Source organism: Gopherus flavomarginatus, chromosome 1 (assembly GCF_025201925.1).
Source record: "Gopherus flavomarginatus isolate rGopFla2 chromosome 1, rGopFla2.mat.asm, whole genome shotgun sequence".
Taxonomy (NCBI): domain Eukaryota; kingdom Metazoa; phylum Chordata; order Testudines; family Testudinidae; genus Gopherus; species Gopherus flavomarginatus.
Genome location: NC_066617.1, coordinates 319,867,415 through 320,109,039, shown reverse-complemented (window position 1 = coordinate 320,109,039; position 241,625 = coordinate 319,867,415). Strand labels below are relative to the sequence as shown.

At 42.3% G+C, this 241,625-nt stretch overlaps 3 protein-coding genes across 25 annotated transcripts; 1 reads left to right on the top strand and 2 right to left on the bottom strand.

Annotated features, from left to right (window-relative positions):
- Positions 1 to 28,685: 28,685 nt before the first annotated feature.
- Positions 28,686 to 74,726, bottom strand: ALG5 (ALG5 dolichyl-phosphate beta-glucosyltransferase). 2 transcript variants are annotated; one of them, XM_050937310.1, is made up of 10 exons: positions 74,580 to 74,726; positions 65,745 to 65,916; positions 59,947 to 59,993; positions 59,086 to 59,154; positions 57,481 to 57,573; positions 53,767 to 53,880; positions 52,268 to 52,327; positions 48,814 to 48,965; positions 30,778 to 30,863; positions 28,686 to 29,924 (listed from the first exon to the last, which is right to left on the bottom strand). In XM_050937310.1, the coding sequence occupies exons 1-10, from the start codon at positions 74,643 to 74,645 to the stop codon at positions 29,812 to 29,814; spliced, it is 972 nt and encodes a 323-aa protein (XP_050793267.1). In that variant the 5' UTR covers positions 74,646 to 74,726; the 3' UTR covers positions 28,686 to 29,811. The 2 variants fall into 2 exon arrangements, with proteins under 2 accessions (XP_050793267.1, XP_050793268.1); XM_050937311.1 differs by lacking the exon at positions 74,580 to 74,726 and having other exon boundaries at positions 65,747 to 65,825.
- Positions 74,727 to 74,822: 96 nt separating this feature from the next.
- EXOSC8 (exosome component 8) lies at positions 74,823 to 123,188 on the top strand. 2 transcript variants are annotated; one of them, XM_050937280.1, is made up of 11 exons: positions 74,823 to 74,896; positions 78,976 to 79,012; positions 83,438 to 83,501; positions 85,518 to 85,591; positions 86,975 to 87,020; positions 88,963 to 89,068; positions 89,156 to 89,201; positions 92,441 to 92,537; positions 93,507 to 93,627; positions 96,305 to 96,411; positions 98,311 to 99,216. In XM_050937280.1, exons 1-11 carry the CDS (start codon positions 74,880 to 74,882, stop codon positions 98,658 to 98,660), a joined length of 1,065 nt encoding a protein of 354 aa, XP_050793237.1. In that variant the 5' UTR covers positions 74,823 to 74,879; the 3' UTR covers positions 98,661 to 99,216. The 2 variants fall into 2 exon arrangements, with proteins under 2 accessions (XP_050793237.1, XP_050793238.1); XM_050937281.1 differs by lacking the exon at positions 98,311 to 99,216 and adding an exon at positions 121,845 to 123,188 and having other exon boundaries at positions 74,832 to 74,896.
- On the bottom strand, positions 99,264 to 160,455 carry SUPT20H (SPT20 homolog, SAGA complex component). Of its 21 annotated transcripts, none has more exons than XM_050937184.1 (25): positions 160,367 to 160,455; positions 158,776 to 158,872; positions 152,737 to 152,772; positions 151,571 to 151,629; positions 151,424 to 151,490; positions 131,656 to 131,785; positions 129,294 to 129,397; positions 128,472 to 128,588; positions 128,225 to 128,278; positions 127,200 to 127,339; positions 125,362 to 125,518; positions 125,197 to 125,253; positions 124,723 to 124,794; positions 123,231 to 123,388; positions 120,720 to 120,752; positions 119,377 to 119,494; positions 116,659 to 116,767; positions 116,248 to 116,406; positions 114,139 to 114,451; positions 112,396 to 112,550; positions 108,492 to 108,547; positions 106,494 to 106,643; positions 101,316 to 101,421; positions 100,613 to 100,743; positions 99,264 to 99,811 (listed from the first exon to the last, which is right to left on the bottom strand). In XM_050937184.1, exons 2-25 carry the CDS (start codon positions 158,776 to 158,778, stop codon positions 99,674 to 99,676), a joined length of 2,622 nt encoding a protein of 873 aa, XP_050793141.1. In that variant the 5' UTR covers positions 158,779 to 158,872; positions 160,367 to 160,455; the 3' UTR covers positions 99,264 to 99,673. The 21 variants fall into 21 exon arrangements, with proteins under 21 accessions (XP_050793141.1, XP_050793143.1, XP_050793145.1 ...); XM_050937186.1 differs by having other exon boundaries at positions 99,264 to 99,808; XM_050937188.1 differs by having other exon boundaries at positions 106,512 to 106,643.
- Between the last annotated feature and the right edge of the window lie 81,170 nt (positions 160,456 to 241,625).

Here is a 241,625-nt window from a genome sequence, read left to right as displayed (position 1 = left end):
CGAAGCGGGACCCGCTGCCAACATGCAGCCCGGTCTTCAGCGGTAATTCGGTGGCAGGGGCCCTTCCGCTCTGGGACCAGTTGCCGAAGTGCTCCGGAGACCCGCAGCGGGGGCCCTCCGCCACAAAATTACCGCTGAAGACCCGGCTGCACTTCGGCAGCTGGCCCCGCTTCAGCGGCAATTCAGCAGTGGGGGGGGGGCCCCCGCGGCAGGTCTCCAGGGCACTTCGGCGGCAGGTCCCGGAGCGGAAGGGCCCCCACCGCCAAATTACTGCCTAAGCGGGGGCCCCCTGCTGCCGAAGACCCCAGGAATCCTCTGGGCTGCCCTGGTGCGCCGCTGGCAACCCAGGGAGGTCCCCTGGGTCAGCACACCGCTGCTGGCAGCCGCCAGCCCAGGGGTTCCACTGCACAGTCTTGCTTGAGAAGATGCAGAGCAGAGGTGAGCTGGGGTGGGGAGGGACCACAGGGCTCTTCAGGCCAGGGGGTGGGGAGCTGCCCCAGGGTGTGGGTGGGTGGCACACTTCAGGGCGGGGAGCTGCTGCAGGGCTGGGGGGGGCGTACAAGGTGGAAGTTTCGCCTAGGGCACGAAACTTCCTTGCACCAGCCCTGCTACCGAGTTTATTCCTAATACATCCACATTAATAAGACAACTGTGTGTTTGTCAGTCTGTTGCAACAGAACATGTTATAAGAGTGTTTATAAAAGGCATGAAACCATTTCATTTTTACCCCACAGTAGACACTGTTCTAGTTCTCTATATGCTGCACTAATATATAATGGGACAAATTACTGCTGGGGTGACAGAAGTATGTTGGAAGGCAAAAGATGTTCTGAAGGGCCCTGTTAGCACAGCATCTAGGAGTCAAAAGCGCAAGGGGTCAGGGCTAGCAAGTATTGACAGCAGTACTGCTGCTCTTTACCCCAGAAGCCCTGGAGGCATTATGCTTAATGCAGGCATAAGGCTTTTCTTCTCCACTGCAGCTGGAGATCCTACTTCTACTGCTGTGTGCATGAGGTGCTCAGGGTCTTCCTTTTGCCCTTTTAATGCAAGATATGTTGTAAATATCAAAGCACATTTGTAAGGGAGTTTTGGATTGTTACATCAATTTAAGAGATTAAATTGTCTAGAGAAGATCATAATTTGTAAACAGTTAATATTAGCAGATATATCACTTATCTGTAATACTTAAGGTGACCAGATGTCTGGATTTTATAGGAACAGTCCTGATATTTGGGGCTGTGTCTTATATAGGTGCCTATTACCCCGCACCTCTTGCCCCAATTTTTCACACTTGCTGTCTGGTCACCCTAGTAATACTAGATATTAGCTATTAAATATTTTAATAATCATTTGCCCCCTGTGTAACAGCTTGTAACAAAGCATATTATATAAGCAGTGATACATAGTTAAAGAGAAATGATGGCCACCAGTGATCTCTAGGGCTACAGATACCAGTAATTGAAGTCCCTAGAAATAACTGGTACTTGTGAATTTAGGGCTCTTGGCACTCATAATTAAGGCTCTGAGTCTGTCACAGATTCTGTGACTTTTGCAGCAGTCAGTGTGGATGACCCCAGGGGCCAACTGCTCAGGTGGCCCAGGGACAGCCACTCTGGTTGCTGCTGGAGTGGCTCCTCAGCCAACATCTTGGGCAGCCCTGCAGCCAGCTGCAGCAGTGCAGCTGAGTGCACCAGTAGCTGCTCGAGCAGTCCCAGCTAGCTGGACCCAGGGACCGCCTGAGAAGCAGCTCATGTGGCTGACCCTGGGGACTGCCTGAGGAGCAGTCCCAAGGGCAATGGGAGCAGCGGTGTGGGGGTGGCCTGGGGGCAGCAGGAGCAGTTGCTGCTCAGCAGCCCCCAGCAGCTAGTGCTGCCGGCCCCTTTCCCCCCTGCCAGCAGTGGTCCCCTGCTCCCCCCACCCTAAACAGCACCCCTCCCCCCAGCTAAGAGTTAGTCAGGGGTATATAATTCAAGTCATAGACAGGTCACAGGCTGTGAATTTTTGTTTCTTGTCCATGACTTACTAGAAATACCCATGACTAATTTGTAGCCTTACTGATAGTACATAACAGGCACCAGCTAAATCTAGAGCTACAGTTGCACTGAGGGGATCCAGTTGAATTGAATTAGGGCCCAAACCTCTGAAATCTGTCTGCACAGATGATTAAAGATCCTGCCAAATGTTGGTCAGTTTATCCACCTGCCAACTTTTTCATTAAAAACTGTCTATGTGGTAAAACACAGCAGCAAAGCTAGGTGGTTTGGGTAGGCATTAGAACATCTTGCCCCTCTCTATAAATGGAATTATAGCTCCATAATAAAAAGTTCGCAGTGGGGGATGGGGAGATGATAGAACTATCCAATTCTAGGACAGCTTCAGCTTCCCTGCCTGGTCCTACACATCTTCCATCACCTACTTGGAGGCTTCTTAATAGCTGAGTGGTTGAACAGATGCTATTATTCAAAAATTTATTACAAACATTTATAATGTGGCTGTCACCATAGTACCTAGATGCTACATGAGCCTTTACACCCATAATATTGTTTATCTGAAAGATTTATACACTTAAAATGTTACATAGCAGAAGTAAACAAAAGGTGCACAAGGTGCTGCAGTGTTCTACAGCACCAGGGTTGTTTACTTTACTGACTTTAAGCCAAATTGATATAAGCCAGTTGTAAACAAATTAAAATGTGTCCACACAAGCCTTGCACAGATTTAACTAAACTGATTTAAAAACTGAGTTAGTGAAACAGTGGAACTAACTAGGTGCACCTGTTGTATCTTCCCTCCATGGTCCACTCCTGGAGTGCTCAGTCAGGTGAGAGGCCTCCAGCTGTCATCTGTCTCAGGGCAGGGACCCACATCCTACTCCCTTCTGACCCTTCCACATGAGGAGTCTAGGAGGCCAGTGTTCCTTCCAGTTCTTCAGGAAGGGTTTGGGGACGTTTTAGGACCAAAGCTCCAGTTCATTTGCTAAGCTAAACAGAAGACCTTGAGTCTGTTTAAACACAGCCTTTATATCCATCTCTCGATCTCCAGAAAACCCAGTTTGAACAAGTGTACGCAGACCATCCCAGGGGGATTGAATTGTTTACAGCCTTATTGACTCACCTTCCTCAGACCCCACTATTTTTAGTTCCTGTAGGAGCTGTGGCAAACCTCACCCATGCAATAGAACGCAATCATACACAAATCCTTAAAATAATGGTACCCAAAGATACGGTGTGGGATTGCAGTATCTGTCACAGTGAGCATGTTTCTTGCATGCACTGTTACAGTTCAGATTATACAGCACACCTGATGTAGTCACTTTATCACAATGAGAAGATAGACTATGCATTACCTCAATCCCCAGGAAAGCAACTGATTAGCACACCTCATGAATATAGTTAATGTTATCACCCCTTCCTACTTGTGAGTTCCTTCATTGGCTCCAGATCCCCTTGTGTGTCAATTTGAAAGTCTTTGTTTTCACATTCAGGCTCTGCACACCTCTGCTCCAGCCTACATGTCATCACTCATCACCTTTCACTCTCCTGTTCAAATCCCGAGCTCTCCTAATCCCACCTTTCTCCCTGCCTTGTCCTTTCCCACCCAAGTTCTTGGCTTCTCCCATGCTGCCCCCTATATATGGAACATACTGCCTGATCCTACATGTCATGTAACCTTCTCCTTCCTCAACACCTAGCATTTCCCACAAGCCCTAAAACTATGTGACAATTCTTCCCTTACTTGGAAGTCTGTATTTTGTCTTTTTAGATTGAAAGCTGTATAGGAGACAGTAAATATAGCAGAGTATCTTCTAGAGAATGCTCTGTTCTCTTACTTTTAGGATATAAACTAAATACAACCCCCATACAATAACGTGAATTAAAGTGTTCTGGTTACAGTAGATTGTAAACTCTAGAGAGCAGGCACTTTATCTCCCTCTGCATACCTAAAACAACAAGGCCCTGATCAGGTACGTACACCATATGACTTAACTAGCAGCAATCTTCAAAGATAGCCTTTTTAAAATTGTCACAATAAAACATTTGTTCCCAACAAACATTCTGTCCTAGACACATCAATCTATTCTTCCTGCTTGTGACTTGAGAAGCCAGTTCCTAAAAGAAAGGATGTTTTGCAAAGTGAAGCAGTTGCTGAGCCTGTTGATGTTGCACGAGTTGGCACTACTGTGCTCATAGTCATAATGAGTCGCTGGATTCTCTTTTCTCTCACAGTGAAGAGATTGGAACCACTTTTGTTTCACAACTTCTGCTGCAGCTTTTGAAAGCTAAAATGCAAAGCTAAAGAGAGAAGAAGAAGAAGGCACAATAAGGGAGGTGGTGGGACAGGTTGAGTGGTGGGGGAGTTAAGGAGCAAAGGGAAAAAGGGAAATCATCAGTACATCAGGAAAGATGTACAAGGATCTGAGAAGACCGTAAAAGAATATTCTAGAGGTGTAAAGATACCTAAAAAAAGAAGAAAGTTAGGGCAGCAGCAGCAAAAACAAGGCTCAAGCCAACAAATTAGTAATTATCAGAGTAAATTGTGTTAATGTAAACAGTGGCAAGACTGAATGGCTCAAGATACCGATAATGGAACATGGAGCCTGCCCCCTCTGGATCAGAAGCTGGTTCAAAACAGTAATGAACTAAAACTTACCATTTTGCTACTTTTTTGTGGCATTTTTCTTGTTAGACTCAGAGGAGATGGCAGGAATGGAAAGGACACAATATTTGGCAGGGAATGAAAATGAACCATCAACCACTTCTGGAACCTCAAGAAACCCAATAACTCAAGTCATCTTGAGTTCCTGAACTCAATAGAGCACTTTTCTACACTGCACTGGTTCAGCTTTGGCCTATTGAAGATTTTTGTTGTTTACTTTTTGTAAGTACCTGTAGACTAGCAGACTTACCCCCACAGCACCTCCTGCTGGTCATCCTCCAGAATTAGCTTGTTCCAGCCTGGAGCAACCTCTGCAGGCCAGTGATCTGCCTGTCCTCTGGCCCTAAGTCCCTCCCTGGACCCCAGTGCCCTTTTACATGGGGTTCTGCCTCCTGGCAGTAACCCCTCAGTCTTAGGGTCTCCCCTACCTGGGGAACCCCCACCCACTATCCCCACCTTGCCTCAGTATATGGCTACTGCCAGTCATTGTCTAGCCCCACACCCTGCAGCAGACTGCAGTATCAGCCTACTCATCACTGGCAGGGAGGGTTTGGACCTGCTGCCTTGGCCTACCCTCTGCAACCCACAGTACCTGTTAGCCAAATGCTAGGCCACAGCCTGGGGCTTTCCAGGTTAGAGCTCCCCAGCCCTGCTTCACTCAGGTACCTTATGTCCAACTGCCTACACCCAGGCCTATCTCCCTCTATAACTAAAGAGAGACTGCATTGGCTTTTGGCTCACAGCCTCTTATAGGAGCCAGCTGGGCCTGATTGGAGCATGGCCACAGCTGAGCCTACTTTCCCCAATCAGCCCAGGCTGCTTGCCCCAGCCTAAAGGCTGCTTTCTCCAGCCACAGCCCCTTCCCAGGGCTGTTTTTAACCCCTTCACGGCAGGAGCAGGGGTCCACCCTGCTACAGTACCCTTCTGCCCGACCGGCCCCCCCGCCCCTTCTCCGCAAGCCGGCTGCACGACCTGCAGCCGGTCCGTTTCCGAACCGCGCCTAGGAAGCAGCTCTACGCGCTCGTGCTCCACACCCTTCACTTCCTCACCCTCGTGTCCCGCCCTGATACGAAGTGGAGGGACCTCCTGCCACCTCTGGAGGGTGAGGAGCCCCGGTGGGTCAGCCTCTACTCCACCTTGGTCCCAAGGCCCACTGGGGATATCAGTTGGCGGCTCCTTCATGGGGCCGTGAGCACGGGCGTGTACTTGGCGCGGTTTACCCCTGTCCTGGACACCTGCCCCTTCTGCGGCGTGAGGGAGACCCTGGCGCATGTTTACTTAGAGTGCGCCTGGTTGCAGCCCCTACACCGGCTCCTCATTAACATCCTTTTACGTTTCTGGTTGCACTTTTCCCCTCACCTCCTTCTCTACGCACTCCCTATCCGTGGCCCCACGAAGTCCCGGGACCTCCTGGTCAACTTCCTCCTCGCCCTGGCTAAAAAGGCCATCCACGCGACCAGAGAGAGGAGGTTCGCCGATGGAGACCCCGGCGACTGTGGGGCTTGTTTCCGATCCATGGTCCGTTCACGCATCCGGGCAGAGTTCCTCTGGGCGGCGTCCACTGGCTCCCTTGACGCCTTCGAGGAGCAGTGGGCGCTGTCCGGGGTTCTCTGCTCGGTGTCCCCATCAGGCTCCCTTCTTATGACCCTTTGACCTCACTCCTGTCCCTGTTCTTCTATTCGTTGTCCCCCGAACTCAGTGGGTTCTGTGGTCCTGTGGGTCCTCCCCTTAGGCTGGGGGGGGATCCTTTAGCAGTGGGCGGGCTTCGCCCGCCCACTTCCCAGACACCCAATAGATACAGTACCCTTCTGCATCAATTGTCATTTACTGGCTATTCAAGAATGAAGTATTACTATTTGTGATTATAGTTTTCGAGTCAAATTCTACTCTCAGTTACAATGGTAGAAATCTGAATGAACTCCATCAAATTTGTCATGATCAAATCTTACCAGTGCTCCACAGATTCTGTGTTTCTGACCCAATTCAAAATCATGGTCCTAATCTACAAGGTCCGCAAGAGGTTAAGGCCCAGCTCCCTACCATTATTTGTTACCAATGGAGACAGCTGTTCCTCCACAGGGCGAATGCAGCTGAAGAAATCCAGGATAAGATTCTCAAGCAGTGAGGACAGCACATTGATGGTGGTCACTGAGCTGCAGAACCATTTGTCCAAAGAGATCTAACTGAGGTGAGACTGAAATGTAAGGCTGGTGTTATTAAGTCTTGCCTTTCCTGCTTCTCCCTCAGAAAAACAACCCACACCTTCAAACCAGAAACCACAGGGAGATAGAGAAAGAAGAATATCTACTATGGGATTTTTTTCCAGCTTTTTAATTGATGGTGTTCACAACTTAATGACCTATGGTATTGATGCTTTAAAACCCCCTTGGATAAGATAGATAATGGTAATGTTCTCCAGTTATTAGGTTTCCATTTCTTTTAGCCATCACTGGCTGATGTATGTGTTATAAGAAATTACTTCCCCGCTGGTTGCCTGGCCTGGCTGAAATATTTATATGTTTCTCAGTTTCAGCTGGCATTGGTTCAAGAACCAATATAGTTCCCTGCCTTTACTACTTCCTGAACTTCATTTATGGTATTGGGGAAAAAGGAATATGAATGGGCAGCTACTTCCTGTGTGTTTGTGACAATTCTAAGAACTGTTTTATCAAATTCGCCTGAGCCGTTTCCTTTACTTCAGGTTTTGTCAAATATTGCCATAGGGCAAAAAAAATCAATATTCATCAAAGCATAGATTTTAAGGATAGCAGGGGCCATAGTGATTATCCAGTCAGACCTCCTGCATAATACAGGCCATGGGACTCCCCTGAACTTCTCATTTCAGTCCAATAGCTGTAGCTGAACTCAAGCAGATCTTTTACAAAAACATCCAGTTTTGGTTTTAAAATTGTCAGTGTTGGAGAATCCACTACAAACCTTTGGTCAGTTGTGCCAGTGGTTAATTACCCTCATTGTTAAATGTGCACCTTATTTCTAGTCTGAATTTGTTTAGTTTCAACTTCCAGCCACTAGATCTTATTATACCTTTGTCTGCTAGACTGAATCTATTATCACATTTCTGTTCCCTTTGTAGGTACTTACAGACCATGATGAAGTCATGCCTTAACTTTCTCTTTGATAAGAGAAATAGAGTGAACTCCTTGGGTCTCTTATTATAAGGCTTGTTTTCCAAATCTTTAATTTTTCTTGTGGCTCTTTTCTGAACCCTTTCCGATTTTTCCATACCCTTCTTGAATTGTGGACACCAGGACTGGAGATGGTATTCCAGTAATGGTCAGACCAGTGCCAAATACAGAGGGAATATAACCCCCCTACTCCTGTTTGATATTCCCCTCTTTATACATCCAAAGGTTGCATTAGTCTTTTCACCCACACAGTGTCACACTGGGAACTCATGTTTAGCTGATTATCCTAACTGCTAAATCTCTTTCAGAGCCATGGCTTCCCAGGATGCAGTTCCCCATCCTGTAAGTATGGCGTTTATTCCTAGATGTATGATCTTATATTTGGCTGTATTGAAACACATATTGTTTGCCTGTGCCCAGCTTGCCAAGAGATTCAAATCACTCCGTTTCAGTGACCTGTCCTCCTCCTTGTTTACCACTCCTCCAAATTTAGTCTCATCTGCAGATTTTATCAGTGATGATTTTATGTTTTCTTCCAGGTCATTGATGAAAAATGTTAAATAGCATAGGGCCAAGAACTGATCCTTGTGGGACCCCACTAGAGGTCCCCTGCTCGGTGAGGATTCCCCATTTACAATGAAGTTTTGAGTCCTATCCATTAGCCAGTTTTAATCCATTCAATGTGTGCCATGTTAATTTTGTATCATTCCAGTTACTTAAGCAAAATGTTGTGTGGTACCAACTCAAATGCCTTACAGAAGTCAAAGTATATTAAATCAACAATATTATTTTTATCGCCAAACTTGTAAACTTATTAAAAAAGTTAATTTGACAAGATCCGTTTTCCAAAAGCCTGTATCTATTGGCATTATTCCATATCAGCCTGCCACAGGTGACTGGCCCTGTAAGAGGGAGCGGGAGTAAGCAGGATCCACTGCACTTGGACTAATTACTTGCTGCCCAATAAGTCTCCAGCGAAGGCATCTGGGCCTTATAAAGCAGGAGTGTGCATGGTGGGAGATTGAGAGCCATGGATTGTGGGGAAATGCTTGCAGATGCTTCCAGGAGTAAGAAGGGCCTTGATTCAGGCAGCAGGGGGAAGGTCTGTGGAGAAGGCCAAACTCCAGGCAGGAGGTGCTGGGAGAGCAGGAAGATAGACTCCCAGGGAGGAAGTCTGTTCCCTCTAGGGAGTGTTGAAATTGAGAGGAAGATAGGTCTTCAGGATGGAGGGGCTGGGCCTAGCTGAAACTGGGATGAAGGCTTTATATTTTAGTTTTCTTTAGAAAGACTCTGCAGGACTTAAAAAATTGGACCCCAGAATATCTAGCCTGTAAGGAATTAAGGGGAAGGGGAGCAGAGTTAAGGGGAAACAGACAGGCCTCAGTAGTGCCATGCTAGCCAACAGGGGGTGCTACAGGCTATATTATTTGACACGGCTGTTCCATTGTTTTACTTGGGAACAATGTCAGGCTAGCAGGTGTGTTGTTGCTTGGATCATCCTGGGTACCCTTTTCATTATTGACAACATTTCTTTCTTCCAATTTTCTAGAACTTCTCCCGGGTAATAAGACATTGCAAATCATGGCCAAATGGCTCCTTGGCCAGATCCTAAATCTCTTGGATGCAAGATATCTGCACCTGGTGATTTAAAAATGTCTAACTTTAGTAGATGCTGTTTCCATTCCTACAGTAACTAGGATGTTAAAGTATTTTATCATATGATATAAATACATCTTGCTTTTTCCCAAATATAGAACATGTTTATTGACTACTTCTTCCTTTTCTGTGTTAATATTGGCAATTCTACCATTTCTAGCTAGTAATGGATCAATACCATTGTTAGGATTCATTTTGTTCTTGATGTACCAAAATTCCTTCTTATTGTCCTTAACTTTGCTGGCTATAAATTTCTCCTATGTCCTTTTGCTCCCTTATCAATTTTCCTAAAATTCTTGGCTTGTACTTTATATTCATTGCTATCAATTTTAATGGTTGCTTTCATTTCCCTTCTAAGTCAGGCTGTTTGAAAAAGAAAAAGAAAAACAGCATAGTCTTCATTCTCAATTTGTGGTAATGTGGTTTTTGGGTCATATAGTAAAATGTTCTGCAACAGTTCGCAGTTATTCACATTTTCTGTTTAAATTCTCTCACACAGCTCTTTGGCTCATAATTGTTTTCAGCTATGTGAAATTGGCCCTTGAAAAGTACCAAGTAGAATTGGATTGGACTTAATTCTGTTTACACATAACAAATGTAATCAAATCAGGATCAGCTACACCTAAGCAATCACTAGCTTTTAGTTTTGTGATCAATTCCTGTTTAATCTGTTAAAACTCTGTTGAATACAAACATTTTTTGCATTAGGAAATCTAACTTTTCGAAATTCCAAGGATGGTTTAGTGCTGGCAGCATGAAACATGTCCAGGTGTCCTCTTCTCAGATTAATGTTTTCCTTCACAATTTTTGGGGGACTTTGGAGGAGGAAACATGAGGGAGATATAGAGAAAGGAAAAATAGTGTGTTTTTTGGAAGTATTTAAATATATGAACAGGTCAACTTGTTAACTTCTGTTTCCCCCTGGCTTATTTCCTCTTAAGACTTGGCAGAAGCATCTATTCTAGAGAATACTCAGAATAGATGACTTTGCTTTTGCTGAGTTTATAGCTATACTGCATAGGAATAGGTCAGTATCCTTTTAAATAGTTTGTGAGCCCTCTAATGGTGCTTACTACATTGTATGTTTAGAAATCATCCAGAGCAGAGGAGTGTGTGTGTGCTGTGTTGTGTATATCCTGGGGTTGTGTTTTGGGGTTTTTCTGAGTCTACCATGCCCATGTGTTCTTTCCTATTGTGTATTTTGCCTTATACAACAATAGTATGGGAGAAAAAAGGTAAGCAAGAAATCCTTTTTTCTTTTTCATGGAGCTGACACTAGCCTCTCTCAGAAGAAATAGGAGCATCACCAGGGATGTGAGCAGGGGTGGCTCTAACTTTTTTGCCGCCCCAAGCACGGCAGGCCAGGAGGTCCCCGGTCCCGCGGATTCAGCGGCTTACCAGCGGGAGATCCGCCGGTCCCGCGGCTTTGGCGTACTCGCTGCCGAATTGCCACTGAAACCGCGGGATCGGCAGACCTCCTGCAGGCAAGCTGCCAAAGGCTGCCTGACTGCCACCCTCGCAGGGACCGGCAAGGTGCCCCCTGCGGCTTGCTGCCTGAGGCACGCACTTGGCGTGCCGGTGCCTGGAGTCACTGCTGGATGTAAGCATAGCAGTTTGAGAAACATTCATCTACTTTAACCCACTCTATTAATGGTATACTGACCTTCCCCCCTACATGCAAGCATGATCACAATTAATGATGAGGGCAGCCATCAATTTTTTTTTATTTTAAAAGATGCAGATTTTCCAACAAGGACAGTACATTTCCTCCGTAAAGGATATTTATAAAATAAATTCATTAAAACCCAAAACACAAAAGAAAAATCTTTGGCAACACACTATTCATTAGCGTGGCATGTCTGTTCAGAGCTGGGATCAAAGCAGGCTTCAACAAGTGGAGCGAGATATGCCATTTGTATTGGAAGACTATTTTTTTTTAATTAAAAACTTGATTTATGTGGACCAAATTTATCTCTGTTTACACTATCTGGCAGAAGTAAAGAGGAAAAAGAGCCTCAGTGAAAATTTAGTGCTTGAAACCGGCTGTGTCAAGCCATGCATTTTTTAGTTTTTAAAGTAGGACCAATCAAGTACTTAGCCCAGGGACTTCCAAAAAGTGTGTCCCAACATAGCCGTCCACCCATAACAAACAATAATAACTGTTCTTTATAGACCAAAGCTGCATCTATTCTCTAGAACCATTGATGCCACGAATGCCCTTTAAGATCCTCCAGAGAAAGGTGTTTACATAGTTAAGACTTAATCCAAAGCTTTTGAGGTCAGTAAGTCTTTCCACCTACTTCGAGGGCCAGTGCAAGAATGTTTCATGCCCTAGGCCAAACTTCCACCTTGCACCCTCCCCTCCGCCCTGAGGTGCCCCCCCTGCGGTGGCTCCACCCTGAGGCACACTCCCCCGCGGCAGCTACACCCCTCCGCCCTGAGGTGCCCCCTTGCGGCAGCTCCCCACTCTCCACCCTGAGGCACCCTCCCACCCCAGCTCACCCCTTCTCTGCGCACGAGCACCCCGAGCATGCCGTCGCTGCTTCACTTCTCCCGCCTCCCAGGCTTGTGGTGCCTAAGGTGATTGGTGCCGCAAGCCTGGGAGGCAGGAGAAGTGAAGCATCTCACCCCTGTCCTGCCTCCTCCCCGAGCACGGCGTGGCCGCTTCACTTCTCCCATCTCCCAGGCTTGCCGTGCCTGTTGATTGGCGCGCAAGCCTGGGATGCGGGAAGAGTGAAGCAGCCATGGAGTGCTTGGGGAGGAGGCAGGGCAGGGGTGAGCTGGGGCAGGGAGTTCCCCTGCGTGCTGCCTCCCCCGCCTTACTTGCTGCAGGTGCCCCCCCCATGCTCCCCTGCCCCAGCTCCCTCTGCCTAAATGCTAGCGGCGACTGGGACAGCTGAAGATCCAGCTACCGTGGTTGCTGCCAAAGAAAATGGCACCCCCCCCAATCTCAGTGCCTTAGGTGACTACCTAGGTCACCTAAATGGTTGGACCGGCCCTGCCTACTTCAATGGGCTTTGGATCAGGCTCTGATGAGTAAGGGTTGCAGGATTTGGCATTTATGGATGTGACAAATTCACGCCTTCAGGAATAGCCAGATACCATACTAACTATCATCTCTTAGTTTCACAGATATCAGACTAAATGTAAGTAATAAGACTAAGCTATTCATTTTAGGTTCGAAGAATTGGGCATGTTTCTCTTTAGAGAAGAGAAGGCTGAGAGGGGACACAATCTTGAAATTGTACAAGGTTCTTATAAAGAGGATGGTGATCAATTTCTCCATGTCCACTAAGGGTAGGACAAGTAGTAATTGGTTTGGTTTGCAGCAAGGGCCGCCCAGGTTAGCTGTTAGGAAAAATCTTTTCAACTATAAAGATAAGTACTGGAACAAGTTACCTGGGGATGCCTGTCATTGTCTGGTCTGTCCTTAAAAACCTTCAAACACGGACCTGTCAGAGATGGTCTAGGTATGCTTAATCCTGTCTCAGTGTAGGGGACTACACTAGATGTTTTGAGGTTCCTTCCAGCCCTATGTTTCTGTGATTTTACTGAATCACTTCTTAGCTGATGTTTGCTAGACAGCCAGAACAGCCATTCTGTACTCCTGTAGAAAATCACTGTACTGTTGTTCTTCATTCCTGAGGGCAACTGCTTATGATTGTACACATCAAATCAATTTCACTTAACAGGAATCAAAGGCAAAGTACCAGAGTGTAGAGCTAGTTTTCTTCTACAGGCATTGATCTGAAGAGGAAAGAAACCGATACAGATAGAAGAAATGGAGCAGAAGACTATAGTAATCCCCAAAGAATGTTCTCGACTTTGGTAGCCCAGATAATTTTCACTATGAGGACAACGGATCCAACTTTAGACACGGGTCACTAAAACTTACCTCTAGGTAGATCGTTGGATTAACATGGAACAAATCAGTTTGTTTACATTGATAATATAAACAGTCACACATTTCTAGAATCCTGCTACTCTTGTATTATGCAGATGTATACGTGTATAAAAGCTATTCTTTTTATTTATCACTTTATATTTTGCCATTTTCCAAACCTTTTAGCACAAAATATTTTAAGATTAGGACCACATTCCCTAGGTCGATGCATTGCCAATCTAGAGTAAAATGGCATATAAATTTAGGGGCAAATGTGTTTTGATCTTTGCCCTCCCTTTATCACAAGACTTAAAGGCACCATGTTCTACAAACTAACACATTCAGAGACAGTGAAACCCCATGTAACTATGCACTAATGTAATAGCAAGAAATGTAATTAAAGTCACTACTGTAATAACATCTTGTTTGAATGTACAATGAAGACAAACTTGGTTACTCCAGAGACAGAGGTTTTACTGCATAGGAAACAGATAGTTCAGAGGGGTTCTTTGGTGTACAACCAATATCTTTTTAACTGGTTATTTTTTATTTTCTTTTTTGTAAATAACCCCACATTGTTTCTTTGGCAGCTGGGAAAAAATCATTTAAAAAAAGAGAGGATTGCAGGATCAAAGAATTGGAAGAAGATATGTTGGCTAGTGAAAACACTAAAGGAAAAAATTCTAAAAATTATCTTTATTTCTAAATATTTAGAAGGCATAGATGCTGAATAAACACCGCATTGAGAAGGAGGCTGCAGAACAACAATTTATGTATGAAAAGAATCAAAGGCAAAATAAACTAGGTTGGTGACAAGTATGTAAACTGTGTATAGAAATACCACAAGTATGCACAAGGTATCCGGTTTTCCTCCAAAGAGCAAGAAATTAACATGACTCATATGTACATATTTTGTATACAAATCAGACAAAATGGCAATTGAGGGAGTCAGAGGAGACTTCAGAGATTCTCAGCTTCTGGGAACTGGGTGGAATGGTCTCATTGAATGGGCTTTTAGAGCCATGTGGAGAGAGGGGGGCTTGGAGAGTCAGGCAGCCTAGTGATTAGAGCACCCAACTTCCAGCCCCATGTCTCTCAGTCAGGGTGGTGGGGTACCTGTTTTAAACTTACACCAGGGATCTTCAGCTTTTCACTCACATCTGGAGCTAGGTCCTTAATAGAGTGCAGCAGGAGGACCTGGGCCTTCCCGTTCAGGACCGGCTCTACAGTTTTCGCTGCCCCAAGCCATGCACTGAATTGCTGCCGTGGGCAGCGGGGGCAACCTGTGTGCCCTTAGGGCAGCAGGTGCATTTCTGCGGCGGCGGCAATTCGGCAGCAGCTTCTATGTTTAGCTGAAGCTGCTGCGAACAGCTAAATATAGAAGCTGCAGCCGAATTGCTGCTGCCACGGAAATGCGCGTGCTGCCCTAAGGGCACATGGACTGCCCCCACTGTCCGCGGTGGCAATTCGGCTCGCTGCTGGGGCCAAAACACCAGGGACTGCCGCCCCAAGCACCAGCTTGGAATGCTGGTGCCTGGAGCTGGCCCTGTTCCCGTTCCACCGAATCCCAGCCCAGGGCCCTGTGGGAAGTGACACCAGCAGAGTCCTCCCTGCAGTAAATCTAAGGGTATGTCTACACCGCAGTTAACCAACAGCTGGCCTATGCCAGCTGACTTAGGCATGCAGGGCTCAAGCTAAGGGGCTGTTTAACTGTAGTGTAGACATTCAGGCTCAGGCAAGTGCCCAGACTCTAAGACCCTGAGAAGTGGGAGGGCCCAAGAGCTCTAGCTGCAGTCCAACCCCAAATACCTAAAGGGCAATTAAGCAGTCCCTTAGCCTGAGCCCCACAAATCCAAGTCAGCTGGCACAGGTCAGCCATAGGTTTCTACAGTCAATCACCTTACAATCAAAACAGTCCAAAGGAGCAGGACCTTATAGGACCTGTTGATTCACAAAGGGGGTAGTGGTAGGAGAAGGCACTGCCTGGGGCCTTACCCACACTGTAGCCTCCTCTCAGGCTCACTCTTCTGCCTGGAGAAGGATTCCTCTCTCCTGCAACCTGTCCACCATCCTTTGCCTGAGCTTCTGAGAGCCTTTTAACTTGCTTCTCCAGTCAGAGCATGCTCAACAGGCTGGAGGGGTGGGAATGCGTGGGCTCAGTATTGCCATTTAAACCTTTTGGGCCCAGGGTGAGGTTGTGCACCCAGGGGTGAAAGTAACTTACAGGCCTTACCGGTATTGCCGGTGTCCTGAGGGGGGCATAGCTTCATCTGGAAGAGGCGTGGCTTCAAGCAGAAGAGCCGGGGCCTCTCAAGATTTAAAGGCCCTGGGGCATCGGCTGTGGCTGGGAGCCCCAGGGCCTTTAAATCAACCAGGGGCTCCCAGCTGAAGAGGTGGCTGGGAGCCCCCCGGGACTCAGGGACAAATTAAAGGGTCCGGGGCTCCCGCCACAGCGAGAACCTCGAGCTTTGCCGGGCTGGGGCCAGGATTTAAAGGGCCCCGAACTCCTGCCACTGCGGGGAGCCCCGAGCCCTTTAAATCCCGGCCTCAGCCCAGCCGCCAGAGCCGCGGGCGGGATTTAAAGGGCTCTGGGCTGCCTGCAGCGGCGGGGAGTTCTGAGCCCTTTAAATCCCTGCCGCAGAAGCTGGTGCTGTCCAGCACAGTGTGCTGGCTCTTGCTGGTACACCATACTGTACCGAACCAGCTTACTTTCACCTCTCCGTGCACCCCATCACACATGTTATAGGCTATACTGACTCTCGCCTCTTCAAGAGGCTGACCAAAGAAGCCCAGGGAAATACAGAAGAAAAGAAATGATCTTTCTTTTTGGGTTAGAACTCACCATAACAGAGTTACTCCTGGGGCAATTCTGCACCACTGTGCACGTGCTGAATTCATGTCCCGTGCAGAATGTTTTTTTCTCCACAGAAAATACATTCTGCTGGAGAAGTGCTGCAATTACTCCTTTTGCCCACCAGAGGCTGTTGCGGCACCACAGCAGAGAGCATCTGGTGCCAGGAGGGAGCAGCCCTAGCTGCAGATAGGGAAGAGAAGAGGTTGTGTTCCTCACAGCAACCTGCCTGTGGGGTCAGGTCTGGAGACACAGTATATGGTAGAGGGGGGGTGACAGTGTAGGGCACATGGGGGTTCTGTGGGGGGTGACAGACCAGGGTTCAGAAGCGCTAGAGCGGGGGACAGACTGGGGTTCAGGAGGGCTAGTGGGGGGACAGACTGAGGGACTGGGGTGGAGGTGAATGGGAGTGAGGATGCAGGGACACATGGGGACATGGGCAGATGTGCCTGACTGACTGGGAAAGGCTAGGGGTCAGCCAGGGTCTGCATGGGGAGGCTCCCTAACAATCCCTCCCTCCCCGCAAAACCTGCTCCATACTTCTCCCACCCACACCTAATAACACTCCAAGTTCACATCCAGGCTCCTTCCCAGCTATTACTTGCCTCTCCTTCAGCTCCTCCATTATCGCTGACTCCCCCAAGCCTTTGCACTGCTTCTGAGGGGTGTGGGAAATACATTTCTGTATTGTACTTCACGTGAATTATTACTCAATGTTCTGTATTAATATGTCTAATAAGGAATCTATTTGTCAAAAAACATTGTCTGAATCTTTTTCGTTGTCTGTACTGTTACAGAACTATTGCATCTTACATGGGGTTAGGTTCTAAAGCCAGCGTGTAAGGTGAAAATCACGTATAGTCAAAACCCCAGACCAGCAGCGGGCTGAGCTGGGCTGGCGGCTGGAACCCCAGACTGGCTCAGCTTGCTGCCGGCCCAGGGTTCTGTCCATTGAGCTGAGCGGGGCCAGCAGCCAGGACCCTGGCTTGCAAGGGGCTGGCAGCCAGAACCCCAGACTGATGGCAGGCTGAGCGGCTCAGCCAGCTGACGGTCTGGAGTTCTGGTCACTGGCTCCTGCCAGCCGGGGGACATGGCCCCGCTCAGCCTGCTGCCGGCCCGGGGTTCTGTCCATCCAGCTGAGCGGGGCTGGCTGCCGGGATCCTGGCTTACAAGGAGCTGGCAGACGGAACTCCACACCATCAGCTGGCTGAGCTGCCTAGCCCGCCGCCAGTCTGGGGTTCTGGCCACTGGCCCCTTGCAAGCCGGGGTCCCGGCTGCTCGCCCTGTATTAGATGTATTGTTAGCTTTTTAAAAAAATGCAGTTTAGCAGCTGGAAAAAAGGAGAGCAAGCCAGCAAAATGTGACTAGCTGGCTCTCTGTGGACTACTGGTGGTGCATGGATTGTCATTTGAGAGTTGGTGCTCTAAAACTGCTAATTAAAGGGCTGGTCTACACTACAAAGTTAAATCAGCTTAACTACATCACTCAGGGCTATGAAAAATGTCATTCCGTGTGAGATAACTAAGCCAACCTAAGCCCCAGTGTAGACACAGCTAGGTTGACAGAAGAAGGGGAGGACTGTAGTGACCTGGCTGGAGGGTTGAGTCACAAAGGAGCACCTCGACTCCTGAAAAGATAGGGGCCACAATGCAAGGAAGCGGGCATCAGACCTGAGCGGAGCTAATCCCCAGATGTGGCCCAGGCTCCCCTAGTGGTGAGTGAACCCCATCACAGATACCCGAAGATTTAAACTTTGTGCTGGAAATATTTTGCCACCGTTTTTATTAATCAGTAGCCCTATGATCATGTGTGTTATTGTTGCATTCATATTTCAAGCTGTCAGCTTTCACTTTGGGGCCAAAAGCGTACTGTATCTGTAAGAGGTTCTCACACTGTTCACTGCAACTGGGTAAGAGCCAGAGCCTCATCAAGTTTGAGAATCCCTGTACTAATGTAATCATGTAATTAATCTTCCAAAAGGCATCTGGATTCAAGAGATATGTTCATGTATTATTCTTCTGCAATGGTAAACAAAGCGCTGCTAGGATTCCCCTGTCTGATCTGTGTGGATTAGCTCTAAATGCTGAGCAGAGTCCTGCAGAAAGCAGTGCAGTGCTGCATACGTACAGTGGTCTATCCACACAGATCAGATTACAAGATCCAGGGACTAATAGTATAAAATGTTACTTGACTAAGGCACAACCTCCATCTAATGCAAAACACTAGGAAACTGGAGCCAATTAGTTTTCCTAAGCTTGTTAAGCTTCTGACAGTCTACAAGGACAACACAAATTTTGGGCACGTGGCTCATTTACAGCTAGATCAATGCTTATTGCAGGGGTTCTCAACCTTTTTCTTTCTGACCCTCCCCACCCCAACATGCTATAAAAATTCCACGACTCACCTTTACTACAATAACTGTTTTTCTGCATATCCAGCAGATTAAAAGCCAAGTCCAGCATTAGAGAGGTAGCAAGCAGGGCAATCACTCGGGGCCCGACCCCACAGGCAGCCCCGCGAAGCCAAGCTGCTCAGGCTTTAACTTCAGCCCTGTGCAGCAGGGCTTGGGCTTCAGCTTCAGCCCTGGGCAGCAGGGCTCAGGCTTCAACTTTCTGCCCTGGTCCTCGACAAGTCTAACACCAATCCTGCTCTATGGTTTATTTTGGTGGACCCCTGAAACCTGCTCAGGGCCCCCGAGGTGGCCCCAGAGCCCTGGTTGAGAATCACTGGCTTATTGCACAGAACAAGGACTGCACAGCATTCAACTTTACATGCATCTGAGGAAGTGGGTATTCACCCACGAAAGCTCATGCTCCAAAACGTCTGTTAGTCTATAAGGTGCCACAGGATTCTTTGCTGCTTTTACAGATCCAGACTAACACGGCTACCCTCTGATACATTCAACTATATACATGCTATAATTATAAAAAACAGTTCCAGGTGGGAAAATCATCTCTAGACCTGCTGAAAGTTAAGTGCATGATCTGCTTCCCACTGTGAATGTATAACATGACACTCAATAAGAAAGATTTCAGAGTGGTAGCCGTGTTAGTCTGTATCAGCCATCATGTGCCAGCAATGCCCCTCTGCCATATACATTGGCCAAACCAGACAGTCTCTATGCAAAAGAATAAATGGACACAAATCAGAAATCAAGAATTATAACATTCAAAAAACAGTTGGCAAACTCTTCAACCTCCCTGGACACTCAATTACAGACCTAAAAGTGGCAATTCTTAAACAAAAAAACTTCAAAAACAGACTCAAATGTGAAGCTGCAGAATTGGAATTAATTTACAAACTGGATAAAGACTGGGAGTGGAGGGGGTCATTACACAAACTAAAAACTATTTCTCCATGCTAATTTTTCCCTGTACTGTTACTCACACCTTCTTGTTAACTGTTTGAAATGGGTCATCTTGATTACCATTACAAAAGTTATTTTTCCTCCTGCTGATAATAGCCCACTTTAATTTATTTGTCTCATTAGAGTTGGGATGGCAACCCCCATCTTTTCATGGTATCTGTATGTGTGTGTATATATATATATATATCTATATATATCTTCCTACTGCATTTTCCACTCCATGCATCTGATGAAGTGGGTTTTAGACCATCAAAGCTTATGCCCAAATAAATTTGTTAGTCTCTAAGGTGCCACAAGTACTCTTGTTCTTTTTGATAAGAAAGTGTTAACCTATTGCAAGGACCATTCAAGGGACTTGTTCTCCTAAGTCACTTAAGTGCTTTTAAAAATTCCACCATAGATAGCTATTAACCCTTCCATCCTGATTCTTAAATATTCTGTCTGCTCTGCATTGACTGTAAATTGTAATTAGTACCAAGCAACAGTGGTGGTTATATGTACACATATTTACCTCTTTACAAATTTATTTACTTTCCAGAAGTATTTTAATTGTTTGGGGAGGGGAGATTATGGAGAAAAATAAACGCATTCTCACACACACTAATTAGTGTCTTATGACATAATAAACTGCCACTAAATACAAAGATTGTATTCCCCAAAAAGTAATCGACATGCATAACAGCCCCTTGGAGCCAGGAACTGATTTGTTCAGCACTCTCTCTGACTGAAGGAGACATGACAGAGATTCTTGGAACCTACCAAACTGTTGGGTGTGTGAAGACTGTGTGACCCTCCACAGGAGGTCAATAAGCAGAAATTTCTGCTAAATGGACTCTTATGGAGCTCATGGAGAGTCCCGAATGTTTTAGGGCTTAACAAGTAACCTAGACTAGCCACTATAGGGATTTCGAAGTGGGGTCTTTATAGTGCTCAAATACAGAACCTCTTCCATTTTGCTGGGTAAGTACGGCTACAAGCCAAAATGTTCTGGACTTCAATAAAGTACTTTCTGTCTGTGGCCAGCCAGCATCCAGGCTGTCAGAAACAGTGATGCTGGGTGTGGGCGTAGACTCTGGCCTCTGCTCTGCATAATCATATTGGGCTGAATTGGAAGTGTGATTAGTGCCTATGTTGATAAGTTCATCAGTTCTGAATACCAGAACTGACAGGGCCATCCTGGAGCTATCAGTATCAGGCTTCATACCCTTGGTATCAGTGGCTTCAAATTTGCCAGTTTTGAATATGGGTAGACCTGTACCCCTTGCCTCCTTATATGCGGCACTACAGTTGCAAGGCACTTGGTGACTACTCTGGGAGCCATGAAGAGATTGAAGGGAGGTATTCTGCACTGGCAGTCTGACATTTCCATCAGGAACCATAGCTATTTCCTCTGGGCTTAGTTAATTGCTATACAGAAATAGGCGTCCTGTCAGTGGAGAGCTGCAAGCCAGTCTTGAGGATCTATGGTGTGGATTATGGTAGCTATGGTCACTACACTGAATTTGAAATTATTAATTTTTTGAGTCATCAGAGGCCTGTATTGGGGTACCAACCCCCTTTCTTCTTTGGGATTAGAAAGTAGTGTGGGTAAAACCTCCTACCTTGGAACTCCAGTGGATGCTTCCACTGGTCTGAGTTACAGAAGGGAGTCTACCTCCTTCCTTAGCAATATTTTGTGAGGAGTCCCCAAAGAGACAAAAGGAAAGAGGATGTGGGGGCCTGGCATTGGATAGAATACCTCTTGTCCACAGTCTCCAGGACCCACTGGTTTGAGGTTATCCAGTTTCAGGTCTCTCAAGCACAGATGGTTCCCAAACTGGGGTGTGTGGCTGGGGGTGGGAGACCCTGTGGTTCTGTGTACCTTTTGACCATGGCATCAAACCTGCTGATGCAAGGTTGATGCAGAAAGTGTGGCAGAAGAGGAAGGGCAGAGGGACTCTTCTTCTGGAACATTTGTCTCTTTTTGGAAGGCTCTGAAGACCTCTGTTGGCCATAGTAGTGGAAGGAAGTCTGCCTCTGTCTAGCGTAGCTCTGAGGCCTATACTGCTTTCTTCTTAGGGCTAGTGTGTCTACTCCCAGGGACTGTAGGGTGGCTTTCAAGTCCTTTAAAGTGTACAGGGCTTCATTGGTGTGCGTGTTGGAAAGGTCATAGCATTCAAAAGGTAGGTACTTAATGGTTGGTTGTACCTCTTTTGATATCCCCCCAGACTCACCCATGGAGCCCTGCACACACTGATGAGGTTCCCATAGGCTGCACTGCTGTGTCAGAGGCATCGAGAGCAGCCTGCAGAGAGGTGGGGGCTACTAGTTGCTTTAACTCCTCCCTGTGCTCCTGTGGGATCCTTTCCACAAACTGGGACAATTGGTCTCAGTTTAGGAAGTCCTATTTAGCCAGCAGCACTTGGAGATTGATATGCACATCTATAAGCTGGCTGAAGAATAAGCCTTCCAGCCACAGAAGTCAAACTTCTTTGGAACCTTACCCCATGGTATCATTTTGGGTGGTCCCTGCTGCACAGACCTTTTGTGGTCTGCAGCAGTCACCAAAGATCCTGGAGGGTTAAAGCTGGGGTTTGCCAAAGGTCCTTAGCTGGCTCCAACAAGCCATCATTTGTTGGCATTGTCAGTCTATAAGGGACGGAGGAATGCAGGATCAAACCGTTTGTGTGATTTTTCCTGCATGCTCTCTACTGGAATTTTCAGGGTATTGGCCACTTGCCATAAAAGCTCCTGAGAAATATGGTAATTGTTTGGCTGGGTTGGGATGGCTGCAGTGAAAAGATTCATTGGGCACAAAGGAGGATATCCTCATTGGGATGGGATAGCCATCTATGTCCTGCTCTTGATGTGTGATGTACCATGTATCATCTGACTCTCATAAGATGGTATATGTGGAGAGGGAGACCTGACTCTAGAGACAGGAGTAATGGAAGAACCTGTAGAGGTACAGATAGGTTCCTTAAGGTGTCGCTGAGGTCATTTGGTGATCCATCAGTGCCGAGGTGTCAGGGAGACCTGATCTGGGCCTTGAATTGCCTCCTGGCTTGGATCTACCTGGTCCCAGGGAGGTAAACCTGTCTCTGTGGTCACACTAGATGGTGCTTTTCCTGATCCTTTTCTTCTGAAGAGGAGGCAGAAGAGGGGTTGGCAACTGTGACTGACTCCATAATCGACAATGAGACTTTCTTGATGAGTGAGCCCTGGAGCTTAGGGTAGACCGCAGCTTACCAGAGCACTTGCAGAGATGGTCTGCTCAGGTTTGGTGGTATTCTCCCCCTGGGGCTCAGAGGAGACCCATATGGAATACTCCAAGAGGAAAAATTAAGGAGGGATTGCCTTACTGTTTGTGACCTCGTAGAAAAAGAGGAACATACTGAGCATTTATTGGGAATATGCATTTCACTGAGGCAGAAGTGCTCTTAGTGTCCACCACTGATACACGAGAGACAGGGTTTAAGACCTGAAAATTTGGATTCTGCTACCTCAGGAGAGCTCCGGTACTCGGAGCAACCTCCCTAAAGATGAAGTTTCTTTCTGCCTGTGTCTTTTTTGACAATGGGCAGTAAAGCTACACTATTCTAAACTACATAACATTAATAACAGCAGCTAATTAACGGTAAGAACTAGAAAGAATAAGAGATGAAACTCTGTGCAGAGAAGGGAACGCTGCAGGGTTCCATTTTGCTCTCAGGGGCAGTAAGAAGGAAATTTTGGGGCTGTTCTGCCCTTTATGCCCTCAGGTGGGGGTGTGCAAGGCTATGCAGGGCACAGGGACAACCCCAACAGATGCTCCAGTCCAGTCTCACAAGTACAGGGCACATGCCTGTCAGAAGTGGAATCCATGTGAAAAATTACTTGAAACGCAACCCAGATTTCTTGACTCAGTCCACTATACCACACCAGTTTCCCCTGAAATAACCTTATAGAATATAAAATCTTGGACCCAGACAAGTTTATATGTAGACTTGGCCAACTTGGTTTTTTTTTTTTTAAATAAATTTGACAGATTATCAATGGTTGTTTTTAGGCTTTTTTTAAATTTAAATTTTCATAGTTGTGGGAAATTATGGGGAGAGGTGTCAGACAATACTTACTTAATGACAGCAGACACAGAGATGCAAAAATTGAAAACTTTATAACCATTAGAACACATTGTCAACATCACATATCAAAATACACAAATAGCCTTAAATCAAACTCTAATAAAGTTCAAACCAGCATTTTTCTTACCGTGCTTAGTTGTAAATTTTTATTATTATTGATGGAAATCTTTGTCAGTTTGTGTACAATGAAATCAATGTTTGACTTTTATTAATAAAAATCTAATCTTTCCAAGCATGTTTATATGTAATGTGGCTTAGAATTTAGAATGAAACTCTCTGCCATTTATAAAAGTTCTAATTGCTAAAGGGGCCGTTTTTTAAGCTAACCCCTAAACACCCATATTTTACTTACACACATCCAATCATACCACCAGAACTGCAGCTAGTACAGTGCTGCCTAAGCCCAGGTAGGTGCTCCTCTGTCTCACTGCTAGCATCTTTGGGTTCAGGAACAAGCAAGGACCAACTGGCATTATGGGTGGATGCCTTCCCTCCTGTTTGGCCATGGGAACGATATATAATAGTGCTGGAACTACCAGCGGGATACATACAAGTTGCTGGAAGTGAGACCATCGGTGTCAGCGGAGATAGGAATTTTAGGAAGCTGATCCTCTCTAGAAGTGAGACTGAAAAGTTTCTTAATGGCTCATGGGTTAGAGCTTCTTTGGGACTCACATAAGTGGTTTTTTGGGGTGGGCAGGAAAACTTGCTCTCTTCTCCTCAGTTGTTACCTGGTGTGAGGGAAGGCAAAGCTGATAAAGACAGCATAGTTTCCCGACTAATTACTCTTTCATAGTATCTTTCATTCCAGGATGACCAAACACCACATGCATGAGGTAGGCAAATGTTTTCTAGATGAGGAAAGTCAGGAAAAGCACCCTTTACATGGGAATTTTTCAAAAATTTCCCACCATTGTTCACTTTAGTCCAGCCTCACTAGTGCTAGCAAAGTTGATAATAAAGAACTGCCAGTTACTCCCAATGATTTAAGGAATGTGTCATCTCATCTTGCTCAGGTACAATTTGGGGAAATAAATCATCTTTGCTACTTGAAATACCAAACAGGCAATACAGCCAGTTCATTGGGATTTTTTAGCTTAGATTCAACGATATGTAAAAACCACATTGGCAGAAGCACTATTAACTGGATCAAGTTATGTTCAAACCTGTTGCTAGAACTAGTACTAACTGGACTGTCTGAACAATTTGCTTCAGAAAGACTAGAGAACTGATGAAAAGGGATATAATACTATTTGCTCTGGGAAGCCCTTTGCAATAATGGTCTAGTATGATTCCTCTCCAACTGACTTTACTGTAAGTGAGAAAAGTTGGGTGAGGTAATATTTTTTATTGGACCAACTTCTGTTAATGAGAGAAGCTTTTGAGCTTAATCAGAGATCCTCTTCAGGTCTTCTGCATAGTTACTGTAAATGGTGCATCAAATATTGTTATACATGGATATGTGCCAAAGACAAAAGTGAAACTTCCCAAATTATTAAATAACATAGGTGACTACAGAAGTTTCTGTTTTGCATGTTGTTTCATCAGTCAAATTTTGTCTGACATGTTCACTACATGGGCACTGAAAGCCAAGAAAGTCATTTGGGTACAGAATGCCCAAGATTTTCAAAGTGGCTCTTAAATTCACATCAGTCCTAAACAAGTGACCTGATTTTCAAAGGTGCTGAGAATGCAGCTGCTCTCATGGTCTTCAGTGTCTGCTGCAGGGCGCTCAGCATGTTTGAAAAATAGGGTCACTTGTTAAGGTGCCTAAATGTGCATTTAGGAGCCTAATTTTAGACACTCATCTTTGAAAATCTGCAGCTATAAATGTTAGAAAATAGTTAATGAACAGATTTCCCCAGAAATTTGGCAAAACCACCCCAAGAACAATGAAAATGATACCAGAACTGCAATATCGCTCATCTTTCAAAATATCTCATTTGCACTGTAGCATCATGCTTTTAAAGGATGAAATGTTATTCTGCTCAAATTAATGTGTTTGGTGAGACCCCAAGTAAAGCTGGACCTTCTAATGCTCCTTTAAGCTGAATGGGCCACCCTATGGCAAGTATGCAGGCTTATTCCTGGAACATTCACTGCAGTTCATCTCTGTTTCAGGGAAATGAAACACTTGCACACTTTGGAAAAGGCAGGTATGCACTTAGCATTTATCTTATTTACAATATGTAAATAAATGCTTATGTATGAAGTTGCTGAAAGGATTGGCAGCCTGCTAAAAATCTGGCACACTATATTGACAAGTTAAAAATGGATTTGGTCTTAGCCCCAGAAGTATTACTATGGATTTGCAGAGTGCTCGAACACAAGCACTAGGGATTGTAGAATGCTTGAAGGCAAGGGGGCTTACCAAAAAAAAAAAAAAAAAAAAAAAAAAAAAGGACAAGGATAACTGTCTAAACATATCTAAATGAGCAGTTTGACAATCACATAACTATGACAAACAGAAGGCAGAAATGGTTCATGATGATAAAAATGGTGAAATGTAGAATACTGTACAGTATAGCTATCCATTTTCTATTTTCCCTTCCAGCGATCAATCTTTTCAATAGATTCACAGGTGAGGGTGGCTGCCAGCCTACGATCTCACATGTATGTTTTATTTTATATAATACTGAAAAAATAGCAATAGTAAGAAAGAGGCTGGGGCTTAATATGACAACGTTAAACAAAGGCTAAGGGACTAATGTTAAAATATAAGTGGTAAATAAAAATATTGAGATGAAGAAAAATTACATTCTCCCATTCTCTTGCCTGTATTGGGTCTATTTGTAGATTGTAACTTGTCTTCTGTCTGGGAACATCTAGCACACTCTTGGGTACTAGGTAAATTGATGGTTATAGGTAGGTTCCTATACTCGCATAGAGATTTGAGAATAGATACTGAAGGTGTGTATGCCACAACTAAGGATGTGTCTGTACTTTTCAAACATTAATTAAGTCAGTTTAAATTTGCATAGCACTTGTGTACAAACTAGTTGTAAAACTAATCTGGACATTTATTTCCAGTTGGTATGGGAATGTCCTCAGATATTTGTTTTGAACTCTGTAACTGGTATATTGAATACAGTTCGACAGAGTGATCTGGAGCCATCTCCTGCCTTCTGTTGCTGACACTTCATGATTTTGTTCACTCTGCGCATTCTAAATTGATTGAAATTGCTTTATTACTTGTGCAGAGGTGCACTGCCCTGAAATAATGCTGCAGTGTCATTGAGGCCCTGGCCTGAGAATACAGAGCTAAATTCAGGAGTTATAGCAGTGATGGATTTGGCCTGTGATGTACTGCGTATCTGCAGAAAAGGTTACCTGTCAAAAAAGATCAAAGTGAATCACTACCCTTTACTGGGAAAAAAAACCCCAAATCTCCCACAAAGTATCAGAATGATGTCATTTGACTGTTAAACACACTGAAGAGGTAGTTATTCACTAGTAATGGGAGTTCTTGGAGTCTTCTGCCTCTGCTGAGCCACATTTGGAACTGTTTAGCAATTGAATACTGTAATGGCTGCTCTTGTACTTGTCTTGCAGAACACAGTATTAGGAGTGATTATAAAAGATCTACAGCCACCATTTCCCCTCCGGTCCCCATCTCCTCTCTGCAGGACAGCATGTAGACTTCAGACTCCACTAGGAGCTTTGTGGACTTCAGAAAATGTGTGGCACACTCAAGACAAACTGTAGCGAACAGTTTCAAAATTAACTCTCCAACAGTTCCAAAAATGCTGCATATGAACATTTTTCAGACCGAATTTGTAATTTCCAGGTCAAGCCACTAAAAAAAAATTGAGAATATTTTATTAATAGAATCACTACTGAGGTTTTTTTCCTGCAGCAGTCATGTTCCAAATGTCTTGTCAGAGACAGATAGATATACATACATATAAGCTGAGTGTGCTAAAAGACAACAAATGGAAAATTTCAGGGAAAACAATTTATTGTGAAGTTGCATTACGCTGGATATCTACACACATCCTTAATGATTGAGTCTCTGCTCCACCATTGCTTCATATTATTCAATAACAATGGAAAGAGTAAAAGGATTAGATGAATTTTAGAGCTTGTCAAAATTTTTAGCTAAGAATTTTCATTGTTTTTCTTTTTGAAAGGCTATTTTTTTTCCAGAAAATGGCCTGTGAAAAACACTTTTGATAAAGTTGACAGCTTTTCATTTAAAACTTACTCTTGGACAAAAATCGATAAATGTGGCAGAAAGTTTTGTAAAACATTTTCAAAATCACTGAAGTTTTTTCATTTACTGAAATCTTCATTTTATTATAGAAAACTATTTTCAGTAAAAGAAAAATTTGGATAATGATTCAAAACTTGAAGATGTTGATTAAAGTCTTGCAGAAAATTTTGAAGAGAGATGAAAGTAGGTCAATTTTGAATGCTGTGAAACAAATAATTTTGACATTTCTGTTTTTTGCCTGCTTTATTATGAGATCTAATTATTAAGCCTCATTTTTATTTTGTTAAATATAGATTTATGATCAGTGTTGCTCAAATGCATAGTAATTTCCATAATCTAATAGAATGTTTTTTACTCACAAATCCTGTGATATTTAATCTGGAAGGATTGCTTACTAATATTCTTTTAATGCAGGTATTTCATGTGTAGTTTCCTTGGTTTAAAGAAAAATCCAACAACTGAATTCCCCTAGTTTTCCCTAGCCTCTTTCTAAGAAAGAGCTGAATATTTTTGGAAGAAGTTTTCAAAGTCAGACTGAGGCAGACATCTTGCATGGAAAACTTCAGCCCAAATGGTTAGTTTGACAAAGTTAGAAGCTACTGAGAACATAATCTTATAATGGGAAGCATCAAACAGGTGGCACTACCAGCCCTGCCCATCACATCAGTAGTGCATAGAATACTTACCACAAGTGAGCAGTTATTTTATTCTGGTTAATGCAGCAACCAGTCACGTAACTCATTCAGCAGAAGGGAGAGATCTATATGGACCAGAATACCAAAGGAAGTGAAGACTACAAAACAAACTGAACATGTTCATTGAGAATTTATTTCAGTACTTCTTCATCCTCCACTGAGGTAACTCTAACAGGAACCAAATCCTAGAAGTATATAACAACTTGTAAATGGAGAAAAGACAGATTCCAATGTAGCATATTGGAAGGTACAACTGGTTGCACACACTATTTTCTTTGCTTTAAACAAGCTCATGGGAACAACTTCTTCCCAAAGTGGGAAATGTATTACCCTTTACGGTGGGTTCAGGAAACTGGTTTACTTGTTTGGCAAATCGGAAATGAGTATTTTTGACATAGCCATGTTAAAGTTATGCTGCATGATGGGTTGAGATACTTTATCAATAGAAAGCCCAGCCCTTAAAGCTGAAAGCTCATGAGCTTCATAGGTAAAACCCAAACATACTTTACACACACGACACATTGTATCTAATTGTAAAAGACAGCATTTTAAAATTAAATGTACTTTCTTTTGGAAATTTTATGGTCCATGGGGAGTGAATATGAAGTCAAATCTCAGATTTAAGTGTTATAAACTGCAGGTTAAGACAGATTACAATTGGAATGTTATAAGATTTCTGAAAGTTCTCAGAAAAACAGCACATTAGTTGTATAACACAGTAAAATCCATTAATACCAGCTATACCATTTAAAGATTTAAAATAATAGCCTGAATACATACAAGTAATTTAATACCACTATTACTAGTTCCAAATCACAACATATGTGTGTGTTCAAATACACAGAAACAAAAAGAGCTTTGGTCATCCACAATGTTGCACATCATGGGATTGGGGCTCCATTTAAATGTGCATTAACAGGAATTCCAAGTGCACAGTGAGACAAAAGTATATTTGTTTATTTAATCTGGGTGAATTTATGCAAGAACCTTAAAAGCTGCTACAGAACAAAAGAAAAAAACAGATGCTGGGATCAAAACGTATGTCTTTTAAAGATGCCTTTTCTTTCAGATTATAGAAACATTTGACTATTGGCAATTTTATAAAATATATGTATATTGCAAAAATGCAGTACATAGCAGCAGCAATGAAGAGTTACCTCACCTTTCTTCAACATTTTAGTTCACTGAAATAGTTCCCATGCTCCATTATGTGTAATAATGCATTTGGGGAATGTAAATAACTAATTAGATTTGCTTGTTTCGAGACGCCAGGCACCAGTCAAATATCTCAGTCGTATAAAAAGAAGATCCCTGCCCATCTGCAGCCAGCTCCAAAAGGGAACCAGCTTCGAACCTGTGATTAATAAAAGATACAAAAAACCCAGAGGGACAATGTTTAAACAAGTGTTCACCTTAAATAAAGTTAGCACCAGTAAGAGAGATTTAACCAGAGAACATACACATGGTTAGCTTATTCGCACCATGATTTAGCCCTTGACTTTAATTTCCACTTGAAGAGTTAATGCTTTATAATTCAGATTATATTTGAAATTATACTGAGAGTGGGACATTCTAGGTCAGAAATAGTGGCTCAACATATGCTATGGTGGCATATGTACACAAACTTACTGCTGGACAATAAATCAAACTTTGTTCAGGCAACTAGACTTAGAACCTGAACAAAGGTAATTGGAAGAAAGTGCGTGTTTGTTTTTCTTTCCTAAATCACTCAAGACACAATCTTAAGAGCACTAGCAAAAACCCACTAATCTCCAAGCAAGTTAAGATATCCAAACAATTTAATTAACCCTTCTTCAATAGGGCTAGACATCATGCTAGGTAGAATATGCTCTCTCTGTATCTCATAGCAGAGTTCCCTACAATCTGGAAAGCAACAGGCACTGTAAGAAACCTAAAGCAAAGAGGGTGCCCCAGGGGAGCTTATACATGGCTCCAAACTCTCACCACTCCCATCACAAGATGGGGCCGGAGAAAGGAAGAATTGGAAATGGAGCCATCAGGGGAAGCTGGCCAGCCTTACTGCATTCAGGTCTTTTACAACTGGATGGCTGTATGAAGAGATGGCTCAATGCAACAGGTCCTCAAGTTTGGAAAAAAAGTGTTTGAGTCACTAGAGGACGATACAAAGGTATTGTTTTCTGGACTGATACTCAAGGGGGTGGGAGGTGGGTACGCAATTTACTCACCCTCAATTTCAGTCCAGTTGACAGCAACCTCTGCTATTGGTATTTTCAAGCGCTGAGCTATGTAAAGAAGTTCCACATCAAATGCCCTGAAATAAAAACAAGAAATAGTAAATTCATTGGTATTTATTTTCAGAAAAAAGAACATTGCAGTATTAATTAAATCTCTGTTCTGGTGTAATTTAAGGCACTTAGTGTGCAGTTATCAAGTTTATACTGATACTCTGAAAGTCAGATTCACATGAAAGATCAATTCGTTATATAGCTGAATGACAGAAACTAGCCAGGGCACAGATTACAGTACCTCACTGCACACCACATACATTAAAAGAAAGGATGAGGTGCTCGTATCAGCGCTCACACTTTCCATTTGGTCACAGTCGAGATTTAGATCTTTGTAAAGATTGGGGCACCAGAGCTTCCTCGCAGCACCGAACTACTTCTCTAGTGCTTTCTCGGATTTCAACTGCAGCAGAAGCTCCTCTTCCCTTTCTTGATGCTGCTGTAGGCTGATGTGATACACTCTCCTTGTTTTCCTTGTGTCAAAAACCAATGCAGAAGGGAAGTGAGGAAGCAGAGAAATAATGGGAGCTTAGGAACAGCTGGGAGCACATATAAACAACCAGCATAGAGCCTTTTCTCTCCTCAAGTCTATCATTTTTACTGGCAGGCTCTGCTCCGATGAGATCCACTACTAGAATAGTTGGGGTAGCAGAAGTCAGGAGTAGGTTGGCCAAGTTCACACAGCTTTTCATTGCACTATGCCTAGCACTAACGAAGATCATAAGACCTACACTTTAAGTATGTATCAGAGGGGTAGCCGTGTTAGTCTGGATCTGTAAAAGCAGCAAAGAATCCTGTGACTAACAGACGTTTTGGAGCATGAGCTTTCGTGGGTGAATACCCACTTCATCAGACGCATGTAGTGGAAATTTCCAGGGTAGGTATATATATGCAAGCAAGCTAGAGATAACTAGGTTAGTTCAATCAGGGAAGATGAGGCCCTGTTCTAGCAGTTGAGGTGTGAAAACCAAGGGAGGAGAAACTGGTTTTGTAGTTGGCAAGCCATTCACAGTCTTTGTTTAATCCTGAGCTGATGGTGTCAAATCTGCAGATGAACTGAAGATCAGCAGTTTCTCTTTGCTAAGTCTGGTCCTGAAGTTTTTTTGCTGCAGGATGGCCACCTTAAGGTCTGCTATAGTGTGGCCAGGGAGGTTGAAGTGTTCTCCTACCAGGTTTTTGTATACTGCCATTCCTAATATCTGATTTGTGTCCATTTATCCTTTTCCGTAGAGACTGTCCAGTTTGGCCAATGTACATAGCAGAGGGGCATTGCTGGCGTATATTACATTGGTGGACGCGCAGGTGAATGAACCGGTGATGGTGTGGCTGATCTGGTTAGGTCCTGTGATGGTGTCACTGGTGTAGATATGTGGGCAGAGTTGGCATCGAGGTTTGTTGCATGGATTGGCCTTGGGTGGCAGGCCAGTCCTCGCCCACAGACAGTCTGCCAACCTGAAACATATTCTCTCTAGTAACTGCACACCGCACCACAGTAACTCTAGCTCAGGAACCAATCCATGCAACAAACCTCAATTCTTTTCTACTTTAAGTATGAAGATTCACTTATTTCTTCACCTCACTTGTACAGCTAAAATTCCTCATCTGCTCAGCATTCTTCAGGCCTGGTTTTCATAACAGCTGAGCATCCACAGCTTTCACTGAGGTCAATGGGATACATGGATGATCGCTATTAGACATGAAGGATGTGATTTTCAGTAAATAGCTATCTACATATAACTTATGCATTGCAAGGGTGACTAGAGATACATTTAAATCTCTAGTAAGTCAGTATTTCTCTATATTTAGATGTCTATACTAAGAACTGAACCCAAAATATTCTGACTTCTTGTTCACCTGTCATTAGGTTTCTCTTCACACGTTAACATTTGTTCTTAGAAAGACAGCCACGAGTAACAGAGGTCTTTCTTGAAACGGTTCATGAATATTAAGTGTCTTATCTGAATTAAGACAATTTTATTTCAGACTTTCATACAGGTCACTCACAAAGTCCCTGTTTCTTGACTATTTTCTAGGCAATGGCTTGTTTTAAATGCCAAAAATTTGTTAAAGAATGCAAACATTGACGCTCTAAATCAATTGTTATTGATTTTTAGAGTGATATAAAACATTAGCACGTCCTTCTCAGCAACTGCATTGTCTAACTAAAAAAAAAGATAGTTACATAAGACATTTGTGCCTTCAACTGTCGAACCAGGATATCCATGATAGTCCTATTTGAAGCACACTTTTGCTTTCATTTAAAAGACAACATATACATTACCATATTTCTATAAGAAGGCATAGAACCATTGTTAAAAGTTGGGGGAGCTTAAAAGTTTAAGTAAAGACAATTTCAAGTTTAAAAGGTTTTCTTGGGGGTGGGGGAGGAAGAGGGTTGAAAACTTCAGGAGCTTAGAGGCCATACGGCAGCTTTAGCTAAATGGTGCGTACCTCTTTTAACTCTCATATAACATCCAATATGTGAAACTAATGAGAGGTGTTAGCCGCTACTGACCAGGATGGATTAAAAAAAAAGATCACGATTTAAAAAAAATTAATTTTCATGTTAATTCTTTACTTTCTTCCTATTTTATAGCCTTAATTTGTTGAAGTGGGTGTTCTGTACCTGGTTCCTTAATTGATTTCCTAATTATTAGTACAATGCCAGATTTTACATAGATTTTTTTTTCCCCTACAAAAAAAGTTTCACACTTAAAGTGCTCATCTGTGCTGAAGAAGGAAAGTCCAGGGCCTCTAACATATTTACTGGAAGAATACCACATACACAAATACAAGACTGATAAGCTAATAGTCTCAGCTACATTTGCAACCAACACCACTTTCCTGTATATATTGAACTTCCACAAGTCAAGACAGCTGAAGTACTTTACATAACCAGGCTGTACTCCTCCATCAGGGTTTGCAGTTTGAAGCCAATGGGATTTGTGCTCCCAACTCACATAGGTACTTTTGAAAATACTACCATTAGTTCCTCAAATATAGCTTAACAATTTTGGCCTCTGTGCGTAAAGAGTTCACAATAATTAGATGTGACGGAATTAAATTTTTATTTTTTGATCATTTCAATGGAGAATATCGATGTTTATTTTTAAGCATTTTTTTTCAGTTTTAATCTAAATTTTCACAGTCACGAGAAATTATGGGAAAAGGCTCAGACAATTATTTAATTACAGTAGAAGTAGCACTTCAAAAAATTAAAGCTCTTTACTGTTAAAACACAAATTGTCAACATGACATCAAAATATACAAAGTAAATATTCTTAAATCAAACTCTAAATTCTCAAGCAGCATTTCTCTTACTTGGCCTATTTGTAAATTTAGATGATTGATTATTTATGGAAAATTTTTTTGAGGTTTGTGTGTGTGTACTGTGGAAATGACGCTGATCAACATTTACCAATAAAAATCTAATTCCACCAACCCTGTCAATCACTGTTAAAGCCTAAATAACTTTCATTGCTAACACTGAAGCAATTTTATTTTGATGAGACAGGTTTTATGTCGCTAGGAAGTGTGTAATAAATTTTATCCACGATGCTGCAACTGCTTATGCACATGCTTAACTTTAAGTATCAGCAGTCCCACTGAAGTCAATTTGATCGTTCAGGTAGACAGTTACATACCAGCTTAAGTGTTAGAAGGATCAGAGCTTTAACTCCATATTTTATATTTTGCCTATAGCAGTTCTGTAAAATGTAAATAATTTTCAAACCCTTACAGTGCTGACATTGAAAGAAAATAAACAAAATCATTTATGTTATACATTTGAATTTGAATTTGCCATAGCACAAATTTTGAAATTAGTTTTACAAAACCTCGACTAGATTTTAAAATGTTAAGCAATGCAAATCAATAATTTAAATCACTCCCCACTGATGCTAATTACCTTTTTATTACAGCCTCTTTGAAAAGAAGAGTTTGATTGGGGGAAATTAAAGGATTTAAGATTTAAAAGCAACTCTTGTTTTTAAATAAAATTCTTAAATACCTGCCTTGCTTCTGCCCTCTCCCCCCTATCTAGGGCAAGATCCTTGCCTCTGCTCTAGACACTTTATGTCATATAAAAGTGTTGGCCAGAGAAGCGTGAAGGGGCCCATAAGTCCCATATTTGGCATGCGGAGGATTCTCTGGTGCAAGAATCGAAGAATGCAGCCATAAAGCTGTCCTCCCATGATCCCCTTATGTGTCCCTGTGCAGGTGGTTTGCTGGAGGTGGGAGGAGTTGCATCAAACAATATTGTGGAAATTCCAGGAAGCGCTGCAAGTTAACTCATAGGACAGCATGGGGAGGCTGCAGTAACTTAGAGAGATTGTCTAATTTATGCTGAGGGCCACTCCAGCCCCCATAACAGCCCAGGATCAAGAGGATGCAAAGATGTCTCAAAGCAACTGCAATTTCCACTCCCCTAGACGGCAAACTCTGAATCTTTCCTCTAATCCAGGGGTCAGCAACCTTTCAGAAATGGTGTGCCGAGTCTTTGTTTATTCACTTTAATTTAAGGTTTCGCATGCTAATAATACATTTTAACCTTTTTAGAAGGTCTCTTTCTATAACTCTATAATATACAACAATAGTTTAGTTATATGTAAAGTAAATAAGGTTTCAGAATGTTAAAGAAGCTTCATTTAAAATTAAATTAAAAAGCAGAGCCCCCTGGACTGGTGGCCAGGACCCAGGCAGTGTGAGTGCCACTGAAAATCAGCTTGTGTGCTGCCTTCGGCACTCATGCCATAGGTTGCCTACCCCTGCTCTAATCTTCATGGTATTTTGACAGAGGCTGTTGTAGAAAGGTGGTCAATAGCATGCAAGACACACAAACCTCTGCAGATTGTCAGCTGAGTTAGAAATGCTGCTTCCCCCATTCCACTCCAAACCACCCTCCTTTCAGACAAAAGCCTACAGGACTTTAGCATAATTAAAAATAAATACATTACAATTAGTGAAGCAGTAAGAATATACCTCAAAATAGGTGCAAGTGTAGTAATCCAGATAGAACCCACATACAGTCAGATACCACCAATCACAGTCAAACAAGTGATTACACATTGGCCTGTTCACTACATCACTAAAATAGGAAATTCAAACTAATGGTTCCCATGGCAACTGTAACTCAGCCATATTGCACGTATATATTAAAAAAGCAAAATGATTAACATTACCCTGTACAACAATAAAAATACAATAGGTGCAGAAGGCAGCAGAGTTAAGTTAGCTAGGGAACCAGGGGTTTTCAATAATCTCAAATTAGGATGACTTCTGAGTGGGAATAGGGCCTATTGGTAGGGTGATCAAACAGCAAGTGTGAAAAATTGGGACAGAGGTGGGGGGTTATAGGAGCCTATATAAGAAAGAGACCCAAAAATTGGGACATCTGGTCACCTTACCTATTATCTACCACAAAAGCAATTATTGCAGTAAATGAATGTGTCTGAATGTGCTGAATCTGTTCCAAGTGATGTTGCTGTTTAAAGAAACCCTGCTACCAACTCACAAACAACTGAGAACTGAACATTGTTTATTAACCCTGCATAATTACTCCAGTTTCTTCTATTGAAATTCTAGATTTGTATTACTTGTCATTTTTGGCTGACATTTTAGATTTGTAAGCAAAGATATATTTTTTTGTTACATTCACCTCAGAATAGCTGCAAACAATCTTTTAGCTCTAATAAAGTGGTCTCCAACCTTTTTTATGCCCAAGATCACTTTTTGAATTTCAGGGCCACCCAGGATCTACTTTGCCCCTTCCCTGAGGCCCCATCCCGTTCACTCCATCCTTCACCTTCTGTCGCTCGCTCTCCCCCACCCTCACTCACTTTCACCAGGCTGGGGCAGAGGGTTGGGATGCAGGTGGGATATGGGGTACTGGCTCCAGGAGAGGGCTCAGAGCTGAGGTATGAGTACTGGCTCCCGGAGGGGGACAACTACCTCGGGTGGCTCCCAGCCAATGGCACAGTGGGGCTAAGGCAGGCTCCCTGCCTGTCCCAGCCCCACTTAGGCACATTAGCACCTCCTCCCCATCACGAGCCAGGCCACCCTGCCAGCCAGAAGTGCACCTCTGCGGCCCCTGCAGGCACCACCCCACAGGCACTGCCCCTCTCTGCAGGCACCGCCTTCGCAGCTCCCATTGGCCACAGCTCCCCATTCCCAGTTAGCGGGAGCTGCGGGGACTGTGGGTACAGGCAGGACTAGCGCATGGAACCCCCTGCCTCTTCCCCCCCCCCCCCCCGGCAGTCCTGGCCCTATGGGGCTGCAGGGGCAGGCTGTCTGCTTCCGGGAGTGGCGTGGGGTCGTGGCAGGCAGAGAGGGTGCATTAGCAGCAGGCAGCCCTGCTGCGCCGCCGCGGCTAGAGATTGCAATCAGCTGGGAGAGTCTTCAGAATTGACCTGTCTATCGCAATCAACAGGTTGGTGATCACTGCTCTAATTCCCATAATACCCATTACATGTATTAACAGACTAGAAATCTTAAGAGACACCATTCATTTAATTGTCCAATGAATTACACTGCACTAACTGGTCTAAAAATGCTGCGCAGCCTAGGGAACTAATGTACAGAGTTCAATCATCAACTATACACTATTGCAAGTTTTACCACCTTATATAAATTGATTAATGCAATGCCAGGACATCACTATCCTGCTGGACTGACATTAAAAAAAAAACAAACTATGAGTAAATTTTAGTGACCAGGAAGTAAAGGACTAACATCCCTGGCAAAAATCAGAGACAGTACTTCCCTGTGCCCCCACTACATGTGAGGATGAACATGTTCTAACCTTGAACCACTCCCTCCTTCCCTGTTTAATGCCTAAAGGAAAAGGACTCACGGGTGGGATACTATTGGGGTACGTTTCAATGTGTATGCACATCCACTACTAGAGTTAATGAGGAAATAGACTGCAATGTATTCAGTAAACTGATGATAACCAGTTCTACATCTCGTCAGAGCCAGGTGGTGCACTGGAACCTACAGTCTTTCTATAATCATCATATGAACAAGGGTGAACTTGCTGAGGATTAATCTGGGAAAGAGCAAAGTGACACTCATGGATTTGGAGGATGTAACCTTATTAATTGGCAAGTGTGATATCTGCACCCAGGTTAAGGGAGTGCACCTGCCATTTGCGACTCAGGTTCATAATCTTGGAGTTTTATGAGAGCCAAGACTGCTTTAGGAAGATCCAGTAGTGCACTTTTTTCTAACTGTGTTCTAGCACAGGTTAACGAGCATGATCTTAAACTGTAGCATAGACAAAGGAGTAAACGTTTGTTCCTGGTTGTATTTAACCCTCAATGTGCTCCTTTACCTATGCCACAATTTAAGATTGTGTTAGTTAACATGTCAGAACACAATTCGAAACAGCGTGTGCAACATTCTGTACCTTGGGGGAGCGCCCTGTAACCCCCATATTTCTCATTTATGTATGATTTTGATCTAACATATAAAACATGCCTTGTAAGGTACCAGGGGAAAGGTTATGATCTGCTGCAAGTCATTTCTCTATCCATATATGTATATCATTAATGCATATGAAGTTATGAGAATTGGGTTCTATAGGTGTCACTAAAACATGTTAAAGCAGAAAACAGTCCTGTGGCACCTTTTAGACTAACAGATGTATTGGAGCATGAGCTTTCGTGGGTGAATACCCACTTCACTGGATGCATGTAGTGGAAATTTCTAGGGGCAGGTATTTATATGCAAGCAAGAAGCAGGCTAGAGATAACTAGGTTAGTTCGATCAGGGAGGATGAGGCCCTCTTCTAGCAGTTGAGGTGTGAAAACCAAGGGAGGAGAAACATGTTGTAAACTGGGGAATCAGACAGATATTAGCTCCCCAGAGGCAACAGCAAGGAAAGTAACCAACACCTGGGCAGGGTATCAATCACACCACTGTCCAGCAAGGGAGCTACAATTCAGTGACTCACATGCATGAGGCCACACCAGGGGAATTGCTCAACCTTGCCTGGAGACTCAGCAATCCTCCAGACAAGCCTGGACTTGTGCTCCTCAAGCACATGGGACTGAGGTTATAAAACAGACACAGTGACCACATGGGGAGCCTTTTCTCCTGCCCTGACCTATGCTGCAAACAACAAAGACACTGAGAAGAAGACTGAAGACTCCAACAGAGGAGACTGGCCCAGATTTAAGGGACAAATCTGTATACTAAAGACTGCAGTATCCAGTGGGGTGAGAAAAACTGCTTAACCTAGTTGCTGCCCAATCTAATAGGGCTGAGAGTTTAGACTGTGTACTTATATTTTATTTCTTTTGGTAACTAACTGACTTTTTGCCTGTCCCTTAAAACCTATCTTTTATAGTCAATACATTTGTTTAAGTGTTTATCTTTACCAGTGAGTTTGTGTGAAGTGTGTGGCAAATCTGCTCAGGTTTACAAAGGCTGGTGTATATCCACTTTCCATTGATAGAAGTGGTGAACCAGTTAATAAATTTGCACTACTCATCTTGAGCAGTACAAGACAGTATATTCCTGGGTTACAGTGCTGGGAGGGATTTGGCTCTGATGCCTTTCTCTGTGTGCTTCATATATTCATGCAATACAGCTGGATGTGGGGCTCCACAGGCTGTTGTGCTGAGTAATAGCACCTGGAGGAGTTTGCTGCTTGTCACTAGCAAGGCATTGTGAGAGACAGCCCAGGCTGGAGAGAGTTCAGGGGGCACGGCAGTCCCACAAACCCAGGCTGCACCCCGGGGATCCCGTCACAGTGTGCACAAGCGATCTTATCCATTTCCAAATCCACTGTGCTCAACTTCCAATATGTTTATCCTGCTGGCCCTGCAAACTCACCCTGGATTCTGAAACTCCAGCTGGGCTTTTTCCTGTTCGTGCATCACCACCACCAATAACTGGCCTCCAGGACAAAGTTAGGTCCTTTGTTATACACATGTGACTATGTGGAACATAGGCCTTATCTAGACTGGCAAGGGTCTGTCAGTATAGTTATAGTGGCAAGCCTATTTAGTGGAGACAGATTATACTAGCAAGAGTCCCCCAAATGAAAAGATACCAGCAACAATTTGCCAGGGTAAGCCTGCATCTATACAAGGTTGTCTTCCCCCTCCCCTGGTATATCTATGTTGGTTAGGGATTTTTTTTTTTTAAACTCCTAGCCAACAGTTAAGTTTAGGCCAGGCCTTAGTTAACAAAAAACTCTGCAGCAATTCCAACTCATTCCCTTACTTGTATTGGCTCTGCAGGACTAAGAGGAGAGACAAAACTTGTGTCACTAAAGTGAGCAGATACAGCAAGGCTCAGATCTGTGGAATAAGAAGGTGCCATTTTACTAGTAATATTTGAGATAAAAGTGTACACTTAGTGTTTGTACTGGAGAAACAAATGAAAGTTAATTATTTTTAAAATATTCACAAGCTCAGCATAATTTAAAAAAGAAAAAGTGGTGCCACAACATGAGGCACCCTCTTCAGGCAAAATTACACAAACAAAATATTTCTTCCCATCAATCAACTGTGAGTTGCCTAATAAACATAAATTTAACCAGTTATAGAGGTACATAAAGCATCTGTCAATCACTGAGAAGAATAAAAATACACTAGGAATTTCCCTCATTTGACTAGCATCTAGTATGAGGCAAGATTCATCAAATAACCTGGAATATTTGATTCCTTCCTGCAGGAAAAGGAATCCAAGATGCAAGGAACTTTTAAGAGATCCCTTCGGATCAGAAAAGCCAGTATGTCTGACTTAAAATTTACTATCTGCCAGTGTAGCCATCTGATTGGCTAAACTTCCTTCAGTGGTTTATGGTTTTAAAAAAGAAAAACAAAAGGAAAAAAAGTTAATAATCTTTCCGGTTAGGATTGTAGTTGTAGAAATAGAAATATCTTCTCTTTAAATCTGGAAACAAGTAATTCCCAACTATCTCCGTTACAATTTTTATGTAAGCCTTTTAACTTTCTTTTAAGTTTTAATTTAAAAAATGTGCCTCATCTAATTCTGAGAAATAGATTAGTGGTTAATCAGATTCAAAGCCTAAAACAAAGCATGCGCTCTTTGTTTGGAGATTACTCTCATTTCAGATCAATGTCAAAACTTAACTGTATCGGAGATAAATTTCAAAAACATTTGCTTTGTACTGGTATGTATGCAAAAGACTATCCAAAAGGCAGTTCTAAAAATAATCCCAACCTAATCTCTCCCCTTTAATTCTCAACAGGATACATGCATAGTAATTTATAATGCCATAAGACCAATACAATACTCTTTTATATGGCTTTGCATGTCTATAATACCTTTTGTCTATGGATTTCAAAGCACTTTACAAACATTAATGAAAGGAGTTTAAAAGCACCCCATGCTAGTTTATCTAGGCACTTCTATGGCCCTCATCATGATAGTACCTGAGCATCTAAAGTATTTCAGTTCTACCTATGTTTTCCTGTTTATGAGCACCTATACATCAAATTTAGATATAGCAAATAAGAAATTGTACTCTCACATTGCTGAAAGATTGAACATTAAGGAGAAGGAGATACTCTGGTCAATACCTGTGAAACAGAAATAGAAAGGTGGAAGTGGTAAGACACAAAGAGATCCAATCAACTTAACATTTGGATCTGATTTTCAGGAAGATTTTTTGACATCTCTCCACCTCTCCCGCCCCATGGCATGGGATGAGAAAACAGAAACAGAAGGCTCCAAATTAAAAAGGCGTTGGTGAAGAAACATTGAAAATACTGTAGCCATTCGTTTTTGGTGGCTTGCTAGCTACTTGAAAACTAACGTTTTAAAACCTTACACTCCAGTCCAGTCTAGCAGCAGGACATCTACACTGTTTACATCGCCACATTTATTGTTAGTAAAAGATATTTGGCTCACAAGTGAGAGAGAATGTGCTCTCAACACTCGTTCCTTCAGTGAGGTATGTTAACAGGCTGCTGAGAGAGAGAAAAATAAAATCTCTCTCTTGGATAACTGCTTCTCTCTTTTCAGGAGCATTACTGACAGGGTCCAGTGCTCCAAAGGAAGACGCAGCACTCTCTGCTGTGCCCTGCTAATTCAGCACTTGCTCTCTCTAGCATACACAAAAGGCTGCTTTCTCCCTTTATCTGAGGGGAGGAATTCCTGGAGCCTTGCCTGCAGGAGCAGCTGGTCTCCTCCATATATGCAAGCAGCTCAGCATGGAGTCACGTTTAACTACAAAACTGGATGTTGGTTCAGCAGTTTCTCCCAACTCCACTCCTCTCAGGACTTTCTCAACAGTTCATCTTTTTGTGTTTGATATGACAGAAATTCAAGTTACAATTAAAGGGGCACTTTGCACAGTTACAGTTGGGTTGGTACTAATTGAATTAGAAATCTCAAACATCTAAAGGATTTAGAAAGTATTCAGCTGTGATAGCTCACTGTAGACACCAACTCAGAATACAGGTCAATAATAATGAAGACTTCCATTTAAAAAAAACTATTAATTTTGAGTAGTGTTAAATGCTGAACTCTAACTTTTTGGAGTGAAGATTGTTCTGCTTTATAAGAAGCTAGCTTTGGGCATGACATATCTCTTGATGAACTGAAGCTCAAATGTGCAACAAAGCTCCAAAAATATGGGACAAAATATTATTCATGCAAGAAAACTAAAATTATGTTGGCTTCATTCCTTTAGTCCAGGTTACTTTCTAGAACTTTAGTTGTGATTATTTTTGATGTAAAATAATTCTGAACTCTAAGTGAAGAGAGGTCATACTTGTATGATGTGTAGGTGAAGTGAGAGGCACAAGAGTGATTGTGCAATGTCAGGACACAGTCCTGCCAGATGCTGTACATCCTCCTCCTGATGTCACTAGGAGTTGGGTTAGTGTGTGGGTGCTGGCCTGTGATATATAGGAAGGTGGACTAGATGATCTGGTGGTTTTATCGTTAATCTCTGACTTTGATTATGACTTTGCAGGATTAGCCCCTTAATGCTTTTAGAATATTGGGAAAAAAAAAAGTTAAAAACTGAGGAAAAACTTGAAAGTGTAAAAGATTTATTGTGTACCTCTCATGTATGTTTTTCTAGACAAATCACTACAACACCACTGTCAGTTCAGGTCTTTGACAACAAAATATCTATAAAATATTATTTACCAAAAAGACGAGATAAATACACTATTTCCTAATTTTTAGCCTACTTAAAGATTAATCTGAAAGGCTAGAACATTCTGCGAAAGAAGGGCAGAGTGGGTATTTTTTAAAATCATTATGCAAAGCTGCAGTTAATGTTCAGGCTGTGACAACCTAACAAGAGCAAGGACGTTCTAAGTGGAGACTGATGCCAGCTTTAGTTTTATTCTCTCAAATTGAGAGCTAAGGGCCAAATCCTGGATCCTAGTTACACAGGAGGAAAGGACATATATTAGTCCCTTCCTCCTATGGAACTCAGCTCTACACTGTGCCAAATGATCCTGAATCCAGTCAGCCCCGCAGAGAGGGGAGGGGAGGGGAGGATTCTGCAGAAGTTGAGTGGGCATATGAAAGGATTCCACATTCTCTGGAGCAGCCCTCTTTCCTCTGAGCTGAGCTGATGAAGGGTCGGTAGGGAGGCCAGGAACAGTGTCCTCAGATAAGTGTGCTCTTGAAATAGGCTCTTATTTGTTACCTTTTCTACAGCACCTTGCTACCCTCCTCCCCCAATCGTATAGCACTAGAGTACTTTCCTAACTCAAAAGGTTGTCATGAGGATAAATTCATTAATACTAGGGAGGTACTTTCCCCATCTTACTGAGGGGAAATAGGGCACACAAATTAAGTAACTTGGCCACATCTTGCAGGAAACCCAGAGCCAAGATGGTAATACAATGCAGATCCCAGAGTCCCTATGCAGCATCAAGACTATCCTTCCTCTCCGACAGCAGCTTCTCTCCAGTCCTCAGTGGACAATCTCAGAATGAGATCATCAGCCGGGAGTGGTATATGAGTCCATTAAGGATTCCCTGCTGCTCTGAGCCAGAATGAACATGCCTCTCTCCCACTTGCAGAGACCTTGTGGAGGCACCATGAATACAAACTGTCTCCCTAATATTGACAAGAGGCCTGCTGGGATGGAATCACTGACTTTGTTGGGCAGCAGCAGAAAGAAGCTGGTTTTCTCCCTGCCCCCCACTTTATCTCCACTCACTCTCAGGAGATGCATACAGCCTCCATGGTACACAGCCAGATTGGCTGCCCAGCTCCAGCCAAGTTACACATAGCAAATGTATCAGGGACCAGATTTATCCAAAGGGAGTCTCAGTTATTGGATTGTAAGAGCCCCATAGTTTTGTGCAGAAATTGATTTAATAATTAATGCTGTTTCTAAAGGGTGAATTATGCTTCCAAATAGCTAAGTAGGGCAAATCTATTAATAAAACATGCAATGACTGGATGCAAATATACAGAGTGAAACTAGAAGAGAAATTTGTTGAAAGCTATATTAGATATCAAAGGAAAAAAATGAATTATTCTTGTTTTAGACAAATTTGCCATTTTGGAATATTTGCAGAGTCATGTAAAAATATAAGTCGCTCTTTTCTCCACGAATACAGCAAACATTCTCGAAAAGGGGTTCCAAGTTTTATAAACATTAGAAAGCTCTAGGGATATTACTCGGTAAATTACCATAAAGCAAGCTACAGCATAAGGCTAACTTCACAGCAGTACATCTGACTAAAGCAGGTTAGGACACCAAATTGAAAAAGTTACCTGTTCCTGAAAATTTGGTACCTATTACAGTTATACACGTTACCTAAAATTCCTATTAAAGTGAAGTCATATTTCTCTATTTCCTCCACCCACCCCCCACTTTATTCTGCATATTTGACTGTATGTGTATAATCATTTTTACTTTCTCTCTGATTTCTCTCTTGTTGAAGAGTCCCTTAAACAGTCAGAGGAGCAGCAAAATCCTCATATGTTTTTAAAAGGAATTTATACTATTTACTACATACTATTTAGAGGGTACCAGCAAGCGGAGTTATTTGAAACTGATGAATTTCAAACAAAAGATTGATCATTTCCCTTTTAAGGATGCCTGTATTTTCTTTGAAAAGACCAGACAGCAACTATACTCATGCTTGCACCATAGCTATTGTGTCAGACTCCTGAAGTAACAGATACTCTCTGAAGTTAGAGGGACTGTCAGAAAACGATATATTTTGAGGGAGCACACTTTAAGGCTGTGCTTATCATGGACATTTCCTTAACATTAATGCAAAGGAATTAATAGAAATAGGTCTATAAAATTTAATTACTTTTTTTTCTCTTAGGAACAGATGAGTAGTCTTACGCTCTAAAATTATGGGTTCTATTCTTGCCTCTGCTACACAGTCTTCCTTTGTGACCTTGGACAAATCACTCACCTAGAAACTGATTTTCAGAGGTACTGAGCACCACAATTCCAGTTGAAGACAATGGCAGTTGTGGGAGCTCTGCACCTCTGAAAATGGGGTCCTTATATTCTGTACTTTCATATCCTCATCTTTAAGAGATGAGGAGACCTCATAGCTTGCAATAGGCTTTAAAGTTCTTGCAGTGCGTATTTTCCCCTAACTCAATGCCAGATTTTTCATGTCCCTGATCCTGGAAGTGCCCCCTCAGACATTTTTGCATCTCCATCCTAGAAGCAATATGGCTTGGCCACAACTGCTAAGGCTCAACCTAAAACTAAACTTACTGGCTTTGATTAGGTTAGCACAATTGGACAAAAGTTCTCAGCATGTGCATGGATGTTGTACTCTATTATTGTGAGCAGGTAGATTAATGAGACAAAAAAATTCCTTCTACGAGAGATTTTCCTAGATGAAGACAGTTTATAAGATTAGATTATACTCAATTAAACTTGGGCCTGTCAGCCATGACAGTGTCCATTTAGGAAGAGAGATGGTGCACAAAGTCTACAGAAACTATGACACTTAATGCGGAAACAGCATTTCAGTTTCATGGGCATGTCTAAACCGCAATAAAATACTTGCAGCTGGCCCACATCAGCTGTCTCAGGCTAGCAGGGCTATAAAATTGCAGTGTAGATGTTTGGGCTTGGGGAGGAGCCTGGGCTCTGGGACCCTCCACTGTCACATGATCTCAGGGCCCAGGAGGCAGCCTGAGCCTGAATATCTACACTGCAATTTTCTAGCCTCACAGCCCAAGCTCTGCGAGCCTCAGCCAGCTAACATAGGCCAATTGTGGGTGTTTTATTGCAGTGTAGACATACCCATCCTAGCTGTGACACATAAAGGGGGATGGGCGGGGAATAGCTCCCTTTGATGGACACCCAGCCAGCCAGTTAGCTGTAAAATCCTTCTTGGTCTGTTCTCTGCTGGTTAACCCTTTACAAGTAAAGCAAGCAGATTACAGACCATGAGGGATTTTACAGCAAACTAGCTGGCTGGGTGTCCACCAAAGGGAGCTACTCCTCCTCCTCCCCCTGCCCCCTCCATGTATCACAGTAGCTGTCCTCACCATGCTAATCTAATAACGGACATTCCATCACCCTCTCTAATGCTAAGTTACAATGAAAGGCAGCTCTAAAACAATTCAAAATTGTATTCATGGTTTTTTTACTGCCCTCCTTCCAGACTAATGAGAGGCATCTTACTGCCTACTTTTATGAAACAGAACAGCATGGACAGAGTACATCAGAAACTTCCCTTACATATTAGGCTTCCTCTAATGGCACTTGTTGATGTACTTTTAAGGTACTCATAAGGTAATGATTTGAGGGAGGGTTGGTTGCTTAATGAGTAATGAGTTGTAAAATTGTACTAGAGAGCAACACGGGCTGATGAAGTTTCTAACTATCAGATCTCTCTTATATCATATGCCAGAGTAAGGCTAGACTGCAGGGTTCCAGACATCACCATTCATTGGGAGTCTCATCAGTGTAGCCCAAGAGCCTTCTTGTATCTTTATCGCAGATACTCCATTTAAATATTAAAACGTAGTTAACACATCTCTCCCCGCTTGCATACTGTATGCCTTTTAAGTATCGAGAAAGAGAAATTCTGCATAACTGCATTATTTAACCGATTTTGGGGTATAATTTACATGAGGGATGCTAAATTAAATAAAACTGTTTTCTACATGCTTTTTGGACACAAGATGATCAATCTGTAAGCACCTAGAGGATAATAAAGTTATTTAATAAAGGTATTGCCAGCATGGATTTGTCAACAACAAATCATGCCAAAACAACCTAATTTCCTTCTTTGTCAGCGTTTCTGGCATAGTGGAGTGGGGGAAGCAGTGGAACTTGATTTTAGTAAGGAGTTTGACACAATCCTCCATGACGACATTCTCATAACCAGGGAAATGTGGTCTAAATGAAATTACTAAAAAGATGGGGGCACAACTGGTTGAAAGATTGTGCTCAAAGTAGTTATCAATGGTTTGCTGTTAGGCTGGAAAGGGGTACCTACTGGGGACTCATAGGGATCAGTCCTGGGTCAAATATTATTCAATACTTTTATTAATGACTTGAGAGCATACTTATAAAATATGCAGATGACACTAAGCTGGGAGGGGTTGTAAGCACTTACAAGTACAGGACTAGAAGTCAAAATGACCGTGAAAAATTGGAGAATTGGCTTGAAATCCACAGGATAAAATTCAATAAAGACGAGAGCAAAGCACTAGACTTAAGAAGGAAAAATTAAAAACATAACCACAAAATGAGGAATACACTGAGTAGAGTGTACTACTGCTGAAAAGAATATGGGGGTTTATTGTGGATCACAGATTGAATATGAGTCAGTGTGATGCAGTTGGAAAAAAGGCTAATATCATTCTGGAGAGTATTAATAGGAGTAACACAGGAGAGAATTGTCCCACTCTACTCTGTGCTGGTGAAGCCTCAGCTGGAGTAGTGTGTCCAACTCTGGGTGCCACACACTTTAGGAGAGATGTGGACAAATTGGTGGGAGTTCAGAGAACAACAAAACTGATAAAAGATTTAGAAAACCTGACCTGTGAGAAAAAACTGGGCATGTTTAATTTTGAGAAAGAGACTCAGGCAGGACCTGATAATAGTCCTCAAATATGTTGAGGACTGTTATAAAGAGGACTGTGGTCAGTTGTTCTCCATGTCCCCTGAAGGTAGGACAAGAAGTAATGGGCTTAATCTGAAGCAAGGGAGAGTTAGGAAAAAAAAAAAAAAGCCAAATATCTAACCTAATCTAATCTATTATATGGATAGTTAAGCTTTGGAGTAGGCTTCAACGGAGGTTGTAGAATCCCCATCATTGGAGGTTTTTAAGAACTAGTTAGAGGAACATCTATCAGATATGGTCCAAATTTACTCGGTCCTGCCTCAGCATATGGGCTGTACTTGATTTCTTGAAATCTCTTCCAGTGCTATATTTCTAAGGCCTGGTCTACACTGGTGGGTGGGGGGTGGTCGATCTAAGATACGCAACTTCAGCTATGAGAATAGAGTAGCTGAAGTCAACGTATCTTAGATTGAATTAAAATTACTTACTTTGCGTCCTCGCGGCATGCCGCGGCTCACTCATTGATTTTACTTCCGCCTCTTGCCGAGCTGGAGTTCAGCAGTCGACGGGAGAGCTATCGGGGATCGATTTATTGTGTCTACACTACACGCAATAAAATCGATCCCTGATATATCGATCGCTACCCGCCGATCCGGCGGGTACTGTAGATGTACCCTAAGAAGGGTAATGGAGTTAATAGAAATACATCCAAATATATCCTATAATGTAGTTCTTAATATAAAATTAATTGCTTTGCAAACGTAATAGTTTAAAACAATAAGAAATGTGAAGTGCAATACAAAAAACAAGTACTAGAACTGATTAAAACTGATAGTGCATATATAAAAAAACAGCTGCTCATATTGTTTATTGCAGTTTCCATGTGGAAGTTACATTTTCACAACTTCAGGTCAACTGCTATAAAAATTAAAAATAGAAAAATTAATTTAAGCTAAACAAAAGAACTTACCAGCGTTCTATATGAAGAGCTGAGAAAGTCCGTGAGGCCGCTTCTCTGGTTAACAGTTTAAACCCACATTGTGTGTCCCTGATTTCCTTGACACAGAGGAACCATACTAGGAAGTGGAACCCATACATGAGAAGAGTTCGGAAGTAAGAGCGCTGTGAACAAAAGCCAAGAAATTAAATGTTTTCATTTATATGACAAAAGGAACATCTGAACTGATCTCAACAAAGGACGAGAATTCCACTTTATGACAATTTTGAGGTTAGAAACGTGTTTATTCTGCACTGGAACAAAGGGAGAATTGTGGTGGGGGAGAGGTGTGTCAGATAGTCACACTTAAGATCTGCCCTGGGATGTGGAAGACCCAGCTCTAAGTTCATGCTTTGCCTGATTCAGAACAGTTTTTCATCCCAGATCATGCCAAATCAGGCAGAGCAAGGACCTGAATCTGGGTGTCCCAAATCCCAGGCCAATACCCTAAATACTCATCTGTAGGGTTTTCCTCCTCTGCCACCCCAAAACAAAAGTTGTAGAGACATCAGTTTCCACAAAATGTTTTGGTTTTTATGAAAAACCATTTTTTGCTGAAATTTCATTTAGGTAAAAATATTTCCGCCAGCTCTTAATTTGAATCATTTTAGGCTACACATGTAACTTTACAATAATGGTGTATGTTACAGTACAGAAGGGGATCCTTATTGCAACTACGTATTTTAAAGTTTTGTTTCCATGACTCACATTTAAACAAACACTGATACATAACTTGGTATAGATCACAGAAGTAGAATTACATAGACATACTAGGACATAATCATCACAGTATAATTTTTGTTTTGAACATACAAACACTTTTAAAATTGGTTTTTGGAAGCCTAGATTTTAAAAAATTTAAACAAGTTTACATAAGGGGGTGTAAAAAGATCCCAACCACTATTTTAATATGTAAATTAAAGGTAGCTTTATGTCAGGCCTTAAAAGAACAACCACCCTCCACCCCACCATCACCAGAACAGTATCCTTTTATTTGCTCATTGCTGGATTTCTTTTACTCAAGCTCAGTTCTTCTCCCCTATCTCCCGGCAGAAACCTTGTGAGGGAAAGAGGGAGCTGGATGCCCTTGAAGGGAGTTCATTTGTATATGATCCCTCAGCAGGTTATCATAGGACCACAGAATCAGAGAGCCCCTCCACCCTCTATGTCATCAGTCCCCAATTTTTTTGCACACCCCCACCCGTCCGTGCTCCCAACCCCCTGAGAGCCGGGGCTGGGAGCAGGGCTGTGGCTCCCGGGGGTGGGGTGCAGATAGGAGTTAGGGGGTTGATGCTGGGGCCACAGCTGTGGCCAGGGACTGATGCAGGGAAGCTGGGGCCAGGCTGGGAGTGGAGCTGCGGCAGAAGCCAGCAGTTGGGGCCATGGCCGGATGCGGCGCCGCAGCCAGGACTGCGGCTGGGGGCAGGGCAGAACTGGGGGCAAAGTGGGTCTGGATGGCATTCTATCCTTGCCCCTGGAGGGGGCTGGCCCAAGCCCCACTGTGCCGTGCCCGCCCTTCCCGCAAACATTTTTTCACACCCTTAGGGAGGTGCACCCCACAGTTTGGCAACCACTGTTCCAAATTCATCAGGCCCAACCATTCCCAGGATTAGCTGGTCTGGTGCAAAGCCAGTATATGTAGAAGGTAATGGTTTTCTGTATCCATTCATGTTGTCAACACAGGGCCCAGGATTTAGTCCCATTACCGAGAGAGCTTCAGGGTTTCTTGTCAACTATGATGCAAACTTTGCCCATGCGTTGATAGACTAAAGATCCCTAACACTATTAGATAACCCAGAGAGGAAAGCAGTGCTTAATTTATGCCAGGGCAGAGACCCGGTACCTCTAGGCTTAGCAGTTCATAGCCCTGGCACCTTTGGGCTTGCTGCATGAGCTTTGAATGTAAAAAAATAGCCTGAGCCCCGGCAACTAATTGCTTGAGCCCCAGCAGCTTTTTCATTACAAATTAAACACTGGGGAAAAGACAACATGCCAGGATTTGAGCTCCATTTTATCTCCTCTTGGACTTTTGCAGCTATTTCAGTATTTTGTATACATTTTAGAATGATTTTAAGTATCACACGCTAGTGTAAACATAGCTTGTTCTAGAGAAAATCCAGCATTATGAGTTCATCTAACGATGTTAGAGAAATTAGTCCAGCAATGTGTTTGTTGCAATATAAGTGCAATGTCTGTGCAATGTCAACTACAGTCTGCCAAAACATCAGTAAAACTGATGGAAGACGAGATTGCGCGCTGATGCAAGTTTGTTGCATAACAGTCACAAACTAAGTTGTTCTGTCTAGTGTGTATTCAATACTCTATTCTACTGCCGTTTTCCTGTTTATACTGAAATTCTGCTTTCATACGGGTTACCGATATTTCCACAAAACAAACCTTGTAGTCTTCTCTCAAGGATCTTTTCAGAGGCTCCTTGCCTGAACTCATTCAAGACTAAACACAATGCTCATTTCCTCTGTACGCATACTCCACCAGAAGAAGCAACATTCACTTGTTGTCATTTGTAGTAATTTTGAAAACGTGCAAGCATGAGACCCGTGAGGCAGTCTTGGCCTCTCCAATTTTACTCCGAGAGTCTTCCACAGCATAGCTGTAGCAAGGAGCTTTAGGAAGGCACTTGCATTGCAAGTGATTCTCAATTAAAGGCAGGGAAAGATATGCAAGTTTTCCAAATTAGCTAAGTTGCTAGAAGTTCGGAATTCCAAATCTACATTTGCTGGGGCAAGTCTGGGTGGTGAGTGAGGTCCTCCCCTTCACTCATTAACATGAAATTAATTTTCATAATGTTGACTGCAAGAGAATTGTGATACCCTTTCAAACATTTTATTACTACTTACAACAAAACTTTTACCACTCACTCAGGTCTTAAGAGTTGAAGAGTAACAAACTGTTGGACTGAAAGGAAAGAAATTAAAGTCAAGCTGTCAGTTGCTTCTCCCTGTCATCCCAATACTTGAAGACCCTGTGCATGTGTGTGAAGAGACTGTTCCAGCCCATGAGCTGCAGAGCCATTGTAGAACCACAGGGCTTCCAAAGCATCTGCTTGAATGTACTGTGCCTAAAGCTCTCCACTCAGTGATTATAGTATATGCCCTTTCTGGTTTCATGTTGAACAAATTTGTGCACACATGCTGTCAGTTGCGTTTGGGACTAAAAGTCTCATCCTCTGCTGGAGCAACTGATTTAAATCCTTGTTAGCTGAAATCTAGCTCACACTTCCTGCTGGTGGTGTTTGAATTCTGGGAACAGAGAGCTTTTAGTCATGTTGGATTATTGCTAGGCTCATGGTAACTGCCTTCCCCACTATCACTCATTCTGTGTGTCTTGATTTAATTTACAAACTGGAATGTTAGTGAAAAAACAGCAGTTCTAGGAGTCTAGTTCATACGAGGAAAGAGAAACTTACCTGTGCTATTGAGTCCTGTTCCAAATGGGCTCGAGAGCCACAGGCAATAGCCATCTGGTCCTGCAAAGGAACACACACATAAGAGAACTGGAAGCTAACTACATCACTACTAGTGTTTTCTGAATCACTGGCTTCTATTCCGGTTTTTATGTGAAATCTTAAAGCAACATTATGGCTTAATCTTGTCCACTAAATTTGTCAAAGCAATAGAAATGTCTGCTTTTGGTGCATTACACAAATCTTATTGTTTGAATATGTAGATATAATGAAGCCTTTCTACATTTTATGGATTCTCTAAAGCTTATTACATTTTGTATATGAAAAGCTCAGATTGCTGCATGTTATTCAGGTCTTGTTCAGGAAAAAGAATGTCTCTGAGCTTTTCAGACAGAGAATTTATTCCACAGTGCAGACAAAGTATCTAGTTACACTTAATATGTATAGGTATGTTTGGCCTAAGATTTGCAATAGGGAACGGGTAACAGAGTAGAAGACTTGATTTTGCTGTTATGGCAATATTTTATTTGTGTAGGAATGTCATATCTCTAAGCCCTAGTTAAACTGTAAGAGGCACTTCCAATGGCCTGTATTAAAATTACTCTCACATTACTACTTTTGAAATGATTCTTTTCATGTCTTTAGGAAAATTCTGAAGAACTAAGGCCTGCTGTCTTTTCAATAGCACACAAATTTAAAAGGTATGTTAATCAATTAGCGCCATCTAGTGGGGTCAGAACTTTATCTGTTTGACCAAATGGTTATTTTAAACATAATTAAGTGACTGCTTTGTAACAAGGGGGTACAAACAGGGGAGGAAAAAAAGCTAAGTATAGAATTTACATATTGCTCCCTCCATTTTGGGGCTAGTTACAGGTTCCACATCAACTTGTCTTTAAGCCCCATGTTAACTGAAAATGAGTTTCTTTAAGTCAAGCAACTCTTAAGTGCCACTGTTACCCTATTCAGGAATACACTGTGATCCAACATGACTTATTTGGTCTTCAGAGAGGACACAATCTGAATGAACTGACATCTGCAAATTAAAAGTTAGCCATCTGCTAACAGGAAATAGACCAATTAGAATAAAATAAAGAGTCATTCTCAAAATAACGAGAGAGAAAATTAGGTTAAGCAACGTATCAAATTAATAAGGGTAGAGAAAGCAAATTTTTAAGTAAGTAGGCAGCACAGTGAGCTGTTAAACTGAAAAGAAAAAAGGGCTCACAACGCAAAACACATGGATCCCACAAAAGTTTAAAGACTTGATGAAAGAGAGAGCATAAGTGTCAAAATGTGCAAATTAAGGCTCCTGATCCTGGGGAAAAAAAAAAATGCACATGCTTAACTTGATGCACTATAAGTAGTTCCACTGATGTCAACTTAAAGTTAAGCATATCTTAAAGATTCTCAGCATGTATGCAAGAAATTTGTTAAGAGAAATACAACTATGAGTCCACAGACAAACTGCTTCAGTTAAAGTGATAGAAGCTTATACTTACTGGCCATGGCTGGAGGTTTCTAAGACCCTCTTCTACTTTTTCAATATCTGCAAACTTTGTGGCTCCATCTGCATCAGCCATAAGGATTTTTCCTCCTCGACAGCTGAAGACACCCTGCAGATGAAACAGCAAGTTAAAACCTGCACCAATACAAATACATTTTAATCATGATAAACTAGCTTCCAGGTCCCAGGAGTCTAAATTAAGAAAGCAAATCCCTAAAACGTTAACCTGAATAGAAATCTAGAAAGGAATTAAAATAAACAAACAGGTGAGCCCGCAATTTCCTATGTTGACATTTTGTTGATAAAAAAAACAAGTGTTCAAGGTTATTAATTTGTATTACAGCAGCGCCCAGGTGCCTGAATCACTGATCAGGGCCACATTGTGTTAGACACTGTACAAACAACAAAATGACAGTCCCTGACTCACAATCTACGTATGTAAGACAAGAGACAAGTGGATGCAATAAACAGATGGGGGGAGCAGAAGGAAACAATGAGGCAGTACTGGTCAGCATGACAAACAGCTGTCAAAGCACACCAGCTACTTAATCACTGTACAGTTTTTCCTCATCATTTGACCCATGTTTCTTGGACAAAGCATGCAGCATTGGGATAAGGTGCGGGACGCTACCTCCTAAAACATCTTCAAGAGCCAAATCTCTAAAATGTACCTGAGAAAGACAAAAGTACAACATAACTGCAGTTAGCTTGGGGCAACAACTGCAGCAGACCTGGAGCTTGGCTCTATTGTATTCTAGGTGCTACAGGACACATGCAGATGCACAAGGGCATTTGTGCCTGTTGCCACCATACATGTTTAACTCTGTACAAAGTGTGTTGCAGACTCTTGAAGATGCATCCAGAATATATCCTCGCTGTCCTACCCAAGATGTATGCTCTAACTCAGAAAGAAACATGGAATCTTCCATTTCAAGTAAAATTAATCAGAGGGTCTAAATGTTTTTTTTTTTTAAATATAAAAGCAGAGATTTCCTGGATTTACTGATCTTTTAATTCAATTCTAAGAGTCTCAGACCAACAGCAATGTACTAAAACCAATTAAAAACACTGCCACAGTTCTATCACATATGCAAAGTGTAAACCATAATCATCTTTCTTCCTCAATGCTGATGGAAAGTATAATGCTGATGGGGGGATATTCTCTGGTGGTCATGCACCATTCACACTCTTCCTGCCTGCTACATACAGCAGTACAAACACACCTCACATATGCACTACACAAAGAATAAACTCTCTTTCTCTCAGCAAGTGGGCGGAGGCACTAGTGAATGAGAACATTCCATGCACTTCAATATTAAAATATCCCACACAAAGTCATGCTCCTTCACCCAGAAGAATTGAGAAAACAAAACAAAACCAAAGAACTTCTGTGGTTTTTTATTCCATGTACTACCTAAATACTATAATCATAGGCACCATGGATTATATATCACAGGGGTAGGCAACCTGTGGCATGCATGCCGAAGGCAGCACATGAGCTGATTTTCAGTGGCACTCACACTGCTCTGGTCCTGGCTCTGCATTTTAATTTAATTTTAAATGAAGCTTCTTAAAAAACATTATTTATTTTACATACAATAATAGCTTAGTTATATATTAAAGACTTAAAGAAAGACCTTCTAAAAACGTTAAAATGTATTAACAGCACACAAAACCTTAAATTAGAGTGAAATAAATGAAGATTCGGCACACGACTTCTGAAAGGTTGCCGACCCCTGATATATCATAATGCCTTTATATAAATCCATGATATGTCCACATCTTGAATACTGCATGCAGATTTAGTCATCCCTTCTCAAATAAGATATTAGAATTGGAAAAGGAACAGAGAAAGGCAACAAAAATGATTAGGGGTATGGAAACAGTTTCCATATGAGGAGAGATGAAAAAGACTAGGACTTTTCAGCTTGGAAAACAGATGAGTAAGAAGGGATATGACAGAGGTCTATAAAATCTTGATTGGTGTGGAGCAATGGTTCTCAACCTTTCCAGACTACAGTAACCCTTTCAGGTGCCCCGCCCACCACTTACCCAGGGCTGAAGCATGTAACGTAGCTTTGTGGGGCCCCCTGTGGCGTGCGACCCCAGGCAATTGCCCTGCTTGCCACTCCATAATGGCTGCTCTCTACTTGTGATCCCCCTTCTAATCCTCCTCCCCAATTGAGAAACAGATCTAGATAAGCTGACATACCCCCGGAAGACCTTTGCATACCCCTGGTTGAAAACCACTAGAATGGAGAAAGTGAATAAGGAAATGTTATTTACTCCTTCACATAACATAAGAATTAGGGGTCATCCAATGACATTAATAAGCAGCAGTATTAAAAAAATAAAAGGAAGTACTTCTGCACACAACACACAGTCAACCTGTGGAACTCATTCCCAGAGGATGTTGTGAAGGCTAAAACTATAACAGGGTTAAAATAATAAATAATAATAATAAAAAAGAAGCCCAACTACATAAGTTCATGGAGGATAAGTCTATCAATGGCTATTAGCCAGGATGGTCAGGGATGCAACCCCATGCTCTAAGTGTCCCTAGCCTCTAACTGCCAGATGCTGGGAGTAGATGACAGGGGATGGATCTCTCGATGATTGCCTGTTCTGTTCATTCCCTCTGAAGCACCTGGCATTGGCCACTGTTGGAAGACAGGATACTGGGCTAGAAGGACCACTGGTCTGACCCAGTATGGCCATTCGTACGTTCACCATATAAAAACCTTAGGATGTAGTTATAGATCTAGCTTTAGTATGATGATCTTTGAAAAAAATTAACACATGAAGAAAGATTCCAGAAATAATAAATGAAGTGTATTGACAACATGAGAGAAGAGTTTTATTTTTACTCTTTATAGTCACCTATTATCCGAACTCATGGCTCACAACCCAAGACTGATGCAGTCCTTTTAAGTCAAAACAATAAGGTGCAATGAAGTATCATTCACTCACTCTAAACAATTACATAAAGACACACACTAATATATTTTCTCTTGTGAAGAGAAATATCTATTTTTAAGTTAATACATGAAATACACACATTTTGCCCCATCAAAATCAAGCCCAGCTGACTTCAGAGGGACTACACACATTTAAGCAAAACTTTGCTGGACCTGAGCCGTAGTTCCTTATTCAATTTCTAAATATCAAAACTATAATCTGGAGAGGAATATCTATATTTACTTATCTTATTACTGGAACTTGATTTACATCTTATAAGGAGTGTTTTGTTTTTGTTTTTTTGCACTGAAGAGCTAGTTCTAAATTAACTAATGGATGTAGTTTGGCTTTAATTTTAATTCTCATCTTAAAAAAAATTGTTCAATGTTATTACTCAATGTGTTACTAAATCCTTGTAATGAGTTTATATTTTGTACATTTTTGCATTGAAGATTTATGGAAGTACACCTCTACCTCGATATAACACGAATTCGGATATAACGTGGTAAAGCAGTGCGCCGGGGGGCGGGACTGCGCACTCCAGTGGATCAAAGCAAGTTCGATATAACGCAGTAAGATTTTTTGGCTCCCGAGGACAGCGTTATATCGAGGTAGAGGTGTATTTAAAATTTTTCAAAATGGTTTTATTAATCTAAAATCTTTAAATTAAATTAAATCCACACAAGATCTGCTTATTTTGGCAAGACTAGAATTAGTTCAAAACAGAGAAAGAATTGAAAGTATTCATTACCATTCTGACAGCTCCACCTTTTCCCCGATTTTTTACCAATGTTAGAATTCGTACTTTGTCACTTCCATATTTCTTGCAGTACTTCATTGCAACCTGTAAGGCATATGAAAGTCAAAATAAAACAAAACTGGAACCTCAAGGGGAAGACAGAGATTTATTCTTCCATCCCTTTTTCCTCAATAGCATTGTTACCACTTCAATCTACATAAAATGGAAATATATTGTCCAGTGCAGAGTTGAAGTCTGTTTAGGAAAACAAAAAGAGTAAGAAGGTTAACAGCCAGAAAACTGAAGAAAAAGAAGAAGAATAAAATCAGGTAGTGGTCAGAGAGGATAACTATGGCTGTCTTAAATCCCCTTCACCCCACCTGCCAAAGTTAAAGCTAGAAAACCATACAACACATATTTATACGAGTTCACAAAGCCAGTCTATGAAAAACATACTTTCACTACTGTTACCTGTCTCCCATTTGTTTCATTGCTATGTCTGCTTTTAAATTAAAACGGTAAGGGCTTTGAGACATGAATTGTCCTTATATGGTGCTTTTCATAATATTTTAATTCTAGCATAATGGGGCCCTAAGAGACTACAGTGTCACAAATATTTAATAAAATTGAGCATCAGCTTAAAGCAATTTCAGTGTTCAAGTAGTCGGGCATGAAAGTGCAGATCACCCATGTCTTAGAAGGCTAGACATGTTCATCACTGTACAAGACAGACAATGGCTACTACTTTGAGGGCTTTTCAATCTTGATACACTAATACATAAGAGATAATATGATTCATCCATCATTGACACTGGCAGTAGTAAACAGGTTAGTAAACTACTGAACACATATGCGTAAGAGGACACATTACCTTATCAGGTAAGCTTGAAAGGAAAAACTGAAACAGAAATAGGCATGCTAGTGGCTAACCTAGACAAATCTAGGGGTGGTATTTTCAGAAGTTATTCAGAGCTGGACTGACGCTGCTTCCACTGAAGTCAATGGTAAGACTCTCATTAATATCAACAGAAGCAGAAGTAGAGGAAAGCAGAACATTGTTGAAAATCTTACCCTTAATACTTCAGTATTAATGTTTCTAAACGAATACACAACTTTATGCAATGAAAAAAATTCTACACAAACTGTGCCAAAATACTTTACAGAATAATAAAATGACATTTAGAACTGTGGGAGATGAAGAGGCTTAGATGGGAAAGAATTATGGTCTCAGACAAGATCTGGAAAGAGAAGCGGAGATTTGAAGAAGCAGACACATAGTGATGCTGTTTCAGATAACAGAAATCACACAGGACAATGCTCTTGAGGTGAGACTGTGGAAAGGAGACACACTGGATGAACAGAGGGAACTGTGGAGGGAAATTGAACAAGTTACTATATCTCTTCAAAAGATAACTGTGCTTTAGGAATGTCATCCTATGAATGGCATGGACAAGAATGGCAGAAGGAATCTGAGAAATAAATAATTAAGAAACAATGAGCAGCAGATGTGTAGAACAAAAGGTAAAGGTTTGTTATGTTTTAGAAAAACTAAAGCAGTGTGATACACATCTGCTCCCTTAGACTGCCAGGTGAGAAACTTTAATATTCTCTTCTTACCTTTGCGGTCTGATCTTTACTGCCATCATCAACAACTATTACTTCATAAGTGAACGCAGGATCTCGTTTCTTAAAAATAAAAATGGAAATTGTGCATTTGGTCCAATCTCTGTCTCTTTCACATATACACACCTCCCTTCAAGCCCTTGTTAAAATGGGCAAAACTTCAGCCACCAGAATGTTTTTTAGCCCCTGGAGCCGCCTTCCTCATTCATGTCATAATATACATTTGTACAGATGCACCAATATCATTTTGTAAATTTGCTATGATGATAAACATCCTTAAAGCAGTAACAGTCTGTTACCAATATGATATTTTAATGCTGCTAGATTACATGCTAACTGCTCTATCATAGGTAGTCTTATTTATTTTTAAGCTACCATAAAATGTTGAAAATCAATATTGCTATGAAGTGAACATGGAGGCTCTGAGTAGCCCTTACGTTAAAGATCAGAAGGAGTTCAAACTATGCCACGTTTTCTGAAACCTGTGCCTCATAAGCAGGTGACCAACCGTAACAGTGTTCGAAAAGCAGGATTTTAAAAACCTTGTGGGAATAGATAGTCTAAATTATATCGTCAGCTAACTTACTCCCCTATATGTTTATCCTGGATACGTATCGTGTGGCTACAAGTCGCTTCCAAGTGTAACAGTTAATTTTTATATTTCAGTAAAAATTGCCTTACATTGTACAGTCTGAAAAGAACTCATGAAGAGATGTTGCCAGGATAGAGTGCTTATCTTTTATTTGGATCATTTTATATTGCTTCTAGGCAGATCACAGAAATCCAAACAGGCAGTTTGTTTTCATATACTTACAAGGTTACTATATTTTAAATGAAAAAAAGAAAGTTTCACACCTGTCTTTTTTCAAGATAGTCTAAAGCTTCATCCATCATAAGAGGCACTGGAAGGCAAACAATACCACAAAAGCTGGTTTAAGGAAAGCATCAACAAAAGCATATTTAAAATATTTTCACATCCCAAAGAAGTCAGGTCTCCAGATAAAAAATACCCTTGACTTGAAAATATGGAAACAAAAAAACAAAATTACAGTTATAAATTTAATCCCATCTGGACTAAAAGTTAGGTTATCTGTATTTTACTTCCAGCTCTGCCACCAAAATCATTATGCAGTCACTAGCATTATGTAATTCCGTATGCCCGTTTCCCTCTTCCCAGATAGTAAATTATTTTTACAGGCTCTGATGCTGCAAAGACTTGTGCACTTTGGAGTTACTGGGGCTACTCGCAGTGTGTAATATTAAACTCATGTTAAGTCTTCAAAGAACTGGAGCCTTGTATTGTAAAGTCTTTTGGGAGGAAAGACCATTTCTTCATGAGTTTTTACAGAGCCTACCACTATGGGGCCTGACAGGAGCCTCTGGATGCTACTATTAATATAAAGACTTGACTTTTACAGGTGAAAATCACAAGTACTATAGGATTTAAATTCTGGTTTGTACTTAACATTGGGGATAATTTTTAATAAAATTGTTACATTAAATTACAGGCACAAAATAACTATGCAAAGAAATATGATTAGAAAAAGCAAATTAGCTGAGGCACTAGGCTGAGCACTAAATATTACCAGCATGAGCCAGCTGACAGCAACTGGGTAGACAGGTAGAGCAAATTGCCTCAGCAAAAAAAGTGTTGACTTTTGCAAATAGGGTGACCATCTGTGACTCCAACCCCTGCCCTTCCTGGACAGAGAGAGTACAGAACATCTGGGACACTTTCCTCCCTCCCCCAATATCAGGGGGTAGTAAAATTTCCTTTGAGGAGGGAAATCAACTACCTATCCTGAAAAAAAGCAATAATCCTGCCAATACTAATGAAACCACCACTCTAAACTAGTGACCTTGGAAACCATCACATTCTCTCCAACCTTTTTTCTAAGCGAGCTAACAGAAGACAGCAAAATACATCACTAACACTACCTGCCAGCTGTTAGTACCCTGGATCACTCTCAGTAAGGTTTCAGGCCAGGATATGCGACTGAGGGTATGTCTACACAGCAGTTCATGCCAGCCAACTCAAGTTCACAGGTCTCTGGCTGTGGGGCTGTTTCACTAAAGCACAGACTTCTGGGCTTGGGCTGAAGCCTAGGTTCTAGGACCTTGTGTGGTGGGAGGGTCCCAGAGCTCAGGCTCCAGACCGAGCCGGGAAGTCTACACTGCAATGAAACAGCCCCGCAGACCCAGTTCTACGAGCCCAAGTCACCTGGCATGGGCGAGCCCCTGGTTTTTCACTGCAGTTTAGACATACCTTGAGACAGCACTTATTGCTCTTGTGGCTGATCTGCTCATAGACAAGGACATACATACATGGCATCCTGGTGGCTCTCTCCGCAGAGAGACAGACAAAGAAAACATGGTCTGAAGTGCCAACAATAAGTAGACAGCATCCAGCTCCTTCACATCAAAAGGATCTTTCCATTTTAAAGTTAGTTGACTTGCCCAAGATCACACAGGAAGTGCATGGCAAAGCCAGGAATAGAACCAATATCTCCCAAACAACAAGACCATTCTTCCTTACTTCTGCCTGATTAAAGCCACTGGTATGGGCTCCAGAATGCAAAATTCTAAAACAATTAAACCATAAAGATACATTTTTTACTCCTAACCTCCATACTGACTTTAAGAGCCACTAAAGACCAGCTAAAAGTGATCTTTATAATCTTTAAGCAACCTAGTTTACTCCTGGAGGGATTCTGTGCCAAAAAATAAAAAATTATGCAAAATTCCGCATACTTTGTCAAAATAATGCAATATAATCACATCAGTTTCAATTGTTTTGGTAATTTGTTTAAACTATAATACAGAAATTTCACAATAACTATTCAGCATTTCCTAAACACATGAAAGTTAAGTTACAAACACTTGGTAACTAATACCCTGCATTCCAGTTATAATCCTGGATTTTCATTTAAATTACATTACAGAACACCAAACGGGGTGGGGGGGGGGGAGTAGAATGTCATTTTAAACTGCTCAGACTTTCACATATGGAAGTCATACAGTTTTGCTAATCATTGTCCTGGACCTGGCTGGGTACTTTGGGAAGTGCTCGGTTCTGATTGTCATGACATTTTATTGACTCCTTCGTAAGTGTTTTATTTGTCCTCAAAGTTTTTTTTTTTTTTTAAATGGGTAAGTAAAATAAATCCTGAGCTGTAATTTAATCCCACTGGGCCACTTTGGCACAGGAAAAGAGTGAGAAAGCACATAAGATCTTCCCAGCTGATTCTCTTACTGTCATTTAGGGCATGTCTACACTGGCAAAGTTACAGCGCTGGAAGTTACAGCACTGCTCAGATAGCACAGAAGGAAAACCGCTGTTGTGTGTTCACACTGACAGCTACCTGCACAGTAGCATATTCACACTTGTGGAGCTATTCAGAGCAGTGCCCTCCGGGCAGCTATCCCACAGAGCACCTCTTTCTCTTTTGTTGCTAAGACTTGTGGGAAGGCGGAAGGGGTCGCGGAGCATCCTGGGTCCTGTCCCAATGCCCCATGATGCATTGCTTCGCATCCCAGTAATCCCTGTGCTTCCGTCTGCATTTGGCACCATCTTTCAACGGTTTGTGTACTGTGCGCTCTGCCCTGCCTCGCCTCTTTCTGGCTTCAGAAATGGATCCCGAGCTGTTGACAAGAATGCTGTTCATACGGACCAACATGTCACGGGTGACAGTGAAGATATTCCTTAAACTACAAAGGCAAGAAGAGTGTGACATTGATCTTGCCACATGTAGTAGCTATGACACGAGAATACCTGTGGTATTCACGGAGGTGCTGACCACTCTGGAATGCCGCTTCTGGGCTTGGGAAGCAAGCACTGAGTGCTGGGATCACATCATGCATGTCTGGGATGACAAGCTGTGGCTGCAGAACTTTCGCATGAGGAAAGCCACACTCATGGGACTGTGTGATGAGCTCGCACCAGCCCTGCGGCACAAGGACACGAGAATGAGAGCTGCCATGCCACTGGAGAAGAGCATAGCGATTGCACTGTGGAAGCTGGCTACTCCAGACTGCTACGGATTGGTGGCTAACCAATTCAGAGTGAGAAAGTCAACTGTTGGAATCATGTTGATGCAAGTGTGCAAGGCCATTAACTGCATCTTGCTCCGAAAGACCGTGACTCTGGGCAACGGGAGATTGTGGATGACTCTGCATAAATGGGCTTCCCTAACTGCGGAGGGGTGATAGATGGCATGCACATTCCAATTCTGGCACCAGACCACCCAGCCACTGAGTACATTAATCGCAAGAGGTGTTTCTCAATGGTTCTCCAGGCGCTTGTGGATCACTGTGGGCGTTTCACAGACATTAACGCAGGCTGGTCTGGAAAGGTGCATGATGCATGCATCTTTCAGAACACTGGCCTGTTGAAGAAGCTGCAAGCAGAAACTTTCTTCCCAGACCAGAAGATCACTATAGGGGAAGTCAAAATGCCCATCGTGATCCTGGGAGACACTGTCTACCCCTTAATGCCGTGGCTCATGAAGCCATACACAGAGCAACTTGACAGCAGCAAGGAGCGCTTCAACAACAGACTGAGCAAGTGCACAATGACTGTGGAGCATGCATTCAGCTGTTTAAAAGCCTGTTGGCAATGCCTGTATGGAAAGCTGGACATGGCCGATGACAACATTCCATGCTTACAGCCGCATGCTGTACACTCCATAATATTTGTGAAGGGAAGGGTGAAAACTTCACTCAGGGTTGGACTGCAGAGGCTCAGCACCTGGAGGCTGAGTTTGAACAGCTGGAGACCAGGGATATTAGAGGGGTACAGCACAGGGCCATGAGGATCAGGGAGAGGAGAGAGTCAAACGAAAAATTCATCAGCAGGGAGGGGGCTGGGAGAATGGAAGGAATAGGGGAGTGAAGGTCTCAAGAAGAGGAGGGGTCCCAGGATGGCTACAGATTTGGGAAAGTCCAGGGATCATACTCAATCTTTTCCTTTGGAGTATGATGCACCGGGTGCTGTACTTCAGCAGGGCCAAACTGCAGACGGATGAGTGCTGAGTACAGTGGGTACTGGGAGTCCACACTGCTGGACTGTGAGGAGGGAGGAAAGGAATGCTGCGGGTAGAGAGCAGATCCAGGTGGTTGAAAAAAGTATGTTGGCAGTGTGTGAGGAGGTGTGGGGGCATGTGGGAAAGAGTTTTGAGACAGTGGCTGCAGGGGAGGGCGGGCACGGAGCTGCTCGGTTTGAAGAGCTAGTATCTCCTGGAGCATGTCCCCTTGGCGCTCCATAACTGTTAAGAGATGCTCCATGGCTTCTTTCTGGTGTGCCAGGCTCTCCTTTCATTCCCTCTTCTCGCTGATTGCCTGGTGTGTAGAGCAGGCATGGCCACGTGGAAAGATGCGCTGAAACCACTGCATGTCCCACTGAGCAAACAGGAAGGGGACTTTCATATTTGCAAAGGAATGTATGGGGTGAGGCTAGGGTGACCATGTGTCCTGATTTTGGGATCTTTTTCTTATATAGGCTCCTATTACACCCTACCCCTTGTCCCGATTTTTCACATTTGTTTTCTAGTCACCCTAGGTGGGGCTGACAGTTGGTCATCTGAAGGCAGGGCAGTAGAGTTCAAACCGATGGACAGAGTTGAGAACAGGCACTGTGGGACACCTCCCAGAGGCCAATTGCAGCGCTGTAATCACCACGTGTCTACACTGGCACCATAGCACTGTAGCCATGGTGCAGAAAGGTCTTGTTGTGGTGTTTTTTTTTTTTTTTTTTTTTTCCAAAAAAGAGTGCTGCATCTGCGCAGTTTCTGCACACTAAGTGGCTTGCAGTGTGTACACGTTCGGAGTTACAGCGCTCAAAACTGCTTTACTGTGCACAAACTTGCCAGTGCAGATGGGGTCTCTTAAGATTTTACATCACTCTGGCAATGTAGGGGCCTTAAAACTATTACAGGTTTTATGCTCCTGGGGGAATTGACTGAGAATGGGAACAGTTAACTAACAACAGGAACATTAACAATATTACTACTAGGCAGGCTGCTACATTTCTGCCTCTGGAACACAGCCTTCCTTCTGCATAAATAAAAGCCCTACGCCTCCATGCCCAGCGAGCTGCAGTAGCAAGCAGGAGGGACAGAGTCTCTCTTGCTTGTTGGCAGGTAGGTACGCCCCGCTCCCTGACAGTGATCAACGTCTCCGCTGCAGGCACACACGCCCAGCTCCCTTCTCCAGCAGTGATTTGTGTCTCTGAGGCTGCTCCAAGAACACTGGAACAGAGGCGCTGGCAGGGAAGAGGAACATGTCCCTTGGCAGATGTCTTTTGTGTTTTTCTGCGTGGGGGACACATAAATATGTGGGCCATATGAATTCTGTGCTTCCACAGGGGAGCAGAATTGTTACTAGTACTCCTGACAGAAACATCTACCCTTATTTGACAACATTTTAGTGACACTGGGTTCTTACAGAAAGTAGCTTAACTTCTGTTGCTAAAGAAAGCACATAGCTAGATTCTAAGTAGCTCTATGTGCAGAACTCCCATTTATTTGATTGTGACCTGGGAACTGGGTATGCAAAACGGCTACAGAATCTGGCCTGCAATTTTATATTGCTGACATTCACCAATAATGCAGAGCTAAGTTTAGCTCTTCAAAAAGAAAACAATGAAGTATTCTTACACCTGTCTTCCTCGTTGTATGAAGGCACAACAACAGAGAGCTCCTTTGTAGGAGGGTCATGTATGCTTGGTATAGATTCCTTCTTCCCTTCAGCATTTACAAAGAACTTCTCTTCTTCATGGCGATGAAAATTTGGCATTTTGGTGGCAGTTATATGGGCAACAATAATAATCTGTGATAAAAAGACAAAAACAAATGGTATTTGTGACAATGGTTCAGTAGCAAAGTCTACATTTATTGTTTGCATAACAGGATTCTGTTTAAGAGTTAAACAAACTATTTTAATTGGCTGAACAAGGGAGGATCAAATGTAGCTCACTGATACAGCCCACTAATCCATAGCCATTCCTATTACAAGCATGGTGGAGTGGTCTACTGAGGAGTGCTCTATTATCCACTGCCCAGATCAAAAAGGAACTTTACCTGTCAGGACTTATAGTCTTCATATGGCATTAAGCTGTTCTATTTTATGGAGACAAGGCATGACCTAAGTTTCCTGGCAAGTTGCCAGTGAAATTTTCAACTGGAAAAGATTTGAGTGGCTCTGCGATAAGGCACTGGCCCAAGCTACCATAAACTTGCCTCAAGGAACATTTTCTAGACCATGGTGTCTGCCAGGTCTAAACCTTGTAGCTATGTCCACTGTATTTATTGATAAATATTCACTAAAAACCATAGCGTGTAGCAAGCATTAGCAGCAACAACTATAATATTAAGCAATTCCATACAAGAAGCAAATCTTATCACATGTAAAACTGATATTAAATTATGTAATTAAGTGTAAAAACTTTTATTTACCATTAAAAATGTCACACACTCATAAACAGAGTGGAACACACACACACACGAATATCCCACATATCACCACCTCTATGAACAGACTAACTAGTAAAGAAGAGCTGGGTCACCATAATCTCCAGTAACCACAAACTTCAGTAACTATGGAATTATGTCTCAGGGCTTTCAGAAGTATGACCATAACTGAATAGGGAAAGAGGAGGGAAAAAAAACAATTAAATATATAGGTAATAAGTTTGCATGTCTTATAAATCCTATTTCTGGGTCTCCAGTGTGTCTAAAGTCTTATTTTCATCTTCTTATTTGTAATGAATTTGGGAAGAGACTGTTGACATCTGTGTCTTGTGCAGCACCAGACACACCACTGGCACTTACTAATAAGTCCTGCTGGTTTCTCCAACAGAGCTTCCAAGTTCTTTGAACAAAATCAAATACTTAAATGAATTTGTGGTTTAGATTTTCTTAACATTAGAAAAGTGTGCTTTTACCCTCAAACTAAATACTGTTATGGCTCCAGGTCATATCATCTAGATTTAAATTTAAGTTTTATTTATAGCTTAAATTCTAAATAACACCATTCCTTTTAAAACTGGGTCACAGCAAAATGGTTGAAGTCTGAAAGTTAGCAAGGGCAGTCTTCAGTACTTTGTTTGAAAGAAATTGGTTTTAAATTTCACAAAATGATGAAGTTTTGAAAATTGCATAGAACCTGATCCTACAGAGCATTGTGACCTCCCTCTCATTGGCTTCAGTGGTAACTGAAGACACTCAACATCTGCATACACCTCAGAAAGTTTTCTTTAATCTACAGCAGGGGTCGACAACCTACAGCACACGAGCCGATTTTTAATGGCATGCTGCTGCCTGCCTGAGTCCTTGCAGGCAGCAGTGTGCCATTAAAAATCTTGCCCAGCCCAGCCCGCTCTTCTCCACTCTCTGGTCCCCCGTCCCCTCCCCACATGGGGGCAGAAGTCTGGTCCTGCCAGTTCCCCTGCCTCTTCCAGTAGTGTGCTGGGTTCCTGCCCCTCCTCCACCTCTCCGTCCCTCCCTGCCAGCCGATCAGCTGATGGCTTTTGCGAGGGAGGGGGTCAGGAAGGAGCAGTCAGTGTGCTTGCTAATTCTGGCGGAGGCAGAGAAGAAGCGGGGGCAGGGCCTTGGGGCGGTGGGTGGAATAGGGGCATATCCCCTCCAGCCCTCTGCCCTTTCAGTTACTTCTATGGGCAGTTCGCAAATGAAAGTAGTTTTCTACCCAAGAGAAAAATCGACTGGCTTGAAACTGACCAGCTTGAAATGGTACACCCCGCTATACCGCAACCCTGCATTTAGTGCGATCCAATTTTTTGGACCTCGACCATCGTATTATAGTGGGGTTTCACTGTACCTATATAAGGAACAAATATTTTAAATGGCTCTTTAGCAGAGAAAGATATAACAAGATACAATGACTGGAGGATGAAGCTAGCCTGGAAATACGGTGTAAGTTTTAAATAGAATAATTGGAACAATTTACCAAGGGTTGTGGTGGATTCTCCATCACTGATAATTTTTAAATCAAGAATGGGTGGGTTTTTTAAAAGAAGCACTCTTGGAATAATTTTGAGGAAGTTCCATAGCCTGTGTGTTAGAGCTCTTTGTTAAGCTAAACTGATTGAGCACCTTGAGTGTACCATTATAAGGCATATTTCCTAATCCTTTAATCATTCTTGTGGCTCTTTTTTCAGAATGGTCTCCCATTTTTCAACACCCTTCTTGAATTGTAGACGTCAGAAATGGACACAGTATTCCAGCAGTGGTTGCATCAGTGCCAAATATAGAAGTAAAATAACCTCTCTGCTCCTACTTAAGATTTCCGTTTATGCATCCAAGGATCACATTAGCTCTTTTGACTACAGTGTTGCACAAAGAACTCATGTTCAGCCAATTATCCACCATGACCACCACATCTTTTTCAGAGTCCCTGCGTCCTAGGATATGGTCCCCTATGCTGTAAGTGTGGCCTACATTCTTTGTTGTAGATGTACACATTTACATTTATCCATATTAAAAGGCATAGTTTCCTTGCACCCAGTTTACCAAGTAATCCAGATTGCTCTGTATTAGTGACCTGTCCTCTTCATTATTTATCAATCCTCCAATTTTTATGTCATCTGCAAACTTTAACAGTGATGATTGTGTGATGTTCCCGGTCATTACTAAAATTATAATATCTCTTAGGCCAAAAACTGCTGCCTGCCAGACCCCTTTAGAAAAACACCTGTGCTTGATGATGATTCCCCATTTACAATTACATTCTGAGATCTAACAGCTAGCCAGCTTTTAATCAATTTAACGTGTTCCACATTAATTTTATATCATTCTAACTTTTTAATAAAAATGTGTGGTACCAAATCAAATACCTGTCAGAACTCTAAGTATATTACATCAACACTATTACCTTTATCAACCAAACTTATAATCTTATTAAAAAAAATCAAGTTCGTTTGTCAGGATCTATTTTCCATAAACTCATGTTGCCTGGCATTAATTATATCACCCTCCTTTAATACTTTATTGATCGAGTTCCGTACCAGCTGCTCCATTAACTTGCTGAAATCAATGTCAGACTGAAAAGCCTGTAATTACCTGGTCATCCTATTTACCTTTTAAAATATTGGCACAATTTTAGCTGTCTTCCAGTCTTTTCTGGAAACTCCCCTGTGTTCTAAGGATTATTGAAAATCTATGTTTAAGAGTCCAGCGAGCTCTTCAACCAGCTCTTTTAAAACTCTTGGATGCATATTATCTAGGCCTGATGTTTTAAAGATATCCAACTTATGTAGCTGCTGTTTAACATCTTCCAGAGAATGGAAAGAGAGTTACCATACGATATAACATCTTGTTTTTATCCCAAAATACAGAACAGAAATGTTTATTGAACACTTCTGCCTTTTCTGATTATTGATACTTCTACAACTTCCATCCATCCATAGACCAATGTCATTGGCAGGATTCTTTTTGTTCCTAATATAATTAAAACCCTCCTTATTGTCTAACTCTGTTGGTCAGAGATTTCTTAACTTGTGTCCTTTGCTTCTCCTATCAATTTTCTATGGTTCCTAGCTTCTGATTCATATTAATAATGATCAACTGCTATTTTTTACACATTTTTTTTAAATAGATACATTTGCTTCCCCAGGTTGGTTTTTGAAACCATTTTTCGTAATTGTGGCTTTTTGGGCATCTAGTAAAGCATTCTTAAACAACCCCCAATTATCATTCACATTTTTCTGATTAAATTCTTCCATCCAGCTGATTCAGCTCATGGTCTGCTTGTGAAGCCAGCAGAATTTTGAAGTGTGCAAATCTATTTCCTCCATATTTTATGTAATTTCCTTTTTATTTGACCCTCTGCTCCAGATGAACCACTAAAAAATTAAGGGGGGGGGGGAGGAGAGGGAGAATGGATGAACACACACAGCTAATTCAAATACTGTGTTAAGGTTGCAAGTTCAACCACTCAACATCATGAAATTTCCAAAGATAAAGTTGATCTGACAACTCTAATTCAGCCAGTTAACTTCACCGGCCCGAGCCGTGGGGGACCGTGGAGTTCTGAGCCCCAATGGGCAGTGGGGACCCCAAGAATTCCAAGTTGGGGCCTCCACAGATGCCCAGCCCCCGTGAACGCAGCTCCCCATTTTGTCGTGGATATTTTTAGTAAAAGTCACAGATAGTCACAGGCTTCTGTGAATTTTTTTTTTTTAATTGCCCGTGACCTGTCCGTGATTTTTACTGAAAATATCTGTGACAAAATCTTAGCCTTAGCTATAGTGCAAACCTGTATTATTTTTTGCTCCTTCCATTTGTTAAATTTCAATTCACCACATTTAATAAGAGTAATTAAGGTTTATATTTATCAACATAAATTAGTATCACCAAACTTCAGAGGGGTAAACTTGTTAGTTTGGATCTGTAAAAGTAGCAGAGTCCTGTGCCACCTTATAGACTAACAGACATATTGGATGCATCCAACGAAGTGATTATTCACCCACGAAAGCTCATGCTCCAATACACCTGTTAGTCTATAAGGTGCCACAGGACTCTTTGCTGCTTTTATCACCAAACTTTTGTGATTGATCTGACAATCTTAATGTTATATTAGTGTCACGGTTTAAAAATGATTGTATGTACATCAATATATTCAAGCAATTTAAAAAAAAAAGATGCCAAATGTAATTAGATCATGGTATGGACTATTTAGAAATGACTGGGTTAAAGACATTTTTTTTTCAAAGTTTAATCACCTAAAATATTAGCACAACCCAGAAATCAGTCATCCATGTTGGCTGTGTATAATTATGCACACATGGAACTTTACTCACTTGCACAGATCCATTAAAGTCAGCGAGAGTATTCATGTGCATAAAGTTAGCCACAAATGTGACTTCAAGATTTGGGCTTAAATGACATTTCTAACTTCTAAAATGAAATTGTATTTTACCCCTCCTTTACTCCTCCCCCCCCACCCAAAAAAGTGCCTTAACTGTGGAATGACATGTATGTAATACCGTTGACTACCAGTCCTATCTGGGTTTCCACATGCTACAGACTTCCCAGTGTTCTAGCTGAGAACATTATGTTTCTAAATGATTAAAAAACAAAACTTGAAAAAAGAAAAACAAAAAATTGTTTGTGTTATAAAAGAAAAGAAATAGAATACTGTTTGCAGTTCATTTATAAAGCCAGCTAGGTTTGTTTAGTTAAATTAGGTTTTATGACAGGTATTTTGTAACAGACCATAACCCATAATATATGGAATACCTGCAGCAGTTCAAAAAAAAACCTGGCACAGTTGCAGTCACAATTGTGTCCAGTTTCGTATTTTAACAAAACTGCAGTGTTTAAACCGATAAGCCACAGGTGAAAAAGCACTTCACTGAGATTAGATAACATTGTATGAGATGAAGGATGAATACCTTTCCACACCAGTTTGCCAACCCAGTGGGACAGTCTTTATACTAGGTTCAAAGGGGGCAGATGACAAAAGATGTAGATATAAAGAAAATGTGCCCTTACCAGAGGGCTAGATGTTTGGGATGGAATGAAGAATTACAATACGGTCATAGGAGCAGCAAGAGGTAAAAAGAGTGGGAGAATCTGCTCAACATCTTACATGTCTATATATAAATGCAAGGAGTATGGGGAATAAACAAGAAGAATTGGAAGTATTAGTACAATAGCTAACTTATGATTTAAGAGGCGAGTTGGATGAATCTCAATTGCAAAATTGGTATAGAGAGGTATAGCTTGTTCAGGAAGACAGACGGACAAAAATGGGAGTAGACGTTGGATTACATACTAAGAATATATACATTTGTTCTGAGATCCAGGTGGTGGTGAAAGTTTAAAGTCCCGAGGTGAAGAAAAAACAGAAAAACAAAGAAACAGGCACAGTATCATATCAGTGGTCTACAATAAACCACCACATCAGAGGCAATGGATGAGTCATTTCTAGAACAAATGATAGAAATATCCAAAACACAAGACCTACTCAACCATCTGTCGGAAAAGTACACAAAGTGTCCTATAAATTCTTGGACTGTATTGGGGACAACTTTTTTCAGAAGGTAGAGGAAGTAACCAGTGAGACATCCACTTTAAACTTGATTCTCATTAACAGGGAAGAATGAGTTGCAAATCTGAAAATGTAAGGCAATTTTGGTGAAAGTGATAATGAAATGATAAATTTCCTAATTCTAAGGAAAGGAAGGAGCTGCTGAATAAGGACAGTGGACTTCAAAGAAGAAGACTTTATCATACTCAGGGAATAGTAGGTAAGGTCCCACGGAAAGAAAATCTAAGGGAAAAAGGAGTTCAGGGGAGAGAGTTCCTCACAGAGACAATATTAAAGGTGCAACAGCAAACTATCCCAATGCAAAGGAAAGACAGGCCTAATACTAAGAGGCTAATATGGTTGCATTAGGAGATCTTTAATGACCATTGTGAAAATCAAAAAGGAATCCTATAAAAAACGAAAATATAAACAAATTGCTAAGGAGGAGTACAAAAGAATAGCACAGGCATGTACGGACAAAATCAGAATGGCTCAGGCACAAAATGAGTTACACTTACCAAAGGCAATAAGAGGCTCTATAAATACATTAGGAAAAATAGAAGATGAAGGAAACATACTACTAAGCAAGCAAAGAAAGTTAATAATAGGTAACATCAAGAAGTCTGAGGTGTATAACTATTTTGCTTCAGTCTTTACTAAAAAGTTTTTTTTGGTGACCAGATACATAACACAATATTAAGAGCAAAGGAGACGGAACACAATCCAGAATAGGGAATGAACTGGTTAAAAGAATATTGAGGTAAATTAGATATATTCAAGATGGCATGGCCTCATGAAATTAATTACAGGTTACTTAAAGAACTAGTTGGGGATCCTGGAAGTGATTATCAGCCCAGAAGACTGAAGAAGGGCAAACATATTACTTATCCTCAAAAGAGGGGAAGGGCAGAGAAATAAGAGCTCAGGGAATTATAGACCAGTTAGTCTAACTTTGATACCTGGAAAGATTTATAAGCACCTAGAGGTGATTAGGGCAATAAGTAATAGCCAACATGGATTTGTCAAAAACAAATCATCCCAAACCAACCTACTTTCCTTCTGTAAGGGGCTACCAGCCTAGCGGCAGAAGTGATATATCTTGATTTTAGTAAGGCTTTTGACAGTCCCATAAGCAAACTAGGGACATGTGGTCTAGATTAAATTGCTATAAAGTGGGTACATGACTGGCTGAAAGACCATACTCAAGGAGTAGTTATCAATGGTTCGCTGTGAAGCTGTGAGGAAATACCTAGTGAGGTCCCTCAAAGATCTGTTGTGGGTCCAGAACTATTCAATGTTTTCATTAAGAACTTGGATAATGGAGTGGAGAGTATACTTATAACATTTGCAGATGGCACCAAACTGTAAAGTCTTGCAAGCACTTTGGAGGACAAAGGCAGATTCAAAATGATCTTGACAAATTGGTCTAAAATCAACAAAATGAAATTCAATAAAGACAAATGCGAAGTACTACACTTAGGGGGAAAAAATCAATTGCAGAACTACAAAATGGGGAATAACGGGCTAGCTGATAAGAACAGTACTACTGCAAGGGATCCGGGGCTTATAGTGGATGACAGTGGATGACAGACTGAACCTGAGCCAACAAACAGGCTGCACGTGCAAAAAAGGCAGGAATGTCAGATGCAAGGTGGGGGAAAGTAACTGTCCTGGTTTACTCAGCACTGGTGAGGCCTCAGCAGGAGCACCGTGCCCTGTTTTGGAGACTACACTTTAGGAAAGATATAGACAAATTGGATTAAATCCAGAAGAGAGCAGCAAAAATGATAAAGGATTTAGAAAATCTGCTGTATGAGGACAGGTTAAAAACACTGGGCTTTAGTGCTGAGAAGCGCTGACTAAGGTGGGACCAGATGAGAGTCTGCAAATACCACAAGGGGTGTTACAAAGAGGTGCGTGGCCCTTCCTCAGCCATCAGCTCCTCCCTAGCGCCCCCCCCCACAGTTTGGGGTCCAGCCGCCCCACCCCGTCGGGGCTCCGGGCTGCTCTCCCCTGGGAAGGGATAAGCAGGGCCTCACCCAGCGAGGGGCTCCGGCTCTCAGCTCTCTCGGGGGCTGCCCTGTTTGCGGTGCGATGACCCCGTCCGAGCCGGGGCTCCTTCTTCCCACTGTCGGGGGCCGGGGGACTCCCTCTCCCCGCGGAGGGGTCTCTCCCCCCACTCTCGGGGGCGGGGGGGTCTCTTCCCGCGGGCGGGGGGTGTCTACCCCCACTCTCGGGGGCGGGGGGTCCTCTCCCCGCGGAGGGGTCTCTCCCCCCACTCTCGGGGGCGGGGGGGTCTCTTCCCGCGGGCGGGGGGTGTCTACCCCCACTCTCGGGGGCGGGGGGTCCTCTCCCCCCACTCTCGGGGGCGGGGGGGTCTCTTCCCGCGGGCGGGGGGTGTCTACCCTCACTCTCGGGGGCGGGGCACTAGGCTCCGCACTCACCAGGCTCAGGGCTGCGGCCGCCAAGGCAGCGAGCGCCGCGACCGCGTCAGCCAGGAGCGGCTCCATGGTCCATACCCGGCGCGGCCCTATGGGGCAGCTCCAGCGATGCGGAAGCAGCTCCCGGACGCGGCGCTGACAGCAAAGCGCAGCGGCGAGAGCAGCCGCTTATCAGTGCGGCCGCGCTCCACAGCGCCCCCTACCGGCCGCTCCGCGCAGCCAGCGTGTCCCCCCAGAGTGTCACGCGGCAGAGGAAGTCGCTCCCGACCCGGAAGCGGCTCGCGCACGGGCGGAAGTGAGACTATGGCGGCCGGATTCAAGTAAGTGACGGGGCGAAGCAGCTTCTTGTTCCGGCCTGGCGTTCGCTCCCCGCTGCCTCGGGAGCCGAGCGGCCCCGGCCGGGCGGGACCGGTGCAGCCGCCGGGCCCGGCGCCACCAGTCGCCTCAGCGGGGCTCTCTCAGCCCCCGCACTGGCCGCGCGAGGAGCCGGGAACGCGGCACGCGGCTGCCTGGAAGCTGCCCTGGGCCCAGGCCGCTGCCGAGCCCGCAGGTGGGCGGGTTTAGCCTCCAGCTGGACCGACCCGCTGCCTGCTCGTGCCGTGCCCAGAGCTCTGCCAGGCCCCGGAGCTGGGAACCGCCCCCCGGTATCCGCGGCGCCTGCTCTCAGTGGGGGCGGGAGAGAAACGCGCCGCCTAGGAGACCCCCCGCCCCCACCTTCCCTGGGCAGAGCTGATCCACCCTCTCCTTGTTACTGGTGATCGTGGAATCGAGAGCCGCAGGGCATGTGTCCTGCATGCACTTGGCACATGTGTAACCTTATGCATGTGAGTAATCCAGGTGAATTCACTTGGGCTCCCCATATATATTACAGTTCTGCACAAGCATCATGCTATTTATGGCCCTTAGGGTCTATTAGAAAATCAACATTTTATTTTACCCTCTTCCTCTGCAACATATAAAAAACAACTTAGTTTATTTTTCATTAAATCCAAATGTAGCTATAGTCCAAAACTAAAAACTTAGTTCAGAGGCAGTTAAAGCTATTAAGGTTTTAGGTCAGTAATAGGAATGTGCCTTTTCAGTGTCCAGTGAAGGGGAGAGACCAGCCCCTTACCTTACTACATGCCCTCTCAAATTATCCACTTTCAATGCAACATTGCAGTTTACCAAAGAAAAGTTCCTTCTGCTTCAAGGAGTTACAGAAGTACACTATTCTTCCCACATTCATAAGCCTTGTAGTGTAACTCACACCCGTAACTGCTGTCTCATACTTTTGCCAAAAAGCATTTCATTCCCAGTAATATTGACCCCCACATATGTGAAATATTTTTTGGGTAACAAAGTGAGATTGCAGGTTAAAGATTTTTTTTTTTAAGTGAGAGCTAATCTTAACGAGCTACGGTATTTTGAAACATGTGGATCTCTGTCTATGCCAGAGGAAAAGTCTTGGTGGAAGTCATAGCAACTATAATCTCTTCCTAATCAAAACAAGGCCCAGGCATTAGTTTTTGGAGTGGAGGGATCCATCTGGAGACAATTAGAGGAAAGTGGGTGTTAAGTGTAAGGACTGGTTGGACAAGGAGTCTGTTCGCAGGCATTTGGGGGAGGGTTGTTTCTGCATTGACCCAACTATCTTTTGCTTCTCCTCTATGTCTCTCAGTCAGGCTACGTCTACACTACAGCATAAAATCGAAATTACTAAAACCGGTTTTATAAAACCGATATTAAAATCGATTTTATGCGTCCACACTAGGGCACATTAATTCGGTGGTGTGCATCCATGGTCCTAAGCTACTATCGATTTCCGGAGCGGTGCACTCTGGGTAGCTACAGTAAAAGAATGAGACCAATAACTTCGATTTCCGTCCACACTAACCCTAAATCGATATAGTAATATCGATTTTAGGGTTACTCCTCTCGTTGGGGAGGAGTACAGAAACCGATTTTAAGAGCCCTTAAAATCGATTTAAAGTGCCTTGTAGTGTGGACGGGTACAGCGTTAAATCGATTTAACTGTGTAGTGTGGACCAGGCCTCAGTTAAATGGGGGCATAGTAGACAGCATTGCCTGAGCCAGTGAGGAATAGCCCTTATGTCCATGCTAGTTGGGGATATCTCAAGGAACACCAACAGGGATTAACATTACTCTCGTGCTCGTAAATTGTCTGAACTTTGTCGGGTTTATGTTGTCTCAGAAAACATAATAAAAGTTCTCAGAGTTACTATGTCCATGACTTTTCTCCAAAAATATTTGTTTGAACAAAACCTGAGAAGGCCTTCTCTCCTGGAAATGTCATTTTAATGTCTGTGCTGCAGTGTCATAACAATTTCTGGCTGTGGAACATTCTATTTTAGTTTCTATGTTCGCTGTCTTAGCAACTCTCTGATTTGAAAAATTGTGTCGTCATAAAGGATATGCAGAAACAGCCTGCAGCATTAAATTCTTTGTTAAAAATGCTGTTGTCATACTACATACATTGTTATATTTGTAACTTCTTTGAAGAAAAGGATTATTTATTTATGCTCCAAATAAACATAGGTAGATATAGGATATATATAACGTGAATTCTTTAATTTTATCTTAAATTTGGTTAAGGAAATACATTTGTGTTGTAAAGAAAGGCCCTGAGAAGCAAAGTAGAGGGAAGGACTGGAAAAGAAGAAGTGATAAGGCCAGAAGGAATAAAGTAGGGAGGATATGTGGTTCAAAGAATAACTAATGGGATAAGGGGAAGTTTCTAAAAAGAAGGCTTCTGACAAATAGGGGTGACTGCAGATGGTTTTAAATCAAATAAAGAGAATCTGTCTTAAAATGAGCCAACATGGCCCTTCACCAACCCACACACCACTGTTAGAGCCTATGTGAACCCAGGTGCAATGGGAAAACTGTTGTGACAGCAAGGAGGAGGGGAAGAAAGCCCTTGGGAAGACATTTCATCTGAATTAGGACTGGAAATAAGGGTGAACTGTCTCAGATTTGACTTCAGCTGAAAACCAGTAATTGTTAATGACATTGCTTTGTTAAAGGGCATAAAAAGTAAGCTATTAAAGGGTCCCTTGCTAATACCTGCCTGATGCGTTGCAGCTGACCAATATGGGTCTAAGCACTGGATTTAGCTCATTTGTAAGTAATTGATGAAATGCTTATAAATGTTTTGTTACTGTTTGGATGTAGTAAATTGCTTAGTATTTAGGCTTTTTAGGCATGTTTAGAGCAACTACATATTGGATTAAATAAAGGAATTTATGCTTAAATTGGTTTTTGATTTCCCATATTAAGAATTTCAAATATTATTAATACCAACAGTTGAGTAATGTGTGAATCAAAAGTCAGATTTCAGTATGTTATACACATTTTACAATAGGGCTCGGAGAACTTAGATTGTAAACTCTTCAGGTACCAAATAATAATACAAAGGTGACACCACACTGAAAATTTAAAAAAGTGGTAATTTTTGAAGCAGTCATGTTGTGTATGCATAAACCAATTAATCATCAAACTAATCGAAAAAAATCAAATACTACATCAATTTTAATTTGCAACATTTCTTAAAAAATATTTAACACTCCTAACTGAATCAAATCTCTTATGCAGCCATAACTATGGTATTGCTATGAACTCCATCATAATACTAGCTTTTACAGATTCTCAGTTTTCAAGCTAGGGTTTTTTATGTATGCCAGTGGTTCCTAAATTTGTTCCGCCGCTTGTGCAGGGAAAGCCCCTGGTGGGCCGGGCCAGTTGGTGTACCTGCTGCGTCCGCAGGTTCGGCTGATCGCGGCTCCCAGTGGCTGCGGTTTGCTGCTCCAGGCCAATGGGAGCTGCTGGAAGCGGCAGCCAGTACGTCCCGCGGCCCGCATGGCTTCCAGTAGCTCTCATTGGCCTGGCCCTGAACCCTGGCCATTGGGAGCTGCGATCGGCTGAACCTGCGGACGTGGCAGGTACACAAACTGGCCCAGCCTGCCAGGGGCTTCCTCTGCACAAGCGGCGGAACAAGTTTGGGAACCGCTGATGTATGCAGTTACATAAGCTGCAATAAAGGGTGGGTTTTGTTGTGGGATGATGGAGTAAAGTATCTCTCCCATTTTTCAAAATTCACTCTTTCTAACCCTTTTTCAAAGCCCTTGCCATAAGGCAACCATGTCTCCGAAACCTAGGAGTTCTGGTGTCAAAATGATCAGAAAGAACATTGTAGAGGGCTCTAGTCTTTCTGAAATTGTCACTCACTTGGCTAATGTGCTGCGTCCACAGCATTGTCAGCCAAGGAACAAATACAGAGCTTGACTCTGAAACTCAGATGTCCACTGAGTAACACTTGCTTTTCTGCTAGACTTTAGTTAGCCATGTACTTTGTAAAACAGATTATGCATATGAATTTTAAATTTTGTGTCTATTTTAGAACTGTGGAACCTTTGGAATATTACAGGCGATTTTTGGTGAGTAAAGCATCATGTATACATAAGTTAAATAAACTTAGAATATATTTTTCTCATACAGCTACTGTACCTCTGTTGCTGTTCTCTTTAAATAAATAAACTCCAATGGGGTTTTGCTTTTTCTTAAAGCCTTTTGTAAAAGAAAATCTTTCAGACTTCAGGACAGAGACTTTCTATTCTATGGCTGTGATCGATCCTGTGAGTGCTTATGTACATGTGACTGGTTTCATTGGCCTCAAAGGGACTGCTAAGTGGATGAAGTTAAACGTGCTTAAGTGTATACAGGAATGAGGCCTTGGTTTGTACAGTGCCTTGCACAATGGGAGCCCGACCAGGGTGGTGGCTTTCAGGTGCTACCAAAGTACAAATAATAAATAATATCACTGACCGTGTCCTTGAAAAAGACAAATTCTAAGTCTACATTAATAATACATGTTAAACAAAAGGTAATAGAAGATAATAAGATGAAAGCAACAGCATGGATTGTCAAGAACAAATTGTGTCAAACCAGCGTAATAGCTTTCTTTAATAGGGTAACAAGCCTTTTGGGAAATGATAGATGTGGTATATCTTGACTTTAATAAGGCTTTTGATACTGTCTCATATGACAGTCTCATAAACAAACTAGGGAAATATAACCTAAATGGAGCTACTATAAGGTGAGTGCATAACTGGTTGGAAAATTGTTCCCAGAGAGTAGTTATCAGTGGTTCACAGTCAAGCTGCCAGGGCATCTTGAGTGGGGTCCCACAGGGATCAGTTTTGGGTCCAGTTCTGTTCAATATCTTCATCAATGATTTAGATATTTATAAAGTTTGCGGACAATGCCAAGCGGGGAGAGGTTGCAAGTGCTTTGGAGGATAGGATTAAAATTCCAAATGATATGGACAAAGTGGAGAAATTATTTGAAGTAAATAGGATGGACTTCAATAAGGACAAATGCAAAGTACTCCACTTAGGAAGGAACAATCAGTTGCACACATGCAAAATGGGAAATGACTGCCTAGGAAAGAGTACTGCAGAAAGGGACCTGGGGGGTCATAATAGATCATAAGCTAAATTGAGTCAACAATGTAACACTCTTGCAAAGAAAAACAAACAAAACAAATATCATTCTGGGATGTATTAGCAGGAGTGTTGTAAGGAAGACATGAGAAGTGATTCTTTTACTCTATTCTATGCTGATTAGGCCTCAATTGATGTATTGTGTCCGGTTCTGGGTGCCACATTTAAGGAAAGATGTGGATAAATTGGAGAAAGTCCAGAGAAGAGCAGCAGAAATGATTAAAGGTCTAGAAAACACGACCTGTGATGGAAGATTGAAAAAATTGGGTTTGTTTAGTCTGGAGAAGAGAAGACTGAGAGGGGACATGATAACATTTTTCAATTACATAAAAGGTTGTTACAAGAAGGAGGGAGAAAAATTGTTCTCCTTAAGCTCTGGGGATAAGACAAGATTCAATGGGCTTAAATTATAGAAAGGGCGGTTTAGGTTGACATTAGGAAAAAATTCCTAACTTTCAGGGTGGTTAAGCACTGGAATAACTTGCCGAGGGAGGTTGTGGAATCTGCGTCATTGGAGATTTTTAAGAGCAAGTTAGATAAACACCTGTCAAGGATAGTCTAGATCTAGATAATATTTAGTCCTGCCATGAGTGCAGGGGACTGGACTAGATGACCTCTTGAAGTTTCTTCCAGTCCTATGATTCTTTAACTATATACACCACTGCAGCAACATCAAGTAACAGGTAAATCCAAGATGTCTGTGGTCAATTTCAACCCCTGTAGATGTGGCTACAGAAGTAATGTAAGATAACTTGGGAGTGATACTATAAACAAATACTATTAAAGTGATATATGTATTAATCAAGCCAATAATTCTTTAATTGTGAGAGGTTGTGATGAATGTGAGAATTTTGGTAACAATCCATGTGTGCGTCAGTTTTCTTGTGTTCTTTGTGCTGCTATACACTGAGCATAAAAGGAAAGACATGAGGTGTTTGAAGCGTGTAGTTGTCTGGTTGGAGACCAGATATATTAACATAAACTGAATAGAACTTACATATGTGACTGTATTATTTGGAAGCAGGGTTAGCAATTTCCCAGGAAAAACTAGTTTAGGATAGGGCTCTGATAAATACCAGTTTAGACCAGAAAACTGGGAAATGTAAAATTATTATAGTATACAAATAAAAATTACTGAGAAATATTTACCACTGTTGTTTGCAGTATTGTTGTACCACACAAAACAAAAGCGCAATAGAGATTTCATGAGGCAATTACTCCTGAACACATGTTGACCAACATCTTTCATCTAGAATATGCAGGAAAGAAATTGTCAACTGAACAAGAAGAAATTGCAAGGCTTTCTGCTATGTTTACTTGGATGTAAAGTAGAAGCAGCTCCGTATCCAAAATCAGTGTTTTCATCCCATATGAAGGAAACAGCTTCTACTGTAACATGGTGGAAAAATTTGAAGAATGCTGATATTCCATCTGACTTCATAGACCTGGTGGTGCAATTACATCAGCATCCAGCAAGTTTAGCAAGCATAGAACAACCCTTTTCAACTTTAGTTACATCTATTCAAAATTGACAAATAGATTTGGTCTATTCCCTATGTCAAATTTGGTCTTCTGCTACAGAATGCTGTGTAGCCAAATGGACCTGGACTGGTAGTCTGCTACCATGCATGCTTCTGATTGCTTAATGCTTCAGACCTATAGCTCTGCGTGATTCATTTTCTTATAATCCAATGTTTTTTACCTTTATTTATATAATAGAGAAAACTGAAATGAGAGTCACGACATGTATAACTTCCTTGAAAAAATGCCACGCCAAAAGGCATGCAGACATTCCAATGTTCAGTATTACAATTACATATATTAGTATTATGCCCCTGCAGTTTTACTTTTTATTTGTTTTTATTTTATTTTGTTAGAATCTGCTGTCTTATGTGACCACAATTTGAATATTTAACTGACGCTGAGTGTAATGTAGTATGCATTAATTATACCAGTTTTAAAATAGAAAATGCCTTTAACTGGGACTAACTAGTTTTTCCTGAGGTAGTAAAAACCTTGCTTTTATGTGGTAAAACCACTCCTGCTAAATGTCCTCCCACTGCTGCCTGGGAGAGACAATGGGAGCCTCAATGACAGTGACATTAACACTTAATGCCTGGGAAGCCATACAGTTGGGGCTGTGAAGGAAAGGATAGACAGCTCAGAACAAAACAGGTCTTAAGGTTGCTACTGTGAACAGAGGACACATAGCTAGAGAGAACGGAAATGGACGTCAGTATCCAGTCATGGCAAAGCCATTACTTCCACCAGTATATACTCTGTCTTAAGCTTACTTTTCCCATGCTAACCTAAAGACTCCAGATGCTGTATTCCAGGTTACCAATAAATGTTACTTTGGTTTGGGAGAAAGTGCCTTGCTTCACTGCAGTTACTCACTATTTTGTATTGCTCTCTAAGAAGAAAAAAACCTCTCTGGAGTCTGATCTTGGTTGGATTTGCTCTGGAGAGCCTGGTGAGGAACTGTGTGCTAGAGCCTAAAGGCTCAGTATAGGAAGTGTTCAGATCATGTGGCCTCCCCTTGTGGAAAATTCTGGGCCCTGCAATAAAGAGATTAGTCCTAGGAAGCTGTTTGAAGGCCTGTGCCTAGTATGGACACTGTAAATCTATGACAGAGCTCTTCACTGATGATCCACAACAAGGGACAGTCTAGATTTAAGTAGATGGTGAACCAACACCCTTTCTGATTTAATTTGTGTGTTCAGTTTATGTTGTGAAACATCTGAATAACAATGTTGATTGGCTTTTCTGGACTTGGGCCCTATTTAGATTTCTAAAGTATTTCCATTTTAAAAGATGAGCAATGGAAAAAAAGGTTAGTTACAAAAATTAAACAATGCAGACATTTGGAAGTATTCATTCAGGGTTATCAATGAATATTTCTTCTCAAGTTGGCTCTGGGTACTGAAAAATTAGTTGGCCTTTTTGATGATGTCACACCTGTGAGTCAGTTTCTTATAGTGCCAAAGAAATCACAGATTGCCACTATATTCATAGCAATTTACTGATTGCTTTGTCACTGCACCACTGATAAGAGGTATTGCTTTTGTTGCTGAATGTCCTAAATAACTGTAGGAAAGGCATATAGTACTGGGCCTTGAGATGCTTTTTCCTACTGGACTATACATTTTTTAAAGTAACTAACTTTTGGGCCTGTAACCCAGATCACACTAAATTAGACCAAAAAGCTCACCAGCATACAAATCTTTGAGTTTATCCTATTGGTCTTGTCATTGCAAATTCCCATTTGAAGATCAACAAAACCTTTATCATTATATACTCTTGATTGTGTAACACCATGGAAATGTTATTTAACTTGAATTATGTAATGTTTATGTTTAGAAAGAGAACTGCCGACCTGATGGAAGGGAGCTAGGTGAATTCAGAACAACCACTGTCAACATAGGTAAGTGTTTAATGTTGGAAACTGCTGGTGACTGAATCGAATGGAGTCAGTTTTTCTTCCTGGAGTCTTTAATGAATGGCTGTTCTGTTTCCACAGAGCTTGATTTCAGAAGAACCAGGGCTGACATTCTGTGTTGCACCTCAGAGAGGCGCAGTACAAACTCTACAGCCCAAGGATAGTTTTAAGCCATTGTTGCATCCTCTCATTCCGGGGCTACTCAGTGAACACCCCTTTTGCACCCCCAAAGCATAGTTTAAACAGCCATGGGTGGCTATCTAAAATAAGGTAGTTTCCCTGTCTGCCTCTGGGCCACAACATTTCCCTGAATCACTGTGGTCCATTCCCAATGTGCCACTCCTGCCTCCAGCATTGTTTCTAGGACACCTCTATATCAGGACTTGCACGGGTGTGTCAGAAGGTGCATTATGGCTTTCACAGTTCCTACATTGGGGGAATTCTTCATGACCAAATCCAGGGCATTTAGAGCCCTTCTATGCTGCTTTGGCCATTTTACCTGGCATAAAGGTAAATTTTCATCTAATAAAGTTTTGACTATTCCTAATTTAGACAAAATGAATCCTTCAGAACCTGCTAATTAAAATAGAAATATAAAAAATGCATTAGTGAATTAAAAACACGATTAAATATAATTTCTATATATATAACCATTCAAAAATAAGTTTAGCCAAAAAAAAGAAAAAGCCCTTACTTTTTGCAAGGTGACCTGAAGCTTTTGCTAGGTAAGTGCTAAAAATCAAATAGGACATTCCATCATTTTGTATTTTTCAATCAGATCTGTTGTCTTACTTTTTAAATAATTAACAAATGACAAGTCTAAAAATATATTTATTTAGTGGTGCATTTCCCATTCTTTCCATGTAGTGAGAAGTTTGCCACTCTGCTTTGGCAAAAAGCAAATTAAGCCCCACAATATGTCTCTCCTGCCAAACCGTAGTGCTTAAAGCAAATTGTGGTTCCCCAATGGTGGAAATCAAATTGCATCATTTATCAAAATTGCCAGTTTCTCCTTTCTGACCATCTGGCTTCACTCCTATGGTCTCTTTCACTTACTTTCTTTTTATTTTTAATCCATGTTGGATGCGCATGTGTGCATGCACTCTGTCCACTTCTCTGCCTGCTCTGTTTCCATAATGGCTTACACACTTCTACCTACTTTCTCCTTTATTCATTACACCTCCTTTGGAGGGTGCTCCCCTATCTTCTGTCTCTCCTTTCTTGAATTTGGCCTCACACCCAGTTCTTCTCTGTGGTTCTCCTTCCATTCCTCCTCTAGTCTCCCTGCTATATATGCAACTCCTATACTGTGAGTCTGCTCTGTTCATCACTTTTCTCTGATGTCCTAACATCAGCTGGAATGGAAAGTGCTTTTTTTAATAAGTATGCTGCCAGATCTTTTTAGCACATCCAGGCTACAGCACTTTCCCAATAAGAATATGATAAGGCAGGGAATGGAAAACAGATCAGCGCTGCTAAACTAACAGATCTTGCAACCCCTTACTTAGACAAATGTCCTTCCTCATAAGAGTAGCCCCAATAACCTCACTAGCAGACTGCTGAAAGATCTTTGTTTTGCCTCACAAAACTGGAAGGGAATGTAGGTGATAGGGAACTGGACCAGAGGGGAAATACAAGGTAACCTTGTCTGTAAAACAGGCAAGATGGGGAAAATGCAGATATGTGCCTTTTAATATATAATATAAATTCAGCAGTCTGTGAGGATATTATGGTTTCTCACAGAATCAAGTAGAAAAGCAGCATAAAAAAAGTCTTCGTGTTAGATTTGAAAAGTTCTGGGTAATCCAGTACTTTGAATCTCTGGTATTCCACTCACCCTTGGAATTTCCAAACATTTAAAACACACCATGTATTATGTCGTTCAATCTAAGTGAGTGGTATGGAAGCTAAAACTGGTAACTGTCCATATGAAGATGGATATTGTGTTAAAGAGCTTTCTGGGGGAGCAGACTGATTTTATTATACACTCTCTCTTTTCAGGTTCAATTACTACTGCAGATGGCTCTGCCCTGGTGAAGTTGGGAAATACTACTGTAATTTGTGGCATTAAAGCAGTACGTTTACTTTTTTTAGAGACTGAGAAATAATAGTTAAGACTATGTTTTAGTCATGAGTATTTTTAGTAAAAGTCATGGACCGATCACTGGCAGTAAACAAAAATTCATGGCCCATGACCGGTCCATGACTTCTACTATATACAGCTGACTAAATCTTGGGGAGTGGGGCGGCCTGGGGGTACCGCGGGTGCTCTGGGGTGGGGAAGTGGCCTAGGGGGCAGCATGGGTGGTCTGGGGTTGTCTGGGGGGGTGCCGCGGGTGCCCGGGGGGGTGCTGTGAGTGCAGGGGAGGGGAACTGGGACCCCTGCTGGTGCTGGGCGGGGCAGGCGGCGCATGGCCTGGGACCCCTGCTGGTGCTGGGGCAGGGGGGAGGAGATTGGCGAGGCTGGCAGGCTCACTACCCAACTCTGCAGCTCCCTGAAAGTGGCGACATCCCTCAGCTGCTAGGCGGAGGTGTGGCCAGACAGGTTTGCATGCTGCCTCCACCCCGAGCACCAGCTCCACAGCTCCCATTGACCGGGAACTGCGGCCAGTGGGAGCTGCGGGAGGCAGTGCCTGCAGGCAGAGGCAGCCTGCAGATCCCTCTGGCCACACCTCCCCCTAGGAGCTGAGGGATGTCACTGCTTCTGGGGAGGTAAGCGCTGCCCAGAGCCCTCACCCCCTCCCATGCCCCAGCCCTGAGCACCCCCCACCCCAACTTTTGCTGCCTCTTGGGGGCCAGGGCCAGGGGGAGAGGCAGGCTGGTGGCTGCTGCCAAATTCACAGAAAGTCACAGAATTCATAACTTCCGTGACAAACTCGCAGCCTTAATAATAGTTAATGTAACTTTGTTGATAAACCCCTACTTATTAAGTTGAAATCAATATGCCTGTCAAATACATGTACATTTTTTCACAGGACTTATTTTGAGGATTGAAAATTACAGGTAGAATTGCACAAAGGATTTAGGGTACAATAGAGAGAAAGAGAGTGTGTGTGCGTGCATTATTTGTGTAAAGAGTATTTTGGCTCTTCTTAAAGAAAACAAAGACCTTATTTTTGTGTACTAATTATTTAGTTTTTGTGATGATTAGTGATCATTGATAATGAAACAAATCCTCTTCTCTCAAGGGAGATGTTAATAAGTATAGCTGTGGAAAATCTAATTATAATAGTCTAACATAAAACAACAAGCAATTCACTGATGAAATGATAATAAGTAGAGTAGCTGGAAAATCTAGCTTGGTTTATAAAAGCATTTTGGCCAGACAAACCTTTGAGCTCTTATGGAAATAGGATTTCTAAATTATATTTAACATCTTTTAAAGTCTTTTCAAACCAGTTTGTAGATACAAGTTTTTCTTCTCCCTGAATTTTTTGTTGTTGTTTTTGCTTTTACAGGAGTTTGCACAACCCCCAGCAGAGTCCACTAATAAGGGATATATTGGTAAGTTTTAGAGCTTTGTCAGTTTTCTGCCTTTTTAGAAAAACAACAGCATTAGTTATTTGAGTTAAATGCCGTTAGTGAGTGGGAAGAATCCGGTGCAGTAGACATTTAAAACAAATAAATCACATTCAATAATTGCATTACAATGCGCAGGACCAGTTTAGGCAGATGAGACATGGGGACTGGCCTTTTTTGAAGTAGGCGACAGGTTAGCTAAGGAGCACTAGTTGTAGGATTGAAGGTTTCTAGCAGCAGCACAAGGCAGAGGCACAAGGTGGGATTTGCTCTGCCTACCACATGCTAGAAATCTCTCCTCATGGAAACTGCCTTTTCACTGCCAATTCCAGCTCTAACGGCCAGATTACCAGGAAACAATGGGAGAAGCAAGCTATGTGAAGAGACAGCTAAATGAGCTGATGTTCAGAGTAGGGCCAGCAGTAGATGGGAATGTACCAGAGAACTCTTGCTGGGGGTGAGATGGTTGTGGCAGTGGAAGGTGACGTCTGATGGTTCAGGAAGGGCGGCAATAAATTGTATGTTCCCTTGTGTTTTGATAATGGCCAAGAAAAATATCAGCTTGACTTCAAAAATGGTGTGAGAGGTAAGTACACAAATAAGACTTCTGCTGAAATTGAGTCTAACTAACTAGGGATGATACCGATGTAGGCCCTGACCCTGGAAGGGAGCTTTGCAGGCAGACCCTTATTTCCACATGGAGTTCCAGTGAAATAAATGGGGTCTACTTATGAGCATCCCTTTGTGAGATTGAGGACTTAACATTATGAAAAGGTGGTTTAGTATCTCTCCAAGATGTGATGTCTTTGGAGAATTTATTAGATTGTGTTCTCAGTTTTCTGTGATTGTTTGCAAATATTTTTTGCTTCTTTTATGTCCAAAATGGCAAATTTGGGCAATTAATAAAAGGAATGTATCATACCAGGACAATCAAACTCCTGGAATGAAAAGATCAGAGTTGTTGTTTATCCAGTTATGGATATTAAGAAATAATTTGTGATTCATGATCTACATAGCAGGACTACAGGTAAAATGCTTTTAATTTATTGCAGCTAGGAGTAGATCTTTATTTCATTCTGTAAATGTACATGCTGTTTTATGAAACACTGACTAATAAATGATCTGTACCCTGAATCATATAATACTTCGTGTAATTTTGGAAGAAAAATCACTCAGACCAGTGTTCACTCTAATTTTTTACATGCATGTGCGGAATGAATTTTCTTATGTGCACTGATATGGAGATGATGTGTGACACATTGCCTTCATATTGGTGCACATAACAAAATTGATGGGGTGGGGGTGGGTTTGAGAGGTTCGGAGTGTGGGAGGGGGCTCAGGGTTGGGGTAGAGGGTTGGCGTGCGGGGTGGAGGTGAGGGCTTTGGGGTGGGGCCGGGGATGAGGGCCTTGGAGTGCAGGCTGCCCTGGGCCTGCGATGGGAGAGAGGACTCTCCTCAGCTGTCTTTCGCTGCAGCAGCTCAGGGCCGGGGAAGAGGCTCCTCTCACCAGCTGCAGTAGCTCCAGCTAGGCTGGGCTGGGCCAAGGTAGGGGCGCCTCTCCTCCAGCTGGGGCAGGTCCGTGTTGGAGCCAGTGGGGGAGGGGCTCCTCTCCCCCAGTCATGGCAAGTCCGTACTGGGGCCGGTGGGGAGAGGGGCACCTCTCCCCACCACAGCAGGTCCTTGCTGGGGGAGAGACATCTCTCCCTGCTGCAGTCCTGAGCAGGGCTTGATAGGCAGCTACGTGGCCGCGCAGCTTACAGGGAACTTAGATGCAGGTTTGATTAATGTTAACAATTCATGATGTTGGCTTTCATTTGAGATGCATGGTACTAAGAAAGAACATAAAACTGCTGTATGCATTTTTATTATTATAACAGACTGTATTTTTTCTTTGTTTAGTTCATAACTAAATATTTTTGATTTCTAGTTCCTAATGTGGATCTACCACCCCTCTGTTCATCAAGATTTCGCCCCGGACCTCCTGGGGAAGAGGCTCAAGCAGCTAGCCAGTTCATTGCAGATGTGATTGAAAAGTGAGAACCATTATACTACAGTTCAATTATGAACACAGTTATGGGGAAGAATTTTATTTCTTAATTTTCTGTATCATTTTGTTTTAGTTCAGAAATAATAATGAAAGAAGATCTGTGCATTGCACATGGCAAGGTAAGAAAAGGTTTGGTGTTAATGCCAATGTCTCAGAGTGAAGGAGGATAATCATTTGTTAGCAAGTTTCAAGAAAATCCTTGGGCTTTTGGGTTACTATTCTTGTTTTTTTGTTAATTTTGGTACCTGCACACTCTTTGGGTTACATCCAAAGTATAAGGCTTACGTGATTTGATTACTGAAATCAATATTGATGGGTGTATCAACTATATTTTTGAAAACATTATGCTTTTATGTAACTCCTAGAATGCTAAATACATTCTTGCTTTGTAGTGTTTGATTCAAGAACTCATTGCAACAGTGTCTTTAAACGCAAGAGCTTAGTAAGATTAAAAGAAGGAACAGGTGATGATATGGATAACTTGAATGTCCAGAGATAAAATAGCAAATGCAGAAAACAAATTTTGGAGGATTTAAACCAGTCCCTAAATATTAGGGATTAGGATGAGATCGTCAGAAGGGGCAGATTATCCTACATTTGTGCACTGTGAGATTTGTGTTCCTTCTTTGAAGCATCTGGTGCTGAGCTCTCTCAGAGACAGGCTACTGAAGCTGAGGGACCGCTGGTCCGATCCAGTGTGGCAATCTTGTGTTTGTCATTAGAGTTCATATACAACTACTTTGTCTTCCCTGCTTTTGTACTAGGAATTGACTGTCTTTTTGAAGCACTGGATCTTGCATTTAGTAAAAACTATTAGGCCTGTCATGGGGGCCCGGTGTGGCAAGCAGGCTGCCCCAGGTGAGTCAGTGCAGGGTTGGTGCACCCCATCACACGGTCGTCGCGATTCCCTGTCAAGTCAAACAGTTGCGGTCAGAGGACTCAAGACTCCTGGCAGGGCCGAGCAACCAAGCAGTCCGTAGACCCAGGGGTGGGGCAGAGCAGTGGAAGGCTTGGACCCTCTGGGAGGGCAGAGCAAATGCTCAGTCTGTAGCCCCTGAGCCTCCTGGCTGGGGCAAACAATAGCAGTTGGGTTTATATTGGGAGTGCCTGGTAGCCATGCCTAACGGCAAGTGCAAGGCGGAATGGGGGGGGAAGCAGGGGAACCCAGGCCCACCCTACTCCTCTGGGTTCCAACCTGTGGAGCAGTAAATTCCCTATTAAGGGTTCAAGCATTGGCTTCTAACACATTCCCTCAGTCACTTCTTACCATAAGGCGCATCTCAGACATTTCCTCGGCTGGCAGCGGCTCTGCATTCCCGTCAGTCTCCATGGTCAGCTGATCTGGGTCCAGGGTCCTGGCAGCCTGGAGAGTCAAAGGTCTTGGTGCATCAAATGTTCTTCCTCTTCCTCAGTCAGCCCCAACTGAACTGGGCTGCCTCCTTTTATCTGTCCCTTCTACCTGGAGTATGTGCAGCAGGGGCAAGAGGCATGGTCTCCTGGGCCCACAGTGATTGGTCAGCCCCGTTGGCCCAGAGCAGTGTTGATACACCCTGTCACATGGCCAAATTTAGCAAAGCTGCAGGGAGGTGAAAAGGATACCCCTGTGGTGTGCCTGCCATGCTCGCTGCACGCAATGATCTAGTCACCCTTTGGAGTTTGTTTTGACTGGGATTTAAAGGTGTGTTGTCAGAAGGTGTTAGCTAAAGTTAACTAAAACTTCAGTTTGGACAAGGCAATGTAGAAGTTTAAAACATGCTAAGCTGGTCAAGTTGAACCCTGGCTTTCTGCTTTTCATTGAAAACCTGAAAAATGTTCATGAAAATTTTTGGGAAAAAAAACCATTTTTCAAAAATATGTTTTGTTAAAAATACTTACAATTCTCCAGCCAGTTTTAAACCTAGGTATCACTTACTTTTCCTAGAGGGATGACAAAGACCTTGAATTCCAAGGAGTGTGTTTTGTTTTTCCTTTGACAATAAAGAGGCATTTTGGGTAGGGAACAGAAGAGGTCCATGTTGCAGCTTTGAGCCACACATCTTCAGTTCAGATTTTTGTATTGAAGTCCTCTGTCTGTTTTCCTACTTTTTAAACTGTATTGTCAATGCCTCTTGCCATGTTTAACTGCTGCTCACACTAGTGGACAGCAAACTTTATTTCAAACTGCAGATCCAATGCTCATGGAGGACTGACGGGCTGGATTTGGTTTATGGACTGTTATGTTTTCATGGCCGTGAAAAACACATCATGGACCATGAAATAAGCACTTCCCCGTGAAATCCAGTGTCCTCATGTTCCTAGGATCACTCCAGCAAAGAGGGCTTCTAGCTCTGGCTGGGTTGGTGAGGGACAGGACTGTCCATCCCTGCACTGCTGTGGAGGGAAGGGCGGGGAGACTAGGCCCTTCTCCAGGTGCCTCCCCTTGCTGCAGGACACTCTGGGACTGAGCAGCGGCCCCAGAGGTTCCGCTGGAGGAGGCTTTTGGAGTTGCATCCAATCTTCCCTGTACTGCTAGGAGCGCCCCAGCAAAGGGGGCTCCTAGCTGCTAGTCTGGGCAGGGCTGTGGGAGGATAGGACTTGCTCTTTCCCTGCAGGGCTGCTCTTGGGTCTCTCCCAGCTGCAGATAGCTCTGTACTCTCTCACCCCCACTCTGTTCAGCTCTGAAGGCAGCACAGAAATGAGGGTGGCAATCCCATGACCCCCCTACAACAGGCTTGTGACCCCCCCATCCAAATTCTTTTTTGGGTTGGGATCCCCCAATCAGTTACAACCCCCTGACATTTCAGATTTAAACATCTGAAAACGTGATATTTACCAATTTTCAAATCCTATGGCCCTGAAATTGAGCACAATGGGCCGTGAATTTGGTAGGGCCCTAGCTATGTTTAATAGCTCAAGTGTAAAAAGTCCACATATACTTTTTTCTGACATACCAAATATTAATTGAATTTCTCACCCATGTTTTTTTAGTGGAGGCAGAAGTCGTTTTTTTTGTTGATAAAATACAATACAGTGGCTGACTACGGACTGCTATTTGAACATGAATAACTCCTTTTAAAAAAATTGTTTTTTTCTGACATGATCATAATGCATAAATGTGTGGGATGTTCTTTGCTGCCCACTCGGTACAATTGCTTCCTCAGCCACTTCTTAGCAACATCAATCCTAATAATCTGGTGCTATGCTTAGGGAATTGGGTTAGGGGTAGCTCAAAGGCTATGTATTCATATTTGTTATTAAAGGATCAGAGGATGGTTCTCTAGCTTAATGTGTATTACCATTGGCCTGTAACCTGAATTAGTGTGATACCGGCAGTTCAAAGGCTATATCAGATCTCACACATGCAAACTTTGTTTCTTAGCTTGCTTGGGTTCTATACTGCGATTTCATATGCTTGGACTATGATGGAAACATTTTGGATGCCTGCACATTTGCTTTGTTAGCAGCTTTAAAGAATGGTAAGTGTCCTATAACACACAATTGTTAAGCATATTACATTCATGGGATAAATGTGTTAGTAGGAATCTGAATCATGGTGAACAGTCTGTTACTGATTTTAATTTCCCCAAGAACAGAATATTTCAGCAGTTAAAACCCCCATCTTTTTAATGAACTACTGAAGCAGTAATACAAAGAAGAAATATGTCACTAAATTGATGTCATAGATTTGTGTACGTTATTGATCAGGTTGTGGGCTACCTTGCTTACATATGCTTCTTGCACATTGTATTAATCTTTTATAGGACTGATAGCCATTCCACCAGACACCTTAGTTTTTCAGAGCAATGGAATTTGCCTTCAGCGTACCAGAAGTTTGGACACTCCACTATTGATCATAAGCAAAATTGTAATATTAAGTACACCAACATCTAAATGAAATGTTACCTGTTCATGTTACTTAGTGTAAGAAAACTAAGTTTTTATGTAATCACTTATATTTTGGGTTATGCAAACAGGAAAAATATTTAGAATTTATGACTTGTTCACATTTATCACTGAAGAGATCACAAAAGCAAGATCACAGAGGAATAGAGAGAAGTGATAGGAAAAAGACATGCTATTGTGGGATTTTTTTTGTTCAATGTTGTACAGATAATGTACTTACAATGTAGAAAGTGCCAGTATGGTGATTTTTTTTTTAATTTCAAATGTATTTTTGTTTACAACTGATCGTTTATACTTGACTGACTCAGAACAAAATAATGGGCTCAAAAAGGATAAGAGTGGCATCTGTTATTTTTATAGAAAAGAGATGTCCCACATTGTCTGATTTGGGACCTGCGGTCAGTAGGAATTGCAGTTGCTCAGTCCCATAGAGATTGGTGGATGTTAACAGAACAGTTCATAAAGTATTCCTTTGGGGATAAAGCCCAAACTATCTTCAGCCAGTTTAATATCATACAATTAATTGGCCTCTTCCCTTTCAGTACAGTTGCCAAAAGTTACTATAAATGAAGAAACAGGTTTGGCAGAAGTCGATTTAAAACAGACAAATCCTTTGAATATCAGAAAGCATCCAGTCGCTACATCGTTTGCTGTATTTGATGAGTAAGTTGGTAACTTTTAAAATGTATACTTGTTTTTAAAAAATTGTTTAGCGACACACACACTGGTGAAAAACTGACAGTGTTGCCAAGAAGCTGTTGTGGCAAAATCCTCATGCAGTTAAGTCAGTGCACCTCATGGACCAGCCAGACTTTTCAGCTACTCTAATTCAGGGCTGATTATTTTGAACTGTTACATAGTTTTATAATATAACAAATGACCACCAGAACAGAATTAATATTACCAAACTTTTCCCTGCAACTGAAGCCAGATTTATCTCCAGATTTCACAGCTTAGCCATATGGAAAGTATTTTAATATTAAAATGTACTTGAGAGGTGTGGCTGCATGATGTTATTGTATTTATATACCTTTCATCCCAAAGAGCTTCACTAACACAAAATAACATGTACAATCACTACATCGACTATTGAAATGCAAATACCTCTGGCCTACAAGGTGACAATTTTTCAATAGCTCATAGCAACAGTTCACAAGAGTTTCAGAACAGAAAGTAAAGAACTTACCAGGGATTGACATAGATGGAATGTCATTACTCTCCAAGTTAACATCCTTAGACCTAAAAGGGTTGCATGTTGTCAGGCTCTTTATTTTGAAATCTATCTGAAAGGCTCCTTACTTGAAATCTTTCTTGTTGTTTTTTCCACTAAAATAGCAGGATTGGGGTACAAGTGGTTCCCCAGGCCAGACTTTGCCTCTTGAGCAGAAGAGTTTTGTTGTCACCAGCACTTCATAATTGTTATAGCCCATGCTATAACATTTCTGGCAAGCCCAGAATTACAGAGGCTGTTAATTCCCAAAGGGTGAATGTAAAGTCTGTTTCACTCTTCAGGGATTCATCTGCTATAAATTGCTTGTAGATGGTTTTCATTACTTCAGGCCCTAGCATCTTTTTGTCAATAGTAAAATGGAAGTGTGTAAGCTTCTAAGTATAATAACTACCAGCTAAGAGAGGTTCTAAAACTAGCTGCAGAGCAGTGCTGATAGTATGCTGCATCTCTTTTCAATAGCCAGTCAACAGAAAGATATCTTTCTTTGTCCTCTCAAAAGTATTTACAGGCAGCTCCTTAATATCATTAATGTGGAAGAGAGGATTGGAAAACATGGTATACAAATACCTAAACAGTAAGAACTCTTTGGATGAACGGCAGTGTGTGCAAAGCAATAGTAACACTTAGGAGTGTGTGCCTATGGCACAAAAACATCAATCAGCAGCTGGAAAAGTGGCACTGGAAAAATGAACAATGAAGGAACCTCCTTCCTTCCCTTCACTGAAATTGTCTCATGTAGAACAAGCAAATGTTTTTTGCAGGTTTCCTTTATCAGTAACCTGGGGTGGGGAGGGAGGGAAGGAGCGGATACCCTGGGTTAGGGGATTATGTACTGAGATCAAGTTGTTCTGTTCACTACTTCGTGAAAGTTGAGGCAACTGCCCACTTTTTATGATGCAGATAATATGAAAAGCATTACCAAATCATAGAATTCCCCACTTTTAAAAATTAGTTGCAAGTAACATGTAGAATAAATGCATTCCCTTGGCAGAGTGTCACTATATTCAGTAGATCAAATTTAATTACCTGGACTTTAAAATACACTATTTTTGAACAGTGTGGAATTGGGAATTCACACCAGACATTCCCAATAATAATTTGCACTGTTATTTATAAACATTTTGCACGTTCAAAAAGGTTATACTAAGATATGGATAAGGCTGTATATAATGACCATGATTTCTGAGAGAAACTGTGCATGTTTAAGGGTTTTAGTAAAAGTTGAGGTCTTTGTCATCCTGTCCCATTGACTCCTTTATGAACTTTTATTATTTGGCTCTGTATCTGTCCATTGTAGTACAGGTTTCTCAAGGACTAAACTATTTGATATTATTAAATGGTTCCAACAATTTTTATTGTGGAATAAACAATATTTAGTCCATTTTCCCTTTAAATATTATGAATGTTGCATTATTTGCTGTGGAAAAAACTAATTTTGGGTCTCGAGAAATCAACAGCCTTCATCGCAGGGGTAATATTTTTGATCGCTTCCTTGACTGAACAGTGTAGCAGATCAAAATACAGTCCTTGATTCTCTTCTCTTTCAAAGGTTTCACTAAAAATAAATATACATGCAAATAAGAGAAATGGGTTTTATAAGTATATCTACAGCAAACGGAAATAATGGTGTTTTCACTTAGTTTTCTGTTAACAGTAAACAATCTTACAGCATGTAGTCACTGTTTTAAAAGATTTGTTTTACTGTCTGAGTGTTACTGTAGTAGCTGTTTTAGTGCTGCAAATTGTAGTTTCCTGATGATGGCATATATTTTTAAAACCTCTACATTTAAATTTTATTTCTATTTACAAACCTTCAAACATCCAGTTGAGTTCAACACTGAAGTTCAGTACGGGTTTTCTTCTCCCCATGTTCTTTAAATTAGGGCATCCTGATGACAGAACAGTGGATGTTTATAGAATGCTTCCAGAAGTGCTATATTCAGCTAAAAAAATACTCACTATAAATAAAACCTTTAAAAAAGTTAGCCTAAGTGACCCTGGACAAATTCATCTTAGATTAACCTTTTCCTAGCTGACTCTTTTGTATGTGAAGGTCCAGTAACTTGTAGACAAACATCTCACCCACCTCTGGATTTTTTTATTTTAAAGCACAATACTCATTGTTGATCCGACGGCAGAAGAGGAGGACCTGGCAACTGGAACTGTAACCATTGTAATGGATGAAGAAGGCAGACTATGTTCTGTTCATAAGCCAGGTACTTTGCAAAATTACTACAAGTTAATTTGACACGCAACACATTTAAAATTAAATGGTTGGAATCAAATTCTACCTACAGATGGCTATTATTTCAGTAGTACATGCTGCACAGTAACATTATTGGCCTTTAGCATGTACTGCCCTCTTAATACTGTACCTGTGTCAGACAGTGCTCTCAAAACAAGTAATGTTTTTCTTCACTCTTAGGGTATGTCTACACTGTGGGATTATTCCGATTTTACATAAACTGGTTTTGTAAAAAAGTCGAGTGCACGCGGCCACACTAAGCACATTAATTCGTCCATGGTGTGCGTCCATGTACTGAGGCTCGCATAGATTTCCGGAGCGTTGCACTGTAGGTAGCTATCCCGTAGCTATCCCATAGTTCCTGCAGTCTCCCCCGCCCATTGGAATTCTGGGTTGAGATCCCAATGCAAAAACTGTGTCGCGGGTGATTCTGGGTAAATGTCGTCACTCAGTCTTTCCTCCGTGAATGCAACGGCAGACAATCATTTTGCGCCCCTTTTCCTTGGATTGCTCTGGCAGATGCCATAGCATGACAACCATGGAGCCCGTTTTGCGTTTTGTCACTGTCACCATATGTGTGCTGGATGCTGCTGACAGACGCGGTACTGTAGTGCTACACAGCAGCATTCATTTGCCTTTGCAAGGTAGCAGAGACGATTACCATCGCTATTGCACCGTCTGCCTTGCCACTGTAAATTGGCAATGAGACCACGGTTATCAGTCGTTCTGTATCGTCTGCTGCTGTCATGGGTGCTCCTGACTGGCCTCGCTGAGGTTGGCCGGGGGTGCATGTACAAAAATGGGAATGACTCCCCGGGTCATTCCCTTCTTTATGTTTTATCTAAAAATAGAGTCAGTCCTTCTTAGAATATGGGGCAAGTCTACTAGAGAATCAGAGAGCACAGCTGCTCCGGGTCAGAGCCCCCGAGATCCCGCAGAAATGATGAGCTGCATGCCATTCTAGGGGATGCCCCTGCAACAACCCCACCTGTTGATTCCCTCCTCCCCCAACCCTCCTGGGCTACCGTGGCAGTGTCCCTTCATTTGTGTGATGAAGTAATAAAGAATGCAGGAATAAGAAACACTGACTTTTTAGTGAGATAAAATGAGGGGGAGGAAGCCTCCAGCTGCTATGATAGTCCATGTAGGAGATTAAAGGGTGGCGGGGGAGAGGAGCCCAGCCTCCCGCTGCTATGATAGTCTAGGCAGTACAGAATCTTTTCTTTAGACATGAAAGGGGGGCGGGGGGGCTGATGGAGCTCAGCCTCCGGTTGCTATGATGAAGACAGTTACCAGCCATTCTGTACCATCTGCCGGGAATGACCAGGAGTCATTCCCAGTTTTACCCAGGCGCCCCCGGCCAATCTCACCGAGGCCAGCCAGGAGCACTCACGGGCTGATGATGATGATGGATAGCAGTTATATTGTACCGTCTGCCACCGGGAAGGGGATGCTGGTGTTCAGTGCTGCAGCACCCCGTCTACCAGGAGCATGAAGTAGACATAGGGTGACATTGAAAAAAAGGCGAGAAACTTTTTTTTCCCATTTCTTTCGGGGGGGAAGGGTGTAAATTGATGACATGTACCCTGAAACACCCGGGAAAATGTTTTTGACCCTTCAGGCATTGGGAGCTCAGCCAAGAATGCAAATCCTTTTCAGAGAGTGCGGGGACTGTGGGATAGCAGGAGTCCTCAGTACCCCCTCCCTCCCTCCATGAGCGTCCATTTGATTCTTTGGCTTTCCGTTACGCTTGTCACACAGCACTGTGCTGTGGCCTTTGTCTATCATAGCCTGGAGATTTTTTCAAATGCTTTGTCATTTCGTCTTCTGTAACGGAGCTCTGATACAACAGATTTGTCTCCCCATACAGCGATCAGATCCAGTATCTCCCGTACGGTCCATGCTGGAGCTCTTTTTGGATTTGGGACTGCATTGCCACCCGTGCTGATCAGAGCTCCATGCTGGGCAAACAGGAAATGCAATTCAAAAGTTCACAGGGCTTTTCCTGTCTACCTGGCCAGTGCATCCGAGTTCAGACTGCTTTCCAGAGTGGTCACAATGGTGCACTGTGGGATACCGCCCGGAGGCCAATACCGTCGATTTGTGGCCACACTAACCCTAATCCGACATGGCAATACCGATTTCAGCACTACTCCTCTCGTCGGGGAGGAGTACAGAAATTGGTTTAAAGAGCCTTTTATATCGATACAAAGGGCCTAGCCATGTGGACAGGTGCAGGGTTAAATCAGTTTAACGCTGCTAAATTCGGTTTAAACGCGTAGTGTAGACCAGGCCTTAGCTGAACTATTTCTTAAATGAATGTTAATACTGCAGTCTTCTTAAAAATAATCTACAGTATTGCATTTTGCAAGAGCTGGTGTGGCCGTTGCAAGAAATAACCTTTTCCTCGCATAAACTGTCTTCATGACGTGGTTAGCCAGACTTGCTGTAGAGGTGGGCTCTTGAACCTAGGTCTTCTATTGTGCTAGTAAGATCTGATATTTAAAGTAAAACAGTTTTCTTAAGGAGAATTGCAAATTAGACCACTCTGATTCTTAAACAGTAACGTAACCTCCAGGACTGAAAGGTTTTAGTCTTTCCATTTGATAAACATTTTAAAGGAAACGAACTGGAAAACCAAACTATTACTTTCAATTGGGGGGGGGTTCCCCCTCTTTTTTAGGTGGAAGTGGTCTAACAGCAGCAAAACTTCAAGACTGTATCACCCGGGCCGTTACAAGACACAAAGAAGTGAAGAAGCTGATAGATAAAGTGATAAAAAGTATAAAAACAAAATAAACGTACGGCAAGGTCTCTTCAAAATGGATTTGTAAAAACTGTATTTGTTAGAGTGTTCACCAACCTTTTATACTAAATAAACAGATATCAATACTACATTTACAAAGTTCATCTTTCTAAAATGTATCACCCTTATACCATGTACAGTGCTGCTGAATGGTAAAAAATACATGGTAAAAATCTTGTTAAAAATATGAAGTGACTTGCAGAAACCAAACCCTAGCTTTTTGTTAAATGAAATTCCTATTCTCCATAGAGTTGGATTCCCGATACAGTTTATACATATCAGCATTACTTCAAAAATTCATTTTCCCATCAGCCATTTCAAACACTGATTTTTTAAAAAATTTTTATTTTGAGCTTTCTTTAAAAAAAGAAAAGTTTTAAAAATCACCTCTGCGTTTATTTTTTTTTAAATATAAACCCCCCAAGACTCAGGACTTCGGAGGGGTCGGTGAGCCTCTTTTCCTTTTACTTTTGGACTGGCTGCCTGAACGTTGCTGGTGTCGTAGCTGAGTTGCTTGTGCTGCTGCTGCTGCCATAGCCATTTGATGCTGCAAGAATCGCAACTGCTGCCGTGGGGGAGAAGGGAAAGGGAAAAAAAGGTTGTTATATTAAATTGAACGCTACTTTTACCGCAGGAAGAATGACAGGAAAGAACAAGATGGGGTAATTAAACTGAGGAAGCACTGAAATGGCATCAAAAAGGAATACCACATACTGGGACAATGAGTACAGTCAAGCAGCACCAGTGGCACAGAAGCCTGCTGAGGGCGTTTCTAACATTTCACAGTTAAACTTTGCCCTTTGTGTCTGTCGCAGTAACTGCAGTAACTCAGCAACTTCAGTAAACATTTTAGTTCAGATGATATATTCAGCATAATACTTAATATGATTTCTCTATTGAAGTCTCCCTCATTCATGTAATATATTTTTGTCCTAATATTGCAGTGATGTACTCTCTACATAAATATCAGGATGGATAACATTACTATGTTAAAAGAACGCTTTGGCAGAGCTTCCTTCTTAATGTATTAACGGTAGCTGTGCAATGTGTTTGAATTTAACTAGGCACTCGACATGCTGTTGCTTCAAAATCCTAATGGCACCTGGCTAAGCTTATTTAGTAACGTGCCACAAGCACTCCTTGAATGTTGTCAAATCAGGAAAGTGGATGGCTTTAATGTATAAAAATAAATTCAGTGCTCCAAGTTGATAGAACAAGAGGAATCGGATCTCTCAGTTTAGTTTGCCACACTGCAGCATTTTTAAAATTCCATATGCTATTAGTAAAACTCTAAAGGGCAGCATTTTTGTTTTTGGAGCTGAGAATTGTATTTTTTTATGCAATCAGAGCGAAGTTGCTGGATTACTTGTATCTGTTGCTGCTGCTGCTGCAAGGCTTGTTGTTGTTGTTGCTGCTGTAAGGCAGAGGAGAGCTGGAGTCTCTGCTGAGGAAGGCTTTGCCCACGTCTGTTCACGGCAGAGCCAAGCTGAGACAACACTACGAAAAGGAGAAGGGGAAAGCAGGCAGGTCAAAGAGGTTGGGTGGAGGTTGTCAGGGTTAGGAAAGGAAGACATAGGAACAGAGTGTAACAGAAAAGGGATCAGTAGAATTAATCTCAAGAGTAAAATCAGAAACGGTGCAGAATAAAGTATACACTGTATAGACACTGTTAGTTGGAACATGCAATTAGATTATGAAGAGCTTGTGAACATGAAACAAATTTCTCATACTGGACTTTAAAGCAGACAGTTTAAAGAAATACTCCTTAATGAAGTTTGGTATAGAAGCTTTGTACAATTTTGGCAGGAATTATTCCATGTGATTTAGAGACTATTCAGTTTATGAAACTACCATACACAAGACGAAGTAGAAAAGTGCATGTTTTTAATTTGCAAGTCAAATTAAGTGTAGCATCTTTTATGTAATCCACACTCTGTCATGATAACTTGATATGTGATTTGCTTTAATTAGAGTAAGGGGAAGGCTTATATTAAACACCAAACTTCATTCCAGTATGAAATTTATCAATGTCACTAAAAAAAACAGAAGGAAACTCTGCCAACACATACCTGCTGCTTGAGGTTGCATAAAGCTCCCTACTCCAGTCAGGTTAATAACAGCGGCTTGCTGGGCAGATAAGGCTTGGTCTTGATTGGCTGGACATTGCTCAGCAATCTGGCAAAAATGAGAAGTTTGATACTTATTGTGGAACTTTTGTGCCATTGAATGAATAAATTCAAAAAATACTCGTATCTTTTCATGTTGATCGCTTTTATTTCCCTTTTAAAAACGCATTCTGCTTTTTATAGTGTGAAATACAGGTAATGGAGTGACTATTCAGATATGTAGAGCAGCCATTATGTGCTCTATACTAGCTCTTCTATAATTTTGGATTTTATAACCTGTTTTACATACATAGGGAATGTTTTCCAGGACATTAGGATTATCTCTCTTCTTTAACAGAAGTCCCATGGCATCTCTGGCTGCACCACAGGCAACCCCTAGTAGTAATAACTATAGTTTAGATCCAGTCAGGTGGTACTTCATCTCCTAATTCCACAAGAATCTGTGTTGCACCTGAAATGGTGGTCCACACGCAGTCCACAGGCAAGAATACTAATCACTATAGACCCGAAACATCAGGGAAACAAAGTGAAGATATTTACATCTTCAGATTGTGCCATCCTTTCTTATCTTAAAAAACCCTACCCCAGTAATATTCTGAAAGCAACAACTTCACTCAAGAACAAAATAACTCCCCCTACTTCCATTCATTTCTTACATAGATTGGATCATGAAGGGATTGATCAAATGTCCGTTGAAGTCAGTGTGTACTGGATCATGCAGTATACTAGAGTACCCACATGCATAATTCTTTAAGTACACACATGGAATGAAAATATTGTCTGAGTACATCTTACATAATTCAAACAGACTTGTAACACACACCGCATCCCCCCCTCCCCCAAAAAAATGGTAAAAAGCAGAACTTGTGACTAGGCTGCTAAATTGTCATGAGTTATGCAAGATTTCTTTAAGATAACCATGTTAAGTAATCACATGAAAAAGAAAACAGGGAAAGAATTCAGCTAAAAATCACTGTCCTAAAGAAACAGTGCTATAAGGTTAGGACATACTGAGGATACTGTAAAATGATGGTACCAACCTCTCACCAAAAACCTACAGAAATTTGTGATAAATGTATGTATATTTTGCACAATGGAATAAAAAGTGCTATTTGATTATTTCTTCATTAAGAACTTAGATTTCAGCTCAATTAATTTACACGTGTGAAGAAATTAAGTTCATAGTTCAAAGTCTGTATGAGGAAATTCCAAGAGTATTGGCTTACTGATCAAAGAACAAAGTAATTCCCAACAACAAGAGATTCGATGGTTGGATTCCAAGTGCCTTAAGAATACATCTACAGCTGTCTGCTGTCACACTACCACACATAACACCCTTAAAGACCTGTGTGAACAGAGATGACACTGTAGGAGAACTTTTCTGCCATGTGGGATTCCAGGAAACTGACGTTACCACATACGAGAGACCATTTGGGTAAGGTAATATCTTTTATTGGACCAATTTCTGTTGGTGAGAGAGACACGCTTTCGAGCCACACCGAGCTCTTCTTCAGATCTGGGAAAGGTACTCCCAGTATCACAGCTTCACCCATGGTGGGACAGATTGTTTAGCACAAGTAGTTAGCACATATTGTAAGGGACCATTCAAAGCAGAGGGACCTGTTACCTCGTAAGTGAGCTTTTGTCAGTCTAATACTTTATGTAGTATTGAGAGCCACCCAGAGGTGAAAGTAAGGCGGTACAGTATGGTACGGCATACCGGCAAGAGCCAGTACGCTGTGCCGGACTAGACCGGCTTCTCTGGCAGTGATTTAAAGGGCCCAGGGCTCCAGCTGCTGTGGGGAGCACTTGGCCCTTTAAATCCCCGCATGACCCGGGCTCTGGCGGGGATTTAAAGGGCCCAGGGCTCCCTGCAGCGGCATGGGGCCCCAGGCCTTTAAATCACCTCTGGAGCCCTGCTACCGCTACCCGGCCCTAGCCCAAGCCCTGCCGCCCCAGGAGCGGCGGCAGGGCTCCTGCGGTGATTTAAAGGGCCTGGAGTTCCGCAGCTGCCGGAGCCCTGGGCCCTTTAATTTGCCCCTGAGCCCTGGGGCTCCCAGCCGCCTCTGCAGCTGGTACATCCAGGGTGATTTAAAGGCCCTGGGGCTCCCAGCCACAGCCCTGCTCAGGACTCTGGTGTACTGGTAAGTCCTTTAAGTTACTTTCACCCCTGGAGCCACCTTACTGATGATTCTTCCATACTATTCAAAATTATTTTAAGGCAAACTGAACTAGGTATCTGGGCTGAAGGCAGAGACTAACTAGCACACACGAAAGGCCTCTGGTCTCAGCAGGAAGACTAGAAAGGAGCTGGTAACTACACTGGCAGATGAGATGCAAAAGCAGAGCAGACTGTACTTTTCCTTTCCCAAACTGGCCACATTGTGGGCACGGTGAGAACTAAATACCCTACCAGATAGATACAATTTAGGGGAAGGTCTTGATGCCTTAAGGGAAGGGGATTTGGCATATGAGAATGGACTGAGGTTAACTGCTGAACTCTGTTGCAGACTTTTACAAAGAAATCATCTATAAAGATTAATGCCTTTCACAGTGATAGTACTTGCTGCCTCAGCTTTCCATCTGTCTACAATCATCCAAAATTACAATCTACAATTTTAGGGCCAAATGGAGCCCTACCCTTCACTAGCACAAAAATCCCAACTCAGTTGAAACAGCTAGGGCATAAGCCAACTGCTGACTGACAGGGTTAGGAAGAAACTTTGGTTATTCTACAGTAGCGGGTTTCACGTGTATTCCTCTAAAGCAGCTTGTACTGGTCACTAAGGCCTTGGCTACACTTGCAAGCTACAGCGCAACAAAGCAGCCCCGGGCGCCCTAGCTCACTCCCCATCCACACTGGCAAGGCACATAAAGCGCTCTGACTCCGCGGCTACAGCGCTGCTGGTACTCCACCTTGGTGAGAGGAGTAACATTTGCTGCACTCCCGCTGGAGCACTGCGGTGCCAGTGTGAACGAGGTGTTGCGTTACTGCGCTGTGATCAGCCTCTGGAAACGTCCTGTAATCCCCTTAAGTGGCCACTCTTGTCATTGTTGTGAAATCGGCTGCAGGAATGTGGAAATGCCCTTTCAAAGCTCCATTTCGGAGAAGCCGGCTGCTTACCAGTGCCGAGAAAAGCAAACATTTACTGTTTGCTTTGAGTGAGTGAGAGGTGGGGTGAAGAGGAGGGTCTGAACTTACAAGACAGCATGCTGACACATTCTCAGCACCCCGAAAACCCACTCTCTCCCCCCCACATACACACAACACACTTCCTGTTACACTCCACCCCATCCCCCATTAGAAAAGCACGTTGCAGTCACTTGCATGGTGGGATAGCTGCCCGTAACGCACTGCTCCCAATGCCGCTGCAAGTGCTGCAAATGTGGCCACACCAGTGTGCTGAAGCTGTCACTGTGGGCAGACTGCAGTGCTTTCCCTACTGCGCTCTACGAAGGCGGATTTAACTCTCAGCACTCTACATCTGCAAGTGTAGCCATGCCCTAAGAATCAGGACAGTGGACTAACTGGAGCACTACTCTGATGCAGCATGGTAATTCCTGTGCTGTGGTTCTGTGTAGGGAGGGGCAAGAACACTCTTCCCTCACCTACTGAATGGCTTCTGTCCACATTAGTGCAGGATGGAGCAAGGCCAGGTTATCTGCCATGTCAAAAAATCACCAGTCAGTAAAGGGACAGAGGAGCCAGCTATAACTACAACCTATGTATAGCAGTGGCAACAAAGTGACTGCACTCTTCACGAGGCTTCCTTTCTCCTTAACCTGATTGAGACCTTTTGTGTAAAGGCCCATTTACTTGTTGTTCTGTAGAAAAAGAGAGATACCATTTAATCCATGCATTGTAACTGACACAGAAAACTGCTACAATCTTCCAACTGATCCTGTAACCTTTGAAGGACTCTCAGACATATCTAGATTTCTACAACATTCAGAGATCCCATTCCTCACAAGTAACTAACAACCTGTCAGTTGTCAATGAAATGTTTAGTAAACATAGTTTTAAATAAGATTTTATTAGCCCTGTCTTCATGGAGAACTAAATAGATGAGAAATCCGATACCTTAAAATCAGCTCTTTTTTAAGTCATAGAAAAAAAGTTATGTTTATTTAAAATGCTAAGTTTCCAATACTCTGTAACTAAAAGCCTGCTTACCTGACATGCATGTGAATGTTAAAAAACAAAATTCTCTTCTGATCTGAAACAAACAATTTTTAGGCCAAAGAGGAGATGTTTCTGACAAAGTTAAAAGGGGAGTCAAAGTGGAGTTTAGAATGCAATGGGTCTTTCCACTTTCATTATACTATATGAATGCTTATTTCAATTTAAGGCTAGTGAATTCATACAAACCTATGCAGCTGACATCCTATAGTAAATGTGCAAGGCATAATATGAACCACCAGAGGGCTACACTCTCTTTGCCAGTTCTTTGCTAACTAAAACAAAGTTAAGCAATCGAGGAATTGTTAGAAGCAAACCATAATGGTCTTTTCAGTATTGGCATGACTACAGAGCTGAAAGGACAGTAGACTAACTGGGAAACACAACTTATTTTTATATTCCTAGATCTTGTAAAAGGAGAAATTATGAATGACTTTTACCATCCAAAAATAGATCCTTGCTATTTAGTAAACTAGAATTGTTCATTTCCTCTTCCTTTAAACAACTACTCCAATCAACCATTCACCACCTGAAAGGTATAATCCAGGGTTTCCCAAACAGGGGTCGCCGCTTCTGTAGGGAAAGCCCCTGGCGGGCTGGGCCGGTGTGTTTACTTGCCCCATCCGCAGGTCCGGCCGATCGCGGTTCCCACTGGCTGCAGATCGCTGCTCCAGGCCAATGGGAGTTCCTGGAAGTGGCGGCCAGTAAGTCCCTCGGCCCGTGCCACTTCCAGCAGCTCCCATTGGCCCGGAGCAGCGATCGGTGGCCAGTGGGAGCCGCGATCGGCCGGACCTGTGGACGGGGCAGGTAAACACACCAGCCCGGCCCGCCAGGGGCTTTTCCTACAGAAGCGGCGACCCCTATTTGAGAAACCCTGGCATAATCATTTGTGAGTAAACTATGCGGTTCAACAGTTTTCCAATGTATTTATGAACTCTTACTGAGGGTAACTGGCACACCTGTTCTCCCTGTTGCTGTGGACTAGAGGCTGCAGGCTGCTGGGACTGCTGCTGTGGAGAGAACTGTGAGAGCTGCTGCTGCTGCTGCTGCTGCTGCTGAAGTGGGTTGAAAATAAGTGAACCACCAGGAAGCTGTTTCAGATTAAAAACAAAAGACATAATTCAATCACATTCATGAGCCTGCCATTCTCCAGGGATGAGCACAAATAAAGATCTAGATATTAAATTACTTCTTGCAGATACTTTAAAAATGCTGCTGTTTTTGAAAAGGCCTCATTTTTCAGAAATAGAGTCTGCATAAGTTGTTGCCCTACATTCCTAGGGAGAAAAGTATATTATTATCATTGTTCTTTTGAAATACAATTGTGCAGATTTTACACATCGCTAATAAAAATGTAGGTTAATGGATACCTGTAACATCAGAATACTTCATTAACTCCATGTTTAAACCATTTTATTTTATTTGGATGAAGGCTTCCTAGTAGTAAATTGTGGAGAATCTGATACAACAGATATTAATTAAATATGGGGCCTATTTCCTCTTGCTTACATCAGTTTTACCAACTGCACTGATTTCAGCTGAATTTTTCTTGATTTATAACAGTGTAAGAGAGAGGAGATTCAAGAGCATAGCCTGAAATGACTGCCTTAGGTGTAGTGTACATACAAGCATTTCACTAATATCTTCATAATCACACACACATACCAAAGAACTGTTATTGCAATATGAAGGTTAAATAATTAAACTCACAAGGAAGACATGAAATGTAAAAAAGTTAAGATTCCAACAGCAAAGATAAATTAGTATACTAAGTCCTCCATGGTTTATAATATATATTTTAAAACAGCGTGATAGCAAGCTGCACATTTAACCAGAGTCCATAAACAGACATAAATTTGACTTGTGCATTTGTGAACTGCATTGAATTTAACTGTGCAACCTGACTCTTAATTGCAACCTGTGCAACCTGACTCTACCATTTCATTTCCTAGTGGCACATCCCCTAGTCTACTAAATCCACTATACTCTGTATAAGTGGCACAAAGTGGACTTAAAACAGTTGACTACAGTCAGTGGAGAATTCCCTCCTAGGCAGAGGAACTCTCCTCTGACACAGCTGTCTCCTGTGCGAGCCACATCCCATGCTCCTGGGCAGCAGGGAGTACAGGAAAGCAGCATGGGGGATCAATCTTACTCTAAGGTTCCTGAAGGATCTTGCACCACTGGTGTAATTTAGAGCTGCTCCTCTGCAGCTCTAACTTGTGCTGGACCTGATAGTTACCTCCCACCCCGCCCTGCATTTGATCAGAGCTCAGATGCAATCAACAATTTTCCCCCTTGGGTTTTATTTTTTGTTTAAATTAAAGAGGTTTATTCCGAGTTTGTAAACTTGTCTGGAACTATTTGTGTTGCATAGCTTTCTATTTCCAATAGTAGAGACTGCAAGTTCCTTTTATCAACTAGTGACCTAGCTGCACACCCATAGTTCATCTTTCTTAAGACCTATGCTGGTTAATTTACAGGGGATTTCTATTGCACTGTTAATTTTGCAGTTTTCAAACAATTGTAACTAAAAATGAAAACCACTTTTCAGTGAAAGCAAAAGCAAAGGCTGAAAATGGGATTTTTTATTATGCAATTACCCACTTGAATTCAAGTTTCAAAATTTCACTATTTCTACAGCTTATTTTATGTCATTCAAGACTGGTTGATTTGTTAGTGGGGGAAGGATGGCCTCAGGTTTGCTGTTTTATAGACTGATTTTAGTTATCTTTTAAGGCACCTATTCTCTTAGCATAGACCTTTTCTTGTCTTATGCATTCAAATTAAAATAATAAAATGAAACATTTACAATAAGTGGCATGTCTCGGAACACCTGGCTCCAAGGAACTGGAGGTCTACGTGACCAACAGCAGTAATCAACACATCCATATAGAATTATGCAAACAATTATTAATGTGTCCAAATACATTAATTACCTGTAGCAGATTTAAGGGCCGAAGACCTGAAGCATTTTTTAAACCAAAAGGGCTGCCTGTTAATTAAAAGTAGGCAACCATTACTTAGTTAGATGCATATCATCAAATCAAATACATCACACCACACCATGCCAATGGGATTATTTCTAAATACTTCAAGCTTGCAGCATGGCAAGGTTAAGTTTCATACTTAAACAGAATATTGTATTTTCTCTGTAGAACTGTAAATTGCACAATTATCCAGATGCAGCTCAGGGGAACAGACTGATTAGAAAGGAACTTCTACCAGTATAAACATCGTTCATTGCAAATACTACTAGTATGTTTGGACAAGATAAGGTAGGCAGAGAGCATCTGTCCAGATGTTCTGTAGTTCTTCCTCTATTTTTAAAATACATTACAGTTTGCATCCCACACATGGACATGTCTGGAATACCAATGAAACAGCAGTTACTGATAGCTGCATTAGAGAAAGAAAAATATTGAAATGCTGCAAATTATAATGGCTTTTTTTTTTAAGATCTCCAAGTCCAAAAGCATTTCTGAGAGGATAAACATCTAACAAACATTAGGTGTTTTTCTGTCCTGTTTTCAAAAAGGTTCAAAAAGGTAAGAACCGGGGCAACTCAGGCTGCCTTCGGTGGTATGCCTGCGGCCTGCGGGAGGTCCGCCAAAGCCACGGGACCAGCGGACCCTCCGCAGGCAAGCCGCCGAAGGCAGCCAACCTGCCGCCCTCGCGGCGACCGGCAGAGCACCCCCAGTGGCTTGCCGCCCCAAGCACGCGCTTGGCGTGCTGGTGCCTGGAGCCGCCCCTGCTAAGAACTTAAACACTTCTCATTTATGAATGTTGAAGCACATTGATTTCTACAGTAATATTTTATGGCAGTTAAGAAGCTAAAAACATACTTAGATTAAAACACAGTCTAGTAAAAAAATAAGGGCCTGAAGCACTGAAGTGTGGGTCCTCTTCCTAAATTCTGGGATGTTTTCATATTTTACTTTTCTTCTGGTAGTGATGATTGCCACAGTCACTTCTGAACTTGCAATGTAACCTACCTCAGAAACTCCTCCTAATGGGTGATCCAGATGTATAACTAGATATATACTATGTCTCCCTAACCTAGCCTAGGGTTGCTAGGCATCCAGTTTTTGACTGGAACGCCCGGTCAAAAAGGGGCCCTGGTGATGCCAGTCAGCACCATGGGGCTAAGGCAGGCTTCCTGCCTGCTGTAGTTCTGCGCAGCTCCTGGAAGCAGCAGCATGTCCCTGCTCAGGGCTCCTTGATGTAGAGGCAGCCAGGGGCTCCGCACACTGCCCCCACTCCAAGCACCAGCTCCGCAGCGCCCACTAGCCAGGAACTGCGGCCAATGGGAGCTGCGAGGGCAGTGCCTGAGGACGGGCTGCACGCAAAGCTGCCTAGCCAAACCTTGGTGTCAGGGATGGCTTTAGCAAGTGTGGGGCCTGATTCCTGGGGGCAGGGCTTGTACTCACCGGGCGGCGCTCCCAGTCTTCAGCAGCATTTCCAATTGCTGGCCGGGGGAGGGGAGCCAAGGGGCTTGCCACACTCCAGCCGGGGTCGTGGGGTCGCCGCGCTCTGGCCAGGGTTGCAGGGCCGCCGCGCTCTAGCCGGAGCTCCAGCCGGGGTCGCAGGGCTGTGGGGCTGCCACGCTCCGGCCAGAGCTCCAGCCGGGGTCGCAGGGCCGCGGGGCTTGCCGCTCTCCGGCCGGGGTCACAGGGCCGTGGGGCTGCTGAGCTCCAGCCGGAGCTCCAGCCGTGGTCACAGGGCCGTGGGGCTACAGCGCTCCGGCTGGAGCTCCAGCCGGGAGAGCAGGGCTGCGGGGCTTGCCGCGTTCTGGCTAGGGGAGTGGGGCCACCGAAGACCCCAGCAGAATGGACTGCCGCCAGGGTGAGTAAAAAAAATTAAAAAGGCGCCTAAGGCGCAGGGCCCTCTTAGGTGCGGGGCCCGATTCTGGGGAATCGGGCAAATCAGCCTAAAGCTGGCCCTGCTCGCCGTAGGAGCCAGAGTGAGGACATTCTACTGCTTCCGAGAGCCACCTGAGGTAAGCGCGGCCCAAAGCCTGCACCCCCTCCTGTGCCCCAACCCCGTCCCAGCCCTGATCCCACTCCTGCCCTTTGTACCCCTCAATCCCAGCCCGAAGCAGCCCTCCTGCACCCTTAACCCCTCATCCCCAGCCCCCACACTCCCAACTAGGGCCCCTCACCCCCCGGCACCCCAACCCCCTGACCTGATCTCCCTCCCACTCTCCGAACTCCTCGTCCCAGCCTGGAGCACCCTCCTACACCCCAAACCCCTTATCCTCAGCCCCACCTCAGAACCTGCACCCCAAATCAGAGCCCTCACATCCCCCTGCACTAGTCTGGAGCCCCCTCCCACACCCTGAACTCATTTCTGGCCCCACCCTGGAGCCCACACCCCCAGCCAAAGACCTCATCCCTTCTGCACCCCAACCTCTGGAGCCAACCCAGTGAAAATGAGTGAGTGACAAAGGGTGGGGAGAGCAAGCGATGGGGGGGGGAGGGATGGAGTGAGCAGGGGGGTGGCCTTGAAGAAAGAGTGGGCCTCGGAGGAGGGGCAGGGCAAGAGTGTTCATTTTTGTGCGAGTAGAAAGGTGGCAACCCTAACCTAGCCCCTTAAGATAACTACTTCAGACACACTCAACCTCAGCTGACCTGGGGGCTAAGAATGTAGAGATCATCCCCAAATTCAGTGAGGCCTACATCCTAAAAGGGATTAGGTGCCAGCAGCTCAGATTTAGGTGCCACTGCAATCTACAACACCAGCCCCCCTCAGCTGCCATCTAAACGTAAAAGTTGCCTACGCATCTAAGTTTCTGCCTCTGGTCATGCACATCTCACATATGTTGCACACCTCTGCCCCAGTGTTATCTGCAAACCAGGAAAAGAGAGGCAAGCAAATGCCTATCTTGCCTTTGGGCCTGATCCAAACGTACTCAGAACACACCTGCCGGATCAGGCTCCATTCAAAATCCAGCAGTGGCAGGGCCACCTCACTTATAACTTCTAGCACAGCGGTTAGAGCACTCACCTGGGATGTGTGAGACCTAGGTTCATTCTCCTCTCTGCCTGAGGGCTAGAAAAGATTTGAACATGGGTTTCCCACCTCTCAGGAGAGTGCTCTAACCAAAGAAATGTGTTATTCTGATGTGGGCTCATCCTCAGTCTCTCCAGTTGAGGGTTCACTTTGGATAAACAGTCATTGGGCCAGAGAGAGAATGACCCTACTGCCTGGCAGATAGCACACTTACCCAGGTAGTAGCTAACCCTGGGTCCAAGTCCCCATGCTCCAATGACTATAATTATCTATCCACAGTGAAACACAGCTTTGACAGGAGAGACTAAGGCAGACGGTTCCAAAGCCTAGTGGTTAAGGACATGGAAGACCCTCCTCTTCAAATCCTTTCTCCCCATCAGCTGGGATGGGAATGGAACCTGGGTCTCCCACATTCTGGATGAGTGCTATCTCCACAGGGCTACCACCTCTTCCTCCCGCTAGGGAGGGGTTTAAGACAAACTCCTCTCATCAGACTCTCCCATTGGCTAGTTAGGCAGCTTCCCATCTAGTATGCTGGCTTTTGTGGATCCCATTCTTAAGCACTTATTTTCCCCCCTTCATTGCATAGGGAGTCTAGCTGCCTAACTTAGGCCTTGTGGATGTCAATGTTGTTCTTGTGATTTGCTAGGCACCTGAGTGTTGCAATGCCTAAGTCCCTTTGGGGATTCAAGCCTGAATGTACACACTATCCATTCATTGGCGCAGAGAAATTCTTGTGGAACTCTTCTGCCCACTGTGGTTAAAGGGCTTTTGCTATTTAACCTGATCTGAATGTTCCTCATGACAGCTTTTTAGCTGATTCATACTAACCTGCTTGAGAGGCAGACTGCATTGCACCTGGCAGTGAACTTGGCATCAGACCTCCTGATGGCAAAATGCCACTCAGATTTATACCTGCAGGGGTTATGGCACCAGTATTACACCCCAGCATAGGGTTTGGGCCACTCATCAATGTCTGTGCTCCACTGTAGAAGAGGAAAGAAAACACATTAAATCCAAGTGGAACAAATGTGTGTGAACAACTAGATTTTTGCCTTCCAGTCTTCGACAAAACAATCAACAGTATTCTCTAAATGAGGTTATGTTTAAGGTGACTGATCAGAACATTTATAGTCACCCTATTGATTAATTCATCACAAACTAACATTAAATGAACATTACAGCTGAGTGTGAAATGTGCTATGTGTTCTCCACAACCCAGACATTTAGAAAAACACATAAAGGATTATCATAAAGTACCTAGGATTTGGAATATACAGGTCCATATTCTACCCTCGTTCTGTGCACAGAACTTACTGTGATATCAATGATCACGGGAAGAATAAAGTGTATAGGTTCTTTTATTCTAAGCCTGCAGTGTTTCCAAATACAAAGACTAACACAACCTTAAATACAGCAGCACTGACAGGACATAAAAGCTGGACAGCAGGCTCATGTTTTCCTTCAGCAAGTTGAAAAAATCTGTTTAATGGATTTGGAGTGATGAGTTGCTGCTGGAGAGTTCAGATGAGTAATTCACACATCTGACATCGTTAGGGTGAACTCTGTGTTTTACACAGCAGACAGCGAAAGCTACTTTAAGTTAATAGAAATCTACCTTGATTATAACAGAATAAATTCCACTGTTGGAAGAAGTGCTTTTAAAAAATACAGAATAATATTTAAGTCTCAGAATAAGTGTAAGAATGCTTAATAAAATTAAGTACTCATAAATCAAATTCACTGATGTTCCATTTAATAGGCAACAGGATTAAAACATATAAAAACAAGTATTTTTTTATACAACACACAGTCAACCTGTTGAACTCTTTGCTAGAGGATGTTGTGAAGGCCAAGACTATAACAGTGTTCAAAAAAGAACTAGATACATTTATGGAGGATAGGTCCATCAGTGCCTATTAGCCAGCATGGGCAGGGACAGTGTCCCTAGTCTTTGTTTGCCAGAAACTGGGAACGGATGACAAGGGACAGATCACTTGCAGATTACCTGTTCTGTTCATTTCCTTTGGGGCACCTGGCATTGGCCACTGTCGGAAGACAGAATACTGGGCTAGATGGACCTTTGGTCTGACCCAGTATGGCCATTCTTAAGTTCTTATAAAAATTTTAGACACAGTGTTTCACTCACAGGGGCTTTTACACAGAATTCTGTCTAATTATTTTTAATTTGGAATGGTTTGCATATTCCATCTCCTCTCATAATGATTAATAAAAAGATAACATTCAAGTGGAAAAATTGTAAGAACAAAATGTCAAGAGCTATTATAGCTTTTGTAGCTAGGTAAGCACTAGTGTAATTAAACCCTACGCATCTTTCAAACTCAAAGTACACAGTTCAGTGGTTCTCTTTCAACTTCATCAGCATTCAAATACTGGGTTTCTTCTGTCTGAGCACCTCCCAAAACTGCATTAACTGAATTATGCCATTACAGGGTGAAACAATATATTTCCATTGGACATCTTGAATAAAACCTGGCTTAATGAATATTGAACATTTCTGTAAATCAACATAAGGCAGGTTGTTAAGAAGCCACTAAAATAAAGTGAACTTACCACACAGAGCCCACTACATTGATGAAGTTAAGTCCTGCAGGGTTTGCCATGACCTGGGTGGAGGTGGTTCCTGTAGTAATGGATGTTACCATGGTGGAAAGAGGAATGGTCATTACAGGCAATGCCTGGCTCAGAGACATTTGCTGCTGAGCAAACGGGGTTAACAAAGTGGGCTGAGGGGTGAAGCCTGAATCTTGGGGAGTAGGGGTGGCAGAAGGGGTAATAGGAGTTGAGCTCTGAGCGTCAGGAGGGTGTGGGGTCGATGAAGGGGTGTTGGTTGGAGTAGGAGTAGATGGTTTAGGAGTTCCAGACCCTGCTCATTGAGAAAAATAAAAAGTGCTAGTTTGTTATAAAAGGCCAGTCCTTTTGTAAAATAAGGTTAATGGAATCTTATTTAGCACTGACAATTTGTTCCAGTTTTTTAAAGCAGTAAACTGCAAGTGTTAATTTCTACACGACACAGGAGTGTTGCTGCACTCGCTCATTATTAAAGATGCAGTATATCACACAGATACCCCATTGCCATGCTTAACTCTTTAACCAAAACATAAATTTGTATCGTCCATTAAGCCCTTTTAAAATTTATAGTGCATTAAATCATGACTCTGTTGGAAATATTTTTAAGTCAATGCAGTACAATTTTTTGAGTGACCATTTTAACCCAGTTAATGGTTTTGGTTCTAAAATGTCAACTACATAGGCTGTATGTACTGTCTGTATAACAGCATCATGCTAAAACATATGAAAACAACAGATTCAACAAAGAACAGATAACAGCTTCAGTGATCAAATGGGGTCAAAGGTAACCATCTAAATTCTATCAAATAGATATCGATAACTGTATTTGCCAGATTTCAGTCAAATCACAAAAGAAAAAATAAAGTAAATGCTTTTTGCAGGAGATAATACTGCATCTTTAAAAGTTACTGTGTAATTCCTTCTGCTTAAATGTAGAATGTATAGATAAATTTGTTGTGAATGCAGTATGCACAGTTTAACAATAGAAAAAACAAAAAACAGAAAAAGTAAAAAAACCCAAAAGCTCTTGAGGTGTTCTCTTTTTTAGCTTTCATGTCCTGCAGAAAGAAAGGAAAGAAATGTGAATGTCCAAAAGCTGTGACCAGAGCTTTACTTACAGTAACAACTGTGTGCAGTAGATTTACATAATCCATACGAGCAACATAAAAAAGGTGTGAATAGAACTGTCAGAAAATTTACAAAATCTTTCTTATGTTTTTCTTTGTGCAAAACAAGAAGGCAGAAAAATTACACCTTTTGAGCTATCCAGAAGATTTTAAACTATTTAATGCAAAAAACATAGTATATCACTGTGCAGCATACGGAAATGTTCAGTGTGCAATTATTCATAAAAAAAAATGGAAAACTATAGCTGTGGTTTCTTTTGCTGTACAAATCTGTTCATGAAAGGCCTCAAGACGCATATTTTAAAAATTGTTTATGATCTATAATTACAATAATCCTGTCATTCTTAATTAAAAAAAATCAAACTCAGATGTCACTCATTGTAGAAAATTACATTTTAACACCTTACATTATGGTGCTATAATAATCATTATTACACGTTAGTAATCAGCAATGATTTGTAAAACAGTGTTGGAGTGTTTTAAAAAATCATCTCATAGTTTATTGTATCACCACCTTGGGACTGATCAGGTTATATACATACATAGAGATACAACTGTATCAGTTCCTATGACATTTAAAAAGAATCAGTTGCTTAAATTACGTAAATGCAAATTGGTCTCATATACTGTTATTTTTACACTGGAGGAAAGAACCACACTTTGGAATCTTATATTGTCACATTAGCTATCAGGCTTTTTAAAAAAAGAGAATCATACTGGTCGCATAAAATGTATTAAAACGTATACACAAAGGGTGCATACATATATATACAGAAAAACAAACACAATTACAGTAAACATAAAATACATACAGTCAACAAGAAACCTGCCTGAAGCTTTGCACAACTTATACAATTTAGAGTATACTGTACATTTAAGTTTCACTATTCCACTGGTTAAGTTTATCTCAATAAGCATTATGCAAAAGCCTAAGATTTAATGGAGAATTTAGTTCGTGACTCACTTTGTGAAGAGCTCGCAGGAGACATGGCAGCTGGAGAAAGCATGCTAACTTGACTAAGATCCATAGACTGTTTCCGAGAAAGACTGGGAGGCTTAGAAGGAGGAGGAGGAGTTGGGGATTTTAGGTGGCCACTTGACTGCTGTGGACTAAAAATATTACCTGAAAAAGCACAATTAACAGACGTTATGGTTCTGTGGAGGGATGTTAGAATATTTTCCATTATATACATCCTTGAACAATACTGTTTAATCAGAAAGCAGTAAGATCAGCTTTGAAAAACGCTCTCCATGACCTATAGAGGTAAAGGTTTTACATTATATTTAAAATTACATTAAGTAGTTAAACCTCACACTTCAAAATAAGGGAAACAGACAGGAGGAGGGAGACGATAAAGAGCTAAAAAGTATTTACCTGAAGAACTACTTCCTGAACTTGAAGGTAGTTTGATAGGAGGAGGTCGATGTTTTACACCTTTCCCCAATACTGAAGACTGCACGGACCCTGATAGACTCTCTGGCTGCTAAGAAGAAACAGAAATTCAAGATATATTAGCCCAATCTGAGATCACATCATACATGCTAGAAATTAGTAACTATTAAATGAAAGCATTTATATTAGCATTCTAAAGTAAAGCAATTTTCCGGAAGTTGTCTCCCTTTGTGGGAGACATTAGAAACACAATCTGTGACCCTTTTCAGATGCAGTTTTTGCCAGGAAAGGCCTCCAAACCGCTGGCAAAATTAAAATAAAACAAACAATGGGAATTATATTGCTTCATTCCCTATCCTGAATTCATTGTTAATGACATCCCAGGAGCAGAAGAATGACAGACATACTCTTGAGAGAAAGGAAAACTTGGTCTTACCGATAAATTTGTCTGTCAGTCCTGACCCACTCGGGATTCAGGGTACAGAATCAGAGCATGGGAACAGGAATATAAATACTTGGGTGAAATCCCTGCTCCACTGAAACTGACGGAAGTTTTGCGATGATTGCACCATTATATTTAGAATGAAGGTGTTCTGCTTTTTGTTTTTACCAATTACAAATTACAAACAGAATTTTTTTAAGATGAATTAATAAAGTTCAAGTATTGCCTTAAAGCTATTCAAATGTGTAGTCCTGAATTACAAATGGCAGGCTACCTAGAAGTTGGCCGTAATTGCCTCTAGATCCATGCAACTACCAGTTCAGATTGTCAGACAATCTGTTTCAGGGAAAACAAATTTAAAGGTAAAGGCCAAATATTTAATTTACATGCCTGGAGTATAAATTCAGAATAATAGTAGTATTATAAACATAGTGTCAAGTATCAGAGGGGTAGCCGTGTTAGTCTGGATCTGTAAAAGCAGCAAAGAATCCTGTGGCACCTTACAGACTAAAAGACGTTTTGCAGCATGAGCTTTGGTGGGTGAATACCCACTTCGTCAGATGCATCTGACGAAGTGGGTATTCACCCACGAAAGTTCATGCTCCAAAACGTCTGTTAGTCTATAAGACGCCACAGGATTCTTTGCTGCCTATAAACATAGTGTCTATGCTTTCAGGTTCAGGCAGATGACAAAACACACAGAAGACAATATCAGATATACAACTTCAAAAACTCAATTTATTATTTGCATATTTATTTTTCTTATTCTTAATAAAATTAGTGCTTGATATTCTCCCTCCCTGTCAAAGGAGCCAAAAGACTGTGACAGAGGAAATTAAGTCAGCCTTCTTCAGTGCCCTAGAAAAAACACCTAAATTAACTTTAACTATAAAATTAACCACATCACTACAAAAAGTTAGAAGAGTAATTTCAAAATTTTTCTGAGCTGAATTATGGTTCCTTTGAAGTTCTTTTCAAGTTGGGCACAAATGCTAAGAGCTGATGCTTAGCTCTCTGTATTTTACAAAGTATATAATTGTGTGGCCTTTAATGGCTCTGAAAAGCAAATAGACACCATTCTCCTTTTATGCGCTTCTATTTTTTCTTTAAAAATCCTTTAAGTGCCTGTTGATGATAATCCTAAAGACTTAGTTTTTATTTTTATTTTTTCAAACTCTTTTCTTCACTACTCAAGATAACTGCTTTACCATCCATAGAGGATTAGATAGTCAAAAAAGAAGGTGATCTGTTGCTTCCTTGCTATGACTCTGCTGACTCCGGCAGAACTTAGTTCATGGCTAACAAACTGGACAGCTTTATTTATCTATTTAAAAAGAAGGGATACCATAGGAGAGAACATAGATAGACAGGAGGAAAGGACCAGCAAAGCAGCAAATGCTAGCTGAGGTAAAAAAAGAACTACAGTAGTGGGATCAATCTAAAATGCTCAGCAGAGATAACAAAACACGTGGCCTGATGGATCCATCAGCATCAAACTTTCAGCTATGGGAACTCCTGTCAGACATGCACAGAGGAATACACCCCAAGAGCACGTATCCCTTAGAACAGGGGTAGGCAACCTATGGGACGTGTGCCAAAGGTAGCACGCGAGCAGATTTTCAGTGGCACTCACACTGCCCGGGTCCTAGCCAGCAGTCCAGGGGGCTCTACATTTTAATTTAATTTTAAATGAAGCTTCTTAAACATTTTAAAAATCTTATTTACTTTACATACAAAAATAGTTTAGTTATATATTATAGACTTCTAGAAAGAGATCTTCTAAAAACGTTAAAATGTTATTATTGGCACATGAAACCTTAAATTAGAGTGAATTAATAGACTCGGCACATCACTTCTGAAAGGTTGCCGACCCCTGCCTTAGAAGGATGTTGTCATTTTGAAATCTAATAAAAAAACTCCAAACCATTTTTATGAAGAGTTAACAGTTCAGGCACTACGCCTGTCTCCAAGTTCCCTTTAAAAATGCTTTTCTCTGCTCTGCTGCTGTATGAAAGACCTAGATAAACTCAAAAAATGGACTATAGCAAATCACTGAAACTGACTATACATAGCATTATCAAAGACATTAAAAAAAAATCTCAGAAAAACATTTTTCTCTAATCTCTTCCATTACAGACTTGTAATTACAGTAGGTTTAAAAACTTCAGACAGATGTTTGTTCTTTGAGACCCTTTAGGGAACTATAATTATTCAATAAGCAATTGTAAATGTAAGGAAGAAACATTGAGCAAACTCACTTCCATTTCCTTCCCTGGAGAAAGATGACTTAGGTTGACAGATCCACCTGAATTATGAACCATCTTCACTGGACATTTAGCTTCACTTTGAACTAGTTCCTGGTATTGGTTCACTACCCTGAAATACACCACTAAGGACTTCAGCACAGGATTTGAAAAAGCATTAACAATTTTGCACTATTTTTAACATTATACTCTTTGTTCGAGATGTAGATTAACTTTATTATATTTTAAATTTTCTTTGCCTACTTACTACTGTTTCACTATTCTGAAATGTAAACTGCAAGCACTTAGATAAAATGGTTTGAATTGTGATTCAGTTTTACTTTAAACTTCAGTAAACTGATCTGCAACATAACAACGTTGTATAGAAATATAAACTCCCTTACAGAGACAGCTGATACCACAATATTTTAATTTTTTCTATCAGTCTGAAGAATAAAATATCCACTTGTGTGGAGCAGTGCTTCTCAACCAGTGGGTTGTGATCCCCAGTGAGGTCACCAAAGGCAATCAGGGCTGTTGCGAGCCACTGAAAATCCCATTACACTCGAAAGCAAAGAAAATCTCTCCCCAGTACTGCCATGACACCCTTACCCCTCAAGGTCAAGTATTCAGTCAGTCTCTTGAAACACAAATAAAGTATATAGGCTTATCATTGTTACATTTTTCACTCCTACTTTTATAATAAATGCAAAGGGATTGTGAAATTTTTTGACTTTGAATTAGGGGTTACCAACCTGAAAAGGTTAAGAAACATCGGTCTGGAGAAATCCACTGAGTATGGGAGAAGTCTACTTTATGTTTTATAATGAACCACAGCAGACAACCGTAAACCTTCTATAGCTAAAATATATTGGGGGGAGGGGGAGGAAATAGTTTTCTTCTTGCTCTAGGAGTGACAGAATACTTATCACAATGCTAAATCAGTATTGCTTGAATAAAAAATATTCAACTGATTTCTAGAAGTTTGACACTACAGTTAAAGTTCAAAAGAACCACTCTCTTTAAAGCTATACTTGATAGCAAATTTACTTGTACAAAGTCTCAGGGCCAAATTCTCTCACCAGGCTACCTCTGATGGGTTCATCCAAAGGCATAGTATGGTCCAGAATTTAACAGAAAAATGAGACAAGGTGTGTGGAGTTACTCTCTTTCCCCCACCCTTCCCACAAATGTAAAGTGCAAGAGGTGCGACATTTTTAGTCTTGTTGCAGATCTTGACTGTTTCTATTCAATATCCATGTCACATGCCATTACCTCCATGGTAAAGAAAGTAAGGTACATTAGGGCTGAAAGGGATAAACTCGGGTTGTAAAAAAAGAAAGATATGAACTACTTACCTTTCAGCATCAGTCTTGGAACCAATAAGGAACCTAAATGTAAAACATAAAACAATGTAGTTATTATTTTTGGAATTCAAGAGTTTTCCTCAAAGATCACAACTCTGAAAAACAGCAAAGAAACCACCCACTTTTGGAACAGGACTCTCTGCTGCCGGCTAATTGACGAGAACAGTTAACACTTAAGTTTTACTTGGTGGGCTGGAGACTTCTGAAAGTATAAAACACTTAACCCTGCTTCATAATCACTAATACAATATATTTAGAGGGACACAATTAAGGTTGACAAGGATTTTGGGGTTTTACTGTGATAACATCTCTTTAAGAGTGAATCTACCCCAGGGGTAGGCAACCTATGGCATGTGTGCCAAAGGCGGCACGCAAGCTTATCTTCAGTGGCACTCACACTGCTCGGTCCTGGTCACCCATCTGGGGGGCTCTGCATTTTAATTTTAAATGAAGCTTCTCAAACATTTTAAAAACCTTGTTTACTTTATATACAACAATAGTTTAGTTGTATATTACAGACTTATAGAAAGAGACCTTCTAAAAACATTAAAATGCATTACAGGCATGCAAAACCTTAAATTAGAGTTAATAAATGAAGACTCGGCACACCACTTCTGAAAGGTTACTGACCCCTGATCTACACCAGTGTAAAATACAAATAATACCAGTTTTATATACCTAAAAACAGGAAGTGGCAGTTTGCTATAGATTCTATGCTGTTAAAAGTAGCATTCCATATTGTTTGTATTAAGCATTCCATATTGTTTGTATTAAGCATTCCATATTGTATGGCATTATACATTTGGTTTACCATTTAGTAAACAAATGTAACAATTTGCTCATATAAGGAAAAAATGTAAGAGCTCCAGCAATTAGCTATTCATATTGCTAAGAAAGAAGGATTCAGTTTGAAGTAAATATATTTTAAAAATAGAACAAGAAATCTGTTTCACTAATATAATTTTAATGTAATACCCATAACCCTTAAGGGAAGTTTCTGGTCCAATTCAGACCAATTTAGGCAATTAGCATGGGAATTATAATCAATATAAATCAAGGATTACAGATCTTCCAGGTTTTTCCCAGTAATCTACTATTTTTTCTCTCTTTGTACAGTTCTTCTGGGAAATATGACCAATCTATTGCTTCTTCTGGCTCACGCAGATTCAAGGTGTGGAGAGGATTTTAGACGCAGTGAGAGTGTGATTTTGGTGTATGTCAAGAAACACCAAAGCACTAAAATGTTAAAGGAAATATTTAGTTTTCCTGATTTCTCTCATTATTCCAATCATGCTTTATCACAAGATGTAGCTCTAAATAAAATATTTCTTGTTTGTTATTCGTGTTCACTTTTTACTGAAAAATGTATTTTATTACATTCAGATTAGACATTTTCAATGAGAATTGTTAGGGTTACTTTAGAATTATTCATGTTGTTTCCATGGATTCAAAAAGCAAACTACTTTACAGGAAAATAAGGGGACTACATTTTTTGCATCCCTGACTTTTGAGGCTGGAATTTTCAAATGGAGCCAAAGATACTTAGGGAACCAAATCCAAATAAGTTCTTAATATTGTGCATCAAACTGGTATTTTCAAAGGAGCCAATTTCAATCAAAAACTTCCGTAGGTGCCTTTGAAAATTCCAGTTCCAGTGCACAATCTTCAGTGACTTTTTAAGATTAGCATAGAGCTCTATAAAATAAACAGGCATAGATGGAGACAAGGGTTAAAAATAACTAAAACTTGGCAGTATGAAATGGTTCAAATTAAAAAGCAAGAGAGAAGGATTAAACACTAGGTAACAATACAAAATAGTAGCACTTAAAAAAACCTGATCATGCTAGCTGCTTTGTGCAAGTGGGCAGACCCTTACATCCCACTGAAATCAATGGAAGTCTGTGCAGGTGCAGGGGTGAAGTATCCAGAGCACCTTGCAAGATTGGAGCCTAAAATAAGAACTAACAACGGGCAGGTAAAGAGACCATTGCAGCCAGCTATATATAGTCAATATATTTTAAAACAAAATTATTAACATATGTACCAGTCATCATCCTTGTTCATGTAGACTGTAGACTCTTTGGATAAAGGACTGTGTCCCTTCCTATATGTTTGTACAGTGTCAGACACATTTTCAGCACTACCACAATGTAAGTACTGAAAATAGGAACACCACTGGAAATGTGTCATGGAAATGTCTTCAACTGTCCCTCCAAATTGAGATTTTGTTCCAATATAACTTTAATGTGGGAAGATATGAGATTCTTGTGGTTGTATCTGAATTTGTTCATTACATAATTTACTACTTTTCTTTTTAAGATGACATTGGCACATGTGGGTTAGATATTTTTAAATTTCTGAAATGAAATCCTTAAAACACACATTTTTAGTTTTCTAGTGTAATTAAGTACACATTTGTCAGTATGATCTAAGCAGGTAAATTCATCTGGTTTTTCCTCAATTATCATAATATAAACCTTTTTAAATATACACGCTACTTACTGTGATGGAGTTACTGGGCTATCATTCTCCTCACTGCCTTTGAACGTCTGTATTTTACCATAGTACAGCGGATTACCAAGGGACTGAAAAATGGTCAGTTTTGTTTTCTGAAGTTGATTACCAACTTCACATTCAAACACATAATCATCTCTTATCTCCTAAAAGACAGAACGACATTATACGTAGAATCTTTTCAAAAACCAGTCAACTGAAAGGCTGATCAATATATGTCAGAAGTCCACAAAATACAAATTGCAAGTAACACAATCTAGTAGTCCCTAAATGTCACTTTGCTCAGCAGGAATGGAAAATGATTTCCAGAAGAAATTCTCTAACTAATAGAATAGGATGGGAGAGATAAACAAGTTACTTAAAAAACAAGAAATACAGAGAACCCATATCTATTTATGATAAATACTGAAAGTGCAGACAGAAGAAACACATCTAAAAGCAGACACACAGGGTGGGTGAGGGAATATCTTTTATTGGACCAACTGTAAATGGTATTATCTCACCCACCTTGTCTCTCTGATATCTAGGGGCCAAAACAGCTACAACACTGCAAATACACAATACAGAACAATGGTTGAATAGGATGCCATAGGGATGAAAATTAGTACTACAAGAAAAGCATACTGCCAAGATGGTAGATTTTGGTAACATAAAGTAACCTGCAAGGACAAAGAGATGGATGCTGAAGATAAAGAGCGCACAGTATGTTGGCGGTTCCATTATGAAGAATCCATCAACTGATTTCTAATTAACTTAAGCATTTTCTTGTGTATTGGATCATGCAATTTGCAGCTGATCTATAGGTTTCACTGGGACAGTGAAGGAAAAAAACCTGTAGAGCATTCTGCCTAAAATAGCCCTATGTGTTAACGTGCTACAGGGGTTAGACTAGATGACCCTTGTGGTCCCTTCTAACTGTATGGTTCTATGACCTCCCTTCCAGAATCCACTGCAAGAGTTATTACTGTAAAGGCAGCTCTCCTGACTCACCCATTACATGAGGATTAGAAACAAAACAAAGGTGTATTGAAAGCAAGAAACACTGCTTCCTGTAAATTATTACATTTTTGTTACTACAGTAGTGGCAGCAGATTCCCAGTGTCCTGCTATTATACAGAGAAATTACAGTACTTTGGCTAGCTGATTATTGCCATGTGGGTAGGCAGTGCTGGCAAAGCCAAAATTCCATTGCATCATACTCACACTACAAAACTGAGGTGAAGGACTGGAATTTAAGAGTAAATTATTTTTTACTATTTTGTGTGCCAATGAGTAATAAATTATAGTTATTCTTTTAGCTTGATAATCACCCCAATGCACCGATGTGCGAAATTACACTTCCCCATGACAATTTCCCTTCCAAATTTTTATAGAGATTGTAGAAAAAAAATGTTCTTTATGATCTCATTTACATTTTGTTGACAGAAGCAGCATCTTAACTAGGGGGAGAAAAGGTTGGCCAGAAGTCTAAATTACTCACATGTGCTGGCCAGACAGTAGGTTGAGAGTCATCAGGTTTGACAGACTTTTCCACTTTGGCATATTTTTCCACCTTAAAAGCAAAAGCAGATATCAGAATATAATGCATTTGAAACAAGTGTAGAGAAGAGACTTAATGATTTCATACTTCTGTTACTTTGCTCTAATGCTTTCATTGAGGAATTCTCATAATCTTTAAATAGATTTAGCAGAGCTTTATTTAGCTGTGAAAAATCTATTGCCTAAGAGTGTGGCTCACATTGTGGGATGAGTGCGGGATCCCATCACATTGAGAGTGAAGCAACTGCATTCTAGCAGCTGCTCCCAAAGGCACTGTGCCCAAGCTCAGCACAATGTCCCAAAGACGGCCATCACTGCTCACTGCTTTACCATTTATCTTCCTGCTTGATATATAAAATGGTGAATAAGTGAAATTTTTACTGACCCAAATGTGATTAGAAACAATTGAACTCACATCAACTTCAGAAGGTGCAGTCAAGTAGCAAGGGTTCTGTTTCCACATATCTACACACTGAGAGGTAGGGAAAAAGTACAATATAATGTGAGCATCTGTATTCTAATGGTTAACGATAAATAAATGAATAATAATGTTCCGCATTCTAACTTGCAATGTACTTACATTCCCAGCTTTAGAAATTTTGAGGTCATACTGCTGGGCTCCTTTCCTTTCCTTTCTTTTCTGTAAGTAGTCAAGTATTCTGAGCTGAGGTGGAGTTGGATAATGTGCCACATCCTGCTGCCGATTCGGAGATGACCTGGAATATCTCTTGAAACACCTATGGTATATTGAGAAATGTGCGTGTAAAACAACAGGACTGAAACATGCTACCCCATGTGTGCTAATACACACAGGAAACGGCCAGTCACATTGCAACGAAAAGATGTGCTGTGCAACATGCTTTTTAAATGGTCATCTTTTATGTTGTTGCATAACACATAATTGTGATCCATCTACTTTTAAACATGTTATTGTTCTTATGAGCAATATTTGTGGCAAATATTCTTGGAATAAAAATTAGGATGGAAGAATTTTGTGAATTTTGGCAACAGTTAAAATATTACAAAAAACGTATTAAAAACTGAATATTGTTCAATTTATTTCATCTTGCCAAACCTTTGTGCAAAACCTACAAAAAGTTAAAATTACATTAAAAAATATGACAGTGCTCCCATCCTCTCCAGCACAGACAGGATCCTTAACTATGTTAGTATTATACCATACACTTGTAGTTATGAAGGCTACTAATGACAATCATACTGAAGCTAGCATATGAATTTATATAGCTAATCTTTGCACACTTGAGAACATAATATCCATTTTGACACCTACTTTGTAATTCTAGCAGATTATTTACATATTTCATATATTACTGAGCATACATATATATATTTCTTAGTAAAATAACAGTGAACCATATCAGGCTACTGTAAAATAGTTGTGAACACAACCATACTCAGAAATGAAGCTATTCTAACAGATTGTACAGTAGTTTGGCACCACACTGCTCTTAAAACCATTCAGACGCTAATCCTCCAAACAATTATACACATGCTTAAATTTAAGCACATGAACAATTCCACTGGTTGTTTAAAATTAAGCTTGTGCATAAATGTTTACAGGATCAAGACCTTCTGCATGACACTGACGCTCTAAGTTTCTTGAACCATTTAAGCAATAGAAAATCACATTAATTTTGCTGGATTTTAATCTGTTATATAGTTGAATATTTTTTTCTAATTTATAAATTAAAGTCAGGTCATGAAAATAAGATCTCATGTTTATAGAATAAAACCTGTGAAATATTATCCTGGTGAACCACAGTCTTTGATTCATCTTTTGGCAAACAAGTGCAGGGAAGGTTTAAGATGAAACATTTTTAACATCATATACTCATATTTAACATTGTTCACAGCTGCTGTCTGCCTCAGCTCACATTTTGATTATAAGCCATGGCAAAAATATGTATTGCTCTCTTATGGAGCAATACAATTTGGTATTAATTCAGTATGGCGTTGTAAGAAAATAATCCATGTGCATATATTACATATATACACATTACATATACATTTAATATATTACCAGCTGCAATATAGTATAATCCATGACTTACTAGGCCTGAGAGCATTTCCTATTTGGAAGAGATTGCAAAAGCTTTACACAGAACAAGTACTTAATAAGATTCAGATTACAAGTAATAACTGACACGGTTAAAAGACAAACTTTTGACTTTCCCTAAAAACATTTTTTCCAAGGGTCCTTCTTAAAATGTTAATGTATTAGAAGTAAAACAACAATTTCCAAAGAGTTTCAAAGTTTGTTTAATTTAAATGAATTTTATTATGGTTATGAACAAACAACATGTTAGTGCATGATTTTTCTTATTTTTTCTATAAAGTAATCTGTACAATTCTAAACAGGTTAATATATGTCCTGACATATCACAGATTAATTATTACCGTTTCATTGGGCGAGTGTTCATCTTCTGTTTGTTATAGAGGAGTCTGTTTGTTGTGCAGGTTACTGCTACTGAAGGATCAAGACACAAAGGCTCGGCTGTAGCTAAAATAAGCTGGCTCTCAAGTAGAAGTTTGTCTTCCTATAATGTATGTAAATTTTAATAATGTAAAAAAACCTGGAAGTTTTGTACATCTATATAGACTTTTATTTCATGCTAATCATCATGGTATCTGACTGTGTGTATACATATGCACACATGCACGCACAATTTGATAACTTTGTTTTGGATTGTTAACCCAGGAAAATATAATATTTATTGCTTAGGAATCATTGAATCATTATGCTCTTTTGTAGGTTGAGGAACTCTAGATTTTTTTATAGCATAAAAAGATAATACCGAAAAGACACACACACACACACACACACACACACACTACAAGAAATAAGCAAATCAGTAGCCTGTCAATGATATATCTTGATGAGGTGGCAGAGTTTTATTTTATCACAATTGATATATATGAGACAACAGATACTGGGTGTGGCAAAGACCTTGAATATGTCTGTGCTTCTCAGCAGATGTACTTTGCCACTAGTAACTTATGATGTATTAAACCAACTAGAATTGCATAATCCCAGTCAGTTTCACTCTGCTATCAGTACCAGTGGGGAAGTGCTTCTACACAAGAGAGTATTATAGTGCTATAGAGTCCTTCTTCCGATGCCAACCTGAGCCTACATGATAAAGATGATGGAGGGTGAGGAGGGTAGAGTAGTTAGACTATCCTATATAATCAAAAATTAAGTGCTGAGCATCTATTGTCTTCTGTGGGAGTTGAGGGTGCTCAGCATCTCGCAAGATCATGTGCTAGTGAGTTAATTTGGCATGTCTCTGTATCATCAAACAGACTCTCAATCACCCTAAAACAATCCAGGGTCTGTACAATGTCAGTTTAATATATTTTGCAAAACTGATTTGTTCCATCTTTTATATCATTGTAAGATTTAAATTTACAAGGAAACTCACCTGTGTCCATTTGTGGTTGTCGCTTGTTATAGAATGCACATCACAAATTAAAGTCTGCAAAAATAGGCAAATTTTTGGTTACTTTTCAAATACATACAATAATATAACTGTAATATATTTGTATATAAATTATATAAAATATTTAAAAGTGATGGCTAATTTCTATTATAACATTTATCTTAAAGAGTGAGGAAAAGGAGTTCCCACTCAGGGTAGTTTAAACCATTTAATTTGATGTACTTCTTACCTGCATTGTTGGACGCAGAAGAACATGTTTGCTTTGGTATGTTGGAGATTTCATATTACCAGACTGCCTGTAGTCACGTATTTCTGCTATGACACACCCACAATGAAAAATATTAACCTGTTTGAAACAAACAAAAATATTTCTGTAAATATATATATTATAGAATTGTCTCAGGACTCACCATTGTAACTGATTCTTTTGGCCACTCATGCAATGCTCTTATAGCTAATTGTGAATGCCTCCTATGTTTTCACTCTGCAGATATATATACTCCATCCAGACATAAAACCAAATTCATCCCCAGCACAGGATGATGTCATTTCTGCTGAGGTCAGTGGGAGTTGTACAGTTGCTTCCGCTTGCGTAATATGGTCCTTGTTTCTGTGCTTATTATTACTATAGCTAAACCAATAAAAAGTTCTAAACCACTAGTCATAGTCAAGTGTAGTGATTTTTAGTACACACCCAGACAGGTCCAACACTCAACCTCCAAAAGAGCATATTAAGATTAAGACAGAAAACTTGACTACCTACATTTATGAAATTCCAATCTCAAACATTTCACTAAAGAGCACTTTTCTGGTGCATAACAGCCATAGCAGTTTGTCATGTTAGACTAAACCATGGCAAAAACACAAAATGTGCATGAATTTATTTGTTTTGGATTCTAACAAGATATTTTATTTTGGACACTAAAAGAATTATGACCCTGATGCTTCAAACAGCTCATTGCAGGTGCACAGAACTCCCCCGCGAGGGTGCCCTTCATCTGACCGAGAGACTGATTAAAAGAATAACCCTTCATTGTAAAAACTTTCTTACCTGAGATTTTTCTAAAAGGTCAACCAAAATAGGTGGCAGCTCCTCTGCATCCAAATATTCAAGGAGTTCACCTTCCTCATAAGGCATTCGAATGGTCTCAGAATCTGAATTCAAAAAAAGAATGCAATGCCTTATCTATTTTTTCCCACTACAGCTTCAAAAGTAAAATGCTAATTATAAGCATGTTAAAAAGAAAAAGTGGGGCTGTTGAGAACTATCCCAAATCCCAATTTTCTTTGCATAATATCCATTATTATGCTTTTGACTGTATTTCCAAGCCATTTAATATTGGCTTTATCCTGCTCTCCTTGCAGTAAATGGCAAAACTCTTATTTATCTCTGTAAGAGCAGAATTTGGCCCAAAAATAAGTTCTCTGTAAACCTAAACTATAGGAAGACAGGAAATCTGTCTCTTTCAGTATCAGCAAGTAGAACTAATTCAGCAATAAATGACAGAAAGGATTAAAAGACAAGCAAACTAATGCAAACAACCCTAAAGCATTCATCCCTGATCCTGCAAACACTTATGCACGTGCTTAACTTCAAGCACATAAGTAATCCCATTGGCTTCAATGATACTACTCACATACTGAAAGTTAAGTATGCACATAAAGGTTTGCAGAATCAAGGGCCACATGTTTCAACAATAACACAATCCTTATACAGACAAACTAAATTTTCTGTTTCTCATAGGAAGTGCAGAAAGCTGCTTTCCAAATCTGTCTCACCTGATATTTGCCTTGAACTGTGTGACACAAACAACACAAAGTCTTAAAGAAATTGCTAATTTATTTTTTAAGAAATCACTTAGGAATTGTCTATTATTTTATTGTATTTTATGGTAGAAATTTGTATTTAAATATCTTGTTTTCCCAAAGGGTGCACTAGAATATGATTAATATTCTTAAGTTCCTGTTCCTGGCTAAAAGGTACAAAATAGCTTTAATTAGGCCTACATTTTCAGAAGTGACTAGTGATTTTGGGTACCTCAGTTTCTGAGTGCTCAACTTGATAAAACTTAAAAGAGCTTGATTGTCATGAAATGCTGAGAGCCAGCCCTTTGAAAATCAGGACATTTTAGGTGTCTCAAATTGGGCACATAAAATCACTAGTCACTTTTGAAAACGTTCCTCCTTAATTATAAGCACAGTGGGTAGTACCACCTACAATTAAGGTTACCTGACATCTCCCATTTTCAGACACTTTTTTTAAAGCTGCTTATAATTTTACCAAATTTAACAACGTGGGCTGAAATTTCCTATGTTTTGTGTCTGCCTAAGGCTGAATTTTCCTAGAAAGTTTTTTTTAAAAAATGGCTCACTGAGATTAGGGGAAAATGAAATTAGAGAAAAAATTGTTGTTTTGCCCAAATTAAAAAAAAATCTTACAACTGTTTCACTGAGAATCTCTAGTGCCTCTGTGCTTTGAAGCAGGGACTTGAAATTTGGCTGGGGCATTTCTTTTTGCTGTTCCCCTGGAAAAGTTCCCAAATTTGGCCAAGTTATAAAACTTAGAAAAAAATTTCAGTTCACACATACTCAGTAGAATTTGGCAGCTAAATGCTCTGAAGAGTCCATTTTGACTGGGCATGTTCCAGCCCAGGGCTACGTGGGCTGAGAAGATCTTCCCTTGCCATTGCTGCACCCAGCTGCTGTGGGCCATTGTAGCACCCAGCACAGAACAGAGAGCAGGACAACTGCCTTTCCAGTGCCCCCAATGCTCGCCCAGCCGGCATTCAGGGAGCATGTAGGAAACAACTTAACTTGAGTGCAGAGGGGAATAAATTGAACCTGAGTGTGGAGGAGTAGTGGAAGGACTAGATTGGGACAAGCAGACCACGGAAAGAAGGAAGATTAGGATGAGGAGCACAGAGAGGGAAGTGCCTGAGACTGGATGAGGAGCTTGGGGCAGCAGAGACTGGGACTGCCTGGGCAAGGGACCTTGGAGAAGACTAGGACTTGAATAGAGAGACCTGGGTCTGGCTAGGCAGAGAGACTTGGAAAGACTGGGACAGGAAGATTGGCAGGGGATGAAGGACTGGGATAGGCTGGATTTAAGTAGCAGAGGCCACACATCCTTGAAAAGAGATGTTTTTGTCTCTGGATAAATAAATGTTATATACAGAAATAAGGACTATGCAGAGGGCTAGAGCGTGCTAATTTAGAGTTTATTCCTATGCTCATGTGAGCATCATCCATGATCAGGTGCTTGGACATTTTTAGTTAAAGAACAGAATTGTATAGAAGATTGCTTTAGAACAGCAACAAACACCAAACGCAAGCAGCCAGCATGGCTCATACTGACTAATTAGCACTAATAAAGCACTTTAAAGATGAAAATAGTTAAGCAGCAGGAATATTACCTGATCCATTTTTTCCCCTGAGCATCAGCGAATAACCCTCATTCCCTGGATAGAGGTTCACTACCAGACATGACAACGTCTCCTGCATAACCAGCTTCTCAAGTAAGTTCACATTTCGCCTCAGCTTCTGCTTTAAAAGTAAAGTGTGCTCATGAAAATAATCAATACAATCAAGTAAATAATAATATGACATTGCTAACCAAAATAAATAAATAAACCAAAAGGTGAAATTACTAGAGAACGCTGAACATAGTCTACCTCAGTGTCAAAGTATAGATTTAAAGAAGCCCGGTATTAAAACACACAGTAGGGTACATTCATGAAGTAAAATAATGCAAACTGCATACCTTAAAATGAAAATATTTGAGAAAAATCACTCGGTTGGGTCTTTTTAATCCTTTTCACTCCTAGGTCCACAGTTAATATGGTTATAATCTAAGAATAACCCCTATGCTATAACCCCATAAAACCTACTCTGTACATTTATTTTATAAATTGTAAATTTAACCAACTGGCACTTTTTGACCAAAGAACAAACAGGCCTTCAGAAATCCTAAACAGCAAAAGTTTCCTTCAAGATTTACAGTATGACTGTAGAATCTGGAAGCTTTTCTAGCTGCATTGCCTTGCTTAAATTTGCTGAAATCTGGGTCAAGTGCCACATTAACTTTTCACTATTATTTGTAAGGAGGTTCTTATTCACTAACAGTTTTAGATATGAATGACCTATTTCCCCCTCTTCCTCGCCCCATGCCCACTACACTTTCAGCTATTCAAAGTTCTTGGCAAGAAAAGAGCATTAATTTTGTAAGCCTGAGATTTCGCTTTTTCTTCTTCTATCTTCATTTTATGGTTGCAGGCTAAGGTTGAGCAGAGGTGCTGCTTAAATGAAATGCATCATGAGTCAGACCGAGGGAATAAACAAACATTTCACAACCATTGTCTTCTCCTACAAGGACCCAACACATAAGATGTGGGAGGACTGGGGGGGAAAAACATCAATGTGCTTCCACTTTTTCTAGGAGAAATATTTCTGAGGAGAAAGGGACAACAATTGAGGAAGGAGTGTTGCTGCTAAGCCAAGAGGCTATTTTAACAAGACTGCAGGAAGAATGGGGGGAAAACTGGGGATCTCTCCCTGCCTAGCCCTGGGCTGACTGCCAGGAGCCTTTCCCATGCATCTCAAACTCATAAATGGTGGCAACAACTGCATGTTCCCTATCTAATACACTGGAGAGAGACATGAAGGCAACAGCAGAGGAACAGATGAAACAGCATAGTGCTTCTGCTGCATGGAAAAGAGACAGGGAAGAAACCAGCTCCTGCCAGCCGTGCAAGGGGCTAGGCTGCTCAAGAGATCAGACTCTTCTCCTCTGGCACTGGAGATATAACCTGCTAGCAATGCAAACCTTTCCATCTACCAGACTCACATCACACCCCAGCTCCAAGTAGAAACAGCAGATTGCACATATATTGCTTCCACAGAAGCTCAGTGCTTACAGAATTGGGGATGAGGCTGCTATGCCTTCAGCTGAGTTGAGTGCCTAAGAATGATGTAGGAGCACAAGAACTGTCCTACTGAAGCAACGAAATGGCACACTTAGTTTGTGTGCTTGAGAGGAAGAAGTAACAGATCCCCAGTCTCAATCCAACCCATTCACCTAGCTCAAGCAATGTTTTCCTTATGTGTAGTGCTTTGTTTAAAAAACAAATAAACAAACAAACAAAAACCTTCCCACAATCACCAGAATGGCTATACTGGGTCAGGCCTATGGTCAGTGTAACCTAGTATCCTGTCCCTGACAGCGGATCAGCCTAGGATGCTTCCTTTTGGGAGGAATTCTTATCAAATGTTGATCTTGTTTTCAAGAAAAGGTGTTTTCAGTATTGGATAATTATGTTCCTTTCATTCTTGGTAATAGTATAGCTCAAGATTTCCAGTCACATGATAAGGCATTTTAACTTGAGAGCACTCAAATTCTGCAGGACTAAACTCAGGAATGAGCTCTTTGCTGTTTTTTAACAGAGATCAACAGGAAATGAATTGGATTTTATAATACTCAATACCATATAGTCTTTTATATATTGTCACAATGATCTAAAGCACTCCAAGTATAAACAAGATCTCCATCTCTGTGTTAAGGGAACATAATGCATTTTCTATTTCTGTTCTGGAGTGTAAATACCATGCAGCAGTGACTCAGTTCATCTAGTGAAAAGCACTATTTTATGCTAAAAATGGGCAAGTGAATAACTTCATCAACAGACCTCTTCTAACAGAATTACTAAATGCAGGCAGAATAATTCACTTCAGAAGTGTATCTAAGTGTCCCATTAATAATGGAAAAAAGGATCTATATTTTTAAGGGAGGGAGTTGTCCCCTAATAAATAAGTACAATTATAATGGTAATTCCATTGTAAATCTAATTTAATTCACCTAATCACATGCAATTGTATGTGAATGACAAATTAATTTTATTTTTTCCAAATATATTCCTGCCAGTAAGTAGTTGTTCAGTTACATTTTCCTATAGTTTTTGGCCCTCTGAGGCTAAAATAAGAAGATATTTTTGACATCAGGGTCAGATTATCCATTCTGGCTTGAACTAAATAGTTCACTTTTGAACTTTTGAAGCCTAAAGGGAGTTTGCAATATGAATTGACGCTTGTAAGTACAAGATTTCAGAATCAGTTCCAGTAAAAACATCAATTTCTCCATTGAGCTGGCTGCTAGGAGTGCTGGCTCAGGACTGGTCCTAGTGGGCCCGCTGGCTGCTGCTAAAATATATGTGCCAGATCTGGGGGTGATAGGGCCTTTTGTTTTCTCCTGCCTACCTCTACTTGGCACCCAGCAAGAGTAGAGAGCAAGAGCTTCATTATGTTTGGTCCAAGTGTGAGGGGCTACTTACAGAAGCAAACAAGAGGTAGAGAGCTGCTTCTTTTCCCTCCCCTGTCTTTTGGTGGGGCCCAATAACTACTCCATACTATAAAGGATAGCTATCCTTTTTCTTTCTCAAACAAGATCTAGGAGAAGTGGTGTTTATTTTTCCTATCCCTGTATTTTGGTATGTCTGTATTTCTCCTATCCCTGCCTAACAGTAAAACATTCAGTCTAGTATTTTATTAGCCCATCATTTGGAGACAAATAAGATTAATTCCAAGATTGTTACTGTCCTTTTCCTGGACTCATACATAATTTAAATTTACACAGTCAAAGTTTATCTTTATGATGGGTCATCTCTCAACATGGCTAAAGTGAATGTTTCTGAAAAGCTGCTCTCGCTGCTTATCAGGTGTCGGGTTATTTGGTAGTACGCACATATGGAAAAATGCTGCTGCCATCCCTCTGAGGTCACGTTTCATTTTTTTCCTGGGCTGATAGTCACAGCTTTAAAGAGTTCAATTGGTACAATTACCATAACTAGAGGCTATTTCTGAAACACAAGGCTACTGCTTCAGCTTCAGACCAAACACAGGCAAACTCCATCATGAACATTTTAGATTCAGTAACGGGCCTAAAAAATCCTCTCTCTCTCTCTTTCAGTTTATCACATTTAGAAGAATCCTTATATAAAACCCAGCAAACTTATATCTGATTCTATTGGCAACAGAAATTAATGGCGGAAGATCTGCCCTGAATAGATGTGAAGTTATGTCATCCTCCGGACATACCACAATTTTAGTCCTGTCACTTGCTCAGCCTTGAAGACTAACCTTTTCTAGAGTCAAAAAACCTACTGCAAAGCTATACGAAATGGCCTAGTCTGTTCCAGAGCTGATCAGGATGATAAATGAGAGAGGGCTGGATTATTTTCAGCAATCTGTTTTGTAGTTATACATGTCAAAGAGACTGGCTCATCACTTTCTAATTTCATAGTGCAAAGGGCCTCCTAACCCCATGTTATCTTCTATACAGAAGTGCAATGTCACTGAAACATCTGTAAACATTTTTTGTAAGGCTTATTGTATACAAGATTTTAAAAATTTTATTAATACATGTTATTCAAGCAGTCATAATAGTCAGCACTTATACAGCATTCTGAAATATCAACTATGCCTCATACAATGCCTGTGCATTTTTATATCCCTTCTGCAGAAAGATAAAGATAAGGTAGAGCAGGCAATTGATTTGCCTACAGTCATACAAGTTAGTAACAGAAAGATGAGAATCCAACAGTTCCCAATAAATTTTTTTGTGACATTGCAGAAGACATTATGCAAAACAAGAATTCATATTAACACAACTAATGAAGTGCTCCAATTAAAATAATATGTAAATATTAACATATTTAAAGAGATAAGGGGGACAGAACACAGAAAGAAAACCATAAGAGCATCTTTGTTTAAAAACTGATTCCTTGCAAGGGCTGTGCTTTGACCTATATCCCAAAATAACTGAGAGCAGCATAATTAAGACAGAAAGCAATTTATAGGCCAGGACCTTTTCCATAAGTTTTTATAATCTTGGAATTCTTTTATGCACTCTATATTCAAAACTACTTCATTCAGGACAAGCAGTTAATAATGTGTTTCCATTTTAATTATTTGACACATTTGTTTTATTTCTTCAGGTGGTGACAGAGATTTTCTTCTGTCTGTGCAATGGAGATCTGAAGTCTTCACATAGCATCTTCCTTCCCAACAATAAGTCACTTGTGTTGCTCTATATGAAGTCTATAGTTGGGGGGCGCGAAATGGCTCAAAGTAGCTAAACCGAGGAGTTTGGAATTCTCCCTTGACTACATTTTAACTGGTTTTCCAATGTTGAAGAGACTACATGACGAGAGACATTTTAACAATATAGCATATATGCTCTAGTTCATCCACAAATTATTGGCCTGAATACAGGAATTAGTGAGCAGCAGTGTGTGGCCTGTGTTATGCAGGAGGATTAGACTATACATTTCCCTTATAGTCTTGAAAACTACTGATCAAAATGGCAGAAAAGTTTTATTTAGAGTTTTTATTTTCCTAATGTAATCAAGATCTGATTAACTATCCACAGACTATGAAGCATCCAGGGGCTATTTAGAATGGTAAATATGTATCTATTAATTACACTTTCCACTTCACTATAATATGCAGATTAGAAGAAGTTTAAAAGGCTATCTCCATGATAAAAGTCTGTTTTTAAAGTTTAATTTATTCTTCTTTATAAGGAATTGCCTGTGCAGTAGGGATCCAACACTCTAAAAAACCATTAACACTGTTGCTTGGATATTGCGGGGAGGGACAGCTCAGTGGTTTGAGCATTAGCCTACTAAACCCAGGGTTGTGAGTTCAACTCTTGACAGGGCCACTTAGGGATCTGGGACAAAAATCAGTACTTGGCTCTGCTACTGAAGGCAGGGGGTTGGACTCGAAGACCTTGTGGGGTCCCTTCCAGCTCTATGAGAGATCGCTCTCTCGATATATATTTTAAGAGTGATCTCATTCCCTTCTCCCCAATTTCCTGTCAATAGTGACAAGAATAGGCTTAGTCCCATTCTTCCTGAGGGAGACCACCTCTGAACCAGACACACTCTAAAGATTAACTGCAAAGGTAGTGCCATGTACTGTGCTTCTAGAATGTATAAAGATTGCTTCAAATTCCTGCATTTATTTGCCTTGGATTCTTCTTTGCTTGCCTTTTTTTTTTTTTTAAGTCATAGAAATATCAGGTCATGGTTTCTCTTCTGGAGGGACTTTTGTGATTTTTTCCAGTGATGCCCGTGGCCCTTCTAACCCGCTGAGTCTAAGACTTTGGAATGATAGTCAGAGGTCATAGAAGCTAACAGAACCAAGAGGCTGAAGCTTCAGATGCTAGTGACCCAGCTCCATAGATAATAGGGGAGGAGAAAAATGAACCCAATTAAGCCTGAGAGTACAACTCACACAGACTGCAATTACAGTTGTGCTTGCTTCCTCCAGAGCTTAATTTGGTGTGTAGAACGTCAGCTGCTAAGTAAAAGGAGACAGGCTTTAATATTCTTAATTTAAAACAACTGACTTCTTAAATGTCGAGGCTGACTACATGTATAATAAAGGAGCAATGTTTGACAAAATGGTTTAGTTTTATAGCTAATCTTTAAGCTAAATTTTCTAAGAATAAAAAAATAAATGCTATGTGCTGAACATTTGCCTGATTACTAGAGTTAAATTAGGGGGAATATATTTCCACACATACATTCTTGTAAGCAACTGTATTCTCATCCAACTTCTTCCTCATGCTAGCAGTAGTTCATAATTCTATAGCCAGATAAACAGGCCTGGAGAGCGAACTTCTGCCTAATCACAGAAAGCTGTCTAGCCCTGCATGATGTTCATTGCAGCTACAGATCTGCCCACACCAAGCAGGCATATCATTTCTTATTTCCAAGGCCAGAAAGGACCACTGTGATCATGGAATCTGACCACCTGTATAACACAGGTCATAGAACATCCCCTGAATAATTCCTAGTGCCTAGTTTTTAGAAAACATTAATCTTGATTTAGACATTGTCAGTAATGGAGAATCCACCACAACCCTTGACAAATTGTTCCAACATTAAGTTACCTTCACAGTTAAATTCACACTTTATTTCCAGTGTGAATTTGTCTGGCTGCAACTTCCAGCCACTAGATGATGTTATACCTTTCTCTGATTGACTGATGTGAGGCTGAGAGGTTTAAATTACCCTCATCATACCGTTTAACCTTTGTAAATATTGGCATAAGATTAACTTTTTCCAGTCTTCTGGAATTTCCATAGTACTCCAACACTTATTGAAAAACCAACATTAACAGTCCAGCTCCTCAGGCAGCTCTTTTAAAACACTTGCAGACACTTATCTGGACCTGCTGATTTAAAAAAGTCTTAAGTTTAATGCGTTAAAGGATAAGCACTGCAGATAATTGTGGCTCAGGGTATGTCTTCACTACCGGCCGTATCGGCGGGCAGCAATCGATTTCTCAGGGATCGATATATCGTGTCGCATCTAGACGCGATATATCGATCCCCGAACGAGCTCCTGTCGACTCCGGAATTCCACCAATGCAAACGGCGGTAGCGGAGTCGACAGGGGGAGCCAGGACATCAATCCTGCGGTGTGAGGACGGTAGGTAACTCGATCTAAGATACTTCGACTTCAGCTACACTATTCACGTAGCTGAAGTTACGTATCTTAGGTCGATTTCTCCCCCACTGTAGACTAGCCCTCAGTGTTATTTATTCCTGCAGCAGTTTAGTTTGTCTCCATTTACTAGCCTGTTTTTTAGTAGAATGGGGAAGTGCATCCAGCCAAAGAGGTCCTTCCAACCTCTGCTACCGTTATGACACTTGTCTCATAGCTCCTGCATTTGCTCCTAAAAGCAGCTCTATAGCCCAGAAGCTGTTTTTTTTTTTGTTTACCATGTTTGTACTAGTATGAAATAGTTTCTAACATGAAGTTCAAAGACTTATTCAAATGATTTTCAATAACTAACCCTGTGCATTCACAATTGCATACGGGCAAGTTGCCAGGAGGCTCCCTTCCATAGAAATGCTCATGGCCTGCATTACAAACATTTTCATCTCAAGGCTGTGGTGATCCTGAGATTTTTACTTGATGTAGGCCTGATTTTCCACCTCACATAGGCCCAGTTTGGAAGATTAACTAAATATCTGTCTTATGATTCTTCTAGGGTTCAGACACAGGAATGCTGCAGGTCAAAATCTAGAGAGAGCAAACTGCTCTGGGAATTGCATCAACTGAGCCTGTTCTCTCCCTGCCACATCTGAAGAAGCAGCAGGTCACCAGAAGACAATACTAGTCCTTGAGAGGAGGCAGAGAAAAGATGACAGTGGTGGTAGAAGCACCACAAAAGATTAAGTAAAGAAAGCATTTGCTTGGGGATAGGGTGGTCCCGCAATTAATGTCATAGTTCTAGGGGCCCCTCATTTCTGATTGGGGTAGGGTTGCCAATTGTCTATTCACACACACCCAAACATCCTTGAACACACCTCCTGCTCCACCCCATCCCCCTTTCCTCTGTTGCTCACACTTCCGCACCCTCACTCACTTTCACCAGGTTGGGGCAGGGGGTTGGGGTACAGGCTCTGGGCTGGGGCCGAGGGGTTCATAATGTGGGAAGAGGCTCTGGGCTGAACCCTGGGGCTGGGGGTTGTGGTGCAGGGGTGTGTGCGCAAGCTCTGGGAGGGGGCTCAGAGCTGGGGCAGAGTGTTGGGGTTCAGGAGGAGTGCAGGCTCCGACCAAGAGGTGCTTACCTCCAGCGGCTCCCGGTTGGCGGTGCAGGAGCTGAAGACGCCACCTGCCTGCCTTGGCTCCGCACAGCTCCCAGAAGCTACCACCATGCCCAGCCAATGGGAGCTGCGGAGTTGGTGCTGGAGGCGGGGGCAGTGCGCTGAGTCCCCTCCTGCTCCCCACTCCAAGGGCCGCAGGGATGTGCTGGCCACTTCTGGGAGTGGCACAGGGCCAGGGCTTGCAAGGAACCTGACTTAGTCCCCTGTGCCACCAGAGTTTTAGCACTTAAAATCAGATTTCTTTTAGCCCAATCCTCCAATTTGTCTAGGTCACTCTGGACCCTATCCCTACCCTCCAGCGCATCGACCTCTCCCCCCAGCTTAGTGTCATCTGCAAATTTGCTGAGGGTGCAATTAATCCCATCATCCACATTATTAATAAAAAGATGTTAAACAAAACAGGCCCCAGGACTGACCCCTGGGGCACTCCGCTTGATACCAGCTGCCAACTAGACATCGAGCCGTTGATCACGAGCCGTTGAGCCTGAAAATCTAGCCAGCTTTCTATCCACCTCATAGTCCATTCATCCAATCCATACTTTTTTAAACTTGCTGGCAAGAATACTGTGGGAAACTGTACCGAAAGCTTTGCTAAAGTCAAAATATATCACCTCCACTGCTTTCCCCATACCCACAGAACCAGTTATCTCATCACAGGAGGCAATCAGGTTGGTCAGGCATGCCTTGCCCTTGGTGGATCCATGTTGACTGTTCCTGATCACCTTCCTCTCCTCCAAATGCTTCAAAATGGATTCCCTGAGTATCTGCTCCATGATTTTGCCAGGGACTGAACTGAGGCTGACTGGTCTGTAGTTCTCTTTCTTCCCTTTTTAAAATATGGGCACTATATTTGCCTTTTTCCAATCGTCTAGGACTTTTCCAAGCGCCATGAATTTTCAAAGATAATGGCCAATGGCTCTGCAATCACATCCGCCAACTGCCTCAGCACCCTTGAATGCATGGTCACTGCTGCCTAGGTGGCCACCCACTTCTACTTCCCCTACTAATTCTTCCCTGTTTGCAAGCAGCAGGTCAAGAAGAGCAAGGCCCCTCTTCAATTCCTCCAGCATTTGTACCAGGAAGTTGTCCCCAACACTCTCTAAAATCTTCCTGGACATTGCTGTATTGCTCTCCTAGCAGATGTCAGGGTGACTGAAGTCCCCCATTAGAACTAGGGGCTGTGATCTGGAAACTTCAGTTAGTTGTCTGAAGCAAGCCACATCTACCTCATCCTTCTGATCTGGTGGTCTATAGCACACGTCCACCACGACATCACCCTTATTGCTCTCGTCTCTAAACTTAACCCAAAGACTCTCAACAGGCTTTTCTCCAGTTTCAAACTGGAGCTCTGAACAATCAGACCGCTCTCTTACATACAATGCAACTCCTCTACCTTTCCTCCCACATCTGTCCTTCCTGAACAGTTTATATCCATCCATGACAGTGCTCCTGTCATTTGAACTGCCCTACCAAGTTTCTGTTATTCACGTCATAGTTCCTTGATTGTGCCAGGACTTCCAATTCTTTCTGCTTGTTTCCCAGGCTTCTTGCGCACCTAAGATAACTAGCCGATTGCTCTACTTTCTCAGTATGAATCAGCTGGTTTCCTGTCTTGTACCCTCCTCCTTGTGTTTCCTCCCAGTATCCCACTCCCCCACTTACCTCTGGGCTTAGGTCACCATCCCCTGGCAAACCTTGTTTAAAGCCCTCCTCACTAGGTTAGCAAGCCTGCCTGCAAAGATGCTCTTCCCTCTCTTCGTTAGGTGGATCTCATGTCTTCCTAGCACTCCTTCCCAGAAGAGCATCCTATGGTTGAAGAATCCAAAGCCCTCTCTCCGACACCACCTGAGTAACCATGCATTCACCTCCACAATTCGACGGTCCCTACCCTGGGCCTTTTCCTTCAACAGGGAGGATGGATGAGACCACCACTTGAGCCTCAAACTCCTTTATCTTTCTTCCTAGAGACACATACTCTGCAGTGATCCGCTCAAGGTTATTCTTGGCAGTATGATTGGTGCCCAAGTGGAGAAGTAGGAAGGGGTAGCAGTCTATGGTCTTGATCAGTCTCGGAAAAAACTCCATCACATCCTGGATTCTAGTTCCAGGCAAGCAGCACACTTCGAGTCTTCGGTCGGCGGATGGATGATTCTGACCCCCTTAGGAGGGAGTCTCAGACCACCACCATCCGTCTCCTCCTCTTGGGAGTGGTAGTCATGGAACCCCCATCCCTAAGACAATGCATCCCATGCCGTCTGGCCGATGGGGTCTCCTTCTGATACCTTCCCTCAGAGGGCTCTTCTAAATCCTTCTCTGCCGCAGTACCAGTACAGAGAGCCTGAAAACAGTTTCACACCTCCATCTGCATTGGGGGTACACGGGTTCCCCTCTTTCTTCATCTGGATGCACATGCTGCCAATATTCTTCCCTGCTCCACACTGCACTCTCTGAATCTTCAGCACATTTTGCTTCCAGAACCAAACCCTGACTTCTATCCAGAAAATCTTCATTTTCTCTCATGCAACGCAGGGTTGATATTTGGTTCTCTAGTCCTCTAACCTTCTCTTCCAATATGCAAACCAGCCTGCACTTCATACAGACAAAGTCGCTTCTGTCCTCTGGGAGAAAGACAAACATGGAACATTCTGAGCAGGCCACAACAACTCATCACTCACTATCCATGTCTTCCTTCCAAGAGGCTCCTCAGATGTTGTATGTACTGCTCACAGGAGCCTGAAAGGGAAAACCACTCTGTGCCAACTCCCTCTGTTTGCCTGTCCTCTGTTCACTGCTCACTCGGTTCGCAACTGGCTGCCTTTTTATAAGGCTGCTGGCTCAAAGCCGGTGGCCCGGTTCAAAGCCTTCCCTCCAATCAACCACTCAAGCCTCACCTGGAACAAAACACTCCCAATTCACACTTTTCAATCAAACACCAACACAGTCAAACGGTCACACTATTCAAACAAACAATCACAAGGATTGTCTAATAAGAAAGTATGGTTGAGTTTTTGAACAAGTATGGCTGTCAATTAATTGCAGTTAACTCGTGATTTAATTATGATTAATTTTTATGAGTTAAAGTATTAATCATGATTAATCGCTGGTTTAATAGTATTCTATTGTTTAGCAGTGCTAATTGATATTTATTAAATATTTTTGGATATTTTTCTACATTTTCAAATATACTGATTTCAATTACAACACAGAATACAAAGTGTACAGTCCTCACTTTATATTATTTTTTATTCCAAATATTTGCACTGTAAAAGTAATAAACAAAATAAATAGTATTTTTCAATTCATGTCATACAAGTACTATAGTGCCATCTCTATCGTGAAAGTGCAACTTACAAATGTAGAATTTTTTTGTTTTGTTACAGAACTGTATTCAAAAACAAAACAATGTAAAACCTTAGAGCCTATTAGTCCACTCAGTCCTACTTCTTGTTCAGCCAATCACTAAGACAAACAAGTTTGTTTACAGTTACAGGAGATAATGCTGCCTGCTTATTTACAATGTCACCTGAAAGTGAGAACAAGCATTTGCATTGCACTTTTGTAGCCGGCATTGCAAGGTATTTATGTGCCAGATATGCTAAACATTCATATGCCCCTTCATGCTGTCCAAGGCCAATGCAGGTTTGAGTAAGGATTTGATTGAGTGAGGAAAATCAAAACGAAAACAGATTGTAATTCAAAATCAAGTGGTTGTTTATTAATGGGGAATGAGTTGCAAATTGGGCTGGGGAGGAGCACTTTTACCAACAATACTATCAGAATAAGAATATACATACAACTTGAAACAATCTGTTTACATTCAACAACAAAAAAACCAAGCAGTCTATAATCAACTGCACACTAAAAATCAGAACAGATACACAAAACTAAGTAAACTGTGCGCACATTAACCAAATATTGTAAAATACAACAATTAACCACAATAGCAATTAATACAACAATTTAACTTTTATATACTATATACACATCTTGGTATCAAGTAAGGGAGGGAAAAAAGGAAAGAGGCTAAACAAAACAGAGTATTTACAGCACACTCCAGGTGCAGCTGACCAGCAGTACAGACACCAAGGGCATGACGAATTGGTGGGAAAATAAACCAAAAAAAGAAATCAAATCGACATGACCCGAGCCAGCTAAATCCGGAGGAGACCCAGGCTGAAAGGGTGATCAGGCCTTTCAGCTAGCCTGCGGATACTCCTGCAGATTTTGGCACAAGACATAGTTTTATTCAAAGACTCTCTTACTCATGTCAGCGTCTGATTGGTCCCTAGCTCCTTCACCAACCAGGTTCCGAGCTGGTGCCCTCTACATCAATGGGAGCTGCACCCGGCACACTACCTTTGCACACAGCTCTATACTTTTGCACACAGTACTAACTGACCTTTTGACTGACAGAAGGTTCGAGAGCAGGCACACTGGTATTTTTGCACACGGCACTAGTCTGACCCTTAGTTGACCAGGGAAAAAGAACGGGAATAGGCACACAGCACTATAAAGTTGCACACAGTACCAACGTGACCTTTTGACCGACAATTGGCCAGATGCTGTGTTTAAGCATAGGCTTTAGGACTGCAACACATGCTTCAACTACCCTTCCAGAGGACATCCTTCCACATTAATGACGCTCATTAAAAAAAAAATCATGTGTTAATGAAATTTGTGAATGAACTCCTTGGGGAAGAATTTTGTCTGTCTCCTGCTTGGATACCTGCATTCTGCCATATATTTCATGTTATAGCAGTCTCAGATGATGACCCAGCAAGTGTTGTTCGTTTCATGAACACTTTCGCTGCAGATCTGACAAAAAACGGAAAGAAGATACCAATGTGAGATTTCTAAAGATAGCTACAGCTCTCAACCCAAGGTTTAAGTGTCTGCCAAAATCCAAGAGGGACAAGAGTGGAGCATGCTTTCAGAAGTCTTAAAAGAGCAATACTCCGATGCAGAAACTACAGAACCAGAACCACCAATAAATAAATAAATAAAATAAATAAATAAATAAAAGTTAAAATAAATAAATAAAAATCAACCTTCTGCTGGTGGCATCTGACTCAGATAATGAAAATGAGCATACGTTGGTCCACACTGCTTTGGATCATTATTGAGCAGAACTCGTCATCAGCATGGACGCATTTCTCTTGGAATGGTGGTTGAAGATGAAGGGACAAATGAATCTTTAGAGCATCTGGCATGTAAATATCTTGCAATGCCAGCTATAACTGTGCCATGCGAACATCTGTTCTCACTTTCAGGTGACATTGTAAACAAGAAGCAGGCAGCACAGGACTTGGTGGTGACGGGGGACTTCAACTACCCAGACATTTGTTGGGAAAATAACACATCAGGGCACAGATTATCCAATAAATTCTTGGAATGAATTGGAGACAATTTTTTATTTCAAAAGGTGTAGAAAGCTACTGGGGGGAGGCTGTTCCAGATTTGATATTGACAAATAGGAAAGAACTGGTTGAGAATTTGAAAGTGGAAGGCACCTTTGGTGGAAGTGATCATGAAATGATAGAGTTCATAATTCATAAGGAATGGTAGGAGGGAGAACAGCAAAATAAAGATAGTGGATTTCAAGAAGGCAGACTTTAGCAAATTCAGGGAGTTGGTAGGTAATATCCCATGGGAAGCAAGTCTAAGGAGAAAAACAATTGCAGACAGTTGGCAGTTTTTCAAAGAGACATTATTAAGGGCACAAGAGGAAACTATCCCACTGCATACGAAAGATAGGAAGAATGGCAAGAGACCATCCTGGCTAAACCAGGAGATCTTCAATGATCTAAAGAGACCTATAAAAAGTGGAAACTAGGTCAAATTACATAGGATAAATATAAACAAACAAAACAAGTATGTAGGGACAAAATTAGAAAGGCCAAGGCACAAAACAAGATCGAAACAGCCATAGAGAGCAACAAGAAAACATTCTACAAATACATTAGAAGCAAGAGAAGACCAAGGACAGGATAGGCCTGTTACTCAATGGGGGGTGAGGGGGAGGGGAGGACGAGACAATAGAAAATGTGGAAATGGCAGAGGTGCTTAATGACTTCGTTTTGGTTTTTACCAAGACTGGTGGTGATTTGGACGTCTAACATAGTGAATGCCGGTGAAAATGAGGTAGGAACAGAATAGGCTAAAATAGGGAAAGAACAAGTTAAAAATTACTTAGACAAATTAGATGTCTTCAAGTCACCAGAGCCTGATGAAATGCATCCTAGAATACTTAAGGAGCTGACTGAGGAGATATCTGAGCCATTAGCAATTCTCTTTGAAAAAAGTCATGGAAGATGGGAGATATTTCAGAAGACTGGAGAAGGGCAAATATAGTGCCCATCAATAAAAAGGGAAATAAGGACAACCAGGAAATTACAGAAGTTAAATTGACTGGTCTGTACCTAGAAAGATAATGGAGCAAATAATTGATCAAACAATTTGCAAACATCTATAAGATAATAAGGTGACAAGTAACAGTCAGCATGGATTTGTCAAAAACAAATAGTGTCAAACCAACCAGATAGCTTTCTTTGACAGGGTAACAAGCCTTGTGGATAGGGGGCAAAAAACAGTAGATGTGGTATATCTTGTCTTTAGTAAAGCTTTTGATACTGTCTCACATGACCTTCTCATAAACAAATTAGGGAAACGCAACCCAGATTGAGCTACTACACGGTGGGTGCAAAACTGGTTGGAAAACCATTCCCAGAGAGTAATCATCAGTGGTTCCCAGTCATGTTGGAAGGACATGATGAGTGGGGACCCGCCGGGATCAGTTCTGGGTCTGGTTCTCTTCAATATCTTCATCAAAGATTTAGATAATGGCACAGAGTACACTTATAAAGTCTGCGGACGATACCAAACTGGTAACGGTTGCAAGTGCTTTGGAAGACAGGATTAAAATTCAAAATGATCTAGCCAAACTGGAGAAATGACCTGAAGTAAACAGGATGAAATTCAATAAGGACAAATGCAAAGTACTCCATTTAGAAAGGAATAATCAGTTGCATACATACAAAATGGCAAATGACTACCTAGGAAGGAGTACTGTGGAAAGGGATCTAGGAGTCATAGCATAGTGTAACGCTGTTGCAAATAAAGCAAACATCATTCTGGGATGTATTAGCAGGAATGTTGTAAGCAAGACACGAGAACTAATTCTTCCGCTCTACTCCGCTCTGATTAGGCCTGAACTGGAGTATTGGGTCCAGTTCTGGGCACCATATTTCAGGAAGGAAGTGGACAAATTGGAGAGAGTCCAGAGAAGACCAACAAAAGTGATTAAATGTCTAGAAAACATAACCTATGAGGGAAGATTGAAAAAAAAGGGTCTGTTTAGTCTGGAAAAGAGAAGACGGAGAGGGGACATGTAAAAGGTTGCTACAAGGAAGAGGAAGAAAGTTGTTCTCTTTAACCTCTAGGGATAGGAGAGGACGCAACGGGCTTAAATTGCAACAAGGGAGGTTTAGGTAGGATATTAGGAAAAGCTTCCTAACTGTTAGGGTGGTTAAGCACTTGAATAAACTGCCTAGGGAGGTTGTGGAATCTCCATCATTGGAGATTTTTAAGAGCAGGTTAGACAAACACCTGTCAGGAATGGTCTACTGAACTAAATGACCTCTCGAGGTCCCTTCCAGTTGTATGATTATATCCTAGAAATGTAAACAAACCTGTTTGTCTGAGCAATTGGTGAACAAGAAGTAGGACTGAGTAGACTTGTAGGCTCTAAAGTTTTAGAATATTTTACTTCTGAGTGGCATTATTTTTTGTACATAATTATACATTTGTTAAGTTCAACTTTCATGACAAAGATTACACTACAGTACTTGTATTAGGGGAATTGAAAAATACCATTTCTTATGTTTTTACAATGCAAATATTTGTAATAAAAAATAAATATAAAGTGAGCACTGTACACTTTGTATTCTGTGTTGTAATTGAAATAAATATATTTGACAATGTAGAAAAACAAAAATATTTAAATGGTATTCTATTATTAACAGTGCAATTAATCACGTAATTTATCATGATTAATTTTTTTAATCGCTTGACAGCCCTAATAATAACCAAGTGCAGTGTAACATCAATAGGTGCCACCAATTAAGGTTGCTCAACACTTCCCATTGCAAAACTATATTTAGTTCCTTATAACTTTACCAAACTTTTACCATTCGGTCTGAAGTTTTCAGTGCCAGGTGTCTGCATCAGGTTGAAATTTTTTAGAGAATTTCAGATTAAATAGTTCAGCAATTACCAGTGATAAGGCTAGGATAAAATATGTTTTGCCAGTATTAAGTTCTGGTGACCTTTTCTCCCTAATGCTCTAGTGCACCTAGAAAAGTTTCTAGGACTTGATATGTGGCAGAAGGAGGCATAGATATGCCTTTTGTTGTCCCCATGAAATTCTCCCAAATTTGGCCAAGTTATAAGACTCTGGGGGAAAATCCAAAGTTTGCACACGCAGAGACTTCAATTTTAGTGGGCATGGAGTGACTGGGACCAGGAACTGGTGATGGAAGAACACAGAAATCACACCAGAAGCTGAGGGATGGGATGAAAAATCAAAACGTTAATGTGTGGCCCTAGGCATTTTTACTTCATGGTACTCAAACCCTGCCCTGAAGACAGAATTATTAGTTTCTTCATAGACTTTTCTATGTTACTCACCACCACAATATCCAAACATTCATAACTTCACAAACATTCATTTTGCACAACACTCCTGTGAGTTGAAGGATATAATCCCCTTAATACAGATCAGGAGCTGAGGCACAGAGATTAAAGGCTCAGAAGATTTTGGATGCCCAATTTGAGATATTTAGGACCTGATTTTTCAGAGTATTTGGCATTATATAGCACTTATACGATCAAAGTGCAGCTCCCACTGGCTCAGAATATTGTTTTCTTCCCCAGCTATTCAGTTTTGCCAACCAGACTACCTTAGTTTTATTTCTGGAAATTAAAGAGCTACATCATCAATATATAGCCTTGGCAGATATTCCAACATATACCAATATTTATTTTAAAACATTTTTTCTCTTTTTCTCTCTTTAAATTTTCACATTTGTGGGAAGTTATGGCAGGCTCAGATAAGTATTTAATGACCATACATGTTGAGATTCAAATAGTTAAAGCTTTATAGCCATTAAAATGCAAATTGTCAACATCATGTCAAAATATACATAGCAAATAACCTTATACCAAACTCTAATAAAAGCTCAAGAAGCACTTTTCTTACTATGCCTATCTGTGAATTGATCATCATCAACGGAAATATTTTTCCATCAGTTTGTGCGTGTACGGTGAAACAGATATTTACCAATAAAAATCTAACCTTTCCAAGCCTACAAATATAGTATTTGGCACATCCATATTTGATGGCAGCACCTTACACATACTGAAGTTGATATGTGTAGAGGTAGAAATGGTTTCCAACATTATCTTCCCATTAAGGAAAAATATCTTCCAAAGGTCCTGACCAACATCCTGTACTGTGAAGATCCATTACTGAAAATAAGGTCAGGATGTCTATTCTAATAGCCAGCATTTTAATTTAGTGAATTAGGGCACTAAACAGAGCTTCATGGGGTAAAGTATCTTCTAAATCAAAAATAATCCCCTTTGTATTCTTATGGACCAGGAGTTTACAACCATATTCCTGGTTTCATTTTAATCCTTCACTCCATTTCACCACTTGTGATGCATCTTAATTGCTGGGTAAACACTAGTTTGCTGACTGCCTTCCTCTTTTGCCATACTTGGATTATACAGTTGATTTCTACTTGAACCCTCCATGACGGTTCAATGTACTGATCAAACTTCTCAAAAAGGTTCTCCCTACCTAGCTTCCAGCTATTACAACCTACCCAATTCTCCCCTCACACAAACATTACAATTCAACTCCATGCCTCTGGACCACCCTATCCTTCCCATCAACATTGAGCCTCACACCTTCTTCTACATATTCAGCCCTACTCTCTTGCAAGTGTGCAAGAGCACCAGTGTCTTCCTAGCTCTCTAGGATATTAGTATACTTACAGCAAAAAAAAAAAAATAACCTATTGCTGCCTGCCTTATTGCCATAATCCTCCTAATTTCCTCTAGACCCCCTAACTAGCTGCTGCAACTAACCTAAATCCTCCTCCTCTCCCGCCTGCTAAAACCTAATTCACCCAGCCCACTGCCCTGATGAAATTAAAGTTGTGAATAAAGTATAGGAGAGGAGATTAAAATGGCATCTACATTCACTACAATTTGTGATGCCAAATAATCTCGACTACAATCAGCACCCAAAATCACAAAACCAAAGCCATTATCAGGCAAACCAAAACAGCAGCAATTCAGTGATGGGCATATATACACCATTCCTACAGTTTCTCCCTCTCCCCCTTTCCCCAGCCCCCAACAATAGGTTTGTTTCAATTTCTTGTTTTGTTTTTTAAGTGAGAGTGCTGTTGAAGTAGATTCCCTATGCTATTTTTAGCAGACATGCCAAGGGAAGTACATTTTAGTGTACAGTACTGACATTTCATCCATGGCTTTTAAGCCTTAAATTCGTCAGATGAGGCTCTTTTCTTAGGTTTGAAAAAGACTTCACAATACACATCTACCCCAATATAACGCGGTCCTCGGGAGCCAAAAAAAAAATCTTACTGCGTTACAGGTGAAACCATATTATATCGAACTTGCTTTGATCCTCCAGAGTGCGCAGCCCCCGACCCCCCGAGCACTGCTTGACAGCATTATATCTGAATTCATGTTATATTGGGTCTCATTATATCGGGGTAGAGCTATTTGACAACAATGCAGCAGTTATCCCAGGAACAAGATGGCAATTTAAAATCGAAGACAGTCAAGTCTACTTCTTCACTAGTAGCCAAAGTAAGCAGAAAAAACACTGCAGGTCCTTTGACAGTAGTAACATTAGTAGGATTGGACTCCAAGTACAAACACTGGCCCTAAACACACTCTCACTAGTTATCATGGTATAGGTTCTAGCACTAACACTCAGATCTCTCAGTAAGCCCCAGACACTGAGGCCCCTACTGTATTGATACTGTTATTACAGTGAACTTGTTAGACACTTATGGCTCTCTGGTACTCCGCTGGATAGCAAAGTAGCTCATTTATGGTAAAGGGTGCACACCACAGCAGCACGATAGTAGCCATCTACTTTCTCTGGCTGAAATTCTATTATGGCCTCTTTTAAATTACACTAGAGTAACTGATTAGTTATTGGACCAGTCCTATTATTCTTTCTACTTCATACTGAACTGAAAAGACGCTTATCTTATAAACCTAGTCTGTACAAATAATGTGTGATTTCTAGGCTATTCATTAGCTCAGATCTAAGTGCTTCAGTCAAAAGATTTCTGCAAATCTCTTGTGCCATTTGCTGCTGTCTCCTCATTGTTAAAGAGCCTGCTAAACTTGCTTATTTACCTATTTAGAGACTGCACTGAATGGCTACTTAAATAAATTCCACTTACCTTTATTTCAGGCTCTTTTTCACATTCTTCTATATACAAGTCATATAGTTTTTGAAATACTGATTTTCTGAAATTAAGGAAAATGTTAACATAAAAATTGTGTTAAATCAATACAATAAAAAAGTTAAAAATTGAAATATTTGCTACCTTCCACCGGATAAATATTTTCGTTTGGGAGGTCTCTGACGGGCACTTTCAATGACATACTGGAAGAGAAAGGTGCATGAAACTCAACAATTCTAGCAATGTACAAGTTACCTGTAAGAGCCTTAGTATCATTAAAGAAAATTAAGGTTACAATAGTTATTCTGTATTACACAGCCAACATGTCAAACTGTAGTTTTTTAAATGGAGTAAATACTCCTAGAGTGGTCTATAGGAGTAGCAGTTACAAAAGAGTGCTTACTTCAAACCACCAGCTAACAAAGGATTTATTTCATAGCTAAAATTAAAACAAAGTGGCATGTTTCATGATCATCACTATTGCAGTTAAGAAGTAGTTTGAGGTATATGACGCTTTATGCCAATATTTTATATTTACAGTAACAAAACCTTAAAGAAACCTGAAATTTCACTGTATTTGAACCAAGACAATTGCAACCTTCAGATATAATGCTGTTGCCCTGGTACAACTCACTACCTTTGAACGCAGCCAACTGTATTTTAGAAGGCCTACTTTGTTCCTGTGTTTCTCTAACATTTTTTAGAAAGCAGGGCAATTCTAAACAAATGCAAGATGTGTACAATATTTTAGAAAATGTTAGTTAAGACACTCTCAGGTCAAATTTAGCCCTTGATTTAGGTTTTATATAGACAAGCTTTCACAAAATACAAATTCTGGAGGAAACATTGCCATTCTTGACAAAGTGCTGATTGATCATTTGATTTATTTTAATAGAGACAGGTTCTCCCTCTTTTCCCCCCAGATATTCTGAATCCAATATTATATAGAACCTGTATATGAAAACTGACTGATATATTCTTTGCTGGCTGTGGGATGACTTAAATTGCTCACACTAGGTTTATGTAGACTATATAAACAGCATCCTTGTAGGATTCTCCTTGACCAGGATACATAATAGTTTTAAAAATAGGAAAACATTTAAGACTATTTTCATCATGGGAAAGACCAGGCAAGTAGATTCTGTGCCTGGGCTGGTAGTTTTAGTGACAATTTTGCAAAGCTAATGTTCTACACATAGTTTATACAAAAACACCTTCATGTAATATAAATGCACAAAATGTAAACAGGCATTTAAATTTATGCCTGGCACATTATTTACATATTAATAGGCAACTTAGCTACTCCTTACCTCTGCACGATCCAATGCCAGTTCTAAAGCTTGTTGCTGCAAAAATTATAAACAGCTTTCTTAGAAAATGTGTTAACTGATGAAAACCTTGTACGTAACAACCACTCAAACTCTATGACTAGGACTCAAAGTAGTATTAGTTTGTTATTTTTACAGGACTAGCTGATCAAATGTAGGATTCTTTAGCATATACAGAATTCTACCAATAAATTCAGCACTCCGTTTAATTGCATTAACAGTAATTAACTCCATTACAGGATTTGTGTAGATTTGACTGAATTATTAAGTGTTAGAAGGACAGTGATGCCAAACTGTAAGCAGGGCAATATCAAGTTTTAATCAAAACTTGATTTAAAAAAATTGAGGAAAAATAGGTAGGCAAGGCTGTTCTTTGCCATTACCCTGGCTGCCGCCTGCTTGCATCTATTGCATCAGGAAGAGTAGCACTAGTGGAATAAAGGGTGTGTGTGTGTGTGTGTGTGTGTGTGTGTGTGTGTGTGACAGAGAGAGAGACACAGAGAGAAAGACTTAGTAACGGCTAACTGTAAACCATAGTCTTGAAGAAACAAATCAAAGCCCACAGTCACTGATACCAAAGAGTGTGCATTAAAGTAGGTCACCTTCCCATGAGATGGGAACGAAGACGCAAACCTCCATCACTCAGATTCAGTACATTACACTTCTCCTAACAACATGGAGCCACTAAGAAGTGGTCTAGGCCCCTTCCCCAGATATAGAAGCAGCCATTTGGTCAAAAACTGAGCTTTCGCAGAGTTCCTGCCCCAAAGATTCCCTTTGAGGTGGGTTGAAAATTATGTCAGAGCCCATGATTGCACACTGAACTCAAAATCCTGCAAATTGTTCATAGCATCTGATAGCAGAATTCACCAGATAATACTTATTGTAGCTGATTTACAGAATCATAAAAATGTAGAGCAGGAAAGGACCTCGAGAAGTCATAGTAAGCCTAGACCATCCCTAACAGGAGTTTGTCCAACTTGTTTTTTTAAAAGCTTTCAACGATGGGGATCCCATGACCTCTCTTGGAAGCCTATTCCAGAGCTTAACTACCCTTATAGTTGGAAATGTTTTCCTAATACATAACCTAAATCTCCCTTGGTGCCAATTAAGCTCCTTACTACTACTTCTGCTTTCAGTGGACATAAAGAACAACTGATCACTGTCCTCTTTATAACAGCCCTTAACACATTGGAAGACTTATCAGTTCGTCCCTCAGTCTTCTTTTCTCTAGACTAAACATTCCCAGTTTTTTCAACCTGTCCTTGTAGGTCAGGTTTTATAAACCTTTTATCATTTCTGTTGCTCTTCTCTGGACTCTTTCCAATTTGTCCACATCCTTCTTAAATTGTGGTACTCAGAATTGGACACAGTACTCCAGCTGGAGCCTCACCAGCCCCGAGTAGAATGGGACAGTTTTCTCCTGTGTTTTACATACAGCACTCCTGTTAATGCACCCCTGTTAATGCACCCCAGAATGACATTACCCTCTTCTGCAGTTGCAGCACACTGATGACTCATATTCAGTTTGTGGATCCTTTTCAGCAGTGCTATAACCTAAAGAATTATTCCCCATTTTGTAGTTGTGCACTAGGAAGGAAAAATCAATGCACTTGTCTTTATTGAATTTAATCTTTTTGAATTCAGACAAATTCTCTAATTGGTCAAGGTCATTTTGATTTTTAAATCTGCTCTCCAAAGTGCTTGCAACCCCTCCCAGCTTGGTATAATGTGCATATTTTATAAGCATACTCTCTACTCCATTATCCATGTCATTAACTGAAAATATTGACTAGTACTAGACCTAGGACTGATTCTTGAGAGACCCCATTAGATACACGCTCCCAATTTGACAGCAAACCATTGAGAACTACTCTGAGTACGGTTTTTCAGCCAGATGTGCACCCACATTATAGTAATTTCATCTAGACTACATTTCCCTAGTTTGCTTAGGAGAATGTCATATGGAACGGTGTCAAAAACCTTACTAAAAATCAAGTTACATCATCTCTACTGCTTCCCCCATAACCAGTAGGTCAGTAATCCTATCAAAGAAGGAAATTAAGTTGATTTTGCATTTGTTCTTGACAAAACCATGCCAACAACTCTTTATACCCCTATTATCCTCCAGGTGTTTACAAATTGATTTTTAATAATTTGCTCCAGTATCTCTCCAGGTATTGAAGTCAGGCAGACTGGTCTATAATTCCCTGGGTCTTCCTTGTTTCCCTTTTTCAAGGTAGGTACTGTGTTTGCCCTTCTCAGTCTTCTGGGACCTCTCTGATCCTCCAAGAGGCCTCAAAGATAACTGCTCATGACTCCAAGATTGCTTCAGCTAGTTCCAAAAGTGATCTAAGATGAATTTCATCAAGCTTTGCTGAGTTGAATACATGTTAATACTCTTTACCCTGCTCTTTCCCTATTTTGGCTTGCATTCATTCCCCTCACTGCCAGTATTAATTAGGGTTGAATACCTGGTCATCATAAACCCTTTTAGTGAAGTCTGAAGCAAAATATGCATTAAGCACCTCAGCTTTCTTGATGCCATCAGTTATTAGCTCTTCTTCCCAGGGCCGGATTAACATTTTGTGGGCCTAGTGCCAAACATATGTGGGCCCCCCATGGTGGACCCACTCTGCCCAGCCCAGAGCACGGACACTCTTTACAAACCAGCAGCTGCCAGATGTGCAGGGCAAGGCAGGGTAGGCCAGTGTGCATGTGCCCCTTCCCCTCAGGGTGGTCCTATGCCACAATTCCCCTCAATCCTCTATGCCCAGTGCCCCCCTCACCCAACCCCTCCCCACAGACCCCTAGGACAGAATCCTCCACTGAGATCCCTCACAGATCCCTGTGCTCAGCACTCCTCTGACCCACTATTATGCCCAGTGCTCCCGAGCCCAGAGACCCCACCACAATTGCACAGCTCCCTGCATACCACCACCCCCTGCCACCAGACCCCACCACTACTCAGTGCCACAACACACAGACCACTCCCACCTTCCAGCACCGCCCCATCCCTTCTATGTCCAACACCCAAAACACATAACCCCTTCCACCCCCCACTACTCAGTGCCTCCCCAGAGACCCACTCCCCCGCACTCTGTCCCTCATTCGCACTTACTGACCCCACTGGGAGGTGACCGTGTCTACTGGGCTGAGCCAGCAGTGTGGGGATCGCTTTGGCCCCTGGAACAGGAGTGGGGCCTACCCAGGCTGGGCTCACTCAGGACCCACTTGCCTGGCACGGCCTAGGCAAGCCCCTCCTGCCACCCTCCCCACCCCTATTGGCCAAGATCAGCCTGGCCTCTGCACCAGTCCAAGGTGGCTCGGCTCCAGTGAGGCAGGCAGGGTCCCATAGGTGGTGGGCAGCGGAGACTGCTCGGAGCCAAAGCTGCACTGGGGAGCAGGGCAGATCCCCGAAAGCCTGTACAGTCCAGCCGGAGCCAGCAGGCATGCCCAGTCTGCACTGCAGAGCCCGGCTGCTGGACAGGAAGCCCCCTACCAGAGAGCAGGACCTTCTGGCTGGGAGCCGCTCACACAGCAAGGCCTGGGTGCCGGACTGTCCCAGGTGAGAGGCCAGACCTGGTGGTGCGGATGGGTTAGAAGGATCCATAATGCGCTCCTTCCCAGTGTGGGCCTGGTGCCTTTTTGAATCTGTGCAGGGCTCTAAAAATACTCTCTTTCAACTCCCAGGGAAGAATGTCCATACAAGTTCCCTCCAGAGCTGAGCAAACACATGATATCATGTTAGTGCAGTGCACAGGAAGAGAAACTGGCTAGAAAAAGAGTGTGGTAAAAAACAAAATACTCCCTACCCCACCACCTAATCTTTCAGCAACAGTAACCTTAGAAATTACTTGTAACAATAGTAGGTATGAAGTTTTCAGACAGAAGCCTGACTTTCAAGCTGATGCTGTGTCTTTCAACTGTGGAAACCACTGCTACAAAACATTGAGACAGAACGTAACAAGATTCAAGATGTTGAGACATTAAATATTTATATGAATACAGAGAGTTATACTTTCTAGGATAAATGTGCATAACGGATATCAAGACACAGGCTTTTAGGCATAACTCATCCACTGACTGCTTGACATTAAGAAAATACCCAATAGGCATGTTACTGCCTGTCATAAACAGATAGCTAAGGGTTAACGTCTCTTTCACCTGGAAAGAGGTGATCTGAGACACCTGACCAGAGGACCAATCGGGAAGCAAGACTTTTTTGAATCTGGGTGGAGGGAACTTTGTGTGGGAGTCCTTTGTTCTTGGTCTTCTGTCTAACTCTCTCTCGGCTATGAGGGGATTTCTATTTCCTGCTTGTTTTTTTCCATCTCTCGCCTGTGCTCGGCGTCTTTGATTTGTTCTTCGACCTCCATTTTTGTCTTGTTAGGCATGGTTCCTGTTTTCTTGTGTAGGGGTGCCCTCCAGTGTTTATCTTCTGAACTGCAGGTTCTCTGTTGCCTCCTGGGGTCTGCCTAGCAACAGTGCCTTTTTCTCTTTCTTCCTCTAGCTAATTTTTTCAACGTAAAGTAAACCAGAAAAACCACTTTATTTGCATGAGTATAGTGCTGGTATCTGCCTCCTAATGGGAGTGCTATTGTGTGACAAAAGACCCTTAATAGTCTCTTAATGGTTGCTTGCTTAATATGCAAGCCACAACTGCCAGAGAGAGCAGAAAAAAAAATTCTCTCTGGTTCCTTTTTAAAACCAAACTGTTTCTCTCTGCTAAAAAGCCCCTAGCAGAGAAAAGAAAAATATAATATTCCTACTGGCTTCTGGATTCTATCTTTCCCACTACTGCACACCATATCATAAACCTAGTCCCAGATTTGGACCTTAGCGTCCAAAATATGGGGGTTAGCATGAAAACCTCCAAGCTTAGTTACCAGCTTGGACCTGGTAAAGCTGCCACCACCCAAAAAATTAGAGTGTTTTGGGGCACTCTGGTCCCCACAAAAACTTTCCCTGGGGACCCCAAGACCCAAATCCCTTGAGTCTCACAACAAAGGGAAATAATCCTTTTTCCCTTCCCCCCTCCAGGTGTTCCTGGAGAGATACACAGAAGCAACCTCCGTGAATCTAAGCAGAGGGATTCCACCCTCCCCCGTTTCCAGCCTGGAAACACAAGCACTTCCCTCTTCACCCACAAGGAATGCAAAGTCAGGCTAGTAAATCTAACACACACAGATTTCCCCCTGACTTCTTCCTCCCACCAATTCCCTGGTGAGCTGCAGACTCAATTCCCTGGAGTTCCCCACTAAAGAAAAACTCCAACAGGTCTTAAAAGAAAGCTTTATATAAAAAGAAAGAAAAATACATAAAAGTGGTCTCTCTGTATTAAGGTGACAAATACAGGGTCATTTGCTTAAAAGAATATTGAATAAACAGCCTTATTCAAAAAGAATACAATTCAAAGCACTCCAGCAACTATAGACATGTAAATACAAAACAACAAACCATTTTTGTACTCACAACTTGGAAACAGAAGATTAGAAAGCAGGAAATAGAAATCCCCTCATAGCCGAGAGAGAGTTAGACAGAAGACCAAGAACAAAGGACTCCCACACAAAGTTCCCTCCACCTAGATTCAAAAAAAAAAGTCTTGCTTCCCGATTGGTCCTCTGGTCAGGTGTCTCAGATCACCTCTTCCCAGGTGAAAGGGACGTTAACCCTTAGCTATCTGTTTACGACACTGCCTAACTGCCCACTATAGATGTGTGAGTAGGGCTTACACATTCCTCTGGATCATCTAGAACTGGCCACTGTTGGAGACAAGACACAAGAATGGATTTATATGCCAATTCCTATATCCTACTAGCAGTGACTAACTGATTTAGGCACAGCATTCACAAGCTCCACAGAGAGCCTCACCATCAACTGGAGAGTGTTACACTGTTAAGTCACATTTCTGAGGATGTCAGAGACACAAAGGACTTTTCCTTCTCCACCTTCACCTGCCAAACACCCACCACCCTAAAGGCAAGAGTTATTAAAAACATGACATGAATTGTATCTTACCATTGCAATTGAAGTCAAGTGTCCAAATGGCAGATGAAATATTTAGGAGTTTTGGTGCAGTAGGCAAAAAGTCATATTTTTAGGTTCACAAGAGATACTGTAAAGTTGGAGGGAGGAAAAAAATACAATCACCAACTATGTTAAACAACCACTATAACTATTTAAACTGGATGTTTAATGGCAGATTATATCGAATTTATATAGCATCTTTCATCCACTAATACAGAAGTCACCATTGAATACTGTTATCCTGCAAGTGAACCATAGCCATTCTGCATCAACACCACTAGCCAGGAGAAGGAAAATAAACAAACAATCAAAATAAATTATAGGGCCAAATGCCATTACTATACCTGTGGTGTCTTGGCAGACTACCAATATCACCCGTCTCTCTGATAGTATAGTAAAATGGAATATATAATGAAGGAAGTGGTTAGAACATTTATTTTATGATCAAAGAGCCACTGCTGATGGCTTTGATTTTATATAATACTCAAAGGACAGCAGCTCCACCAACTACACCTCCTTGCACCATTTCGAGATGTTCGTTCAGTAATGACTATGGAGTATTAACTACTGAGGTGTTAACAATTTTACTCAGCACACAGGTGCTCCTTAGACATTCTTCATTCAGCTATCAATCAAGTCCAGTACTGTTTCACTTTTAAATTCAACTAAATAGACTTTTCAGATTAATACAACTACTTAAATATAAAGTTTTAAAATCCTGTTTACTAATCATGCTCTTCCCTTTCAGCCTCTCAATGAGGAAACTTGAAAGTCAAAGAGATCAGTTTTACTTTTGGTTCTTAATGTTACATTTCAAACACAGCAGGGGAGTAGTTTAACCATTTCCAGTGGGTTTTATTTTGAAATGTGGAAACATTCCTACTGGTTTTAGGCTCTATAAAGCTTTTTAATAGAGATTTTAAATGACAAATTATGTTTAAATGGACAAACATGTCTCTTATTAGCTATATGCTAGCCAACCTCTTTCCTTGGAAATCTGTCCAGCCTTTGTTTTTGGTCCCAACTCCAGCGATGCACTGTGGGGCTGCTAAGTGATGCTGCGTCTCCAACAAGGACGCTAAGCTCTCGCCTTTAGTGACCAGGATGTGCTAAGCGCTTTCCAAGCCAGCGAAGGCACAATCCCTGGCCTAGAGACCCTGCACCCCACAGCTAAACAGAGGTGGGAGGGACCGCGATCAGGGCAGCGCCTGGCCACGCTCCGGTCCGGATCCGCGGGATTGCCGGGGGCGCGGGGAGGGGCATGAGGCCGGGATCGCAGGCGGGGAGACGGGACAGGCAGGTTTAACTCAGGCCTTGCCAGGGTCCCGTTGGGGGATGCGGTAGCGGCGCCCACCGCTGACAGCGTCGCCGTTGCAGGCATGGGAGCGAGCCGCAGATCCCAGCCGGGAGAGCGATGCTCTAGAGCCGCCCAGACAGCACGGGGAGGGCCGGGGCGGGCCCGGGCGACACCACAGCCGCGGAGAGGCCAGGACAGGAGGCCCTAGCGGCCCGGCCCCGGGGAAGGCGCCGCCCGGAGGGGCACGCGGGGGATTAGACTCGACCTCGCCCGCAGCCCCTTTACCTGCCAACCTCATGTCTGGGGGTCCTGCCCCCGCGGCCCGTTCGTCCGCCCCCACCAGCCCGCGGCCACTTCCGCCCCAGAACTTCCGGGTGCGGCCCGGAAGGGGCGGGAAGAGTTACCCTAGAGACGAGATGGGGGCGGGGGCGTTCCTACCGTGTTGCCATGGTGAGCAAGCTTGGTGTGACTCCCCGTGCCCAGTAGCGGCCGGGGGCGGGAATCCGGGAGCAGGGGTGAGGGGTGAGGCAGTTCTGGAGCCTTCGTCTATTTCCCTACATATGGATCTAGCTTGTAGTGCAGGCACTGACCCTTGCAGCCTCTCCCGCCATGGCTCCCACACTTACCTACCGCTCACTTATCCATACCCAGCGCTGAGTCCCGGCTCTGCCACTGACTTCCTGTGTGACCTTGGGCAAGTCGCCTGTCTCCAGAGCGTAGGAGCCTAAATACCTTGGAGGATGTGGCCCTTAGTAACTCTCTGTACATCTCTTTGCCATCCTCGGGAGCACTTAAAATGGGGGAAATAGTACTTCCCTAGCCATGTTGTGAAGCCAACTATGTGAAAGGTTGTGATTATCACAGAAAGGAGGGTCTTTTCACTACCTAAAGTAGATAAGGCTTGATGCCCATGCTAGTGGAAATTCCTGGGGGGCACAGGTATTTCAGTGCTAGTGGGCAAGTCCATGTCTGGTTGGTGTAGCAGCAATTCATTTTGGAATAAATTACCAAGTCACTTAAAATTTTTAAATCAAGACTAGATATTTTTCTAAAAGATGTGTGCTAGGAATTATTTTGGGGACATTCTGTGTTATACAGGGGGTCAGATGAGATGATCACAATGGCCTTCTGGCCTTTGAATCTATGAATTGTGAAGAGCACAGTGGTGGGGCGGGGGGGGGGGGGGGTGGCAATGGTTCTATGCCTGGGGTGGGATGAATTTTGTTTCACTGTTAGAATTACAAATTTGGTATGAGGGCGGGTTTTCTATAAACATTTGAAGGCTTTCTGCAGAGTTCTATACATTCTACAGTACAAAACCTGCAAATACCTAGAGCCCTGCATGGATACAAAATTTGTATCTGCATCTGATCTGCAATGTGCAAAAACGATCCATGGATATAAAGCAGATATCTGCAGATTTGCAGGGCTTTAGATATACATTTTGGATCTGCATCCATCTGCATCTGCAAAAATGCTCCACAGCTATCCGCATCCGCAAATATTTGCAGATATAAAGTGGATATCCGTGGATTTGCAGGGGTCTACAAATAGCCATCTCTAAACCAACAGAGGCAGCCAGTGGAGGTCGCAGTTCAAGGACAGGCGTCATCATGATGCAACATTCAGGCTGATATTCATTCTGATCACTACTTGTGTGTGTTGGTAAGGGTGGCAGATATTCATTGGCAGGCAGGTGCTCCAAACAATGAGGATCTTTGTGATGCTTGACACTATCTCTGCAGGAGTCAGAGGCAATGGGCTGATCTCAGATTGCATTACAAATCTACTGATAGCATAGATGGAAAGTGGTTTGTCTGTTTGCTTTACTTGAATATTTTTATTATGTATAAGAGTACAACAAAGAAGACAACAAACACAGACACAGAGTAGTATATGTATGTATACTCCTGCGCACATTTAAAATTTCTATGAATTATACAAGTAAGATAGGAGCATCAAGATCAAGATACAAACGTAAAATGGTATGTTTAGAGATAAGTATCTACCAGGATTAGATGATAAAATAATGATGTAATGAAAGAGTGAAAACAACTCCTTACTGCCTAAATGTCAATTTATTAATCAAGCAATACAGATTTTGGGGTAGGAACTGGACTCCTTAAAGCACAAGAATTGTAAAAAATGTTTAAACTGTGTTAGTAACATTGCAACATTGATTAATGGTAGCAATTCTGTAAGCATCTGGCCAAGGAGACCATATGTTATAATACCTATGAACAGAGTTATTCGCTGAATATGTTAATCTTTCCATCTCATTCATTGTCTATATGAGATTTTTCCATTGTCTAATAATGAAGGCTCTGTCAAGCAGCCAGTAACTTGTGATAATGTATTTTTCCAAATGTAATAGCTGAGGGTCATTTCTTATGAGGTCCTGAGTTCCTCTTGCAAAGTGCTGATGTTCCCCAATGCCTGCTCAAGTAAAAAGGGATTGAAGACTCTATATTTAGTAGATCTTACAAATTAATAGTAAATTAATCAGGAATATAAAAAAGTTAAAAATATCTAAAATTTTGCTTTATAATTGCTGAGTGGGAGGAGGTGTCTTTCCCAACTCAGTCCACATGCTACGCAAAATCAAAACTTAGTCCCTTCCTAAAATTTTATCTTATAAATAAATCAAAATTAGAGGTGTAGGTTGTGGGGTAGCTCCAGTCTCAACTATGGAGTAACCATTCCTTCATAATATACAGCCAATAAAATAATGTGGTTGTACTTAGCACATAAATAAAACTTTATGAATGGTAAATAATTACCATGACATGCTTATGAGATAGGTAAGTATAATTATCCCCATTTTATACATGAGAGAACAGAGAGGGTGATTCTTTATTGCACTAAGGGTTCTTTATGTCACCAGAGGAAGTGGTTTCTGAGAATACCCCCTGCATAAGGAGGCTTCCTATACCAGCACAGAACCGTTAAGGGCAGCGGTCCCATAGCCCTCATCCCAGCCTCAGTACAAGGGAGTGTATCAGTGTAGGGAAATGGGAGGGGAGAGGTGATGAAGGGGTGCAGCTAGAGCAGGGGTCAGCAACCTTTCAGCAATGGTGTGCCGAGTCTTCATGTATACACTCTAATTTAAGGCTTCACATGCCATTTTAACGTTTTTTAGAAGGTCTCTCTATAAGTCTATAATATATAACCAAACTACTGTTATATGTAAAGTAAACAAGATATTCAAAATGTTTCAGATCTTTATTTAAAATTAAATTATTAGTTTAGTGTGATCCTTGCCCTTGCTTTTCCTTGCTGTTTTCCAAAGTCTGGTGGCACATGTTTGGATACTTTAAGTTGCACACAGGCTTTTGAGTGATCAGTTGTTAACCATCTGGAACCCCAGATCGGCAGCTGAATGGGGTGAGTGGAGCTGGCGGCTGGTCAGCCCACCCAGCTCTGGGGTTTCGGCCGCTGGCTCCTGCCAGCTGGGGACCCAGCCCGCTGCCAGCCTGGGGTTCCTTCACCCAGGCCAGCAGCGGGTGCTGAGTGGAACCAGCGGTGGGACCCCGGTTGGCAAGGGGCCAGCAGCAGAAGCCCCAGAGGGGTGGTGGGATGAGCGGCTCAGCCCACTCCGTGTGCCATCAAAAATCGGCTCGCGTGCCATAGTGGCACACATGCAGTAGGTTGCCAACCTCTGGTTTAAGCCAACTTCAGATGGCAGGATAAGGCTTGGGGTTTTCCTTTATAGCTCTTAAGCAAGCTGATAAGCCTGTTGTCAGAATATTGTCTGTGGACCGTTGCTTTGAAGCTAATCTTTTGTTTTCTATGCGTACACAGATAAACTAGGTTTCAGAGTAGCAGCCATGTTGTCTGTATCCGCAAAAAGAACAGGAGTACTTGTTGCACCTTAGAGACTAACAAATTTATTTGAGCATAAGCTTTCGTGGGCTACAACCCACTTCATCGGATGCATGCAGTGGAAAATACAGTAGGAAGATATATATACACACAGAGAACATGAAACAATGGGTGTTACCATACACACTCTAACGAGAGTGATCAGTTAAGGTGAGCATTCATTCACATCAGGCAATTAGCTGTTCTTTAATTACAGCATAGATTGTCTTAATCTTAACTATGTAAATAATACTATTAGTTTCCTGCAGTATTTTACATCTTTGATCCTCAGGTTAATTGAACAATCTGCATGCATAATATAAGGCAATTAAGACATGAAAGGGAATTAGCATCTACAAGCTATTCTGGTTACATTGTTTTCTAATAAGATATAGGCAAACTTCTAATAAGATATAGGTAAACAGACAAATACATTTAGCATCCACCCTTTGATTCTCTAACAATACAAGAGAACTTTAAGGATTCTAGTCTACTTAACATAGATTTGATGACTATCTGCAAGGAATGTCCCTGGTTTCTATTGCAATACCCTTTTGATATGTCCTTAAGTGTTACTTACAGGTCACCTAGCTTGCTGACTGTTTAACCTTAACTGGCTCAGCGTTACACCTCACACTGTCAGAGAAATCGAGACTCTGGGTTTGTCTACACTATGGGATTATTCCGATTTTACAGAAACCGTTTTTTTTAAAACAGATTGTATAAAGTCGAGTGCACGCGGCCACACTAAGCACATTAATTCGGCGGTGTGCGTCCATGTACTGAGGCTAGCGTCGATTTCTGTAGCGTTGCACTGTGGGTAGCTCTCCCATAGCTATCCCATAGTTCCCGCAGTCTCCCCCGCTCACTGGAATTCTGGGTTGAGATCCCAATGCATGATGGGGCAAGAATAGTGTCGCGGGTGATTCTGGGTAAATGTCGTCACTCAGTCCTTCCTCCGAGAATGCAACGGCAGACAATCATTTAGCACCCTGGATTGCCCTGGCAGACGCCATAGCATTGCAACCATGGAGCCCGTTTAGCCTTTTGTCACTGTCATTGTATGTGTACTGGATACTGCTGACAGATGCGGTACTGCAGTGCTACACAGCAGCATTCATTTGCCTTTGCAAGGTAGCAGAGACAGTTACTCGTTCTTTTGCACCGTCTACTGCTTTGGAAATTGGCGATGACGGTTGTTGTCAGATGCTACCGGTGTGGTGCTCTGCTCTGTTCAGTGTTGATATCACTCGGCTGCGTGCGTGTGTTCCCTCTGTGTGCTGTCCCAGCTCTTCGAAGATAGTTGACACAGCAGACCCGAAGAGAACCCCCGATGACCACAGAGTCTAGTAAAGTACGAAGGCACTTCGGCCAGGTTTATTGCCATATTGGACACAATAATAGTTCCCTGTAGTTTTCTTAGTCTAATTCAGGGCATACTACAAGTATGTGCCCCCGGTCAATGGACTCGGCTCAGTCAGTGGCGAGACTTTCCACTGCCCCCTTGGCCGGACAAAGACACCGCTCCAGGGATGCATTCTTATACACAGGTACAAACAAGTTACACATCACTCCTGACGTATTGAGGTGCAATCCCTCTACATAGCAAGGTACAACCCCTCTACATAGTAAGGTGCCGCCTCTCACCTTGTACATGTTGGTTCGAACAAAACAACGCTATCCATCATATTATCCTTTTGCCCCTGTCATTGGGATGGGTCAGTCTGTTCCTTGTTATCTGTGTGGAATGTGCAAGTATGTGAATGTTCTGATATCTAGTGTTCAGTACCTTTTAGGTACGTATCTTCTTGCAGCATCAGCCCATTCCTTGCCAGCTTCTGTGAGCATGGCCTGCCTCTGGCTCACAGCTTAACTTTGCTTTATGTTAGCAAAGTCTTGACCATTACTTTAGTTCAGGCCTCAGGCCTCATACCGGGCCTCTGATATCAAGGTTTATATCTTAGGGCCTCCTCTTACTACAACCAGTCCTTCTGCACCGTCTGCTGCTTTAGAAATTGGCGATGACAGTTATCAATCATTTTGTACCATCTGCTGCTGTCATGGGTGCTCCTGGCTGGCCTCGCTGAGGTCGGCCGGGGGCGCATGGACAAAAATGAGAATGACTCCCTGGGTCATTCCCTTCTTTATGTTTTGTCTAAAAATAGAGTTAGTCCTGCCTAGAATATGAGGCAAGTCTACTAGACAGCCAGAGAGCACAGCCGCTCTGGGTCAGAGCCCCAGATATCTTGCAGAAATGATGGGCTGCATGCCATTCTAGGGGGTGCTCCTGCATCAATCCCACCCGTTGCTTCCCTCCTCCCACAATCCTCCTGGGCTACCATGGCAGTGTCCCCCCATTTGTGTGATGAAGTCATAAAGAATGCAGGAATAAGAAACAGTGACTTTTTAGTGAGATAAAATGAGGGGGAGGCAGCATCCAGCTGCTATGATAGTCCAGACAGTACAGAATCTTCATGAGACATGAAAATGGGGGGGAGGAGCTCAGCCACCAGCTGCTATGATGAGGACGGTTACCAAATCTTTTGCACTGTCTGCCTTTCCAGGAGAAACTTAAAGAAGGGAATGACCGGGAGTCATTCCCATTTTTTCCTAGGTGCTCCCGGCCGACCTCTCTGAGACCAGTCAGGAGCACTTACGGGATGATGAGGATAGTTTTCAACCATTTTGTACCATCTGCCATCAGGAAAGGAAGAGGAGGGGATGCTGCTTTTCAGCGCCGCAGCACCGCGTCTACCAGCAGCATGCAGGAGACATACGGTGACATTGAAAAAAGGCGAGAAACAATTTTTTTCTCTTTTCTTTCACGGGGGAGGGGGAGTAAATTTACGACATATACCCTGAACCATCCGGGACAATGTTTTTGACCCTTCAGGCATTGGGAGCTCAGCCAAGAATGCAAATGCTTTTCGGAGAGTGCGGGGACTGGGGGATAGCTGGAGTCCTCAGTCCCCCCTCCTTCCCTCCATGAGCGTCCATTTGATTCTTTGGCTTTCCATTACAGTTGTCATGCAGCACCGTGTTGAGTCCCTGCTGTGGCCTCTGTCTGGAGATTTTTTCAAATGCTTTGGCATTTCGTCTTCTGGAACGGAGCTCAGACAGAACAGATTTGTCTCCCCATAAAGCGATCAGATCCAGTATCTCCCGTACAGTCCATGCTGATCAGCGCTCCACGCTGGGCAAACAGGAAATGAAATTCAAAAGTTCGTGGGGCTTTTCCTGTACCTGGCCAGTGCATCCGAATTCAGATTGCTGTCCAGAGCGGTCACAATGGTGCACTGTGGGATAGCGCCCGGAGGCTAATACCGTCTAACTGCGGCCACACTAACCCTAATCCAACATGGCAATACTGATTTCAGCGCTACTCCCCTTGTCGGGGAGAAGTACAGATATTGGTGTTAAGAGCCCTTTATATCGAAATAAAGGGTTTCGTTGTGTGGACGGATACAGGGTTAATTCGGTTTAACGCTGCTAAATTCAGTATAAACGCGTAGTGTAGACCAGGCCTGAGTTGGACAGGTTGGAAAAGGAGGGCATTATTTCACCAGTGCAGTTTTTGGTATGGTATACTATCCTATAGTACTAGTGGTTAAACCCTACAAGATCATAGGCATCTGTGAAGATTATAAAGTAATAATGAATCAAATTCCTAAGCTAGACAGTTACTTCATTCTGTGAACAGAAGACTGGCAGTGCTAGGTGAAGGTCAAAAATTCAATCAACTGGACATGTCACTGGCATACCAGCAGATGAGACAGGAGGAGTACTGGGTTACAGGATAGACAAGCCACTATAGGCTCTGCCAACCTGGGTTCTAGTCCTTATATTCTGTGGTAACTGTGTGGTGTACTCTCTGGAGGTCACTGTACAAAATGGAGTGTATCCTGGGAGATGCAAAGTGTTGTCAACTCTCACTGAAGTTAATGAAAATTGATTATTTCACATCTCCTGTGGGATAAGGTTTTAAGAACCTGCAGTGTATCCTACTCCCTACCCTGCCTTAATTCCCCTGAATCCAATCAAGGCCAAAGATCAGCAAATCAAAGTAGAGGTAGTGCTTCCACTGTAGAAAGCAAATAGAATGATGAAGTAGCTAATTTACCTAGTAGACAGAATTGAGAATGGGAATTAGCATTCATGCTTTGACTCTCATAAAGATCTCATTAACCAATTGGATGTTGCCTTAAGGCATGGGCAGAAATGCTGTTGGCCTGTTGTTAATTTCATTACATGTAATTCAACTCACAGATTTTTGGCTTCTGGTTTGCCTGCAATGTAACTGCTGTATTTTCCAATCTGAAGGGAAAATATTCAGGAATCTTACCTAACATTTACTGCTGCGGTTACAGCTAACTCATTCAACCCACTAGAGGTCAGGGTGGTACTACGAAGGTACAGTTGACCAGCCATTTGTATTAATTTTTAAAAAAAGATGTCACAGCAGATGATAATTTCATCAGCAGTTTATAAATTTTAGAGACAAGTAAAAATGTTCTGTTTCATTCAGTTAGTACTAAATAGCCCCAAAGAGTTTCATGATAGCAAAATAGACTTTTTAGGTTGAAGAATTTGTATTACATTCATGTCTAAGAAATAACTTTGCCTTATGAAAATGTCCTATAGAATTTAATAGAAAAATATAACTTTTCCATTTTTTACCATCACATAGTACTTAATAGAGAATTATATCCCTGCCACGGAATTCTGCAGAACAATTTAAAAAGTAGAGAAAGGTTGAGCCTTTAATATATTTTAAAGTTGCTAGTGTCTCTATAGGTCCCTGTTTCAGTCTTATTGAAACTTATTGGTTTCATCCCTATGATTAAATGTCTAAAAGTGTTTTAAATGCTGGATACAATAAGATTTCTCTGCTTCCTAATGTTTTAAATATTAATAATTTAAAACTTAAAAACCCTAACTCATACCCACCAGGACAAATCAGCGAACTTTCATAATATTTGCTATAACTATTCTTGTAGAAGTGCTATGAGGGATGGAGGTTAATTAATGTAATGGTGTAAGTTGTAGTTATGCTTCTAGGCAATTTAATGATAATATTTTGGAGGCTGAAATAATATTTAAGGGATCTGCACATTTAGTAGCATACCTAGCATAAGAAGTCCTTATGTCCATCCTCAGAGCTTTATCGTCATCAGTATATCATGCTGTTTCCAGGGGACAAAATTTAAGAGAAGTTATATGGAAACAATTAAATTACCTACAGGTGGTGCAGGGCAAGATGATATAGATTATCATAACAGAGACTATATGGACAGCTACTACAAATCTTGCAGCATAGCCATTGTAATATAAATGTATTTGTGTGGGCAGGGCTGGCTTTATGACCCGCAGGGCCCGATTGGAATACCCGGTGGTGGTCTGAGACTTCAGCGGCACTTTGGTGGCGAGGGTCTGCTCCGGATTTTCTGCAGCACGAAGGACCCCCCCCCCAACCTCCCTGCTGCTGAAGATCCCTGGAGCGGACCCCCCCACACCAAAATACTACCGAAGACCCCCGGAGCAGACCCCCCACTGCCAAAATGCCACCGAAGATGCCCGGGGCAGGGCCCCCTTAAGCGCTGGCATGGGGCCCTCTTTGGCGCTATGCCCAATTCCGGGGAATCAGGTGAATAGGCTTAAAGCCGGCCCTGTGTGTGGGGCAGAAGTGGTGGTCTCCATTGGAAAATGACCCATCAGCTTCTGGATGACCTTGTATTCAGTCAGATTAGATGGATGATTGGAGAACAGACTGTATGTATAACTGAGATAATTGTAATCTAAGAGCAGATCACTCTCCATTGGTTTTATTGCATACTACTAAAGGATCTCATTCAAAACTATGATTGAGCTTAATGTGCCAAGAATATGACATGGAGAAGGTACGTATGAAGGGATAGGAAAATATGGTGGCAGATTCTCTATCCAGTAGAGATGGTTCAGACCTACTTTCTCTAGCTCAGCCAGTGGCTAACCCTCGTGCAGCTTTGTAAGGGGAGAGATGTGCCCTAAGAGCATCCCAATGCCAGAAGGCAGGAGGCTCTCTGATATCTGGTAGAGTTTCAGTTGGCCTGACCAGTTCAGTGTACCTCAATTCATTAATGTAATACATTGTATCTGATATATATTATGTAAAGTATCCTTGGAACACTAATAACACAGTGATCATTAATATTTCTGTGTGGTGTATGTATGATAAATGACCAAGGGATGATACAAATGTGAAGGAAATATGGCACTAAAATGTATTTACCAGAAAAGTCTGGGCAGTGGGTAAGCAGGTTGGACAAACTGACACTCCAGCCAGGTGTCATCAGAATCGATTGAGGATCACATGTTGTCACTGTGCCTCAGTGGGTCACAGCTGAGGATGCCAAATTTAGGATGCACTGCTGAGAAATAGGGTGAACTCACTCCAGACTGGTGGTTATTCTATTATTAGACATAACAAGCCAGAAACAAAGGTAAACTTCTCTCTCACCACATTGGTTAACAAGAAGTCCAAACTGAAGTCTCCATAGGCATCCCAGCTCCTGTTTCACCACCCTGACACTAGACTTAATGATGAGTGGTTATTTAAAACCAATTTAATCATCAAAGGGTCCTTCTAATCCCAAGAGATCAGCTACACAGCCATGTCAATTTATAACTCAGATCTTACCCAATAATCGTGCTGTTGCCAGTCCTTTAGAATCTACTACAGGCATGGCCAAGAATGCTGCTCTCTTACAGTTAAAATGTGGCTCATGGAGCTCCCCATGTACCCCCTCCAAATCTCCACCTACCAGACTAGGTGAGAGGGAGCTCAGCACTTCTGCCCTGCGTCGGGGTGGTGGGGCTGGGAGCTTCTGCTCTGCAGGGATGGGGGTGTAAGGGCTTTAGCCTCAGGGAGGGATATTGGGGCAGAAGTCCTGTGCCCTGGCAGGTGCTGCCCTGGCAGGTTGTGCGTGTCTTGCAGCTCTCAAACTTTTGAAGATTATTGTATGCAGCTCGGAGGGTCAATAAGTTTGGCCACTCCTGATCTAGAATCTAAAGGTTTATTTATAACAGAAAATAAAGATGAGAGAGGTAAAATGGTTAAGGAAATCAAATAATACAACCATTACAGAGTTCTTATATCAGGTTTGAAGCAGTGATGGAATAAACTTCTGACTTGTAAAGTCTCTGGTAACTTCCAAAAGATTGGAAGGTCCTCAGTCCATGGGTTGGATATGCTTTCTACAGATTTCTACCTGATATGCTTTCTAAAAGATTTTTTGCAATTGGCAGTGGCAATGTTAATGATATAAATGGTCATGTTCCAATCATACAGCATCACACATGTCAAGTGCTCATCATTTGCCTTGGAGGGACAGGAACTGATCAATTTGCATTTGCATTATAACACCAGTGGGGAAAGAAACCAGTATGGAACTTTCTTCATCACCAGACTCCATGTCTCCTTCTTCACAGCTTGAATGAACTTTATTTTGGGGGGTAACCTTCTGAAGGATCCATTTCAAAGGTTCACTGGACTGTAAAAGAGAGGAGCAAAAAATCCAAACTTATCTTTTCACCTAAGGAGACAAAGGAACTGAGCACTTTGTCTTTGGGGAGAGATCCTGACCCCAGGGATGGTCAGCCATCTTGCTGGAAAAAGTGTGTGGTAAGAGTCTTACCCAATACCCAGACAATAGCTTGGAAAAAGCTTAGCATTAGAAAGTGATTGTCACTTTTATTTGTTTGTAACCATTTCAATCTTTTATACCTGATCTCACTTAAAACCTATCACTTGGTAATTAAATAAACTTGTTTTAAGAACATAATTTATATTTTGTTTTCAGAACATAATTTACTTTAATCTAACCCCATCCAATGCCATGTTTGAACAGAAGTGATTGTTAACTCCAGTTAAAGGGATAAGCAGAGGCAGCATGCGGGGCCACGTGCCCCCCCTAGATTTGCTGCTTGGCTTGTACTGAGCATGCTCACACAGTTTGAGCATAGTCAGTAATATTGCTGAAGCCGGATGCCCTCACTCTGCCCCCAATATCGGCAGGCATGGGTCATCTCTGGTGATAAGATGTGCATTTTATCTCTTCAGAGAAGCCAGCAAACCTTATTTTTCCTCTGAATTGTCCAGGAATGGACTGGACATTGCAGAGTACACAGTTTTGGAAAATTTTGAGACTGAGAGGTGTTGGGGTCATCTTGCCAAGTGTAACGAAACTGGTGGAAACCAGGGACTAACTGTGTTGCTGCAGGAGGCAAACTGCAGGGAGCATCAGCAACGGAGCAGTTAAAGCACGCAAGATTACAGGGCAAGTGGTGACAGCCCCTCATTGGTCTGGATTGCACCCCAGAACATGACAGTAATATATAGTACAATGTCCCCAAAGGGAAAAAACTACTGCATGATGCACCATGGTCTCCAGCTGACAGAATCCTGTGCAGCTGTGACTGACCGGGAGAATTCAGCAAATCAGTGAGGTGATGGAAGCAATTGGTTACTTTGTCCCACAAACTTGGTTGGGCTTTTGTCTTAGCACTTCAGGAGCTCAGGCCTAGCTCCCTTCCTCTCACCAGAGCCAGCTGGTTTTCTTGGTTCCCCAGTGGAACTTGCTGCTTTTTCACTCTCTAATTCCAAAGTCTGTACTCCTTGCCATACTCCTTCTGGCCCTGGCACCCTCATCTTTAATTTCTGGTGGTGTTGGTATCACGAGGATGAATTGCTCATCTGGTGAAGCTTTGACCCATTGCTTAGGAGTTAATTACCTGGTATAAAAGCCTTAGCTGATATATAATCATGGCAGTGCATAGTCAAAGAAGTTTCTCTATCACTTCATAAGTAAAATACCAAGGAAGGGCAGGCAGTGTGTTCTCCCAGTTAGACCACAAGACTCATTCTATTCACAGGACCTGGGGCTAAATCAATTCTTTACTGACCCACTGTCCGGCCTTGGCTATGATATGGAACCTACCTGTGCTTTAACTTACCTGTATGTAAAATGGTGATACAAGTTTTTTTGGGTGTTGGGAGCCTTAATAAATATCTGTAAAGCACCCGGAGAGCCACAAATGAAAAGTACAATATAACTGCAGAATGTGGGCCTATCTCACTGCAAGATCAAGCTCTATTATTCTTAATTGGAGAGAAGTTGAGCATCCCATTGAAAACTGACCTACAGCAAAGTTCAAATTGATGGATCCGGGTATGTTAGGGTCCCATAATAGCTTGTGTCAAGACCTTGGGCATACATCCTCAAAGGTATTTAGGTACCTATCCCCCATTGATTTCAATGGGAGTTAAGAGCCTCAATACTTTTGAGGATATCAGCTTTTGTTCTTATTCTCAAACTCATCATGAGCCCTATCCCTTTGCCTCCTTCTTTGTATGTCACAAAGTTTTTAAAATCTGGATGTGCTTCTGGGACACACGGATATAAAACTACATTCAATATTAAATATATTTTATTTTATGAACAAAATATAGTAACTCTGAAGTGAAGTCAGCCAATATGTTGCTACACAGATGTAATATGGAAAAGTCATACAGTAAAACCGAAAGACATCCCGGCAGGTATCTTTATACTGTAACCCTGTCATATAATATATCAGGTTGTAATCCTGCTTTAGGCTTATTTGAATCCTTCCCAGCTATTGGCAACTCCCCTCTTCAGCTTTTCTGAGCCTCATCTGTGTCTTGAAGAACTGAATTGACTCAAAGCCAGTCGCTATGTGGTACTCTCCAGTCAGAATCCAAGTGCTGCCTCCCTCTATTCAGGGTTTTCTTGCAGAAACTAACTTTCTCTTTTAACTGTGTGTTTTGATCTTCTCTCTCCCCTTTAATATTAGTGATATACAGTATGTCCTCTCAATGGGCTGTAAAATCTAGGTTTTGACTGCATACAGACATCAACGATCCATACACTCTCTTGCAAGAGTGATAGTCAATTTTCTTCCATGATGCTCACAAAGAATTAGGTTTATAATTTGTTTTAGTGTGTAAATATAATGTATATTAATTCATAAAGCTATTCCTGCCTGTGGTTTCTCAAATGTGCGTGCTGAGTATGTCTCTGCCTTTTAAAGCCTAAGTACTTCAAGGCTAAAACCTCTTTTTTTGTGTGTATTGTACAGAACTAAGCACATTTTTAGCACATAACAAATAATAGGCACATTAATCCTGATGTCTAGGGCAAATTTCATGTTGGGAAATTACATTCTATCTTACTCAATTCTACTGCATAGTACTGTAGTGCACTTTGATATCTGCATTTAAAATCTCCTGGTACTTTCAGTAGCATATAGTATTCCTGTCTTAAACAGTCATTTGATCATATTGCTATGACCTTCCTCCTTCCTCATCCCAATAGCTACCTCACTATTTGTGATCCTCAGTTTTTGTGTCATGCCCAACATTTTGTCCCTGATCCTGCAAAGACCTACACACATGCTTAACTTTACATCCTGTGAATAGTACCATTTGAAATCAGTGGGACTGCTCACAGTATGTAGTGTTAAACACATGTGTAAATCTTTGCAGGATCAAGGCTTTAGTTTGTAAGCCCTCTGCAGCACAAGCTGTGTCATTTTGTCTTCTTCTGCAAAGTGCCAAGCACATCTTTAGGTGCTATAAAATAGTAATAATAAAACTATTAATTATTATGATTAATTATTATTATTTATTATACATTTCACCCTAGGCTCCATTTCAGTTGTGTATAAAGTGATTATTAATCATAATTTTGTAATGAGCTTTAGGATCATTCTTTAGGAAAGATTTAAGCCAAATATGTCATTGTTATTTTAATACAAATAAAGATTTAGCAAAAACTTGATTATTTTAGTGCTGTAGAGCTCATAAATTCTTGATGGCCCATCTCTGAATAGATGACCTCACCTTCTCAACCTCTCCAGCAAAAATTCAGCTGTTTCCAGTAACCAGCCTGTTCTGCAAGTTTTGTGACAAGACTTCATTATAAAACATCTCTCCCTCCTCAGCAAACATTGGTCTGAATCACTAGACATAAAATTAAAATTCTTGAAATTAGTTCAGCTGTATGCTGGAGGAGTCAGGCATAGTCCCTTAACATTCCTGTCTGAAATGTGTGCTCCTTACAATAACTTACTTTTATATAGTGTCAAGCAGCACAGAGTGGCAGTTGCCTCTGTGTTGAAATGCAGCATTTATTTAACAGCACGTGACAACAGTATGTGACAATCTGCAATCAGGGCAATCTGTGTAGGCAAAACCAAGCTAGCTATAATCAAGCTAGCTTGCTAAAAATAGCAGTATAGCTGCAACAGCATGAGCTAGCCACCCAAGTACAATTCTGTCCAAGCCCCTGAGTACATACCCAAATGGCTAGCCCATGCTATTGCAGCTACACTGCTATTTTTAGTGAGCTATTTTGATTATAGCTAGCTTGGCTTTGCCTACACAGATTGCCCTGATTGCAGCGTAGAATGCCCTTAGAGGCTCAGCACATTCTGTTATAGGTACCAGGCTGCTTTGTATAAATATGCCTAAAATGCAGTGTTCCATAGAGGCCTAGGCTCAAATGTCTAAATATCCTTCAATTCGATGGACATCACTCATTTTATTTCCAAATTTCCCCTTGTCCCACACCATTAGGACATTTACTTTTAACGATAAACATTATTTACATCAGTAAAAATTATTTATGAAACTGAGCTATAGAAAATTATTTATACTAAAGGACCAAATCCCACTGTATTTGAAGTTTCTTGCAAGAATATTCTCTTTCTGTCCCTTATTTTGGGTCTATGTCCCACGTTGTGTTTCATGTTTGGGCCTTCTTATTTTGAGAGGTATGACTAGGCTGTCTTTGAGCAACAAAGAACTGGCATATCATAAAAAGATACATTTTATTAAAGAGAATTATTTATATAGCTCTACAGAATTGAAAGCAATAGCTTCAAAAGACAGTAAATACACTACAGAAGGGATATAATTACTGCTACTGAGGAATGGTCATTAGATGGAAAGCAGCAATGTTTCTGTTAGTACACTTTATTGCTGAATAGACTTTCCCCTTCCTGGCCCACATCAAGAAAAAATGCCATATGGCTTGTATTATAGATGCATTGCAGATAGATAAGTGGTAGATGCCTACTTGCTTGCGAGATTGACTGGACAGATTTTCCAGATGGAATAACCCTGCAATCCTGGCACGAGGTGGACTAAATAGTTTTGATTTTGTTTTCTTTCTCCCCGTTCCCTCCTTTTGTCCTTTATTCCTCATTGTCAATGAGCACAGTAGAATGGGTAGATTTATTCTCTGTAGGTTTTTCCTTTTTTTTCCCTCTCAATCTTTTCTTCGACCCCTCTGTAACTTTTCAAAACTCCTTTAACTTTGGAAAAGTTACAAAGTGGCAAAAGGGAAAATGAAAAAAGGAAAATGAAAAAGTTGGGGGGGAAACTATGGACTTTATCCATTTTATTGCTCTCGGGGGCAAAAAAGAAAAGTGGGGGTGGGGAAAAAACAGAAAATAATTGAAAATTCAAAATTTTTCAAAAAATACTTTATAGAAATAAATTTAAAATGAATAATATATTCTGTTTTGAACCCTGTTAAATGGAACCAATTTTGACATTTTCCACAAAATTGTTTTTCCATTTTTTTTGACAAGCTCTATTTCTTAGTTCTATGCCTCAGATAGGTTTGCGGCATTCCTCAACCTTAATTTCTATGCTCATATCTGGATGCTTTTTTATCTGGGACACTCCCACTTTTATATATAGAAAGTTATGTATTACTATTTGCTTTAACTAAGTTCACAGTTTACATTTCCCTCTTCAGATCCTGACTGAAGATAGACTCATGGCTGAAATACGTTCACTTCATTTTTTATTTGCTGCATGAAGTGAAGACTGTTTTGCAACCCACACTTTGACACAACATCCCTTTTCTTTTGTTACCAGAGAGACAGGCAGAAGTTTGCTGTCAATAATCTGCCTGTATACCAGACTCCGCTTCTGACTCACATTCCCCTGTCTCTCTCTCCTCTCCCTCCTTTCACTGACTCACTATCCAGTTTTCTAACTGCCTCCATCTCTGAGTGGGAGGCTGTTTTGGCTGGAACTAAATTGGACTAATTGGGGGAAGAGGTAGATATGCTGGAGGATAGGGATAGGGTCCAGACTGACTTAGACAAATAGGAGGATTGGGCCAAAAGAAATCTGATGAGGTTCAACAAGGACAAATGCAGTCCTGCTTTTAGGACGGAAGAATCCAATGCACTGCTACAGGCTGGGGACCAACTGGCTAAGTGGCAGTTCTGCAGAAAAGGACCAGTGGAGAATCTGTATATAAGTCAGCAGTGTGCCCTTGTTGCCAAGAAGGCTAACGGCATATTGGGCTGCATTAGCAGGAGCACTGCCAGCAGATCGAGGGAAATGATTATTCCCCTCTATTCAGCACTGGTGAGGCCACATCTGGAATACTGTATCCAGTTTTGGGCCTCCCACTACAGAAAGGATATGGACAAATTTGAGAGTCCAGTGGAGGGCAACAAAAATGATTTGGGGGCTGGGGCACATGACTTATATGGAGAGGCTGGGGGAACTGGGTTTATTTAATCTGCAGAAGAGAAGAGTGAGGGAGGATTTCTTCTTCTCCTCCTCCTCCATCTTCCCTCTTATACTCTAATTTTCTTACTGGGGAAAGCTTGAACAAAAATGTGGATCTTGCATTTTGATCATTTATGGTAAGATTTAGGCTGTTACACATAGTGAGGGTCCTCCTGCTGAGAACCATTTGACCATAGTGCCTTCATTTCTGGTATTTCTCTCAACACAGTATTTATGTGGAGTGGCATCTGTTTTAGTGGATCATGACTTTGAGGCCTTTAAATTTGCAGTAATACCACAAATTTGGTGCAGAAGGAACCATGGAGTGTGTATGCACAGACGTGATGTGTTCATGTCAGCCTTTGTCATTTAACAAGTGGACTGCTGTGTATAGAATGAGTTGTCTATGTGGCAGGCACATTCAGCCCCAGGTTGAGAGAGCTGCAATAGTGTAATCCAGAGATGATGACTGTAAGGATCACGCTGTAGCAAAGACCTCATCAGAAATGAAGGATTGGATTCTCCTAGCCAGCAGAAGACAGAAGAAGACATTCCTTGTCTCTTTTACAGTGTGAAATTAGTGTATCAACCAGTTCCCTCTTCCTATCACCATCACATCTGTTTTTCCTGGATTAAATATGAGCCAGCTGTTTTTCATCTAGCTATTTTTCTTCCAGCCACTGAGACATTTTGGTAATAGCTGAGGCTATTCAGCTGAGGAGACATATAGTTGAGTGTGATCCACATATTGAGGATAATGGAGTCCACAGTGTCCGTCAAGCTCTCTCAGCAGCTTCATATATGTATATTGAAGATGGGGGGTGAAAGCGTTGAACCTTGTGGGTCTGGCCATGTGAGGGACCTTGGTGCGGTAGAATAGCCCCTAATTATGTGTTTCTGGGATCTGACTGAGATGAAAGAGTGGGTCCAGCAGAGTGCTGTTCCATTGATTCCTCTTAGGTCTTGTCTGCATGTCGGTGGAGCTGCATCTGTTTACACCGTGTCTGAATTTGGCCCTTCATATACAGTAAGTTTACACTGTAATCACCATTAAGGTTTTCTCTACTGTATTGTGTACGAACTTGTGTCCTATATAATAAAACAAAATAAATCCTAAAGAATAAAATATACAAACAATTAATGTTCTCTCTCTGTTATGAAGAAGACATTTATTTCTCTTCCTTTATTGTTCATATAAATGGGTCTGTATTTGGTGTGCTTCTTTCCCCCTGTTCTCAGTTTTTCTGACCCTCAGAAGAAAAGCCCTTAAGCCTTTCTGGGAAAATGCAGGCTGAGTGACTAGTTACTTGATCTAGCTTTGAATACAACGACTCTAAACAGTTATTATTCCTGACAGTAGTGCATCTGGGAGGGACAGCAGTGATGTGGCTGATCACTGATGTGGTGACTTCATTCCAGGACATGTTACTTCCTATGGTGGCACATTTGGATGTGATATCATTGAGCACGTGTGTATTTGATATACTTGGCTTCAGACAATTGATTGGGTATTGGTAAAAACCCACAAACAAAAAGGTGTGTCAGATAATTCATACTTATCCAGATCTCTAATATGGGTTTTTTAGGGGCAAGTCATTATCATACTTGTCTATTTCTCTTTCCCCCCATCTTTTAGTCTAAAGCTCACGTGCAAAACAAAACAACCCACGCAAACCCCAACTCCTTTGGGGGCACAGTCCTCTCTCAGTTTCTCTGAAGCTCCATCCTGTTGGGGTTTGATCATTCCTCTCTCTCTCTCTCTCTGATGTTCATATTTACCTCAAAACTTAATACACAATAAAGCCAAATTCTCAGCTCATGTAAATTGATATAGTCCCCAGTGAAGTCAATGGAACAACACTGGTTTACATCGGCTGAGAATGTGGCCCAATGAGCTTATGAATCAGTAATCTCGTTACTCTGCATGTTACCATATAACTCTAGCAGCTCTGTTGGCTCCCAGACCTGGAGAATTTTATATTTCCTGGCACAGCAATGGTGAGAATTCTATCAGGGTTGATGTAAACTCACTTTTTACATACTTTTTAAACAGCAGTGAACTCAGGTTAGAAAGTTTGAGAAACCTGAGGATCTCATTTACCAGTTTTGACTCATTTGTGAGCAGGTCTCTGCTCCTTAGTTTTACTTAAGCTAGTACAGGTGCAGAAATTAGCTGCACATAGATCTGAACTGTAGAACCATACAGCTGTTTCTTTTTACTGATCTCTAATAATTCTTTTGCAGTGTTTAATTATTTGCTCTGCACAAATATTGTCATGGAAGAAGCTTAACAATCTGCATTGGCATCCCTTGCCTTTTTCTGGGTTTACTAGAATGAGGTCACTCACATATGGAAACATTTAGATTATTGTATTAAACAAGCTAGCTGGAAATCTGTTATTTATAAACAAGCTGAATATGCAAATGAATGACAAGGAGAAGTTCTTTGCAGTCTCAAACAGTTTGAGGATAACTGATGATGTTGTTAGTTACAGCTTTTTTTTGTTAATTGCACTGTATTAAAGAAAGATTTGGATCCGTCTTTTTTGGGAACACAGTATTTCTGGGAATTACTTTGTCATCCTGTGAGTCAATGAGCATTTTTTGACACTGTAATATAATTCCTCATAATTAGCATGTTATTAATAATTATTTTATTATTGTATTTTTTTAGTGCCAGAAAGGGTTTTTTGATTACGTACTTTCTGAAGATGCAGCATTCATATTATTTGGAGATAGCATTGGGGAAGGGGTGACCTGTATACTCAGGAGCTTTGATCCCCAGTCTCACTAGTTCAAAAATATCTGTAATTTTCCTAATTTGGCCAGACTAAATCTATTTTATGTTCTGTGATCTCACTTAAATTACTCCTAATCTTGGAAATGCAAAGTTAAGGATAAAACTCCATCCTTACATCCTCACACAACACACAATCAACCTGTGGAGCTCTTTGTCAGAGGATGTTGTGAAGGTGAAGACTACAACAGGGTTCAAAAAAGAACTAGATAAATTCATGGAGGATAGGCCCATCAGTTGCTATTAGCCAGGATGGGCAGGGATGGTGTCCCTCAACTCTATTTGCCAGAAGCTGGGAATGGGCGACAGGGAATGGATCACTTGATGATTACCTGCTCTGTTCATTCCCTGGGGGGCACCTGGCAGGACAACAGGGTACTGGGCTAGATGGACCTTTGGTCTTACCCAGTATGGCCATTCTTATGTTCTTAAAATTAAGGCTGAAACTCCATCCTTAATGGACTTTGAAAATAGCAACACATGTATGGCCATATACTATCCCTCTTGTGTGCTCAGAATTCCATCATTGGGAGGTGCCTATAAACCTGGAGAGCTTGACCCTGAACTGCTGATGTTAATCAGAGTTTTGCCATGGACTTCAATAGGAGCAAAATCAGGCCTTATATGGCTTGTAATGTTTTTGATCACAATCTACTGAAGCTTTTGCAATATCAAGGTCCATTAGTTTAAGATCAGAGCTTAGAAAGAGAGACTTTACATTTTCTTTTGTTACAATAGTGAAACAAATAGAAACATGACATAATCCAGTCTCAGTGGTGTCTATATGAAAGCCTGATATGGTAGGTTCCTTTTGGTTTTTTGAAACTAATTTGTAAGGTATGCACACAAAAAGGAATAAAGTGAAGGGTACCTAATGTACACATGTATATTTACTTGTTACTGTAGCGGGGTGGTCACCCTGCTCCTGCCTGGACGGGTTAAAAAACAACCCTATAGCTGGAGAGGAGCAGAGTCTCTCTCTGTCTCTAGAGGAAGAAGGGCCTGGCTGCTGGGAAGCTGAACCAAGTACCTAAAGTGGAACAGGGCTGGGGAAAGGCCAGATGACATATAGGCTTGGAAGGATTCAATTTTTATTGATAAATGTCGGTAAACCTCAATTTCACCATACACACAAACTGATGAAAAAATATTTCTGTTGGTAATAATCAAATTTACAATGGCGCAAAATAAGAAAAATGCTGCTTGAGAACTTTTTAGAATTTGATTTAAGGATATTTACTTTGTACGTTTTCACCTATGATGTTAACAATTTGTGTTTTACCAGTTATGAAACTAACTTTTTGAATGTCAACATCTACTATCAAATAATTATTGTGTGACTTCCCAAAGGGGCTCTATTTGTAGCTACTAAAAGCCATCTATCATCACCTGATAATGATAAATAGAATCCCTTCTGGGAGCCAGCACCCTGGTCACTTAGAACACAACAAGCACTGGTTAGTTAGAGTAGGAGGAGGTAGGTAATTTTACCAGATTTTGAAGGTTAGTGGGGCATCACTTGTACCTGTCGGGAGTCTGATGAGCTAAGGAGGTAATTAGCTAACTGGCTGGATAGCTCAGAGAAGAAATTAAGTAGTATAAAAGGCTGAACCAGGGAACAGGAAGGAGGCCCCTTCTGTCTGCTGCTTTATTGCATTATACCTGGAGAATAAGGCATGAAATAATAAAAACACTTAGTGAAGATACCCTGGTGGAGTGTGTGTGCTGTTTAATCACCAGAAGGGCTTCTCAGCCAGGGATTTCAGGGCTGGAGGAGGAACTTGCTTACACTTCCGCCCCCCCCTTAATTTCCTCTAACTGTGAAAATTTAAATAAATAAAACTAACAAAATTGCTTAAAACCCATAATTTTCCATAGTTGTGAACATTTGAATTGATAAAATTGGAAAAAAATGCTTTAAAAATGTTGTCAAAATTATAAAAAGAATAAAAATCAAGTTCTGCCAAGCCTAACTGTGTAGTTCCAATATGTATTGTATTTTGATACAATATGCATCACTTACCCACATTATTTCTAATCCTTACTAAGTTATAAGTCTTATTAAACTCAGTTGATTGAAGAGGATGGAGCATGATTGGGGAGACATCGTGGTTTGGGGAGCTGGTCTGGGAGGCAGGACCCTGAGTTCTAATTCCTGGCTCTGCCATTAACCTAGTGTACAACTGCAGGAAAATCACTCTTCCTCCTGTGCTTCTGTTCCACTTCCATCCGTTGTTAGTTATCGCTCTTCTCTTTAGACTGCCAGCTCTTTCTCTCACTTTGTGTTTGTACAGTACCTAGCATGATGGGGCCCTGACTTTGGTTGGGATTTGTGAGTACTACTATCTTACAAGTAACAATAAATCAACCAGTTAACTTTTGTACAGTGTTATGTAAGGTAATCACTACTAACACATTCCATTAGTTTGATATTTTCTAAGAAGCATGGTTTGGGAGTGGCCCTTCCTCTGCGGAGCTGACTCAAGTGTGTTTTCATCACCTAAATTCAAACTAGGACAGGATGTCTTCCAAACACTGCTCTCCCAGTTCTTTGCAAATAACTGAGGGAATGGATCCTTTCAACAATTCAAACACAAATTCTGTGAGAACATCTGTTCTTGTAGCAATTCATGCTAACAGCTGCCCAACACCACACTTTCAGTGCCAATTGTGTTTTGTGAGGAAAGCAAGCTAGCTATTATGTAGTCCTGCCTTGAGTGCAGAGGACTGGATTTGATGGCCAGTTGAGGTCCCTTCCAGTCCTACACTTTTATGATTCCATGGGATGCTGAGTAAGAAAAGAGATTCTTAAGGTCCAGAGTGAGGTAGAGGGGAAGAGGGAGAAGCAACTTTAAAGACACAAATAGAATAGTCACAGAGGAATCTGGGATAAACATAATTCCTGAGATATTAGATATTCTTGAGGGCTTTGAATCCAAAACCACTCTAGTCTGCTCATCTCTGCAGGATTCTAACCCTTTATTGGTGCTGTAATAAGATCTACAGTCAATCTAGCCTATATTTATTTAAAAATATTTGGATCAACACTAAAGATAAAAATAATATAGCTGTATATGTCTGAATCAGGACTTCCATTTAGTGGATGAGGAATGATACGAGCAGCAGCTTTAACTTATGCACCTCTTTTTCCAATTTGCTTTCATAAAGTAAGTGGCTCACTTTCCTTATATTTCCACCTAGTTGTATGTGGTTGAAGGATGTGCACTTTCTCTTTGCATAGAAGAGAACAGAATAACAAGTTCATGGAGATTTACTATTGATGACAATTGCAGCTAGTGGCTGTTCTAAAATTCTGACAAATTCCAAGATGTATGGGCAGTGAGTAAAGGCTGAACATGGTCCATAGATGTGATAGTTTGATTTTATTATGACAGGCGAAAGTGCAGTGAACAATAAAATATTTACCAATGGGGAATACTTTGGTTTGATGACTGTCCAAACCTTCTCAAAGTAGTGTGAATCATCCTTATTTTGTGTTATGACTTCCTCACATGATTTCTTTTGCATCTTCTGACACTGAAAATAATTTCAGTTACTGAAAGCACATGTCTGCATTCTTATGATATTTATCTGCCTATGTAACAAACCTTCTTAAGGAAGGGAAAAGAAACAACCATCCCAGGCATTTCCAATTGCTTTTTTTTTTTTACAGCTACAAAATCTCAGTCAGCGGGGACTATGAGCAACAGGTCAGGCAGTAGAGCTTTCTCAGGAAATGGAGAAGACAGTTGAGGAGGAGGAAGGTGGGACTGAACTGCTATTTAAATAAGAATGTTGTTAGTTAAGTGCCAAGATTAATCCAGATGCCAATTTTTATGAACATGATACCACATATTCTGGTAAATATGATTATCTAGCTGAATAAGTAGGCTGATTCCTAATTATAAAACCATCATCTCTCTGCTTCTAAGGGCTTGTCTACACCAGAGATTTTTACTCTGGATTAATTTGGGTTAATTACAGAGCACTAACTCCGCATTTTCTGTGAATGCTGAAATCCTATTTCAAAATGTACTCAGTTCAAGGGTAATCTAAAAATCCTAAACAATGTACAAAATCCCTTACACAATCCTTTATTGCAAGTTAAAGAGTATTCAAACTGCCATAGCATATAGTTTAAATGATTCTAGGTGAAGTGCTTTGTTACAAGTGGCCAACTTGTCACAAATCACTGATAAAGTATAATTTAAGAACTGCTAAGTTTTACATAAGTAAGATACAATTAAATCACACACACTTCAAGCATATTAAATACTATGCTAAACTATACTACACTAAAAATTATATTAAAAACTGGCAAGTTTACTTTACAAATTATTGGTATCCTTTTAAAACAGTGGTCCCCAAACTTTTTTGTCCATGCCCTCTCCCACCCCTTTCCTGGTCCCGTGGGAGCCAGGGTTGGAAGCTAGGGCTGGTGCTGCAGCGGGGGCCTCAGCTGGGAATGGGGTCACAGTCAGGTATGGGAGCTGGAGGCCACAGATGGGAGCAAAGTTGCGGCTTGGATCGGGACCAGGAGCCTGTGGCAGAGGCTGAGGCCAGACCTGTGGCGGGGCCTGGAGTGGAGCTGGGGACAGAGGAGGGCTAGGTGGTGCTTCCTCCCTGGTGAGGATTTGTGAAACTTTAAACACTGTTGCTGTTTAGCTCATAGTCAGTCAGCTTTGCTCTGCTCCGGTTTTCTTCTCTCTCTCTGCAGCAGCTTTTCTTTGGCTCCTCTTGCTGATTGTTGTCTTTTTCTGATTGAATTTCTCTCTCTCTCTCCAGTACAGATCTTCTTCTCTCCCTGTCTCCTGACTGCCCTGCTCTGTCTGGCTTTATATACTGTGCAACTGACTGTCAAGTCTTTGTGTGAGCAGGTTTTGCACATGCTCAGTATCAACTATTATTTCAGAGCTATAATTGACAGCTTTGACCTTTAAAACAAGTTGTGACTGGTATGAATGGGGTATGACCAGCTAGCTATTCAGTTAACTGTCACCCCTTACTGCGTATGCTCAGTAGCCAATCTTGCACATGCTCACTGTTGTTGTCCACCTCAGAGGTATGATTCTGCTGGCGTGCGCGCACACACACACACTCTTTTTGAGGGCTTCATTTTAGAAATCCTAGGTTTTCACTGAGAAAACGGAGGGTCCGCAACGTCCACTTCATGGAGTTATTTTTGCTTATTCAGAATAAAGATTAGAAAAACAAGGTAGAGACTAGAGAATTTCTCTAGTAATACTGACAGGTTTCAGAGTTGCAGCCGTGTTAGTCTGTATCAGCAAAAGCAATGAGGAGTCCTTATGGCACCTTAGAGTCTAACAAATTTATTTGGGCATAAGCTTTCATAGCCCATGAAAGCTTATGACCAAATTAATTTGTTAGTCTCTAAGGTGCCACAAGGACTCCTTGTTGTGTTTTCTAGTAATACTGTCTCTTTACCTGTGTGACCTCCATTGCTTTTGGAGCAAGTTGACTGGATGTCTGCTCCCCCACTTTAAAAACTGGTATGGGGACAGATTTGTGTGTTCACTCCTGTATTCCTCCAAGTGATGCTGGTTTCCTGAGCCCAAAAACAGTGCTGCATGGTGTGAAGCTGCTTGGGGGAAAGCTCCTGTAGTAGGGATGTTGTCCTCTTCTTCCTTGTCCCCCTTCCATTACTGTTGCTGAAACTGCTGCTGTTGGAGAAGGAGCTGCTGCTGCAGCTACATCACCAGCTCATTGTTGAGGTGGGTGAAGTCCAAAACTGAAGCCAGCTAGCTTTAAGACCTCAAGTACAACTCAAGCAGCCTCTGCCTATTCACAGTTTCCAGCATATCAGTGTGAAGCATTGTTGGGTCCATGAGGGCTGACAGCATTTCCAAAATGGCACTAGCCCACCCAGAAAGAGAGGCCACATGGGCCGGAGAGAGCAGAATCATGGCATTTAAAAAAAAAATTGCTCCTCAAGTCCCAGAATCCCCCTGGCTTTTGCCTGGCTTCCACTATGCATCCCACAATGCACAGTATAAAAAATCCCAGAATGCACAGAGCTCAGCAGTGAAGCAAAGGACCATGGAATACCCTCTGAGAATGCCACTTGTTTAGTATGCAGTGAGCCCCCACCCTATATATACAATGATGCAAACTGAAAGACAGCACAGCTGTCCCGTGCAGCCACTATTAATGTGAGTTGTGTACTATGCACTGATGCTTGTCAACCCACTTTGTGAACCAGCTCCCCACCCTGTGTAGACAATGCCTTAGTGTGATTTAGAAGTTTTGGGTTTGGCAAGACAATAGGGATGCACTGCATTTTAAACACTTGATGTAAACAACCATATTGCTTAAGACTGTAAAAACTGTACTGCATAAAGCACTAGAAAAAATATAATAAAACAATATGCAATAATAAAACTTTGATATTTAGCATTTTTCATCCTAGAATCTCAAACATGAATAAATTAAGCCTCAACTCTCCCTTTCTCCTCTCCATGAGGTATTGTAGGTGAATATTAATACAATTTTATGGGAAACTGAGTTATGAGAAGCTAAGGACAAACATGGATGCCTAAATCTAGGAGGAGAGATAGCTTAGTGGTTTGAGCATTGGTTTGCTAAACTCAAGGTTGTGAGTTCAACTCTGAAGGGGGCCATTTGGGGATTGGTCTTGCATTGAGCAGCGGGTTGGACTAGATGACTTCCTGAGGTCCCTGGCAGTCTATGATTTAAAATAGATGGTCTGATTTTCAAAGGTGCTTTCAGCTGAAGTCAGGTGGAGCTGAGTACTCAGATCCTTTGAGAATGAAGCTGCATATTTAAATATGACTTTTCATGCCTGTTTTAATGCTCCCAAATTTGAACATTTTGGCCCAGATGGCTTGCCCCCCAGCCCCAGGTCACACAGGAAGCCTGTGGGAAGGCCAGGAATAGAGCCCAGATCTCACTGCCCTAGGCTTCAGTCTCAAGAATTAGGTCTTTTCCATCTCTGGTACCTTCTATGATTCTATACTCTGTTCCATTGACACATAATGGGCCAAATTCTTCCCTGGTGTATCTCCTCTGGACCTAATGAAGTTATACTAGGGATGAATCCTGCCCAATGGCCTGTTTTCAGTCAGGAAAACTCCAAAGCCAGAGGTGGGCAACAAGGAAAGTTTCTTACAATTTCTGAGTTCAAAGGGTTCTATATTCTCTAGTGAAGCAGCTTTACACTATAGCTTCTTCAACTGGATCTGGTCTGAATTAAATGGAAGAGTTCATGTAGCAAGCTGTCAATGTACACAGGTTTCACAGACAAATAATTATGAAAAGCAGACAAGGGGGGATAAAACAGATGACTGGTTAAACAAAGAGTGTAGGCTACTTGCAAACCTGATGTCTGTCTACAGTTACTGGCTTATAATGAAAGTGAAAATGCAGGTGCAAATATAAAAAAAATCATTGCTCATTTCTGACTACATTAGCTCCATATGTTAAGTTAATGGGCTGCTGATAACTTATCATATTTTCTGTCTAGACACTACAGCTCATGTGAATCAGAACATTTTTATATGATTTTTTTTCTGTTTTTTTTGCTAACATTCTTTTTTCCCCTTTCTTCCTCTGTGCTTCCTCTACTTTCAAAAAATAAAAATGGATAAATGGTACGTGGATAATCATCATCATCATCATTATCATTTCTTCATGACTTACCAGGGACTGTGGAGTTTCAGGAATTAGTGAGATGACACATGCATATGCTTTAAATTGAACACATTGCAGTACCATGAACCCATTTTTCTTTCCATGCATGTAAGATAAGCTACATATCTGTAAACAGATCCAAGATAGAAGCCTTAGAATTTAAAATATTCAGGGCTTATTTTCCATCTGTTCTGTTTCATCTGGATTGCACATGGGTGATCAGATAGGTGCAACAATTCTTTTCGGATGATAGTGAATATTTAAACTATTTTGGGGTCATCACTATCCATTTAGTTAAGAATGTGTTTTCATATTAAGAAGAATTTTCCTCAACTCAGGATTCTTTGACTACTCTTACTGTTTTAGATGGTCGGTATAACTCTTCCCATAAGTGAAATCCTTTAAAAACTGTTTATAACTTACTTAAAAACCCTAGGGTTCTTCCTCCAAAGAAATGAGAATTGTCAGGTCCATGTCCTTCAATGGAGATATGCCAATTTATGCCAGCTAAGGCTCTAGTACACTGTGCTCAGATGATGAAACAATGGTGCTCTGCTGCAACTTCTTAGCTCTTTTCCTCTTCGGAAAAGTAGAGAGATGGCACATTTACCTATCAAGTCCTGCAGTTTTGCATTGCCTTTTAAAGTGCATATGAGGTAACATGAACTTTATTACTGCAGTTTGAAACAGCAGTAGATCAAAGCATACTAGGGCTATGGCTACACTACAGCTTTAGTCGACATAAATTATGTCGCTAAAGGTTGTCAATTAGCCACTCCTCAGAGAACATAATTAATACTGATTTAAGCGCTGGTGTGAACAGCGCTATGTTGGCGGGAGAGCTTCTCCTGCCGATATAGCTACTGCCACTCGCGGGGGCTGGAGTAATTAAGCCAATGGGACAGTTCTGCCCCATTGTCTTAGAGCAGCTATACAGAAGGCTTACAGCAGCTTATAGGGGCTAATTCTCACCCCTGAGTGATGTAACTCATGTCAATTTAAGCTGTAGTGTGGTCATAGCCTAGGGAACTTTTAGTGCTCAGCAGCAGGGTCCATATGGATAGTTAGTGCATGGCAAGCTGGAGCACTGGCATAAAGTCAGTGGAACTACACTGGTCTCCACCAGCTGAGGATCTGACCCATTGCTGGGCTCTGAAGAAGAAAGAAAAGAATTTGACTCATATTTGCTTTCTTTGAGGATAAAAAAAACCATGTTGATTACTTTTCACTGAAGAGCCACTATACTTCTGGGGAGAGATCTGGAATCCAGGGTCACTTCCAGGACCACCTGTGCACATTGGCCAATCACCTTTTAAATTGCCCAGGCCCCTGGGCAATTGCCCCCTTTACCTCCCCCTCCCTCTTTCCCTCCCATTGGAGGACCTGCTGGAATCTATTCAGGCTAATGCATCAATAAAATTCTCAACTGTATAATTTTTATTTCTAGTGTCATGTAAATCAGAATGAATAGTGGGACAGATTCTGATCTCACTTACAAAGGTGTGCAGCAGGAGTTGAAGTTATTGAAATGACACAGATGTGAAACCATTGTAAATGAGATCAGAATCAGCCTCACTCTATTCTGTTTTAGTCATAGCATTGGCTCTTAAGCTTGAAAACATTTGAATGTCTTTCTGGTTTAGTGGCAAGAATTTCAAGGTTTTTTTTAAAAAGGTTTGTTCTTATTCCCATTGGCCACCTGATTAATAGAAATGTCACTCATTGGTTTGAACTCAGGTTGGAAGGGACTCTGAATGAATAAAGCCAATTACAGTTTGTGATTTGTGCATGACACTAGGTTTCTTTTGCACAGTTAGAGCAATCTAATAGTGTTCTTTAATAGTCAATATATCAGACAATGCAACTGCATTTTATCAGTTCATAGAAGCATTTCTCAAATTCATAATGAATAACAGTTGCATTATGGGAACAATCTAGGTTCAAGGTATCAAGTATCAGAGGGGTAGCCGTGTTAGTCTGGATCTGTAAAAGCAACAAAGAGTCCTGTGGCATCTTATAGACTAACAGAAGTATTGGCGCATGAGCTTTCATGGGTGAATACCCACTTCGTCGGGTGCATATAGTGGAAATTTCCAGAGGCAGGTGTATATATATATATATATATATATATATATATATGCAAGCAAGAATCAGGTTGGAGATAACGAGGTTAGTTCAATCAGAGAGGATGAGGCCCTCTTCCAGCAGTTGAGGTGTGAACACCAAGGGAGGAGAAAGTGCTTTTGTAGTTGGCTAGCCATTCACAGTCTTTGTTTAATCCTGAGCTAATGGTGTCAAATTTGCAGATGAACTGAAGCTTAGCAGTTTCTCTTTGGAGTCTGGTCCTGAAGATTTTTAGCTGCAAGATGGCTACCTTTAAATCTGCTGTTGTGTGTCCAGGGAGATTGAAGTGTTCTCCTACAGATTTTTGTATATTGCCATAATATCTGATTTGTGTCTATTTATCCTTTTACATATGCTCCAATACTTCTGTTAGTCTATAAGGTGCCACAGGACTCTTTGCTGCTTTTATAGGTTCTAGGTAGTTTTGCTCTATACTTTTAATTTTCTCCTTTCTTCATCCCTCATCCCCATATTCTATACAGTTATATCACTGCTAAGTTTTTATTTCCTTCTGTTTTATGCCTAGTTTGCACTTTTGATTTATATGCCTTTTCTGCTTTAATAAAGTCAGAGTATCATTCCTGTCCTCTAAGCTAAGGCACAGAATACTTAGTTATGTGTCTCTTGAGTCTAACTGACCCGTTCTGAATTTGGTCCAGTGCTGGGAGTTCTTGCCAGGAGTTAAAAACTTGGATTTAACACAAGATATTCTGTTGGTACTTGACTTATGCTCACCGTCAACTGTCAGGCTGTAGCTGTTAGAACTCTAACAGCCAGTAGAGATTTCAAGGTTGCATGCCAATAAAACACAAGATTTTCAAATTCAATTAAATAAGTACTTACATGGGAAACAGAAATTTGATAATGGGGACTCTTCAACCTAGCAGACAAAGGTATAAAAAGATCCAAAGGCTGGAAGTTGAAACTAAACAAATTCAGATGAGAAGTGAAGCACACATTTTTAGCAGTGAGGGTAATTAACTAATGGAACAACTGCCCAAGGGATGGGGTGGATTCTGTATTACTAGAAATGTTTAAATCAAGATTGAATGTTTTTCTTAAAGATAAGTAGTATTTCAAACAGCAATTAATTCAGAGAAGTCTTATAGTTTGTGTTATACAGGAGGTCACACTAGATGATCATAGTGGTCCCTTCTGACTTTATAACCTTGAATCTATTAATTCTACTTGAACATTTCTGGTCTATTTCTATCTACTTCAGTTCTCTGCTCTCAGAAGGGGAACCTTTTGTAGAGACTATTTGTCATGAACAACATAAAATGAAGTGTGTATTTATCATAACAATCCTGTCTGCAGTGTCTTCTTGTATGAAACTGAGATAGCTATGGCAGTGATACCATTAAAATTATGTCTGATAAACAATGATGATAATTTAAAAAAATGCAAAAGCAACTGTATCAGTTTTGGCACCATGGCGTAGATGGCTAAAACATCAGTCAAATTGCCACTTTGGTGTGAAGCTCAATGATATATAAGAAAAGCGTTGTTGACACAGTGTGTGTAATCTTCCATGGGTGGGTCACTGAGCCAAGGACCTCCGGTTCTATAAACCTGGGCCTATACTGCCTGAGCTAAACAAGATGGAGCTGTGAAGCCAATGCTGTAGCAAGCTGATCACCTGTGTGTGTAGCCCAGCCACTAGAGGGGAAAAGAGTGGCAGACTGAGAAGCATTGGTTGTGTGTATATACACCTATTATATACTCTGGGCAAGCTTCATTGGTATAATCTGGCTGTTGTGAGATACTTTGCCTCAAACTGGCCAGTTAAGCCATCAAAGGGTATGTCTACATTTGTAGGTAGGAGTGTCATTCCCAGCTCAAGTAGATATTCACACTAATGGTCACTGAAATAGCATTCTACAAATACTATTGTTGCCAGAGTAGCGTGGGCAGCGGTGAGTGGGAAACAGTCTATCCACTTTGAGTACAAACCTGTGGTATGTACTCAGGGTAGCTAGCCCATACTACCTCAGCTACTGTTATTTTTAGCATGTTAGCTTGAGCAGAGCTAGGGTGGGTATGTCTGTGTGATCTGGAAATTGCACTCCCCCAGCTCTAGAGTAGATATAGCCAGGATGATAGCTTCATTTCATCACTGGATTGGTGGGAAGCAGCTGGAAAGCACCAGTAAATTTGGCCCTTTGAGTAAACATGTTTATTGGTTAAGAATATATTAGTGCAATGTTGCTATGTTGTGATATAATGTATAGGCAATACATGATGGTGTAGTGTGGTACAAAGATTTTGTTGGTATGAGTAATGCAGCTATCCCATACTCATATTTGCAGGAAGCACAAATGAGTTATGTAGGTCATCTGAAATGAGTGCAGGTAAAATCTTTAAGGCTCTCCACACCATCACATGTCCTGTATATGCCACCTATTCTGAAAACTACTTTAAAAATGCTTTAGCTAGTTTTTAAAAATGTTATTGGTATTTATGTATTTAGTGTGCCTCCACCCATAAAGCCAGGTGCCTTCCTTACTATGAGTTTGATTCTCTACTGCTCTGCCTCTTGTGAGGTAATTTACACCAATGCAAACTGAATACGAAGTGACTACTGTTCTGATTTAGTAGCATTACACACCCAGTTTGCACAGGTGTACACAAGGTACAAGGCGGGGGAGAATCAGGTGCCATAGCTTGAAAACTGTACTTATTTTTCTAAATGTCTCCAAAAACTATTACCCAGGGATGAGATAGTGTGTGTGAGTTGTTACCTTCTTTTTGGGGAGCTGGGTGTGGGATATTAAAAAAAAAATCAGTCTTGGAAGCTAGCTTCCTAGCTGATCTGGAGGAGTGATAGTGTATCACAAGCTAAATGAGTCAGTTTAACACAAACTTATAAAGTTTGTGGATGATCTCCAGCTGGGAGGGGTTGCAAGTGCTTTGAAGGATGGGATTAAAAGTCAAAATAATTTAGACAAACTAGAGAAATGGTCTGAAGTAAATAGGAAGAAATTCAATAAGGACAAATGCAAAGTACTCCACTTAGAAAGGAACAATCAGTTGCACACATACAAAATGGGAAATGTCTGCCTAGGAAGGGCTACTGCAAAAAGGGATCTGGGGGTCATAGTTGACCACAAGCTAAAGATGAGTCAACAGTGTAATGCTGTTGCAAAAAAAGCAAACATCATTCTGGGATGTATTAGCAGGAATGTTGTAAGTAAGGCATGAGAAGTAATTCTTCCGCTCTACTCTGCTGATTAGGCCTCAACTGGAGTATTGTGTCCAGTTATCATTTCAGGAAAGATGTGGACAAATTGGAGAGAGTCCACAGAAGAGCAACAAAAATGGTTAAATGTCTAGAAATCATAACCTATGAGGGAAGATTGAAAAAATTAGGTTTGTTTAGTCTGGAGAAGAGAAGACTGAGGGGACATAACAGTTTTCAAGTATGTAAAAGGTTGTTACAAGGAGGAGAGAGAAAAAAATATTCTCTACCCTCTGAGGATAGGACAAGAAGCAATGGGCTTAAAATTGCAGCAAGGGCAGTTTAGGTTGGACATTAGGAAAAACTTTCTAACTGTCAGGGTGGTTAAGCACTGGAATAAATTGCCTAGGGAGGCTGTAGAATCTCCATCACTGGAGATTTTTAAGAGCAGTTTAGACAAACACCTGTCAGGGATGGTCTACATAATACTTAGTCCTGCCACAAGTGGAGGGGAATGGACTACATGACTTATTAAGTATCAGAGGGGTAGCCGTGTTAGTCTGGATCTGTAATATATATCTCCAGATCAGTGACACCGCTATGGGCACCTGCAAGGCCCCACAATATGCCAATATTTTTATGGCCAACCTGCAACAACGCTTCCTCAGCTCTCGTCCACTCACACCCCTTCTCTACCTACGCTACATTGATGACATCTTCATCATCTGGACCCATGGGAAGGAGACTCTGGAAAAATTCCACCACGATTTCAACAGCTTCCACCCCACCATCAACCTCAGCCTGGCCCAATCTACACGGGAGGTCCACTTCCTAGACACCACGGTGCAAATAAGTGATGGTCACATTAACACCATCCTATACCGAAAACCTACTGACTGCTATACCTACCTTATGCCTCCAGCTTCCATCCCGGGCACATCACACTATCCATTGTCTACAGCCAAGCACTGAGGTACAACCGCATCTGCTCTAACCCCTCAGACAGAGACCAACACCTACAAAATCTCCACCAAGCATTCTCAAAACTACAATACCCGCACGAGGAAATAAGGAAACAGATCAACAGAGCCAGACGTGTACCCAGAAGCCTCCTACTACAAGCCAAATCCAAGAAAGAAACCAACAGGACTCCACTGGCCATCACATACAGTTCCCAGCTTAAACCCCTCCAACGCATCATCAGGGACCTACAACCCATCCTGGACAATGATCCCACACTTTCACAGGCCTTGGGTGGCAGGCCAGTCCTCGCCCACAGGCAGCCTGCCAACCTGAAACATAGTCTGACCAGTAACTGCACACCGCACCATAGTAACTCTAGCTCAGGAACCAATCCATGCAACAAACCTCGATTCCAACTCTGCCCACATATCTACACCAGCGACACCATCACAGGACCTAACCAGATCAGCCACACCATCACCAGTTCATTCACCTGCACGTCCACCAATGTAATATACTCCATCATATGCCAGCAATGCCCCTCTGCTATGTACATCAGCCAAACTGGACAGTCTCTATGGAAAAGGATAAGTGGACACAAATCAGATATTAGGAATGGCAATATACAAAAACCCGTAGGAGAACACTACAGCAGACTTTAAGGTGGCCATCCTGCAGCAAAAAAACTTCAGGACCAGACTTAGCAAAGAGAAACTGCTGAGCTTCAGTTCATCTGCAAATTTGACACCATCAGCTCAGGATTAAACAAAGACTATGAATGGCTTGCCAACTACAAAACCAGTTTCTCCTCCCTGGGTTTTCACACCTCAACTGCTAGAACAGGGCCTCATCCTCCCTGATTGAACTAACCTCGCTATCTCTAACTTGCTTCTTGCTTGCATATATATACCTGCCCCTGGAAATTTCCACTACATGCATCCGACGAAGTGGGTATTCACTCACGAAAGCTCATGCTCCAAAATGTCTGTTAGTCTATAAGGTGCCACAGGATTCTTTGCTGCTATGACTTATTGAGGTCCCTTCCAGTCCTACGATTCTATGATTTATCCGTAACCACGAATCATCTACCAGCTCTATAGTATTCCTTTAGGGTTACTCTGAATTTTGATGCATTTTTTTTTAAAAATGTGTGCCCCAAATGAGTACATTCTAATGGCAAAAACATCTAGGGCCAGATTCATCACTGTAACTGTAGGGGTAGGAGGATGATTCAACTCCATGAGAGGATGAATGTAGTACTAGTGGTCTGGCTAGGGCAGAGTAGTTTTTAAATCAAGCAGGTGATCTCCAGGAGCACTGACAGTGGAGGCTGCCCAGTTCCTTTTTGGCTGCCTTAACACCAAGCCCATCCTGGCCAACCCTACCCACTTTGGGGGCTGCATGGCCCCAGGTTCCATCATAGTGGAGGAGTTGCAAGCAGCTTGCATTGCAGCACCTGTGATTGGGGCATTCACACCTCTGAGATCCAGCAGCCTGGAATATGCTTGATGGAAGAGAAACAAGCCTTTATATTTTGTCACCTCATTTGTGACTGCTGAAATCAGTTGGGAAGTATGTGAACATTATGGTTCAGATGACAAATTATTCTTTTCTTCATCTGCAATAAAACACTATGTTAGTCTAGGACCAAAACCCCCCTAGAGTAATAGGTTGACAAATATCTCCAAAGCGGCCTAAAGAGAGCTGCAGCTGCACTTTTCAATGCTTAATGAGGGTTCAAATTTAGTTTAAAAATAGTGTTCAGTGAATCATAAATTCCCAGTATTATTTCTATTTCTGGGATGCCCTCCTCAGTGCTCAATATTCTTAGAATTCTGTTTCTGAATTAGTTCTTTGTATAGTCTATTTTCCCATATAAAGATATATTATGGAGGGAAAGTAATCCTTAAAAGCAGTTCTGGAGAAAGCAAACATTTGCTGTTGTACCAAGTGTAATTTCTTGGGTCTCAGTCATGAAATGATCTCCACAGGTGAAAGGCTTCCCCTGCACATAGCTCACTGCAGGTTTAGGGTTTTAGGAGCTATGTACATAAGAATGGCCATACTTGATCAGACCAAAGGTCCATCTAGCCCAGTATCCTGTCTTCTGAGAGTGGCCAGTGCCAGGTGCTTCAGAGGAAATGAACAGAACAAGTGATCCAACATCCCCAGTCATCCATTCCCAGCTTCTGGCAAAACCAAGGATAGGGACACCATCTCTGCTTATCCTAGCTAATAGCCATTGATGGACCATGTCATGTTATTGACTTGAACTGGGACCGTGTAGATCATTGTTGTAACCAAAGTCCTGTAGTGGCACCAGATCTTGTAGAAAGGGGGTCAACTAGAGTGTCTAAGATAAAATTATGGTTTGCTGGTTATGGTTATGCTATCTGTATATTGACAGGTTTCAGAGTAGCAGCCGTGTTAGTCTATATCCACAAAAAGAAGAGGAGTACTTGTGGCACATTAGAGACTAACACATTTTTCTGAGCATAAGCTTTTGTGGGCTACAGCCCACTTCTTTGGATGCATGGAATAGAACATATATTGAAGAGATATATATACACATACAGAGAGCATGAAAAGGTGGGAGTTGCCCTACCAACTCTAAGAGGCCAATTAAGGAAGGAAAAAAAAGCTTTTGAAGTGATAATCAAGATAGCTCAGTACAGACAGTTTGATAAGAAGTGTGAAAATACTTATAAGGCGAGATAGATTAAAAGTTTGTAATGGCTTAAAAAACAGACTCCGACGAGAAACTGCTGTGCTGGAATTAATGTGCAAACTAGATACAATCACCTTAGGTTTTAATAGGGACTGGGAATGGCTGAGCCATTACAAACATTGAAGAGCCCTTTGAATCCCGGCCGTGACTCCAGCAGATGGGCTGGGGCTGGGATTTAAAGGGCTTGGGCTCCCCTCAGCGGCAGGAGCTCTGGGCCCTTTAAATCCCTGCCCCACCTCGCAAAGCTCCGAGTTCCCCCAGCTGCCGGAGCCCTGGACCCTTTAATTTGCCCCTGAGGGCTCCCAGCCACCTCTTCAGCTGGGAGCCACTGGTTGATTTAAAATCAAGTATCATCTCCTCACCCCCAACCTTCCTTTTTGGCCCACAGCTGTTTTGGTGGGGCGGCACTGGGGAAGGAGGGTTTGTTTCTGCAGGGCTGGGTGGTGCTGAGACGTGTTTCTGTGGGGCCGAGAGGTGCTGGGGGTGTGTGTTTCCGCGGGGCCGGGGTGTTTTGGCCCTCAGCTGTTTTCTTTGGAGTAATGTGGCCCTCGCTGCTTTATGAGTTGTGCAGGCGTGCTATACACAAATGCAAGAAGCCTGGGAAACAAGCAGGGAGAACTAGAAGTCCTGGCACAGTCAAGGAACTCTGATGTGATTGGAATAACAGAGACTTGGTGGGATAACTCACATGACTGGAATACTGTCATGGATGGATATAAACTGTTCAGGAAGGACAGGCAGGGCAAAAAAGGTGGGGAGTTGCATTGTATGTAAGAGAGCAGTATGACTGCTCAGAGCTCTGGTATGAAACTGCAGAAAAACCTGAGAGTCTCTGGATTAAGTTTAGAAGTGTGAGCAACCAGGGTGATGTCGTGGTGGGAGTCTGCTATAGACCACCAGACCAGCGGCATGAGGTGGACGAGGCTTTCTCCCGGCAACTAACAAAAGTTACTAGATCACAGGCCCTGGTTCTCATGGGAGACTTTAATCACCCTGATATCTGCTGGGAGAGCAATACAGTGGTGCACAGACAATCCAGGAAGTTTTTGGAAACTGTAGGGGATAATTTCCTGGTGCAAGTGCTGGAGGAACCCGGTGCTCTTCTTGATCTGCTGCTCACAAACCGGGAAGAATTAGTAGGGGAAGCAAAAGTGGATGGGAACCTGGGTGGCAGTGACCATGAGATGGTCGAGTTCAGGATGCTGACACAAGGAAGAAAGGAGAGAAGCAAAATATAGACCCTGGACTTCAGAAAAGCAGACTTTGATTCCCTCAGGGAACTGATGGGCAGGATCCCCTGGGAGAATAACATGAGGGGGAAAGGAGTCCAGGAGAGCTGGCTGTGTTTTAAAGAATCCTGATTGAGGTTGCAGGAACAAACCATTCTGATGTGTATAAAGAATAGTAAATATGGCAGACGACCAGCTTGGCTTAACAGTGAAATCCTTGCTGATCTTAAACAAAAAAAAAGAAGCTTACGAGAAGTGGAAGATTGGACAAATGACCAGGGAGGAGTATAAAAATATTGCTCAGGCATGCAGAAGTGAAATCAGGAAGGCCAAATCACACTTGGAGTTGCAGCTAGCAAGAGATATTAAGAGTAAAAAGAAGGGTTTCTTCAGATATGTTAGCAACAAGAAGAAAGTCAAGGAAAGTGTGGGTCCCTTACTGAACGAGGGAGGCAACTTAGTGACAGAGGATGTGGAAAAAGCTAATGTACTCAGTGCTTGTTTTGCCTCTGTCTTCACGAACAAGGTCAGCTCCCAGACTGCTGCACTGGGCAGCACAGTATGGGGAGAAGGTGACCAGCCCTCTGTGGAGAAAGAAGTGGTTCAGGACTATTTAGAAAAGCTGGATGAGCACAAATCCATGGGGCCGGATGTGCTGCATCCGAGGGTGCTAAAGGAGTTGGTGGATATGATTGCAGAGCCATTGGCCATTATCTTTGAAAACTCATGGTGATTGGGGGAGGTCCCAGATGACTGGAAAAAGGCTAATGTAGTGCCCATCTTTAAAAAAGGGAAGAAGGAGGATCTGGGGAACTACAGACCAATCAGCCTCACCTCAGTCCCTGGAAAAATCATGGAATCAATTCTGAAGCACTTAGAGGAGAGGAAAGTGATCAGGAACAGTCAGCATGGATTTGTCTGTTACAGCTGTCCCCCTGCTGCATTCCTTTTTCCCCTCTCCTTTCTGTTTGTCCTGTGTGGCCATCCCTCCCGGCCATTGTGCTAACTAAAGTCACAGCCCTATTCATAGGAATGGCTTGTACAGACTAACTGGAGCCATTGCTCTGCCTAGGGAGGGGGTTTCTTGCTTCTTTGTTTGGCTCCTTTGTTCAGACCCGGGCTCGGTGTGGGGGGCGCTGCCCAGAAATGCAAGACCTGAAGTGGCCAACTAATTAAGCATATGAGTCATACCTGTGGCTCAGAACATGCCCAGGCATGCCTATGCTTACCTGCAGCCTTTCCCTGCCTTCTCTCCTCCCCTGTATCAAGAGGAGCCAATCAAAAGTACTGGTGGGAAACTGCCTGAGTTTGCCTTTAAAGCCGGACATTTTCTGATCAGACCTCGGAGAAGGTCCTTGCTTTGCCACCCGGTCTGATCAGCTAGGGATCTTTGGGGGGCCCCCTCCCCACTCTTGTTTGTTTTTGAGCATATCCCCGTTTTTAAACTCCCCTCCCACGAACAATGAATTTGTGCCTGGAGATCTCCTGATTATTGTAAGCGAATCGAGTCCTCTCTCCATCCTCCGATGCTACTGCTGTTCCTGCCTCTGTGCTTGCTGCTGTCCTGGGAATTGGTAAGAACTCCCTCTTGCAGACTCCCCCTGTCCTAACTGCTGGCCTTGTTTCCCCAGCAGACAGACCTAAGCTAACTCCTTGGTCTGTATCTGTAATCTGTTTCTTGCTCCGCAGCGCCTTTGCTGCTAAAAATAAGCCTGTGCCGCTGCTAAGCTGTGCCTTCCTGGACTGTATCCTGGGCCGCCGGCTTGCAGCCGCCCCACTGCTGCAGCCACCCCTCTCCACCCCCCCAGGGTCTGTACCCTGGGCACATACCACTCTACCCTCTGGAACTGCTCCCCCTCTTGATCAAAGAATCAGCATAGCGTAAGGTGCACCTATTAGAATCAGGTTCTTAGTCTAGGTAAGTTGTAATTTCATTTTGCATAGCTGTGGTTAAGTTAGGTTTAAAGAATTGTTTGTATTGTGCTCTGTAAGTTAGGTTTAAAAAAGAATTGTTGCATTGTGTTCTGTTACTTGCTAATTTGTGTAGTCTTGGTTAAGTTACATCATAAATAAGATTTTGCTGTGTTCTGTGTAATTGTGGTTGTTTGTCTTCCCGCTGCCCTAACCCCCCCCAAGCTTGCCTGTGTCTCCCCCCGAGCTCCCCAGTCACTCGTTGCAGTCTCTCTGCTGTTTAAACTTGCAGCCTGTCTGCTCTCTGTGTCTCCCTGAGTTTAAATCTCCCTTTGCAGCGCCTCTGCCTTTGGTCTCTGCTCCACCACATGCTCCTCTTCCCCCATCCCCCAACCTCATTCCTCTACCACTGCCTTTCTCTCTCTCTCTCTCTCTCTCTCTTTTAATCCCTTCCCCCACGTGTTCACCCGCTCCTACTGCTGCCAAACCTCAATTGTATTACTGAAGTCTAGCATAAAACCCCATTGGTTACCCTTTTTCTCTCTGACACACCTCACATTTTACATTTACACCACTGTGACACATTTTTACCTAGAGTTGTTGGTTATTTAACACATTTTACCCATAACTGTTAGTTGATTATATGCTGCTGTGACACACCCTTTACATAGAAATTGTTAGCTACCTGTTATATTTATACTTCAGTGTTAATTGGTTACCAACTGTATTGTACCCCACTGTTGAAACCCCCTATACTATTTACTAAAAGAAACCCCTCCCCAATTGTCTACCTTAACAAACCCCATACCCCTCACTATTGAATTTTCCCTGTTTTTGCATTTTCTTAATAAAGTTTATTTTGCACCCCACCAGTGCAGTAGTTGTCCCCCAAGATCCCCTACCTGCTGGCAGGGTCAGGATTCATCATGGGCAAAATCATGCCTGAGTAACCTATTTGTCTTCTATGAGGAGATAACCGGGTCTGTGGATGAGGGGAAAGCAGTGGATGTGTTACTCCTTGGCTTTAGCAAACCTTTTGATACGGTCTCCCACAGTATTCTTGCCAGCAAGTTAAAGAAGTATGGGCTGGATGAATGGACTATAAGGTCATAGAAAGCTGGCTAGATTGTTGGGCTCAATGGGTAGTGATCAATGGCTCTATGTCTAGTTGGCAGCCGGTATCAAGCGGAGTGCCCCAAGGGCTGGTCCTGGGACCGGTTTTGTTCAATAACTTCATTAATGATCAGGAAGATGGCATGGACTGCACTCTCAGCAAGTTTGCAGATGACACTAAACTGGGAGGAGTGGTAGATACTCTGGAAGGTAGGGATAGGATACAGAGGGACCTAGACAAATTAGAGGATTGGGCCAAAAGAAATGTGATAAGGTTGAACAAGGACAAGTTCAGAGTGCTGCACTTAGGACGGAAGAATCCCATTCACTGCTACAGACTAGGGACCGAATGACTAGGCAGCAGTTCTGCAGAAAAGGACCTGGGGTTACAGTGGATGAGAAGCTGGATATGAGTTGACAGTGTGCCCTTGTTACCAAGAAGGCTAATGGCATTTTGGGCTGTATAATTAGGGGCATTGCCAGCAGATCGAGGGACGTGATCATTCCCCTCTATTCGACATTGGTGAGGCCTCATCTGGAGTACTGTGTCCAGTTTTGGGCCCCACACTTCAAGAAGGATGTGGAAAAATTGGAAAGAGTCCAGCGGAGGGCAAGAAAAATGATTAGGGGGGTGGAGCACATGACTTATGAGGAGAGGCTGAGGGAACTGGGATTGTTTAGTCTGCAGAAGAGAAGAATGAGGGGGATTTGATAACTGCTTTCAACTACCTGAAAGGGGGTTCCAAAGAGGATGAATCTAGACTGTTCTCAGTGGTACCAGATGACAGAACAGGAGTAATGGTCTCAAGTTGCAGCGGGGGAGGTTTAGGTTGGATATTAGGGAAAACTTTTTCAGTAGGAGGGTGGTGAAGCACTGGAATGGGTTACCTGGGGAGGTGGTGGAATCTCCTTCCTTAGAGGTTTTTAAGGTCAGGCTTGACTAAGCCCTGGCTGGGATTATTTAGTTGGGGATTGGTCCTGCTTCGAGCAGGGGTTGGACTATATGACCTCCTAAGGTCCCTTCCAACCCTGATATTCTATGATTCTATGATCTGATACAGAAGCTGATTTAAATGATAGGTTACATACCTGAATTAATAGTTCTGCAATTTCACATTTGATTTCCTTCAGAGCTCTTGGATGAATACCATCTGGGCCTGGTGACTTGTTACGGTTTAATTTATCAATTTGTTCCAAAACCTCCTCTAATGAAATTTCAGTCTGTGACAGTTCCTCAGATTTGTCACCTAAAACACTGGCTCAGGTTTGGGAATCTCCCTCACATTCACAGCCATGAAGACCGATGTAAAGAATTCATTTAGTTTCTCTAAAATGGCCTTATTGTGCTTAAGTTCTCCTCTAGTATCTTGATCGTACCGTTATCCCATTGGTAGTTTAGCAGGTTCCTGCTTCTGTACTTTTTTTTTTTTTTGGCTGTTACTTTGAGTCTTTGGCTAGCTGTTCTTCAAATTCTTTTTTGACCTTCCTAATTATATTTTTACACTTCACTTGTCAGATTTATGCTCCTTTTTATTTTTCTCACTCGTATTTAACTTCCACTGCTTCTTTTACTTTGTTGTTTAGCTACGGTGGCACTTTTTGGTTCTCTTTGTTTTTTAATTTGGGGTATACATTTAAGTTGAGCCTCCATTATGGTGTCTTTAAAAAGTTTCCATGCAGCTTGCAGGGATTTCACTTTTGGCACTGTATCTTTTAATTTCTGTTTAACATCCTCATTTTTCTGTAATCCCCCTTTCTGAAATTAAAAGCTACTGTGTTGGGCCGCTGTGGAGTTTTCCCCACCACAGGGATGTTAAGTTTTATTAAATTATGGTCACTATTACCAAGCAGCTACATTCACCTCTTGGATGAGCTCCTGTGCTCCACTTATGACTAAATCAAGAATTGCATCTCCTCTTGTGGGTTCCAGGACTAGCTGAGCCAAGAAGCAGTCATTTAAGGTGTCAAGATGTTTTGGATTATAATCTGACTCAAGATATTGAAAAGGTAATGAAATAGTTTACATCTCACATTTCAAAACTAGCAGGATGCACTTTAACACTGAGTTGTCTTTTGGAAAACTTGAGAAGCATGTGAGCTGCCTGTGATAAAAGTTGGCTGAAGAAAGTGAAATAAGACATTACACACATTAAAGGCTGCCTGGTTATCATTTTTTGTTGTCAAATGGTATTGCAGTAGCACTTATGGACTGAGTAAGGGATCAGGCTCCCATTATGTTAGGTGTTGTACAAACACAGAACAAAGAGAAGGTTCCTGGCCTGAAGAGTTTATAATTTAATTAAAAAAACAGTTTACACTCTGGGAACAGGAATTCTCGGACTAAATCAAATGCAGGCAAAAGTTCAAATCTCGTGAGCAATCTGGCACAAGTTTATAGCAGCAAATTAAAATTAAGGAATTATACAAACAAGAACAAAACAAGGCTTTCAGTGCCTTGAGGAATCAAGGAGCCTGGTTCTCCACCCATTCACACTGATCTGACTCAGGAGGAGCTCCACTGAAGTTAATGGAGTTACACCACTGAATATGTAAGATTAGGTAAATAGTCATATCAGCAGGTCCCTTGTAATAAGAAGACACCCATATCTTTACTGCAGTGCTAAAATGAGACTCCATAGAAGATTAGGGTTGGAAGAGACCTCAAGAGGTCATCTAGTCCAATCCCCTGCTCAAAGCAGGACCAACACCAACTAAATTATCCCAGCCAGGGCTTTGTCAAGCCAGGCCTTAAAAACCTCGAAGCAGGGCCGGCTCTACTGTTTTCGCTGACTCAAGCAGCGTGCCGAATTGCCACCACGGACAACGGGGGCAGTCCGTGCGCCATTAGGGCGGCACGCACATTTCTGCAGTGGTGGCAATTAAGTGGCAGCTTCTGTCTTCAGCCATAGAAGCTGTTGCCTAATTGCTGTCGCTGTGGAAACATGTGAGCTGCCCTAAAGGTACATGGACTGCCCCCACCGTCCGCGGCAGCAACCTTGTGCGCTGCTTGGGGGCAAAAACACACGGACTGCTGCCCTTTGCAGATTGCCGCTCCAAGCACCTGCTTGGAATGCTGGTGCCTGGAGCCGGCCCTGCCTGTAAGGATGGAGATTCCATCACCTCTCTAGGTAACCCATTCCAGTGCTTCACCACCCTCCTACTGAAACAGTGTTTTCTAATATCCAACCTAAACCTCCCCGACTGCAACTTGAGACCATTGCTTCTTGTTCTGTCATCTGTCACCGCTGAGAACAGCCAAACTCCATCCTCTTTGGAACCCCTCTTCAGGTAGTTGAACGCTGCTATTTAAATAAGCCCAGTTCCCTCAGCCAGTCCTCATAAGTCATGTGCCCCAGCCCCCGATCATTTTTGTTTCCCTCTGCTGGACTCTCTCCAATTTGTCCATATCCCTTTTGTAGTGGGGGGACCAAAACTGGATGCACTACTCCAGGTGTGGCCTCACCAGTGTTGAAGAGAGGGGAATAATCACTTCCCTTGATCTGCTGGCAATGCATCTACTAAAACAGTCTAATATGCCATTGGCCTTCTTGGATACAAGGGCCCACTACTGACTCATATACAGCTTCTCATCCACTGTAATCCCCAGGTCCTTTTCTGCAGAACTGTTGCTTAATCCTTTAAAAATACACTGCTGTCCATTTGAAAATCCAAACAGAAAACCACATTGGTATCCCACTGAGGATTATAAAAATCTCTTTACTGTGAAGTGTTCTCTCCCTTCCAAAAGTGGACAGTTTGTGATCTAAATTAGATGGAGCGAAAAAACCCCAAACCCTGCACTAAAGCTGCCTTGCATGTCCATGAAAAAATGTATCCTTCATAATCACAAAATTACTCTGAACCAATTTCCTTGAAACCTGATTTCTTTTCCTAGATCTCAGTGAAATCTACAAACAAAGCTTAGGCCTGGTCTGCACTACGAGTTTATTCTGAATTTAGCAGTGTTAAACCGAATTAAAGCTGCATCCATCCACACAATGAAGCCCTTTATTTTGATATAAAGGGCTCGTAATATCGATATCTGTACACCTCCCCGACGAGAGGAGTAGCTGAAATCGATATTGCCATTTCGAATTAGGGTTAGTGTGGCCGCAATTCGATGGTATTGGCCTCCGGGACCTATCCCTGAACTTGTTTGCAGTGGCCAGGTAGACAGGAAAAGCCCTGAGAACTTTTGAATTTCATTTCCTGTTTGCCCAGCGTGGAGCGCTGATCAGCACAGGTGACCATGCAGTCCCAGAATCAAAAAAGAGCTCCAGCATGGACTGTACAGGAGATACTGAATCTGATCTCTGTATGGGGAGATGAATCTATTCTATCAGAACTCTGTTCCAATAGACAAAATTCCAAAACATTTGAAAAAAATCTCCAAGGCTATTATGGACAGAGGCCACAACAGGGACTCAACACAGTGCTGAAACTTAAGGAGCTGAGACAAGTGTACCAGAAAGCCAAAGAATGAAATGGACGCTCACGGAGGGTGGGGCGTCTGATGACTGTAGCTATCCCACAGGTCCCACACTCTCCGAAAACCGTTTGAATTCTTGGCTGAGCTCCCAAAGCCTGAGGGTCAAAAAAATTATCGCGGGTGGTTCAGCGTATGTGTCGTCGCCCCCCACCCTCCCTCCATGAAGCAAAGGGAAAAAAATCCTTTCTCGCCTTTTTTCAGTGTCACCATATCTCTACTGGATGCTGCTGGCAGATGCTGTGCTGCAGCGCTACACAGCAGCATCCCCTTCCCTTCCCTTCCCTTCCGGATGGCAGACAGTACAGTATGACTGATATCCATCATTGTCGTTCTGTGACTGCTCCTGGCTGGCCTCGGTGAGGTCGATTGGAGGTGCCTATGCAAAAATGAGAATGACTCCCAGGTCATTCTCTTCTTTAAGCTTTATCTAATGGATATTCAGTCTTGCCTGGAATATCATAACAGCTGGAGGCTGCCCTCCCCTCCCCCCTTTGATCTCTGCTTGCAGAGTCAATAAAGTCAGTGTTGTTTCAAATTCACCCATTCTTTATTACTTCATCACACAAATGGGGGGATAACTGCCATGGTAGCCCAGGAGGGGTGAGGAAGGAGGGAAGCAATGGGTGGCATTGTTGTAGGGGCACTCCCTAGAATGGCATGCAGCTTATCATTTCTGCGGGATGTCTGGGACTCTGACCCAGAGCAGCCATTTGCCTCTGGTTCTTTAGTAGGCTTGCCTGATAGTCTAGGCAGAACTGACTCTCTCTTTAGACAAAACTTAAAGAAGGGAATGACCTGGGGAGCCATTCCCATTTTTGTTCATGTGCCCCCGGCCAATCTCACCGAGGCTGGCCAGGATCACCCATGACAGCAGCAGATGGTACAGTATAACTGGTAACCGTTATTGTCAACTTGCAAAGCAGCGGACGGTACAGTATGGCTGGTAACCGTTTTCGCTAACTTGCAAAGGCAAGGGGATGCTGCTGTGTAGCGCTGCAGTACTGCATCTGTTAGCAACATCCAGTAGACATAAGGTGACAGTGAAAAAAGGCTGAATGGGCTCCATGGCTGCCGTGATATGATATCTGCCCGAGCAACCCAGGGAAAAGGGCGTGAAATGATTGCCTGCCATTGCTTTCACGGAGGGAGGATTGAGTGATGACATTTACCCAGAACTACCTGCTACACTGTTTTTGCCCCATCATGCATTGGGATCTCAACCCAGAATTCCAGTGGGCGGGGGAGACTGCAGGAACTATGGGATAGCTATGGGATAGCTACCCACAGTGCAACGCTCCAGAAATCAACGCTAGCCTCGGTACATGGACGCACACCGCCGAATTAATGTGCTTAGTGTGGCCGTGTGCACTCGACTTTATACAATCTGTTTCCAAAAACTGGTTTCTGTAAAAGCAGAATAATCCTATAGTGTAAACATACCCTTAGTGTGAACCATCTTGGATCTCCATTACACATGTTTCTGATTCGAACCTGTGGGACAACTATACAGATGCAGAACTCAAAAACAGTTGAACAGATTTTGGCAAACTTCCATGCCCTGCCCTCCCCACTCAAAACACACACAAACAAAAATCCCCCCACATCCTCGGGCTGAGACAAAGCAGGAAAAATTTCTGACCAAAACAGAACGTGCTTAAGAAAGTTATGAGCAGCTGAAAAATGTGATACCATATGATTCTAGGGTCCTTTGTTTTTGGTATTTACCAGTTTTCTCCAAAACATTCCTGGGTTTTAAACAGCCAGTATTTAGGTTTTACTGATTTTTTTTCTTCTGAATTCTGGCTTTTCCAGGCCCCATCTCCTACCTGGCAGGGTATGTCTACACTGCATTTTGGAGCGAGCCTCCCAGTTCAGGTTGATAAACTTGGGCTAGTAGGGATTGCACTAGTGCTCTGAAAATAGCTGCATAGACAGCACTTTGAAGTTGCAGCTCAGGGATGCCACTACACAAGTATCATTTGGCGTATATGGAGAGGCCAGAAAATGCAATGGTCACCTGACCGTGATGCATGAATGATTGTCAGAAATAAAAACTGCTTCATCAAGATGAGGAGAAATGGGTTGAGTCAATCAGCCATTATCTTAGCAAGAGTCTTGATGCCTAGCTTCAGGAAGAGAGGACAGGATGTTGAAAGTCACACACTTGAGGATCCCTCTTGGCTTTAGGAAGAAGGTTAGTAAAGACTAGATTAGAGGGCCTGAGAAGGAAGCTGTTTTCAGACCACTAGTTGTGTACTTTTAAGAGGACTGGTACTAAAGAGCTATACATTTTCACCCAAACCCATCTGGATACAGGGAGCTGTCTTGTTTGAGCTGCAATGGATTTCTTGAAGCTGAAGTGGCTCATTCAGCCTGTTCTGCAGCTGAGAATCCAAGATAGGGAAGTTTATTTGATCTATTCCGTCTTTCCTATATATCCATCCAGTTTATTCTGCTTAGGTCGAGGGCTGTATCGAGACCACTGTAGCCCTGAAAGGGCAGGATTTACACAGGAAATATTTTATTTAAATCACTTTTAATAGTAAAACCATTTTTCTTTTCTTTGCAGTAATGACTGAAATCCAGTAAAGAGCTCTGTGTAAGCTCAAAAGAGTGTCTTTCACAAATAGAAGTTGGTCCTCTGCCATATAAAAGATATTGCCTCACCCATCTTGTCTTCCTAGAAGACATTGCTACATTCTTCTTAAAATTTATTGCCCCAGATCCTCAGCTTGTTTAAACTGAAGTCAGAGCTGTGGCATTACATTAGTTGAGGATCATTGCCATTAACTTTCAGTGATTTGTCATCATAGCTCAATGGGGGAAATGAATTAGCAATAATTTAATTTATCAATTCCAGCTAAACTTCAAGGAAATGCCAAGTAAACATCAAATGAAGCCGAAATACTGTTTTTATGGGAAAACAGCATCCAATACTATAATAGAACAGCATTATCCCTGGATGTTCTTACTGTATCTCAGGTGTCTATTTTATTTACAGGCAAGCAATCACTGCAGTGCAGTAGGTGAATTGCCATTTCCCCCATCACTTAGTGTCATCAGTCTCCTCCTGGGCTGTCAGTCATCAGAGCCAGAAGGTATTTCACTGTCATGAGAGCTCTGTGGGTAGCAGTGAGTGTTAGAATATACCAAAGGCAATTCAGATTCACTAAGGCAAAGGTGGATTGATTTTTTTCTTGCGTGAGAGAGATGCTTGGTTTTCTTTGAGGATGCTTTCTCTGCATTCTTCCCTGAGGGAGGAGATCTACAGCATGTGTCAATCTTTTTCTGATACACAATATTTCTTCTATCTGAGGAGACAGGCACTTATCAAAAGTTACACACTGTCTTCAGCTGCCCTCATCCCAGCATACATTATACTGTAGCAGGGTGATCACCCCTCCTGCCCGGGAGGGGTTAAAAGTAGCCCTGGGGAGGGCTGTGGCTGGAAGAAAGCTGCTACTAGGCTGATTGGGGAAACAGCCGCAGCTGGGCCATGTCCCAGTCAGGCCTGTATAAAAAGGCCAGGGAGCCAAGTGCTGGCACAGACTTCCTCTAGCTTTTGAGAGGGAGGGACTTGAGCAGAGTACCCAAGTATGGCAGGGCTGGGGAAAGGCAGAGGAGCTGGGGGGCTCCAGCCTGGAAAGCTCCAGGCTGTGGCCTAGCAGAAAGCCAATGTGTACTGGGAGGTTGCAGATGGATAGGCAGAGATAGCAGGTCTAAACCCTTCTTGCCGGTAATGAGTGGCTTATACTGCAGTTTGCCCCAGGGAATGGAGGTTAGTTGGTGACTAGCAGTAGCCCATGACTGAGGCAAGGTTGGGGTAGGGGGTTCCCCTAGGTGGGGAGACCCTGAGACTGTGGGGGTATTGCCAGGGGGAAGCACCCCAAAGGCAAGGGGCACTGGGTCCTGGGAGGGACATAGGAGCCAGTGGCAGCAGGACACAGGCCTGCAGAGGGTGCTCTGGAGGCTGGATGTGCTAATTCTTAGAGACAACCAGCAGGAGGTGCTGCAGGGGTGAGTCCTGTGCCTTTACATATACATTTATAGGAAAAAAAATACAACTGCTTTTAGAGGGAATATTTAATTATGCCTCTCCACCAATCTCTGTTAGTATCAAAGGATGATGGTTTCTCTGAGACATATTGTGGTTTGGGCTTTGTCAAGAAAATAAACAGAATTGAATGACAAGGAAAACTCAAACTATTTCTATTGCCTGCACTGAATCATAATTTCTTTAACATATAGATAGCAAAGACAGTTGTTTATGCATTGAACTTTAGCCTGTTTTGAGGGAAAAAATATCCCTTAAAACATCTGAGCTGGGGTGGGATACAAAGGTAATGCTTGAGCTAGTGAGTGTAGTTTAAAAAAGATACCTGCAGAGGGCCTCCTTGGAATACACTAGATTTTTCTGCCACAAAATGGGGGAAAAGGTTTCTCTTTTTACTTTGTTTCACAGCTCTGCATATTCTTGTTTGAAAAGACTACTCATTAACATTAAAAGTATTAGACCGAAATCTAGGATGCCATTTTAGTCATGGAAACAATTGAAATATTTCTTTTTTTGCTTTTGGCAGGCTGTTCATGCATGCCAACATAGAGAAAGAATAGGTCAAGGAATATTTACATAAGTTGGATATATTCAAGTCAGCAGGGCCTGATGAAATTCATCTTAGGGTACTTAAGGAACTAGCTAAAACAATCTCTGAACCGTTAGTAATTTTGAGAATGCTTACAGCATGGACTGGCAACCTTTGGCACACAGTCTGCCAGGGTCCGGGCCGGTTTGTTTACCTGCAGTGTCTGGAGGTTCAGCCAATCGCAGCTCCCACTGGCTGCGGTTCACCACTCCAGGCCAATGGGGGCGGCAGGCAGCACATCCCTCAGCACGTGCCACTTCCTGCAGCCCCCATTGGCCTGGAACGGCAAACTGCAGCCAGTGGGAGCTGAGTTCGGCCAAAGCTGTGGACACGGCAGGTAAACAAACCGGCCTGACCCGCCAGGGGTCTTACCCTGGTGGGCCACGTGCCAAAGGTTGCCGACCCCTGGCCTAGGGGATGGGTGAGGTCCCAGAAGACTGGCGAAGGGAAAACATAGTATATATCCTTAAAAGGGAGAATTATAGACCAGTCAGTTTAACTTTGATACCTGGAAAGACACTGGAATAAATTCTCAATCAGTTTGTAAGCCCCTTGAGGATAATAGGATTATAAGAAATAGCGAGAATGGATTTGTCAAGAACAAAACATGCCAAACCAACCTACTTTCCTTCTTTGATAGAATTACTGGTCCAGTGGGGGGGGGGGGGGGAAGCAGTAGATGTGATATCTTGATTTTTAGTAAGGCTTTTGGCACAATACATTCCATTAAGCAAACTAGGGAAAACTGATCTAGAAGCTACTATAAGATGGGTGCGCAACTGATTGATAAACATACTCAAAGTAGTTATCAGTGGTTTGCAGTCAGACTTGGAGTGCATAGAGTGGGTCCCACAGGGATCAGTCCTGGATCCAGTAGTAATCAATAATTTTATTAATTTGGATAATGGAATGGAGAGTATGTTTTAAAATGTGCAGATAACACCAAGATTGGAGGGGATGCAAGCACTTATAATACAGGATTAGAATTCAAAACAACCGTGACAAACTGGAGAATTGGTCTGAAGTGCACAAGATGAAATTCAATAGAGACAAGTGCAAAGTACTTCACTTAGGAAGGAAAAATCTAATGCACAACTACAAAATTAAAAATGGGGAATAACTGGCTAGGTAGTACTGCTGAAAAGGATCTGGAGGCAATAGTGGATCACAAATTGAATGAGTTAGTGTGATTCAGCTGTGGAAAAGCTTAATATCACTCTGGGGAGGATTAACAGAGGAGTGTTGTATGTAAGACATGGGAGGTAATTGTCCTACTCTACTTGGCAATGTGAAAAGCCTCAGCTGGAGTACGGTGTCCTGTACTCAGGGCACCCTCCTACAGGAAAGATGTGGATCCATTGGAGAGAGTCCACAGAAGAACAAGAAATATGATAAAAGGTTTAAAAAACCTGGCCTATAAGGAAAAGTTAAAATAACTGGACATATTTAGTCCCAAGAAAAGAAAACAGGAGGGACCTGATGATAGCCTTCAGGTATGTTAAGGGCTCTTATATAAAGATGTGGGAGAAAAACGAGTCCTCACTCTGAGTTTGGAGCAACAAGCTGGAGGCAGGTTTATTTTGAGCAATTGCAATATGCACAGGAGAGTACACATGGGCAGGTCTCCCCCTTCTGAGGCAGGTCTCAGTTAGATAAACAATTAGGCAAGCTTTCATACCTTTCATTACATACAATAATGAGCAACAGCTGCATTTTGTTATACATATTTCTTCCTAGTAACAGTATCTCTTACAGTCTGTTCCCACTCGCCTTCTACCCATCTAGGCCCCGCCTTCAAGTCTCGTGTTATTAGAGTCAATGTCAGCCTGACTTTGTTAGCCTGACTCTTGCTCTATTCCTAGAGACTAAGATCTCTATGTTCAAATTCCCTTTATCCCTTTCTCCACTTCCACAAAGAGGATTATTATCAACTGTTCTCTGTCCACTGAAGGTAGGACAAGAGGTAATGGGCTTAATCTGCAGCAAGTGACATTTAGGTTAGATATGACAAACTATAAGGGTAGGTAAGCTCTGGACTAGGCTTCCAAGGGAGGCTGTGGAATCCCCATCACTGGGAGTTTTTAGTAACAGGTTGGAAGACACCTGTCAGGGATGGTTTAGGTTTCATGGGTCCTGTCTCAGCACAGGAGGCTGGACTTGATAATGTTGAGGTCCATTCCAGCCATACAGTTCTATGATTCTTTTACATAAAATCTCCCCTGTTTTCCTGAGGGCTGATCCAAGGCCCATTGAAGGCAATGGAATGACTGCCATTGACTTCAATAGGCTTTGGATCAGGCCTTTGTGTGAAATTAATTTAACCCAAATACAGTTCAGGTAACTGAACTCTATGCAGGTGATGTACGTGGAAGGAGCTGGGATGGGGAAATCTATCCCCAAATCTGGGACCAGACATGGAGATACAGTGCATTGCCTCACATGCTACTCCGCGTATAGGTGAGAGCAGCAGTTTCAGCCCCTCTGCACCACTTGTGTACTTTGGTGAGGCACTGGAACTATTTCAATATAGATCACATGGCCCGACCCTTGATCTTCCTGCATCAGCACACTCCACAAGGGAGTGCACAAGCCTGGTTTGGCAACCCCTTCTGTGTTGTGCAAGGAGTGTAAAGGCTGAGCACAGCTCACAGAAAGAGATGGTCCAGTGGTTAGGGCAGACACAGATTTCCCTTTGGGCAAGTCACACAGTCTCTGTGCTTCAGTTTCCCATCTGTTATATGAGCACAATAACACTCACAGGATAATTACATTAAGGATTGTGTGTAAGGCCACAGAAGTACCTTAGATACACAGCCGCAACACAAGGCTTAAGAGCCTGCACTGACCCCACAGCGAACTTCATCCCAACTGCATTAACTCTTGCTTCAGAGACTCAGCTATAGTGCACTTTTTCTTATATTTCTGGCATTCAGTTTAAATTAAGTGTGTGGTATGCTTCTACATAACATTTCTAACTTTACAGGCGGTTTCCTGGGAGGAGTCCTCATAAATTATCTGTCTGCTTTTCTTCACGGGACTGTGTTCAATCAAATGGAAAAAACTGAGCCAGCTGTTTTGTGATCAGATAGTAGGAGCACAAAGCCAAAGCCCTTTCGGCTTTTCTTGCCTTCTCAACAGAAATGCATATAAATGATACTGTGCGTAACACTTTTAAAGACTTCCCCTTTTGTGTTCTAGTGTGATGATGAATGGTAAATTCTGCCAGTGGGAGGATTCTTGATTTTCTAGAAATTACCAGAAATACTGTATTGACCTAGACTACTGCATTCATTTTTTTAAAGATGTAAAGTGCTTTTCTCCCTAGACTGCATTCCTTTTGGAGTAGACAGGGCTGCAAGATAATGGGCTAAATAATACACCATTAATTATTTTTGCATGTAGAATCATTGCCAAGAGAAACACTTTGGAAAAGGAGATTAGCAGGTGTCATGGGGCAGTCTACTCTTGTTCTGCTCACTGCTGGGTGACAGCTCCTTTGATTCTGGGGATTAGCTCCACCCAGTTCAGTACCCTCTTTTTGGTCTCTTGCAACACACAGCTTTCCTTCCACTCATAGAAGCACAGTACAGCTACTTCATGACTCAGCCCTAAAGTTGCCAGGTGTCCAATGTTCAACTGGAACGCCTTGTCAAAAAGGGATCCTTGTGGCTCTGGTCAGCACTGCCAACCCAGCTGTTAAAAATCTGGTTGGTGGCGCAGCAGGACTCCCTGCCTGCCATGCCTTTGTGTGGCTCCCAGCATGTCCCACCTCTGGCTTCTACATGTAGAGGCAGCCAGGGGGCTCTGGGAGTTGCTCCTGACCCAAGCGCCACCCCTGCAGCTCTCATTGGCCAGGAACCACGGCCGTGGTTCCTGGCCAATGGGAGCTGTGGGGGTGGCACCTATGGACAGGGCAGTGTGCAGAGCCACTTGGCCTCACCTCTGCCTAGGAGCAGGGCGGGGGGACATGCCACTGCTTCTGGGAGCCACTTGATGTAAGTGCCACCTAGAGCCTTCACCCTGACCCCTTCTTGCACCCCAACCGCCTAACCCAGCCCTCCACCCTATAAACCCCTTGATCTCAGCCCAGAGCGCTCTCCTGCACCCCAAATCCCTCATCTCCAGCCTCACCCCTGAACCAGCATGGCCATCCAGAGTCCTCACCCCCTGCACCCCAACCCCCTGCCCAGAGCCCCCTCATGCACCCCAAATCATCAGCTCTAACCCAGAGTCCCCTCATGTGCCCTGAATCCCACATTTTGGGCCCCACCCCAGATCCCACACCCCAACCCCCTGCCTCAGCCTGAAGCCTCCCATACTCCAAACCCCTCACCCCCCAACTCAGAGCCTCCTTCTGCATCCCAAACCCCTCACCACCAGCTCCACCCCAGAGCCCGCAGTCCTAGCCAGAGCCCTCGCCCACTTCTGCACCCTAACTCCCAAGCCAGCCTGGCAAAAATGAGCAAGTGAGGGTGGGGAGAATAAGCAATGGGGGCAGATGGAGTGGGGGGTGGGTGGGGCCCCAGAGAAAGGGCAGGGTAAGGATGTTCAGTTTTGTGAGAGTAGAAGGTGGGTAACCCTACTCAGCCCTCTAGCCAGGGCAGTCATTTCCCCTTCCACGGGATTCTTTCAAGGTCCTTCTGCACCAGCAGCATCAGGCAGTCCTCACCCTACTGCCCTGACTATATCACTCCCAGCAGCCTTCCACTGGGTTCCAGTCCAGAGCCCTACAGCGAGCAGTTAAGGTCTACAGGTACATCCAAGAGTGCCAGAACACCTGGGGGGGAGGGGGGAAAAAGTCCCTCCCGCTTTTGCAAGTGGACAGGCTTGGTCCATCCACTTTCTGCCACAGGCCCAGACTCCTGCACTTCCTCTTCTCAACATAGCTCTGGAGCCTGGCCTGTTAAGAGCTGCCTGGGGAGCCCAGGTAGCTGTGGGATGGCATAGACTCTCCACCTGCCCTGGACAGAGGGCCTGGGATACAGACTGGGGGCTGCTCTCAGTGGGTGGGGCAACTCCAAGCAGGTGGAGTGCCCAGGCTTCTTGGCCTGGCTTTCCACAGGGCCTTGGCTGCAGAAGGAGCAGAGCCTTGTGACCCTCCACTTTTAGGAAGGGTCAGTCACCCTGGTTACATCTACCTTACTGCTCTTGCCCCATGCTTCTCCAAGCTTTTCATTCTCCAACCTTCCTAGTCAGATCCCACTCTCTTATAGAAGCCACACCTGTTCCCTCCCAGGTGAGCTTCCTCCTAATTAGCAACCTCCACACAGCCTAAATCCTCCCTCTCCCGCCCCTTTGTAGGTTGATTGGCTGATTAGGCCCACCTGGCCTAATTTAGCTCTTGCAGGGCCCGTGTGGGGAGTAGACCTCATCACAGCTGACAATTTTCATCACAGTGCTAAAAACTGAGGATTTTAAAGAATTTTCACTCAGTAGAGAAGATTTCTACATAAAATATCATCACACTGCACTAGGAGCTTTAAGCACCTCTCACCTGAGCAGTTTGGAGCCTTAGAAATCAAATCTCACATCCACACTAGGGAGTGCCATGCTATCCTTTTCTGACAGTCCAGTCACAGATTTGACTTATTTTTAAAGGTGCAAACTGTTTTGTGTGACTGTAGAGCTCATGAAAGGTACCAGACTGATAGCTCCACAGACTACAGTTCTTTGTTTATCCACATCACAAGCAGTAGCACTACAAGCATCTTCATACTGTGCTCTGCCAATGTGTTGCAGCTCTACTCTAGGGATGAGAGTTCAGGCTCTGTATCCACTCAGTCCTTGGCCTATCTACTGACACTGCCAACAAAGTAACATTAGGTGCCCTAGTGTCTCTGGCACCAAATCATCCTTCCCACAGAAATACTGGAGAGTGTAGGAAGGGAGAGAAGCTCCTTAAGATGTCCATTCGAAGCATCCCCCGATTTATCCTGTCTGGAGGGGTGTGTTTTGTCACCCTGCAAAATGAGCTGTGGTTCTGGCCTCAAGTCCAGGGAATATACCTGAGAGACAAAACCACACACATTGGCTATGGGCCTTTCCAGGAATCTCTGCCCCAGCTCTTTGGTAGCACTGCTCCATTGGTCCTGCACTTCAAGGACTTTCCTTGACACTTGTTGACCCTAAAGCCCCACTGATAGAGGATTCCCCAGTGTGGAGAAGCTCCATAGAACAGGTTGAAACCATGTTGTCTTTTCCAGATAATCTCTGTAGGGTTGGTGAGGGTGCTGCCCTCAACCCTCTGCCCCTGGGTGCCTTCCATGGGTTCCCAGTGAGGGGAATGCTGCTGCAGAGGCAGCTGATCTCTCCTTCTGCAAACTTTCTGTGGGACGCCACATGCACAGGTCTAGGGGACACAATCTGGGCCATGTTGGTTTGTATGGTTTCTGTGCAGAGATTGTCTATATGTGATGTGAAAGTTTGTCTTTTGGGAAGTGGTCTAAGACTACCTAACGTGTGTGTGTGTGTCACATTGGCTACTAAATAGCCACCAGATGATAACAACTTTCACTCACTGCTGATCTGGGCTTGACATAGACCAGCAGTCAAGAGGTGAAAGGCTGTGCATTATATCCCATTACCAATCCCCTTGGGCTGTGCAGTCTTTAGTTAGAGTACAGATTTAATATACATGTATATATCTTTTTGCCAAAATACTGCAGATAAGTGTTTGAAATCCAAGCTGAGTGTCTTTACCAGTTCCTATTATCTAATTTTCCATTAATGACATCAGATCGCTGAAGCACATCAGTTATTATAGTAACTCATTTTCTGTTGGGGAAAAAAGAGCAGATCAAGGCCCTTTCTTTCTGCACTACAGTTCATTTCAAATTATGTAAACCAGCAGCTAAATGTGTCATTGAGACTTAATTTTGATAAGAAACTCTCTTATCTTTGCAAGTTAACCCCTTTGCTACTGACCCTTAGCCATGCTTACTATGCTGTTAACTAAGGACAACATACTAGTTCACATTATGGAACTAACTGCTCTTTGGCTAGGTCTTCACTGGCCCACCTACTCAGTTACTCAATTGTGTACATGCTTGCACATGTTCCCTATACCTCTGCTGTGTCCCGACATTTGCTGTGCTGAACATGAGCTTAAAGCAGTGTACACATGTATATCTGCATCCACGCTGCAGGCTTTGTTACACAACATTTCGGGTGCATTGCAGGGTTCTGTGCGTCACAGAGATACTCTAGGAACTGCCTTGCTGTGTGTTGTTGATATTGTCCTCTGCCTTCACACAGTTGTATATATGGCAGGACAAACGTTTACGAAGTGAAGCAGACAATCAGCAAGATGTTGGATGGAATTTGGGCAGAACTTTCTGACACATTGAATATGGCTGACCTTGACGGGGAATGACAATCCATTCAGCTCCCATGGAACAGATATGCCAATATTACCACAGTATGCCCATAGGTGGACCTAAGAACATAACAGCCATACTGAGTCAGCCCAAAGACCCATTTAACCCAGTATCCTGTCTTCCAACAGTGGCCAATGCCAAGTGCCCCAAAGGGAATGAATAGAACAGATAATCATCAAGTGATCCATCCCATCTCCCATTCCCAGTTTCTGGCAAACAGAGGCTAGGGACACCATCTCTGCCCATCCTGGCTAATAGCCATTGATGGACCAATCCTCCATGAATTTATCTAGTACTTTTTTGAACCCTGTTATAGTCTTGGCCTTCACAAGGTCCTCTGGCAAAGAGTTCCACAGGTTGACTGCGCACTGTGTGAAGAAATACTTCCTTTTGTTTGTTTTAAACCTTCTGCCTATTAATTTCATTTGGTGACCCCAAATTCTTGTATTATGAGGAGGAGTAAATAACACTTTCTTATTTACTTTCTCTACACCAGTCATGATTTTATAGACCTCTATCATATCCCCCCTTAGTCATCTCTTTTCCAAGCTGAAAAGTCTCAGTCTTATTAATCTTTCCTCATACGGAAGCTGTTCCAAACCCCTATTCATTTTTGTTGCTCTTTTCTGAACCTTTTCCAATTCTAATAAAACTTTTTTGAGATGGGATCTTTGCTTCTGGTGCAGATGAACTAGCACAGTCTGTTGGTATCACATTGTTTTGGAAACCTTGGATGACCAGCAATGGCTTCAGAAATTCTGAATGAGAAAACAGACCTTCACAGAGCTGGGTGATGAGCTTGCATGCCCCTCCCAACATCAGAATATTAGATTCAGGGAATCCATATGGTTCAGAAGCAGGTGGCTATTGCTCTGTGGAAATTGGTAACACCAGACAGCTGTCAGTCCCTTGCAAACCACTTCCGGGTTGGAAAGTCCGCTGACAGGGTCATGGTTGTGCAGGTTTGCAAGGAAATTAACACCGATCTGTCCATGGGTGACTGCCATAGGAAAAGTTCCAGAAATAATAGCTGGATTTCAGAAGATAGGGTTTCTGAACTGTGTAGGGGCAATCAATGGAACTCATATCCCAATACTTTGCTCTCCAAAAAGAGCAAGTATGTAAACTGAAAAGATTACTTTTTACCTGTTCTGCAAGGCTTAGTGGCCCATAGAGACAGATTCACTAATACCAATGTGGAAAACACTGGAAAGGTTCATGATGACAGGTTGCTGAGGAGATCAGGATTGTACTTGAAGGGGAAGGAAGGATTTTATTCCTTAGGAATAATGTGGTTCTCCATGGTATGTCTCTGCTAACCATTATTTTGGGGGACCCTGCTTACCTGCTCCTAACTTATGAATCCCTACCCTGACATCAGTGACCTAGGAAAAAGGGAAATCAGTGATAAACTGTGTAGCTGCAGAATGGCAGTATAGTGTCTCTTTGGTAGGCTGAAATCTGGTGCTGCCTAAACATCTGTTTGGATGCCAATGTGGCCAATGCTATTTGCATAATCATTACCTGCTACACCCACTATAATGTTTGTGAGGGTAAAGGGGAGTGGTTCCATTCCAAATAGACACACAATATCTCTGGTTAACAAATTCTGTATTAGCAGCTGGATCCCACCCATGTGCACACTGGTCCTGGTTCCCAGCGGGCAAGGGAAATCAGGGCTTCCATATGTGCACACGTCTTAGCATAGCAGGGAAGCAGATAGTGCAATCTGCCTGTGCTAAGGGACACCTTCACACCCCATGTAGCTGCTGGAAAAGTGCATGAGGGAACATTGGCACATACTTGTGGGGTTACATAGCTTTGTGAGGGTTTTGTTCCCCTGTAGCCAACAAACATTAGCCACTCATTCCTGTGGCAATTCATACATTTCAGACACTGGGTTATCAACCTTAGGGTTGTCAGGAATCAGGGCTGGCAGCAGAGTCAATCTCTGGGCAACCTGTTTCATGATTCAAGTGTTCCCGCCAGGCCTCCACTTTGTTCCTGAGGAACTCAGTTCAACTCCACTCTTGTCACTCAGGTTCCTTTATTTGGCATAGGGAAAGCTAAGCTGAGTTGACCAGAACCAAACATGGGCGTTGGTGAGCGTATAGGGCATACTATACATCCAAAGTTACACAGCAAACCTCTTCCTTTATATTTATTTACGCATTGCATTTTTGACCTGCTAAACCCAGAGTTGTGAGTTCAATCCTTCAGGGGGCCATTTAGGGAACTGGGGTAAAAAACTGTTTGGGGATTGGTCCTGCTTTGAGCAGGGGTGTGGACTAGATGACCTCCTGAGGTCCCTTCCAAGCCTGATATTCTATGATTAGATTCTATTATACATTGCATCATGCATTTTCAGATTGGCTGCTTTGTAGGAACCAATCCCTGTACCTCATGTTCTGTCCAGGCACAGCTTACTCTTTACCTCATCTCATGTTCTAGGTTTATCCTGTCCATTATAAATGGCTCCCTGAGTGTTCCCTTTTATCTTAGCTAATACAGACTTTCTGTTTTTAGCCTGCTGATCCATTTACCTCCCTAATCCCGTCTCCCAAGAAATGAGATCTCACCCATGTCCAATTACTGATGCCAAACCAGGCCTAGACTAATGGGCACAGTTGGCCTGTAGTTGGTTGCCTTACTGGTGGCAAGAGCAGCAGACCAGCTCTTAAGCTTAAGATGCTCAGTGGTTGCTCAAAAAATTTGCCTATGGCTGTGACAGAGCCTGTGCCTGCTTGTTCCCACTCCTGCTCCCACCTTGTTCTGGTCCTGCTCCTGCCTTGGTCCCAGCCTTGCCTCACTCCAAGTAACCCAGTTCTAACCCTCTACTTCTAATTTCCGACTTATGACTCAGACCTTTAGATCCAGCATCTGGCCTCTGATTCTGGTTCTGAACTTCTGACTTCAGCTCTGAGCCTGGGCTCTGGCACCTGGCTTCCCACTTTGGTTCTGGCCCTGGGCTCCTATTCCTGGCTATCAACTCCAGCTCTACCAGAAGACCTGACTCCTGCTCTAACCATGAGGCATGACTGCTCATGTCCCAGTCTCTGACAAGGGCTGGATTTGTGCTGTGGAGGGTGGTGTAATATGGTCACTGTGCAGTGCTTTTGCTTTAACGGTTCACATTTGTTTATAATTCTCTTCTTAGAAGCACTCAATCTCTCTCAACAAACTTATCAACATTCACTTGTGGGAGTGGGTGTACACACACGCGTATGCACCAATTTAATTTTTAAACAGTTCTTAGTCAGGAATGCTAACTGCACTTAGTGGCTGTTATGAAGTGGCCGTTATGGTGCACTAATCCCCAGGTTGAAACTGGTCCAGGTTAGAGGAGGAATGGCTGTTTAATCACTGGGTAGTGGCAGATGCCTATATTGTTACTTGAATTGTGTTTCATCTTTCTGCATGTGAACCAAGCCATAAAGATGTTTATCTACCCATTTTCTGTGTTGTGAGTTCTGCTGCATTTAGGATTAGCTATGCTTTCTGTGAGCACAGAACATTAATTGCACTTTCTCCATCCCTCTCTTGTATCCTTGTGACTTCAGGAATTTCTTACCCAGTGGGGAATGTGGCATTCTGGATTGGGGACAGACAGAAAAGCAGCTGTAATATGATGGCACCAGATGGTTACACCATTGCAGTTCATGTGCTGTGAATTGTGAGGCCCCATCCCAAACTTGAAAAAATCTCATGTTCATCATATTTAGGAAGGAGGGTCCAAGCACAAGTCAAGGAAACTATAACATTGATTAGGAGTACCATATGGAACATGAAAATACAGTTTTAAAAAAAGAAATGTAGACCAACATAACATAACAGGACTGAGTCTGTGAACCACAGCCAAATGTTAATGTCTCTGCAAACATCTCCTTGCTCTTTCCCTGACCACGGGGAATGATGAGGGCGAAACTGTTCTTGAAGAAGGCCACGATATTGATACTTTTCAGCATTCCAGGAATGTGACTGTTAATGTGTCCTTGGTTCTCAGACAACTTTTGCAGCTCCTGTGGAAGGAGCAGAGGCTGCTAATGGTAAGATACATGTGTGATACAGATAAACCAAGTGCCAGCTCTGGCCACGGCCATAGGCATTAGCTAAGAACTGACAAACTCATTGCTGGAAGCTAAACCAGCTCACCTATATGTTAGTTTTATTGAAAATACATATTAGTCTTATCAGAATGTATTTGCTGTTTAGAGTCTATGCAATGCTTGTACGTTGCTGTGTGCATTAATCTCATTTGTAATGTTTATATTCCATTCTATAAGGAAATATGTAAGTTTTGCTTTATAACTTTGAAAAAGTTTGCTCTGAACTTGTGAACCCAGGCAGGGGAATCATCCCTCCTGCCCATCAAAAATTAAGTGGACCATCATAGGACAAAAGCTGAGATACAAATCAATGTGTGGTAAATGACTGGTCTCTTGGGACTGGAAGCAACCTGAATATTTTGTAATTTTTGGTGTAAATGACTGTTTATCACTAAATCATAGACTTTAAGGTCAGAAGGGACCATTATGATCATCTAGTCTGACCTCCTGCACAATGCAGGTCACAGAATCTCACCCACCCACTCCTGGATCAAACCTGTGTCTGAGCCATTGAAGTCCTCAAATCATGGTTTAAGGACTTCAAGGTGCAGAGAATCTTCCAGCAAGTGACCCATGCCCCATGCTGCAGAGGAAGGCGAAAAACCCCCAGGGCTTCTGCCAATCTTCCCTGGAGGAAAATTCCTTCCCGACCCCAAATATGGTGATCAGCTAAACCCTCAGCATGTGGGCAAGGCTCACCAGCCAGACACCCAGGAAAGAATTCTCTGTCGTAACTCAGATCCCATCCCATCTAACATCTCATCACATGCCATTGGGCATATTTACTGCTACTAGTCAAAGACGAATTAATTGCCAAAATTATACCATCCCCTCCATAAACTTATCAAGCTTAGTCTTGAAGCCAGATATGTTTTTTGCCCCCACTACTCCCCTTGGAAGGCTGTTCCAGGACTTCACTCTTCTGATGGTTAGAAACCTTCATCTAATTTCAAGTGTAAACTTTCTGATAGCCAGTTTATATCCATTTGTTCTTGTGTCCACATTGGTACTGAGCTTAAATAATTCCTCTCCCTCCCTGGTATTTATTCCTCTGATATATTTATAGAGAGCAATCAGATCTCCCCACAGCCTTCTTTTGGTTAAGCTAAACAAGTCTCCTTTCATATGACAGGTCTTCCATTCCTTGGATCATCCTAGTAACCCTTCTTTGAACCTGTTCCAGTTTGAATTCATACTTCTTAAACATGGGAGACCAGAACTGCACACAGTATTTCAGATGAGGTCTCACCAGTGCCTTGTATAATGGTACTACCACCACCTTATCTCTACTGGAAATACCTCGCCTGATGCATCCCAAGACTGCATTAGCTTTTTTCATGGCCATATCACATTGGTGGCTCATAGTCATCCTGTGATCAATCAATACTCCAAGGTCCTTCTCCTCTGTTACTTCCAACTGATGTCTCCCCAGCTTATAACAGTAGTTCTTGTTATTAGTCCCTAAATGCATGACCTTTCACTATTAAATTTCATCCTATTACCATTACTCCAGTTTATAAGGTCATTCACATCTTCCTGTATGATATCCTGGTCCTTCTCTGTATTGGCAATACCTCCCAGCTTTGTGTCATCCGCAAACTTTATTAGCACATTCCCACTTTTTGTGCCAAGGTCAGTAATAAAAAGATTAAATAAAATTGGTCCCAAAACCAGTCCCTGAAGAACTCCATTAGTAATCTCCCTTCAGCCTGACAATTCACCTTTCAGTATGACCCACTGTAGTCTCCCCTTTAACCAGTTCCTTATCCACCTTTCAATTTTCATATTGAGCCCCATCTTTTCCAATTTAGCTAATAATTCCCCATGTGGAACCCTATTAAATGCCTTACTGAAATTGAGGTAAATTAGATCCACTGCATTTCCTTTGTCTAAAAAATCTGTTACCTTCTCAGAGAAGGAGATCAGGTTGGTTTGGCATGATCTACCTTTTGTAAAACCATGTTGTATTTTGTCCCAATTACAATTGACCTCAATGTCCTTGACTACTTTTTCCTCCAAAATTTTTTCCAAGACCTTGCATATTACAGATGTCAAGCTGACAGGTCTGTAGTTGCCCCGATCACTTTTTTCCCCCCTCTCTTAAAGATAGGAACTATGTTAGCAATTTTCCAGTCATACAGTACAGCCACTGAGTTTATAGATTCATGAAACATTCTTGCTAATGGACTTGCAATTTCATGTGCCAGTTCCTTTAATATTCTTGGATGAAAATTATCTGGGCCCCCTGATTTCATCCCATTAAGCTGTTTGAGTTTGGCTTCTACCTTGGATGTGGTAATATCTACCTCCATATCCTCATTCCTATTTGTCATCCTACCATTATCCCTAAGCTCCTCATTAGTCTCATTAAAGACTGAGGCAAAGTATTTGTTTAATGAGGCTTGGATGGCAAGATAGACTGGAGAGTCTAAGGTGATTGTGACTCCAAGGTAAGAATAACATAGTGATCCAGGAGTTCACATTTGTTACTGTGTTGATGAAATCTAATTATAGAACATACCATCAGTTTGGGGTATCTTCCCTGTTTTTGACAGCCTGTCCTGAGGTAGGCACTCAGTCGTGTGACACTCCAGACAGTGTGATAACATGTACTAATGCTTTTAAAAATTTTAAATTTTCATAATTTTTCACAGGTGGGCAGGTGGAAGAGATGACATTTCCTTCCAAGGACTATCTTACCAGTTTGCAATTTCTTCTTTAAAGCTGTCTTACGTTTGGAGAACACAGCAATTGTTTAGGTACCAGCATGGAAAAGAGAGGTGGCTTTCCAATCTTGTGGAGGAGATCTGGCAATCTATGCCAGAGAGATTTCTGCTAATGGTCATTCTTCTTCCTATTGCTGAATGAATGGGTCAGCTATGAAGATGGACCAAGCATATTTGCACTGCCATTGAACCTCAAGAACCAACTGAAATTTCTGCTGCACCAGAAATTTACTGAAATATGCTAGAGCTTTGACCCACACTGTTGAGCAGTCCTGTCTCTGGAGACTGGCATCCACAGGGTACTTTACACAGTACAATTTCAGTACTATGTCTTCCTTTTCTTTCAAACAGCAGCCTGAATGGTGGCATGTGCAGCACATGCATGATCATTATCATTAAAGCAGTGGATGCCTTTAAAAATGGTATTTGTAACAGGGTTTATGACCCACTCCTCTTCCTGGGGCCTGCTTGCTGGCCCCAACAAGGCTCAGAGAGGCTTCAGGGTTGTGCAACACCCATGTCTTTATTTATTTAAGGTTATCCCACCACCAGTGTCTATCTATATACAAACTTTACAGGATTAGTCACTTCCTTTATAGGTAGAATCAGCCTTTGGCTAGAAGGCCTCCAGTTCCCTTCCTGACTAACTTTTCCCTGGCTGCCCCCTGCTTTCTGGCCCAGCCTTTATAGCCCTTGGCTTGTCAGGCCAGCAGGTGTTGCCAGTCCTCAGGCCAGAATCACGCCTTATCCATCAGCCTCAATCTGCTTCCTCTGATTGGAGCTGACTGGGCAGGGGCTAATTAGGTGCTTTTGCACCAGCAACCTGCTACAGTATTATTGAATATTATTGCCCCCCTTCTTATGGTCTGTGTCAAATTCTGCAGTAAACTTGAAGGCAGCTGTGGGACTTCTGATGTTGTTATTTTACAGCCTCTGCATTGCCTCTAAATTTAGATTGGTATTCTTGTCCTTCATTTTCTCATGTAGAGCTTAGTGTTTCTGTTACGCCTTTTACCCACTCTACACCAACTTCTTTGTCTGCTTATCCAAGTTGCCAAAAAGCAAGAAGGACCCTCTTCTAGTGCAATCAGCCATAAATAATTTCCTTTGGCTGGGCAATAGGTCTCCTTCTAGTCAATAAAGACAGAGGGCTTGAGGAAGTTCCCTAAACTTCTTATTTAGGGGGCATATTTTTTACTGCAGAGAAATAGCAGCTATCCTGTAATGCAACAAAGCAGAGTTACTGAATTCAAGCAGCATCGTCACACACCCCAAGCAAGTTAGAAAATATATATTCTAAAACCTTGCTGCTCATGTCAACACAGCCACTTGTTGGTGCCAATGGCTAAGAATTAGCTAGGGAACAGAGATAGCGCAGCAAGCTCATTCCAAGCTGCATGGAGCATTTAGGAAGCAGTTCATTGTGTATTCAGAATTGGTTTCATTTGATTTCTTGACAGATTTTCTTTTGGAATCTTTTTATTAAGGCAAAATTACAATAATACATCATATTACATTGTCTGTTACTTATTCAGGATCAGATTAATAGTCAAAGAACCTGGCTACACATTGTGGCTTGCTAGCTGGGAAGTCTTCTTCCCTGGAGTGTGCTAGAAAGGATGACCACATTTCTATATACCTGTCCTCTTTTTGGTGCTTCTTTTGCGTATGTAGTTGGTGAAGGAATTTTTCCATTACCGAGACAGTCCATATTTTATTATACCACAATTCCATAGGAGGAGGGGGGTGTCACATTTTTGGAACAATATGCAGAACAAAGTCAAACCAAAGTCCTGACCAGCTTTTTGTGGATGACTACTGGTACTTTCACTCAATATGGCGTCTGTTTTTTCCCTCGCAGTCCTGTCATGGATTCCTTTCTGTCTTTTCCATCATTTAAATTTTCAGATTTCCATGCAGGGTATGAGGTGTTAATGTGTGTATATTCAGTAAGTGCTTGGAGTGCATTCGGTTACCATTTTCCATGTTTATTTTCTTGTAATAACACTGCCCTCCTGACAGATGCTATAAATCATGGGATGTTGTACTCATTTTCCTTTGGCCTCCTGATTTCATCCCCCCTCTAGTGTGAACACTATTCCTAAGAACAACTTGTTTCTGGGAAAGTCTTGCTGGCACTCTCTGCCTGATTTCCTCTAGAGGACAGACACTGTGCAGAAATAGAGACCTATTTGAAAAATTGTTTGTTCTATGTGTAGTGGTAGTTGCTTAAGTTACTAGTAGTGACTCCATCCTTTAGAGAGCCAGGCACTGGTTTCTCAGGGACATATAAACTTGGCATTTTGATTGTTTGCTTAATGAAAACATTACTTTATCTATTGCTGGACCATTCTGATTTTTTAAAAGACATTTTGGAAGGCAGAGACCCCAGTTTCATTAAAACACTGGTTTCCAAAATGACACTGTGTTACTTAACAATTTAAAAAGGAGCTCCCTAAGGAAACACTGACCTTTGAGATGCTACACAGTCAGTGTAATGTGCCTAAATATTAGAGATCGGGATCCAGATTCAAGTTGTGAAGCTTGGGTCTATTCTGAATATCCTCCACTTTATGAGGTGTTCAGATCGAAGACATTTGATTAGCCCACTATAAAGATAAATCCAAATTTTGCAAATGACTCCTGAACTGGGTTTCTAGTCATCTCTCGTTTGGAGATGTTTGAATCTGGTGTTTTGGTTTGGATGCATCTCCACTACACGGGTTGCTCTTATGCTCTCTACCACTTTCTTGACCTGAAGGAAGTCTGCACTTGTAGATATTGGCAAAAAGCCACTTCTGTAGCATACATCCACCCAACATTGTGGAAGCCCTTCTGAGTTGATCCTGAGTTCCAATTCTGTATATAGGGAGAGTAGGGCAGGACTACAAACAAATCTGTCTGATTCTTCCCTCACAAAAGGGGTGGAAATAAGCGTCCATTACCGCAGATTGAACCTACAGTAGCTTCTTCTTCTGTGGGCAGCTGGGGAAGCTCCTGGAAGTATAACTTATTTAGGAGCCATGCTGTCAAGGCAGGGAGTGGTGCTGATTGCTGGAGGATCAGACAGCAATGTGTAGGCAAGAGGTTTTGTTCTTCTGGCAAATATCCGAGATCTTCAAGGACTGAAGTAGAACTCCAGTATCGTCTATGGGGGAGCTCAGACCACTGACTTATCCAACCCAGTATCTGATCTTAGATAGTGGCCAGTACCAGATGCTTCAGAGGAAGATACAAGAAATGCCATAGTGCACAATTATGGAAAAACATGCCCATCAGAGAAGTTTCTTCCTAACCCTGGCTGGTAGCAGTTGGTTTATGCTCTGAGCAATGAACAATTTTAGACTTTTTTATCCTGTCTAACATAACTGTGGATGCTCTCATTGAAAATACAGATGCCTAATCCTATTTATAATCCTAATAAACACTTGAACTAAGTGAAGTCTTGTGGCAATGAGTTCCACAGGCTAAATGCATGTCACAAAAAGAGGATCAGTTTTAAATTTGTAGCCTTTCAGCTTCAGTATGTTCCCTTGTTCTAGGGTACTGTGACAAGTAAAGAGCTGTTCTTTTACTGAGATGTCCTTTGAATTTTGCCTCTGTGGAGGGATCAGTTTTCATGTGTATAGTCTGAACCAAATTCTTTAATTAATTTTGTAGAATTATATTACACAACAAGTGGCAGGTGGTCCACTAAGCTTCCCTTTGCGTTTTTGGAGGTAATTAATTCTTTATAAATTTCCGTTGCAAACAGGAGAAAACAAAGAAAATACATACAATTCCAATTCCTCTCAAACAATTAAATGTAATTGGTTTGTTTACAGGGAACTTTGGTTGATCACTAATTTGTTTCCATTGTTTTCTTTTTTTCCGGTTTGTTGGGTGTCTTAATCCAGGATAGTTCTGTATGAAGAGCTACCAAAAGGTACCTAATTGCACATCTCCCAACATTTCAAGTGGATAAACTAGGATGGATTTTGCCCCTGGGTGCTTCCTCTGGAATGTGGAAGGCCCCGAGGATGTTGGGTTCTGCCACTTGGGAGTCAGAGCACAGGGGAGAAGGGAGAGTCACAGAGTGACCATGCCTTGTACTCACATCGTAGTGGTGCTTCCTGTCCCATGGGGCTGGCTGGGCTCAGCTCCTTGCTCTGGGCATTACGACCTAGCTCCTGGAATGCAGGGTTACAACCCCACTCACTCAAATTTGGCCTGGCCGTGTCCCCCTCAAAGGAGCCAGGCCACATCTAAACAGCACTGTGAACCAGGGACCAGGTCACCACACCTGAGCAGTGAGCCAAGTCCAGCCAACCCCATGGGACAGAAGCTTTGTGGGTTAAAGTGGGACAGTTGGAAGGTCTGTAGCTGACCTTTATGGCTTTGAACTTTTCCACACCAGTAACTATTGTGCAGTGCTTAGGCATCCTTACAGATGCTGTTACATGACCTTGTGGTCCCCTTAATAGGGAGTTAGCACAGCCTTTCAGAATCCCTGGAATGAAAGTTTTGCTAACTTTCATGATTTTATTACGACTCTAGTGATTTTGTTTGTTTTAAAACCTGCCCCTTGAAAATAGGATGAAAAGCTGCCAACTCACAAATTTTCCATCATTCAAAATGGCACCATCTCCTATTACTGTCAATGGACTGAAGTCAGCAATATGGCTGCCATTTCCTCATAGTCTATCTGCACTGGAAGTGAGGCTGCCCCTAATAAACTTGTCTGCCACTTCCCACTGTTTTCAGTTAGACTGATTAAAAAATTAGAATGATATAAAATTAACATGGCCACATTAAATGGGTTAAAAGCTGCCTAGCTGTTAGGTCTCAAAATGTAATTGTATATGGGAATCATTATCAAACGGGTGTGTTTCTAGTGGGGTCACACAGGGATCTGTTCTTGGCCCTATGCTGGTTAACATTTTTATCAACAACCTGGAAGAAAACATAAAATCATCACTAATAAAGTATGCAAATGACACAAAAATTGGAAAAGTGATAAATAATGAAGAGGTCATTAATATAGAGGGATCTAGATTGTTTGGTAAACTGGTTGCAAGCAAACAACATGCATTTCAATATGGCTAAATGTAAATGTACACCTCTAGGAACAAAGAATTTAGGACACACTTACAAGATGGGGACTCTGCCCTGGGAAGCAGTGACTCTGAAAAGGATTTGGGTGTCATGGTCAATAATCAGCTGAACATGCACTCCCACTGTGATGCTGTGACCAAAAGGGCTACAGTCACCCTTAGAGGCTGTGGTGGGGCAGCTGCCCCATACAGGCAGAAGAAGAGTTAAAGCAGCCTTGAGGAGGCTGTGTAGAACCCAGCCAATTAGAAGAGGGCTTATTGAGCCAGCCAATAGGGAGAAGGCTCAATGGCACAGTCAGTCAGTCAGGTTGGCCCATATAAAAAGGGCTGCTGAGCAGAACAGAGGCAATCTGTCCTGTGAGGCCAAAGGAGGAGGACTGGCTGCCCTGCAGGAGGGAATGGCCGGCCGGACGGCCAGCCGGCCGGCCGGCCAGACAGTGAGCGAGCGAGCGAATGAATGAGCGGTGCTGGGCAGAGTCAGGGGAGCAAGAGGGAGCTCCAGCCTGATAGCTGCCAGACTGAGTCCCTGATACAAGGGTGAAGAAGGTGCCAGGGCTGCTGGGAAGTGGCCCAGAGAAACTGATGGCAGAGTAGGAGGAGGGGTAGTACATGGCTGCTGGCTAAAGGGTCCCTGGACTGGGACCTGGAGTAGTGGGTGGGTCTGGGTTTCCCCCCCATTGCCCCACCCACTTGCCACTGAGTGGAGTGGCCAGTGCATGGACTGCAGTTTGCCACTGAGGCAAATGGCTGGACCAGAGACTGAATTTTGCCACTGAGGCAAGTGGCTGGACTGAGGACTGTTGGGTCCCCTGGAAGTGGGGAGAGATCCTTGTGGGGCACAGCCAGAGGGCTGTGTCCGGAAGAGGATGCCATGATCTGGGGAGTGATATGGGTCCTAGAGGTAGAGGTGAGAGTGATGACGGACGAGACACCACTAGATGAGGGCACTATGGTGAAACAAGAGCTAATTCCCAGGATGCCAGCAGGAGGTGGTATGGTGGTGAGTCCTGTCCTGTTACAGAGGCATAAAAGGGAAATCTGAAGTAGGTGTAGAGAAGTGATATTACCTTTGTATTTGGCACTGGTGCAATAACTGCTGGAATACAGTGCCCAGTTCTGTTGCCAACAATTCAAGAAGGCTGTTGATAAATTGAAGGTTCAGAGAAGAGCTGAGAGAATGATTAAAGGATTAGAAAGTCTGCCTTATAGTAATAGACTTGGAGCTCCATCTATTTAGCTTAACAAAGAAGGTTAAGGGATGACTTGACTACAGTCTATAAGTATCTACAGGAGGAACAAATATTTAAGAATGGGCTCTTCAGTCTAGCAGGTATAGCACAATCCAATGGCTGGAAGTTGAAGATAGACAAATTCAAACTGGAAATAAGGTGTAAATTTTAATTAGCATAATTAACCATTGGAACAACTTAGCAACTTAGCTGTGGTGGATTCTCCATCACTGATAATTTTTAGTGGATGTTTTTCTAAAAGATATGCTCTAGGAATTTGTGACAGTCCTCACTCGGGGTGTGGTTGGGAAGTGTGGCCTAGTGGTCAAGGCTGCAACCCATGGCTGGCAGAGGGATTGCTGATAGGGGAGCCTGGGCCCTCACATTCCACCAGGCTCTGATTCAGGGCCCTTTGGGCTACCAGTGGTCAGGCAACTGAGGCTGCTTAAGACTACTGTCCCTGGGCCACTTCCTATCTCCCCCCTCACCCTTCCCAGGTCAGCTTAGTCCAAGGCTTTCCCCTGCTGGTGGTGTCCAAATCAAGAAAATAAGAGGGGATTGCCAATGTACGTGAGGAGGAGAGGGGAATACTTCCCTCTCTATTTCTGGGAGGACCCCTTTGGGGCAGTTGTGTCAGATTTCAGACTTCCCTCTGCACTGCGCTGCTGGAGATGTGGAGAGCAGGTCTGCTGTCTTCCAGCTCTGCCACCAAATGAGCTGTTTCCCTGTCTTTCAATTACTCCACCAGATGGAATATTTGCAACAGGGGTGGTGGGGTGGGGCTGGCTGGATCCAAAATAATCCCTTAACCCCTTATAGCACAGTGTGGGGGTTTGCACATCCCATCACAGAACTATTTAGGGTGACCTGTGTTATACAGAAGGTCAGACTCCATGATCACAATGGTCCCTTCTGGCCTTGGAATTGAAGAAATGATGTGCCTGCTTGGTGTAGGCAGATCTGTAGTTGCAAGGAACATCATACAGTACTAGACAGCTTTCGGTGATTAGTAGTGTAGCCACAGTAACATAGGCAGTGGTGTGTGGGGAAACAGACTCAGCTGCGCTTTGTGGTATGGACATGGTGTGGCTAGCCCATGCCTAGGCTTGCAGCTGCCTATGCTACCTCAGCTACTCATACTAGTGTGAGTATGTCTCTGTGATCAGGGAATTGCACCCCTAGCTCCTAGTGTACACACAGCCAGCATGAGAGCTTCATTTCATTACTGGATTGGTGGAAAGAAGCTGGAGTGTGCCAGTGAATTTGGACCTTTGTGTAAATATGTTTATTCGTTAAGAATATAGTATTGCAGTGTTGTTGTGTGTTATGTAATGTATATAGGCAATATATGATGGTGTAGTGTGGTAGAAAATTTTATTGGTGTGAGTATGGGACAGCTGCATTACTCGTATTTGTGGGAAGCACAAATGAGTTATGCAGGTCATCAAATGAGTGCTGATAAAATATTTAAGGCTCTCCACACTCTCACATATCCTGTATATGCCATATATTCTGCAAATTACTTTAAAAATGCTTTAGCTAGTTTTAAAAAATGTTACTTGTATTTAGTATCTCTCCACCCATAAAGCCAGGTGCTTTCCTTACTGTGAGTTTGATTCTCTACTGCCCTGTCCCTTGTAATGTAATTTACATCAATGCAAAGTGGGTGTGAAACGTCACCATTCTGATTTAGTAGCATTACATGCCCACTTTGCACAGGTGTGCACAAGGTACAAGGCAGGGGAGAATCAGGTGTCATAGCTTGAAAACTGTTTATTTTTCCTAAATGTCTCAAAATATTACCCTGGGATGAGATACTGTGTGAAAGTCAGAGGTATTATCATTGCCATGCTGTCTGGAGTGGCTCATAACCGTGAGTGTCTACCTCAAGGCAGACTGACAGAAAACAGGGCAAACACCCCAAACTGGCATGTGTTCTATAACTAGAGTTCACCATGCCAGTACCAAATGTGAACTCCTATCACTATACCGGTCTTACCATGGAGTCACAGACAGTTCCCTTAGCTCCAGTCTATCTTGCCACCCAGACAATTTGACTTAGTGATAAATGGTCACTTGAACCAAAAATCACACCACATCAGGTTGCTCCCAGTCCCAAGAGACCAGTCACTTACCCCAGATCAATTAGTAGTCTCGATCTTACATCGAAGATAATGCTGGTAGCCAACTCTATAGTAAACTAACTAAAGGTGTATTAGCTAAGAAAAGGAAAGGAGAATTATTGAGAGGTTAAAGCAAGTAAAACATATGCACAGGTGAGTGACAGTTTGTAATTCCAAATGGTAGCAGAGTTTCCCAAAAGTTTCTCAGGGCTCCCCCAGAATAACTCTGGGGATCTCAGTCTTCTCATTTAGTTATTCTGCTCTGTTAGAATCGAAACAATCCAGAGACACAGGATCTTTCCTTGAATCTATATTTAGCTTCTTTTTTGTGAGAAGAAGATATGACAGGGTCAGTAGCCATGTGGGCTTTTCCTTGACTGAGAGTGAGGAATGCATTGAGAGTCTTTGACCGCTGATCATCACACAAAATGACCACTTGTTTTGAAATCAGCACTTTTCCATTAAAGTTCTTCATTTCCATTCCACAAGGCTACTTTCTAATTTGACAGCTTGTTTGATGGTTTTTTTAGTTACAGGGGTATACACAATGTAAATATTTGTTATTACATTATAGTAGGGTACAGATAAGTGAAAACAATGCAAGTGACATCCCATTAATTGTTATGAAGTTTAAACACTAAACACGCTCTTTTACATTTAACAATTACATTGATCTATACCACTGGTTCCATCAGCGCCTGACCCAAGGAGGCCTTTCTAGGCAACCCCAGAGGTTCATACTCACTGCCTTTCTCTTCCACTGCTTTCTGGAGTGGGGTGAAGCAATGCCTTCTACCAGAGGCAGATTAAGAATGATTAGGGCCCTTGGCACAAAGAACATTTGGGACCCTCACACCCTGCAGGGGTCAAGGGCACCAGAACGGGGGGGGGGGGGGCGGCAAGGAGCCAGGCCCCCCACTTTTAAAAGTGGGAGGACCATGCTATCCTATTTTTTAACATGGGTGTAGTAGCCTTGGGTAGGTGCTGAGTGGCGGCAACAGCATGGGCATAATTTTGTCCTCCTCCCACCCAAACTGCAAGTCTCAGGCCAGAGGTAACAGGAGGAGCGTTGCCGCATGTGGTTGCTGCCTTGGGCAGCCTGTCACCGGGAGCAGAAGGGACCTGGCAGGGACAGCCTGGCAGTGGGAGCCTGGCTCAGGCACTGAGTGAATCCAGGCAGAATGTGGCAGCTGCTGAGGCCTAGCCAGTAGCAACAGGAGCTGTGCCAGAGGAGCCTTCTGCCTGGCTTCTCACTGCCTGTGACTTTCCCGCGGTTCCCCGCTGTCTCCCAGCCAGGTCAGGGCCTCCTCTGTCTGCAGAGCATGTCTGCAGGTCCCAAGGAGTGGGTAGGAGGCTGGACAGGAGCCTCTGCTCTGGGTCCCACTGGCAGGAGCGTGCCTTGGGGGGGGGGGGCGGGGACATGGCTGGGGACTGCTCTTGGGGGTGCTGACTCCTGTCCAAGGCACACGGAGGGTCTGGGGCTCCCCACAGTGGCCTGGGCTCCCTGAGCAGCTCTTACCGTGGCCTGGCTCCAGCTTCTAGCCTGTCCCGGGGCTGAGGTTATGGGGGAAGAAGAACAGTGGGCAGGGCCACAGTTCCAGCACCGGTCAGCCCCCAGGTTCTACCCAGGTTCTGGCGCTCCTGCGGGGGCCCCAATTAGTTTAATATTACCTATTAATTTGTGGACAAAGGGACAAAAGTAGCCTCCACCCTCCTGCTATTGGTAGAAACAGCTTCTAAGGCAGGAAGTACATATGTTCAACTTCCTCTTCCTAAGACTGGGAGAGGCCAGACCCTTTAGGGCAGGCCTGCACAACATGCGGCCCACGGAGGCTCACTGTGTGGCCCGCAGTGGGGAATCAAAGGGCTCTGGGCTGCCCGCAGCCGCGAGGAGCCCAGAGCCCTTTAAATCCCAGCCGCAGCTGGGAATCAAAGGGCTCTGGGCTGCCGGCAGCGGCGGGGAGCCCAGAGCCCTTTGAATCCCTGCCGTGGGTGGGATTTAAAGGACTCTGGGCTCCCTGCTGCTGCCGGCAGCTCAGAGCCCTTTGAATCCTGGCCGCGGCTCCAGTGGATGGGCTGGGGCTGAGATTTAAAGGGCTCGGGCTCCCCTCAGCAGCAGGAGCTCTGGGCCCTTTAAATCCCTGCCCCAGCCCCACAAAGCTCCGGGTTCCCCCAGCCGCCAGTGCCCCGGGCCCTTTAATTTGCCCCTGACAGCTCCCAGCCACCTCTTCAGCTAGGAGCCCCTGGTTGATTTAATATCAAGTATCACCTCCCCACCCCCAACCTTCCTTTTTGGCCCACAGCTGTTTTGGTGGGGTGGAAATGGGGAAGAAGGGTTTGTTTCTGGAGGGCTGGGCGGTGCTGGGGTGGGGTGTTTCCACGGGGCCAGGAGGCCCGGGGGGGGCTGTTTCCGTGTGGCTGGGGGGTTTCGGCCCTCAGCTGTTTTCTTGGAGTAATATGGCCCTCGCCGCTTTATGAGTTGTGCAGGCCTGCTTTAGGGGCTCTCTGAGTATGTGGAAGAAACACAGACCCAGCCAGCACAGTAACTATCACTGTAGTAGGCCTCATCTAAAGCCCTTTGACGTTGGTGAGAAAACTCCCATTGATTTCGACATTTTGGATCTGGCCTTATAAATGGGCAGTAAATATGCAAATAACATATTGGGTTGGCCCTCAGAAAGTTATTAATGTTGTAGATTAAAAATATTGTACCTAGAGACTGTATTGCCAAATGATCTCTAGCACAAATTATAAAGGCTGGAACTGATATGCAAGGAAGTGAAAATTCTGCCAGGTGTAAAGTTCTACTAAAGCATCTTGTTCCTCTACAAGAGCACATATCTGCAGGATCTCATTGTACAAAAACACACTGAAATCAAGAAATGGGGGGAAAATAATGACAAACCAAAACATTCAGGAGCAGCATAATGAATGTGAAATTAGTTCAGTGCCTGCTAAAGTTTTCTCCTGACACCTTTGGAGTTGTAAAGTCAAAATAAAATATATTTTCCCATGTCATAACATTCAGTGGAACACCTTTACAAGTGACATTCATCTAGCTGGCACTGGTCATGATACTAATGAAAGATTCACTTTTTTGAACTTTTGGTTTGTCTTTATTAATAATAATTTGAACTAACATAATGCCTTCCCGCTCAAGATCTTAAAGTACCTGAACACTCATTTCACCCTGTAAGGTAAAGCACTGTCGGTAAATATTATAACTATTTTACAGATGCCTAAACTAAAGCAGGGGTGGGTTGTGACTTGCCCAAGGATACCTAATATGTCAGTGGCAAAGCTAATAAAGGAATCCAAATGTCCTCATGCATAGATCCATGTCACATTGCACTGCCAATGCCACCACAAGGAGTATATAAGTTACCCGTAAGATGTAATAAAGCGAGGTGCTGAGTGCCTTCTGCAAAGTGCCCTCAATTCCCAGTGGAATCTGTGGTAGTAGAGGCTGCTCAAAATTTTGCAGTGGCTCAGCATCTCACAACATATGCCCATAGTCAGCTCAAAATAACATCACTGTATTCTTTTACCAGCATTTTCAAGACTGTCCTCCATTTTATTTAGGACTTCCATAGTGTTAGACTTGAAAGTTTAGAAAGCCACTTCTGGTTTCTCTGTCTCCTCCTTCCCTCCCTCCCCTACTCACCCCCACCCTCCATTGCAGTGGTAACTGCCAGTCTGACATCTTTACCCTTTGGATGTAGTTTAAAAAAATCTGGCCTCCTTTGGAAGCATCTGTCTTCCATCTTAGCATGCTGGCAGTCGTGCCTGCATGCTGCCAGACAAATACAGCATAACAAGTACAATGGGTACAAAATTAAGCAAATAAAGAACAAAAATAAATAAATGAATTAAAAATATTTCAGTGTGATCTGTTTGCATATGAGTGCCCCTGTCCTCAGCTGATCTTTGCTGTGGGGGAAAAAGAGAAAAAGTGCAAAGGGGGAAAAATAGCATGGGCTTGATTTCTGATCTCACTCATGTTAGTTTGATCACCAGGTAGCTTAAGCTAAGTTATTGTTGATTTATACCGTGTAGATGAAAGCAGACTTGGGCTGTAGGTGGTTGCAAACCCTGAATACTTTTGTTATTTTTCCAGTTTCCCAAGAATTTTAGGTGATAGATGCAGCTGCTAAAACTAGCAGGAAAAGAGAAAGTGGCTCTAAACTCTATTTGTCTGTGAGTCATGGAATGATAGAACAAATAATGATTCTCAAAAGGAACTTGGAGTCTAATTCTCCCCACATTCATACCAGTTTTTCTACCTGATGCCAGAGTAGGTAAGAGGAGAATGAAACTCCTGGGATCTGATCCTATGTAAGTAATTGATTTCAATGGGAGACAGATCAGGCTCCTGGTTTGCTTTTTTCGTATCTTAATGTAACATCAAAAATGTTCCCATTGTGTTGACCCTGCCTATGACTCTAATGGTTCTATTCACATTACAAATATTGCTATAACAGGAGCCTTGGTCTGCATTCTTTTGGGAACTGGTGTTAACAATATGGGTCACTAGGAATGGTTGGCTCTCCACTACTTTGAGCAGACCACTGTTATTTGATATCAACTACTTGGAAAAATTACAATGTTCCTTAGTTTGGATAGATGTTTCCAAATTTTGCAACATGTCCTTCCTGTGGAACAAATTGTTTTCATTGAACAGTTTTTTGGATCAGTTTGTACACCGTGTCTCTGGATTACTGAGGTCTAATCATATAGTGAGTGATATGCCTACTAGGTAAACTTTCTATTCATTTCCTTATCCATCCTCCCATTGCTTTAGCAGAACAGTGTTATGGTGTGGCGATACATTCATGGCTATATCTGGATCCTGGCCTGTTATCTTTACTGGGCTATTTCCCTTTGATTTCCTCTATCTTTTCATGTTGAATTTTATTATTTAGAGGAAGTTGAAAAGAGAATGGAGAATATCCACTAGACAAAAACACTTTGGATGTTAACTTTGAGCCTTAACTTTTTTCATCTATTATAATCATAAAGACCATCATAAATCATAAAGCAATAAACACAGAACAGATTCTAAGCTAGCAGAAATTGTTTTGAGAAAAAATTGGCTATTCAGACTATTTATATTATTTTTAAAAAGATTCTTCCTGTCCAGAAAAATACTCCAGGTTGCCAGACTTGTGGTCATCAATAAGTACTTTCAGAAACTGCTTGGTATGCTGGTCACACTTAGAGATCTTCCCTATTTGGAAGCATCAAATAGTGTAAGACTCAATAATTTTCTAGATCCTCTCCAAGGTGCTTCTACTGCTTCTGGATTAATTTTTGGGACATTTTAAAAGTTAAATGAATATATAGTTCTTGCATAGTGCTATTTAGTCCTACAAGGTGAAATCAACTGCAGTCAGAAAATTCAGAATCCATGCAGGACATGTGCATTGGAGTAGCATCAGTAGATGCCTCTGACACTTACACAATGTGGTGGAGCCATATAATAAACATAAATGCAGATCCGATGGTCCCACTCCTTGCCTCCCTACTGCCATCCTCTGCACCAGCCCGAATAGCCTACCTTCCACTGTACCAAGATGTCATTAAGGAGCCCTTACTAGGATGTTCAGTCACCACCCCGTCATCCCTAAGTAGCTCCTATATGGGTCTTAAATAAAAAAGCGACAAAGAGTCCTGTGGCACCTTATAGACTAACAGATGTATTGGAGCATAAGCTTTCATGGATGAAAGCCCACTTTGTCAGATGTGAAGTGGGTATTCACTCACAAAAGCTTATGCTCCTATACATCTGTTAGTCTATAAGGTGCCACAGGACTGTTTGCTGCTTTTACAGATCCAGACTAACACGGCTACCCCTCTGATACTTAAATAAAACAGACAGCCTTGCACTGACCCTCTGAACCACAGGTGAATTTTACCTAAATAAATGGACTTTGCACTTGGGAATTATATGGGAGTTGGCAGGGAGATGGAATTTTCCATTAACGTGAGGCCAAAACATGGAGCATTTACACAGCCACACTGTGGACACTACCCTAAATCCTAGATAGATAGAGCAGCCATAGCTCATTGGTTTTACACCAGGATTTTGAATAATTCATGACCTACGGGACATGTGACTTATGCCCAATTCCCTTTCTACAGTTGGGAGAGGAGTTCCTTGGATCACTGCTCCATAACAGATAGGGGATATGGGATCCATTTGCACAGACTCATAGCATTTCTGCTGGGTTTAGGGCCTCTTGCAGTTGCACAGAGGAGAAATAGGGGAGATAGAGAGCATTTCCTAAAATGAGAGAGTTACATTTCATCTGGGGACCTTAACACTAGTTGTCCTGACTTTTGTGCAATTAAGCTCTCAGCCTTATTGTTACACTTCCCCCTTTCATGGCATCCACTTACTGCTGAAATCAAGAGCAAATAGATATACTGTGGCATGTCAACTTCCTTCATATAACCCCTCCAGTTCTGTTGCCTCCATGAATGCCAGAAGATTCAAGAGACATCATGGGTGAGGTAACATCTTTTATTGGACCAAATTCTGTTGGGCAGAGAGACATAAGAACGGCCATACTGGGTCAGACCAAAGGTCCATCTAGCCCAGTATCCTGTCTTCTGACAGTGGGTAAGGACAGGTGCTTCAGAGGGAAAGAATAGAACAAATGATCCATCATCCCCAGCCATCCATTCCCAGCTTCTGGCAAAACCAAGGCGAGGGACACCATCTCTGCACATCCTAGCTAATAGCCATTGAGGTACCTGTCATCCACAAATTTATCTAGTTTTTTTTAACACTATTATAGTTTTGGCCATCACAACACCCTCTGGCAAGGAGTTCCACAGGTTGATTGAGCTTTGTGTAAAGAAATATTTCCCTTTGTTTGTTTTAGACCTGCTGCCTATTAATTTCATGTAACAGAACAGGTAATCATGAAGTGATCCATCCATCCATCCAGCTCTCAAGCAACACAGAGCTCTTCTGCAGGTCTGGGAAAGGTTCTCAGAGTGTCACAGCTAAATATTTTGTCACAGCTAAATATTTGTATTTGTTCCTTGTTTCTTTAATATCCTGGGACTGACATAGCTACAACAGCATAGCATACAGAAGATTCAAGGAAAGAAATAGCCACCTTAATTATATAAGTTGCAAGCAACAGGAATGTAACTATTGAGCATTAAAACCATCCAACCAAAACAAATGACCAGGCAAGACTGGTACTTGAGTCCTCTAATGAAGATCTAAATATCAATACATAGCACTTATCCTTTCATTTTCAAAACTACTTTACGAACATTAAGAGCTGTGCACATTAGCTGTGTGGATTAACTAATAGCTGTTAAGCTAGCTGCATGCATTGCCTGCTATGGGAGTTGTCATAAACAGATGGTTAAGGGTTAATGCCTCTTTTACCTGTAAAGGGTTGAAAAGTTCACCTAGCCTAGCTAACACCTGACCAGAGGAACCAATCAGGGAACAAGATGTTTCAAAAGGAAGGAGGGAAGTTTTTCCTTTGTTGAGAGTTTCAGTTTCAGCCGGAGTGAAAAAGATCAAGGAACCAGCCTCTTATCAGAGTAGTAAGTTTTAGAAAGGGATAAACAGGTTTATGTTTATTTTCTTTGTAACTTGTCTTGGTACCATTAGGGAATTATCAAAATTGAGTATTTGGGTATTTTTTTGTGTAACTAAATTTGTGCCCAGGGGAACATCCTCTGTGTTTTAAATCTGTTCTCTGTGAGAGTAGCTGGTATGCTAATCTCTGCCAGACGGTTTTCTTTTACCTTTCTTTTCTTTAATTAAAAGCCTTTTTCTTAATACCTGATTGATTTTTCCTTGTTTTTAGATCCAAGGGGGGTTGGATCTGGATCCACCAGGAGTTGGTGGGGGAAAGGAGGGGGGATGGTTAAATTCTCCTTGTGTTAAGATCCAAGGGGTTGGATCGGTGTTCATCAGGAACTTGGTGAAAAAGTCTCTCAAGGCTACTCTAGGAGGTGAAGGTTTTGGGAGGAAAAGGGATGTCCCAGATGGAGGAGCTGGGTGGTGGTAGCAATACCAGATCTAAGCTAGTAATTAAGCTTAGAAGTGTCCATGCAGGTCCCCACATCTGTACCCTAAAGTTCAGAGAGGGGAAGGAACCTTGACAGGAGCATGCAAGGCACAGGTATATTCAAACCCTTCCCTAATACAAAACCCTTTTTCACATCCATTAATTGTAGGACGAAAACAGCCTAATTTTTATCTTACTGCTTCACTGTTAAGATTACAGCAGCACCTAGAGTCCCCAACCGAGTGGGGCCCCACTGTGCACATGTGCCGGCTTCTTCATTGCCCTGGGGGTGCTCAATCCCCACTCTGCCCCACCCCACCCCTTCCCCCAAGGCCCCACCCCACCCTGCCTCTTCCCACCTTACCCCACGCCCTCTCCTGAACATTCCCCGCCCTAGATCTGCCCTCCCCCCCAGCACCTCCTGCATGCTGCTGAACAGCTGATCACAGTGGATGGGAGGTGCTGGGAGGAGGAGGAGGAGCTTATTAGTGGGGCTGCCAGAGGGCGGGTGGGAGAGGGAGGCGCTGTTCAGTAGGGCTGCCAGTGGGTTAAGC

Excerpts from the sequence above, each read along its gene's own strand:
- ALG5 (XM_050937310.1), bottom strand. The coding sequence starts at position 74,645 with ATGGAGCCGCTCCTGGCTGACGCGGTCGCGGCGCTCGCTGCCTTGGCG. Across the intron at positions 57,574-59,085 it reads GTAAAGATCAGACCGCAAAG|GTTGCAATGAAGTACTGCAA; the intron begins GTAAGAAGAGAA and ends TATGCCTTACAG. Across the intron at positions 48,966-52,267 it reads AACAGGACTCAATAGCACAG|CGCTCTTACTTCCGAACTCT; the intron begins GTAAGTTTCTCT and ends TTTTGTTCACAG.
- EXOSC8 (XM_050937280.1), top strand. Across the intron at positions 83,502-85,517 it reads AACAACCACTGTCAACATAG|GTTCAATTACTACTGCAGAT; the intron begins GTAAGTGTTTAA and ends CTCTCTTTTCAG. Across the intron at positions 92,538-93,506 it reads GTTAGCAGCTTTAAAGAATG|TACAGTTGCCAAAAGTTACT; the intron begins GTAAGTGTCCTA and ends CTTCCCTTTCAG.
- SUPT20H (XM_050937184.1), bottom strand. Across the intron at positions 131,786-151,423 it reads AAAAAGAGCCTGAAATAAAG|CAGAAGCTGAGGCGAAATGT; the intron begins GTAAGTGGAATT and ends TTACTTTTAAAG. Across the intron at positions 129,398-131,655 it reads CAGGGGAAAAAATGGATCAG|ATTCTGAGACCATTCGAATG; the intron begins GTAATATTCCTG and ends TTTTGAATTCAG.